The 213,288-nt window shown below is 37.0% G+C and overlaps 24 protein-coding genes and 1 pseudogene across 34 annotated transcripts; 22 read left to right on the top strand and 3 right to left on the bottom strand.

Annotated features, from left to right (window-relative positions):
- The first annotated feature begins 5,200 nt into the window (after positions 1-5,200).
- Positions 5,201-17,562, top strand: LOC135628750 (rab GTPase-activating protein 22-like). The gene is made up of 12 exons (XM_065135613.1): positions 5,201-5,730; positions 5,831-6,024; positions 8,477-8,572; positions 10,712-10,815; positions 10,993-11,216; positions 12,536-12,658; positions 12,764-12,852; positions 15,211-15,316; positions 16,465-16,562; positions 16,773-17,021; positions 17,116-17,199; positions 17,282-17,562. The coding sequence occupies exons 2-12, from the start codon at positions 5,914-5,916 to the stop codon at positions 17,294-17,296; spliced, it is 1,299 nt and encodes a 432-aa protein (XP_064991685.1). The 5' UTR covers positions 5,201-5,730; positions 5,831-5,913; the 3' UTR covers positions 17,297-17,562.
- A 3,021-nt stretch (positions 17,563-20,583) lies between these two features.
- Positions 20,584-23,627, top strand: LOC135628966 (H/ACA ribonucleoprotein complex subunit 3-like protein). Its single transcript, XM_065136012.1, has 4 exons — positions 20,584-20,656; positions 20,836-20,907; positions 21,078-21,120; positions 23,329-23,627. The coding sequence occupies exons 2-4, from the start codon at positions 20,854-20,856 to the stop codon at positions 23,424-23,426; spliced, it is 195 nt and encodes a 64-aa protein (XP_064992084.1). The 5' UTR covers positions 20,584-20,656; positions 20,836-20,853; the 3' UTR covers positions 23,427-23,627.
- Positions 23,628-24,852: 1,225 nt separating this feature from the next.
- LOC103989000 (NADH dehydrogenase [ubiquinone] 1 alpha subcomplex subunit 13-B) lies at positions 24,853-35,959 on the top strand. The gene is made up of 3 exons (XM_009407717.3): positions 24,853-25,231; positions 35,357-35,428; positions 35,512-35,959. Exons 1-3 carry the CDS (start codon positions 25,017-25,019, stop codon positions 35,654-35,656), a joined length of 432 nt encoding a protein of 143 aa, XP_009405992.1. The 5' UTR covers positions 24,853-25,016; the 3' UTR covers positions 35,657-35,959.
- A 2,115-nt stretch (positions 35,960-38,074) lies between these two features.
- LOC103989005 (uncharacterized) lies at positions 38,075-46,193 on the bottom strand. 7 transcript variants are annotated; one of them, XR_010492802.1, is made up of 9 exons: positions 45,813-46,193; positions 44,379-44,556; positions 43,219-43,316; positions 42,140-42,236; positions 41,950-42,035; positions 41,783-41,876; positions 39,457-39,588; positions 38,603-38,685; positions 38,075-38,387 (listed from the first exon to the last, which is right to left on the bottom strand). XR_010492802.1 is itself a non-coding variant. In XM_009407750.3 (7 exons), exons 1-6 carry the CDS (start codon positions 46,053-46,055, stop codon positions 41,823-41,825), a joined length of 756 nt encoding a protein of 251 aa, XP_009406025.2. In that variant the 5' UTR covers positions 46,056-46,193; the 3' UTR covers positions 38,392-38,685; positions 41,783-41,822. The 7 variants fall into 7 exon arrangements, 4 of the variants coding, with proteins under 4 accessions (XP_009406025.2, XP_009406005.2, XP_009406017.2 ...); XR_001977721.2 differs by lacking the exon at positions 39,457-39,588; XR_010492801.1 differs by lacking the exon at positions 38,075-38,387 and having other exon boundaries at positions 38,392-38,685.
- A 5,150-nt stretch (positions 46,194-51,343) lies between these two features.
- LOC135628722 (protein CUP-SHAPED COTYLEDON 3-like) lies at positions 51,344-52,746 on the top strand. Its single transcript, XM_065135577.1, has 3 exons — positions 51,344-51,588; positions 51,968-52,233; positions 52,306-52,746. Exons 1-3 carry the CDS (start codon positions 51,420-51,422, stop codon positions 52,744-52,746), a joined length of 876 nt encoding a protein of 291 aa, XP_064991649.1. The 5' UTR covers positions 51,344-51,419.
- An 8,188-nt stretch (positions 52,747-60,934) lies between these two features.
- LOC135628691 (mitochondrial ATP-independent inner membrane protease subunit 2-like) lies at positions 60,935-71,135 on the top strand. Its single transcript, XM_065135508.1, has 5 exons — positions 60,935-61,094; positions 65,887-66,059; positions 69,309-69,492; positions 70,569-70,675; positions 70,762-71,135. Exons 1-5 carry the CDS (start codon positions 61,023-61,025, stop codon positions 70,841-70,843), a joined length of 618 nt encoding a protein of 205 aa, XP_064991580.1. The 5' UTR covers positions 60,935-61,022; the 3' UTR covers positions 70,844-71,135.
- Positions 71,136-72,266: 1,131 nt separating this feature from the next.
- On the top strand, positions 72,267-73,894 carry LOC135628983 (protein LIGHT-DEPENDENT SHORT HYPOCOTYLS 4-like). Its single transcript, XM_065136035.1, has one exon. It carries the CDS (start codon positions 72,972-72,974, stop codon positions 73,572-73,574), a length of 603 nt encoding a protein of 200 aa, XP_064992107.1. The 5' UTR covers positions 72,267-72,971; the 3' UTR covers positions 73,575-73,894.
- Positions 73,895-79,948: 6,054 nt separating this feature from the next.
- On the bottom strand, positions 79,949-94,908 carry LOC135582632 (putative lysine-specific demethylase JMJ16). 5 transcript variants are annotated; one of them, XM_065137003.1, is made up of 13 exons: positions 94,712-94,908; positions 94,109-94,243; positions 91,248-91,744; positions 90,743-90,814; positions 90,570-90,647; positions 89,967-90,467; positions 89,377-89,604; positions 89,077-89,238; positions 88,521-88,889; positions 87,098-88,451; positions 86,811-86,914; positions 86,333-86,530; positions 79,949-80,425 (listed from the first exon to the last, which is right to left on the bottom strand). In XM_065137003.1, exons 3-13 carry the CDS (start codon positions 91,737-91,739, stop codon positions 80,099-80,101), a joined length of 3,885 nt encoding a protein of 1,294 aa, XP_064993075.1. In that variant the 5' UTR covers positions 91,740-91,744; positions 94,109-94,243; positions 94,712-94,908; the 3' UTR covers positions 79,949-80,098. The 5 variants fall into 5 exon arrangements, with proteins under 5 accessions (XP_064993075.1, XP_064993074.1, XP_064993077.1 ...); XM_065137002.1 differs by lacking the exon at positions 94,109-94,243; XM_065137005.1 differs by lacking the exon at positions 94,109-94,243 and having other exon boundaries at positions 80,349-80,486.
- Positions 94,909-96,596: 1,688 nt separating this feature from the next.
- On the top strand, positions 96,597-99,249 carry LOC103980515 (wall-associated receptor kinase 5-like; annotated as a pseudogene).
- Positions 99,250-100,962: 1,713 nt separating this feature from the next.
- On the top strand, positions 100,963-103,843 carry LOC135628405 (putative wall-associated receptor kinase-like 16). Its single transcript, XM_065135036.1, has 3 exons — positions 100,963-101,948; positions 102,039-102,206; positions 102,463-103,843. Exons 1-3 carry the CDS (start codon positions 101,042-101,044, stop codon positions 103,632-103,634), a joined length of 2,247 nt encoding a protein of 748 aa, XP_064991108.1. The 5' UTR covers positions 100,963-101,041; the 3' UTR covers positions 103,635-103,843.
- Positions 103,844-108,373: 4,530 nt separating this feature from the next.
- LOC135628566 (putative wall-associated receptor kinase-like 16) lies at positions 108,374-111,103 on the top strand. The gene is made up of 3 exons (XM_065135313.1): positions 108,374-109,303; positions 109,394-109,561; positions 109,798-111,103. Exons 1-3 carry the CDS (start codon positions 108,388-108,390, stop codon positions 110,964-110,966), a joined length of 2,253 nt encoding a protein of 750 aa, XP_064991385.1. The 5' UTR covers positions 108,374-108,387; the 3' UTR covers positions 110,967-111,103.
- Positions 111,104-113,974: 2,871 nt separating this feature from the next.
- LOC135628734 (putative wall-associated receptor kinase-like 16) lies at positions 113,975-116,915 on the top strand. Its single transcript, XM_065135587.1, has 3 exons — positions 113,975-115,191; positions 115,282-115,449; positions 115,710-116,915. Exons 1-3 carry the CDS (start codon positions 114,270-114,272, stop codon positions 116,876-116,878), a joined length of 2,259 nt encoding a protein of 752 aa, XP_064991659.1. The 5' UTR covers positions 113,975-114,269; the 3' UTR covers positions 116,879-116,915.
- A 5,313-nt stretch (positions 116,916-122,228) lies between these two features.
- Positions 122,229-124,177, top strand: LOC135628679 (wall-associated receptor kinase 3-like). Its single transcript, XM_065135491.1, has 3 exons — positions 122,229-122,354; positions 122,445-122,612; positions 122,869-124,177. Exon 3 carries the CDS (start codon positions 123,204-123,206, stop codon positions 124,035-124,037), a length of 834 nt encoding a protein of 277 aa, XP_064991563.1. The 5' UTR covers positions 122,229-122,354; positions 122,445-122,612; positions 122,869-123,203; the 3' UTR covers positions 124,038-124,177.
- A 4,798-nt stretch (positions 124,178-128,975) lies between these two features.
- LOC135628577 (putative wall-associated receptor kinase-like 16) lies at positions 128,976-131,743 on the top strand. Its single transcript, XM_065135323.1, has 3 exons — positions 128,976-129,906; positions 129,997-130,164; positions 130,366-131,743. The coding sequence occupies exons 1-3, from the start codon at positions 128,994-128,996 to the stop codon at positions 131,532-131,534; spliced, it is 2,250 nt and encodes a 749-aa protein (XP_064991395.1). The 5' UTR covers positions 128,976-128,993; the 3' UTR covers positions 131,535-131,743.
- A 4,009-nt stretch (positions 131,744-135,752) lies between these two features.
- On the top strand, positions 135,753-138,769 carry LOC135628595 (putative wall-associated receptor kinase-like 16). Its single transcript, XM_065135343.1, has 3 exons — positions 135,753-136,930; positions 137,021-137,188; positions 137,392-138,769. Exons 1-3 carry the CDS (start codon positions 136,012-136,014, stop codon positions 138,558-138,560), a joined length of 2,256 nt encoding a protein of 751 aa, XP_064991415.1. The 5' UTR covers positions 135,753-136,011; the 3' UTR covers positions 138,561-138,769.
- A 4,878-nt stretch (positions 138,770-143,647) lies between these two features.
- On the top strand, positions 143,648-146,342 carry LOC135628729 (putative wall-associated receptor kinase-like 16). Its single transcript, XM_065135583.1, has 3 exons — positions 143,648-144,618; positions 144,709-144,876; positions 145,137-146,342. Exons 1-3 carry the CDS (start codon positions 143,706-143,708, stop codon positions 146,303-146,305), a joined length of 2,250 nt encoding a protein of 749 aa, XP_064991655.1. The 5' UTR covers positions 143,648-143,705; the 3' UTR covers positions 146,306-146,342.
- A 6,582-nt stretch (positions 146,343-152,924) lies between these two features.
- On the top strand, positions 152,925-154,873 carry LOC135628682 (wall-associated receptor kinase 3-like). Its single transcript, XM_065135493.1, has 3 exons — positions 152,925-153,050; positions 153,141-153,308; positions 153,565-154,873. Exon 3 carries the CDS (start codon positions 153,900-153,902, stop codon positions 154,731-154,733), a length of 834 nt encoding a protein of 277 aa, XP_064991565.1. The 5' UTR covers positions 152,925-153,050; positions 153,141-153,308; positions 153,565-153,899; the 3' UTR covers positions 154,734-154,873.
- A 4,840-nt stretch (positions 154,874-159,713) lies between these two features.
- LOC135628579 (putative wall-associated receptor kinase-like 16) lies at positions 159,714-162,481 on the top strand. Its single transcript, XM_065135324.1, has 3 exons — positions 159,714-160,644; positions 160,735-160,902; positions 161,104-162,481. The coding sequence occupies exons 1-3, from the start codon at positions 159,732-159,734 to the stop codon at positions 162,270-162,272; spliced, it is 2,250 nt and encodes a 749-aa protein (XP_064991396.1). The 5' UTR covers positions 159,714-159,731; the 3' UTR covers positions 162,273-162,481.
- An 8,437-nt stretch (positions 162,482-170,918) lies between these two features.
- On the top strand, positions 170,919-172,867 carry LOC135628673 (wall-associated receptor kinase 3-like). Its single transcript, XM_065135485.1, has 3 exons — positions 170,919-171,044; positions 171,135-171,302; positions 171,559-172,867. Exon 3 carries the CDS (start codon positions 171,894-171,896, stop codon positions 172,725-172,727), a length of 834 nt encoding a protein of 277 aa, XP_064991557.1. The 5' UTR covers positions 170,919-171,044; positions 171,135-171,302; positions 171,559-171,893; the 3' UTR covers positions 172,728-172,867.
- A 4,866-nt stretch (positions 172,868-177,733) lies between these two features.
- LOC135628582 (putative wall-associated receptor kinase-like 16) lies at positions 177,734-180,501 on the top strand. Its single transcript, XM_065135327.1, has 3 exons — positions 177,734-178,664; positions 178,755-178,922; positions 179,124-180,501. Exons 1-3 carry the CDS (start codon positions 177,752-177,754, stop codon positions 180,290-180,292), a joined length of 2,250 nt encoding a protein of 749 aa, XP_064991399.1. The 5' UTR covers positions 177,734-177,751; the 3' UTR covers positions 180,293-180,501.
- Positions 180,502-185,475: 4,974 nt separating this feature from the next.
- On the top strand, positions 185,476-188,082 carry LOC135628739 (putative wall-associated receptor kinase-like 16). The gene is made up of 3 exons (XM_065135592.1): positions 185,476-186,397; positions 186,488-186,655; positions 186,914-188,082. The coding sequence occupies exons 1-3, from the start codon at positions 185,476-185,478 to the stop codon at positions 188,080-188,082; spliced, it is 2,259 nt and encodes a 752-aa protein (XP_064991664.1).
- Positions 188,083-192,379: 4,297 nt separating this feature from the next.
- Positions 192,380-195,064, top strand: LOC135628792 (putative wall-associated receptor kinase-like 16). Its single transcript, XM_065135700.1, has 3 exons — positions 192,380-193,289; positions 193,380-193,547; positions 193,809-195,064. The coding sequence occupies exons 1-3, from the start codon at positions 192,380-192,382 to the stop codon at positions 194,975-194,977; spliced, it is 2,247 nt and encodes a 748-aa protein (XP_064991772.1). The 3' UTR covers positions 194,978-195,064.
- Positions 195,065-199,668: 4,604 nt separating this feature from the next.
- Positions 199,669-202,456, top strand: LOC135628534 (wall-associated receptor kinase 1-like). Its single transcript, XM_065135257.1, has 3 exons — positions 199,669-200,645; positions 200,736-200,903; positions 201,155-202,456. Exons 1-2 carry the CDS (start codon positions 199,733-199,735, stop codon positions 200,744-200,746), a joined length of 924 nt encoding a protein of 307 aa, XP_064991329.1. The 5' UTR covers positions 199,669-199,732; the 3' UTR covers positions 200,747-200,903; positions 201,155-202,456.
- On the top strand, positions 201,490-202,323 carry LOC135628310 (wall-associated receptor kinase 3-like). The gene has a single exon (XM_065134917.1). It carries the CDS (start codon positions 201,490-201,492, stop codon positions 202,321-202,323), a length of 834 nt encoding a protein of 277 aa, XP_064990989.1.
- A 3,314-nt stretch (positions 202,457-205,770) lies between the features above and the next one.
- Positions 205,771-207,568, bottom strand: LOC103978116 (transcription factor MYB30). Its single transcript, XM_009393820.3, has 3 exons — positions 207,376-207,568; positions 207,111-207,240; positions 205,771-206,478 (listed from the first exon to the last, which is right to left on the bottom strand). Exons 1-3 carry the CDS (start codon positions 207,557-207,559, stop codon positions 205,986-205,988), a joined length of 807 nt encoding a protein of 268 aa, XP_009392095.2. The 5' UTR covers positions 207,560-207,568; the 3' UTR covers positions 205,771-205,985.
- Positions 207,569-213,288: the final 5,720 nt, after the last annotated feature.

Raw genomic sequence — 213,288 nt, 5'->3', positions numbered from 1 at the left:
GGATGAAGCCGTCGGCGCTGCCCTCATAGGAAAAGGCCATTGTCAATCTATGATACTCGTAGTTCTAATGAGAAGATTTTCGCATACCACTTGTTATATGTAATTCTAAAACTGAGTTTATTCTGATTGAGTGGTGAAAAAAATGATGTTGGAGGAAGAAGATATATGTTCATTCTTACATTCACAATGAACTCCTATCATATAAAACATTTAAGATATTCTTCAAATTCTTCCTAGATATATGATCATCTTTTGAGGTGTTACAACATTTTTCACAGGTATTTTGCTTCCTTACAAGAATTAATCTTCATCAATCCAAAAATATCCATGACCATCTATTACTAAATTAAGTCTATTTTCAACATCAAAATGATAGGACAACTAGATCCTCCAAATGGAGGGTGGATAGCCATTGGATAGGGCTCCTCCTCCTAGATTTAGCCAAATGCTGGAAGACATCATCAGTGAGAACATTTTTAAGTCTCAATCTCAATGATACACTATATTCATGTATTTCTCTCCCCCCTCCCTTTATTCTGCCTTTACTCTCTATCCTTTATTCTACTGCTATGAACTATTCATCTATGTTCTGGGTTCCAATCGGATACAGCTAAATTTTGATCTATATTTCCTTGATTGTTTATCATGATTGATGGTTTGATCTTGGTCAATGAAGCAAACAGTAGAAGACCAACTTACCAAGTTTATATCTTCAATAATACCACCTCTTTCAATGATATATTGGGATATGTGTACAAAAACAATTACCACAGCTACTGGTATTTGCAGACTGATGCTTCACAAGGAGTCTGTCATGAAGAAGAAAACACAAATGTGCAGGTCCATTAAAATTTACATAATGCTTTGTAGCTTAAGGCCGCAATAAGGCCGCAATAATTTACATATTAGTCAATTGAAATTTGATAACCATGCCACAGAAGAAGAGAGTGATGGCAAAGGAGGAACAGAACCAGTGTTGAACAGTGAGGAGAAACCTCGCTACCTGTTTGAGACTGGGTTGGGGCCGCTGGGGACCTCATGCTCGGTTTCTTGGAACTTGGAGGCGGTGGTCGAGGTGGAGTTCTTCGGGTGTAGCTTCATGGACTGAGATGTGGAAGGAAACAGAAGGCGCCGCGCAGAGGAGGAGACCACCGAAGCCTTCAAGCGGTCTGTTGCTTGAGTCAGTGGCAGGAGAAAGAGGCACAGGAGCAACCAATACAGCAGCACATGTGATCTACACATTCCTTGTTCTTTTGTCATGCAGGGATCAGTCGCAGCACCAGTAGCCCACGAGGAGACAGCATCCATGAACCACTTGAACCAGCAACGAGGGTGAGCTTTCAACTCGGTAGCAAAGAAGGTGCTGATGAGAAGCAAGGCCAAAGCTTTAGACATGAAGTAGGGAGGGAGGGAGGAAGTTACATGACTACCCCTTTCCGTCACCATTTGAATTGATTGGTTCTTGAAGACCCCATTAAGTGAGAACAGGTGCCTGCATGGATGTGTCAGCTAGACTTCTGTCAAAGGGGCAGCCACTCTGAGACCTGTCCTTACGAGGCCTCGAATGTTGAGATCATAATTACCTTCAACATAAATGATTGCACGCTTAAGCTGGATATGGGTGCTACCAAAAGATTTGTCTTGAGTGTTCTCTACTGTAGATCTTTTGATGACAGAGGATGAAATGATTCAACCCAAAAGAAGCCAACAGATGGTTCATGGTTGGAGGGTGTAAGGTTGCATAATATGGGGTAACTTTTTGGTGGTCAGTGATCAGTCTATTTCATCTTTACAGCATGACTGCCAAGAAGTCCATTGAAGTGCAGAACTGATGATAGAACCATCTGGATCTTGTTTGAAAGTGTCAGAGTGAGAGAGAGTCCAGCTAAGTTCAGGTATCAGCAGTTAAAGACCACTCTTAAACTCACTTAGCTCGTGAGATGACTCTGCAAATCTAAAGATCCATGCTAGCCATTTGGACATCAAGCTAGAAGAGCCAAAACAGAAACATCTGCTTGTGAAGCGACTTAGCTAATCTAGCATTCAATGCAGTACTCGGCTACTTTAGTGATAGGAAACTCAAAAGGAACAAGTGCTTTGGGAATTGAGAACAAAAAGCAAATGTGATGGCTTCTGTTGGTGGATGGTTTCCATAAGAGAACTGTTTGATACTGAAGAAAACCCCCAAGTGAGAAAAAGGATGATATGAGGGAAGGCTTGGCAAGCTTTTACAAAGAAACACAAAGTAAGGCATCCAATTTGAAGAATGGCTCTGCAAAGTAAGGCATCCAATTTTAAGCATTCACCTGCCTATATTCTGTGAAGAGAGGAGAAACTTTTGTTGGGTATGCAATCATTTAAACTTCTTTTCTACAGTAAAGAAAAGGAGAGCTTGATGACTTCCTCTTTCACAACTTGTATCTTTTGACTTCTTCTTGTGACCAAATCCTTTGTGATTATGTAGAGTCACTTTTGAATATTTATCTTCATCTCAAGACAATGTGGGTCATAAGCCATCTTTTTCTAGCTCAAGGAATAATTGATGTCTGATGTTTAATATGCTTGAGATGTGCCCCCACAGACACCTTTAGGATTTGGTGAATGAGAAAGTGAAATCTCACTTTTGTTTCTTTCATCTTCCACTCACAATGCTAACATCATAAGATGATTAGGAAGCTTGATCTGGTGTTGGATTTAGAGATTTGGCATCCTTATATCAAAATAGAAACAACAACAAAGCTCTATATATTACCCAGATGCATGCATTATGGAACTTTTAGCACCATGTCTTTGCAAAGTTCATAGCTTCTTGCCCTCCATTTTAAGACATACATGAAATATTAAGATTTCTTTGGCGATGGATAATAACTTGATAGCAAATTCAGGTGGAATAGTTGACTTCAATCCACAGGGATAAAGCTGCGAGAAAGCAGTAGTGATACGCCCACTGAGGCATAGCATCTGATACGCGAGCATTTGGATCAGAATGCTGGAAAATATCTGGGATTCTGTGAATCATATATAATGCTGGAAAAGACACATCAACTGCTGTTAGGAATCTTTCTTGAAAGAATGGCCTGAGAGCAGTTGGATGTATCAGACAGGTTTAAAATGTTAGAACTACTCATCATCATTGATAGAACAACAACTGATAAACCTAAAAGGTTAACATTTATATTGATAGAAGATAAGGTATTCTGAACTATACGAGGAAATCTCTTTATTCTGTCGAGAAAAATCTTTCGTTTTGAAAGAAATCCTTCCTCCTGTATAAATAGGAAAGAGACAGCTTAATGTATTTAAGCTAAAGCTATTTCAATAAAACTTCTTCAATAATTTTTTTTATCTTTAATAATTCTTTATTTTATCGAAAGAAAATTAGAATTTTAGCTCTCCATTTTTCACACTCGCACGGGAGATGGGAGAGATAATTTCTGTAATTATTATCTGAAGTAATATATCTTGGTAAATTTTTTTTCCTTTAAATATTTCCTGTCTCATCTGATAATTTTTTTTAATACCCTAAATATCTTTTGCTATCACCTAACAATCTCTCTCATCACCTTCATCTTGTCCTAAGATCTCGTTGTTTTCTTCCTTGTTGCTTTGATCCTATTGTTTTTATAGTACTATGTTTATCTCCTTCCTTTTTGCAAGGCTTTTCTATTTTGACACTATTAACTTCTGTTCAATCATGACTGTCTTCTTCTCTTTGTTTTGTCTGATTTCATATATATTAGAAAAAATATTATTTCTAGCAACACTGATAAGTTGAGTCTAAGTCCAACTACATCAAAGTTTTTAGAAAGATAGGATGTCGTAATTATTTTTATATTATAATATAGATATTTATGAATTTTATTAATAATAACATGCTTATATATTTGTGAATTTTGTTAATGACAGTGTGCTTATAATTATCTTATTTATTTTCTATGATAAATTTAGGAATATTTTAAGTTTAGTTTGATGAAAGTTAGAAATGCCGAACACAAATGAGAGATGATAGAGCATAATAACAAAGAGGAAGATAAAAAGAATGATTAATCATGAGGAGGACGTAAGTGAGATAGACAACAATAACGAAAGATGAGAGAAATAGTTCCGCCTAATGTAATTGAGATGATTCATGGAAGACAAACCAATTATGTTCCGATGGCTCTCGATCCACCAATTCAAAAATATTTGAAAAATTTACTGCTCCTAATTAATTTCTAAAAATTAGATAGCTCCACATAAAAATTCATAAAGTTAGCTTCTTTTTTTTCTAGATAAATTATTTTTAAAAATTTTAATTATAAAAAATATAGTAGTAGTAATAATAATAATAATAGACATTTTAGTACTAAGCTTATATCAAATGATAAAAATACCCCTATGTCTTCCACCGATCACCTTCTATCATCGTAACTATCATTGTTGCCCCTTGCTCGTATCATGAGCGTGTCATGCCTCTTTTCTTCCCCTCCCCTCTATATTCATTGAGGAGGCGACTAAGGGATGTTGGTGAGGGTACCGATGATTAAGATAGCGAAGAGGTGATCGTTTCCTTCTTGGCGAAACCTATTGCCTGCAAGTGGCACTGCATACATATAATAATAGAGGAGGAGAAGGGGAAAGGAAAAAAAAGTCGGGCGGTAAGTGCGAGTGATAAAAGTCATGGGTGGTGGCAATAGTGGTCACGAGCGATAACGACAGAGGCGATGATAAATTATGAAAGGTGATAAATATTTTTATCAAGTCAATGAAAAAAAATCTATTAGAAGGCATCATTTGATAAAAATCCAATAGCAAGAGTTTTTTAGGTAAAATATTAAATAATACAAATATTTAAAAAATTAGTTTTTGATTGAAATATATATATATATATATATATATATATATATATATATATATATATATATATATATATATATATATATATATATATATATATATATATATATAAGGAACGCAATCAAACATCCTCACCAATTGAGCTGGTCGGAGTAAGCCGTGTGAACAGCTAATCCTACACCATCCTTTATTTGCTTTTTTTTTTACGATAAAAAAAAACATAGGATTATTCCTGAAGAAAGCATATACTTTTCGAAATTTCCTATAGAGCCCCTCTACTTTGAAAATTTCCAAAGCAGCGCCTTTGTCGTGTGAAAAAACCATTTTACCCATTCTTTCGTCGAATCCATCGCCGCCTCCGTCATCGCGCGAGGGCTCGTCGTCGCCCGTAGCCCCCCTCCTCTGTAGCCCTCGCACCAGGGCTGGCCGCCCCCTCCACCGCGTGCGGGTCGCTCCCCCACCGGCTTCGGGCGAACACCATCGGCGCAGGCTACTGGGTTCTGACGAAGGCGACGACGTAGGCGGTGGTCGACAGGCTGGGCTGAGCGAAGGCGAGGCACAGGGGCGGCGGTGGAGGAGTAGAATAGTCATTTAACATAGAGCGTTTTTCGAAAATTTTCAAAATAAGGATGCTATGCGAAAAGTTTCGAAATATAAGACCTTTTTCTCCAAGAATTCGCACAGGTCGTTTCCTCGGCTGCCAATTTTAGCGATCATCAAAATTAGGTCTCCTTCCAAACCCCAATTAATCCCGCCTTTCCCCCCTCTATAATCGCATCTTATCGTCGATCCGGAAGCTATTGCCTATTTCTCGTGGTTTTTCTTTCTTTTTTTTTTCTCTTCTCCTAAGGCCATCCACGACGATCCAAGGTCAATCCTCCACCTCCCCCAAAGGTAGCATTTCGAAGGAAAAAGGCCAATTTAGTTATTGTTTCATGGATCGCGTAATGTTGTTGTTGTGTTGATTCTAAGATTTTCTTTTTTGTTCGGGAAGGGAGGAGATCGAGGTAATACCTGGATTTCGTCGTGGGGAAGGCAAATAGTTTTTTGATTTGGATTTGGATCTGGTTCTGATCAATGTTCAGCTGTTGCGTCTCCGTTCCTGAGGACTGGGGGGAACCTGATGCTTTCTATGCGATCAGGCCCGAATGCCGCGACGATGTTCCGGCCTCTCGTTTCAAGCCCACGGTATGCTACCTATGTTGTATATTGAATGGTTAACATAGAACGTAGAGAGCAGTTTCTTAAATTTTATTATACCATAGTCAGATTTAACGATCGAAGAGAGAAATAACCACCACCTTAATCCTAATAATTAAAATGCCCTCGGAAATTCTGCTGTAAAAGAATGTTCTTTGCCATTCATCTTGTTTGATCCACAGTCCCCAGAAAAATGCTGTGGGTGGATCTGAACAAAAGGAGGTGCCCCTAACAGTTTGCAGTGTGTGAAAGGGGAAGTCGTTCATTTTTGTTTCGTTCACGTTACTTCTCTGTTCCGTTGCAGGATTAGCATAAATCATTTATGCTCTCCATCTCCGAGTAGTTATTTTTTTGTTTCCTAGTTTATGTTTCTGCTCTAGGTATCTAAAAAGAATTGGTATGATTCCATGTGTCACTTTTATAAATTTGGTGTGCGTCTTACGTAAAATCTGAAACTTGATAGCAGCAAGTTTGAACATATACTTGCTTTAAACTTTGTACTAATGATTTATGTATTAACTGATGTTTGTTAAATATCAACTGAGGTTGAGTAACATGAGAAAAATTTGAGCACAGACAACTGACTATCAAGGTGAACATTACGTCGGATCTATTTCTACAATAGTCACATCTTATAACTAACTGCCCCTAACAGTTTGAGTTTTGCTGACGATTGTGCACATTTTTGTAGTTATTCCATTGTCTTACATGTCAACTCTAATGGTCATCTACTTTCCATGTTGGTCTAATATGGCACGACATCCTTAGATTGAAAACGTAGCCTCTAAATTGTGCTTTGCCAGTTTGAGGAGAAGTGAATTGAGTAACTATCATATCAAAAGTGGGTAATCCAAACATGGGAATTAATGGCTCACTTACATTTCTATTTATAGGGCGGCTAGCGCCCAGAACTCCTAATTTATAATGATTTTTAATTAGTATGGAATGATTATTTAAGGTACATGATAACATGCTGGAGTAATACTGAAATAGATGTAAGATTGTTAATTTATTGTAATTCTATTTGTTGCTTTATGGTGTTAGCATCCCTAAACTAACGAGCTAGGTCTAACTCCAGACCACCCATAGTCTAAGCTCAAGTAAAGATCAAGTTTGGGTTTGATTCGCTCCATAACATCTAAAAGAATATCCATTTGATAGTGTAAGCTATATTTATGTATATTTAGGTTAGCAATTTCAAAAGGTGCTCAGGCGCTCGCTTAGGTGCTCGAGTGAGGCGAGGCAAGACCCAAGCACCTCACAACACCTTGGGGCAAGGCATTTCAATGAAGTGCTACTCGAGTGAGCCCGAGAGCTGGGTGCCTCGGGCGTGCACCCGAGCCAAATCGGATCAACTTCAAGCCTGGGTTTGATTGGGCGAGTAAGTTGGTTCAATCGAACCAACTAATGTAGGCTGTACCGACACTTACCCTAACATTGACCCAACGAAAGAAACTAGAAGCAAAAACTTGCTACTCGTCTGTCGCCTTCGTATGTGTTGTCCGCCACTACAGCTTCGTCTGCTGCCTACGTATGCTTCATCCACTTCGTTTGCCGCCATCAACAACCTTGTTCGCTTCGTCTGCTATTGCAACTTCATCTGCTGCCCCCTCTAGCTTTGTCCGCCATAGTCGGCAACCTTGTCCACTTTATCCGTCGTTGTGGTTTCGTTCGTTTTCCGTTGCAGCTTTGTTTGCCACCTCTCCAGCTTCGTCTATCGCTGGTTTTCACTTTCCCCCACTTTCCTCCACAGATGCTTGTTACTTCTCCATCTTCTCATTTTATAGGTAATACTTTTGTGGAGTAACTTGCTGCACCATATTGAGGTGGTGCACTATTACTTTGTTAGGAGTTAAAGCTTAGAGTTCTAAGTTTATCACATTATGATCATATTTATCAATTGTAATATATATATATTTTAAATTTTAATATTTAGGAGCACCTCATTTCGCTTGGGCAGGCACTTAGCGCCTTGGGCGTTTTGGGACCTTGACACCTTTTGGCGCCTTGTGCTTTTAAAAACACTGATTCAAATTGGGGCTTCCGTGCCACATCTTTTATGATCCTCCAAATGTGACTGAACAAAGAAACAAATGTTCAACATAGTAATGATGTTCTGGATGATTCATATCTATTCCTTCAAAGAGAGTAACTTTATATAAGCTTCATGACCTTGTGTTGCATAGCCCATTTCAGTTGTATTGCTGCTACTTTGATTTACATTTGCTAAGCAAGTAGGACACTCAAATGATTAGTTTAAAGACCAACATTACACACTCATGTTATGTCACTAAATCTTTCATTAGGTAGATTATCTGGAAGTGTTGTAATATTCCTGATAATGACAATATAGTTATATACAACATATTTTATTGTATTTTTTTTCACAAATGCTTATGTTGCCTCATCAAACACATGACTTGTTCATCTGACAATGCAGCCTGGAAAAACTCTCAGTGCAAGACGGTGGCATTCTTCATTCTCTGAAGAGGGACATTTGGACATAGCAAGAGTGCTTAGACGAATTCAACGGGGGGTGAGTAATTTGTCATAAAATCTCTTAGAGACTTACCTGATTTCATCGGTTATTCAAGAGTGTTTCTAGTCACTCTTGATTAATGTTGATACTTGTTGCTGTATGGATACTTAACCTATTGGTTCTTACACAGTTACACTATAAAAGTCTTAAAGAGTAAGGAATTATATGATGGCAATGTTGACTAATTTTGTATATTGGCTTATAGCAATGTCATAGTGACGCGAATGATTGTTTCTCTGTGTTTTTGACATCATCCATTGCTGCATACTAGTATCATTCATACTACTGACTGTGTAGATGAACAATGTATATTACTCAACTATAAGACTTGCAATGTAAAATCCTTCTCAAGGAGAATTATTGTAAGCAAGCCTTCTTTTTCTTCATTTCAGCTCATGTTTGTCCAGATGGCTATCTTCGCCTCATTCCAATGATCATGACCATACATTTTAATACTTGATGAGCAATAGGGAAAAGAGCTAACACTAGAAGATTTGATCATCAAGCATGGATGAAAAGGTGGATGGTGGTACTGAAGTGATCACTGGTTAGAACATCTCAAATTAAGAAATTATAACTGGGAATATTGCTGCTAGAGAAAAAAATTAACTTAGATAATTTGTTTGTCCTTGAGTCATATGCAATCCTCTTAGGATATATATGTTTCCGGTCCAAGGGATATAATACTATGAGCTTTGTCATATTCTAGCTATCTCTGATTTTGCTTACTCATGTATTTTCATGATTCTAGTTCACTATCTTTCCTAAAGATGTTCATTGTTATCTTATATTTTTCCATGTTTTTTATGCTTCTACATTAGTTTTATCCAAGGTTCGTCGTACCACGATGTATCGCCCTCTATAGGCGGTACATACTAGTCTGATTAAGGACCAATATGGGTGGTACATATCGATCTATCGGTATACCCCACTGTATCATGTGTTGGTACGTCGATACGTACCGTACCAACATTCAGTTGGTACACCGGTACAGACGGGTAAGGCGAACCATTACTTCATCCTAGGTTCATCGTGCCACAGCGTATTGCTTGGTTCGAGCAGTATGTACCGATCTGGTAGGGGACATGTATGAGTGGTACATTGGTGTAACCATGTATCGTGTGTCGGTATAGCTCGGTACAGCTCGGTACGTACCATACCAACAGCTTGTTGGTACACCGGTATGAACCGGTAAGACGAATCATGGTTTTATCTATTGTCTCATCAATCCATTGTAATTGCCCATTATACATCCTCATACAGATCATTTTTGTTTATCCCATTCTATCCTTTAGTGGTGAAAAGATAGTGCTTCTAATTGCTACCTTCTTGTTCATACTTGCTTCAGGTTCTGAACATATATTGATGGTTTCATATGCTTCAGATTTATTTATTGTGTGGTATCCCATACTATATAGTCTACACAATCATGGACCTTGTTCTTTGACAATGTCTTGCTTTGAGTGTGAGTAGTGGGAAAAATTTATGCTTCATTCTAGCGTAAAAGGTGAGAGAATTTGAGGCTAGGAATCATAGTAGCAGCTTTAAGCCTACAAGAACTTTAAGCAAAGAATAAATGCCATCTCTACTGCACTATCATCTTGCTATTTGTTCCTTTTTGATGCTTTGTTGTATGTAGCACTCACATGGTATTTGGTAACTCACAGAGAAAATTCTCAGGTATTTACCTGTCTTTATATGTATGCAAATTTCAAATGCCTGTACAAAATTTTCTGTCTTTTTTTGACATTCTTTTTGCCATCATGCTGGCTTGCTAACAGAGTTGAAATTCATGATGGAATCGGATGTGATTATGTCTGTTGATGGATGTGTCCATAGCTTGCATTAATTTAAATTCAACCTCATGGATCACATATCCACAGAACACTTGTGTTATTTCTATTTTTCTTTGATGAAAATGTACATGAATCTGAGACAGTTCATGTGTTTTAACTTTTCTAAACAAGATTAGAGAAGCGTAACATCTTTGTTGACCTTGGCCAAACTCTAAAATATGTTCTTTTAACTTCCTGGCACTACATTGAAGTGCTGTCATTTGTACAAAAATAATCACTTAGATGTTGTTTCTTAAAATATCTGATTTTTTATGACCTAAATCTCATTTCATAATATCAGGGTGTTCATCCAACAATAAAGGGAGTAGTTTGGGAATTTTTGCTTGGGTGTTATGATCCTAAAAGTACCTTTGATGAGCGTACTCAATTAAGACAAAATCGGAGGTAATAGTTCTCTATCTTGTCAATTAGATATCCAATGACAAGTTGAAACATTATAAGATTATTATCTTCCTTTCCATCTTTTTTCCCATTCTATTAGTAATTAAAAATTTGTCTTGTTTCACCATATTTTTTTGTCCTCTTTGAAACAAAAGTAACAAATCAATGTGGCTTTGGCAGGTCTGAATATGAGAGATTAAAGTCACAATGCAAAGAGATGGAGAATACAGTTGGTAGTGGAAAAATGATTACAACACCTGTAATTTCAGAAGATGGTCAACCTATCGAGAATCCTTCAAGTAATGGTGCTAATTTGGGAGAGGAACAACTACCAGATAATAAAACAGATAATGTTACTCAGGACAAAGAAGTCATCCAATGGAAGCTTACCTTACATCAGATTGGTAAAATATCTATGAACATAATTATCTAGAATCCTTCTGAGACTTTTACCAATAAAAGTCTATTCCTTCTATTATGTAATATAATTTGACATGAATATCATGTGAATTTGCTGGAATGCTAATGACATTAAATGATAGCTTTATGCTGGAACAGGAAAAAAAATGTCTTGGTCTTGAAGAAAGTGGGTTAAGCCCATATTTTCAGGCTGCAAATTTCTACATTCATATGCCTTCATAACCTGTAGTTATGTCATAGTATTTCAAGAATTTATTGTTATATTTGCTTTAGAATTCCTTCTTTGTATATTCAGTAAGTTTCCTTGCTTGTTACAATGTCAGAGTACATGGTCATGGACTATAATAATTTAAATCTTTATGTTGGGTAACGTCGGAAAAGTGCTTTGATATCAGATGTGATGTAGGACAAGTTGCTTTATGTAGGATAATTGCATGGAGAGCAAAAAAAGATTTTTATTTTTTTAGCATTTGATAAGGGAAAGATAAAGTGAGGAAGTGGAATGCAACAATGGTGAAAGGTGATGATGAAAGATAAAAAAGAAAGAAAATATAATACCAGATTCCTTCAGTTTTTTAGAACCACATCTAAAGATAATGGCCTCACACCAGATGTGCCTCATGTACAGATGATGGTGTCAGCCTAATGGGGAGAGATGTCAAACTCACTGTGGCTCTAGGAATTATGAATTGGGTTCACAATTCATATATATTTTAGTAAATACAACTTAATTATTCCATCTCTAGGTCACAACCAATTTTCCCCTTTTGTGTCCACTAAGTTTAAGGAGAAAAAGAACACAATTATGAAAATTACATAATAATTTCTTCTTTCCTTGTACGAGGAAGATACACCTGTAGTTTTTTTTTTCACAAATAATATTCTTTAATATCTGATTAATAATTAAACAAGGCAACGAACAAACCAGACAATACCAAAAAAGATTGAGATATTGTCATTTCACCATATTATAATGTAGTAAGCAAAAGTATTGCTTCATCTAGAAATTCCAAATTCAGCTATTTGCTGGCTCTGTTGTCTTTGTTCTTTGTTTCCTCAAGTGTGGACTAATTTGTTCTGATCATAAGTTTAGATGGTACTTAATTTAATAATTTGTTATGGTAAGGGAAGTCTTAGCTTTCATGACTATTTGCTATCTAGGCTCCTTTATTTAGAAAAACTGCTTAACAATATTGTTACTGGAAACTACATAATTCCCTAGTCTCTTCATATTACTTGATTCCTATTGCTAAGAGCTAATGACTGTTATTTCTGTGTAAAAAAAAAAAATCCTTGAAATTAGGTTTGGATGTCGTTCGTACAGATCGGGCACTTCAATACTATGAAACCCCAGAAAATCAAGCAAGGCTATGGGATATTCTTGCGGTTTATTCATGGATAGACAAGGAAATTGGTTACTGCCAAGGTGAATACATTTCAATAGAACAAATCAGAAGAATTTGATGCTCCTTTGTTTAATCTTCTTTTATCCTTTTCACTTGCCTTCTTCTGATATCCAGTTTGTAAACAGGAATGAGTGATCTTTGTTCACCGATAATAATTGTCATTGAAAATGAGGCAGATGCTTTTTGGTGCTTTCAACATCTTATGCGTAGAGTGGTATGTAATTTTTTTAAATTTACTGGAGGTGCTTTTCCTTGGTAATTAAAGTTTATGTTGTCGGAATAATCGTTGTGTCTTTAAATGCAAATGTACTCCCATGTTTATGTCATACCTTATCTTGAAATAGTAATAGTGTTGAACTATGTAGCACTTGAAACTTGTACACTTATCTAATGCATAGACTGTTGATATTTTTTATTAAGTGAAGGTGCCCTTATTGTAATCAAAGTTGACTCTCGTGGAATGATCTGTGTCTTTATAGACACAGATTCCCATGGGCATGTCATCAAATATCTCGAAATGGTAACTGTGTTGTACTATGGTAAAAGTAATTTGAGGCATGAGAAACTTAATGTATACTATTAAGGATTAAAAGGCAGTTATCTGTTTGTGATAACTTGGTCATACATGAGATAAGAAAAGAATGTCCCAGTATACAATAGTTCCCTTTTGAGAAATAATCATGGAACAATCCCTTTCCTTGGATAAAGGCAAGGTGGTCAATGTGTCTATGTATAAATATATTTGTAAATTAGGAAGCATGTAGGATAGATAGAGGGTGAGAAATGATATAGGGATGTTACTGATGTGGGTGTTGGAGGAATCAAATTGAAGCTATGGGGATATAAGTTAGAGAAGAAGAGGAAAGACACGAGGCATTAAGCGAGTTTGAAGGGAAAAAGAAGTCCAAAGGCTAGAGTTGTTTGTTCAAAAGATCGAGAAAGAAAGTGAGTGAGCCTGAGTGAAAAGGTGGAGGGAGGGGATTAAAGCTCTAAATGAGGCCCAACGGTCAATTTAATCATTGGGGTCAAACTTGGCCCAATTTAGGTTGGTATCAGTCAAATCCTGATTGGTGCCAGCCTGTGTCGGTCGATGCAACTTGAGTTTGGCCGATACTTGATATATTTTGTTTGTCCATTTATGACTGCTGGCGGATCGGTATGTATCACCCATTTCATACCGTTTCAAGTGGTACTAAAAACAATGTCCCATCTTATCAGGTTTGATAATTCTGACCAAATGGGAGAAGGGATTGGATGATGGTGCCACAACTTCAAATCTAGGGTTGATGATGAGGGTCATTCTAGTAATAGAGGAGGTTGATGGAACTCTTATGTCTCACGTCCCATATGGATGGAAAGGTATTGCAAATGAGACAATGAGAAGGAGAGAGAGTGGGAGGGAGGGAAACACAAAAGTTGCATTGAGAAGAGAAGAGGGAGAGACTGAGAATGAAGAGGAGCAAGGAGCTAGTAAATTGAAGGAGGAGGAAAAATACAGACATAATAAAGAATTCAGAATGTGGAATCATAAGAGTTAAAGATTTAGATTAGGATTAGGTGATACTATATGAGAGACTCTATTTTAGTTTATTCGAAGAAAACCAGCACAAATTGGAGTAGATTTTGGTCAAGAATTCATAGGTTCACTAACTATTGTCCTACTTAATGGCCAAGGAGAGAAGAATCAGATCTTTATATAATGTACCTTCATATCCTAAAAGGAATAGAGTGATTTTGAACTAATTTCAAACTCTTTGAGAAAAAGAAAGAATGGCAGAAAGGAGAAAAAAGGAGAGAGAGAGAGGCTACAGTATGTAGTTACTGGGATAAGATATACTAAAACAACTTATTTTTCCTGCTCAATATTGGATTGATAGTGGATGTTTCATGTTGTTACTATCTCCAACTCAAATTCTTTACTAAGGAACGGTGGATTCTGAGACAAAGAAGAGTTATGTAACAATGAAATTCAAGCCAAAAGTAAATTACTTCAAGTACAAGGTGATGTGAGAATTATTAATAGTTGATCATGATTGTTAATTTAAACCAATTAGACGACATGGGCAATGCTGACTTGAGGTGTGGTTCTATGTTCTTAGGAGCCTTGTGATACCATTTCAACTTATAAACTTATATTCTTCGTAATGTAGTTCAAGTTCCATTGTATATTATGAGTGACCCCCCTTAGTCCCAAAAAAATATGTAGTGTGTGAATGACCAAGATGTTTTACCATTTTGATTGTTTGAAAAAACTAGCTTCTTTTGTGCAGTGCTACAAAAAAAATGCTGCACAAATTAGCAAAACCACACTGAGAGATATTCTCAAGTAAAAAAGGGAATTCTAGATACTTTGCTTATTCCATATTTCTTGTTTCTTCAATTATTTGCTAGCTCATGTTCTATACTACTTAGATTAAGATATTTTATTAAATTTCTATTTTGCTTCCCTCGTGTTTTTCTTTTCTTCATTAAAACTTGATGTGTTTCTGATACCCTATTTTTATGTCATAAAAAGTAGCTAGATGCTTTTGGATTGAAATGACTCGTATGGTTTGTTTTTGTCATTGTCAAGAGAGAGAATTTCAAATCCACATCTAGTACTATTGGAGTTCGGTCTCAACTGACTCTACTCTCATCTATATTGAAAACTATTGATCCAAAACTCCATGAACACATAGGTATGGCCTCTATCATTTCTGTGTGAGTATTTATGTCAATTGTTCATAATTTAATTTGCTTCACATTTTATCTTCTTATCTGATTTCCAATGCACTGAACATTCGCTGAAAGTTGTATCATCACCCGTTAAATTATCTGTATATGAAGTGTTGGGTACAGTCCTTGATTAACTTTATGAGTTCAGTCTCTGGACAAGTTAACATATGAACATGAAAATGTTGACATCTATGTTTTTTTTTTAAGTATTATTTGAGTATTAACATTGTGAATGCTCTACCCAACCTAAAATTGTTTGGAAAATGAACAGAGATCTTATTTTGGAGAAAAAAGATCTTCATAATCCTTAAGATAAACAATGCATTATAGTATCTTTTGTGAACTTCTGGTGAACGAACATTATATTCATCAAGTATCACTAAAATACTGGAGATTCCATCACTATAAGTAGATTTTTTTGCATATCATTTGCTTTTATCTAAAGAAAATGAGTAAACACAAAGCACAAAGTATGAAATGCTCTGAAAAATGTCATACTTAAATATAGAAGCCAGTGAATTACCTGATTATCTGGCAACAAATGGAACCAAAGAAGAGAAACTTTCCCTTGATGAGTCATAATGTTCAACCTGACCAGTGAATTACCTGACTAGCTTAACACTATTTTGGCCTTATGGTGTGTAAATATACGTCTAGAAGATGTTTATAGAAGGATTGTCATATTCGGAAAATATTAATTTTTTTCTTGATCCTTGTGGCTGATTCTTGGATTCTGTTAGGATGAGTTTCAATTAGCATCCTAAGCGTGATACATTATTACTTTCTTCAAGTTTTCTTGTTCTTTTCCCTTGATGTTTATTCATGGATGCTTAGTTTACTTTTTTTTCACCTTAAATTCCTTTTCCATCTGTAAGTTGAAAGAATATCAGTTGGTGTATTGTCTTGTTGTTGATACCTGTGTCCTAGTTGGTATTTCAGGCATATCAGCTTAATATGTGGCAGTCTGGTGACACTATATTATGTTTTTTTTAATTCCTAAAACAATGTTCGGCAGCACATTAAGAAAAAAAGGATATAATTTTCATGAATTTCTGAAAAAGATGTTTTAAATCAGTGCTATTTAATATTTCTGATGAAGAAAATATGACAGAGAATCTGGATGGAGGGGAGTTTTTGTTTGCCTTCCGTATGTTGATGGTCCTCTTCCGTAGAGAGTTCTCATTTGTTGATTCTTTGTACCTTTGGGAGGTAAACTTCTATTGGATTATTCCTGTAGTTGCTTTTTAATTTAAAATTTCATACTGCAAAACACCATTATGAACCTCAGTGATATTTAATAAGATTGAAAGTGCATTTGCTCCTCTCATCCTCCCACTACCAATTTCTGATTCATCACATGTACATATTGATGGGTGCTGATGGAAGACTATATGTAACTGTTTATTCTTATTCATTCAGCTGATCTGGTCTATGGAATACAATCCCCATCTCTTCTCCATCTATGAGTCAGATGATTCAGCTAAAAACAACCAAGATGGGCCAGGAAATGAAGATCTAATGCGGTTTGGAAAGTTTGAGAGGGAGAATGTCAAGTCTGGTCAGAAAAATCAAGAAGCCACTCTATCCATCTTTTTGGTTGCCAGTGTTCTCGAGTCCAAGAACAAGCGACTCCTGCAGGAAGCAAAGGGTTTAGATGATGTTGTGAAGGTTGGTCCATTTCCTCTCCTTTGCTATCTTCCTATCTTCTTCCCTCAACTCTTCCTTGCTTTTGGCCTCTCATACTGGTGGGCTCTCATGGCAGATATTGAATGATATTACTGGAAGTTTGAACGCAAAGAAAGCATGCGACGAGGCTTTGAAACTTCATATTAAGTATTTGAACATGGTATTTATCTCATTTAATTTTATTCTAACTCTTAGTTAGGAATGTTATTTCTCAAGTTTATTGACTAGGTATTCTCTTTTAGGCAAAGGCAGCTTAGTTGGGAAGCCAGAGATTGGGAGGACCATCTGCCGGGGAGTTATGCTGAACAGGAAGGCATCATACAGAGAATTCCATTTTATTTCACAAAGTTCTCTTGTTATTCATTAATTTCATTCATTCTTTCACACTGCAATATGATTTTCTTGCAAGCTCAAACGGAAGATGAAATCTGAGTCTACCTGTACCTAAAAAATATAATGTCTTGAAGTCTAATGAAACTTATTGCATCTGAGAAACTTATCCTAAATATGACTTTCTTTGCCATGTTCCCATTGCCATGTGTATTCTTCTGTTCTAAGTTGCTTAGTGCTTAGTGATAGAGTAATCAAGTGTAATGTAGCAATTGCCTCAATACATAAAAGAATCAAGATCAAATCAGGCGTTTCCAACTTCATCTTCAATTCCAAATCTATATATGTCTGTATGTGTGTTTCTATTAAATCTGTTGTGTTTTTCTGTTTTAAATATTGTAACCCAAATTGAATTTCTTATTATTAGATAATCTTTTGCTGAAATATTTATCAATATTGCACGATTTAACTATATAAGTACAAAAGCCAATGAAAGAAATTTGAACATTGGACAATATGTAAAACTTGCAAAGACAAAAAAAAAAAGCACTCCTTATTATAATCTCATTTGGTCATACCACAGAATATATATATATATATATATATATATATATATATATATATATATATATATATATATATATATATATATATCAGTTTCATCTCGTCCTCATCCCATTGTTTATGAGTTCTCCATATATTTATAATTAATTATTTAAAAAAACTATAAAGTTCCTCGTATATTTGTAATTAATTATTTAAAAAAAATACTATCAAACCTAATGTATAATACTAAAATTTACATATAACAAAAGATAAATATAGCTAAAAATAAATAGAATCAAAATTATCAAAACAGAGATAGAGGGAAGATAAAGAGATCGAGGAAAGGCACAGGGCTATGATGGTGGAAGAGGCAAGGCCACGAGGTGGGCGGGAATGATTGCAATGAGGAGATGAGGGTGCTTTGATGAAGGGGGAAGTCGAAAAGAGGAAGAAGGGAGAAGGGAGTGTGCAACGGGAAAAGGAGGAGAAAAAGAGAAGAATATTAATGAATCATCGTAATCGTTCACTATTTATTGTTTGCAGCCATTGATCGTAAAAGGAATTATGGTTTGTTGATGAAGGGAGGAGAAACGATGAAAACATAGTCAAATAGTCGAGGCCAGCGGTTAGGGATTGGGTGCGCACAATGCATGGGTTCACGAGAAGGAATTATTATTATTGAACGAGAAAATATTTTATTTAATTTAATTGAACCAAATGATTCTTAATTGAATCATAATCAATGCCACCCAGTTTAATTTAAATAACAAAAAATTGACACATCTAATGCATGAGCTTACATCTCAGCCCGTGTATTAATGGGTTGGGTATGGGGTGGAGAATACTCTTTCTTATCCTCGCCTCATATTTGTATAAGTAATATAAAATACTTCTATCCTCGCCCTATCCCTATTTATTTTCTCTATCTTTGTCGTATTAGGGATGGGTCCCCATGGGTATCCATACCTATTCCATGGTAAAGGTGGGATTCAAGCCTAGGATCTTATGATATACTATTAAATTTTTTTATTAGTTAAGCTAGTTGACACCCTCAAAATAAATTAAGAGATAAAAACCTCATCGAGCATAGGGCTAATTACATATTACCCCATGTGTACCTCTTTAGAATTCCGATCCCTAGATTTTAAAAGAAATTATATTGAAATTCTTATAGTTATGAAAGTGGAACATCTAATTCCATTTATCATAATATTATCGGTTTTACTAATGAAATCATGAAAATAATAAGTAAAAAGATAATTTCAACATCTTAATTATGTTTTTGGTGATGACACGATTGAGGGCTATGGGTAACTATTGTGGATGAGGAGGGAGAGCGACGAAGAAAGATGTGGCAAAGGGAGAGGAAAAAGAGGACGATGAAGATGCCGACGCTCTGCATTTTCGTCGGTATCGCTCGATAACTATATCAGTGCTGATGCAAATTCAAAGCGGCGAAAGGACTACTCGACATCTACATCGATGTTGATACAGATGCAAGTGACACTGCTATGCATCTACGTCGATGCCTATAATGATGTGGGGAAAGGTAATGCTATTTTGCATTTACATTGATGCTGATGCAAATGTCGAGCGACCTTTTTATTACTCTACATCTGTATTAACATCGATATAGATGCTAAGTAGTTCTTTCGTCACTCTATATCTACATCAGTGTCGACGCAGATCCAGAGCATCAATATCTGCGTTGTCATCTTCCTCTTCTCCCTTTACCTCGTCTTTTGTCATTGTTCTTCTCCTTATCCATAATAGCCACTCACGTTCCCTAGCGACATCATCGTTTGTCACCATCAAAACGTAACTAGGATATTGAAATTATCTTTTTGTCCATTGTTTTAGTGCATTCGTCGATAAAATCGATAACGTTAAAAAAAATAAAAATAGATATTTCACTTTTATAACTAAAATGATTTCAATATAATTTTTTAAATTTAAGAATTCAGATGTAAAAAATATAACTAGAAGAAGTAATACATAGCCCTCGATCATTCTTCATCAGATGCTATTTGTCCAATATGATGATTTGAACTTAGAAGAATATATTTCATCCAATTAATTATCAATACATTATTTTTAATGGTATTTGTTGGCGTGATATGCTTTGCTTCATTATAACTTATTTTAAAGTCACTATTTTATAATTTGATGAAATTTCTTTAGGCTTGTGAACAAAATTAAAATGAAACGGGTTTAAGTTCCTAACTACAATATTTTTTTTCCCAAGTATGTAATGCTTGTAATTATATTTGATTCTATTTGATATATTCTTATGTATAAGAAAAAAAAATGTAGTTATTAAGCTTGGAGCTCCCTCAAAGTAGAAAGTGTTATGTCATATAATTTACATTTACCTTTCTAATATTACTTTAAATTAAACATGAATAGATTAGAAAGTCACTTGAACTTGGACATTAAAATCTTCTAGGCATACTTACTAAAAATATTAATAGGTATATTTAATAAAATTGAAATTAAAAAACATAGTATTTGATTTATTTTTAATTATAGTTAATATTTGTCCATCTTAATTCATCCATAATATATTACACTATTTTCACAAATTTGAAGGGTAAATTTATAAAAGTTTTATCACGTGCATGACACGTGCTCGGATGCTCCATGTGAGTCGTCAAAACCCTCCGCGTCTTGTCCCCCTCCATATCACTAGAACGAAACCCAGAATACTGTCGGCGGAGCCTCGCGCGTCTCTCTGCTGCCCGGTGAGACTTCTTTGATGCTGCTGTTCACGATGGATCTAATTGCTTGCTTTAGTTTTCTGTTTCTCTCTTGTGTTCTTTAAGGGCTTGAACGAGTGATTTGCTTCGGTGATTTCGTTTTCTTTGAGATGGTCGGTCTATCGTACTTCATGCTTATGATTGTAAGGTGTTGCGATGGTTAGGGATTCCTGCCGACGAAGATGTATCTGCAGTTCTACATAAACGAGAATGGGGACAAGGTGTACACCACCAAGGTAGCTGCTTCACTTCAGATTTCTTTGATTGCAAACAATAATCTTGTGGCTGGATTTTGACAGAATTCCTGTTTTATCTTACTTCGGATTGTCCTATTTAAGGGCTTCAATTTGCGTTACGATGTGCAACTACATTAACTTTATGGTGTTCTATGGTTTTCTTTCTGCAGAAAGAGTCGCCGGTAGGGATGGCAACCCAATCCGCTCATCCAGGTGGCAATTTTTTTTTATATTTGCAGCATTCATGTTTTTCGTTTTTCTTTTTTTGCACACTATAAATTTGTTAATTAGTATATAGTTTTGAAGCTGACGGAAGATCAAGTTGAATATTTGGCAACAAGAGCTTGTGTTTGTTGTCAAATTTCTCAATTGAGGAATTCTATGCTACTAATTTTGAAATGCATGACTTACTTCCAATGCTTACTTTTGTATTTGTTAAAACTGGTTCAAACGAGCTGGGCAGAAACGAAAAAGCTGTTGTTTGTGTTTGGGCTAAACAAACAAATTGTTGCTTGTGATTGACTTGTGCTTGTGAAGGTTTTCATAATCTTGAACAGAATAAATCTGGGCTGAACATGAGTTTAAACTTGAGTTGTTTGTGAACTTAACTATCATTATGGCCCTACCTATAGGATAGGGAGGAACAAAGATAGGGTCTAAAGGGAGATGGCCAGAAAAAAATGGTGAAATGAAAAATGATTTGTGAAAATGGTAGATCAAGGATGAGGGTCTCTCAGAGAAAATAAAGAGAATATATCAGAACAAATGCAAGGTGATTAGGGTTAGTAATTGCTCTTTATACAACCTTTTAGTATAGAAAATCTGATTTTCATACATCAACATCTGTCAATCCAGGTGATGAAAAATATGTTTTACTAATTTTTTAATGTATTTTCTAAATTGAGCTTGTATCAAGCAAACAGCAATCTTACCATTGAGATCTTGTCTCATTAAGGAAATAATTATTGGGATCTTGTTTAAACTTGGTTGATTATAATTCCAAATGAACTGAACTTGAATCAAACACAATCTTGGATTTGGTATGCTTGCAAACAATGAGCTAATTTGATGGGCTTAGTTGGCACATTACATTAAATGTTTTAAGTACCAATGTTCTTTTGGACATTCGCCTCATAAAAAAAAGGTTCCCTTGTAGAAGATACTTTCTTAGGTGAAGTGGTATTTACTGAGAGGAACTGATCACTTACACTTCAAACTTAATGTCAACCCAGAGCTTTCCTCTTGGTCTTATGCTATTTGAATCTCAACTCTCTTTCTCTAGTCCATCTGCTCTAGGATATAATGGATCTTAATTTAAAAATGATCGCTTGGAGTGTGATTGCCACCAAAAATGATTATAGCTTCAATCTACAATAGGTTTGTCGATTATTATTGGGAAAAGATAATTTCTTTGGCAGTTGAAGCCAAAACTAAGTTTGAAGCTTGGAATCATCTTGGTTTCAGTTGGATTGGCCAAAACAAAACAAGTTATGTAACAGGAGACGGGAAGTGATTTCATTTGGATTGGACAGACATACTTCTTATTGTCTATTAAGTGCAATTTCCAAGATTTGAACTGCCAAATTTCCAATGTTTTTTTTGTCCAGCTGTCCACTAGAAACAAAACTTTAAATGATTTATTTCATGTACAACTTCTAGTTACTTTTTTTGTTGGTACTTAATGTGCAAGCTTGTACTACCTGTCAAGCACGTTCTTGATATTGATAAATTTTTTGTAGTTATTTCCTTTTCAAAATTTTTCATTATTTATGTTGAATAATTTGGGAACTTAGGCTCTACCTAACATGCGATTATCTTTTGCTAGAAACGTGTATGCATTTTTTTTATAACTGCTATCAAGTTATATGCTTTACATTTGTAGTTGGCTCAAGTTAGTTAAAAGGGTAAGTTATTCTTCATCTAAAGCTCATATCATGGCATTTATCACTTTGATAAGTATATTAGTCCACTTTTGATTGTAGGTCTGCTAGGAGTGCTTAGTTTCTGGTTGGTTATTCTTACACATTATTGATTAGCTAGATTAAAACTAAACAAAAGAAGTCAGCTAAAACTAAGGCATACTGAAGAAACTGCATACTGTTGAGTATATTGTCAAATTTGTAACTAATCTGAGCATCTAAATGCTATAATAAGTCATCATAAGTAATTTGTTATTTATGTATAAGAGGTTTCGGCAATATCATTTGAGATTTGCTACTTATGCCTGAATGGTTTCAGCAATAGCATCTGCTCATTGATTGACTTGTTTTACTGTTAGTCATAGGCGAACCTGATTTCATGCCGAATAAAGTAGAAAATATATAACAAACTGTTAGTCAAAGGAGAACCTGTTTTGCTTGGCATGTGAAAGATTCGTATTCCTTCACAAAGTGCACTAACATTTCTTTCTTTGTTATGTAGCTCGCTTCTCCCCAGATGACAAGTATTCCAGGCAACGGGTGCTTCTGAAGAAACGGTTTGGGTTGCTTCCAACCCAGATGCCATCCCCAAAATACTAGGTTCTTTGCCCCCCAGCTCTTAGCTGTTGACTGCAGCAGATATGATGAAGTTGATCTATTAACATTACGAAAATTCTAAGCTTTCTGTGTGACTAAGTTAACTATGGCCTGTCTTGTGCAACCATTACGCTCAAAACTTGCTGCAGACAGTTTGCAATGAGTTTAAATCAATTATGGTGATAACAAAAAGTATCTGATGCATATTGAGTAATGTACTTGTAGGGAATGTATTGACCACTTCTTTGTCAATTGTGCATCAGCTCTCTCTGTCTCTAATATGTAGGTGACCTCTTAAAACTCTCTACAGAAAATTCATGAGATTTTGTAGGTGCCTACAATTGCATACAGAAAAACATTTAGCTGACGGCTATTTATTTACTATGATATGAGGGTTTCAGAAACCAAAGGTGGAAATTAACAGTGTTTCTGAAAGCAAATCCTCATTTCTGATTCAAAATTGGCTGGTCCTATGGGTGTCACAAGAACAGTCCTAGGCATGAATTGAAGAAGCTTTGCTCCTGACTAGTTTAATACTGCAATGTAGTTCATATGCTAAGAGATGCTAATGTATTGGAGGCCCAAGAAAAGGCCCATCAGTTGATGGCACCTCTTGATATGGATATCTTGTAGTTGAACACAATACTCATGCCATAAAGAAGGTTTCATATATAACACAGATTTCTTGCAGTCATATTTAACTCAGAGTTCCAAAAATGTTTTAGATTTGGCACTAGAGTGTATGGAATTGTGTGATTTCAGATGTTGCCTGCCTGATATTGTGAACTACAGCATAATCCTACAAACCCATGGCAAGCTATCCATGTGGTTTTATGTGTTTGTTGCCTGCCTGCTATAGTGAACCACAAAACTCTGTCAATGCTTTTGAATTAGAATAGAAGCCCTATCAATTATGTGTGAATTCGAACATAAATCCTTTTAATTATGCAATAATGTGCTAACTTGCAGGATGTTCCAATGAGATCAATCTGATATGACTGGTTTTACTTATACTTGATATTAGCTATATTTCTGTGGATGATACCTATTTTATAGAAGATCATATAAACTATCCAAGTTGAAATTTGGTGGAGTCGGATCTGATTCTGATAAGCGTGCTATTAGTTTCGCACTGCGGTCTGCGGTTGTGTTTCGTTGCGTTGAAGGGTCCCAACTGCTTATTGTCGATGCTGACGTGTCATTCAGCCTTTTGCAATCCACAAGCCCATCGTGGGGCTCACCAGATGTAGGTGTGTCCCACTAAAGGATGCGTCGGAAGGATGCCACGACATCATCTATGAAACCTTCCAGATTCATATAGCAGCCGTTCATTGGTAGGAGCCCCACCTGCCAATTGTGGGCTCCGTCAACTCTGAACGGTCGGATCAACGTAGGATCCTTAAAACAACTGGAGAGGCTCGCAACCCATCGCAATAACAATAGAAGCCCTCCTCGTTCTCAACTCCGCCGCCTTCGCGGATCACTGCAACCGATCTGTTGGATCGATCGATCCATTCAATAGATCGAAGGAGAGGGACAGGGAGGTATCGGAGGTGATTCGCGATTGCTGTTGTCGTGATCGGGGAAGGGAGGATGACGGAGTCCGTGGTGCGGAAGAAGCCGGGAATGGCTAGCGTAAGGGAGATGCCCGTCCTCCAGGACGGGCCGCCGCCGGGCGGGTTTCTGCCCGTCAGGTACGCCCGCCGCATCCCTAGTAAAGGCCCCAGCGCCGTTGCTATCTTTCTCGCTGCTGTTGGTGCCTTCTCCTGGGGCATGTACCAAGTCGGCCAGGGCAACCGCGTCCGCCGGTCAGTTGATGGCTTGCTTCCTGATCCCCCCCAATTACCCTTCATAAATTAGAAATTTTCAATTTTTGTTCAAAAATCTAAATTTTCTGTTTGGACTATGATGAACTACTGGTTTCTTGATCTCGTTTTTTGTGTAAGCAGAATCATTAAAGCTAATTTGATGGATTTTTAATGTGTGCATGTAAGATATTTTTTCGATTGGAATTGACGGAGGAGATTTGAACTTTACACTCGAGATGTTTTATGCCAACGCGAGGAGGTATAATGTGAAAAATGCCAATTCGTGGATTGTTAATTAATTTCTACTAGTCGTCTATATGGATAATCTATTGTTTCGTAGAATAGAGTTGTCTGGAGGCCCTCTTCAGTGTTCTGCGAGAGAGCTTGCGGCGTTCTGCAACATGGCTTTAGGCTTTCGAAATATGCAAAGACCTAGGTTTAGCCTAAACGCTCTACTAATGAAAGATCAAAACAAGGATACACGTTGTACAACAGGCACCAACTTCTCTTGATATGTATGAGACAAACAAATTTGTACGTTCATATGGTTATAGGAAGAATGTTAGTGCTAATCACACTCTTCCCATAGGCTAAAATAGTTTGTGATTGGATTCCAATAGAAATTTTTTACCTTTTTTTTGTGGCTTGAGGGAGGATCTTCCACAATAAAACCATCATTCCTAAGGTCAGCATATCAAATCACATATGCATGTTTAAAAGTTAGTTCATTTGAGCCAAAGCACACTGTCTCCTGCCAATAGCACACTTTATCTCAGGCTTATTGCTGGAATCTAGAGATGCGTCCTTTGCTAATGAGTCACAGAAGTCATATCTTAAATGGCAGTCTATTCCCCTATTCCACTCTCAGAAAAACATCTTGCTATGTTGGCATCCAATGTCTCAAATCTGATTATGAGTGTCATCTCCTACCCAACCTCTAAGTAACTATGCTAACAATAATTGGAAAAAATAAGTTCAGCCAATAGATCCTGCTAATTCCTCGTTAGAGCTATTTCTTCTTTTATTTCAATATTCTAGAACATATTATTGTCTCATACATATATTAAGTTCTTGATTTTTTATACCATTAAGATCTTAAAATCAGTAAGGATCATCATGGTTAGGCAATTCCCCAGAGAAAGTTTCATATTCTGTCAGGTTCCATTTAGATTATATTGTGAACAAACTGAGGTCTTTGACTTCTTTAAGGGACCAAATGAAGGGAAATATAGTAAGCTCTACTCTTGTTATTTGTGTGATGTGTGTAAGCTAGCTTTATCCCAAAGGTTGATTCTTCATTAAAGTCATAGTGCTTTCAAAAGACTTTAGCTTTAACTGGGCCTACCATCAATTATGTTGGTACATAATGCATATAGTGGAGCAGTAATACTTCCAAAATTCTTGATGAAGTATTACTGTTTACTTTCTATTGTTACTGTTTACTTTCTTATGATCCTGTCTTATATGTTGGGAAAACAAGGACCAAGATTGATGCATGATGCTTGTGTGAAGAGCAGAATTGATGGATATAGTGGTTTGGAAGACCTCTATGATGACATGGTAGATGTTATGTTCCTCAAATGGTAGCCAATTGCTGGGTGGTTTGACTGGAGTTTCCCTTGACACATTCTTAATAAGCACACATATCCATGCTTCTTTATAATATCTTAATTTGCTTTCTTTTTATGGTTGGACAGTTTAGTTAGAATACCTTGGTGGTTATGCGCTATGATCTCTCTCTCTCTCTCTTTGTGGATGGGTTTTGATTAAGAAAAAACAGAGGAAATTTAGATGTTAGCATAGGAAGGAGGGGAAGATATTTCATAGCATCTTTGCTGTCAAAAGCAATGATGATGGTTGTAGTGGTTTGAAAGAAGCCTATGCTGGCAATGGAAACTTTAAGTTCATGATAGCCTACCTTTGGCCTATTCTGCCAAATGTTTACCTTGGCACAGTTTCTTTAAGTACTCTTGATGATGTGTGCTTTGACCTCCCTCCCTCTCTCTTTCTCATATGGCACGCAACTTTTGATAATAAATAAAAAATAGGGAAATAATAGTGTAAATATGAGAAATTAGATATTAGTAGACAGAAGAGGAGGAGATGTTTATTGCATATTAGTCACTTCAGAACAAACTTCTACAAGATGTTCATGCCTAATGTTTACTAATAATGCTTGAACCTGTTAAAGAATATGTTTAAAAGGATACCATCCCAAGTTTGCGTTAATATCGCTTGGAGTGATTCGAGGCTCATGATGCACAATGGTAAAATAGTCTCTTGAAGTGCATTTGTTAGCGTGAGGTGAATCAAGATCCAATTCATGTGAAAATGCATTACAGACAGTTGTAATTATAAAGCGAAAATCATGATGTATATTATAAGCTAGTTCATGAACAACAATTGGTGTTTTAAAGAAATATGAGGAGGTTAGACATTACAACTAGGAAATAGAAGACTAACCGAAAAAGGAGAAATATAGTTAATAAATAAATGATGGCAAGAGGAAGGTTAGCATCAACAGAGTAAAACAATAGCAAGAAGAAAAGAGAAAACTGAGAATATGAAGAGAAAGGACACTGAATGGCTGAACCTCATTTGCTATGAAAACCTACATATGCTTTCTATTGAATTTCTGTTCATTCTCCTTAGATGGTTTAATCTAAGAAACAAGAATAGGTATGTAACTAAACCATCAATTGTTAAAAAAAAAAGATATTGACAAATAAATAAAGATACACTTTCTTTAGTGTCTTATGCCTTTGGTTGCAACACGAGTTTTTGTTTATTAAGTCCTTGCACCTGAGAACATTGAATCCTTGTATTGCTTAAGCGCTCACCACAAACCTTGAGCAAAAGCAACAAACAATTCATTTTTTTTTTCGAAGCAACAATTCGCATAGTGGAAAGATAAGAATTAAGAAAAGAATACATCAATACAAAAGAAACATGGCATTTGATATGGTTAGAAAACATAGTATCTGGATCATCAAGTGAAAAATGCAAAGAAAAAAGTGGATAAGTTTGAATGAATAAAGTAGAAGTTGTAACCATTTGGTTTGTTGGACATGATTAGGAACTAGCAGAATTGGTAACAGTGACCACCTTTTCGGTACAATGATATGTGCCCCTGCTAGAACAATATGACCACGCACAGGTAATACTTCAAAACATTTGCATATCATTTCAAGCATGTGTCTAGAACATTATGCGATGAGAAACATTGGATTCAATTTGCTCTGTAACTAAAAACACATGATACAAGTATGCACCTGTAATGTTTCTCTTTTTGCATGATTCTTTATGCTTCTATTTTTTTGGTCTCATTTTGGTTCCTCAAATATGGCTAAAACCTATTATACACTTGTGGAGGCTGATAATGTGATAGTTGACATTGAGGGAGTTGGTGTGACGTCATTGAGTTTCAAGAGTCTAGCAAAATATGAGAAAGGGATCGGAAAGGGAGATACCACACAAAACCTAAACTCAAATCTCCTTAAGCTTTAGTGAGTTAAGTCAACTTGATCCTGATTGGTTCAGCTTGGACATATTAATGATCAGGCTATGGCCTAATAAATAAATTTCAAAAGGCCCATAACATGGAAAAATAAGAATGAATCTGTCACCATGAGGGACTTGATACAGTATGATGGAGACCAAATTAACTTATTTGTGTTTCTTAAGAACTTTGAAATTCAGACTTCTGCGACAAGTCAAGCACTCAAGGATTCAAATGAATAAAAAAACCTCAACTAGAGGCTTCTGAAGCACGTAAACTTGTAATAGTTTATTAGATGAATATTGATGTCTTCTTTTCTTGAATGCTGATGTTTTTCATTTAATTAAGATGGATATATACTGTTAGATGGATTGTTTGGTTGTTCATGCTAAGCATTAGATTATGATTATGAATCTGAAATGATGATTACTGTTTTGCTAAACATAGCTTCTTTTATGGTTAATAGGTTTGAGATTCTAGTTGGTTTCTAATTATATAGTGTGGTATGCAACTACATATTCCAACATTATGAAGAAATGTGAAGTTTTGTCATAGAAAATAGTTATATGTTTGAAATATTTTAAATATTATATTTGTGTTTTCATTTTTCTTGAGATAGAAATGTATTTGAATCATGCGATATCAATATACATCTCTAGTCATGCTACAGAACTAGTGACTTGTATACTCCATGATCTATGCTGACATGGAGCTTTAAAGCTTGGATTATGTTTACCTTGATATTGTATCAAATAATTAATGCCTTTAATCAGAAAAATTGCTTGTCAGTGGGACAACAAAAGATGTGATATTATTTTTCATTTTATAGTCTGCATTTAAGTAGAAAAAGACACGCATTGTTTTGTCTAGCATGAGGTGCTTACCACTCTGTCACGGACAAACTTTGAAACAGGATGTTTGATGTAATGCTTATATCTGTCCGTGTCTGTTGGCATGTTCATGCCTTGTACAGCGTGTAGAGGGGCAGCCGAAGGCTTATAAGTCCCATTTTAGTTGGGTTGATGGCCTCTTTGGGCTTGTAAATAAAGGTTGTGTCATGTGGACACGTGAGAGAGCTTTTCGGTCTGTAATGGACCATTTTACCCTTTGTTGTGCCACTGTTCAGAGCTTGTAAAGTCTGTTTGTAATTTGCATTGTCTATGAAGTGTTTTTCGGAGATGTTTGCTTGTGGATCCCGATTGAGGCATTCTCTCTTGCTCGTTCTCTCTTTTGTTGGTCCTAAGGGACAATGGGAGTCTTCGGGGAGGCTGACCTTTGCGGACGGACACGCAAGGGTGCCGCACGACTTAGGCAAAACCAGCTAAGTCCGTGTCATATGGTATCAGAGCGGGACAAGCACTCATAGAAACACTTGACATGCAAACGTGGGGAACCTAGCGGGGCTGCGTTGAGGGCAGTCAGCACACGCGCGACCGTTTGAGGGAAAACGGGCATGGAGATGTAGGGAAAAGAGTCGCTCAGAGGAGCGGGCATCTGAGATTGGCATTCAGAGGAATGGCCAACCCTTCGCGCAAGAGGCACCACGAGAACAGGCAAGCTTGGAAGAATTTGGAGCGCACAAAGGTTGGGATGGCTGAGTTTGAGCTACGGCTCAACGTTGACAACTATACTTGATGGTGCTCTAGGCAAGCGAGGCGCTTGGCAAGAATGAGACCATGCAAGGTGGAATGAGTTGCTCAACGACTAAAAGAGTTATGCAAAGCTCACAGAGGTGAGGGGAATTGCTAACTCGAAGAATTTGGTACTCATGCAGGGGCTTGTATGCGGACGATGGAATGTTCGTGGCCATCCCAAGGCGACCGAGACTCGGCGCCATGGAGCATTGAAACTTTCTCTTCGGCATGTGAAGGATACGTCCGTAGGAGGCTGAAGTGTGCAACGAGTTCAGCATGTTGCTAGTCCTTGAGGGGTGCAGCGGTGGCTGTATTGACGGGGAGTCGCAATCTAGCAAGTGCGTTTGCAGGAGGCAGAACAATGCACAGTTTGTTCAGCAGATCGGAGTAGTCCAAGGGGATGGTGGTCTCCGAAACGTAGAGAGATGTTGCTCAAATGGGACAGTTATCCAGGAGGGGTAAGTCCCGGCTCTCCAGAGGGAGAATCATGTGAGACGGACCTCACAAGTTGAGGAGGAGTACCTCAACAAACAACAACTCCACGAAGCTCGATGGACTGAGCAAGCGGCGAGGAGTCGTCGCATGATCTCGCTCGAGGGAATGCATTGGTGGATGCATTGCGAGATCAAGTGGGGGAGCGACCTGAAGCAATTTAAATGAAGGCACACTTGGAGTCGATGTGGAGATCGGACTCAAGGGAGGGCTGACCCGTGGAATGGTGGGAGCGAGGGCCACCATCGACTCAATGCGAAAACGAGGAGCGGAGCAACTTGGGTGTAACTTGGCGAAGTTCCCAAGCCGCATGAAGGGAGCCAGCAGAGAAGTTGGAACATGGAGCAGAGGCACAGTGCTTTCCTTAGACAGAGGTCAAGGACATGAACTCTTGCAGAGGCAAGAGTAGGATCATGTTGTTCCATGGGTCCTTCATTCTGACGGAGCGGACTCATCTTGCATGGTGCCAAAGAAGAAGGGAGCTTCGGGGCACATGCACCTTATCTCGGAGAAGCATTTGATAGAGGAACTAAGGCGACTCAATTTGCGGAGGTGAAGTTGGGTACAGAAGGCCTTAGCACGGGGCAAGAGGACGCAGAGGCGGGTACTCTTGAAGAATATGCCACAGTGTTGCCATTCGAGTTGCTATGAAGGAAGCGGTGCGCAACGGAGATTGTGCTGGTAGGGGCAGAGGCCCAGGATCCAGGCAATGGTGCACAAATTACAGTGAAGTCGGTGGACTTCGGGAGCTACTAGGCGATGGACTGTCCTAGAGCGGTGCTTCATCTAGGTGTGGCCCAAGAGTGGGTGGATGAAGGTCGATTGCCAAAGGAGCGAACAAAATCGAAGGTAGAGGAGACCCTGCGATGTATTAGCAGAGGCCACACATGGAGGGTTCACAATTCGAGTTTATTCCACAAGGATCAGAATGCAATGGAGATGTCACCAGGAGGCGACATGGTGCAGCGGATCGTAGTGGAACAGTTCGTGGCAATGCGATACACACAATCTGGTCCCGTGAGGGATCAGATCATATGGAGGTATGATCGGGAGCTACTGGGAGCTCCGCTTTGGTGAACAACACGACGGCAAGAAGGGCTATGGATTCAAGGAGTGAAGGCCATGGTACCGCAGAGGCGGGTCTTCCGGGCGTGCACCGAATTTTGCATCGGATGAAAACCTTGGTCATCAGCATATGAGGGCTGGGTTCCACCAAGGGAAAAGTTCGAATGCAAGTACCAGTGAGTTCCATGGGAGGGACTTGATCATGCAGAGGTATGATCGAAGCAGCTGGAGAGTTGGACTGCTCCAGAGCTCATATTCGCTTAAGGGAGCCCGACAAGTCAGAGGACAAGGTTGAGTAAGCGAACGTTGCTACCAAGGAAGCTAAGGAGAACAGAATTGGTGCAAACCCTACAACGCGATGGCAGAGGCCATGCATGGGAGTTGCAGTCTGTCTTTCCATCGACCAAACAGACTGCTTGGAGAACACAGAGGTGTTGAAGCAGGGGGTCGAAAGGGGCGAGAAAGCGACGATGAGTCCATAGGAACTTAGCTACCCAAAATCAAGCATCAGTTAGAATGGAGATGGACTCAGAGGAGTGCCACGGAGACATATCTACTGATCGTGAAGAAAAGGGATGCAGATGCGAGGCGACGGATAGTAGGGCCATGGGCATGGCAGCGCCATGGTACCGCAGAGGCGGGACTTCCGTCAAAGTCATTGATCCCTTGCTCTCACGGAGGGAGAGCGCTTGGTCGTGAAAGAGGCCGAGGAGGTGGAGCATGCAGAGGCAATCTCCAAGTACCGAGACAAGGCTGAAGGGCAGAGGCCAAGAAACTTCGTAAGACCGGTGTCAACAAGTTTCTCATCAAGATTGCTGTAAGTGAAGGACTTCGGGTCATGCAAGAGTGCACGACCAAGGAACGAAGCAGGCAGTACGTGGTGCTGTACCTTTGCTACTCAGTGGAGTAGGCGACAGGGTTGATGGAGAAGACGATACAATCCCAAAGGCGACCTCATCTATCAGAGAATTACTCCAAGTTGGGGTGAAAACTTCCTGCATTCCAGAAGTTCAATGGCATTGAGAAGGTGAATCACAGTAGCTAACTCAACGCAAGGAGTGCAAACACTTCAAGTGCTTCAGAAGTGTGAGCAAAGAGCAGGCGAAGGCCAGTAACCAGCTCGATGCATGAAGTACAACCTCGAGGAGGCGGGCGAAGTCAAGTAACCTTTGCCTTCTCAACTTTTAAGAGAATGGGCGAAACCGAGTACCCCAGTTCTTTTATCTATCCAGCAGAGGAGCTCTGCACAAGTTCAAAGACCCTTCGAAGATAATGGAAGACAATAGTTGTCAAATCCTCACCAACGGTGATCAGTGCTACTGAGAGTAGATTGTCCGCTTCATTTCCCAACGAAATGCCAATCGAAAGCGGAAGTGATGCGAACCTACTTGGATGTGACAACTAACTGAAAGAAGAGTCAATGAGCAGATTTTGTGGAGGAAGGACCCAAAACTTCAGAAGTTTACGAGGCGATGCTCGTTAAAGCTCCAACAAGCATCCACCCAGTTCAAGCAGCATGTGGAAATTTTGAGAAACTGGCGCAGTAAGAATGGTCTTTTCCTTCATTTGGTGGATCCGCAGGAATCAACGTGGATCAACACAGCTCAGCCAACCCCACACCAGAGTCAGAGTCATTGGCGAGTTGAAGCAGCATGGCGGATCAAATGTTCGACTACTCAAAAACAGCAGCAGAGAGCAGCTGGGAGCCAGGAGGCGCATTGCAGCTGGAGCGGAAGATTGAAGACTCAGCAAAGGCGAAGAGTTGCAGTGTTCACAAAGGCTTCGACGAGGACGTCGAAGGGATAAGTGGGGGAGAATGTCACGGACAAACTTTGAAACAGGATGCTTGATGTAATGCTTATATCTGTCCGTGTCTGTTGGCATGTTCATGCCTTGTACAGCGTGTAGAGGGGCAGCCGAAGGCTTATAAGTCCCATTTTAGTTGGGTTGATGGCCTCTTTGGGCTTGTAAATAAAGGTTGTGTCATGTGGACACGTGAGAGAGCTTTTCGGTCTGTAATGGACCATTTTACCCTTTGTTGTGCCATTGTTCAGAGCTTGTAAAGTCTGTTTGTAATTTGCATTGTCTATGAAGTGTTTTTCGGAGATGTTTGCTTGTGGATCCCGATTGAGGCGTTCTCTCTTGCCCGTTCTCTCTTTTGTTGGTCCTAAGGGACAATGAGAGTCTTCGGGGAGGCTGACCTTTGTGGACGGACACGCAAGGGTGCCGCACGACTTAGGCAAAACCAGCTAAGTCCGTGTCAACTCGGCACCTGAGGCCAACACATTTCACTCTCCTTTTGACTAACGAAGTTGAAATTCAGAACCTTATAGTTTGGACCTAAGAAATTTTATTTCAAATTGTAGCTACTCAGGATAATTTTTGTATTGAAGTTGTAATTTTAAGTATAGCTAGTGTGTCTTATAGGAGCTAATTAATGGGGCATCTTGCAACTATACTTTTCACATGCATCCGTTGCAATCTTTGTATTAGAATATTGTCGTCCAATCAAATAACCCTAACATTAAAATATTATATTTTTAGTTGAAACTGTACCTTTACATGCACTTGATATGGGGCTGAAGTGAAGCTGAGACCCATATCCTTTTTTTATACTTTAATACATCTCTAATATGTATATGATCCATAAACAAAACCATCTATCAAATAGTCCATTCCTTCTAACAAGAAAGAAGTCGCAAGGGGAATACATGTGGCTGGGATTTCTAGCTGTGGTTACAACAGAATATAACTGCTAAACTTGACTATCACTTATTTTAAAAGGATGACATTCCATTATTTCCATAAATAGTTGAATGAATTTTTTTTTTCTATTTGAAAGAACTGTTGGAGTGCATGTCTTGTTGATTGAGTACCTCGACTGCTTCCTGTTGTGTGAGATCTCAATATCTTTGCATATAGGCTTCAGGAGGACCTCATTCAATGAAAAGTAGTCTTCAATCATGTCTTCTAACCTTCACTCTCATTTTAGTGGAGACGGACTATGCAAGTCCATGTGACAAAAGCTTCTGAACTGTAGTGGTCACATCCTGGACATCCTCCTATATTCAACTCAAGTATTACTAACAGTTTAGTGTCTGGATTCTCACTTGTATTAGTCTGAATTTGTCTACTTCAGTTGGATTCATAGAGTGCTTTCCCTGAGTAAACCTCCACCCAGCATCAGCATCTAATGTGTTTTTCTAATCTTTCTGGTTTCCATCATCTAATGATGTGAACAGTAAAATACTGTTTTTTTTCATATTTAGGTAACCAGTCTTTCTCCTACTTATCACATTCTTTTATGAACCATGGAATTCTGTTTGTTTTCTGTTTATTTTATACAACTTTAATTTTTTTATGAGAAGTTCTTCCTGATTCAGTGCATTGAGACTCATATATTGTTTCTAAGTATGCTCCCATGATTTGAACTAGTGCGCTTAAGGAAGAGAAATATGCTGCCCGCAGAGCCATACTGCCAATGCTACAAGCTGAAGAAGATGAAAGGTAGATAAGCTTTTTAAGTTGCCTTATGCTAGTTTTTCTTTCCTATTGATGCTAAATTGGGAGTACACTATCCCTTATTGTAGGTTTGTCAAAGAATGGAATAAATATCTGGAAGAGGAGGCCAGGATCATGAAAGATGTTCCTGGATGGAAGGTAGGAGAGAGTGTGTACAACTCCGGAAAGTGGGTGCCTCCATCAACTGGTGAGCTGCGACCTGACGTCTGGTGATGGTTGATGTCTACCTGCCATAAATTTATCGAAGTTTGGGTGCTTATGAACACCTTAGAAACTTTGCTCTTCATCTGGCACTCAATCTTGTCTATTTCTTTTCTGTTCATCCGCGGAAGAATGACTGATACTACTTCCTAGCTTTCTTTCGAACTAGTGTCTTTGAGTTGACATCTTGGTATGTCAAACCAAATGAATAAGATGATGGGTCTTGAAAGCTATCGAAGCAACCTTTTTTCCTGTTTATTCTATTTGAATTGTGACATGATAATTCGAATATGGAATTGTTGGTTGTTGAAGCAATGCAGTATAGCAGTGTTCAATTTTGCAGCATGATCTATGGAAGTCTTTTTAGGTTTTTCTTTCCTTTACTTTTTGTTTAAGCAGGTAAATCTTCATTTGGATCATGACCAGAAAATTTAGTGCTTTCAGCTGAGACTGCCTGCCTTTGTTGTAGGTTTGGATCTCCTAGAGATAATAACAACCATGCAGGTTTACAAAGGAATCCAACAAGTAATTATTGTTAGGATTAATTATAAATTGTTTTTTGTAGTTAGATGTATATAGTATCTTGGTTCTTATACTTTAAATATTTATAATAAAATCTCTATGATTATGAAAGTAAAATAATAAATAAAAAAATTTAATCATTTTTGTTGGTGGTAGTAGATAGTGTCAGTAGTGGTAGATGGCGATGTTGTTGAGAGTGCGAATGATTGTCGTGGATGAGAAGAACGACAACGAGTGGTGAGGGTCACTCGGCATTGATGTAAATGCAGAGCAGTGTCGCTTGGCAATTACGTCAATGCCAACGCAATTGCTGAGTGACAAAAGGACCGTCGATGCAGATGTCGAGCGGCGTAGCTTGGCAACTACGTAGGTATCGATCTCCATCTGTGTTGATGTCAACGTAATGACAGTTGTCGAGTGACAATAGGGTTGCTCGACATTTGCATCGACGACCCTTTCACCACTTAATAAATACATCAATGTCGGCGTAGATGCTGAGCGACACCGCTCTACATTTGTAACGACGCCGATGTAAATGGTGAGCGATTTTTTCGTCACTTAACAACTGCATTGACGCTAACGTAATTGTAGAGCGATGAAAAGGTCGTTTAGCAATTGCTTCGATATCGACGCAAATGCAACTCACCCACAATAATCACTCGCGACCCCTAGTAGTACCATCGTCCACCACCACCACCAATTAGAATATTGAAATTATATTTTATCATATTATTTTCGTATTTTCGTCAATGAAACCGACGACATTAAGGTAAATTAACCTAAATGTTTCACTTTCATAACTATTGGGATTTCAATATAAATTTTTTAAGTCTAAGGATCATAATACTACAAAGGTCTAACTGATAATCTGTAATTAACCCTTATTATTGTATCTAGTTCCTGATTTGATCCAGAATAGATAGTATTTATTGTTCTGATGGATTTGAGCGATGATAAATGATATCATAACTAAATATACCATTAAGCATTACTAGAAACTCAACTAGAAAAAAATCTATTGAAGATAAAATTATAATAAATGATAAGAGAACCATTATAGATTAGATACCTTGTGCATCAACTCAAGAAAATAGTAAAACTAGATATTATTATTATTATTATTATTATTATTATTATTATTATTAGATCTCATATGTGGCTTAAGTTTAGGAATCGGCGATTTCGATTTCCCAAAATCAGGAATCAAAATCAAATCGACAAAGATCGATTTTAGAATCGAAATTGATGGTTCTGATTTTGATTCGAACTGTTAATTTTATTATTATTTTTTATTATAAATTTTAAATATAAAAAATATATAATTTTTTTAATAATAAAAATAATTTAAAATTATGAAACCATCGATTACGATTCTTGAAATGTAGGTTTCAGAATCGACGACTCTGATTTTTCAAACCTAAGAATCAAAATCAAATCATTCGAGGTCAGCTATGATTCGATTTGGAATCGATGAACCATCGAACCAATTTAATTTTGGTTCAAATCGAACCATAATCAGGTCTTCTACTGACATGCACCGTATAAGCAAATTACAATATCCTAATTTAATCTCACATCATTAAAAAAATAAGTAATGTTAGAAAAAAATATCGTTGACGTCCCAATTAATCCGATATGATTCAAACCCATGTTCACAAAATTGTTCAAGGTAAAAATGTCATACTCTCAAAATACCACCTGCATAAAGATCAAAGTTACGATAGGTTTTCCAACCTAGTCATTCCGATACTAATAACATGATATCCCCAAATATGAAATTAAGTAAAAAAAAAAGTGAGAGGGCCCGTACCTTGAACGATGGAAAGGAAAAAAAAATTATGATTAGATTGATGGTGAATAACATGGATCTTACGTAACAATCAATGTCGACTGAGAGTAGATTCACTATTAAATAAAATAATCAATTTATAAGGATATATTATTGTTGATTTAAAACTTTTATTTTATATTACGGTTCAGATTAAAAAAAATCAATTAAGTTAATCATCCGAACACACCCGATCGTGACAATTACTGAGTGGTGCGAGGGACAGCCATATTATAGTCCAAAAATCCTGATCGATTGATTTTATCATCTGCGATTCCGCGTGTCACCTTTCGATCAGTCAAAAACATTGACCAGCTACCACCGTACGTACCAGTCGATCCACACCGCAAATGGAAACGTAATTAACCGAACCGATATAATACCGACATCCACCTGGTTACCAAAAATGTAATAATAAGAATACCGACCAATATGATCCGAAACGGGTCAATACACAAACATGTAAACACCGATCGAGACGGGATATCCTGATGATGGATATAATTAGAACCTATTTAAGTTCTTCCAACTCTTTCACAGAGAAAACTAAGCTCTCAATGCAGAACAAGTAAAAGCTGTAGGAACAAAATGACGCTTCTTAAACTTACAAGCGCTTGTGGTAGCAGTCTAATTGATGCCCAGCTGCCATTGCATTCAACAACCATAAAGACCAACATCCCATCCACTCTTTCTGCATATACATGGAATGATTTGGATCAAACATTAAAACCACCCAAACATTTCGTACCTAAAGTAAGCAAAATCTAAGACTCTCATAATGTATGTATAGACTTCATCGACCGTTCTGCAGATACATGGATTGGATCAAACATTAAAACAACCCAAACATTTCATACCTGAAGTAAGAAAAGCATGATTAGACTTCTTCCATCCCAAGAGTGACCAGGGTATGAATTACAAACAAACTAATGAAAGCACCATGAAGTACAAACATAATTCAACAGTAATGTTTACGCTTAACAATGCATAAAGATACTCACCAAAGTATTCGCGCAACATATGCACTAATTACTGAGGCAAAGGATTTATGCACTAATTATATACCATTTAACCATGCATTATATGCACTATTGTGCCTGATTAATCTTATTTCTATGTGCCTGATTATATACTACTTATCCATAGGAGGAGTAAATTATATGCACAATGGATGCCGATATGTAACATGCCTCTTATTTCTCTGTCCCGCGTCCGTATCTATTGTGCCTGATTATATACCACTTATCCATAAAAGGAGTAAATTAAAAAAATAAAAATTATTATTAACATGAATATTTAGGGACCAGCATTTAGTTTTTGAACAACCAGCAAAAGTTCTAACAGGACGTAGAAATAAGAGTAACTAGATTGCATGCAATTATGAACTCTTTACAATACGGGACATCTTCAGAAGAATCATCTTTAGAATTCATGAACCTGAAAACACACCAACTTCTCTTACATCAAGAAGGTAAATAGTTGACGTTGCTTCTCGATGTTACAAAAGCACCCATAAATTTTGTAGCACGTCATTCACCACAAATTGCACTCTAGATGAGTTCAGTTGTATATTCTCTAGAATTAATTGCGAAAACTGTTCAAAGAACAAATAGATATCAATATTTTGCAACCATACTGGCTTGAAATGACTAAAATAAATACAGAAAGAAATATAATTGGTAAATACACATGGTTTCCATAGTCAACTCTTTTAAGTGCATAACATGCCAATGTGGTGTGCAATGCAACAGTTCTACAATCCAAAATTGAACACACTTGAAAAAGGTTGATTATGTCCCAACTGCACTCCCCATGTCCTGAATCATCAGTAATCAGTTACGCATTTAGGGGACTTCCTGGTCTCATGAACTAGTCGTGCATGATACAAAGAAATCAGTTTTAATGTATAATCAACCCATGACGAACAAGACAATGCTAATAAAAATAGAAGCTTCAGATATAAATTAATTGAAAGATCTAATATAGTATATATTTTTAAAATAAACAGCGACATAAGAAGCTAACTAGTTAACAAATTAATTTTTTCTACTACTTTGCCAAAACATGCCAGAAAAATGGATTCACCTTATCGCACTGTATTCATCTACTGTGTTTCTCATGATCATGCTAAGTTGATACCTCAGGTGCACATAATCTATAACAGTTCAACTGTCTTAACAGGACAGAGTTCTCACAATTTTCGAGAATGAGTGTCATGCCAGAAAAATAGCAGCATGGTAAATTGTTTATACTGAAGCACAATGTCTATGTACCAGTTAGCAATATGTGATAAATGCTTAGGCATGTGTCCAGGACAACATTTTGCTTTGCCCCACAGACTGCATGAACTTGGCATGCTGCTCAGCCATTTTTTGTTAACAAGAGAATGACGAACAAGATCACATTTGCATGCAACCAGTGAAGTCAACAGGCACTCGTGTAGAAGCCTAGGCAAGGCGAGGTGTGGCCCGATAGTTGGGCTAGGCGAGTACCTTCACTTGGGCGCACGCTTGAGCCTAGGCGCCAGGCAGCCCTAGCGCCCACCTGGTTCAAATCAGGCAAGATCAAGTTCACTGGATCTTGTTCGATCCAACCCTGCACCGTGCCCCCGCCCGACACACGCATGCAACGAGACAACTTGTGGAAACCTAATCAGCGAACATCAGCTCTTCCTCTGCTTTGGCAGCAGCATCTTCCTCTCTATTAGTGAACGACGACAACAGCATCTTCCTCTCCATCGGCGAACACCGACGACAACAACATCTTTCTCTCCAATGGCTAACGACAACAGCAATAGCATCTTCCTCTCCATTGGAGAATGACGACGGTAGCAGCGTCTTCCTCCAGCAAGCACATTGTCGGTATCCCTGTCTATCCTCCTCTTTTGACATAGCCGCCAACATCTTCCCCCCTTCTTCACAGCGCTCTTCCCCTACCCCCATCACGTCTCCACTCCCTGTTCCCCCCACCTTCGTCTTAGCCATCCTCCCCCCTCTCGCTATGCCCCTGTGGCTAACATCTTCCATTGTCTTCTTTCGTTCCCCCTGCTGCCAACGTCCCCTCTTCTTTGCCTTGTCATAGCCGTCTTCCCCCCTTACTGTGTCGACAGCCTCCTCCTCCCTACATTGGCATCTTCCCTTCTCCATATGCCAACGGCCTTCACTGTATCATCCTTTCACCCCTGCGACTAGTGTCTTCTCCCCCTTTGCTCCATTGGGGCCACCCGCCAGCTTCACTAACAACCTCCTCCTCTATCTTCCCTTCCCAACCCACAACCACCCAACTGACAGCAACCCAACCAACAACAATCAGATAGCCACCCCTCTCCCATACCTCCTCCTCCCTCTCCTCCTTAGACCCTTCATCCCTGCACACCTCCCAGTTCAGGGCAACCCCCTCTCCATCCTCCTCGTTCGTTAATTGTTTTATTAATATAACTTTGAACAATATAATTTGGTCATTCTGTGTTATTTTTTATTTTAGTGATTATATATATTAATCATGATATATATTTTTTAAAATTTTAATAATCGGTAGCTCCTCGCTTTGCTCGGGGAAGCGCCTCAGGTGTTTTGGCCCCTTGGCGCCTTTTAGCGCTTCTCGCCTTTGACTACATTGTATGGAACCATTCTAGTATAATCTGAAATGGTCTGCAATCACATGATTCATAAAACCAAAGGAACCAATGGCGCCATTGATGGCTTTCAAGAGTATATCAATGGTGCAAGCACAAAATGCATAGGGAGGCAACTTGCACAATGATAATAAATACCAGCAACATGACATACCAAGTTTTCATGCGTAAGTCAAGGTTGTGATCTTGAAGCTTCACTTGTGCAGAATACCTTTCTTTGGTAGTTTTGGTTTCTTCTGAATGTAATTCTAGAAGTAAAGATGATAAACTAGGTTTAGAAAAAAAAATCAGAGATTTAGCCAAAAGACAATTTATGTGTACCTTTTGCCTTTCCAAAGCTTCAACATCTGTTCTTTCCCTCCATGTGCTTTTACGCAACTTTATAGGACGATTTCCAACGTATTTTCCTGCAATATTTGTGTATGGAATGAAAAGAAAGCCACAAATTAACTAGACTTTATTTTGCACACAACAAACGTATGCCTCATGCATTATTAGAGGAAATACATGCCATTCATTTCTTTGACAGCTGCTGCAAGGTCTGATGGGTTTGAAAAGCTGACAAATCCATAACCTTTGGTTTTTCCAGTTCTCTTGTCTCTTATCACCTGGGAGAGAAGACTTCAAATCAACAAGTTATTATATCTACATATTGGATATCCAAATTAACATCATTAACCTAAAACAAACTAAAATGAGGGAATTGTCACAATTAGCCAGTGCAGCCTGGAGAATTGAATAAACTTAAGGTTAAAATTCAGGAATGTGTGAACTTGGTGACCAAGGTTCAAGTCACAGAATCAAATTCTCCTCCATAAACCAAATCATGCGCATGGGCTTGCCATTGAAGCTTGAATCAAGCTTTGTCCTACTGAATATAGGGCAAGACTAAGAGTTGCAGAATCTCTTAGTATTAGGTATAATTCAGATGTGATCATAATATAGTTGTATTTAATATCTTTGTGAATTATACAGAGAGATAAGTTTGTTTAGTTGTATCTAATATCAGTAGTTCAACTGCAGTTAGAGATGTGTATTGCTAATAATATAGCATTTCTGGTTGACCAAAAGTTTGTATATGGATCCTGTACAGTTCTAATCATCTCAAACTCCAGCAAACATTGGCAGAAGAATAAACAATAGGAAAGAGAAATGCTGCTGATTATATTTTCCTCATGTGTCAGTTTAAGGGTTTGGATTAGGAATTTACATCTGTAACAGATTCAACACATACGAATGACTTTCCCTTCCTTCTAAGCTTCTTATCCCGAACTCTGGTCCTGATATTTCCCATTTTATCCCCTTGCAACATGTCCTTCTTAACTATAGATTTTGGTGAACGATAGAATCTTGTGGCTTTCCCACAAATCTGAACCACGGAGCCCACAGGTGATATTGCTAACTTCACCTGTCAGCCCCAACATAATTCTTTTTTCTAGTTGAGTCCTGGTATTTTATCCAGACCCTAAATCAGAACATCTAGAGAATCAAAGTTCAACCAAAAAGAAAGAATGCATCATTGATACCAATCAACAAAGGAACAAGAGCATGAAAATAAATATTAAAGAGTATGACTGAACAAAAACCCACTCTTGCCATGTTGAAGGAGGGGAACCTTGAAAATGCTTTTGAGAGGACATCATCATTGACTTCGTTGCCTAGATCTCCACAAAATAATCGAAAATCATCTGCATATCAATAAGCACGAGAGTTGAGATATTCCACAATATTGATAAAAGTTACCACAAGAAACTTATTACATGGCAAGTGAATAAAAGCGTATAGTGGTGAAAGTGCTTGTAACAAGTGACAAAAAAGCATCATTTATTGCCCCTCAAATAACTGTTTTTCTAATGAAAAATCTGGTCAACCAGAAGTTCAATTTCCGAATTGCGTTATGAAATTTAAATCACTTCAACCCCATGTCTGAATTACTCTTCAACATTAGACCCACTCATGTCAACAGAGGGGTTCAAGGATTAATGTGTGCAGCTTTACACCTGCAAACAGAGAGATCGCTTTCATGAATCATGCTCCAGTTACGTAGGTCCTAAAAGGAGCAACCTTGTTATGTCACCAAGCTCCATAAAACTCAAAATGCCCCAAGTATATTCTTCGCTACAAACCATTATATCAGTACAGTGCATAAGGGATAGCTAACAAAGACAAGACTACATGGACATCAATGTAGTTGCCCAAAATTTTGTGTTTAACAATGTATAATTTTCAGCAAGTGAAAATTTTAATTGCTGAAAGATTGGTCAAGTTTTTCGTGTTAAAGTCAATTATCAGTTATTTTTTGTAGATATATATGGTCATATGCTGTTATATGGAACCAGAAAAATTGTGCATCATATACCAAAGTAGGCACAAATGGCTTGCCTCCATAGATGAAACCTTCACTTGAAGGCAGAAAGGATGTCTGACAGTCAATATCATATACCAATACACTTCTGTTAAACCAAACCTATCTCCTCTCTTCCCCACTATCCTATCGCTTACATTCTACCATTACATAAGCTAAGTTAAAAGATTGACTTACAGAATAATAATAATTTCATCATATAATGTAAGGAAGAACAAGAATAAATAGAGAAGCAGGTATGTTAAAAGCTAAATCAAGACTAAACCTTCCACTATATATGCACCGCTTCAACAATATTAGTCAAACATCAGATCGTTGCAAACTGAGAATACACATAAAGAAGAAAACGGTATTAGGACATTATGTATCTGATTAGTGATCATACTCTCTGGCCATTCTGCCAAAGTTGGATCCTCCCAACTCTGACCAGCTGCTTTACGTGGTATTGCTTTCTTTTTTGTGTCTGATTTATGGTCAACTTCACTATTTGCAAGTGCAGCTTTCACAACCTCTATAGCCTCTGGAGTGATGGTTTGTGCATCCCGTTGAAAAAGTTGTTGTGCCTGTTGTATTAGATAGAGTAATTACATTAAAAACCTTGAAAATTGGAAGAGAAAATCCATAAAGTGTGTATCACAATCTCCACAACTAACACACACAACAGAACTTTAAGGATCAAACATGGAGATACCCATTTACTAGCAACTAAAACTAGCATACCTTAACCCTTTTAATGCCTAGCAAACGTATGAGATAAAAACATCAATAACTTATCTGCTTATACATCTTCTCTAATACCATGAAGTTGTTCACCTCACCCGCTAGAAATTCAGAGAAATACACAAGAAATTACAGAAACAGAAAAACTCAACCAATCAAAACCCTTTAATTTCACTTGTGAATCCCATCACCAAGTAGGAACAGGCATGAATTTGAGATAGAAATCTCATCCCATGATCTTCAGAAAGAGGTTTTCATGTATGAAACAAAACAGAATACCATCCTACAAATGATAAAAAAATAAAAGATTTATTGTCTGGATGGAAAACTCAATTGAAACAAGAAGTTAATGGGCATCATGCTTAATGCTATATCTGCTCTGTCCTCCTGTTAACCTAGTGGTTGACAAATCTCTTCCTAGGTTCTTCTAGAAGAGGACCCACTTCGTCAGGTACTCAGGAAAGACGACTCAAAGCAGGTGAAGCCACCCCCTTCACCTCATAACAAACAACAAGTACAATGTGCAGGTAAAACAACAAGGACAACAAGGATGTTTATCGATAATTTCATCAAAATACAAAATCACATATATCAAGTCCTAATCAATTCACGTATAATTAGAAATCCACACTAATAAACACTTAAACCCTTCATGGGGAAAGTGCAATTTTCTCAATGACCATTATAATACCACCGTATATTTGTTGGTTAATATCACTTTTAATATCGATATCATAAGTGGACTAGGCTTTATATTATTATTAGTGAATTTAATCAAAACATAAAGGCAAAAGATTGTAGTAGAAAACATTTCAGGACTTACAGCTCCTATCTTTTCTTTTTTTGTGACGGAAAATCGGAATTAGATATAAACAGTACGTCCCTCCTGAACCCTACTATAAATTCCCGGAGATCTTGAACTTCACAACTCCCTCTTTGGCGTAATATCACGCAACGGTTTCACTACCATTACAGGGTATCAAGGAAACAAAAGACCAATCACCACCACGCCACAACAAAAAAAATCAAACTCCGCTAACAATTTCACAACAAATTTCAATTGCAAAAGCAGCAAAGATAAGCATAGGAAGAGCCGAACCTGCTGGAACTGCGGAAGCGAATACATCCCGGCGACGACGGGGGCCGGAACGGGGAACGTCTGCGCCATCGTGGGGATCTTAACGGGCGGTGGGATCTGGGACGGCGGGAGATACTGCTGCTGAGCCGCAGGGTCGGTGTTCTGGAGATGAAACGGGAGAGGGAAGTAGGTGGTGGCCGGGTAGGAGTACAGGGACGACGACGAGGGATTCGAGCTCGAAGCCGAAGCCGATTCCGTTGCCATAACAATCCCCTCAATGGATTGGAGAGAACGGCGAATTGGAGATCGACAGGCCCTTTTGCATAAAGCGTCGAAGGATTAGGGTTTCCCGATCGCGGCGGAAGACGTACTTTGATTCACTTGGTTCGGCCCTTTCCCGTATCATAAGTTCCTATGCGGCCACCTCGCGTATATATATAAATGTGTATATATATATATATATATGTGTATATGTATATATATGTATGTATGTATGTATATACATATATAATTCATTTGCTTCGCCTACCGGATTCGGTGGACCACTTGATCTACCTATGTGGGTATTGTGGGGGCCAGTGATTGTAGTGGGTAATTATAAATCACCCTTCCTCAAGCATTTCTTATGAAAATAATGATAAGACAAATGTTCAACTATTAAAATTATTTATTAAAAATTAAACTACATGTTGTTTTGATTTGAAATCCAAAAGCATTGCTTCAGTTACTCAAATAACATTCTTAAAGTTAGCAAAGGGAGGGTTAATTACATATTACCCGTATTTGGACCTTATAATATCATAGTCTTTGTACTTAAAAAAAATTAAAATTATGATCTCTATAGTTTTAAAAATAAAATAAATAAGTTCATTTATCATAACATTATCGGTTATATTGAAAAAAATATAACATATAGCACAATATATTAGATTGACGAGAAAATATTAGAAAAAAGATAATTTGAATGTCCTTTCATTTTTAGTGAGTTTATCGATAAAAATATAATTTTAACTTGGAAACGAAATAAATATTAAAATTATCTTTTTGTCCTTCGTTTTCACGTCGAACTAGTATATGATGTCACATGTTATATTTTCTATCGATGCAGCTAGATGTTATGACAAATATGATTATTTGTTTCACTTTAAAAACTATATGAATCTTAATATAAATTTTTTAAATATAAAAATTATGATATTAATAGGATCCAAATATAAAGTATTATATATAATTATCTCGGAAAGAGAGGAGATGAAAGAATATTAATGCTCTCCCTGTTAAAATGGATGCTTACATTTTGTTGAGCAATTAAATTGGCTGCAAACAAAATGTCTGAATTTGATATATATTTCGGAAACTACCATATAGATCTATCAAACATGTTCTAACCATAGACCTATTTCCAGACTTGCGAAGCAGCATTGGAAGTCGGAAACATCCTCTACCTAATATCATTCTGCTTGTTCTCGTAGATTCATCCCTGTCATTACAGTACTACTTGTCGTCCTTCTGCTGTTACTCATCTGAGCTCGAGCCTGGAAGAATATAGCCGCGAGATAGGAACAAGACTTGCTGTTTGCTATCATGGAAGCATGACGGCAACACACTAGCAGCTGTGTCTTATCTCAGCCATGGCCACTCTCCTTCTTGCATTATTTACCTCTTGCATCTCATGTGGGGTTGGGAGAGAGAGTTCTCGTGAAGCTGCCGCCTGCAACTTGAGAACATGACAACAAGGACGCTTGTCCTCGCTGTTCATTGCTGTTCTAGGTGTCATTGCAGGCTTATCCTCTACAACAAGTCTAAAGATTTGAATCTGCAGGCTTTGGCGCAACTTCTGAAGCATTAAATCCTCCGATTCCTTTCGTCTTAGCTTCGTTCTTCTGACTCACAGAACGAATAAAAGCTTTATGTAGGAAGGCCTCATTGTTCTAACTGGAAATTCACAGGGTTGGAGGACCGCTAATCCCAATAAAATAGTCTGCACTTAGTTTTCACGAGCTTAATAATGCCCATTTGCCATGCATGCTTCCCTTTCAAGAGTCTAGTCGCCATCGATCTGTCCTACATTTTTGCTTGTAGACAACCTCTTGCCCAACTTCTCAAGCCATAAAGACAGTCCCCAGCACCATTGCCAAGCGTAGCTTTAGGTTCGTAGCATTTAAATCTGTTCTCATATAGATCACTGTACGGAGAATGAGATGACGAAAGACGACAACATCAATTCCAAAGTGTAGAAATCAATCTACAAATAGCACCCAAATGGTTAACATGCCAAAACACTATTAGTAATGATCTAAATTAATATGATCACTCATTCTCCTGTAGAATTGGATCAATATAATTCTCCTGTAACTCCTCTACTGTTGGGAGGAGAAAAAGAATTCAAAATCAAAAGAATATACGAAGAAAATTATAAGATTTATGGATTATCTCCACTCATACCTTCAGGACCCAAAATATTACTTGCATTTCATTTTCCTCTATCAAAATCTAAATATATATGAGATAAAAACCAATTGCTAATTTTTAAGATTTTATTCTTTTATAATTATTATTTTTTAGGATACTGTCTAAAGAAAACCTAAAATATTTATCAATAAAAACATTAAAATTATCAAAATTATATATTGACAGAAGAAAGAAAAGAGATGATTGGAATCGATTGGCTCATTAGGATAAGTTAACAGATCAAATGCAGCTGAGGTATGGAGGATTTTTGTCTGTTCCTCCTTTGTCGCCATTAACGGTGGGATGTAACTCAAACAGAGGAACAAAGAAAATCTCAGAAAGGAACTGACATGACAATAGGTCGATCACCTAATAAATCATGGCGTCCAAAGGCATTGGAATCAATCAAAGTAGCATATTAAACATGAGCTACTTGGTGCTGATGGCGAACAAAGATAAGAGGAGGTTTTGTTCTTAAACGCAAGGCTTCCAACTCAGTTGGGCCATCCAAATAATGGCATTTATATTGGTAGGACAAGATCTTAATTTGAAACAAACAAATAGACATGCATATCTCTGGAAGCAACTTCACTATCCAATCAATGAGACTAATTGGAGCAAACACAAACACAAAATTAGATCTTGTCATAAGAAAGATAATGCTCAGAAGATCGACTTCAAGGCAGATGTTGGGGATACTGTGGTGCCTTTTTTTTTTTTTTTGATGAAATCAAAACAAACAAAAAAAAATATGGACTATCTTCAAGTTAGAATTTTTTTTTGTAAAAGATAAATGGAGAAGATGGAATTCAAGCTCAACAAATATTTATACATATCCAAATATGCTCCAAATTATTTTATTTTTCACCAAATATAATCTTTTAATATTCCAAAATCTCTTATCCAATAAATTTAACATTTAAGACGGTTTGATGATGATGTATCATGAGAGGATTATACATTCGGAAGATGTCTTATATATTTCTCATCGAGTTTCGTACTCTCAGATCAATCATCAAAGTATAACAAAACTCGATCGCCTCGAACACATGAATTAATACGCTTACAAAATGACATTTATATGTGCACTACATAATAGGGCCATAAGATAAGCTCATATATACACAGTATATACGTGTGAATTCGAATTCAAGAGACATACATATATATATATGTTCGGATGTCTCAATAGAGAGAGAGAGAGATACGTCTGTTCATCAACATCTGACACGATGGGGACCAAACGAGCAAGCGATTTGCTGTTTGATTTGCGTAGCATTTTTCATCTCACTGTCACACAGATGGATCCATCCGTCTTCGTTTTATCTTGTAGCAAAGGCTGCTTGCCCACCGTGGCTCCTCCATCACCGCTGTACGTACGACGACGGCGATGAAGCTGACGAGGGAGCAGGTGCGTCCCACTGACACATGCTAAAAATTCCATGGCTATATTATATCTTCTTATAATTGCAAGTGTTAATTCTTTTCGCAATGATCGAAACTGTTATCATGATGATGCATACGTAAATGACGAGGAGGCTGCCACGGTGGTGCCATTTGTCGCCTTCGCAAGTGGTAAGTCGTAGTAGGTCCTGAATCCAATTAGCAGGTGCCATCGATCGGAGCCTGATTAATTGCTGGGACAAAGGAAGAGTATCGAGCTCTCTTTCTGCTACGAACAAAACTGGGGTTCCAAATCATGGAGTTCAATTATTGCATGCGCTTCTTTCCGGCCTCTCAGGTGATGACCTTTGCGACGATGATGTGCTTCTTCTCTCTTAGTTGCACATCTCTCTCCTGATTGGGACCGACCACCGTCAAGATTGCTGCCAGGTTGGACGCATAGAGCAGTGGTGTTCAAATCTGTTCAATCGAATTAATTTTCGATTTAATTCAATTAAAATTATTATAAGTCAAACTAGTTTGTTCGTAATTTTCAGTAATTAAAAGAAATAAATAATTCAATTCAATTTGATCCGTCATTTATCAAATTTTAAGATATAATAAATTTGGTTGGATTGATATTTTTTGATTTAAATTAGTTTGATCTGATCTGAATTGATTAACGTAATCGAGGAAGAATACATCTGCTACGATTTGAATCCAATCAGTTTTGGACTAGTTTGTGATTTAGTATTAGAGTAGGTTGATTGATTGCCATTCGATTTCAACACCGCTAAAACATGCAGTGCAACTTTGTTGTTTACTCAGTACACTTGTCAGCCGCCTGCATTATTTGATGCATGATTTCTGTCTCCATCAACGCAATGTTCATTTATCGTCATCTGCATCTCTCTATGTTTTCGAGAGGGCACTCAATGCACACATGTTGACAACAGAACTGATGGACTCCGGTCTCTTCATAGATTCTCTCCTACCCTAAACTGGAAGAAAGCCTCGTTTTTAATCCTTTCTTTCACCACGGAGGGAAGCATAAATCCGTCACATTCATCTGGGAATATTTGTTCCACGGATTATAGTAATGGAGTTACTGAAGGTTCGTAGATTTCTTTGTCTATCCACAAGTGGCCTGGATGTCCCACCTTGCGCCGTCATCTTACTGAAGGTTCGCAGATTTCTGTCTATGCGCAGGTGGCCTGGATGTCCCACCTTGCGCCGTCATCTTACTGAAGTTTCGCAGAACCTTTTTCCTGGATGCAACAAGTCGTCATGGTCGTCTGAAATCTTACTGAAGTTTCGCAGATCCTTTTTCCTGGATGCAACAAGTCATGGTCGGCTGAATTCGCATATACCAACCTAAATATGTATTCATTTTTTCCTATTTTTAATACTGCACATCAAGTGGGCTTCTTTAACCTCTCAGAGGAGATTTCTTGTGGCCATGGACGTCTGCTAGCATCTTCCCGGAGATTACGACCCCTGTGCACGCCTCCTTTGCCGATATGACGGGGATTACGATACAATAGTACAGGCTGCTTTCATGACCTAAGCATCTCTCTCTCTCTCTCTCTCTCTCTCTCTCTCTCTCTATCTATCTATCTATCTATCTTTCTATCTATCTATCTATCTATCTCTATCTCTATCTATAAGTACCCGTAACTCCAGTGAAGGATTTAAGCTTTCCTTCGGTTTCCTTCCCCGGCCGGAAGACCTTTCCAGATCAGATCAACACCTTTCTCCTCATCCTTCTTCTGTTCGTACCTCTTCAGGGAAGATATGGGTCTAAGGGACATCGAGTCGACTCTCCCGCCAGGTTTTAGATTCCACCCAAGTGACCAGGAGCTGGTCTGCCACTATCTCCGAAAGAAGGTAGCCAATGAACGAGTCTCCGGAGACACCATGGTGGAGGTGGATTTGCACACTCGAGAGCCATGGGAGCTTCCAGGTGATTCACCTTCTAGATTTATAGGTTGCAAAGATGATTCTAGGATATATTCCACTGTTTGATACGGCCTGGTAGTCATCCATAGATTTGGATCCTTATCTACAAAGAATGTACACCTTATAAGCATGTATCATCATTTTCTCCACTTAGATGTTTCTTTCCTCTCTATATCATCAGCTCTTGCGAGAGAATACGTCAAGAGCAGTTTTTGTAACTATCGAGGAGAAGCTCCAGGATCTAGTTTGTCTTATCATCTTTAATTACAAGAGTCCAACCCGGTCTTACTCACTGGGTGTCACATGCATTGTTCCACTAGATTACGTACACTTTGTTGCATTCATGTAACATTATGTCTGCGTGCAACGTATGATGAAACCAGAGGTGGCAAAGCTCAGCGCCAACGAGTGGTACTTCTTCAGCTTTCGTGACCGCAAGTACACCACGGGCTCGCGCACAAACCGAGCAACGAAGTCGGGATACTGGAAAGCCACCGGTAAAGATCGCACAGTCTACGAGCCTACGACCCATGCAATGGTGGGGATGAGGAAGACACTGGTGTTCTACCGCGGAAGAGCTCCAAATGGGATAAAGACCGAGTGGGTCATGCATGAATTCAGATTAGAATCCCCTTGTACACCCCCAAAGGTACAGCTACTGCATGTCTTGATCGTAGAGAGCTTGATCTTTTGGTTGATAGGATTTGTTTTGCCGTGACAGGAAGACTGGGTGCTGTGTAGGGTCTTCCACAAGAAGAAGGGGGATACCATGAGGTGCAGCATGGAGAATGAGCAGGAGAACAACCACAACGTCGGTTGCTTCTCGTCATACATGGAGTCATCCCATCCTCAGAACGAGCAGCAGATGGAAGATGGATGCTATGAGCAGATAACCTCATCATTCGCCTTTGTCGACCCACAGCAAGATGGCAACAGCTTAGACACGCTCCTTAATTTGGCAGCATACCATTACAACTTGCTTGGTTTCCCTCAGGACATGTACAACACAAGAATTATAGAAGTGGGCTCCGGAGTTGGTGGGGATGACTATGGAATGGTAGTGGAAACAGGCTTGGAAGAACAGCGTATGCTGGGAGGAGGAATGGCAAACCTTGGAGAAGGTACGAGCTTCCAAGGTGGAAAGGATCAACTCTTCTTCTGATGTTCTATCATCACTTGATTCATTCATTTGGGTTCCAGGGAGTGATAAAAGATGGCCAATGTACATGATGTGGTGTTGTTGAATTATAAGCTTCATATATTATATGTATACAGAACATTTGACATTGTAAATTTGGAGATATGTTTCTTGATATAGTTTTTATAATATTAAGGCATGATTGAATTGAATTAACAGCAGAGAGGACTAGATAATCAATCTATGAGTATAACATGTGGTTTCAAGTAGCTTCAAAGTATCTTAATGTATTAGATTGTGGCATTAGTTTATTATCTCATCAAATAACTCAGAAAGATTTGAGGTCATTACAGTGTTAGGTTCTGCATATTACTTTGTATTATTATTATTATTATTATTATTATATATATATATATATATATTATAATAATAATAATAATAATAATAATAATAATAATAATAATAAAGGGATAAGGGTGAAGGCAAGTTTTGATCCAAACCTTATGATAATATAGCAAAGTCTTTATCAGCCAAATTAGTCAACACCTTTAAGAATATGTTAAATGAGGTCTTATGCTTTCAACCTTTGATAAGTGGGTCTAATATGTCATCATCAAACTAATATTTTATGTATAAGAATTTACTATGCCACCATCAAACTAATATTTTTGGTGTGAAATATATTAGATGAGATTTTGAATCCTCGACCTTTGATAAATAGATTTGATATAGTATTGTTTGATTAAACTTTTTTATGTATAAAATATAAATCTCATGCCTCAAAAATAAATTTTTGCATGATGATATATTTGTGGTAATATTTTTAACCAAAGAGGAGGATATGAATATGTTAAGGATTTAAAGATGGAAGAGAATAAAAGATACTGCAAATGGAAACCTAATTTTGGATTTCTCTTATAGATGTTAGAGTCTATAACATCTATAAGAGAAATCTATGGGGTTTGTAAAGGTCTTTCATTGTTCAGATTACTGGTGGATGATAATGAAGAAAAATATTCAGATTACAGCAAATTAGAGCATGGAGTGCCACAAATCTAAGTTTAATTCTTTTCTTTTTCCTGAGGTGGGTTTAAGCATATATCCTTGGAAAATAGCATATATGATCTTTCAAATTAAATAACATATATACGTATATATCTACCTTGAAACATCAAAAATCTTCACATATGTAGTTGAACAACCAATCCTAGATTAAGGATGGAGCATCTCCATTCTCAACCCGAATGGCGACGATAATATAATAGTGATTGCAATCTCAAGAAAGAGTTAAACAATCTATCACACTTCAAAATAATCTCAGTTTCTTGAGGGTCCTCCCGAGAGGAATAGGACCTCAGTACCTATCAAATATGATTGAAACATGAGATTTCTCATTGGTTAATGTGATAGTTTGACATAAAAAAAATGGATTGGAATGATGGTTACAGAAAAGATAATCATTGTGAGGCTTCCAAATCATCCAAGCAGAGTTTGCGATAAGATTTCTCTATATCATTGCTTCAATGGTACCTTAATATAAAAGAGAAGTTGTGAAGCATGTTTTTTATGAACAAATATATGACATACCACAACGTTTTAGGTTTTGAAGTAGGTTTGTGTTTGTATATAGCATTCTTAAGTGATTTTTCTTTATACTTGAATTATTGTGGTTTTTCTTGAAGCTTACCTTAAGGAGGACCACTTCTATTATGTCAAGGTATGTGCACCACTTTCTCTGCTCCTTCTGTCAAAAAAGATGTTTCCTTCCATTGTAATCTGAACACATGCAATAGAGTCGATTGGTGGAAATCTTGTCTCCTGATCCGAATTCCATCACAGTGGATGTTCTCCCAGTCTTCCCAACAAGTGTGCCCTTAATGCAAGCCTTGGTTGTCTTCTTGGATGAAATAGAGTTATTGCAGCAGCTCTTGTTTCCTCTTGTAGGACCACCCTCACTCAATTATATTGTTTGAATGGTCACTGTTGGTTCCTTGTAAGCCTACTTCTTTGAGGTCCATTCCTATTTCTTATGCTAGTTGTTAATCTTTACTTTTCTATCTAATAAAATCATATCTTAAGTCTATTAGCACTCTTAACCATTTAAACGTTGAAAATGATTTGTTCACTGAATGTGAGTTCTACAAGTCATAATGTTTCTTTGGAAGCTAGTAATTAAGACAATGGTGTAAAGGTTCTCTAAGGATTGTGTGTGTGTGGTATGTCCTTTGTCATATATAGTGTCCAAGTAATGTGACAATAATATAGATACATTCAGTGGTCTATTTATGCCTATACAAAGTTATTGGATTAAGCAACTACGAAAAATGGAAAACAAGTCAAGCTTTGTGCTATTATCCTTTCCCTATTCCTTACTTTCAGGTTTTCATTGGTGCAAGTGTTTTGATTTTAGCAAGAAGTTTGTAACAGATAGAGAAGGAGATAGTTAAGAACTTGTTGGTGAGGAGCTAAGATTGAGCAACAAGGATGAGGATGACATCCATAATAAACATCACAATGCAACGTCGATATCTTAGAAAAAACATGTATTTAGAGGATGGATGACCTCTTGTATAGAGACAATACCATATAAAACATAATGGGTGAGGAAAACATCAACAAGCTTGCAACCTCATTGATAGAGATCAAGCATATGATGTTGATTTAAGGGCTATGCTGAGACAAGACCAATCAAAAGGGGAAATTGACACTTATGATGTTTACTTCTGTAGACATTGGATGAGAAGATATGCCTATAATCTACAAGACATATTTGTGGATCACAATTAGTTATTCACTGATGTTGTGGATTATCTATGAAATAGTCACAAAATGAAAACAAAAGCATCTTATGAAAATGATGCTTGTGATATTAATCATGAATTGATTTTAAGAACAGTATTGGAGTTTGACATGTTTATGATCAGTCAATTTCTTTATTTGTGAAGAGATGTCTTTAGGCAGGTTTAATTTGTGTAATGGCCATTAGGATGTGGTTAAAAATGTGGCTTAAATGACTACACATGTTTTAGAAAGATGTGTAGCTCAAGGATGTCTATACAAGTAAATAAATAAAATACTAGATCAATGATTGCAATGCAAAATGCTTTAGTTAATTAGTAGCAAGAATTCAAATATTTTGAATAAGTTCTAAAGTTTATGTTCCAAAGCAAGCAAACTGAATTGCTGATGTTCTTTAAGGGGAAGCTTGATTGAACATTGCCTAATTCTCCCTTGTTGTACATGTTATCTTTGTGTTCTCATCTCTTCTACTAGTTCTTTGTCCATAACAATAAAGAGACATTTTAATACATTTCTCTCTATAAAGAAAAATATCTGCCTAGAAACTTATCATTAATCCAGAGATATTGTGAATTAATTAATATGATGAATGTTTTCTCAACACATTACCTCATTAGCAAAGCCATCTGTTTTATGAGGACCACATCCATTAGTTGTTTGGGTGGCAATATCCTCAGTATCTTGTGAGAACTATTGACATGTATACAAGTATGCTGAGACTATAGATTCCTTCCATAGTAGCTGTCATGCTAATGATGGGAGATCCCTTCATTTCACCATCTCTTGTTCTATTCATATCTTAGAAACCCTCAACACACAAAAGCTATCTAATCGTCCTCCTCAACTTCATACTTGCTTCATATATCCTCCCTCCTATTGATCTCTCGACAGTGATTTGTTTAACTCGACATCTACTGATGTTAGGTTGTGGCATTGGCATTTTGTGAGCTTGTGAAGTATATGACTTTCATGTGACATCATACTGATTGATTCTTGAGATATGATAAAGGACATAATCCCCCACAAAAGGATTTTGTTGGTGCAAATGCTTGGCACTACCTCAATGATCCGAATCAACAACCTGTTCAAGAAGATGAGAGAGAACCCCTGTCAAAGAAATAATCTTTCAATAGCACATGTTTCTGGTACTTCCTGTTATGTATTTCTTGCTGTTCTTATTGCTGTCTTCAAGAATAATATAGTAGAACATAGAGAATCATGTTGACCTACAGTTTCTTGATGTGACCATGGCCCACAGTGGCAATCACCCATGGCAGGTCACCTCCTCTGGTGGTCACTGGACAAGGATATCGAAGACTAACACTGCAGTGATTCTGAAGGGATGCCATGAGTGCAAAAAGACTGGGTTTCTGCGTTCAGGCTGCTGCATGGGGTGGTGGATGATGTTGTCACACAGAGAGAGAGAGAGAGAGAGAGATTGTGGCACCTGTGCTTACGCAGGTCGCAAAAAGTGGAGGAGAGTGATTCCCATGCATGCTTGCCACTTCTCTGAGCTTTTCCTTGCTTGCTTAGCTTCGTCTTCTCCAAAACCCTTTCTTCTCTTCTCAACCCTCGATCTTGTTCCATCCTGCACGACAACAAACCCAATTTGGATACTCCTCATCAACTGTTGACGTGACGTTGCTGCATGCATGTACACCAGCATTCATCTGGCGGACATTAATTTACCTTTTTGCGGACAGTATAAATCATGTTGATCATTCACATCCAATTCTGCATTGTGTTTGTCTTCACTCGCATCAAATTTGTCGGCATGAATGCTGTGTAGAAGGAATAAGTTAGGTCTAAAGGCTCCAAATGCGGTCGGCGCGCCTCTCATATGGCTGTACAATGTAGAATAACTTGTTGAAACAGTGAGAAGAAATAGTGGAATCCTATTCCTTGATGACTTACCTCATCTCATCTTCCTTCAAATAAGTCAATAGATGGTCAGATGATTAAATCAGTGACATAACCAAGTTAATAAACAAATAAATAGATGAATAAATAGGCATAATTTTATTTTTAAATGTTAAGGGATTTGATTCTTATGCATTACTATCAAATGAGAGTCTTAGACATCCTCTATAAATTTATGTGGAATGAGGTTACAATCCCTCAACTTCTAATAAATGAGTTTAATATATTACTCCAAACCATTATTTTATATTAAAAAATATTATAATTTTTTGACAAATAATTCTAATACATCAAACTATCAAACGAATATTGTAACACCCTAATTTAGTTACACATTGAGCTTAAGAAGTTAACTTGAGTCTAAGAAGTCCGAGCCAATGGTTTAGGTTCAATAAAGTTAATAAGCAAAGTCGATCTAAAGTAAAGTAGAGGACACACCATAGGGTAAAGCCATTGTAACATCCGATTTAATCCCATGTCGAACTTAAATTAGTTTATAAGGATCTGATAAAATATTTTATGTTATTTTTATAAAATGTATACAATTCCTAATGTATTTTTCATATTGTGTTTTCTTAATAGTTGTAAACATGGGCCTGTTCTTGTTTAGGTTGTTAGTTCATGAAACCCATTAATTAGGCTTAGAAGGTCCAAAAATTGGCAGGGAAGTCCATATTTTATTGTGCAGGTCACATAATTACTTGAACTTTTATTGCCCTGTAAACCTACACTCATCACCTGTAGCTGATTCTACAAATAGATAGTAGACATAGATCTGTTCATTCTAAATTATTATCATTTATCTGAATGCATTTATGCAAATAAAAACTAGAAAGGTAATGAAGGTTATGCCAGTCAATGATCAATCAATGTAAAATGAATTGAATGTAATCAGATGAAATTTCCAACAGTATCAAATGATTAGCCATAATTGGAGCATTTATCATGGATTAAACACAAACTTGATCAATTAGGCATATATCAATGCCATATGGCATAGGATTATGAGTTTTGCAAATCTTAATCTCGATAAGTCGCATCAAACCAGCTGTTTTGAATCACGAGAGATCCTTTTGGTGTTAGGTTTTCTTATAATATTTTTATAGGTTTTTTAAGTAGATATTAAAAACAAATTTCAATTTAAATTACCAAAAAAAATTATTTTGTAATAGGTTCCAATATTAGTTGGTATTGAGTAAAAGCCGTAATACTAATATACCTATCGGTATCAGTATAGAAAATGATTTTAATCATTTATAGCATGATAGTGAATCAATTCTTAGAAAACAATATAAATATGAAACTTTTTTTTTAACTATTGAGAGCTATATTAAAGAGTATATTTTTTTAACTACAAAAGATATATTTTTATTAAGCGTTTTTCCCTATATACCCCATTAATTTTAATTATATGAAAATCCATTAGTGCATGAGAATAGGTGCTATGGTGAAAAGATGTAGTTGTGATATTTGCGTATTAATATCATAACTCAATTGTAGTAATAAATATTTTTTTTTTGTAAAATGATAATCATAATAATAGTTTATATATCACTAATTTTTAGTGCTCTATTTGTAATCACCGATAATTTTCTCCCTTAACATAAATTAATTATTATAAATAATATATTTTTTTTATTTAAATTATTATTATTTTTTATTTGTGTAGTATCGTTAATGAAATGATTATTAACTCCCTTAATCTTGTGGATAAGTTAGAAATTTTATAATTAATTAATTAAATTTTTTCTAATGAGTGATGTAATTTTTAGGAAGTAAATAGTTTATATTTTATTTTTGTATATTAATCATAAGAAATAAATATTATGTGTGAAAATAAAATAAAATAAAATTAAAATTAAAATTAAATAATTACTTACCTTTTGGGGAGAACTTATCTTCTCCTGTGTAAAGGCCCCTCCTCCTTTATTATCACCAAGCCAAAGAGAATTGAGGAAAGGATTCTTCGAAAAGAGGATTCTTGATTCATGTTTTAAAATTTTTAATATTAGGATTGCTATAATTTTATGATACATAATAATATTTTAGTTTTAAAATTTTATTAATAATAAATAATAATAATTGACTTATGATATTAAAATGATTATTTGATTTATAATGGTCTCTTAAGCCTAAGTGAACTTCAAGATTGATTTAATTATTAAATTTTTTATTTTTAGATTAATATAATAATTTTTAATTTATTTAATTAGATATATTTGTGTTTCAAGAATTATATACGAATTTTTATGATTTAATTATTTTTAAATTTAATATCATGAATTGAAAATTTTTAATTCATGGATTTGAGTTATTATTTAATAATTTAAAATATTAAAATCTAATTTAATAAAATGTGATATGTTGCCCAATTGGATAAAAATACTATAAGTGGAGGGAAAGTCTCTTCGCTTTGCGTTCATTAAAGGGATTAGGGAATAAGTATTTTTGTGATATCATATCCTTCTTCTAGTACCAAAAATGTCACGGTAAGGTATCATTGGTGTCATAGTTAGTCCACTGTGATAAAAAATAGTATGCACAAGGTTGTTTAATGAGCTACCAAGATAAAAATACTAAGGTAGCACCTACACAAATATTGATGTCGAAAATATTTTTGAACTTCTTCACTTCAATGCTCAAGTTAATAATCCGAGGTATGTGAGTATGATTGCGAGTGATTAAAAAAGATGATCCCTCTTACCATATTAAAAGTTAGTTCTCATAGTAAAAAGATAAAATATTTAATCTTCTATCACAAGGGTAAGGACAACCTATGAATATTTGCTTTGGACTGATGTTCACAAGAGTAATTGAGGGATAGCTTTTATATTTTTTTTTGGGTCTAAATGTCATATGAATGATATATATTGAATGAATTTATACTGATGTAAAAATATGACCTACTTTTTAGCTATACTATTGGCTTGAAATTATTTCTTCCCAAATTATAGTGAAAAACTCCCTAATGAAATCGAAAGCAGCCTTTTCTCAATAGAGACCCATTCAAAATCAGACGTCTAGTTTTCTTTCATCCGACAAATATAGTTCCTTTATAACCAAATATAAATGAGAACAAGCATCACAAGAATTTAATAGTTAATGTAACTTAGGTCACTTGTCACACATTTCATAATAAAGATTTTGGAAATATAGGAAGAAGGGCAATATATATATATACATATGTATATATATATATATATACATATGTATATATATATATATATATATATGTGTATATATATATATATATGTATATATATATATATGTATATATATATGTGTGTATATATATATATATATATATATGTATATATATATATATATATATACATATATATATATATATACATATATATATACATATATATATGTATATATATATATATATATATATATGTATATATATATATATATATATATATATATATATATATGTATATATATATATATATATATATATATATATATATATATATATATAAAGCAAGGGCAAAAGCCAACGAGGGTTTTGACGATTTGGGGCAGAAGGGAAGCGGGTGTTATGAAGTGAATCGCTGGCTATAGTTCTCGATCGCAAAATGGTGTCTCTCTCTACGTGGTTCCGCTACGCCGCTACCAAGTTCGAGTACTCCCTAAGCCTCAGCTGGAAGGTCAGAATCCCTGATCTTAATCTTCTCATCAAACCCTCTCATTGGTCAGCGAAATTCTCAGGCTCGTAAATTTCAATATATTTTGATTAAATTTTCTCTTTTCGGGTTGTCGTCCTCTGCCTATCGTAAAAGTCCGATCTCGGTTTGCTTGGTGTTGAAGTTCGTTGTAATGGAAGTTTTTCTGACTGCTGCTGGATACATTTCTGCAGACACAGTGGCCTTTTCTTCATATCTTGATTATCTTCCGTTGATTTGATTGCTTCATGATGTTTGCTTGATTTTGATGTTCATCATTTTGTAACCGTGATTCGAGAGTTAACTGGATTTTATTGTAAGGTTTTGTTGTTTTGAGTGGAGAATTAGAATACGAAATTATTGGTTATTCAATTTTGGTTCAAATCCCACAGTAAGACCTAATAAATTACTTTTGCGTTAAGGATGATGGCCCTAATCGGGCCCTAATTGGTAGTTTTCTAATTCAAGGAAGATAAGTATAATTGAACTAATTAGAAAATTTTATTGCTGAAAAAATGGAAAATAGAAGAATCATTGACAATAAGAGTCGCATATAACCTATTTGTAACCTAGTGACAAACCAGTTCCTATTATGTTAGGGCTTTTATCAAATATTAATGGTCTTTCTAATTGCTCCTATGTTTAATATATTTTTATTTTTTTATTTTGGTTGCAGCTATTATGTTACCTGATGGTTACTGTTCATTTTTAGTTGGATTCAATCACTTGATCATCTGATTTTTCTTAGGTTGGCTAAATATAGGTTTGCTTAGCTATATTTTGGATTGGACCGGGACTCAAAAGCAAGTTTCGCCATACTGCAACATACTGCTTAGTATGGGTGATATATATTGGTCCGATAGGAGACCAGTATGGGTGGTACATACTGATCTGTCGGTATATCCCGTCATACCGTGTGCCGATACATTGGTACGAACCATATGAGTGGCTAGTTGGTACATTGGTACGGACCAGTAATGTGAATCATGCTCAAAAAGTCTATTTGTTTGTGATTTCTGCAGGTTAGTTTATTCAAATAGCATTGTAACAACTTCCCACCCTCACTCACCACCTTGTCCCTCAGATGATACTTTGGGAAATGATGTTACTTTTGCATTTCCTACATGACCATTTTCTAAGCCATCACTCCATCAAACAAATGTAGATAGATGTGGATTCAGTTGAGTCTGCACTGAATTGCCTAGATTTGTGCAAATATAGGTTAGAATCATGCATACCTAGCCCGGTTCTATGCAGCCCTCAATGGGATCCACATGGTTTCGACCTGATTCAAACAAATCTTGGCCGGATTTGTGTATCTTTGTCGGGTTCAAGCCAATCTGACTTTAAACAAAGTAGGTCTATGTTACACTTGCGTGGGTATGGCCCCGTTTCAACAAGAAATTAGGAGAAATGAATGCATAGATTTTAAACCAAAACTAAATCTAAGCATGAAATCATGATCTTGTAGTGAAAAAATGCAAGAACGAAGCTTTAATCAGCCAAAACTAAGAAAAATTTTGAACTTGGCTTTTGGATTTACTTGGTTCAGAGAAAAATGTAGATGCTTTTTTGTGTTTTGAATCTTTATTTACTAAGAATTGAAGTTAGATTGAAGGAAGATAGAGGCTTGAAAGTAAGATTTAGAGTGACCGAGTGAGTTTTGAGAGGATCGAGTGAAATAAAAAATGTAGGTTGGGTTAGTCATTGGGCAGTAGGCTTATTACGGTAATCGATTGACTGTAGAACCAGTAAATACCAGTTGTAATTATCATTTGGTTGTCAAACCAATAAATACCAATATGGACCAATTGGTATGGACGAAATCCCATTCCTTGATATTACATATTTTATATGCCAAATATAAATATTATATTGTTATGACACGTGTTATATAAAAGAAAAAGGTACCGGGGTACACGAGGCTTCCTGGACAGGAATGGATATCCTGGGTGGTCAATGTACACATTTTTAACAGTGGAGTGTTTTATATATAATAGTTTATTAAATATTAAATAGGAAAGTGTTTAAAGGTGGAATGGATATCCTGGATAGGAATTTTTAACGTGTCCATCCAAAACAATTCATCCCATTCCCTGCAGTCACATGAGGTTGACCATGTAGATGGTAGGAGGGAATGCAATTGCTAGTTACTTTTATTCCTTAAGCTGTTTATTTGACCAGATAAACAAGGAGCAAACTAAACCCTACGAATACCTCCATTAACAAGCAACAATTCTCGCCTCCAAATATCCCTTGGATACCGATAAGCTTAAAGAGAATCACGTACAAGAAAGTTGTAGATCCCATAGTTACATTTTCTCACAAACAACCACTTTCCCATCTTTGGTACCTCATTGGCCACTTAGATGTCAGACATTAATAAAGTTGAAAAAAAACCACAAGAACCACATCAAAACAAGGAGTTATTGATATCTGAGCTTAAAATTTGTACATCACTTGTTATGAACAAACAGGTTACTACATCAAAACGAGGAGTTCTTGATATCTGAGCTTAAAGTTTGTACATCACTTGTTATGAACAAACAGGTTGAGGGGAGCAGCCTCTTACCTATCTCTTTGCCTCTCTTCGAGAGTCCTCGAACTTTGCCTGAACAAACCTACTCTGTAGGCGATGTTGGAATGTTTTGCAGGCCACATCAGAATGACCAGTTATGCTTACACCAATAGCAAGGAGGCAAACTAACTTATAGCCCTAGTAGGACTTCTATGCACCTGGGAGAGGGCCTTCTGGTTGAGTTTGCCAACAATCAAAGCAAGAATGGTGAAAAATTAAAGCATAAAGACAACTGGCAGAGGGCGGCTCTTCCGTCTCCCCTCTTCTTCTATTAGGAAGCTTTGAGCTAGAATCAGCCAAAATGGGATGCTTGACCAATTTTTTTTAAAATTGATCTATGTAACCAATATTCTACTGATCTAGGCTGATTGATTGCAATCAATTTTCAGTTTTTCTTGGATGGATTTTCTAGATTCCCTTATAAGATGGGATTGCTTTCAGTGATCCAGGTCCAATTAGGCTGATTTGGTACTATTAGCGGAGGGATATCGGTAAAAGATCCATGTAGGCGACCTTAAACAGTTGGGAGTTACGGCTTTGTTGTTGTTGTTGTTGTAGTGGAGGGTTTCAAAAGGAAACAATGGATACGCCGTGATGGATGATATGAGCACAAACTGATCTTTTTGCCTCTTGGGCCTGATTGCTCCACCTTTTGCTCATTTGAGGAAACATGAAAGCACAAAATTATTATACATAACGTATAGTACTTGTCATCCAAATATTGTAACATCTTACCAGTGTATACAGAGAGAAGCAGTGCTAGGGGGAAATTTTCAAGTGGACAGCAACAAATAACAATGCCTTATCATCAATTCATCACCCTCTATGTTTCCTTAAAGATTGTTAAGGTAGGACTGATCCAAAGGTAGGGAATCAAGCTCAACTGTTATGGTCCATGCCACATGTAGTCTGAGTAATTTTTGTCTGTGCTGTGGGCAATAAGAAAGCAAAATCAGGTTGGAGGAGCTGTGGGAAGCTGACAGTAGTGCAAATGCAACCATATATCTCACCGTCCTTTTTTCTCTTTAAACTGCTATTCTTTTGTATTTCTGTCTTGTAATCTTTTCTTCTTTTATTGGTTATGGAAGAGCATTAAGTTGAGAAGACCCAACTTTTAATGCTCTTATGTGCCTTAAGCAACACAATAAGAGCTCAGTCAAAAGGATTCCAATGCTCAAAATAGGACAAAAACTAGATCACCAGTAAAATTGAGCTTTTCTATGACTTTTGTAGCACCTAGCATGACTGCTCTCGAAGCTTTATTACAGTATGGTTGCTGCCATGAGGTTAAATATCATTTTAATGTACTATATCTTTCCATAGTGGTGATTCTCACCATGACTTCTGTGAGAACATGTCTAAACTTTTTAGGAATCATATAGCTGATGCAGATAACAACTAGTGGGCTCAATCATCAGTTGGATTCCTTTGAAATAAAACTTAAATTTGACTTGGTATCCCTAAACCTTACCTGAACTACTGCTGATTCCTTCAATATCAGCAATTATTGGGATCCACTAAGATATTCACTTCAACATCTATCGTGTTTAGGAACGTTTCTTGTTCTTCTTCATTTTTGATATGGAAATGCAAATTCTGTTCCAATAACAAGAATTCCTAGATACTGAAGAGAAACACAATTTTTCAATATTTAAATAAGGATTCAGTCCTAGGATTCTTTAACTTAATCAGACAACATCTATCTAATTTTTTTCAGTTGGTCATATGCCAACTCAACAAAGTGATCAAAATATGTTATACGTGATTTTATGTAGAAGTGAAAAAAATAAATATAAAAATGGAAGTGCTTGAGTTTTTGGAAATCGAGACAGGTCCTAGATTTTAGTTTAAACATAATCTAGACAATCCTGGTATGGTACTGGGACCAATTGACGGCTGAATTGGTATGGTTCCAGTAGGGTCGAGCTGTCAATAATCTATATGGGTTGGTTCCACATGACCAAAGAGAAAGAGGGAGAGAGGGGCAGAGGAGTGACTGAATTGGTATGGTTCCAGTATTGTGCTTGTTTCTAGTATTATGCTTTGTAGATTCAAGGTTTAGTAAAAGGTTCTATGGGATTCTTTTTTCAGCACTTTGTTTTATGTTGACAATACTGATATTGCCTATCTCAGTGTGATTCTGTATCATGTAATGCTTACAAAGGTGGACCTCAATCTTTTTTGTTTGTTATGCTGCAGAGTTATAATGTAGGCCAAATTAATGCAAGAGAATTAAGTGATGCGGTATGGAAAAACTTTTTCCAAGGCAAGCTGACTTTTTCCCATTGGAATAAAGGAGAAGAAATGGCACCTACCTTAGTAGGAGATGGTGGAACTCTTCTTGTGAGAAAGTTGCCTTTTCCATCACCAACGTAATTCAATCTAATTCTCTTTTTTCATTCTTGTAACTTATATTGTGTATTCATTTTGATCATATTTGTGTCTGTCTGGTTACAGTTTGCTTCGTGTCAGTATATTTTACTCTGTATAAACTATTGGGAAAGCTTGGATTTGATTATCACAATATCCTGACCATATCGTACCAATACACTATTGACTTATCTGAGCTTTGAAAGATATGTAAAAGTTCTTTTCATATTTACCTTATGATCTCCTTATGCATATTGACATAATTAGGATGCCCAACACATCCATTTGGAGTGTATGGAGTTACAAGTCTTGGTCATTTGATGTCCAAAGAAGTCCTACTATTTACATAGTGATAGACAGCTTAGTAGTCAAACAAACTTTCATAGAATTTTTATCATTTAGAATAATAATTTTATTTTTGTGGTTGGTTCCACAAATGATCTGTTTTATGCGTTCTATACATCGTTTCATTTTTTTATATTTGTGGTTTTCTCTCTCCATTTATTAGACTCTCATCAACGTGATTGCATCGAGCTCTTTCTGAATTCATGTAATTTTTTAATATGTTTCAGCAAAGTTTGCAATACGGTTTGGTCTGGTATGGTATGGATGGTATTTACCAGTCCAATGAGTTACCAATACACGGACCCATGAATACTATGATGCTTGGTTCAAGGCTGGTACCACCCAGTACATGGTCCGTATAAGGTCTGAAGTCTGCACTACTGTGTACAGGATAGTATAGCTTTGTACTAGACAGTTTCTTTTCTTTCTGTTTTTGCATTCCCTTTTACACTTTTTCCGAAACTCGGTATGTAACGAGTGGTCTGACTGGTACTGTCCTGGTCCGAGCTCTAACTAGTACAGTACTGGTCAAGGTATGCAATACCGTACCATACTGGTATTTCGAGGTTGGCTCGGTACGGTATGGTATCATGTACCGCTCGGTACGGTATGGTACCATGTACCGCTCAATACACCAGGACGTACCGAGTGATTTTAAATATTTCTTCCTTTACTATAGTACTGTAGCAGTGTAGCACGTTCCGTCCGGTGGCGGACGGTCCGTGTACCGGTATGTACCGCCCGTACCAGATGGTACTATTCGAAATAGCATATCATGGTACTGGTACACAAAATTGTTGATCTTGAGTTTTAGTTACTGTCTTAGCTTGTCTTACATTATGAAATTTATAGTATTTGAGAATGTTACACAAGTTGATCTTTTACTATATTCTTCATTTTCTGCTTGTGTATCTTTTAATACTCTTCAATTATTTGAAAAATTATTCTTGTAGGTCATCTTATATTAAATTGCATCACTAGCAAATACAAATGTTATTTTCATCAATGATTCCTGTAACATCATGCATATCGCTAACTAGACTGGATAAAGAGGATTAGAAAATGTGTCAATGAATTTTATTGTCTTAGAGAAAGCCAATTATAAAATTCTTGGAAATTTAATATGTGAATTTTAAAAGGAAATAATTATCTATTATTTATATTAATGTAATAAAAGATACATATGATAGAGTAATTACTGGTGCTAGGAATACAAGGGGTATCTACAACAAGTTTCCTATAAATGTAGGATTCCACCCATGATCAAATTATGATCGTTATCTTCTGATAATAGTAATGCATGAACTCACTAGACATATGCAAGATAGACCTTCAAGGCATATATTATTTTGATGATAATATATTTTTTTGATGGGAATTTAATTAGGATTAATTCTTTTGAGTTATGGAAACAATTGTTAGAAACTTAAGATTTTAAGTTTTTTGTGAATGAATTTATGAGGTTTAAATTTAGTAATACTAGGAAAAAGAATGGGACAAGGAGGATTGCTTATTGTTATTTGATGAACATGTCAAAAAATGTACTTGTTTCATAGGGAACAAGCAGTGAGCTAATTGAAATTCAAATTACCTCGAGAGAAATAGATAATTTAGTGCATCATTAAGCATAATTGTTGACACAGTCAAGGTTCTATTTGAGTCCAAGAGAGATTTTAATGAGAAAAGAGGATAGATTAAAGGAGGAAGAAAAAAAAAGAGAAAAAGAGAAAAGGAAGAGACACAAAAGAACTATAGAGGGTGTTATTAACGACTTCAATCTTTTTATGCCTTGAAGTCTTACAAGATTTTTATTTGTAGACTCTCAACTCATATTTCTAAACAAAGTAGTTGAGGTATGAAAATTTAATCCTGCATCCTTTTAAGATCTGGATCCTACAACTCTCAGAATAAGGCGACTTGAAAAACAACTATCCTAACTCATGTTATACCCATATTGGGACTTAAGATACTAATTTTACTCTAAATAAAACTCTAGATGACTTCCAGGAGGTGAGAGGGCAAGCTAGGACTTTGTCAAGTTATGTTTTGAGTCTTGGCTCTAGTTATAATTTGAAGCTTTACTTGACAGTGGTGTTTTGTGGTGAGGAAGGAATCATTTGTTCACCCAAATCAAACATATAAATCAAGTCATTTCTGTGAATCCAGTTTTGATTAGATGGATGCTTTTGGATTTTCAAGATGGTCAGTTGAATAGGTGCAGGAGAACTCTGGATTGATCTGATTTGTGTAAGGCATGATTTGCATCATAAAACAGTGCATTCTTAAAAGGAGATTACAAAATGATATGCTGTTAGTCATAGTTTTTTTGTTTAATACGCTGTTAGTCATGGTATATAATTTTTGAGTTTCTAACTTGGCTCTATCTTGTAGTTTCTTACACATGGATTTTTCAGTTTTTGACTTTTCATGGTCTTTTGCTTTCAATCTACCTGTATGTTTGGATGTTTTGTTGAAGTGAGATATATCTGCTGGCATTTTTCAAGGGCCTGGTCCCAAGATTTGCTAGGAATTGATGACTATTTTATCCCTAAAATGGAAGAAATATGGAGACGTTTATTCACCGTGAATAAATTTCACCACCACTCAGTCCTAAAAGTTTATTCCGTTGACCATGTTATTGTCTTTTTACTGGCAGGCAACAACTCAACACCTGATCCATGATTAGTTAGATGTAAATTATATTGTAAAACATCATTTGTCCGCGTAGAGATGATATTGTAATTAAAGATTATTTCAACAAACGATGCTATGGAACTAGTATTTCTTTTGTTTTGGAATTAAGGTCCCATTGATCTTTATAGGGACTACAGCAACTTATTCTTCTTTTAATCTTTCTAGGATTCTTTTGAAAAAATTCATTTAGTTTGTTACTTTTGTTGCTGTAGGCAAGTTTTTGTCGGTGATGTTGTAATGTTGAAAGACCCTGAGAAAACCGCTGATTATGTTGTTAGAAGATTGGCTGCTACAGAAGGCTATGAATTGTGTTCAACTGACGACAAAGATGAACCATTTATTTTAGAGAAGGATCAATGTTGGGTGTTGGCTGACAACGAGTCTCTAAGGCCAAAGGTAAAATCATGGGGCAGTTTCATAGATGTTGTAATATAGCATAAATGGCTGCAGTAAATACTACATGCAAATTTGCTTGCAATTTTTTATCAGCCACTATGAGAATTATCGAACAGCCTTGTTTCATCCAATACAGATAGGATATGTATCTTGGTAGAGGTATATTTGTAAGGGTGATACTTATCTCTGATTATGTTCACATTTTCAAAGGCAAACATTGAGTTGTTATTACATTGACCATCGCCATCCCTGGACCCGCATTTACTGGAACCTCATGCACTGGTTTCCCTGTAATCTCACACTTAACCACAAATTCAGCCTATGATCAGTATTCTTTCTACCTCTTATTATTCTGATAAAAGATCTAGATCAAAATATGCCATCATAAGCTTGCAATTTTTCTGCATATGTAATTCTGAATGTAATTGTAGCATAGACCTCCTTTTTCTGAACTTCAAATATGCACAAACCTGACATATCCTATGCGTGGAGGAAGCTTGTCACTTTTTAGGAAGATCGATGTGTTAATCCTATCAAGCCAAAGTTAAATCTGCACTTTCGAACCACAAGATTGACTTAGTTAAAATAATCTATAGTGTCCAAAAGTTTAAATATCATTCGTTTTGTTGCTTGCTGACCTAGGAATAAATGCAATGTAAGCTGTTTTAACTGAAACATTGGCATCTTGATTCACTTAGCAAAAAGCATAATATATTATTGAATTTAATAAAAATATGTCCAATGCAATCATAATGAATTGGTTGGATCCTTAAAAAATTTGGCCTAGAAGATATTTTTTGTTCAAAAATGCTGCTTACATCATTCAATATTGATTTGCAAAAGTGCAGTAATGTGTCAATTGGTTCTTTATTCACTATATAAGTTGTGTATATGACTAGAGAATGTGAATAATCAATTTGGAGCACCTGTTTATTTTGACATCATTGAATTAAGGCCTTATTTGAGTAAATGTGTAATAGCTCAAGGCTTGTTCTCTCTTCAATGTATCAGTGAATTCTCTTAAAAGATAAGCTGCTAACTAACTTAATTTTCCTTCTTTTTCTTTTCCGTGTCAGGAAGCCAAAGATAGCCGTTTGTTTGGTCCTGTTCCTATGACTAATATTGTCGGTCGAGTGATATATGCTCTACGATCAGCTGTAGATCATGGTCCGGTACAGAACAGGTACATCTAGAGCCACCTGCTCTCGTTATAATTGAGTTCGAACTGTCTTATCTGATTCTGTATAATCCTATTCTGCATCATTCAAGTCACATGGCAATGAGGCAAGATTCATCAGTTTTGGCCGTTGAGCTGGACATCGAGGAGATGGTGAAGAAGATGAAATCATAGGTCATGCTTTAAAAGTGAATAAATTCCCAGTCTTCCAACTCTTTTATCATCATGCTGCTGCTTTTCCAGAACTATAACGAATGGCGGAACTTGAAGGGTGTTTTACCCATTTGACGATTACTCTGTGAGTCCTTTCTCATGACTGATGAATTGTGCTGGATGCTCAATACATGCGCTGAAATTAAGCACCTAGTAGCAAACTGCTGCAATTGTATTCTATTTGTTATGAACGAACAAACCCAGAATCGGAAGTCAAATGCTTTCATTTTAACGATTCCAAGAAATTTTCCTACCTTTGGTGTTTGTTTGTGTTACATATGTGGTTTAGCAGAATATCTTTTTGGTACATCTCAGTTGATCTTATACTTCGATCATGGAATGAATGCAATACTCTCCGTATCGCAATCATGTAGTTTGTCTTCATCTAACTAAAATTAAGAACTTACATGTTGTTTTCATCATTATTTATCGTCAAAGATGTGTTATTCTGCAATAGGAAGATTTTGAGGATAACTCATGTCTATCCAGAGAAAATATTCACCTGAATCTGGTTTGAGTTTGTATTTGGAAACCAAGGTAGCAATTTGACCTAGAAATGATTATGGATAGAGATTTTGTTTTTTGTGAATGTATATTTTTCTTTGATCTATTTAAATTGGGAGTGTGCCCAATAAATATCTCCTCAACTAATAAGAGTGATGTAGGATTCGAGTCCAGAGAGCTCTATGATCAAGTGAGGAGTTGATGTAAGGGAGTGATTTCGTGAGATTGTTGGAGTGTGATGTAAGGGAGTTATCTAAATCATTGAATATTAGGGTTGGTGCCTTTGTGCCGACTACGTGGGTCACACGTTATTCGTGTCGAACTAATAAGACACATGATTTATATGTATGTTGGGCTGATAAAATATCTGTAAATCTAGGAGTTCATAGTCAACACATTTGAGATCAGGGTCAAAATCTTGGATGGTCATCCCTGCTTGGATGATCACCATGTATGAACCCATCATGTCATGATCAATTATGCGTGGTGTTCCTAAGTTCACATGATGTGTACTCAATCGAAGAATGGCAATGCGTCGAGGCATTTTGGTCATTTTGACAAAAAAGTTACTGCACTGACTGCATCCCCGAACATGCCACTGACATCTTTCACCGTTTCCGGATCCTCTCCAACCGTTTCAGCTTCAAAATCTTCGCCAAGCCCTCGGATTCATGTAACGGACGGTCATGATCAAGGGTGGGAGTGGAGGGGATCCTGAACCCCCGTGAACAGGCCACCCACTTACTCGCGCAGTGATCGGGAAAAGGCGACACGGTCGACCGTGCGCGGGCCCACCGTGGGGCCCAGTCCTTCGACACAGAGTACGCGAGGGAGTTCACAACTTGTTGGCGTTTTCGCCCGTCACCGTCTATCTTTCATCTCGTTGTCTAGAGTAGCTTCCGCAGAGCGCTCTCTCTCTTCCCACTGTGAAAGATCATGCTAAAAATGGCACTGTTTAGGTCAGAGTTGGCCTCCTATAGGGAAGGGGCTGAGTGTCATCCCCAGGCATACCCATCCCGCACTCCGACTTGCAAGTACGAGCTCCGACGCCTGACCAACTCATGTTTTCTTGAAGAGAAAGGAAGAGTGAGATTCGAGATGCGACTCTCCCCCCACAGATCTCATCTCCCACATCGACGCCCTGATCTGTGACCTCTGATCACAAGCCATCCTCTGTCTCTCCTATCTAAGAATCTCTCTGGACTTGTTGGGCGATCGCACTGCCTTAGAGATTGCCACATCGCTACATATATGCCAAAAGGAGATCTAGCAGCTGCAGGCAGGACCACTTTAATGGAACTAGGAGTTCCCATGCCCACTCCCAGTCGTTGAATCATAGCTTCCTCACCTTCTCTCTCTCTCTCTCTCTCTCTCTCTCTCTCTCATGGACTAAAAAGGAAAGAAATCCATTAGCATCAAAACTCTCATGCATTAGATCAGTTGTGTAATCATCATCCCATCATCATTATCGGCAACTACGAGGTCAATTAGTATCAGCTTGAAGCAGTTTAAATTAAGAGTACCCTATATTGCTCCATCACATCCTGTTTGCAGGAAGAAGCAGAGAGGTGAAACTGTTGGCACCATGGCCATGGTACCCAAGCCGGGGAGCCCTCGCTCCGATGGCTTCCTCACCAGCCCCAGCTCATCACCCGCTGCCGCGGTCACCTCACCGGCGGCCTCAGCCGCCTCCCCGTCGCTGAGCCGATACGAGTCACAGAAGCGACGCGACTGGAACACCTTCGGGCAGTACTTGAAGAATCACAGGCCGCCGCTGTCACTGTCGCGGTGCAGCGGCGCGCATGTGCTGGAGTTCCTTCGGTACCTGGACCAGTTCGGTAAGACAAAGGTGCACACTCCCATGTGCCCCTTCTTTGGCCACCCCAACCCGCCCTCCCCATGCCCGTGCCCCCTCCGCCAAGCCTGGGGCTCCCTCGACGCTCTCATCGGCCGCCTCCGTGCTGCGTTCGAGGAGAACGGCGGCAAGCCTGAGGCCAACCCCTTCGGTGCACGAGCCGTCCGGCTATACCTCCGCGAGATCCGGGAGATGCAGTCCAAAGCCCGAGGCATCAGCTACGAGAAGAAGAAGCGCAAGAAGCAGCCACCGCCACCCCAACCACAGCCGCAGCCACAGCCACGTCCGCCCCACCCCCACAGTCCTTCGCCGGCCACTGGTGCAGCCACCTGATCCGTCGGTATCTCAACCATAATATATATCTCTCTTCCTTATTGTATCTACGACTGAGTCCTTAGGTCAGTCGGTCGTTCCTGTGAACCTTAGACTCGAAGTACTCTATATTCTATGCTTTGTGGCTTGCAGGGGTTAATTTATGTAGCTCATACTCTCACTAGATTAGCATAAGATGGAGGAGTACGAGGAGTAGGGTTAGCTCATCATATATGATATTAGCATTGGTACCTGAAGTCATGTTAATGCACTGTGCTTTGAACTGATGGTTCATCTGTACCGGAGATCTCAACCATGACAGGGTTTAGATTTGATCATCATCTCTTTCTATCTCTGTTTGTTTCTAATGTTGGATAGTGCATGAAATTGGCTCATTCACATTCAGATATTTGTTTCCATCTTATTTGTGTTCTTGAAACTAATTGAATTTGGAGTTGGCTTTTGATCTCTGCTGGATTTCTTGTGCTTCCTATAGAGAACAAAAGGTCTCACCTTTTAAAGTGGGTAAAGAAATATATGATTAGTGTATTCACTGGTTTCACTTTACAAGGAAGTAAGCAATGCATTGGGATTTCATGGGATTCTCTCCATGCTCTCACTTTTCTCTTAACATAGCTAGTGGATTTCCTTAGAACTTAGTGCATGCTGCTACCACATATTACAAGATGTTTTGTTCCTTTAGCCTAGAATAATATATATTGAATGTTGAGTAAAGTTGCATCCATTTCTTCGGTATTATGTGAAATCTGTGTAAAATATATTTATGCTATTTGAGGTGCTAATATTACAGTCAGATGATGATATCTCCTCAAACTTCATAGTTAATCAACACCATGTTAGCATGTCATAAGTTGAAGCTAAAGAACTACTTATGTGTGTTCTTTTCTACTCATATCACTTTCTAGGGCTCTGTGCATGTGAATCTCAGTGCATCTGCTTTCTTCCATATCCTAGAATCTGTGACCAATGTTTCCTTTATATCCAATTCTACATTAGAGAAGATGGTGTTCTAACCATTATGAAGTTTCTGATATGGCATCATTGATGAAAACTTGAACATGCATATCATTAGGAATCAATCACTTCATCACATTATTGCTTCCATTAATTAGATAGGTTATATGCAGCATTAATTATGCATGTTATGGTATAGATAAAGGTTCTATGGCAATGTTAAACAAGTTTAGTTTGAGTCATATTATCAGATGAATTTGGTTACCCTAAAGTGCAATATTTAGAAGTAGAATGATGATACTAAAATGTCCTGACTTCTCTTGATTACTACTATCTTCACTTGGTTACAAGCTCATAAATATCATTTCTCATGAAATTTACAGCAATCATTGATGAATGTCAAAAATGTTCTTATCCTTTTTCCCTTCCATTTGTTTTTAAGCTTAATATTCTGAGCAATCCCCACAAGATAATGTACATTTAATTTTGTTATTCATTATTACCAAGTTTCTCTCACATAACCCATTTAGATTATGCTTGTGTTGACCTTTTGACATCCATTTTTTTTGTTTGACCATCTTAGATTTGTTAAGTACATGTCCATACTTGGAAGATTATACTCCTAATTTAAAACAAGGCACTTATGTGACTTAATTTGTGACACATCCATGCTATATTATAAATGTGATATCACTTACAATTTGAGATACTGAGAAACTGAAGAACAAACCATGCTTAACATGTGAACAAATGTTCGGGCTCGGTAGATCGAAGTTTGATAAGTTTATTCATACGTAGATAAATGAATGGAGTCTTGAAGTAACAGATGTAAGGTGGCTTTTCTTAGAATAGGTTTCTCTTGTTGTTTTTGTATGCTAATTGTTAGTCGATATTCGCGGTAAATGTATATCGGTAATGTTATATCCCGGATTGCGAAAGAAACATGAAATTATTTGAGAGAGAAATAGAAAGAAAAAAAATTTAGGCAAAAACATGTCACCATTCATAAAGCATGGAGGCCAAAATTGTTCTGTTGCTCTTTTTTTGGCTCTCCCATGTAGACCATTATGTGTTCTTTGTATTCAAGATATGCTGACAGTTCTTATTCCTCTTGCTTAGTTACATGGAAAAATTTGTAGGAAATCATTTTCTTTTACAAACATGTTTACTGATGATTGTTTAAAGGGAAGTAATTTTACACATTGTTTTGATGTAGAAAATGTTTTTCAGATTGATCACAGAAAAAGAAAACTTCTTCTGATGGTATGTCTTATTTTGCATACTTTAGAGATGACTGACTGGGCACATAATCTTAGGTGACTCTATGTTTGTGTAAACAAAATAATACTTTGAATTTTCTTATGTGTTACTATTGGGATGTTTATGATATTTGATGGTCTTCATATGATTGCTTAGCACTGTCCAGGCTTTCATTCTTCCTGTCATTTCTTTCTCTACTAAATACCAAATTGAAATCAATAAATCATTCTGAATCTGTTATGCTAATGATCATCAGCAATGCTTTTCCTATCTTTTAAATGAAACTGATAAAAATATTTAGATAATAATTTCTTAATTTAAACAAGCCATGTTCTCTCCATGTCACAATCCCAGGGCAATAAATGCTGTCATTTTATCAAGGTTGGAGTACTACTAACCTTGTGACCAAACAGCTTAGTGCTCAAGTTCCCAGTTAGATTATTTTATATTGTTAGGACATTTAGTAGTAATCTTTACTCTGGAAATAAGCACAAGATTGGTGTGTTGTTTGCAGTGTTTCATGGTTCCATTTTCTGGCATGGCTTAGGGAACAAAAGAGTTTGGTTGGATATTGGGGTTTAATTTGTTTGTAATTTGTTGGCCTAAGGTTATGATTTGATTGATGTGTAATTGTCATGATATAATACCTCTATAAGATTGACATGGTTGAGGTGGAGCTTATATTATGCTCACTCTTGGAATTTATTTGGTTGTGTTTGATTACTCCCATTTGATTGTGACTCTTTGAGTTGTTCACCTAGAGAACAAGAAAAGAATACATCTCTATAATGAAAAGAAATGATGTATTCAATCACAACCAAATGCATTGTGATCCTTCTCTTTTATACCTGTGTGCTATCCAATTTACTTGCTCCAGAATCATATTCATAAATCATGAAAACATGAAAAGATTTTAAGAAATATTTCATTAAATATCATGGAAACTAATTAACATTTTATGCTTACATATGTGAGTGTGTGATGGTTAAAAATAAAACCTGGCGTATTCATCATCTGTGGAAGATTAGATACTGTTCTTGTTTCAGGGAGGAAGATACGCACAGACACTGAGAGAGAGAGAGAGAGAGAGAGAGAGAGAGAGAGAGAGTCCAGATGTACATTGAAGTCTTCCCTAAAACAAATGCTGCTGCTCTTCTTTTCAGGGAGCTGAGCTTTCATTTGAGAGCGCCAAAGCGGGCACTTGCAGCAGCAGCAGCATCAGCAGCTTCCTTCGAGGGAATGTACTGCTCACACTTCACGGTTGACGATATATCATACCAGCATCCTTTCCACACTGCCAACTCTCTCTCTCTCTCTCTCTCATCAAAGCGCTGCCACTGAAAATGGAAAGCATAAACTGTTCACTTCTTTTCTTTTTATATTATTATGTTAGAAATAAAATTAAAAAGTCAAAAAACAGTTTTTGTACTTTATTCTATCCTTTTACTTCATTCACTTTTACACCCCCTTCTAATTGTCCATAAAGCATATAACTCATGTTTTAATTACCTAAAATTCCTTTTATAATTAACTTTCATTCGATTCCTAATATTTAATTTCCCAATATTTATAAGGCACTATTAACGTCAATTTGAATTTTATTTTAATATGTTAACGATAGAGATTATCTATAATAATATTCTCTGAGTTTTTGATATTTGCTACTAAACTTAAATTTAGAGTGTTAATATAAAACTATTAACTCCGAAGCGATATATATGTATGTATGTATGTATTTTTGAAGAAGAGATTGAATTGAGTATTACTCAAAATTATTTATTTTTTCTAAGAAATTTTTATTATATTAAATGACATATAAAATATTTATTAGATGAAATCGTATAATCATTTTTTTTATTTTCTTAGATCGCGTAAATCAATAATTTATCAATATTTTTTATTTAATTATCTTTTTTTTCTTTTTGAGTGCTCTATGAAAATAAATCGATATTTTTTTTTCGTTATATATAAATTAAAAATATATTAATGAACTAAACCCAAAAGCAATTATTGCTGTCATGGTGGAAACATCCATCCATGGAGCCTTGATGAGCTCCGTGAAGTTGGATGGGGACGATGACGTCCGTCACCCTGTTGGCAGGAACACCATGACCGAATGAGCCACCCTATAAAGAGTAGGGTTCCGAAGAGGCTTCCTTCTCACGCAGGAAGACGATGGACGTGATGCCGCTAATCATGGCAAGAAAACAAACGAAAGGAGATCGAGTAGTCAAGTAAAACATCAGATTCGCTATGATCACCACTCCCACTGTCATCGGCTCGACCATACAACTCAGTCACCTCAAAGAATGACCATTGAGTCTTCGGATCTTGGTTTGGTAGGTGAGGTGATGTACTTCGTCGCTTATTATGCTTGCAACCTCGAGGGATGGATACTTTTGGTGGAATCATCCGACCATGACTTTAAACGATGACCTCCAAACATGGAAGATGATACGGTATACGTGGAAGCAAAGCAGAGAACGACAAGATGATGGAACATGACGCTTGTTCTGGAAGCAAGAGCTCACCTACTGTGTGCCTGATCCAAATTTGCTTCGCTGTCAAGCAGTCCTGCACAGGTTTTAGTTAGATGTATATGATGTGAAGACATCTTTCAAGTGGTAAGAAGAGAGAGAGAGAGAGAGAGAGAGAGAGAGAGAGAGATTATAGAAAATTTAGATGAGAGTTACAATACTCAATTTTGATGACTATATTCATACATTTTGTTCAAGTGTAATCTATGGAATGTACTGTTTAACTCTTTTCTTCTCATGACCCATGAAATTTCCATTGGTCTAACCAGTAACTCGAGATTTATTGGGATCAACACAGAACGATCAAATGGATTTGATCCCTTTGACATGCCTATCGCAGAGAAGATCAAGAACAAGAAGTCAAGGTCAAGAATTCTTGTTGAAGGAATCATTGACTACATGGCTGGCACAGGTGTTTTAGGTCAAGAATGTACAGGAAAAGCATGTCCATATGCTGCAGAAATGTGCCCTCGCAGTTTGAATCATCTCCAAACTCGTGAATCCCAACTCTCGCATTTAATTTGGTCGACAAGACCTTCTCTATCCTCACATAGCAAAACCCTCATTGATGTGAAATAACATCTGACATTGTGGATCTGCTGCTGGTCTTTTATTACACTCCAACAACATGTGAGGATAGGATGATCGAATGGACTTCGATCTTCTTTGCTTGCCTATATCTGCTCATCGTATATATCAATAGAAAGTAAGTGTATACAATTCTTCAAACGAGCTGAAAGACAAAGAAGGCTATCTTTGTGGCGTTCTTGACGGGTGACAAAACGGTGCTTGAGACGACATGGTGTGGTGTTGACAGGGGAAGGGGGGGGAAGGGCGGGGGAAGCAGGTAATGTGTAGTCCATCATTCTCCCTCCTCCTTTCTATTTATGTCCACAAGTTGGTCAATCTATCTTCTGCTTCACTACTATTTGGGCTACTATTCGATGATGAAGCTGATGCTGTAGTCTGCAGCACAAGTACACAGTCGCAGTTCGTGAATCAGAGTCATCTTTCTCTTCCTTTTTCTTTGATCGAGGAAGTGGTGCCTTTCTGATGTACCAGTAAAGTTGAAGTTGGAAGGACAGCAGCTAGTCTATGAGACTACACTTGTGTCAAGCTTCATGGCATCAGCTTTTGTTTAGGAGCCACACCATTTTTATCTCCATGGCTACGTCGTACAGAGGAGCAGTGGAGAGATGCATGCGTCCATGGCTTTGAGTTTGACCGAGTTGTACGTCCAGTTTGTGTCAAGCTCTGTCAGTCTCCCTCCTCCCTTTCTATCTATGTCCACAATATCATTCTTCCTCTCTCTCTCTCTCTTCTGATGCCGAGACTGAGACTGTACACGAAGTACAGAGCGAACTGTTGGTATCAGTAAAGTTGAAGTGCGAGATGGATTGGATAGCGCCGCTGGCAGCTACACTGTAGGTTGTAGGTTTGTACCCGTCTGCACACTCTCCTCACTCGTCAGAACACTTCCTACTGCTTAGCTTTCACCATCACGATATCATCATCTGCTGTGCAGGTTGGTGTGACTGCAGAGGCCTTTTCCTTTTGCTTGTTTTGGTTGTCAACTGGTACAAGAAAGTGGACAGGGAGAGCAGAAAGTTATGGACCTTCCGATCCTGTAAAGTATTTCTCACATTCCAATAGAAAGACAGCTAACAAAAATGTATTCGATGTAATATATATACAATAATCTTGGATTACCGAGACAGAAACACAAATGTGATTTGAGGTCGGGACAGACAGACGGCGAGAATTCAAACATGTTCAGTATTTTGGATGCTTCCGTCGGGAGAGACGACATGCAATTTCATCATTTATAAGTTGGACAAGTTCTTGAAGAGAGGCGTTTGCAAGATCATTATCTGGTAATAGACTTCGCAAAGCATGCAGCTCCTCCGGGTTGGCTTTCTTGAAGAGACACCTAACAGCCAATTTTGAGGCGGCAGGCTGCGGTGGAGTGTGTTGCTCGGTAGGACGAACACTAGGCCTGTGATCTGTTGCCATGATAGCTATATCAGATTGGTTCGATGCATTCGGCGTGGCCGTCCAGTACTCTGTGCAGACATGATTGCAATCAAGCTCCTCGATTGCCTGAGACGAATCAAGAGGCAGTTCTTCAGCTTGGCTCGAATGATCAGCGTGAGTGGAAGAACTTAAAAGAGATAATAGATAAGGTAGTGTTAAAAAGCTCAATGGATTAAAAGTAAAGAACGATGTCAAACAAATATATATACATATATTCTCAAATTCAACAAATATTTGAAAGGAAATGTTGACTAAGTTTGTTTAGTTCATACAAACACAATAATTATCAGCTCAATAAAGAGATTCAGGTCAAACAAACATAACTAGTTATTAACTCGATAAATAGTTTTCAAGTCAAACAAGTTGCACCCATCGGTGCACCTTGTTGTGATATGTGGAGCACCTATAATATTTTGAAGGTGGCAATCATCAGCTGGACCTACTAAGTCAAACTCGATCCAACCATTTAAGCTAAGATGACAAATCAAGACTGAACCATCATCCTTGTACTTGACCCACTTGAATGTCAAGTGAGGCCCAACTTGCCCGAACCAAGAATTTCTTGTAATGATAATATAGCATCAATAGAAAATATCAATTGCCAACCCATTCAGTAGATAATCCAACAAACCCATTTGTCATGTATCTCAATTCCAATTTGGGGACAGAATTTTCTCAGCTTAATTTGTATGCCTAACATAAATTGACCCATCTTCACTGCATGAGACAACTTGGCCCATCCTAATTGTCCAGCCACAATTTGACCAATATTCTATCAATTGAATATAATGTTAAACCAAATTCAAAATTTAAAATTAGCATTATATTCTATTAGCAACTTCTATCAAGGAGCAATTTTCAGTTTCCTATATACCATATAAAAATGAAACTCTCCTATATGTCCCAATAAACCTTGAAATCTTCCCTTCTGAAAACATAGCACTAAATGTAGTTAGATGCCATCAAGACATGTTTGCTTTCAGCTACCTCAAAAAGTGTGAAGAATCCAATGATAATTTCTAAAGGCAAGTCAAATGTTCTCCTTTCCATGTTGATATGTGCCAGAGGCCACATTTGATGAAACATAGGTCTGTAAAAGCTTTGGTTACGATACAGTCTAAGGTACAACATCAGTAGGATACAAAAGGCAGTTTAAGAGGGTTCGAATTATAAATCTACTTAGAAATAGATGCAAAGAGGTAATCATGCATATGTATGTTGCTATTTGTCAATTGCATCATAAAGCCAAGTAACCACTAGAATTGAGTTTGCTTTTCTGTAGACTGATAAAAGATACATTAAATGGTTTTAAAACTAGTTGATATGACACAGATAATTGTGCTCATGTCTTTTGGTTTTTCAATGTCTTCTGGTATGATAAGGACAAAAAGAATTTTGTGTTACAAATTCTGATGTAAACAAGTAAACATGCCAATACCTTCAACAATGACACTGGGGTTGGCACTATGGATTTACTTTGATAGGGAAGAACGAAAGTTCAAGGAAAAAAATAACATTATCAGAAGACGGAAGAAATTCAAGTATCCACCTCATGTGATATCCCAAAATCCTAAAATTACCTTTTTTTTTTTCCTCTGCAGCTTGATGGTTTCCTTTTTTGTTCATTGTTCTGTTCCAAAAGCCAATCTCGCCCCTAACAATACCTCCCTTTCTACCAGAAGTTGTTTCACCCACCATAGCATATAAATGCAGATGCTGACCCTCAGTCAGCAATCACTACTTGTCTGACTCCACATTAAGACCCTCAAAATTGTATGCCTTTGCCATGTCTTCAATTATTGCGATCACAACAATGAACGGGTGACCATCACCCCTAAACATTGACCTCAAGCCTGACATCAATCTTGTTAACCTCCAGCCGATTATAACCACCTAAATCCCCTCGGTTGTGCTAACCTTGCCTTTAACAACTTTGACAACATTGCACCTTGATGTGGTGAAACATCAAGCGACACTTGGCCAGCATGAGTTGTCAGAGTATAAATAGTTAACTGGATCTACCAGATAATCAGAATTGATATGACATGGAAGATAATTGAAAGATACTATTCAAATAGATTCATAAAAAAGAAAATTTCTTACCAACTACCAGTATTCAATTAAAATAACTTGTTTTTGGTTTGTCAGCATAATTACTTGTATGATGCTTCTCTTTGTATATTGGATGAAGTGTGGTCATAATCCTTTGGTCATACATTCTCCTTTGTGAGAAAAAGGGGCTTCAGTTTACTATTTTGTATGCAATGCCCTACTACCATAGTTGGAATTTTTCTTTGGTTAGTAACAATGATGATGCAGAGTTGTAATATAATTGTTCTCATGAATATGAATGAGATCCATGTCCATTTTCACAAGCATCCTTAGCTAGTTTAATATGTATATGAATGAGGTCCATGTCCATTTACATTAGAAAATTTTCAACATTGTATATTTGATTTCATACACCCTGATTTGTTTGTTTATGATTTAATATGCTCTAAGTATCACATAATCCTATTATTTTTATCTATAGATAAATGAATTTTAAACATATGACATAATCACTATTTGTATATGTCTGCATATCTAAATCTAGAATTTGTTTTGTATTTTACTTAATTCTCAAGGTTTTATATAATCTTAAAAGCCTTGTAATTTGTTTTCTACAGTCCTATGATATTAAAAAAATCAAAATTAGTAATTGGAAGTTTTATACTATCATGTCCTATATAGCTTCATAGGGCAACTAACTCTGTGTAAGATCATAAACAATTGGGTTAAGGTCCAATTTAGTCCATATGGTTTTAGTCATAGACTTCTTAAACCCTTATGGTTTACTTGTGTCTAAAATAACCCTTACATTTTAAAAAACGTAATATATAAGCCCCACCCGTCAAGTCTGAGTGAACAGATGTTAGAGTCTGCTTACGTGGTATGCTAACTTATAATAAATCATTAATATAATAACATATGTAATTTAAGGTTAAGATTCATTTTAGCTCCTACGGTTTTCGTCATAGACCTCTTAAACCTTTATGGTTTACTCATGTCTAAAATAACCCATATATTTTAAAAAACGTAGCATATAAGCTTATCTCGTCAAGTTTGAGTTAACAGGTGTTAGAGTCTACTTACATGTCATGTTGACTAACAATAAACCATTAATATAATAACACATATAATTTAAGTTAAAAAAATTGAGATCTCCATCAATGGCGACAGGAGACGTCATCATGGAAGCGACCACTAGAAGCAACACCGAGTCGTTGCTGCTTAATAGGGCATTTATATGCACGCAATCTCTCCCATGCTGACAACGAGCTCAGAAGCTTCCGGTCCTACCTCAAGTGGATGTGCGTCAACCAATCCGACACTAGTCACGCAGTGGTCTCTCGGTCCCTCTTCCTCCTCTTGAGCATCTTCATCCACACCGCCTCCCACTTCGTCCTCTCCTACACCCTCACCCGCCATGCCTACGACGTGATAGTCCAGCTCTCCCTTACCTCCACCTCTGACCTCTCCTACCTCTGTCGCTCTGCCTTCGTCCGTCACTTCCTCTTCCTCGACAAGATGGTCGGGGAGAGAGAGTGCGGGAGGGCTACATGGACCAGCTTAACCGTTCCTTCCGTATGCTCTCTGTCTTCGTGATGCCATGCTTCGCGGTGGAGGTGGCTTTAAGGTATCGTGGTAGTCGTCGGGATCGGAGTAGGTGTTGTTCGTGGTGGCGAGCACATCCACCTGAGGCAGGACCGGAAGCTTAGCTCATCGTCAGTGCAGGAGAGGCTGCGATCGTATGACGCCCTACTAGACAACAACGGCTTAGTGCTGCTACTGCTGGTCGCTTCCACAACAACGCTTCCTCCCGCCATTAATGGAGGTCTCAATTTTTTTTAACTTAAATTACACGTGTCATTATATTAATGGTATATTATGAGTTAGCATGTCATATAAACATATTCTAATGTCTGTTAACTCAAACTTGACGAGAGAGACTTATATGCTATATTTTTTAAAATATAGGAGTTATATTAGACACGAGTAAATCATAAGAGTTTAAGAGGTCCATGACCAAAATCATAGAGGCTAAATTGGACCTTAACCCTCAATTACACATGTCATTATATTAATAATTTATTGTGAGTCAACATGTCACGTAAGCAGACTCTAACATTTGTTAACTCAGACTTGACGGGAGGGAGATAAATGCTACATTTTTAAAAATGTACGAGTTATTTTAGACACGAATAAACTATAAGGACTTAAGAGGCCCATGACTAAAATCACAAGGGCTAAAATGAATCTTAACCCTAAACAATTTGTTCTGTAACAAATGGAAGATGACATTTATACTCAGATTTTCATCATAGGTGACATCATTGTTATATAAAAATGTAGTTTTCATGTTATAATGAAACACAAAGTATTATAAAAAACAAATGAAACACTACATCTATGAAATTATGCATTAGTATGCAGACCACACTGTACATATCCTATGTCATACCAATACAAGATTTAGTAATTGTATTGGTCAGTACCACATTTTTTTAGTGTCTCATGCATCCATATAAATATAAGGGTGACTTGTCCAGACTGCAAAGATCATGTGAACCATATACATTGCTGGGCGCTATTGCTCTCAAGCAATGATTTAAAAAGCGCTAGGCGCCAAAAGGCGCCAAGGTCCAAAAACGCCCGAGGCGCTAGGCGCTCGCCCAGGCGCTCGCCCGAGCGAAACGAGGCGCTAAAATATAAAAATATAATTAATATAATTAATATAATTATTTAACTAAAAAAAATATGCTATTAAATTAAGAAAATAGAATACAAAATCACAATGTCATATTAATAAAAAGTCTCAAAAATTAAAATAATAAAATTTTACATCAAATCTATTGAGTTGCTCTGTACACTTGCCATTTATTCTGAAACCTAACAATAATTTTAAATAAATAAAAATTAATAGTATTAAAATCAAAATAATATATTATTAATCTAATAAATAAAAAAACTATTATTAGTATACAGTTAACTGTTAATATACTGTTAACAGTATAGTGATAAGAGTGTGAGAAGACCGAGGCTGCTAAGGCAACGACAGCGGGAGCGGCGAGCGATAGCGTGAGCGGGAGCTACGAGCGGTAGCGGGTGTGGGAGTGGGAGCGGGAGCGGGAGCTGCGAGCGGCGACAACAACGATGAGCGACGATTGTGGCAGTGGCGAGTAGCGACAGTGGCAATGGCAGCAAAGAGCAACGACAACGGAGAAGAAATCTCGACGGCAAAATCGCGAGTTTTAGGGTTGGGGAAGTCGGGGAAATCGTGAGAGGGAGCCTATCAGTGATTTAGTTGGTTCGATTGAACCAACTAAAGCACCGGAGACCGAACCAGACGTAAAACACTGGTTCGGTCGCCTGGTTTAACCCGGGCGCTCGCCCGAAGCGCCTAGCGCCTAGGCTCGGGCGAGCGCCTAGGCGACGCCTCGTTGAAGCGAGGCGCTTGGACATGAAGCGAGGCGCTCGGGCCTCGCCTCGCCTCGCCCGAGCGCCTAGGAGAGCGCCCGAGCGCCTATTGAAATCATTGCTCTCAAGTAAACTTTAAAGTTTAAATCATGATCTGATAACAGTTTCAACTTTCAACTTTCAATAACATCAAACCATCATGGTACCAAGATACTGAGCCAAATGCTACCCTGTACCACCGCAAAATGCATACACAGTAGCTTAAAATGCCCACATAACATGGCTGCCTTTTTAAATACTAGAATAAAGCATACATGTAGACCAAGTTTTCTTCAATTCCAAGGGTTCAAAAACTGATAAATATGAAAAAATGTTTGTTAAAGATAATACAAATCTTCATTCACTAATCTAGTACATCGTTGAAAATGAAATAAAGAAAAAGAAATCATGACAAAAGCAGATAGGCATAGGAAACATTGTAACAGTAAGAGATAATATCAAAAAGAGACTAACCTGTATAACTGCTGGTGATAATAAACCAAACATTTCAAGACCATCAACTGATCCTGGAGGCTGCAAGGAAGGGAGATTAAGCGTTGCCATCTTTTGTTGCTTTTGAATTTCCTGGTTCACCCTCTCTCTCACCATATCCCAGCATTTGGTGGCAGAAACATGGAGAAACACTTCACTTGGACATTGCTCAACCACAACCTGATGTTGCAGGAATCTGTTAGAAAGCCCTGCAACTTTAAAATTTTCCTTGCTGGATTCACAAAATTACTATTTCAAATTAATAATAACATGTCAGAAAGATGAACAATTCAATTGTTGATGGAATATCTTTGGAGTTTGATTATACTGTGATAATGTGTCATGCTTATACTGTGATAATAACTTATAATGATGCTTCTTTATCTAACATCATGTACTATTTCTGGATGCATGATTGACATAAACAGTGAAATAGGTACAAAGAGACAAAATTACTCACCATAAATAGAGGCCCAAGTAATCCAGCATCCAAAATTTCAGATATATAGTAACACATCTGCGTTGGATCTAAAATGCTAATGTATTTAACTCGACTTCTATATCCTGCATAACGAGACAAATATCAGGAGAATGAAGAGACAAAAAGCAAAAGTACACAATAACAAGAAAAATTTTAGGTCCAGAGAAACTTTCAACTCCAGCAGAACCTTTGCTGAAATGCATCTAGCATTCTGTTCCCAACATCAACAACTTGCAGACACATAATAAAGTGACTTGCAAACAAACCTTTTGGGAATATGCGGTGGCACGTGGACCATAATTTTCCAGAAAGCACAATACCATACACCAAAACCTCAATATTGCAATTACTTATTTTCACCACCTTTTCCATTTGAGGGCCCATCTTCTCATAGTTACATATATCAAGATTTCTTTGTGTACAAGGTTGGATTTCAGTAGATGAATTGCTTCTATCAAGGTTAACCTCAGAGTTGAACTCAGATTGTACCTTCTTTCTTTTATCTTCTGGTTCTCCTCTTCCATAATTCTGGATAATTTGAAGATGAATAGGTTCAGTACCACAATCAGATGCTTCATTTTCAGGCAACATATCTGCACTTTGTTTTGCAACAGTTACTCTGGCAGAAGATCTCACGCATTCACTTTCCTTTCCAGGAAGGAATTCAAACAACTGTTGACCATGTAAATTGGAGAGAACCTCTCTGCAGTTTTCCTCTACCTGCTCATCATCATCAACCAGTATCACCTTTAACTTATTACGAGAAACTTCCGGGCCAGCCAACAGATCTTTTTCGTTTGCCAACAACACATTAGTCTGGGGCACTAAAAGAATTTTATCCTTGTGAGCATGGGAAGTTGTCTTATCATCACAATCTGTCTGCCTTGAAAACATGTCAGTGTTCTTTTCTGGGGACTCTGCAGTCATTTTATCCGATACCACTCCATTTGTACCTTTATGTTCATTACCATTTAATAAGATAGCAACCTTCTCAGCAGAAGATTCAATCAGTTCTATCCCAGATATCTTAGAAAGTGAGGAGCTGAATTTCTTTACCTCACCCATTGATTTAGAATTGTTTTGCAGCAAAGTGGTGTTCCGGGGACCTTCCGATAAAAGTTGCTGATCCAAAAAGGATGATGAGGTCATATTTGGATTTCCCAAATCAAATTTTTTGTCCATCCCAAGGCTAGGCTCCTTTGTAACAGGTTCAATATCCTTTTGCTCTCTTCCTTCTTTGTCAGTCATACCTATAAGATTTGGTTCATGTGTTTTCTCTCTTGAGATGTATGAACTCAAGCTTAGCCCAAGATCAAAACTGCCCCATCTATGAACTGCACTCGGCTTCCCTCCCAAAGCATCCAATAGGACATTCAATTCTCTGGTATCATAACGGAATAAAAATATCCGTGTGTTCCAAGCACACGAGCATAAATTTTTTGCATGAATCAGGCAAGCAAACCTATCTGGTGAACACAGACAACTAGCAGCAGAAAGATGCAAATCATAGTGGCACAGAACACATTCTCTTTCATTATTAGAATCAAAATCAGTATCCATTTTCTGTGACCGAGATGAGCAAAGGTATTTTCTTCTCATGCATTCCATCTCAATGCGTGCCTAATTAACAAAGAAATTAGTTGTGAGGACACTGAAGAACAGCATAATTATGTCAAGTATAAAGTTCACCTTAAGTGTCTTTGCAAGGATGCCATCTGATGAGCAAAACTTTTTCCATCTTGCATTAACTGAGGGGTTTTTCCTGAAGAACAGTAAATTCCAGTGGGCTCTAACAGCTTCCCTTGCAGCTCCTAGCAACAACTTGTCATGGGATATTGATATTTTTCGGCCCTGTTCACGATAAAGTTCCACAGCATTCTGCCCATGAGGTAACCAATCAAGAGGAGCCACATTTACAGCTTCTGCACAATTGAATCCACAATTAAAACCAGCGTGATAAGCCCGAGGGAAAGTGAGAACAAACTCTCCTGGCCTCTGAACACACCGGTAAACAGGTACACCTTCTAATCTTAACAGTGAGGGTGAAAATTGGGTTACCTAGAAAAGAGGATCAGACAGAAAGTAGTCATTTTAAAATGATATAAACTTGTAGTTAGCTATGAAGTATATACCAGACATGCTGAATATTTTCCAGTTGAATTTCTGACAGAAAAAAAGCTAGAAAACATCATCTTCCCAAGATAACATTCTTGCAGAGAGAAAACATAAGGCAAAAAGTTATTACAAGATTGTGAAGCAAGTCTGGTTGTTCTTCGAATTGGTCTGGTAGATGCTTTTTCATAGTATCTTCTAACTTTGACGCATATTTTCCTGGGACCCCATACCAAATTTTGGGAGAACCCCAGTGCAAGTAATTCAATGAGTATAAGTGGTGATCTTCAACATGCTGTAGGAAAAAAAAGGTAACAGTTATAACATAAACCAGAAAATTGTAACAAGGTCTAACCGTTCCTAGATAAGAAAAGATTCACCAGATGCAAAAGACATTACTTTTGTAATAATAACTGAAGATCAACAATCTTACCCAACAAAATGAGGAAAAACACATTCCTATATACAACCATGGCACTAGAACACCAGGAATCTCTCCACTTTCAAAACATAGCATAGAGCCTGGAAGCCGAGCTAGGTTGTTTAGGTTCCAACCAGAATTTATATGTTGATCATCAATTTCAGAATTTTGTAAAGAGAATGATGCTTTGGGAAAACCACTGCCAAAAACACCTGTGTCCAAATCAGCACCGTAGAGTACCTAAAAAAAGGAACTTTACCATAATAGATCAAGGCATATCTAGCAGATAAAATCAGTAGTTTTGATTAATGCAATATTCTTAAACTGTCAAAATAACAAAATCCAAAAGTCAAGAAATATATACAAGTTATTATTCCTTGAGCTAGCATGATAACAGCACTCTTGTCAATTAATATGTACTAATTTTCTATCAGTAAGAAACTTCATCTCATTGTAAAGAACACATGTATTGGAAGAAGAGACAAGTCCAAATATTTTTGCAATTTTATGCTAAGTATGAAATGCATCTCATAATACTATAATCAACAGAAACACTCATGCACAACAAGATCCGTTACGGTTTGTGAAACCTAGAATAGCACCTCAATCTCCTCAGTTGACTTCTCTACTATCCGCCAATATTCACCTTCAATATTCTCTACTGATGGTTCCTGTTGACCAGATATTACATCAAAGTCTGCATTTGTGTGAAAGTACTGCTCCTTGAAGTCATCTGCATATTTTTGAAATGTTTCCAGAGTGAAATCCGGACCAGTTTCAAATCCAAACCTCTCCGAACTGTTATGGTACCTTTGTCGATTAACTTTTGTAATATTCTCATCACTATTATCCCTCAATTCCTGATGTTTTTGTTTTTTTGTCCTCATAATGTTATGGTTTCCATTGATCTTCTTCAAAGAATCACGATTTTGAAGTTTGTCCACTGGCTGAACACGAGTTGTAAATTTTAAATTTTCCCACACATTCTTCTCTTTGAGAAGGCAATGTGGTCTCCAAGAAGAGGGTGGAACAATTCGACAAATTCCATACTTTTGGGCTCTTTGGCAAACACTTGAAATATATTCCAGGGTATCTCTAAATTCCTGTTCATAAAACCAAAATAAGCAGTCAACTAAAACAATGTATGCTCAAAGAACTAAATTATCAGCCTAGGCTTTAAAAATCTTTTAATAGACAACACGAACCTCTTCACTTGGATAGAATACAGGAGCTTCATCAAGGGTAGGCTTGCACGCATCTTGTGGATGCCATCTTGCTATGACCTGTTATGAGACTCATCATTCAACTTAGTAATAATTAACGAGTCCTCCCAGAGCAATAAGAAAGAGCAAGAAGAGACATGATGATGTTGAACTACCTTCTGACATGTTTTACATTCAGTACATCCTCGAATAACCCCTTTTGGTAGGCAAGGGGTTGAAGGAATATCCTACAAGGAGAAATAAATACTTATGCATTACAAGCAACCAATGTAAAGGTGTATATAAGTTTGTGACAACAATAAAAAGAATGAGAACTGGCATTGAACATGGTACCAACTACCAACTACCAAGTACAAATGAAATAACTAGCAATGCATCATGCATGGACATTGTTTACCCTTCCAAAAGGGTTCCTTTCACTAATAAGAGTTAATCCCCCACCTAAAGAACCAACTAGACCAAATCATTGGGCACCACCTGCACAAGAATTTGAACCCAGAATCTCCTCAACAGAAACAGGGGCCAACCACAAGGTTATGGTCCGATTTCTACCAAAAATTGCAATCAATTAGTTCTAATAATAAATGGTGAATTAGATTCATTGTTTCAGTCATCACCTAATTTATTGTCGATGAAACAACTTCTTAAATAACTACTTACCTGCTCAAAAGCCTCATAGTCACACTCTTTGCCTGAGCCATTATCAAATTCACTGTAGTTTACCCAGGGTCTGTATCGAAGATTCTTTCTAGATTTCTCATCTGATATCATGCAATGTACTCTGCAAGAAGCATTTGCAGAAGCCTTCACACCATCTTGCACCCTCTTTAAGGTAAATGATGTAAGAGATGAAAAACCAGGTGGAACTGGAGGTATTCCATCAATAGCTTTAGAAACATGCGCAGACGAAAAACCAGGTGGAACTGGAGGCATTCGATCAATAGCTTTAGAAACATGCACAGATGAAAAACCAGGTGGAACTGGAGGAATTCCTTCAATAGCTTTAGAAACACGTGCAGATGAAAAACCAGGTGGAACTGGAGGTATTCCATCAATAGCTTTAGAAACGCGAGCAGATGAAAAACCAGGTGGAACTGGAGGTATTCCATCAGTTGCACCACTAACATCTGTTGTTACATGTTCTGTTCCCATTGGTACTGAAATAAAAGACAAAGCAATAGTTGACCATTTTAAAATATGCCATAAATAATTTCAATTCATTGCAAATATACATGCAATGATGCAAATCAATTAATTCATGAAAAAATTTGAACCATGTATCAGAATCACAAAAAGATTGTGGTTGCAACCAGATAAGCAATGTAAGGAGGACAAATAATTATTTGCACCACATGTTCAAGTGGAAACCCCTAAATGTAAACATTTTAATGTACAATCAACAAAAATGATGTGCCCGTGCATGGTCTTTAATCATGATTTTCATTCTACAGAACAATTTTATTGCAGATATTCAACAGGAAAATAACAAACATCATGATTCTTATGACTTTTGCTTGAGGTAAGTGACATATCTAAGTAATCGTAACCTTTCAGCAATAACACTCAAGCTGCACTAAAAGTATGGAATCGTCTTTTAGACATAAACACAACTTATAACTTATACCTTGAAAACATAAAGAGAAAATAAGAAGTTGCCAAGATAAACATTCAGATATTAGAAAGAATATGATACAGATACTTCTTTTCACATCCAGATATATGAATTTTGGACTCATGTGACAAGCCAAGGACCTGAAAGAATCATTAAGGAAATACCGCATCTAGAGGCTTATTTACCCTGCAATTTAGACAGAAATGGAATTGTGGTACTGGGATCTTGGGTAAAAGCAGGTGATATTCTTAATAGGTATATTAATGTCTCAAACATCAAACAAATAATTGTATGCTCCAGAGGATACAAAATAACTTGTTTTAAGCCAAGGACCTGAAAGAATCACTGAGGAAATATTGCATCTAGAGGCTCACTTACTCTGCAATTTTGAAAAAAATGAATTGTGATGCTGAGATCTTGGGTAAAAACAGGTGATATTTTGAAAAAAATGAATTGTGATGCTGAGATCTTGGGTAAAAATAGGCGAATTAATACCTCAAACAGAAAACAAACGTTGTATTCTCCAGAGGATATGAAATAATTTGCTTTAACTTTCTTCAATAATTTGTTTCATGTTAAAATCTTTTGATCAAAAGACCAGATGGATAAAGGAAAATCTACTTCTTGCACCACTTACTTTTAAATAATGTGAGGTCCTTGTTTCTAGAACATACCACCAGGTACAGCACAAGAATTTGTTCCTATTCATGAAGTCAAAAAAGCTCCAGCTAGAACTATCTGTCAGCTTTGGTTACAAACAAAAGTAAATTACACAAAACGTTAATGTGTTCCCTCCTCCTAACTAGTCTTCTACTCTCCAAAGGAGAGAAGTGCTTCATAAACTACCATTAAAAGGGAGCTAAACTAAACTCCATTAATTTTACTTGCAACAAAAGAAGTAACAACCATATTCCCCAGGGGAAATGAAGAGATTGCTAGGGAACAACCTACCATCAAGTCTTCTCTTGATGATAATAGACCTTCCACTGAAGAAGAAGGCTTTTTATTTCAAAATGAGTATGTTCTCACATCAAGAAACTGCATATGCATAATATTTTTTCTTAAATTACTGCATAACACAGTTCTAGGCTGGACTTCCAATTTCTAGATACCACTATGTCTTCTAAGTTGTGAGGAAACTCAAAAGCTCTGGGCTGAACTGGATCAGACTTTCAAACCAAAGCTCAAGATAGTAATCATACAAAAAAATAGACCAGTCTTTAGCCAGTCCAGTGGATTACCAGTTAGGATTGGATCAGATAATTAAGACCTTGGACTGAGCCAACTCGATCCTGATTTGACCAGTCTGATAGATTTAAAAACCTTACAGCAGGTAGAAAAAGTTAAATACAGGTAGGATCTGTGTTTAGACACACATTTACATACCAATAGTGAAAAATTAGTGCAATGCATACATTGACTACTAACCCTTAGAATAATAAAAATAAATGAAATTTAATTGAATTCTATATTCAGAACAGACAAGTACATTTACAATATATATGAACAAATAAAACTAATTATAAAACTTCCTAAAATATTCATCACCTTAAGCATAAACTAGAGATGCTATGCTTTGAACATCCCAATTGAAAGTAAACCCTTATGAATATGAATCAAATAGTTGAACTTACATTTATTTTCCACTAGTTTCCAAAAATTTTAAAAATTGCAAAGGAATTAAAATCTCAAAGCAAAAGATTAATAAGAATAAAATTGTGGCCATGTATATACACACAGAGAGAAATGAATGGAATACCTGGAGATCCCCAAAGACAAACATGAACATGAATGATATATCACAATAGACACCAAAAAAATGGCAGGTAAAAAACATATATGTAGCAAGGACATGAGTTTTCAAGTTATAACAATTTCTCAAGCATTAACATAAGATCAAGGTACACACCTCAGTGTCACTTAAGGGCTCTTAACCACTCTTCCGTTATTCTGAACACACTCAAATAATCAACACAATTAAATGCCAAATAGTTCTCAAACAACAACTGTCATGGCGAAGATCATCCCCACCGAAAGGAAATACCTTTTCATGGCAAAGATTAACTAATTATCACGGAGATGCAATATCAAAAGACTTGCGTATAATTTCACAAACATATGAACACATCAGATATTCAAGTGTTGACCATCCAAAAGATGCAAAGAAGATTACAATAGACGAAATGCATCACACCTCTCAATACAGAAAGAAATTTCAGTTACAAATTTACGCAACAAGAAAACAATTGCCTATGATTTCACCAACATATGAACATATCAAATATTTAAGTGTTGACCATCCAAAAGATGCAAAGAATATGACAACATAAGAAATGCATCACGCCTCTCGATACAGAAGAACCTTCAATCACAAATTTACACAAAAAGAAAACAATTGATAAATTTAAACCCATCTGAACCTACCAAATGCGATGAATTACAAACAAATAAAATTAACGACGATCAATTCTCAGTGCACCACAGGATGCGGACTACATATATAAAACCCTACCTGCAAATATCGCCGATATCTAGTAGCGAAGACGGTATTCTATCAATGGCTTCTAATGCACATCCGATCACGAGACGCCCCTGCGAGAGGGGCCGCCCGTGGTGGTAACCCTGGCGTCGTTTAGGGTCTGATGGCGAGCGAGCGAGCGCCGTTCTCTGTAGTGTACGGAGACAAAAGGGCAAAGAGAGGATTAAAGATCGAAGGGATGAATACAAAAGAGGAGAGAGATATAAGTGAGACGGCGGTCGGCCGTTCACACTACTAAAACTCATGTTTTTATTTTCTTTTTCTTTTTATTATTATGTTTTTATTTTTGTTTTTTGTTTTTATCTTATAAAGTCCGTCTAATTGAATTTTCCGAAATATCCCTTGAAAAGCGTCTTCGTTATCTTAAACAGGTTCAAAAAATAAATATTTTCTTATAAATTAAAAAATATGTATGAAACTAAATATATGATAATTTAAATAATAAATTATGAAAAATAAAAGAAAAGTATATTTTTAGGATGAAAAGAACATAAAAGGTTTGGGATCAAATAATCAAGAGTAAATTCCTTAAGAGAAATACCTTATTTTCTTTTGAAAGTATTTGATTTTGCCAATAATAAGGTTTATTATTGGTATGTAATACGGTACTTATATATATATTTTTTAGATATTTGAGTTAATTAGTGTGATGTTATATAAGTAATAGGTCACAAGTTTGAGTATATATATTATTTGGTATAATATATTTTTTTAATTCATACACACACACACACACACACACACACACACACACACACACACACACACACACACACACACACACATATATATATATATATATTTTGGTGTAATATTTTTTTAATTAACACACATATGTGTAATATTTATATATAAACATGACTATTATGATCAATAATGCAAAACATCACAATCGATAAGTCTAGGTGTAGGGGTCATAGAAAACCTATTATATTCAATTTTCTTCAAATAAAAATTATTATAATAAATGAAGTTTAAGTTTTTTCTTTAAATAATTATCCTATTATATGGTATGAGAACAAAAAAAAAAGGTTTCTTTTTTTTATTTACTGATGCTAAAAAGATGTTTGAAAATTTGAGTTAGCAAGTGGATTTTTAGAGTTTTCACATATTATCTTGTAAAGGAATTTGATATATTTTATTAAGAACAATTATGTGATTGGAGTTATAAAATAATCTAAACATTCTTCAACTCCTAATTTAATCGATTTATTTGTTACAAGGTAAAATTAATTTCAAAGGCTACATATGTTTAAGTCATACCACAGCTTTTCTTTTCTGCTAATCATCATGCAAAATATTAAAGATATATATAAAAGTGGCATAAATATATAACACAGAAAATATTATGATAGATTATATGTTTAGAAATTATAAAGGTAAAAGAATTCAGATCGGAGTCTCCTAAATTATTTTATGAGATGGATTTAGTGACTTAGTTGACTTAGTTGACGCTAAGTCTAGAGAATCGAGGAGCACGTGCATCAATTAAATACTATTATTTATAAGAACAACAGTTTTTTTGTTCTTAGCAAGAACAACTAAAAACTATTATTTACGAAATCCTTTGACTGATGGTTGGCGTTTGAGATTATATTTCTATATCCATCATTGGTCTTCGCGTTTTAATTGTTCTAGTCTTCGCCTGGGGTGGATTCCAGGGTGCTTCTTTGATGAGGCCTCCTCTACCAATCACGGCAATAGCCTTCAGGCTTCGTAATTTGCACGCGTCAAGCTCTTCTCGCATTTGTCGCATCCTGGCTTCGTCTTCGCAAGCCGTCACTTGGGCTGCAGAACGAGTGTTTGATCGAAGAATTATTCCATGTCACTCGATTTCGGAAGGAATTAAGCTCGCTTCCCCATCTATGGGCTTATAAATCTGAAAGAAGCCTGAAGGGTACCATTAATTTCAAGCAAGCATAAGCGATGGGATCCACGCTGCCACTGTTCGCGTTTCAGCTGTTGTTGTTGATGCAGCTGCAAGCAACGACTGCAGCAGCATCGGCACCGCCGTCGCCGAACGTGTTGTCACCACTTTGCAATGAGACATGCGGCGATACTAGCATCCCGTACCCCTTCGGCATCGGCGATGGGTGTTTCAGGGAAGGCTTCGAGGTCACTTGCGAAGTCGTTAACGGCTCTGCGACTCCCAGAGCTTTCTTGGGCGGCCGCGAGAGGAACATTACAGTTCAGAACATATCCTTGCTCCAGGGCCAAGCACACATGCTGAATTACGTCGCCTGGGTTTGCTTCAACAGTACCGGCGACGTGGTGGATTTAAATGTATCTAATCTCGACCTCAGTGGCCTTCCGTTTAGGGTATCCAGCACGAGGAACAAGTTAACGACCATGGGCTGCAACGTCATTGGCATCCTCTTAGACGGGGACGACTATACATTCGGAACCGGCTGCGCCTCCTTCTGCTCCGAAGAGAAAAGCATCGAAAGCGGATCGTGCCGTGGCATCGGCTGCTGCGAGACAACCATCCCGAAGCAGCTGGACAATATCACGGTCGGGCTTGCCCATTTCGTCAATCTTTCTTCCTACAAGACCTACAGCCCCTGCGCCTATGCCTTCATTGCCGAGCAGGACTGGTTATCCTTCGACAAGTCCGACCTCGGCTTCCACACCTTCGGAGACAAGCACAATCAAGTCGTCCCACTCGTGCTGGACTGGGTAGCCGGCGACCAGACCTGCGAGGATGCTAAGAGAAACCTTTCTTCGTATGCATGCCGCAACAGTGACTGTATCGACTCCACCAGTCTACCTGGCTATATCTGCAATTGCTCCACAGGTTTCCAAGGCAATCCTTACCTCCGAGATGGATGCAAAGGTCGGCATGCATCTCTCCCCCAACTCTCCTGTTTTCGATTGTTGTATATGGTCTTACAATTTATCATTGTGATTCTTTGACAATCCTTAGATATCGACGAGTGCAGCTTACCAAATCAGTATCCATGTTATGGAAAGTGCAGCAACACATTAGGCAACTACAGCTGCTCATGCCCAAAAGGTCACAGCAGCAAGGACCCTAAATCGGAACCTTGTGTCCGAGATCAAGGAATTCCTGTCCCAGATCAAGGAATTCCTGTCCCAGCTCAAGGAATTCTGACATCAACGAAGATAGTTATAGGTGCAAGTTCTCATCCTTCCGTCCATATAAGTTTAAACCTTCTCTTAAAACTTCAATCAGAAGAAAAAAAAATCTATTCGGATTCGAGTTTTTATTTTGAATACGTTGTTCTACTTTACAAAAACTTGAAATTTCTTTATCATGTTAATTTTCATTAATAGGCCTCGTCGGTACCGATCTTTGATTTTGGAAACTTGTAATTCGGATCTCCGAAAGAGTTTCCAAAATAATTGACATAAAACTCATCCCTATGTGCAGGCAGTTGTGTTGGGCTTGTCTTGTTCATTACTTGTATCTTCTGCATAATATTTGCCTTTCAAAGAAGGAAGCTTCGCAGAGAAAAAGATAAATTCTTCCAACAAAATGGAGGCTTGATCTTATACGAAGAAATCAGATCAAAACAAATTGATACTGTCAAAATATTCACCAAAGAGGATCTAGAGAAGGCAACAAATAAATTCGATAAAAGTCGAGAACTTGGGCGAGGAGGCCACGGCACCGTTTATAAAGGAAACCTAGACGATGGCAGGGAAGTGGCCATCAAGAGATCTAAGGTAGTCACCGAGGACCAAAGTGAAGAATTCGTACGAGAGATGATTATTCTTTCTCAGATCAATCACAAGAACATTGTAAGGCTCTTGGGTTGTTGCTTGGAAGTAGAAATTCCCATGTTGGTTTATGAGTTCATCCCCAATGGAACTCTCTTCAACTTCATCCATGGCAACGACGGGAAACTAATTCCCTTGACTACTCGTCTACGAATAGCCAGAGAATCCGCAGAAGCACTCGCTTACTTGCATTCATCGGCATTCCCTCCGATCGTTCATGGAGATGTGAAGTTACTCAACATACTTTTAGATCATAACTACGTGCCAAAGATATCAGATTTCGGTGCATCGAGGATGCTGACCGTAGACAAAACCCAATTCATAACGATGATTCAAGGAACTCTTGGTTATTTGGACCCAGAGTACTTGCTAGTCCGTCAATTGACAACAAAGAGTGATGTCTATAGTTTTGGAGTAATTTTGGTAGAGCTCATCACAAGGAAAAAAGCAATTTATTATGATGGGAGTCGTCAAGGAAAAGGTCTTGCCTGGAGCTTCATTGAAGCAATGACAGATAGCCGACTTAAAGAGATATTGGATGATCAAATCATGGGGAGAGAAAACATGGATGTCATTCAAGAAATTGCCGAGCTTGCAAACAAATGTTTGAACATTAAGGGGGATGAAAGGCCTATAATGAGAGAAGTGGCTGAGAAACTGCACATCTCAACACACCATGCAGCCGAGGAATGTGAAGCATTGCTTGGTGAATCATCTATGACCTCTACCTTGATTCTGTCGGGTACCACAGTTCAGAGAACAAATTTTAATGTAAAAGCTAGAAGATGAAGAAGATAAAGAAACAAGGTTCTCTCTTTATCTTCAAATCGAACTAGCAGAACAGACTGTTCTTGATTACTTGTTTTGTAACTTATGTTACTTCTATTACAAACATGATAAATAAAAGTATAATAGATTGTAACTCTCAGTATTCTAATTTATATTTCTTTTTCAATGTAAAACTCCAGTTTGAAGGAAGTATTGGAATATTAACTTAAGCTTTATGATTAGATTAGACATTGATTTAAGAGTCCTACTTAAGGTAAGATTATTTGTGGTAGTTGAAATCAAAGTAGTGAAAATAGATGGTAACTAAATTCATAAGCTATCAAATATGTTGCTTAATCGATATCTTACCGCCATAATCCATAATGAATAATATTAGATACAATGTGTAAATCTCTTATATTTATTTTGCACTGTAGTAAGATAAGCTGCTGATAGAACCCTTGCAGATTCTAAGTTTGGAGTTGATCTCTTTAAGGGATTGACCTTCTTGAAACTCTATAGAGGTTTCTTCATCCAAATTGCTACTTAAAAAAGACTGCTAAAAAGATTTATATATTTTTTATTAAAAGATGATGATTACATGATTATTTATAGGGCTTATAAACCCCAACTCATAATAATACTCATACTTCTAATCAATTCATAATGCTTTTATAAGAATCAACTTCCAACTCATAATACTTAATCTCTTTATCTTTTTAATATGGGTTGATTAGGTAAATTTTATATAAATATTCTTTTCAATTAGGATTCTCCTAACTAGAGTCGTGACTACATAAAATACTGTGCATTAAGAGCTTGATTGATTTCAAAGGCTACATATGTTTAAGGCTTTTGTGTTAAATATATATATAAAAAGTGGCATAAATATATAATACATAAAATATTATGATAGATTGTAGGTTTAGAAATTATAAAGACAAAAGAATTCAGATGCGAGTCTCCTAAATTATTTTATGAGATGGCTTTCCTGGCCTTATGAAGTGTCTTTTTTGGGATAACTTTACAATTAACCTATCAAAATTGTGGATTGAAAGGCCACAAAAAATCTAAGTCTCATCTGCCAAATAAATGATTGTGACGCCACAGCATGCATGCGTAGAAAGAAAGGCGCACAAAAACCCAAACAGGCAGAAGGACTTTTGCAATGAAAGCTGGCAATTTTCTTACGTGCCCATGCAACGCCCGTCTTTGGCTTTGACTTAGTAGTTGAACAGTTGACGCCAAGTCAAGGGCCTCTTAGCAGGTCTTGGAGGATCGAGGAGCACTTGCACCAATTATACCTTCGTGTCTTCGCATTTCTATTTGTTCTTTTCAAGAACAACGAAATACTATTACGTACGAAATCCTTTGACTGATGGTTGGCGTTTGAGGAGCACACGCACCAATTATTCATCTCTGACTGATGGTTGTTGGCGTTTGAGATTGTATTTCTATATCCATCATTGCTCTTCGCGTTTTAATTGTTTGTATGCTGCAAGATAGTCTTCGCCTGAGGTGGACTCCAGAGTGAATCTTTGATGAGGCCTCCGGTACCAGTCACGGCGATAGCCTTCAGGCTTCGTAATTTGCACGCGTCAAGGTCTTCTCGCATTTGTCGCATCCTGGCTTCGCCTTCACAAGCCGTCACTTGGGCTGCAGAACGAGTGTTTGATCGAGGAATTATTCTATGCCACTCGATTTTGGAAGGAATTAAGCTCGCTTCCCCATCTGTGGGCTTATAAATCTGATGGAAGCCTGAAGGGTACCATTAATTTCAAGCAAGCATAAGCGATGGGATCCACGCTGCCACTGTTCGCGTTTCTGCTGTTGTTGTTGTTGACGCTGCTGCAAGCAACGACTTCAGCAGCATCGGCACCGCCGTCGCCGAAACGACAGTGCAAAGAGACATGCGGCGGTATTAGCATCCCGTACCCCTTCGGCATCGGCGGTGGGTGTTTCAGGGAAGGCTTCGAGGTCACTTGCGAAGTCGTTAACGGCTCTCCGACTCCCAGAGCTTTCTTGGGCGGCAGCGAGAGGAACATTACAGTTAAGAACATATCCTTGCTCCAGGGTCAAGCAAGCATGCTGAATGACATCGCCTGGGTTTGTTTCAACAGTACCGGCGGCGTGGTGGGTCATCATAGATCTTCATTCAACCTCAGTGGCCTTCCGTTTAGGGTATCCAACACGAGCAACAAGTTCACGACCTTGGGCTGCAACGTAGTTGGCATCCTCTTAGGCTTGAAAAACAATACATACGGAGCTGGGTGTGCCTCCTTGTGCTTCGACGAGGCAAACATCGAAAGCGGATCGTGCCATGGCACCGGCTGCTGCGAGACCACCATCCCGGAGGAGCTGGAGTATTTTACGATGAGGTTTGTCTATTTCGTCAATGTTTCTTCACACGTGAACGACAGCCGCTGCGCCTATGCCTTCATTGCCGGGCAGGACTGGTTATCCTTCAACAAGGCCGACCTCCGCAACCACAGATTTCGCGACAAGCACAAGGACGGCGCCCCACTCGTGCTGGACTGGGTAGCCGGCAACCAGACCTGCGAGGAAGCTAAGAGAAACCATTCTTCATATGCATGCCGCAGCACCAACAGTGAATGTTTCAACTCCACCAGTTTACCTGGCTATATCTGCAATTGCTCCACAGGTTTCCAAGGCAATCCTTACCTCCGAGATGGATGCAAAGGTCGGCATGCATCTCTCCCCCAACTCTCCTGTTTTCGATTGTTGTATATGGTCTTACAATTTATCCTTGTGATTCTTTGACAATCCTTAGATATCGACGAGTGCAGCTTACCAAATCAGTATCCATGTTATGGAAAGTGCAGCAACACATTAGGCAACTACAGCTGCAAATGCCCAAAAGGTCACAGCAGCAAGGACCCTAAATCGGAACCATGTGTCCCAGATCAACGAATTCCGACATCAACGAAGATTGTTATAGGTACAAGTTCTCATCCTTCGTTCCATACTAGCTTAAACCCTCTCTTAAAACTTCAATCAAAAGAAAAAATAACCTATTCGGATTCAAGTTTTTATTTCGAATGAGTCGTTCTACTTAAACAAAGCTTGAAATTTCTTTTTCCCGTTAATTTTCATTAATAGGCCTCGTCGGTAACAATCTTCTATTTTGGAAACTCGTAATTCAATCTCCGAAGAGTTTGCAAAATAATTGACATGAAACTCATCACTTTGTGCAGGCAATTGTGCTGGGCTTGTCTTGTTCATTACTTGTATCTTCTGCATAATCTTAGCATTTCAAAGAAAGAAGCTTCTCCGAGAAAAAGATAAATTCTTCCGGCAAAATGGAGGCTTGAGGTTATTCGAAGAAATCAGATCAAAGAAAATTGATACTGTCAAAATATACACCAAAGAGGATCTAGAGAAGGCAACAGATAATTTCGATAAAAGTCGAGAACTTGGGCGAGGAGGCCATGGCACCGTTTATAAAGGAAACATAGACAGTGATAAGGAAGTGGCCATCAAGAGGTCTAAGGTAATCACCGAAGACCAAAGTGAAGAATTCGTATGGGAGATGATTATTGTTTCTCAGATCAATCACAAGAATATTGTAAGGCTCTTGGGTTGTTGCTTGGAAGTCGAAATTCCCATGTTGGTTTATGAGTTCATACCCAATGGAACCCTCTTTGACTTCATCCATGGCAATGATGAGAAACTAATTCCCTTGACTACTCGTCTACGAATAGCCAGAGAATCTGCAGAAGCACTCGCTTACTTGCATTCATCAGCATCCCCTCCGATCGTTCATGGAGATGTGAAGTCGCTCAACATACTTCTAGATCATAATTACATGCCAAAAGTATCGGATTTTGGTGCATCGAGGATGATATCTATAGACGAAACCCAATTCATAACGATGGTCCAAGGAACTCTTGGTTATTTGGACCCAGAGTACTTGCTAGTCCGTCAACTGACAGCAAAGAGTGATGTCTATAGCTTTGGAGTAGTTTTGGTGGAGCTCGTCACAAGGAAAAAGGCAATTTATTATGATGGGAGCAATCAAGGAAAAGGTCTTGCCTCAAGCTTCATTGAAGCAATGAAAGATAGCCGACTTGAAGAGATATTGGATGATCAAATCATACAGGAAAAAGAAAACATGGACATCATCCAAGAAATTGCCGAGATTGCAAAGGAATGTTTGAACATCAAGGGGGATGAACGACCTACAATGAGAGAAGTGGCTGAGAAACTGCATATGTTAGGAGGGTTCCTACAGGTCTCTTCAACACACCATGCACCCGAGGAATGTGAAGCATTGCTTGGTGAATCATCTATGAGCTCTACCTTGGATTCTGTCGGGTACCACAGTTTAGAGAACAAATTGGGATTTGATGTAAAAGCTGGAAGATGAAGCAGATAAAGAAACTATGGTCTCTCTCTTTGTTCAAATCGAGCTAGCGGAACAGACTGTTCTTGGTTGCTTGTTTTGTAACTTATGTTACTTCTATTACAGTCATGATAAATAAATGTATAATGGATTGTAACTCTCAGTATTGTAATCTGTATTTCTTTTTCTATGTAAAACTCGAGTTTGAAGGAAGTATTGGAATGTTAACTTAAGCTTTATGATTAGATTAGATATTGATTTATGGGTCCTATTTAAGGTAAGATTATTTGTAGTAGTTGAAATCAAAGTAGTGAAAATAGATGGATCATGAAATACTAATTTAGAAATAACAAGAAGAAGAGAGGAGGAGATAAGGTAGAGGTAAAAGAAGCTAAGAGATTTAGGGTACGACAAATTATAAGATGTGATATTTAACAAAAATTAGATACAAGTCGACCTAAGTCTCTCTGCCAAATAATTTAAAGTCATGTGTATGCATCAAGACAAAAACAACAACAGGCTTACATACTTCCCATGCATATCCAAAATGATTCCCTTTTTTTTTTTGGCAAAATGAAAAAACACAAAATAAGCATAAAATATACTAAAGATTTGTTAAAACAATGTTATATGATGACTTATAAACCAATGAATACTCCATGTTAAATGATAGAGTTGAAAAAACAGATGAACAACAATATACAAGTTTAATTAGAGAGTTCATTTATCTTACACATTCAGATATTATGTTTGCATTTGGTTTGCTATATAGATTCATGCATGCATAGTCTTAGCAAGCATTACTTTGGAGCAACTAAAAAAGTTCTTAGATACATTAAGAGAGGTGGAGCATATTACAACTACAAGTACATGGAATAATTTGACTTGAAGAATTCTAATAGATCTCCAACAAAAATAAGATGGACTAACTAAAATCTACTACTATTGCAATGACGAAAAATCTTGTGTTTCATGGGCGCACCAAACACATCGAATAAATTCAATCGTGAACTAGTTGATAAGGAATAAATTCAAATGGACTACTAAGATCAACTTAATGATAAAATGTGTCATGCTTATACTGTGATAATAACTTACAATGATGCTTCTTAATCTAGCATCATATATAATGTCTGGATGCATGGTTGACATAAACAGTGAAATAGGTACAAAGAGACAAAATTACTCACTGTCAATAGAAGCCCAAGTAATCCAACATCCAAAATTTCAGATACATAGTAACACATCTGTGTTGGATCTAAAATGCTAATGTATTTAACTTGACTTCTATATCCTGCATAATGAGACAAATATCAGGTGAATGATGAGACAAAAAGCAAAAGTACACAATAACAAGAAAAAATTGATGTCCCGAGTAACTTTCAAATCCAGCAGAAACTTTGCTGAAATGAATCAAGAATCCTGTTCCCAACATCAACACAAACTTTCCAGAAAGCACAATACCATATGCCAAAACCTCAATATTGCAGTTACTTTTGCACCACCATTTCCAATCGAGGGCCCATCTGCTCATAGTTACATATATCAAGATTTCTTTGTGTACGAGGTTGGATTTCGGTAGATGAATTGCCTCTATCAATGTTAGCCTCAGAATTGAACTCAGCTTGTCCCTTCTGGCTTTTATCTTTTGGTTCTCCTCTTCCATAATTCTGGATAATTTGAGGATGAATAGGTTCAGTAACACAATCAGATGCTTCATATGCAGGCAAGATATCTGCACTTGGTTTTTGCAACAGTTACTACACTGGCAGCAGATCTCACACATTCACTTTTCTTTCCAGGAAGGAATTCAACCAACTGTTGATCACATAAATTGGAGAGAACCTCTCTGCAGTTTTCCTCTACCTGGTCATCATCATTAACCTATTACGAGAAACATGCAGGCCAGCCAACAGATCATTTTCGTTTGCCAACAACACATTAGTCTGGGGTACTAAAAGAATTTTATCCTTGTGAGCATGGGAAGTTGTCTTATCATCACAATCTGACTGACTTGAAAACAAGTCAGCTTCCCTTGCAGCTCCAGCTGAAAGGGATATTGATATTTTTCGTCCCTGTTCTCGATAAAGTTCCACAGCATTCTGCCCATGAGGTAACCAATCAAGAGGAGCCATATTTACAGCTTCTGCACGATTGAATCCACAATTAAAACCAGCGTGATAAGCTCGAGGGAAAGTGAGAACAAACTCTTCTGGGCCTCTGAACACACCAGTAAACATCAGACATGCTGAATACTTTCCAGTTGAATTTCTGAAAGAAAATAAGCTAGAAAACATCATCTTCACAAGATAACATTCATGCAGAGAGAAAAGATGAGGCAAAAAGCTATTACAAGATTGTGAAGCAAGTCTGGTTGTTCTTCGAATTGGAAGAAGAGACAAGTCCAGATATTTTTGCAATTTTATGCTAAGTACGAAATGCATCTAATAATACTATAATCAATCTCCTCGGTTGGCTTCTCTACTATCCGCCAATATTCACCATCAATATTCTCTACTGATGGTTCCTGTTGACCAGATATTACATCAAAGTCTGCATTTGTGTGAAGGTAGTACTGCTCCTTGAAGTCATCTGCATATTTTTGAAATGATTCCAGAGTCAAATCCGGACCAGTTTCGAATCCAGAAGTTCTATTCTTTTTGTCCTCATAATGTTATGGCTTCCATTGATCTTCTTGAAAGAATCACGATTTTGAAGCTTGTCGACTGGCTGAACACAAGTTGTGAATTTTAAAAGATAACAAGCTTGATGAGATGTTGGATGATCGAATCACAGGGGAGGAGAGCATGGATATCCTCCAAGTAATTGCCGAGCTTGCAAAGGAGTGTTGAATGTTGAGGGAGATAAAAAGGCCTCCAATGAGAGAATTGGCCGAGAAGCTCCATATACACTAAGAGGGCTCCAACAACGCTCTTCGATGCAACATGTTCCTGAAGAGTGCGAAAGATTGCTTGATGAATCATCAACGGTTTCCACCTTACACACTACAGGACACCATAGTTTAGAGAACAAAATAGGATTTGATATAGAAGCTGGAAGATGAAGAACTTCCAAGTAAAATGACATCACTTTCTCTGTTGAAAAGACTATATTAGCAGGATAAAAAAAAAAGTTTAATTTGGTGCTTCTCCTCTAACTTATTTATTCTCTGTTTGCTTCTGGATAATTAAGAATATTATGGATTCTAACAGTATGCTATGTAGCAGCTGAGAGCATTCGTAATAAATTCTAAAATAAAAAATTATTGATGTGAATAATGAGGACATGAATGGCTCCAATGGAGTAGTATGAAACATATTGCTATCGTCTCTAAAAATATCTGATTGGTTAACGTATTATTATATAATAATAAGTTTCAGGTTGAAGTGAACGCTCGATAAATGAATCTCGTATTCAAATTCACAATGTGAACATCCAATAATGAGTCTAAGATTCAAATTCACACGTGAAATATCATTTAATATAATAAAAATATATTTTATTTTTTAAAATTATGTTACCATCGTAATAATATTTCTTTCGCTTTTAAAAGTAGTTGGCTATGTGTTCAAATTCACATGTGAACTTCCAATAATGAGTCTAAGATTCAAATTCACATGTGAAATGTCATTTAATATAATGAAAATATTTTTTATTTTTAAAAACATATTATCGTCATAATAATATTTCTTTGGCTTTTAAAAATAGTTGGCTACACTCATACGCTATATTCTCATGAACTGTCATATCCAAAATAGGTCATCGTCATGACAAATTTGATGATTACTTCTCGTGATAATGAGATATACAAGAATTCCTTCAAATAACCCATTTATTTTTATATTTACTGGTTCCTTATTCAATAGAATAATCAAATTTGACCGGGTCAAATTCCTTACTTACTTCTAGCTCTCTTGTTTTTTCTCCAACAATAAATTTTGAGATGGTGGCTTGTTTGACTTTTGATAATTTCAAAAATGGCAATTAAGAAGGTAAGATGATGATGATGATAGGAACTACATAAATTCAATGTCTTTCTCTTTCTTCTTCTTTGTTTGTCTTTCGGAATAGTTTCCATTGGACGACTGAACCAAACTATAACCAAGAATGTGACTAACCACTAAATATAATATATTTGTCGAGACATTATAATGGTTACTGTATGGTTTCACAATTGATGGATCTCGATTCGAATTCATGTGAGCATCTTATACTCCGTTTAATGTAATAATGTTTTTAAACAAATTGATAATATAATACGTAGGATTTCACATAATTAATAATAATCATCAACTTTATTGGCCTTAATTATTAAAACACAGTACAAATAGCATGTCGCCATCTTTGAGTAGCTAAATATTCCACCTCTCGACCATGCCAATCAGCAAGCATTAAGCAGGGATAAAACTAGAGAGAGAGAGAGAGAGAGAGAGAGAGAGAGAGCAAGTCTACGTTTGGGTGTGGATTCCAGAGTCAAAACTGCGAGGAGGCCTCCTGTACCGATCACAGCTCCTACCTTCGGGACTCTTAAAGAAGACTTGGACGGGATCTGTACCAGTCACTGTCGAGTTTTCCAAGCGACAGGGTCTTCTTGTATTTGCCGTGTGATGGCTTCGCCTTGACAAGTCTTCACTTGGGCTGCAGAACGAGTATTCGATCAAGCAATTATTCTAAGCAACAACAGCTGAACGACGAATTATGCTCGCTTCGCTATCTGTGGGCTTATAAATCTGATGGAAGCCTGAAGGGTACCATTAATTTCAAGCAAGCATAAGCGATGGGATCCACGCTGCCACCGTTCGCGTTTAAGCTGTTGTTGTTGACGCTGCTCCAAGCAACAACGACTGCAGCAGCAGCATCGGCACCACCGTCGCCGAACGTGGTGTCACCAGGTTGCAATGATACATGCGGCGGTGTTAGCATCCCGTACCCCTTCGGCATCGGCGATGGGTGTTTCAGGGAAGGCTTCGAGGTCACTTGCGAAGTCGTTAACGGCTCTCCGACTCCCAGAGCTTTCTTGGGCGGCCGCGAGGGGAACATTACAGTTGAGGAGATATTCTTGCCCCAGGGCCAAGCACGCATCCTGAATTACATTAGCTGGGATTGTTTCAACAATACCGACGGCTGGGTGGACGGTCAAAGACCTTCTCTAGACCTTGGCGACAAACCATTTTGGGTATCCAGCACCGAGAACAGGTTCACGACCATGGGCTGCAACGTCGTTGGCATCCTCGAAGGCGGGGACAACTATACATTAGGAACCGGGTGCGCCTCCTTCTGCCTCGAAGGGGCAAGCATCGCAAGCGGATCGTGCTCTGGCACCGGCTGCTGCCAGACCACCATCCCGGAGAAGCTGGACAATTTCACGACCGGGTTGGCCTATTTCATCAATATTTCTTCCTACAAGGACTACAGCCCCTGCACCTATGCCTTCATTGCCGAGCAGGACTGGTTCTCGTTCAACAAGTCTGACCTCGGCAACCACACCTTTCGAGACAAGTACAAGGACGGCGTCCCACTCGTGATGGACTGGGTAGCCGGCAACCAGACCTGCGAGGAGGCCAAGAGAAACCCTTCATATGCATGCCGCAGCACCAACAGTGAATGTTTCAAGTCCCCAAGTTTACAAGGCTATATCTGCAATTGCTCCACAGGTTTCCAAGGCAATCCTTACCTCCAGGATGGCTGCAAAGGTCAGCATGCATCTCTCCCCCAACTCTCCTGTTTTCGATTGCTGTATACGGTCTTACAATTTTCCCTCGTGATTGTTTGACAATCCTTAGATATCGACGAGTGCAGCTTACCAACGCAGTATCCATGTCATGGAAAGTGCAGCAACACATTTGGCAACTACAGCTGCTTATGCCCAAAAGGTCGAAGCAGCAAGGACCCTAAATCGGAACCATGTGTCCGAGATCATGGAATTCCGACATCAACGAAGATTGTTATAGGTACAAGTTCTCTCATCCTTCCTTCCGTATTAGCTTTAAACCTTCTATTAAAACTTCAATCAGAAGAAAAAAATAATCTATTCGGATTCGAGTTTTTATTTCGATTAATGCATCCTACTTAAAAAAAGCTTGAAATTTCTTATCCTTTTAATCCTCATTAATTGACATGAAACTCGTAATTCGATCTCGGGAAGAGTTTGCAAAATAATTGACATGAAACTCATCCCTTTGTGCAGGCAGTTGTGTTGGGATTGTCTTCTTCATTACTTGTATCTTCTGCATAATCTTAGCGTTTCAAAGAAGGAAGCTTCTTAGAGAAAAAGATAAATTCTTCCATCAAAATGGAGGATTGAGATTATATGAAGAAATTAGATCAAAGGAAATTGATACTGTCAAAATATATACCAAAGAGGATATAGAGAAAGCAACAGTTAATTTCGATAAGAGTCGAGAACTTGGACGAGGAGGCCATGGCACCGTTTACAAAGGAAACCTAGACGATGGTAGGGAAGTGGCCATCAAGAGGTCTAAGGTAGTCACCGACGACCAAAGTGAAGAATTTGTACGGGAGATGATTATTCTTTCTCAGATCAATCACAAGAACATTGTAAGGCTCTTGGGTTGTTGCTTGGAAGTAGAAATTCCCATGTTGGTTTATGAGTTCATCCCCAATGGAACCCTCTTCGAGTTCATCCATGATATCGATGGGAAACTAATTCCCTTGACTATTCGTCTACGAATAGCCAGAGAATCTGCAGAAGCACTCGCTTACTTGCATTCATCGGCATCCCCACCGATCGTTCATGGAGATGTGAAGTCGCTCAACATACTTCTAGATCATAACTACATGCCAAAGGTATCAGATTTTGGTGCATCGAGGATGATGTCTATAGACGAAACCCAATTCATAACGATGGTCCAGGGAACTCTTGGTTATTTGGACCCAGAGTACTTGTTAGTTCGTCAACTAACAACAAAGAGTGATGTATATAGCTTTGGAGTAGTTTTGGTGGAGCTCATCACAAGGAAAAAAGCAATTTATTATGATGGGAGCAATCAAGGAAAAGGTCTTGCCTCAAGCTTCATTGAAGCAATGAAAGATAGCCGACTTGAAGAGATATTGGATGATCAAATCATGGGAAAAGAAAACATGAATGTCATCCAAGATATTGCCGAGCTTGCAAAGGAATGTTTGAACATGAATGGGGATGAAAGGCCTACGATGAGAGAAGTGGCTGAGAAACTGCATATGTTAGGAGGGTTCCTACAGGTCTCTTCAACACACCATGCAGCCGAGGAATGTGAAGCATTGCTTGGTGAATCATCTATGAGCTCTACCTTGGATTCTGTGGGGTACCATAGTTTAGAGAACAAATTGGGGTTTGATGTAAAAGCTGGAAGATGAAGCAGATAAAGAAACAAGGTTCTCTCTTTATGTTCAAATCGAACTAGCAGAACAGACTGTTCTTGTTTGCTTGTTTTGTAACTTATGTTACTTCTATTACAGGCATGATAAATAAATGTATAATGGATTGTAACTCTCAGTATTGTAATCTGTATTTCTTTTTCTATGTAAAACTCGAGTTTGAAGGAAGTATTGGAATGTTAACTTAAGCTTTATGATTCGATTAGATATTGATTTAAGGGTCCTATTTAAGGTAAGGCTATTTGTAGTAGTTGAAATCAAAGTAGTGAAAATAGATGGCTAATGAAATACTAATTTATAAATAACAAGAAGAAGGGAGGAGGAGATAAGTGGATGTAAAAGAGGCTAAGAGATTTAGTTTGAAGTGGCTATCCTTGTCGTTGACTATTCAACGGTTGATCCCAAGTTAACCTCACGTCCATTGGCATGCATAATTTGAAGACCTATTTATATGGGTGGCGATGGTTCCTCAAAAAACCATACATCACACTTCCGGTTTCAATCTCAATTGCCCATTTGATTTGATTGTATAAATTTTTTATTCTTTCTTTTTTATTTAAAAGAGGGTGATTGAGATTTTTTAAAAAAAAGAGAGAAGTGGGGTGACCAATTTTGTTTGAAAAAAAATAAAAAAATGTGACAATTATGAGTAAAATACAAGACTATGATCTATAATTTTTCCAAATGGCTTAAAAATCTCACATGTTATATAAGTAACATATTCTCTTAAATTATTTACATACTTATTAGAGTAAGTTATATAATTAATTCTTTTAATTTTTGTTGAGATATCGGAGTTGATTAGTGCATTATTGTATAAGTAATTGGTTTCAAACTTGAATCCATGAGCATTATATACATCATTTCATATTATAAATTTTGTTTTTAACTTTTATAAAAAAATTTCATATTATAACTTTTATCACCTACGTGTTGTTGAGTTATCGGCCAGGGCATTAATTCCATATTAGTACTTATATTTTTCATATAATAAAACTTTTAAAAAGTATGCATACGATTTATCAATAAAATAAAAGAATTGAAAATAAGAAAAAGTTTGTCATCTATGGTTTTAATAGAAAATTATAGTTAATTAATGAATTTAAAAACATATGTTAACATCAATAGGAACAATCTTTGGCAAGTTTTTTTTTTTTTTTATATATAGATTTGGCATCTCTTACTCCAAAATTCAATAGCATGGAAGTAAACCACATTTATACATACATGTTATCCAACATTTTGGTTCTAAGAAATGAGATCAGTGCACTACCTGTTGTTGTTGGAATAGAACAAATAGCACTACTTGATGTGGAACAAATAACAATCCCTGTTTGTTCGATTGTCAGCCTGTGGAAGTCAACCTTGTTTGCATTTGAGTCTATCATAAGTTTGGTATAAGAGAGCGTGAGGGTTCGGCAGGGATCATATACAAATGCATGGCGTGCATTTGCTTTAAGTTAGCAATGCTGGGGAAGAGTCATGATGTCTACATCAATCACAGCTTCAGCTTCCAACGAGTTATGTTGCCGGCTTGCTCATTAATGTGCTTATAAATCTAATAGAAGCCTGAACGAAAACGCCACAAGCAATGGTGTTCATGCTGCCAGTGCTCTCGTTTCAGCTGTTGTTGCTAATGCTGCTGCAAACAACAACTGCAGCAGCACCGGTACCACCGCCGCCGAACGTGTTGTTACCACATTGCAAAGAGACATGCGGCGGTATTAGCATCCCGTACCCCTTCGGCATCGGTGATGGGTGTTTCAGGGAAGGCTTCGAGGTCACTTGCGATGTGGTTATCGGCTCTGCGACTCCCAGAGATTTCTTGGGCGGCGGCAAGAGGAACATTACAGATAAGGACATATCCTGAATGACATCGCCTGTGATCATTTAAACAGTACCGACGAAGTGGTGGATCCTAATGCACCTCATCTCGACCTCAGTGGCCTTCCGTTTAGGGTATCCGGCACGAGGAACTTGTCCACAGCCTTGGGCTGCAACGTCCTTGGCTACCTCTTAGGCGGGGACAACAATACATTCGGAACCGGGTGCGTCTCCTTCCGCTCGGAAGAGGCAAGCATCGCAAGCGGATCGTGCCATGGCACCGGCGAAGCTGGACTATTTCGTCGATCTATCTTCCTACGAGGACTACAGCCCCCGCACCTATGACTTCATTGCCGACCAGGACGGGTTCTCCTTCGACAAGTCTGACCTCGTCTGTAAATGGAGGGCGTGCATATGCTTTAAGTTAATAATGCTGGGGAACAGTAGTTGTCAGAATGTGATGAATCGTCTGAACCATTGAACATTACTATCGTGTCATCATATAAGATATTGATTTAGGAGTCCCATCTAAGATAGGTTTTTTGTGGTAGTTGAAGTCAAAAGTAGTGGAAATAGATGGCTAATGTAATATTATACTCTACAAATAATAAGAAAAAGGAAGGGGAAATGAGGTAGAGCCAAAAAAATAAATAAGTAAAAGATAAATATTCAACGGTACGTTAAATTATAAGCAATGATGTTCAATAAAAGAATTTTAATTTGAAGTTTCTCTATTCTTCTCCTCGACAGGTCTTATCTATACGTTGTTGATGCTCTATCTTTCCGACAAATTTTGTAAGGGAGAGAAGCTTCGTTTTGGCTCATAGATATGTAAGATGAAGCTGACATCAAGACAAAAATAACAAGAAGCTTACGTCCCATGCATATCCAAACTGATTCCTTTCGGCATAAAGAAAGAACACAAATCCAAACCCGGAGAAAGACCGAGCCCTCCATAAGCTGCTAGATTTCGTTCCAAACACGCAGTCGCTGCTCTCCTTGTCCTTCACTATTCAACCGTTGATCCCAAGTCACGTTGCGAATCAGCGGCCAAATGACGCCGGAAGCGCGACCTGTACACAGAGAGAGAGAGAGAGAGAGAGAGAGAGAGAGAGAGATTAAGCAAGCAAGTCTTCGGTTGGGTGTGGATTCCAGTCAAAACTGCGAGGAAGCCTCCTGTACCGATCACATCTCCAACCTTCAGGAATCTTAAAGAAGACTTGGACGGGATCTGTACCAGTTACTATCCAGCTTTCCAAGCGACAGGGTCTTCTTGTATTTGCCGTGTGATGACTTCGCCTCGACAAGTCTTCACTTGGGCTGCAGAACGAGTATTGGATCAAGCAATTATTCTACGCTACTGGATTTTAGAAGGAATTAAGTACGCTTCGCCATCTGCTGGCTTATAAATCTGATGGAAACCTGAAGGGTACCATTAATTTCAAGCAAGCGGAAGCAATGGGATCCACGCTGCCACTGTTCGCATTTCAGCTGTTGTTGTTGTTGTTGACGCTGCTGCAAGCAGCAACGACTGCAGCAGAATCGGCACCACCGTCGCCGAACGTGGTGTCACCACATTGCAATGAGACATGCGGCGGTATTAGCATCCCGTACCCCTTCGGCATCGGCAATGGGTGTTTCAGGGAAGGCTTCGGGGTCACTTGCGAAGTCGTTAACGGCTCTGCGACTCCCAGAGCTTTCTTGGGCGGCAGGGAGAGGAACATTACAGTTCAGGACATATCCTTGCCCCAGGGCCAAGCAAGCATCCTGAATGCCATCGCCTGGGCATGTTTCAACAGTACCGGCGGCGTGGTGGATTTTAATACATCTCATCTCGACCTCAGTGGCCTTCCGTTTAGCGTATCCGGCACGAGGAACGAGTTAACGACCTTGGGCTGCAACATTGGTGGCATTCTCGTAGACGGGGACAACTATACATTGGGAGCCGGGTGCATCTCCGGCTGCTTCGAAGAGGCAAGCATCGCAAGCGGATCCTGCCATGGCGCCGGCTGCTGCGAGACCACCATCCCGGAGAAGCTGGACAATTTTACGGTCACATTTTCCAGATTCATCAATATTTCTTCCTACACGGACTACAGCCCCTGCTCCTATGCCTTCATTGCCGACAGGGACTGGTTCTACTTCAACAAGTCTGACCTTCGCAACCACACCTTTAGAGACAAGTACAAGGACGGCGTCCCACTCGTGCTGGACTGGGTTGCCGGCAACCAGACCTGCAAGGAAGCTAAGAGAAACCTTTCTTCATATGCTTGCCGCAGCATCAACAGTAAATGTTTCGACTCCACCAGTTTACACGGCTATATCTGCAATTGCTCCACAGGTTTCCAAGGCAATCCTTACCTCCAGGATGGCTGCAAAGGTCAGCATGCATCTCTCCCCCAACTCTCCTGTTTTCGATTGTTGTATGTGGTCTTAAAATTTTCCCTCGTGATTCTTTGACAATCCTTAGATATCGACGAGTGCAGCTTACCAACGCAGTATCCATGTAATGGAACGTGCAGCAACACAGCAGGCAACTACAGCTGCTCATGCCCAAAAGGTCAGAGCAGCAAGGACCCTAAATCGGAACCATGTGTCCGAGATCACGGAATTCCGACATCAACGAAGATTGTTATAGGTACAAGTTCTCTCATCCTTCCTTCCGTATTAGCTTTAAACCTTCTCTTAAAACTTCAATCAGAAGAAAAAAATAATCTATTCGGATTCGAGTTTTTATTTCGATTAAGTCATCCTACTTAAAAAAAGCTTGAAATTTCTTATCCTTTTAATCTTCATTAATAGGCCTCGTCGGTAACAATCTTCTATTTTGGAAACTCGTAATTTGATCTCCGAAAGAGTTTGCAAAATAATTGATATAAAACTCATCCCTTTGTGCAGGCAGTTGTGTTGGGGTTGTATCGTTCATTACTTGTATCTTCTGCATAATCTTAACGTTTCAAAGAAGGAAGCTCCTTAGAGAAAAAGATAAATTCTTCCATCAAAATGGAGGCTTGAGGTTATACGAAGAAATCAGATCAAAGCAAATCGATACTGTCAAAATATATACCAAAGAGGATATAGAGAAAGCAACAGATAATTTCGATAAGAGTCGAGAACTTGGACGAGGAGGCCATGGCACCGTTTACAAAGGAAACGTAGACGATGGCAGGGAAGTGGCCATCAAGAGGTCTAAGGTAGTCACCGAGGATCAAAGTGAAGAATTCGTACGGGAGATGATTATTCTTTCTCAGATCAATCACAAGAACATTGTAAGGCTCTTGGGTTGTTGCTTGGAAGTAGAAATTCCCATGTTGGTTTATGAGTTCATCCCCAATGGAACCCTCTTCGAGTTCATCCATGATAACGATGGGAAACTAATTCCCTTAACTATTCGTCTACGAATAGCCAGAGAATCTGCAGAAGCACTCGCTTACTTGCATTCATCGGCATCCCCACCGATCGTTCATGGAGATGTAAAGTCGCTCAACATACTTCTAGGTCATAACTATGTGCCAAAGGTATCGGATTTCGGTGCATCGAGGATGATGTCTATAGACGAAACCCAATTCATAACGATGGTCCAGGGAACTCTTGGTTATTTGGACCCGGAGTACTTGTTAGTTCGTCAACTAATAACAAAGAGTGATGTATATAGCTTTGGAGTAGTTTTGGTGGAGCTCATCACAAGGAAAAAAGCAATTTATTATGATGGGAGTAGTCAAGGAAAAGCTCTTGCCTTCAGCTTCGTTGAAGCAATGAAAGATAGCCGACTTGAAGAGATATTAGATGATCAAATCATGGGAAAAGAAAACATGAATGTCATCCAAGAAATTGCCGATCTTGCAAAGGAATGTTTGAATATGAAGGGGGATGAAAGGCCTACGATGAGAGAAGTGGCTGAGAAACTGCATATGTTAGGAGGGTTCCTACAGGTCTCTTCAACACACCATGCACCCGAGGAATGTGAAGCATTGCTTGGTGAATCATCTATGAGCTCTACCTTGGATTCTGTCGGGTACCACAGTTTAGAGAACAAAGTCGGATTTGATGTAAAAGCTGGAAGATGAAGAAGATAAAGAAAGTAGGTTCTCTCTCTATGCTCGAATCGAACTAGCAGAACAGACTGATATTGGTTGCTTGTTTTGTAACTTATGTTACTTCTATTACATACATGATAAATAATCTCGGTCATAAGTTACTCGAGAGGGATATCGAGATAACCAGATATACTGATATACTGTATACCCGTCCATATGATAGATTCAGTTGGTCTCATAGTTGCTCGTGTGGGGACACTAAGAATATAGTACAAGTGCTCATTGGAGAATGAGTTCACTGATTGATTCGCTTACAGAATACTAGATGGTTGATGATGCCTTATTGTTAGACAGCGATTCCGTAGTCTTAGTGGTGTATCTGGTCCTTAGATTTGAGACACCAAGGATGTCCTATATGAGTGCTCCACTCTTTGATACCAGATTTATAGGTTTGGATGTCCCAGATCTAGTACAACTGTTCATTGAGAATAACAATCGACTTTACAAAGGCTATTAAGTGTCGATAGAGGATCATCCACTCTCAGTGTCATGTGAGGAATATCTCATGTGTTCTTGCTCAGACAAATCCATAGCCAGGGTCATTCGAATTGAGAAAGAAAGAGTTCTCCGGGAGAATCCGATTAGAGCGAGACTCGAGAAAAAATCGTATGAGTTTGACAACACCATGCCCGATATACGGTCTCTAGGATATTAGATGGATGAGAGACTATAAGTACACGGTAATTGAGGACAGATAGGTCCAATGGATTGAATTCTCCTGTATCGTTTGGTGACTACGGCGTAGTGGCCTAGTACATCCATAGTCGATGAGTCGAGTGAATTATTATATAGATAATAATTCACTGAGTTAGAAAAAGTTCTGACCAAGTATAACTCACGGCTAGCTCAATATTGGGCCTAGAGGGTCACACACATATGGTAGGCATTGCGATGAGTAGAGGTTCAGATATGAGATATCCGTCGGAGCTCCTATTATATTGGATATCTAATAAGCTCATGAATGATTGGATCCCATGGACGAGATCCAATAAGAGCCCATGAGAGATTATTGGATAGAGATCCACTAATCTAAAAGGCTTGGGTAATTGGATGCAAATCCAATACCCACTATGGGAGGATCCATTAGGGTTTGATATGGGACCTCTATAAATAGGAGGGATTCAGTGGTTCATAGACTAGAGCTTTTGCTTGCCTCTCTTATTCTCCTCCCTTCTCCACCTCAAAGTAGGCCTGGAGTTGGACGCTTGACCTCTTTCACCCTCTCCTAGAGATCTCTCCTAAAGATCTGCAAGGAAACAGGGATATACAATCTCGCTATGATTAATATTTTGATGAGGAGCTTATTATAATACAAAAAAGAAAGAAAAAATATTTTACTATAATAAAATTTTCCAACATTTATATGGTGGTGAAAGTCCCTAAAAAAAACATACATCTCGCTTGTGCTTTCAATCTCAATTGCCCATTGGATTTGATTGATCAAATTTCTTATTCTTTCTTTTTATTTAAAAGAGGGATATCCAATTTCTTTCAGAAAAAAATTAAAAAATGTGATAAAATAAAATAAAAAAGTATGATCTATAGTTTTACCGAGTCCCTTAAAAATTTCACATGTTATATAAATAACATCTTCTTTTAAATTATTTACATACTTATGAGAGTAAACGATCTAATTAATTCTTTTAATCTTTATTGTGTTTTGCAAGTTTGTTTGTGCATTATTATACAAGTAATAGATTTTAAACATAAATCCATGTGGGTAATATTGGTTAGTGTATTGATAGGTTTCAGACTTAGATCCATGAGTGAATATTATATACATCATTTCATGTCATGAAATTTGCTTTCAATTTTTATAAAAAAATTAAGTATATATATATATAATGAATCAATATGTGCTGGAAAAGGGGGCATTGGCTTCCAAGCATTTCCAAAGTGTGAGGAGAGCCCAGCAACCCACAAAGGTTAGCATAACCATCAATTAAACAATTAGAGTTTATATCAAAATGACTGAATCTAATGATATACTCATTGGAATAAGTGATGATCTTATAAAATAGGGAAAGAGCAGTAGATCCAATATTTTAAATTTATAGAGATAATTACAATTATTGATTAATAAAAAAGTATATTTGTATAGATAAAATTTTAAAATCTTTAATCAAGATTTATAATCTTCGATCAATAATGAATTTAATTTCTTCCCCTTTTTTTTCTATATTCATTGCCTTGAATAAATGCTACCTCATGACAACTTATGTCATATGCAAATTATCCCTGAATTAATAAAAAAATTCAAATAATACATAAACTAAATTATTTCTACCTCATATATTTTGGATTTGCACCTTATTCTTTCAGCATGTGGATAGTATCAATATGGTAAGGCCTTTCCAAGGAAGGCATCACCCGTGTGGCGACGTGGATGCTCTTTTGGGCGGCCTTACCGACGTGGGAAGCACCGACGTGTGTGTATGATCGACGAGTTACACCTTCCCTCGTCAATTTCCATGCCAAAATCTAAGTGTGACAGAGCAACTCCAACATGAACTCTTCCAACAAATTTACTTACTTCATTCAACACTGATACAATATTCGAGATCATCGATGATGTATTACTATATGTATATATATTACCTCTACTATTTTGCTTGGGAAATTAAACAGAACACCAAAACATCAAATACAAGAAAACATAGGTTATAAGTGAGATGATCATTCTTTCTCATATCAATCGTAAGAACGTGGTAAGACTCTTGCTTTGCTTCTTGGAGATGAAAATTTTCATGTCAGTTAATGGGTTCATCCCCGATGAAACCCTTTTTAACTTTATCCATGCCGATCGTAGTAGACTAATTTCTTTGACTTCTCGTCTAAGGATAACTGAAGAATCTACGGAAGCACTTGCCTGCTTGTACTTATTGGCTTCCCCTCCCCCCATCCTTCAACATACTTCTGTATCACAATTACGTATCGATGGTGTTCGATTTCGGTGCATCGAGACTATTATCTACTGATGAAGCTCAGTTCATAATGATGCTTTAGGAAACTCTTGGTTACTTAGACCCCGAGTACTTGCTTGTTTGTCTATTAACAACAAAGAGTGATGTCTATAGTTTCAGAATAGTCAATAGTGCCGCTTATTACCAGGAAGAAGGTAATTTATTATGATCGAAGTAGTTAAAGAAAATGCCTTGCATCAAGCTTTGTTGAAGCAATGAAAGATAACAAACTCAAACGTGATTTTGGATGATTTAATCACAGGGGAGGAGAGTTTGGATATCCTCCAAGAAATTGTCGGGTTTGAAAAGAAGTGTTCGAGTGGTGGGGGAGATAAAGCCCACAATAAGAGAAGTGACTGAGAAGCTCCATGTACTAAGATGGCTCCGACGACGTTCTTCGATGCAACGTGTTCCTGAAGACTGTGAAAGATTGCTTGGTGAATCATCAACGGTTCCCACCTTATACACTACAGGATACCATAGTTTACAGAATAAAATAGGATTTGATATAGAAGTTGGAAGATGAAGAACTTTAGAGTAAAGACATATTAGCAGGATCAAATAAATGTTTAGGTTGGTGCTTCTCTTGAAACTTATTTATTCTCCGTTTACTTCTGGATAATTAAGAATATTATGGATTCTAACACTGTGCTATGTAGCAGCTGAGAATTCGTAATAAATTCCAAAAATAAAAATTATTGATGTGTCACGAAGCTAAATAATGAGGACATGGAGTGGAGTAGTGTAGTCTCTATTAAAATATCTGATTCGTTAACTTATTATTATACAATAATAAGTCTCAGATTTAACTAGCATCCTGTGCGTCATTTAATATAATATAAAATTTATTTTATTTTTATTTTTTAAAAAATATATTATCATCGTAATAATTTTTTTTTGCTTTGAAAAATAGTTAGCTATACTACTCGTACACTATATTCTCCTGAACTCTCACATTGAAAATATATCATTTTTTGTGTTCGACAAATTTGATTGTTACTTTTCACGGTAACAAGATATATAAGAGATCCTTTGATAGGTCATCATCGTCCCAACAAATTTGATAACTACTTCTCATGGTAACGAGATATATAAGAGATTCTTTGATAGGTCATCATCATGTCCCAGCAAATTTGATGACTACTTCTCGTGATAACGAGATATATAAGAGATCTTTTGATAGGTCATCATCAGTATTCCAACAAATTTGATGACTACTTTTCGTACTAATAAGATAATAAAAGATCTTTGGATAGGTCTCCAGATAACCCATTATCTTCTTCTACTATTGCATATAAATTCAATATCTTTCTCTTTAACCTTTCGAGGCCTATATTCACTTCCCTTTCTTCTTTTTTTGTTTATCTTTCGAACTAATTTTCATCGGACGATCGAATTTAAATATAAGGCATGTGACTAACAGCTTAATATAATATATCTATTGAGACATTTTAATGGTTATTGTACTGTTTCACAATTGATGGGTCTCGATTCGAATTCATGTGAGCATCCTATACACCATTTAATGTAATAATAAAAAAAAAAACTTATTAATATAATATATAAGATTTCGTATAATTAATAATCATCAAAAAACTTTACTGACCTTAATAATTAAAACACAGTACAAGTAACATGTCACCATCTTTGAGTAGCTAAATATTCCACCTCTCGTCCATATCAGTCAGTGAGCAGTAAGCAGGAAATGTCAGCAATCAATGTTGATGATGTGACTTTTCATGTAGAAAAGTCAGCAATCAATTTTAGGTTGACTCCCGTGAAAAAAAGATAGCAGGAAAGTACTGTTACAAAATGCTCAAAAACCATAATTTTATATTTCTTTGTATTTTTGCTAATAATAATAATACTGTGTATTAAGAGTTTAATTGGTTGAATTCAAAGACTAAATATGTTTTAGTAATACCGCAGCTTTTTCTTTTCTGTTAATCCTCATGCAAAATATTAAAGACATAAATATATAACGCATAAAATGTTATTACTGTACATTTCTAATAGATTATAGGTCTAGAAATTATAAAAGCAAAAGAATATTCAGATCCGAGTCTCCTAAATAGTTTTATGAGATGGCTTTCGAGTGTAGCTTTAGGAGGGAAACTTGGTTCACAGAAACATTATAATCAACCTATCACGCGTCACAAAAATCTTTGTCTCGACTGCCAAGCGATTCTTCTGACACACTGCGTTTTGCAATCGACGCTGGTAATTTTCTTCCATACCCATCCGGCTTCTATCCTTGTCGTTGACTTAATCAACCGTTGACGGACTCTCTTGGCAAGTCTTCGTTTTGTCTTTTGGCACCAATTAATTGGAGCTGACCTGCGAGGAAGCTAAGAGAAACCATTCTTCATATGCATGCCGCAGCACCAACAGTGAATGTTTCAACTCCACCAGTTTACCAGGCTATATCTGCAATTGCTCCACAGGTTTCCATGGCAATCCTTACCTCCACCATGGATGCAAAGGTCAGCATGCATCTGTCCCCCAACTCTCCTGTTTTCGATTGTTGTATATGGTCTTACACTTTTCCCCTGTGATTCTTTGACAATCCTTAGACATCGACGAGTGCAGCTCACCAAATCTGTATACATGTCATGGAACGTGCAGCAACACAGCAGGCAACTACAGCTGCTCATGCCGAAAAGGTCACAGCAGCAAGGACCCTAAATCGGAACCATGTGTCCGAGATCAAGGAATTCCAACATCAACGAAGATTGTTATAGGTACAAGTTCTCATCCTTCCTTCCATATTAGCTTAAACCTTCCATTAAGACTTCAATCAGAAGAAAAAAAAATCTATTCCTATTCGAGTTTTTATTTGAATAAGTCGTTCTACTTAAACAAAGCTTGAAATTTTTTTATCCTATTACTTTTCATTTATAGGCCTCGTCGGTAACAAATTTTAATTTTCGAAACTTGTAATTCGATCTATGGAAGAGTTTACAAAATAATTAACATGAAACTCATCCCTTTGTGCAGGTAGTTGTGTTGGGCTTGTCTCGTTCATTACTTGCATCTTCTGCATAATTTTAGCATTTCAAAGAAAGAAGCTTCTTAGAGAAAAAGATAAATTCTTTCAGCAAAATGGAGGCTTGAGGTTATACGAAGAAATCAGATCAAAGCAAATTGATACTGTCAAAATATACACCAAAGAGGATCTAGAGAAGGCAACAGATAATTTCGATAAGAGTCTAGAACTTGGGCGAGGAGGCCATGGCACCGTTTACAAAGGAAACCTAGATGATGGTAGGGAAGTGGCCATCAAGAGGTCTAAGGTGGTCACTGAGGACCAAAGTGAAGAATTCGTATGGGAGATGATTATTCTTTCTCAGATCAATCACAAAAACATTGTAAAGCTCTTGGGTTGTTGCTTGGAAGTGGAAATTCCCATGTTGGTTTATGAGTTCATCCCCAATGGAACTCTCTTCAACTTCGTCCATGGCAACGATGGGAAACTAATTCCCTTGACTACTCGTCTACGAATAGCTAGAGAATCTGCAGAAGCACTTGCTTACTTGCATTCATCGGCATCCCCTCCGATCATTCATGGAGATGTGAAGTCGCTCAACATACTTTTAGATCATAACTATGTGCCAAAGGTATCAGATTTCGGTGCATCGAGGATGATGTCTATTGACGAAACCCAATTCATAACGATGGTCCAAGGAACTCTTGGTTATTTGGACCCGGAATACTTTCTAGTTCGTCAACTAACAGCAAAGAGTGATGTATATAGCTTTGGAGTAATTTTGGTGGAGCTCATCACAAGGAAAAAGGCAATTTATTATGATGGGAGTAGTCAAGGAAAAGCTCTTGTCTTCAGCTTCGTTGAAGCAATGAAAGATAGTCGACTTGTAGAGATATTGGATGATCAAATCATGGGAAAAGAAAACATGGATGTCATTCAAGAAATTGCCGAACTTGCGAAGGAATGTTTGAACATGAACGGGGATGAACGACCTACAATGAGAGAAGTGGCTGAGAAACTGCATATGTTAGGAGGGTTCCTACAGGTCTCTTCAACACACCATGCACCCGAGGAATGTGAAGCATTGCTTGGTGAATCATCTATGAGCTCTACCTTGGATTCTGTCGGGTACCACAGTTTAGAGAACAAATTCGGATTTGATGTAAAAGCTGGAAGATGAAGAAGATAAAGAAAGTAGGTTCTCTCTCTATGCTCAAATCGAACTCGCAGAATAGACTGATATTGGTTGCTTGTTTTGTAACTTATTTTACTTCTATCACAGACATGATAAATAAAAGTATAATGGATTGTAACTCTCAATATTGTAATTTATATTTCTTTTTCTATGTAAAAATCGAGTTTGAAGGAAGTAATGGAATATTAACTTAAGCTTTCTGATTAGATTAGACATTGATTTAAGAGTCCTATTTAAGGCAAAATTATTTGTTGTAGTTGAAATCAAAGTAGTGAAAATAGATGGCTAATGAAATACTAATCTATAAGTAACAAGAAGAAGGGAGGAGGAGATTAGGCAGAGGTATAATAGGCTAAGAGATTTAGGTACGATAAATTACAAGTTGTGATATTTAACAAAAATTAGATACAAGTCAACCTAAGTCTCTGCCAAATAATTCAAAGGCATGTGTATGCATCAAGACGAAAAAACAACAAGAAGCTTCCATACATCCCATGCATATCCACGATGATTCCTTTTGGCAAAAAAGAAAGAACACAAATCCAAACCGGAAGAAAGACCAAGCCCTCCACGAGCTGCTATATTTCGTTCGTTCCAAATACACATTAATTGTGGTTGCTATCCTTGTCGTTCACTATTCAACAGTTGATCCCAAGTCAACGCCTCGTCCATTGTATGGATAATTTAAAGATCTATTTATTATTGGGTCCGGCCCATGGTTGGGCTTGGACCGATTGATTTGGGCATTGAGCCCAAATCTGACCAAACAAAAAAACGAAGCGGAGACAGAGAGGGGTGTGCGAATAAGTACGTGTGATGAACTGTAGCGGCACAGAAAAGAAAGAAAGAGAAGATTGAGAAAGAAAGAGTTTCGAAGCTTTTTGTTAGATTGAACGGCTAAATTTTATCGATTTTGACCTAAATTTTATGTGAATGATTTTTATAATAAATTTTATAATCTTAATGATATCAATATATAGTTTATTCTCTATACTTTTCTACTATACCCATTTTGAGAGATCTAAATTATTTTTTCATGAAATTCACCTATGGTGACGATGGCATGTTAATGTTGAACCGAGATATGTGTTCTTAATGTTATTATGATCCTCTGATTATTCTAAAAAATATTTATTATAAACCTATTATTATTATTATTGGTGATAGTGAAATTTTAAAGTGGATTATGGTCATATGATTTTTTTAATATTAGATTTTTTATGTAAAAATTTAGTGTCTCACTTTGTGATTGATTTATTATTCTACTATTTGATAGTCATAAGTGCTCAAGTCAATCAAGTGATGGCACGTGTGACTTGACACTAATTTTTTTTGCTTATTATATTATGATATTTATCACTTTATATTGACTATTGCATATATAAATAAATATATATATTATGATGTCATTGGATCTGTGTAATGGAAATCGGATCATAATGAGATCACGATAATGAGACCGATTCACCTTTAAACACAGATCATAAATAATCCCGGTCATAGGTTACTCGAGAGGGATATCGAGATAACCAGACAGACTAATATACTGTATACCCATCCATATGATGGATGCAGTTGATCTCATAGCTGCTCGTATGAGGACACTAGGAATACAGTACAAGTGCTCATTGGAGAATGAGTTCACTGATTGATCCACTTATAGAATACTGAATGGATGATGATGTCTTATTGTCAAACAGCGATTCCGTAGTCTTAGTGGTGTATCTGGTCCTTAAATTTGAGACACCAAGGATGTCCTATATGAGTGCTCCACTCTTTGATACCAGATTTATAGGTTTGGATGTCCCAGATCTAGTATAACTAGTCATTGGGAGTGACAATCGACCTTACAAAGGCTATTAAGTGTCGATAAAGGATCATCCACTCTCGGTGTCATGTGAGGAATATCCCATGTGTTCTTGCTTAGACAAATCCATAGCCAGCGTCATTCGAATTGAGAGAGAAAGAGTTCTCCGGGAGAATTCGATTAGAGAGAGACTCGAGAAGAAACCGTATTAGTCTGACAACACCATGCCCGATATACGGTCTCTGGGATATTAGATGGATGAGAGACTATAAGTACACGGTAATGGAGGACAGACAGGTCCAATGGATTGGATTCCCCTGTATCGTTTGGGGACTACGGCGTAGTGGCCTAGTACGTTCGTAGTCGATAAGTCGAGTGAATTATTATATAGATAATAATTCACTGAGTTAGAAGAAGTTCTGACAGGTATGACCCACGGCTAGCTCGATATTGGGCCTAAAAGGTCACACACATATGGGAGGCATTGCGATGAGTAGAGGTTCAGATATGAGATATCCGTCGGAACCCCTATTTTATTGGATATCTAATAAGCTCATGAATTATTGGATCCCATGGACGAGATCCAATAAGAGCCCATGAGAGATTATTGGATAGATATCCACTAATTTAAAAGGCTTAGGTAATTGGATGCAGATCCAATACCCACTATGGGAGGATCCATTAGGGTTTGACAGGGGACCTCTATAAATAGGAGGGATTCAGTGGTTCATAGGCTAGAGCTTGATCTCCTTCACCCTCTCCTAGAGATCTGCAAGGAAACAGGGATATACGATCTCTCTAGGTAACACAATCTATTCTATACGCAGTTTGTTTCGCGAATTTTTGAGCATCAATCTTCGCACGACAACGAACATCTTTTTAAAAAATTAAGGATTTTATTTTCTTGTTCTTCATGTTATGTCGTCCCCAAGATTTCCTAACACTATTTATACTACTATGGTTAATATTTTGATGAGAAGCTTATTTTAATACATAAAAAGAAAAAAAATATTTTACTATAATAAATTTTTCCAACATTTATATGGTGGTGAAGGTCCCTAAAAAAACCATACATCTCGCTTGTGCTTTTAATCTCAATTGCCCATTGGATTTGATTGGATCAAATATCTTATTCTTTGTTTTTATTTAAAAGAGGGATATCCAATTTCTTTCAGAAAAAAATTAAAAAATGTGATAGAATAAAATAAAAAAGTATGATCTATAGTTTTACCAGTCCCTTAAAAATTTCACATGTTATATAAATAACATCTTCTTTTAAATTAGAGTAAGCGATCTAATTAATTCTTTTAATCTTTATTGAGTTTTGCAAGTTTGTTTGTGCATTATTATACAAGTAATAGATTTTAAACTTAAATCCATGTGGGTAATATTGGTTAGTGTATTGATAGGTTTCAGACTTAGATCCATGAGTGAATATTATATACATCATTTTATGTCATTAAATTTGCTTTCAATTTTTATAAAAAATTTGAGTATATATATATATATATATATATAATGAATCAATATGTGCTGGAAAAGGGGGGCATTGGCTTCCAAGCATTTCCAAGTGTGAGGAGAGCCCACCAACCCACAACGGTTAGTATAATCATCAATTAAACAATTAGAGTTTATATCAAAATGACTGAATCTAATGATATACTCGTTGGAATAAGTGATGATCTTATAAAATAGGGAAAGAGCAGTAGATCAAAATTGCAGAAGTAATAATTATTATAGTTCAACAAAAAAAAAAAGAAGCTAACTTGTTATACCTGAAAAGAAAGTGTTTGAGGATGTCAATAAAAAGGTGACAAACTAGACGATTATGACAACGTTAAAAACTATATAAATTCAATGTCTTTCTCTTTAATCTTTCGATGTTTATATTCGCTTTCCTTTCTTCTTCTTTGTTTATCTTTCAGAGTAATTTTCATGGGACGATCGAATTTAAATACAACCAAGCATTTGACTAACTGCTTAATACAATATATCTATCGAGATCCATTTCACAATCGATGGATCTCGATTCGAATTCATGTGAGCATCTTATACACCATTTAATGTAATAAAAAATTCTTTAAAAACATTATTAATATAATATATAAGATTTCGTATAATTAATAATCATCAAAAACTTTATTGGCCTTAATAATTAAAACACAGTACAAGTAACATGTCACCATCTTTGAGGAGCTAAATATTCCATCTCTCGTCCATATCAATCAGTGAGCAGTATGCAGGGATAGAACTATCTTTCATGTCGACGATGTGACCTATGTAAACTATCTGTCATGTTGATGATGTGACTTTTCATGTAGAATAGTCACCAATCAATTTTAGGTTGACTCGTGAAAAATATGATAGCCGGAAAGTAATGTTACAAAAATGCTCCAAAACCATAATTTTATATTTCTTTGTCTTTTCGCTAATAATAATAATAATAATACTGTGTATTAAGAGTTTACTTGGTTGAATTCAACGACTAAATATGTTTTAGTAATATCGTAGCTTTTTCTTTTCTGTTAATCCTCATGCAAAATATTAAAGACATAAATAAATAGTGGCGTAAAATGTTATTAGTGTACATTTCTAAAAGATTATAGGTCTAGAAATTATAAAGGCAAAAAAATATTCAGATCCGAGTCTCCTAAATAGTTTTATGAGATGGCTTTCAAGTGTCGCTTTAGGAGGGAAACTTGGTTCACGGAAACATTATGATCAACCTATCACAAGTCACAAAAATCTTTGTCTCGTCTGCCAAGTGATTCTTCTGACACACTGCGTTTTGCAATCGACGCTGGTAATTTTCTTCCGTACCCATCCGGCTTCTATCCTTGTCGTTGACTTAATCAACCGTTGACGGACTCTCTTGGCAAGTCTTCGTTTTGTCTTTTGGCACCAATTAATTGGAGTTTCATGTCTTATCGAATTTACGTAAAAAGTTCTTGTATTTGCCGTGTGCTGGCTTCGCCTTGACGATTCTTCACTTGGGCTACAGAACGAGTATTCGATCAAGCGATTATTCTATGCCACTCGATTTTGGAAGGAATTAAGCTCGCTTCCCCCATCTGTTGGCTTATAAATCTGATGGAAGCCTGAAGGGTACCATTAATATCAAGCAAGCGTAAGCAATGGGATCCACGCAGCCACTGTTCGCGTTTCTGCTGTTGTTGTTGTTGTTGACGCTGCTGCAAGCAACGACTCCAGTAGCATCGGCACCACCGTCGCCGAACGTGTTGTTACCACGTTGCAAAGCGACATGCGGCGGTACTAGCATCCCGTACCCCTTCGGCATCGGCCATGGGTGTTTCAGGGACGGCTTCGAGGTCACTTGCGAAGTCGTTAACGCGATTCCCAGAGCTTTCTTGGGCGGCAGCGAGAGGAACATTACAGTTAATAACATATCCTTGCCCCAGGGCCAAGCAAGCATGCTGAATGACATCGCCTGGATTTGTTTCAACAGTACCGGCGGCGTGGTGGCTGATCAAATATCTTCATTCAACCTCAGTGGCCTTCCGTTTAGCGTATCCGGCACGAGGAACGAGTTAAGGACCATGGGCTGCAACGTCATTGGCATCCTCATAGGCGGGGACAACTATACATTGGGAGCCGGGTGCGTCTCCGGCTGCTACGAAGAGGCAAGCATCGCAAGCGGATCGTGCCATGGCGCCGGCTGCTGCGAGACCACCATCCCGGAGAAGCTGGACAATTTTACGGTCACGTTTGCCACTTTCGACAATATTTCTTCCTACACGGACTACAGCCCCTGCTCCTATGCCTTCATTGCCGACACGGACTGGTTCTACTTCAACAAGTCTGACCTTCGCAACCACACCTTTCGAGACAAGTACAAGGACGGCGTCCCACTCCTGCTGGACTGGGTAGCCGGCAACCAGACCTGCGAGGAGGCTAAGAGAAACCTTTCTTCATATGCATGCCGCAGCAGCAACAGTGAATGTTTCAACTCCAAAAGTTTACAAGGCTATATCTGCAATTGCTCCACAGGTTTCCAAGGCAATCCGTACCTCCAAGATGGATGCAAAGGTCAGCATGCATCTCTCCCCCAACTCTCCTGTTTTCGATTGTTGTATGTGGTCTTACAATTTTCCCTCGTGATTGTTTGACAATCCTTAGATATCGACGAGTGCAGCTTACCAACGCAGTATCCATGTCATGGAACGTGCAGCAACACAGCAGGCAACTACAGCTGCTCTTGCCCAAAAGGTCAGAGCAGCAAGGACCCTAAATCGGAACCATGTGTCCGAGATCAAGGAATTCCGACATCAACGAAGATTGTTATAGGTACAAGTTCTCATCCTTCCTTCCGTATTAGCTTTAAACCTTCTCTTAAAACTTCAATCAGAAGAAAAAAATAATCTGAGTTTTTATTTCGATGAAGTCATCCTTCTTAAAAAAAGCTTGAAATTTCTTAACCTTTTAATTTTCGTTAATAGGCCTCGTCGGTAACAATCTTCTATTTTGAAAACTCATCCCTTTGTGCAGGCAGTTGTGTTGGGATTGTCTTGTTCATTACTTGTATATTCTGCATAATCTTAGCGTTTCAAAGAAGGAAGCTTCTTAGAGAAAAAGATAAATTCTTCCATCAAAATGGAGGCTTGAGATTATATGAAGAAATTAGATCAAAGCAAATCGATACTGTCAAAATATATACCAAAGAGGATATAGAGAAAGCAACAGTTAATTTCGATAAGAGTCGAGAACTTGGGCGAGGAGGCCATGGCACCGTTTACAAAGGAAACCTAGACGATGGCAGGGAAGTGGCCATCAAGAGGTCTAAGGTAGTCACCGAGGACCAAAGTGAAGAATTCGTACGGGAGATGATTATTCTTTCTCAGATCAATCACAAGAACATTGTAAGGCTCTTGGGTTGTTGCTTGGAAGTAGAAATTCCCATGTTGGTTTATGAGTTCATCCCCAATGGAACCCTCTTCGAGTTCATCCATGACAACGACGGGAAACTAAGTCTCTTGACCACTCGTCTACGAATTGCCAGAGAATCTGCAGAAGCACTTGCTTACTTGCATTCATCGGCTTCCCCACCGATAGTTCATGGAGATGTAAAGTCGCTCAACATACTTCTAGATCATGACTACGTGCCAAAGGTATCAGATTTCGGTGCATCGAGAATGATGTCTATAGACGAAACCCAATTCATAACGATGGTCCAGGGAACTCTTGGTTATTTGGACCCAGAGTACTTGTTAGTTCGTCAACTAACAACAAAGAGTGATGTATATAGCTTTGGAGTAGTTTTGGTGGAGCTCATCACAAGGAAAAAAGCAATTTATTATGATGGGAGTAGTCAAGGAAAAGGTCTTGCCTCAAGCTTCATTGAAGCAATGAAAGATAGCCGACTTGAAGAGATATTAGATGATCAAATCATGGGAAAAGAAAACATGAATGTCATCCAAGAAATTGCCGAGCTTGCAAAGGAATGTTTGAACATGAATGGGGATGAAAGGCCAACGATGAGACAAGTGGCTGAAAAACTGCATATGTTAGGAGGGTTCCTACAGGTCTCTTCAACACACCATGCACCCGAGGAATGTGAAGCATTGCTTGGTGAATCATCCATGAGCTCTACCTTGGATTCTGTCGGGTACCATAGTTTAGAGAACAAATTGGGATTTGATGTAAAAGCTGGAAGATGAAGAAGATAAAGAAACAAGGTTCTCTCTCTATGTTCAAATCGAACTATCATAATAGACTGTTCTTGGTTACTTGTTTTGTAACTTATGTTACTTCTATTACAGGCATGATAAATAAATGTATAATGGATTGTAACTCTCAGTATTGTAATTTATATTTCTTTTTCTATGTAAAAATCGAGTTTGAAGGAAGTAATGGAATATTACCTTAAGCTTTCTGATTAGATTAGACATTGATTTAAGAATCCTATTTTAGATCAGATTATTTGTAGTAGTTGAAATCAAAGTAGTGAAAATAGATGGCTAATGAAATACTAATTTAGAAATAACAAGAAGAAGGGAGGAGGAGATTACGTAGAGGTCAAAAAGGGTAAGAGATTTAGGGTACGATAAATTACAAGTTGTGATATTTAACAAAAAAAATAGATACAAGTCAATCTAAGTCTCTCTGCCAAATAATTCAAAGGCATGTGTATGCATCAAGACGAAAAAACAACAAGAAGCTTCCATACATCCCATGCATATCCAAAATGATTCCTTTTGACAAAAAGAAAGAACACAAATCCAAACCGGAAGAAAGACCAAAGCCCTCCACGAGCTGCTATATTTCGTTCGTTCCAAATACACATTAATTGTGGTTGCTATCCTTGTCGTTCACTATTCAAGAGTTGATCCCAAGTCAACGCCTCGTCCATTGGTATGCATAATTTAAAGACCTATTTATATGGGCGGCGAAGGTCCCTCAACAAATCATACGTCTCGCTTCTGATTTCAATCTCAATTGCCCATTTGATTTCATTGTATCGAATTTTTATTCTTTCTTTTTATTTAAAAGAGAGATGATCAATTTCTTTCAAAAAAAATTTAAAAAAATGTGATATAAAGTTTTACCGAATGCAAGCGCAAAGCCATAGATTTCACATACCGTCTTCAACCCCAATCATCTTAGGGTGAGGGCAAAACCCTAGTAGGAGGCATCACAACAGTGCCCCAGGTTTTGACGAAATTCTTTAGGAATCATAGAAGAAGCTTTCATTCCTCAACGGTGGCAGGGTCTCTTAGATCCGGATCTCGCCCGACAATTAGGGTCCTGAATCGCTAGGAGGCTCAAATCTATTGTCGAAGACAGCATGGGAGGCAGGATCTCTTGTAATATTTGTTCTTTTTTCTTTAAGTTTATATAGTAATAGAAAATATTATGATAGTAATTCATACTACCGGTAGCTCAATTGTAGTAAATATATATTTTTTTTACTATGAAGGACTAAAAGGATGAGAAGGTTTTAACTAATGAAAAATACTATGAAGATGAAGATCCCATATTTTCATAAGTTTCTCACGTGACAGATGAAATCATTCCATAAGAAAAACAAATACGATTCCCACATTGACACATGCGAAGAACACAATTTATTGATCAATTTTTGGTTATCTATTATAATGTTCCAGACCTTTTTAAGGGCTCAGAATAAATAAATATATATATATAGAAATAAAAATAATTATAATTATATTAAATTAAATATATAATGATTTTCTTTTCTTTAAAAAATAATATTCTTGACCTTTTTTTTAGAAAAATCTTTCAATATTTTAAATTTATAGAGATAATTACAATTATTGATTAATAAAAAAATTATATTTGTATAGATAAAATTTTAAAATCTTTAATCAAGATTTATAATCTTCTATCAATAATGAATTTAATTTCTTCCCCTTTTTTTTCTATATTCATTGCCTTGAATAAATGCTACCTCATGACAACTTATGTCATATGCAAATTATCCCTAAATTAATAAAAAAAAATCAAATAATACATAAACTAAATTATTTCTACATCATATATTTTGGATTTACACCTTATTCTTTCAGCATGTGGATAGTATCAATATGGTAAAGCCTTTCCAAGGAAGGCATCACCCGTGTGGCGACGTGGATGCTCTTTTGGGCGGCCTTACCGGTGTGGGAAGCACCGACGTGCGTGTATGATCGACGAGTTACACCTTCCCTCGTCAATTTCCATGCCAAAATCTAAGTGTGACAAAGCAACTCCAACAATTACTCTCCAACAAATCTACTTACTATACAATATTCGAGGTGATGGTATTACTATATGTATATATTACCTCTACTATTTTGCTTGGGAAATTAAACTGAACACCAAAACGTCAAAGACAAGAAAACATAGGTTATAACTGAGATGATCATTCTTTGTCGGATCAATCATAAGAAGTTGATAAGACTTGAAGGTGAAGATTTCCATATTAAATTATGATTTTATCCCTTATAAAATATTCTTTTAACTTTATCCATGCGGATGACAGAAATTAATTTCTTTGGCTACTTGTCTAAGGATAGCTGAAGAATCTACAGAAGCACTTGCCTACTTGCACTCGGTGACTTCTCCTCCCATCCTTCAACGTAGATCATAATTTCTATTTTGGTGCATCGAGACTATTATCTATTGATGAAGCTCAGTTCATAATGATGATTAACAATAAAGTGTGATGTCTACCATTTCGAAATAGTCAGAAGATAATTTAATTTATTATGATCGAAGTAGTTAAAGAAAATGCCTTGTATCCAGCTTTATTGAAGCAATGAAAAATAACAAGCTCAAAAGAGATGTTGGATGATCAAATCACAGGGGAGGAGAGCTTGGATATCCTTCAAGAAATTGCCAAGCTTGCAAAGGAGTGTTTGAGTATTGAGGGAGAGAAAAGCCCACAATGAGAGAATTGGCCGAGAAGCTCCATATACACTAAGAGGGCTCCAACGACGATCTTCGACGCAACATATTCCTGAAGAGTGCCGAAGATTGCTTGGTGAATCATCAACGTTTCCCACCTTATACAGTACAGGTTACCATAGTTTACAGAATAAAATAGGATTTGATATAGAAGTCGGAAGACGATGAACTTTCAAGTAAAATGGCATCACTTCCTTTGTTGAAAAGACAATATTAGCAGAATCAAAAAAAATGTTTAAGTTGGTGCTTCTCCTGAAACTTATTTATTCTCTGTTTGCTTCTGGATAATTAAGAATATTATGGATTCTAACAGTATGCTATGTAGCAGCTGAGAGCATTCGTAATAAATTCCAAAATAAAAAATTATTGATGTGAATAACGAGGACATGAATAGCTCAAGTATGAAACATATTGCTATCGTCTCTAAAAATATCTGATTAGTTAACGTATTATTATATAATAATAAGTTTCAGGTTCAAGTGAACGATAAATGAATTTCATGTTCAAATTCACAATGTGAACATCCAATAATGAGTCTAAGATTCAAATTCACATGTGAAATGTCATTTAATATAATAAAAATATATTTTATTTTTAAAAATATATTATCATCGTAATAATATTTCTTTAGCATTTAAAAGTAGTTGGCTACACTCATACGCTATTATATATTCTCGTGAACTCTCATATCTAAAATAGGTCATCGTCGTGACAAATTTGACGACTACTTCTCGTGATAACGAGATATATAAGAATTCCTTCAAATAATACATTTACTTGTTCTACGCTCACATTTATTTCTTTTAGCTATCACTCAATTTTTTTGAATTCCTTATTCAACAAATTTGACCTCATCAAATTCATGGTTACTTCTCTCTCGCTTTTTCTCTGACTACAGATTTTGAGATGGAGACTTGTTTGAGTTTTGATCATTTCAAAATTGGCAACTAAGAAGGTAAGATGATGATGACCGGAACTATATAAATTCAACGTCTTTCTCTTGAATCATTTGAGGCATATGTTCACTTCGCATTCTTCTTCTTTGTTTGTCTTTCGGAGTAATTTCCATTGGACGACTGAACCAAACTATAAGCAGACATTCTAATGGTTACTGTATGGTTTCACAATTGATGGATCTCGATTCGAATTCATGTGAGCATCTTATACTCTGTTTAATGTAATAATGTTTTTAAACAAATTCATAATATAATACATAGGATTTCACATAATTAATAATACTCATCAACTTTATTGGCCTTAATTATTAAAACACAGTACAAATAGCATGTCGCCATCTTTGAGTAGCCAAATATTCCACCTCTCGACCATGCTAATCAGCGAGCATTAAGCAGGGATAAAACTATTGATAGAGAGAGAGAGAGAGAGAGAGAGAGAGAGCTAGTCTACGTTTGGGTGTGGATTCCAGAATCAAACTGCGAGGAGGACTTCCGTATCGATCACAGCTCCAACTTTCTGTAATCTTAAAGAAGACTTGGACGGGATCTGTACCAGTCACTGTCGAGTTTTCCAAGCGACAGGGTCTTCTTGTATTTGCCGTGTGATGGCTTCGCCTTGACAAGGCTTCACTTGGGCTGCAGAACGAGTATTCGATCAAGCAATTATTCTAAGCAACAACAGCTGAACGAGGAATTATGCTCGCTTCTCCATCTGTGGGCTTATAAATCTGATGGAAGCCTGAAGGGTACCATTAATTTCAAGCAAGCATAAGCGATGGGATCCACGCTGCCACCGTTCGCGTTTAAGCTGTTGTTGTTGACGCTGCTCCAAGCAACAACGACTGCAGCAGCAGCATCGGCACCACCGTCGCCGAACGTGGTGTCACCAGGTTGCAATGATACATGCGGCGGTGTTAGCATCCCGTACCCCTTCGGCATCGGCGATGGGTGTTTCAGGGAAGGCTTCGAGGTCACTTGCGAAGTCGTTAACGGCTCTCCGACTCCCAGAGCTTTCTTGGGCGGCCGCGAGGGGAACATTACAGTGGAGGAGATATTCTTGCCCCAGGGCCAAGCACGCATCCGGAATTACATTAGCTGGGATTGTTTCAACAATACCGACGGCTGGGTGGCTGGTCAAAGACCTTCTCTAGACCTTGGCGACAAACCATTTTGGGTATCCAGCAACAAGAACAGGTTCACGACCATGGGCTGCAACGTCGTTGGTCTCCTCGTAGGCGGGGACAACTATACATTAGGAACCGGGTGCGCCTCCTTCTGCCTCGAAGGGGCAAGCATCGCAAGCGGATCGTGCTCTGGCACCGGCTGCTGCCAGACCACCATCCCGGAGAAGCTGGACAATTTCACCACCGGGTTGGTCTATTTCGTCAATCTAACTACCTACGAGGAGTACAGCCCCTGCACCTATGCCTTCATTGCCGAGCAGGACTGGTTCTTCTTCGACGAGTCTGACCTCCGCAACCACACCTTTGAAGACAAGCACAAGGACGGCGTCCCACTCGTGCTGGACTGGGTAGCCGGCAAACAGACCTGCGAGGAGGCTAAGAGAAACCCTTCTTCATATGCATGCCGCAGCATCAACAGTGACTGTATCGACTCCACAAGTTTACAAGGCTATATCTGCAATTGCTCCACAGGTTTCCAAGGCAATCCTTACCTCCAGGATGGCTGCAAAGGTCAGCATGCATCTCTCCCCCAACTCTCCTGTTTTCGATTGCTGTATACGGTCTTACAATTTTCCCTCGGGATTGTTTGACAATCCTTAGATATCGACGAGTGCAGCTTACCAACGCAGTATCCATGTCATGGAAAGTGCAGCAACACACCAGGCAACTACAGCTGCTCATGCCCAAAAGGTCAAAGCAGCAAGGACCCTAAATCGGAACCATGTGTCCGAGATCACGGAATTCCGACATCAACGAAGATTGTTATAGGTACAAGTTCTCTCATCCTTCCTTCCGTATTAGCTTTAAACCTTCTCTTAAAACTTCAATCAGAAGAAAAAAATAATCTGAGTTTTTATTTCGATTAAGTCATCCTTCTTAAAAAAAGCTTGAAATTTCTGATCCTTTTAATTTTCGTTAATAGGCCTCGTCGGTAACAATCTTCTATTTTGAAAACTCATCCCTTTGTGCAGGCAGTTGTGTTGGGCTTGTCTTGTTCATTACTTGTATCTTCTGCATAATCTTAGCGTTTCAAAGAAGGAAGCTTCTTAGAGAAAAAGATAAATTCTTCCATCAAAATGGAGGCTTGAGATTATATGAAGAAATTAGATCAAAGCAAATCGATACTGTCAAAATATATACCAAAGAGGATATAGAGAAAGCAACAGTTAATTTCGATAAGAGTCGAGAACTTGGGCGAGGAGGCCATGGCACCGTTTACAAAGGAAACCTAGACGATGGCAGGGAAGTGGCCATCAAGAGGTCTAAGGTAGTCACCGAGGACCAAAGTGAAGAATTCGTACGGGAGATGATTATTCTTTCTCAGATCAATCACAAGAACATTGTAAGGCTCTTGGGTTGTTGCTTGGAAGTAGAAATTCCCATGTTGGTTTATGAGTTCATCCCCAATGGAACCCTCTTCGAGTTCATCCATGACAACGACGGGAAACTAAGTCTCTTGACCACTCGTCTACGAATTGCCAGAGAATCTGCAGAAGCACTTGCTTACTTGCATTCATCGGCTTCCCCACCGATAGTTCATGGAGATGTAAAGTCGCTCAACATACTTCTAGATCATGACTACGTGCCAAAGGTATCAGATTTCGGTGCATCGAGAATGATGTCTATAGACGAAACCCAATTCATAACGATGGTCCAGGGAACTCTTGGTTATTTGGACCCAGAGTACTTGTTAGTTCGTCAACTAACAACAAAGAGTGATGTATATAGCTTTGGAGTAGTTTTGGTGGAGCTCATCACAAGGAAAAAAGCAATTTATTATGATGGGAGTAGTCAAGGAAAAGGTCTTGCCTCAAGCTTCATTGAAGCAATGAAAGATAGCCGACTTGAAGAGATATTAGATGATCAAATCATGGGAAAAGAAAACATGAATGTCATCCAAGAAATTGCCGAGCTTGCAAAGGAATGTTTGAACATGAATGGGGATGAAAGGCCAACGATGAGACAAGTGGCTGAAAAACTGCATATGTTAGGAGGGTTCCTACAGGTCTCTTCAACACACCATGCACCCGAGGAATGTGAAGCATTGCTTGGTGAATCATCCATGAGCTCTACCTTGGATTCTGTCGGGTACCATAGTTTAGAGAACAAATTGGGATTTGATGTAAAAGCTGGAAGATGAAGAAGATAAAGAAACAAGGTTCTCTCTCTATGTTCAAATCGAACTATCATAATAGACTGTTCTTGGTTACTTGTTTTGTAACTTATGTTACTTCTATTACAGGCATGATAAATAAATGTATAATGGATTGTAACTCTCAGTATTGTAATTTATATTTCTTTTTCTATGTAAAAATCGAGTTTGAAGGAAGTAATGGAATATTACCTTAAGCTTTCTGATTAGATTAGACATTGATTTAAGAATCCTATTTTAGATCAGATTATTTGTAGTAGTTGAAATCAAAGTAGTGAAAATAGATGGCTAATGAAATACTAATTTAGAAATAACAAGAAGAAGGGAGGAGGAGATTACGTAGAGGTCAAAAAGGGTAAGAGATTTAGGGTACGATAAATTACAAGTTGTGATATTTAACAAAAAAAATAGATACAAGTCAATCTAAGTCTCTCTGCCAAATAATTCAAAGGCATGTGTATGCATCAAGACGAAAAAACAACAAGAAGCTTCCATACATCCCATGCATATCCAAAATGATTCCTTTTGACAAAAAGAAAGAACACAAATCCAAACCGGAAGAAAGACCAAAGCCCTCCACGAGCTGCTATATTTCGTTCGTTCCAAATACACATTAATTGTGGTTGCTATCCTTGTCGTTCACTATTCAAGAGTTGATCCCAAGTCAACGCCTCGTCCATTGGTATGCATAATTTAAAGACCTATTTATATGGGCGGCGAAGGTCCCTCAACAAATCATACGTCTCGCTTCTGATTTCAATCTCAATTGCCCATTTGATTTCATTGTATCGAATTTTTATTCTTTCTTTTTATTTAAAAGAGAGATGATCAATTTCTTTCAAAAAAAATTTAAAAAAATGTGATATAAAGTTTTACCGAATGCAAGCGCAAAGCCATAGATTTCACATACCGTCTTCAACCCCAATCATCTTAGGGTGAGGGCAAAACCCTAGTAGGAGGCATCACAACAGTGCCCCAGGTTTTGACGAAATTCTTTAGGAATCATAGAAGAAGCTTTCATTCCTCAACGGTGGCAGGGTCTCTTAGATCCGGATCTCGCCCGACAATTAGGGTCCTGAATCGCTAGGAGGCTCAAATCTATTGTCGAAGACAGCATGGGAGGCAGGATCTCTTGTAATATTTGTTCTTTTTTCTTTAAGTTTATATAGTAATAGAAAATATTATGATAGTAATTCATACTACCGGTAGCTCAATTGTAGTAAATATATATTTTTTTTACTATGAAGGACTAAAAGGATGAGAAGGTTTTAACTAATGAAAAATACTATGAAGATGAAGATCCCATATTTTCATAAGTTTCTCACGTGACAGATGAAATCATTCCATAAGAAAAACAAATACGATTCCCACATTGACACATGCGAAGAACACAATTTATTGATCAATTTTTGGTTATCTATTATAATGTTCCAGACCTTTTTAAGGGCTCAGAATAAATAAATATATATATATAGAAATAAAAATAATTATAATTATATTAAATTAAATATATAATGATTTTCTTTTCTTTAAAAAATAATATTCTTGACCTTTTTTTTAGAAAAATCTTTCAATATTTTAAATTTATAGAGATAATTACAATTATTGATTAATAAAAAAATTATATTTGTATAGATAAAATTTTAAAATCTTTAATCAAGATTTATAATCTTCTATCAATAATGAATTTAATTTCTTCCCCTTTTTTTTCTATATTCATTGCCTTGAATAAATGCTACCTCATGACAACTTATGTCATATGCAAATTATCCCTAAATTAATAAAAAAAAATCAAATAATACATAAACTAAATTATTTCTACATCATATATTTTGGATTTACACCTTATTCTTTCAGCATGTGGATAGTATCAATATGGTAAAGCCTTTCCAAGGAAGGCATCACCCGTGTGGCGACGTGGATGCTCTTTTGGGCGGCCTTACCGGTGTGGGAAGCACCGACGTGCGTGTATGATCGACGAGTTACACCTTCCCTCGTCAATTTCCATGCCAAAATCTAAGTGTGACAAAGCAACTCCAACAATTACTCTCCAACAAATCTACTTACTATACAATATTCGAGGTGATGGTATTACTATATGTATATATTACCTCTACTATTTTGCTTGGGAAATTAAACTGAACACCAAAACGTCAAAGACAAGTAAACATAGGTTATAACTGAGATGATCATTCTTTGTCGGATCAATCATAAGAAGTTGATAAGACTTGAAGGTGAAGATTTCCATATTAAATTATGATTTTATCCCTTATAAAATATTCTTTTAACTTTATCCATGCGGATGACAGAAATTAATTTCTTTGGCTACTTGTCTAAGGATAGCTGAAGAATCTACAGAAGCACTTGCCTACTTGCACTCGGTGACTTCTCCTCCCATCCTTCAATGTAGATCATAATTTCTATTTTGGTGCATCGAGACTATTATCTATTGATGAAGCTCAGTTCATAATGATGATTAACAATAAAGTGTGATGTCTACCATTTCGAAATAGTCAGAAGATAATTTAATTTATTATGATCGAAGTAGTTAAAGAAAATGCCTTGCATCAAGTTTTATTGAAGCAATGAAAGATAACAAGCTCAAAAGAGATGTTGGATGATCAAATCACAGGGAAGGAGAGCTTGGATATCCTTCAAGAAATTGCCAAGCTTGCAAAGGAGTGTTTGAGTGTTGAGGGAGAGAAAAGCCCACAATGAGAGAATTGGCCGAGAAGCTCCATATACACTAAGAGGGCTCCAACGACGATCTTCGACGCAACATATTCCTGAAGAGTGCCAAAGATTGCTTGGTGAATCATCAACGTTTCCCACCTTATATAGTACAGGTTACCATAGTTTACAGAATAAAATAGGATTTGATATAGAAGTCGGAAGACGATGAACTTTCAAGTAAAATGGCATCACTTCCTTTGTTGAAAAGACAATATTAGCAGAATCAAAAAAAATGTTTAAGTTGGTGCTTCTCCTGAAACTTATTTATTCTCTGTTTGCTTCTGGATAATTAAGAATATTATGGATTCTAACACTATGCTTTGTAGCAGCTGAGAATTCGTAATAAATTCCAAAAATAAAAAATTATTCATGTGTCACGAAGCTAAATAATGAGGACATGGATGGCTCCAATATAGAGTGGAGTAGTGTAGTCTCTATCAAAATATCTGATTCGTTAACTTATTATTGTACAATAATAAGTCTCAGTTTTAAGTAGCATCATGTGAGTCATTTAATATAATAAAATTTTATTTTATTTTTTAAAAATATATTATCATCATAATAATTTTTTTTTGCTTTGAAAAATAGTTAGCTACACTACTCATGCACTATATTCTTATGAACTCTCACATTGAAAGTATATCATTTTTTGTGTCTCAACAAATTTGATTGATATATAAGAGATCCTTCGATACATCATCATCAATGTTCCAATAAATTTGATGACTACTTCTCATGGTAACGAGACATATAGGAGATCTTTTGATAGGTCATCATCAATATTCCAACAAATTTGATGACTACTTTTCGTACTAATAAGATATATAAAAGATCTTTCGATAGGTCATCATCAATGTCTCATCAAATTTGATGATTACTTTTCATAATAATAAAGTATATAAAAGATCTCTAGATAACACATTAACTTCTTCTATTCTAGGATATACTTTTTTTTAGTTATCACTCAATATTTTATTTTTTATATTTATGGATTCCTTGTTCAATAGAATAATCAAATTTGACCTCATCAAATTCCTTGATTACTTCTAGCTCTTTTTTTTTTTTTATTATAAACTTTGAGAAGGTGACTTGCTTGACTTTTAATCATTTTAAAATTAACAATATAGAATGTAAGATGATGGTAATGATAATGATGATGATGATAAGAACTATATAAATTCAATATCTTTCTCTTTAATCTTTCGAGGCCTATATTCACTTCCTCTTCTTCTATTTTTATTTATCTTTTGAAGTAATTTTCATCGAATGATCGAATTTAAATATAACCAAGCATTTGACTAACTGCTTAATACAATATATCTATCGAGACATTTTAATGGTTATTGTACTGTTTCACAATCGATGGATCTCGATTCCAATTCATGTGAGCATCTTATACACCATTTAATGCAATAAAAATTTCTTTAAAAAATTATTAATATAATATATAAGATTTCGTATAATTAATAATCATCAAAAACTTTATTGGCCTTAATTATTAAAACACAGTGCAAGTAACATGTCGCCATCTTTGAGTAGCTAAATATTGGAACCTCTCGTCCATATCAGTCAGTGAGCAGTATGCAGGAAAAGTCAGCAATCAATTTTAGGTTGACTCGTGAAAAAAATGATAGCCGGAAAGTAATGTTACAAAAATGCTTCAAAACCATAATTTTATATTTCTTTGTCTTTTCGCTAATAATAATAATAATAATACTGTGTATTGAGAGTTTAATTGGTTGAATTCAAAGACTAAATATGTTTTAGTAATACCGCAGCTTTTTCTTTTCTGTTAATCCTCATTCAAAATATTAAAGACAAAAATATACAACGCATAAAATGTTATTACTGTACATTTCTAATAGATTATAGGTCTAGAAATTATAAAGGCAAAAGAATATTCAGATCCGAGTCTCCTAAATAGTTTTATGAGATGGCTTTCGAGTGTCGTTTTAGGAGGGAAACTTGGTTCACAGAAACATTATAATCAACCTATCACAAGTCACAAAAATCTTTGTCTCGTCTGCCAAGTGATTCTTCTGACACACTGCGTTTTGCAATCGACGCTGGTAATTTTCTTCCATACCCATCCGGCTTCTATCCTTGTCGTTGACTTAATCAACCGTTGACGGACTCTCTAGGCAAGTCTCCGTTTTGTCTTTTGGCACCAATTAATTGGAGCTTCATGTCTTGTCGAATTTATGTAAAAAGTTCTTGTATTTGCCGTGTGTTGGCTTCGCCTTGACGATTCTTCACTTGGGCTACAGAACGAGTATTCGATCAAGCGATTATTCTATGCCACTCGATTTTGGAAGGAATTAAGCTCGCTTCCCCCATCTGTTGGCTTATAAATCTGATGGAAGCCTGAAGGGTACCATTAATATCAAGCAAGCGTAAGCAATGGGATCCACGCAGCCACTGTTCGCGTTTCTGCTGTTGTTGTTGTTGTTGACGCTGCTGCAAGCAACGACTCCAGTAGCATCGGCACCACCGTCGCCGAACGTGTTGTTACCACGTTGCAAAGCGACATGCGGCGGTACTAGCATCCCGTACCCCTTCGGCATCGGCCATGGGTGTTTCAGGGACGGCTTCGAGGTCACTTGCGAAGTCGTTAACGCGATTCCCAGAGCTTTCTTGGGCGGCAGCGAGAGGAACATTACAGTTAATAACATATCCTTGCCCCAGGGCCAAGCAAGCATGCTGAATGACATCGCCTGGATTTGTTTCAACAGTACCGGCGGCGTGGTGGCTGATCAAATATCTTCATTCAACCTCAGTGGCCTTCCATTTAGGGTATCCAACACGAGCAACAAGTTCACGACCCTGGGCTGCAACGTCCTTGGCTACCTCTTAGGCGGGGACAACGATACATTAGGAACCGGGTGCGCCTCCTTCTGCTTCGGAGGGGCAAAAATCGCAAGCGGATCGTGCTCTGGCACCGGCTGCTGCGAGACCACCGTCCCGGAGAAGCTGGACTATTTTACGGCCGGGTTAACCTATTTCGACAATATTTCTTCCTACACGGACTACAGCCCCTGCTCCTATGCCTTCATTGCCGACAGGGACTGGTTCTACTTCAACAAGTCTGACCTTCGCAACCACACCTTTAGAGACAAGTACAAGGACGGCGTCCCACTCGTGCTGGACTGGGTTGCCGGCAACCAGACCTGCAAGGAAGCTAAGAGAAACCTTTCTTCATATGCTTGCCGCAGCATCAACAGTAAATGTTTCGACTCCACCAGTTTACACGGCTATATCTGCAATTGCTCCACAGGTTTCCAAGGCAATCCTTACCTCCAGGATGGCTGCAAAGGTCAGCATGCATCTCTCCCCCAACTCTCCTGTTTTCGATTGTTGTATGTGGTCTTAAAATTTTCCCTCGTGATTCTTTGACAATCCTTAGATATCGACGAGTGCAGCTTACCAACGCAGTATCCATGTAATGGAACGTGCAGCAACACAGCAGGCAACTACAGCTGCTCATGCCCAAAAGGTCAGAGCAGCAAGGACCCTAAATCGGAACCATGTGTCCGAGATCACGGAATTCCGACATCAACGAAGATTGTTATAGGTACAAGTTCTCTCATCCTTCCTTCCGTATTAGCTTTAAACCTTCTCTTAAAACTTCAATCAGAAGAAAAAAATAATCTATTCGGATTCGAGTTTTTATTTCGATTAAGTCATCCTACTTAAAAAAAGCTTGAAATTTCTTATCCTTTTAATCTTCATTAATAGGCCTCGTCGGTAACAATCTTCTATTTTGGAAACTCGTAATTTGATCTCCGAAAGAGTTTGCAAAATAATTGATATAAAACTCATCCCTTTGTGCAGGCAGTTGTGTTGGGGTTGTATCGTTCATTACTTGTATCTTCTGCATAATCTTAACGTTTCAAAGAAGGAAGCTCCTTAGAGAAAAAGATAAATTCTTCCATCAAAATGGAGGCTTGAGGTTATACGAAGAAATCAGATCAAAGCAAATCGATACTGTCAAAATATATACCAAAGAGGATATAGAGAAAGCAACAGTTAATTTCGATAAGAGTCGAGAACTTGGACGAGGAGGCCATGGCACCGTTTACAAAGGAAACCTAGACGATGGCAGGGAAGTGGCCATCAAGAGGTCTAAGGTAGTCACCGAGGATCAAAGTGAAGAATTCGTACGGGAGATGATTATTCTTTCTCAGATCAATCACAAGAACATTGTAAGGCTCTTGGGTTGTTGCTTGGAAGTAGAAATTCCCATGTTGGTTTATGAGTTCATCCCCAATGGAACCCTCTTCGAGTTCATCCATGATAACGATGGGAAACTAATTCCCTTAACTATTCGTCTACGAATAGCCAGAGAATCTGCAGAAGCACTCGCTTACTTGCATTCATCGGCATCCCCACCGATCGTTCATGGAGATGTAAAGTCGCTCAACATACTTCTAGGTCATAACTATGTGCCAAAGGTATCGGATTTCGGTGCATCGAGGATGATGTCTATAGACGAAACCCAATTCATAACGATGGTCCAGGGAACTCTTGGTTATTTGGACCCGGAGTACTTGTTAGTTCGTCAACTAATAACAAAGAGTGATGTATATAGCTTTGGAGTAGTTTTGGTGGAGCTCATCACAAGGAAAAAAGCAATTTATTATGATGGGAGTAGTCAAGGAAAAGCTCTTGCCTTCAGCTTCGTTGAAGCAATGAAAGATAGCCGACTTGAAGAGATATTAGATGATCAAATCATGGGAAAAGAAAACATGAATGTCATCCAAGAAATTGCCGATCTTGCAAAGGAATGTTTGAATATGAAGGGGGATGAAAGGCCTACGATGAGAGAAGTGGCTGACAAACTGCATATGTTAGGAGGGTTCCTACAGGTCTCTTCAACACACCATGCACCCGAGGAATGTGAAGCATTGCTTGGTGAATCATCTATGAGCTCTACCTTGGATTCTGTCGGGTACCACAGTTTAGAGAACAAAGTCGGATTTGATGTAAAAGCTGGAAGATGAAGAAGATAAAGAAAGTAGGTTCTCTCTCTATGCTCGAATCGAACTAGCAGAACAGACTGATATTGGTTGCTTGTTTTGTAACTTATGTTACTTCTATTACATACATGATAAATAAATGTATAATGGATTGTAACTCTCGGTATTGTAATCTGTATTGATTTAAGAATCCTACTCAAGGTCAGATTATTTGTGTTAGTTGAAATCAAAGTAGTGAAAATAGATGGCTAATGAAATACTAATTTAGAAATATAACAAGAAGAAGGGAGGAGGAGATTAGGTAGAGGTAAAAGAGGCTAAGAAATTTAGGTACGATAAATTACAAGTTGTGATATTTAACAAAAATTAGATACAAGTCAACCTAAGTCTCTGCCAAATAATTCAAAGGCATGTGTATGCATCAAGACGAAAAAACAACTAGCTTACAAACATCCCATGTATATCCACGATGATTCCTTTTGGCAAAAAAGAAAGAACACAAATCCAAACCGGAAGAAAGACCAAGCCCTCCACAAGCTGCTATATTTCGTTCCTAAAACACATTAATTGTAGTGGCTCTCCTTGTCGTTCACTATTCAACAGTTGATCCCAAGTCAACGCCTCGTCCATTGTATGGATAATTTAAAGACCTATTTATTATTGGGTCCGGCCCATGGTTGGGCTTGGACCCATTGATTTGGGCATTGAGCCTAAATCTGTCCAAACTGAAAAAAGAAGCGGAGACAAAGAGAGGGGTAGGGGTGTGCGAATAAGTGCGTGTGGTGAAACTGTGGCGGCACTGAAAAGAAAGAAAGAGAAGAGTGAGAAAAAAGAGTTTCTAAGCTTTTGCTAGATTGAACGGTTAAATTTTATCGATTTTGACCTAAAGGATTTTTATAATATTCTCTATACTTTCTTACTATATCCATTTTGGGAGATCTAAATTATTTTTTCATGAAATTCACCTATGGTGATAATAATATGTTAATGTTGAACCGAGATATCTGTTCTTATGTTATTATTATCCTCTAGTTATTCTAAAGAAGACTTATTATAAATCTATCATCATTATTAGTGATAGTGAAATTTTAAAGTGGATTACGGTCCTATAATTTTTTTAATATTAGATTTTTCACGTAAAAATTTGGTATCTCACTTTGTGATTGATTTATCATTCTACTATTTGCTAGTCATAGGTGCTCAAGTCAATCACATAAGTGATGGCACGTGTGACTTGACACCAAATTTTTTCCTTATTATATTTTGATATTTATAACTTTATATTGACTATTACATATATAAATGAATATATATATTGTGATGTTATTGGATCTGTGCAATGGAAATCAGATCGTGATGAGATCACGATAATGAGACCGATTCACCTTTAAACACAAATCATAAATAATCTCGGTCATAAGTTACTCGAGAGGGATATCGAGATAACCAGATATACTGATATACTGTATACCCGTCCATATGATAGATTCAGTTGGTCTCATAGTTGCTCGTGTGGGGACACTAAGAATATAGTACAAGTGCTCATTGGAGAATGAGTTCACTGATTGATTCACTTACAGAATACTAGATGGTTGATGATGCCTTATTGTTAGACAGCGATTCCGTAGTCTTAGTGGTGTATCTGGTCCTTAGATTTGAGACACCAAGGATGTCCTATATGAGTGCTCCACTCTTTGATACCAGATTTATAGGTTTGGATGTCCCAGATCTAGTACAACTGTTCATTGAGAATAACAATCGACTTTACAAAGGCTATTAAGTGTCGATAGAGGATCATCCACTCTCAGTGTCATGTGAGGAATATCTCATGTGTTCTTGCTCAGACAAATCCATAGCCAGGGTCATTCGAATTGAGAGAGAAAGAGTTCTCCGGGAGAATCCGATTAGAGCGAGACTCGAGAAAAAATCGTATGAGTTTGACAACACCATGCCCGATATACGGTCTCTAGGATATTAGATGGATGAGAGACTATAAGTACACGGTAATTGAGGACAGATAGGTCCAATGGATTGAATTCTCCTGTATCGTTTGGTGACTACGGCGTAGTGGCCTAGTACATCCATAGTCGATGAGTCGAGTGAATTATTATATAGATAATAATTCACTGAGTTAGAAAAAGTTCTGACCAAGTATAACTCACGGCTAGCTCAATATTGGGCCTAGAGGGTCACACACATATGGTAGGCATTGCGATGAGTAGAGGTTCAGATATGAGATATCCGTCGGAGCTCCTATTATATTGGATATCTAATAAGCTCATGAATGATTGGATCCCATGGACGAGATCCAATAAGAGCCCATGAGAGATTATTGGATAGAGATCCACTAATCTAAAAGGCTTGGGTAATTGGATGCAAATCCAATACCCACTATGGGAGGATCCATTAGGGTTTGATATGGGACCTCTATAAATAGGAGGGATTCAGTGGTTCATAGACTAGAGCTTTTGCTTGCCTCTCTTATTCTCCTCCCTTCTCCACCTCAAAGTAGGCCTGGAGTTGGACGCTTGACCTCTTTCACCCTCTCCTAGAGATCTCTCCTAAAGATCTGCAAGGAAACAGGGATATACAATCTCGCTATGATTAATATTTTGATGAGGAGCTTATTATAATACAAAAAAGAAAGAAAAAATATTTTACTATAATAAAATTTTCCAACATTTATATGGTGGTGAAAGTCCCTAAAAAAAACATACATCTCGCTTGTGCTTTCAATCTCAATTGCCCATTGGATTTGATTGATCAAATTTCTTATTCTTTCTTTTTATTTAAAAGAGGGATATCCAATTTCTTTCAGAAAAAAATTAAAAAATGTGATAAAATAAAATAAAAAAGTATGATCTATAGTTTTACCGAGTCCCTTAAAAATTTCACATGTTATATAAATAACATCTTCTTTTAAATTATTTACATACTTATGAGAGTAAACGATCTAATTAATTCTTTTAATCTTTATTGTGTTTTGCAAGTTTGTTTGTGCATTATTATACAAGTAATAGATTTTAAACATAAATCCATGTGGGTAATATTGGTTAGTGTATTGATAGGTTTCAGACTTAGATCCATGAGTGAATATTATATACATCATTTCATGTCATGAAATTTGCTTTCAATTTTTATAAAAAAATTAAGTATATATATATATAATGAATCAATATGTGCTGGAAAAGGGGGCATTGGCTTCCAAGCATTTCCAAAGTGTGAGGAGAGCCCAGCAACCCACAAAGGTTAGCATAACCATCAATTAAACAATTAGAGTTTATATCAAAATGACTGAATCTAATGATATACTCATTGGAATAAGTGATGATCTTATAAAATAGGGAAAGAGCAGTAGATCCAATATTTTAAATTTATAGAGATAATTACAATTATTGATTAATAAAAAAGTATATTTGTATAGATAAAATTTTAAAATCTTTAATCAAGATTTATAATCTTCGATCAATAATGAATTTAATTTCTTCCCCTTTTTTTTCTATATTCATTGCCTTGAATAAATGCTACCTCATGACAACTTATGTCATATGCAAATTATCCCTGAATTAATAAAAAAATTCAAATAATACATAAACTAAATTATTTCTACCTCATATATTTTGGATTTGCACCTTATTCTTTCAGCATGTGGATAGTATCAATATGGTAAGGCCTTTCCAAGGAAGGCATCACCCGTGTGGCGACGTGGATGCTCTTTTGGGCGGCCTTACCGACGTGGGAAGCACCGACGTGTGTGTATGATCGACGAGTTACACCTTCCCTCGTCAATTTCCATGCCAAAATCTAAGTGTGACAGAGCAACTCCAACATGAACTCTTCCAACAAATTTACTTACTTCATTCAACACTGATACAATATTCGAGATCATCGATGATGTATTACTATATGTATATATATTACCTCTACTATTTTGCTTGGGAAATTAAACAGAACACCAAAACATCAAATACAAGAAAACATAGGTTATAAGTGAGATGATCATTCTTTCTCATATCAATCGTAAGAACGTGGTAAGACTCTTGCTTTGCTTCTTGGAGATGAAAATTTTCATGTCAGTTAATGGGTTCATCCCCGATGAAACCCTTTTTAACTTTATCCATGCCGATCGTAGTAGACTAATTTCTTTGACTTCTCGTCTAAGGATAACTGAAGAATCTACGGAAGCACTTGCCTGCTTGTACTTATTGGCTTCCCCTCCCCCCATCCTTCAACATACTTCTGTATCACAATTACGTATCGATGGTGTTCGATTTCGGTGCATCGAGACTATTATCTACTGATGAAGCTCAGTTCATAATGATGCTTTAGGAAACTCTTGGTTACTTAGACCCCGAGTACTTGCTTGTTTGTCTATTAACAACAAAGAGTGATGTCTATAGTTTCAGAATAGTCAATAGTGCCGCTTATTACCAGGAAGAAGGTAATTTATTATGATCGAAGTAGTTAAAGAAAATGCCTTGCATCAAGCTTTGTTGAAGCAATGAAAGATAACAAACTCAAACGTGATTTTGGATGATTTAATCACAGGGGAGGAGAGTTTGGATATCCTCCAAGAAATTGTCGGGTTTGAAAAGAAGTGTTCGAGTGGTGGGGGAGATAAAGCCCACAATAAGAGAAGTGACTGAGAAGCTCCATGTACTAAGATGGCTCCGACGACGTTCTTCGATGCAACGTGTTCCTGAAGACTGTGAAAGATTGCTTGGTGAATCATCAACGGTTCCCACCTTATACACTACAGGATACCATAGTTTACAGAATAAAATAGGATTTGATATAGAAGTTGGAAGATGAAGAACTTTAGAGTAAAGACATATTAGCAGGATCAAATAAATGTTTAGGTTGGTGCTTCTCTTGAAACTTATTTATTCTCCGTTTACTTCTGGATAATTAAGAATATTATGGATTCTAACACTGTGCTATGTAGCAGCTGAGAATTCGTAATAAATTCCAAAAATAAAAATTATTGATGTGTCACGAAGCTAAATAATGAGGACATGGAGTGGAGTAGTGTAGTCTCTATTAAAATATCTGATTCGTTAACTTATTATTATACAATAATAAGTCTCAGATTTAACTAGCATCCTGTGCGTCATTTAATATAATATAAAATTTATTTTATTTTTATTTTTTAAAAAATATATTATCATCGTAATAATTTTTTTTTGCTTTGAAAAATAGTTAGCTATACTACTCGTACACTATATTCTCCTGAACTCTCACATTGAAAATATATCATTTTTTGTGTTCGACAAATTTGATTGTTACTTTTCACGGTAACAAGATATATAAGAGATCCTTTGATAGGTCATCATCGTCCCAACAAATTTGATAACTACTTCTCATGGTAACGAGATATATAAGAGATTCTTTGATAGGTCATCATCATGTCCCAGCAAATTTGATGACTACTTCTCGTGATAACGAGATATATAAGAGATCTTTTGATAGGTCATCATCAGTATTCCAACAAATTTGATGACTACTTTTCGTACTAATAAGATAATAAAAGATCTTTGGATAGGTCTCCAGATAACCCATTATCTTCTTCTACTATTGCATATAAATTCAATATCTTTCTCTTTAACCTTTCGAGGCCTATATTCACTTCCCTTTCTTCTTTTTTTGTTTATCTTTCGAACTAATTTTCATCGGACGATCGAATTTAAATATAAGGCATGTGACTAACAGCTTAATATAATATATCTATTGAGACATTTTAATGGTTATTGTACTGTTTCACAATTGATGGGTCTCGATTCGAATTCATGTGAGCATCCTATACACCATTTAATGTAATAATAAAAAAAAAAACTTATTAATATAATATATAAGATTTCGTATAATTAATAATCATCAAAAAACTTTACTGGCCTTAATAATTAAAACACAGTACAAGTAACATGTCACCATCTTTGAGTAGCTAAATATTCCACCTCTCGTCCATATCAGTCAGTGAGCAGTAAGCAGGAAATGTCAGCAATCAATGTTGATGATGTGACTTTTCATGTAGAAAAGTCAGCAATCAATTTTAGGTTGACTCCCGTGAAAAAAAGATAGCAGGAAAGTACTGTTACAAAATGCTCAAAAACCATAATTTTATATTTCTTTGTATTTTTGCTAATAATAATAATACTGTGTATTAAGAGTTTAATTGGTTGAATTCAAAGACTAAATATGTTTTAGTAATACCGCAGCTTTTTCTTTTCTGTTAATCCTCATGCAAAATATTAAAGACATAAATATATAACGCATAAAATGTTATTACTGTACATTTCTAATAGATTATAGGTCTAGAAATTATAAAAGCAAAAGAATATTCAGATCCGAGTCTCCTAAATAGTTTTATGAGATGGCTTTCGAGTGTAGCTTTAGGAGGGAAACTTGGTTCACAGAAACATTATAATCAACCTATCACGCGTCACAAAAATCTTTGTCTCGACTGCCAAGCGATTCTTCTGACACACTGCGTTTTGCAATCGACGCTGGTAATTTTCTTCCATACCCATCCGGCTTCTATCCTTGTCGTTGACTTAATCAACCGTTGACGGACTCTCTTGGCAAGTCTTCGTTTTGTCTTTTGGCACCAATTAATTGGAGCTGACCTGCGAGGAAGCTAAGAGAAACCATTCTTCATATGCATGCCGCAGCACCAACAGTGAATGTTTCAACTCCACCAGTTTACCAGGCTATATCTGCAATTGCTCCACAGGTTTCCATGGCAATCCTTACCTCCACCATGGATGCAAAGGTCAGCATGCATCTGTCCCCCAACTCTCCTGTTTTCGATTGTTGTATATGGTCTTACACTTTTCCCCTGTGATTCTTTGACAATCCTTAGACATCGACGAGTGCAGCTCACCAAATCTGTATACATGTCATGGAACGTGCAGCAACACAGCAGGCAACTACAGCTGCTCATGCCGAAAAGGTCACAGCAGCAAGGACCCTAAATCGGAACCATGTGTCCGAGATCAAGGAATTCCAACATCAACGAAGATTGTTATAGGTACAAGTTCTCATCCTTCCTTCCATATTAGCTTAAACCTTCCATTAAGACTTCAATCAGAAGAAAAAAAAATCTATTCCTATTCGAGTTTTTATTTGAATAAGTCGTTCTACTTAAACAAAGCTTGAAATTTTTTTATCCTATTACTTTTCATTTATAGGCCTCGTCGGTAACAAATTTTAATTTTCGAAACTTGTAATTCGATCTATGGAAGAGTTTACAAAATAATTAACATGAAACTCATCCCTTTGTGCAGGTAGTTGTGTTGGGCTTGTCTCGTTCATTACTTGCATCTTCTGCATAATTTTAGCATTTCAAAGAAAGAAGCTTCTTAGAGAAAAAGATAAATTCTTTCAGCAAAATGGAGGCTTGAGGTTATACGAAGAAATCAGATCAAAGCAAATTGATACTGTCAAAATATACACCAAAGAGGATCTAGAGAAGGCAACAGATAATTTCGATAAGAGTCTAGAACTTGGGCGAGGAGGCCATGGCACCGTTTACAAAGGAAACCTAGATGATGGTAGGGAAGTGGCCATCAAGAGGTCTAAGGTGGTCACTGAGGACCAAAGTGAAGAATTCGTATGGGAGATGATTATTCTTTCTCAGATCAATCACAAAAACATTGTAAAGCTCTTGGGTTGTTGCTTGGAAGTGGAAATTCCCATGTTGGTTTATGAGTTCATCCCCAATGGAACTCTCTTCAACTTCGTCCATGGCAACGATGGGAAACTAATTCCCTTGACTACTCGTCTACGAATAGCTAGAGAATCTGCAGAAGCACTTGCTTACTTGCATTCATCGGCATCCCCTCCGATCATTCATGGAGATGTGAAGTCGCTCAACATACTTTTAGATCATAACTATGTGCCAAAGGTATCAGATTTCGGTGCATCGAGGATGATGTCTATTGACGAAACCCAATTCATAACGATGGTCCAAGGAACTCTTGGTTATTTGGACCCGGAATACTTTCTAGTTCGTCAACTAACAGCAAAGAGTGATGTATATAGCTTTGGAGTAATTTTGGTGGAGCTCATCACAAGGAAAAAGGCAATTTATTATGATGGGAGTAGTCAAGGAAAAGCTCTTGTCTTCAGCTTCGTTGAAGCAATGAAAGATAGTCGACTTGTAGAGATATTGGATGATCAAATCATGGGAAAAGAAAACATGGATGTCATTCAAGAAATTGCCGAACTTGCGAAGGAATGTTTGAACATGAACGGGGATGAACGACCTACAATGAGAGAAGTGGCTGAGAAACTGCATATGTTAGGAGGGTTCCTACAGGTCTCTTCAACACACCATGCACCCGAGGAATGTGAAGCATTGCTTGGTGAATCATCTATGAGCTCTACCTTGGATTCTGTCGGGTACCACAGTTTAGAGAACAAATTCGGATTTGATGTAAAAGCTGGAAGATGAAGAAGATAAAGAAAGTAGGTTCTCTCTCTATGCTCAAATCGAACTCGCAGAATAGACTGATATTGGTTGCTTGTTTTGTAACTTATTTTACTTCTATCACAGACATGATAAATAAAAGTATAATGGATTGTAACTCTCAATATTGTAATTTATATTTCTTTTTCTATGTAAAAATCGAGTTTGAAGGAAGTAATGGAATATTAACTTAAGCTTTCTGATTAGATTAGACATTGATTTAAGAGTCCTATTTAAGGCAAAATTATTTGTTGTAGTTGAAATCAAAGTAGTGAAAATAGATGGCTAATGAAATACTAATCTATAAGTAACAAGAAGAAGGGAGGAGGAGATTAGGCAGAGGTATAATAGGCTAAGAGATTTAGGTACGATAAATTACAAGTTGTGATATTTAACAAAAATTAGATACAAGTCAACCTAAGTCTCTGCCAAATAATTCAAAGGCATGTGTATGCATCAAGACGAAAAAACAACAAGAAGCTTCCATACATCCCATGCATATCCACGATGATTCCTTTTGGCAAAAAAGAAAGAACACAAATCCAAACCGGAAGAAAGACCAAGCCCTCCACGAGCTGCTATATTTCGTTCGTTCCAAATACACATTAATTGTGGTTGCTATCCTTGTCGTTCACTATTCAACAGTTGATCCCAAGTCAACGCCTCGTCCATTGTATGGATAATTTAAAGATCTATTTATTATTGGGTCCGGCCCATGGTTGGGCTTGGACCGATTGATTTGGGCATTGAGCCCAAATCTGACCAAACAAAAAAACGAAGCGGAGACAGAGAGGGGTGTGCGAATAAGTACGTGTGATGAACTGTAGCGGCACAGAAAAGAAAGAAAGAGAAGATTGAGAAAGAAAGAGTTTCGAAGCTTTTTGTTAGATTGAACGGCTAAATTTTATCGATTTTGACCTAAATTTTATGTGAATGATTTTTATAATAAATTTTATAATCTTAATGGTATCAATATATAGTTTATTCTCTATACTTTTCTACTATACCCATTTTGAGAGATCTAAATTATTTTTTCATGAAATTCACCTATGGTGACGATGGCATGTTAATGTTGAACCGAGATATGTGTTCTTAATGTTATTATGATCCTCTGATTATTCTAAAAAATATTTATTATAAACCTATTATTATTATTATTGGTGATAGTGAAATTTTAAAGTGGATTATGGTCATATGATTTTTTTAATATTAGATTTTTTATGTAAAAATTTAGTGTCTCACTTTGTGATTGATTTATTATTCTACTATTTGATAGTCATAAGTGCTCAAGTCAATCAAGTGATGGCACGTGTGACTTGACACTAATTTTTTTTGCTTATTATATTATGATATTTATCACTTTATATTGACTATTGCATATATAAATAAATATATATATTATGATGTCATTGGATCTGTGTAATGGAAATCGGATCATAATGAGATCACGATAATGAGACCGATTCACCTTTAAACACAGATCATAAATAATCCCGGTCATAGGTTACTCGAGAGGGATATCGAGATAACCAGACAGACTAATATACTGTATACCCATCCATATGATGGATGCAGTTGATCTCATAGCTGCTCGTATGAGGACACTAGGAATACAGTACAAGTGCTCATTGGAGAATGAGTTCACTGATTGATCCACTTATAGAATACTGAATGGATGATGATGTCTTATTGTCAAACAGCGATTCCGTAGTCTTAGTGGTGTATCTGGTCCTTAAATTTGAGACACCAAGGATGTCCTATATGAGTGCTCCACTCTTTGATACCAGATTTATAGGTTTGGATGTCCCAGATCTAGTATAACTAGTCATTGGGAGTGACAATCGACCTTACAAAGGCTATTAAGTGTCGATAAAGGATCATCCACTCTCGGTGTCATGTGAGGAATATCCCATGTGTTCTTGCTTAGACAAATCCATAGCCAGCGTCATTCGAATTGAGAGAGAAAGAGTTCTCCGGGAGAATTCGATTAGAGCGAGACTCGAGAAGAAACCGTATTAGTCTGACAACACCATGCCCGATATACGGTCTCTGGGATATTAGATGGATGAGAGACTATAAGTACACGGTAATGGAGGACAGACAGGTCCAATGGATTGGATTCCCCTGTATCGTTTGGGGACTACGGCGTAGTGGCCTAGTACGTTCGTAGTCGATAAGTCGAGTGAATTATTATATAGATAATAATTCACTGAGTTAGAAGAAGTTCTGACAGGTATGACCCACGGCTAGCTCGATATTGGGCCTAAAAGGTCACACACATATGGGAGGCATTGCGATGAGTAGAGGTTCAGATATGAGATATCCGTCGGAACCCCTATTTTATTGGATATCTAATAAGCTCATGAATTATTGGATCCCATGGACGAGATCCAATAAGAGCCCATGAGAGATTATTGGATAGATATCCACTAATTTAAAAGGCTTAGGTAATTGGATGCAGATCCAATACCCACTATGGGAGGATCCATTAGGGTTTGACAGGGGACCTCTATAAATAGGAGGGATTCAGTGGTTCATAGGCTAGAGCTTGATCTCCTTCACCCTCTCCTAGAGATCTGCAAGGAAACAGGGATATACGATCTCTCTAGGTAACACAATCTATTCTATACGCAGTTTGTTTCGCGAATTTTTGAGCATCAATCTTCGCACGACAACGAACATCTTTTTAAAAAATTAAGGATTTTATTTTCTTGTTCTTCATGTTATGTCGTCCCCAAGATTTCCTAACACTATTTATACTACTATGATTAATATTTTGATGAGAAGCTTATTTTAATACATAAAAAGAAAAAAAATATTTTACTATAATAAATTTTTCCAACATTTATATGGTGGTGAAGGTCCCTAAAAAAACCATACATCTCGCTTGTGCTTTTAATCTCAATTGCCCATTGGATTTGATTGGATCAAATATCTTATTCTTTGTTTTTATTTAAAAGAGGGATATCCAATTTCTTTCAGAAAAAAATTAAAAAATGTGATAGAATAAAATAAAAAAGTATGATCTATAGTTTTACCAGTCCCTTAAAAATTTCACATGTTATATAAATAACATCTTCTTTTAAATTAGAGTAAGCGATCTAATTAATTCTTTTAATCTTTATTGAGTTTTGCAAGTTTGTTTGTGCATTATTATACAAGTAATAGATTTTAAACTTAAATCCATGTGGGTAATATTGGTTAGTGTATTGATAGGTTTCAGACTTAGATCCATGAGTGAATATTATATACATCATTTTATGTCATTAAATTTGCTTTCAATTTTTATAAAAAATTTGAGTATATATATATATATATATATATATATATATATATATATATATATATATATATATATATATATATATATATATAATGAATCAATATGTGCTGGAAAAGGGGGGCATTGGCTTCCAAGCATTTCCAAGTGTGAGGAGAGCCCACCAACCCACAACGGTTAGTATAATCATCAATTAAACAATTAGAGTTTATATCAAAATGACTGAATCTAATGATATACTCGTTGGAATAAGTGATGATCTTATAAAATAGCAGTAGATCAAAATTGCAGAAGTAATAATTATTATAGTTCAACAAAAAAAAAAAGAAGCTAACTTGTTATACCTGAAAAGAAAGTGTTTAAGGATGTCAATAAAAAGGTGACAAACTAGACGATTATGACAACGTTAAAAACTATATAAATTCAATGTCTTTCTCTTTAATCTTTCGATGTTTATATTCGCTTTCCTTTCTTCTTCTTTGTTTATCTTTCAGAGTAATTTTCATGGGACGATCGAATTTAAATACAACCAAGCATTTGACTAACTGCTTAATACAATATATCTATCGAGATCCATTTCACAATCGATGGATCTCGATTCGAATTCATGTGAGCATCTTATACACCATTTAATGTAATAAAAAATTCTTTAAAAACATTATTAATATAATATATAAGATTTCGTATAATTAATAATCATCAAAAACTTTATTGGCCTTAATAATTAAAACACAGTACAAGTAACATGTCACCATCTTTGAGGAGCTAAATATTCCATCTCTCGTCCATATCAATCAGTGAGCAGTATGCAGGGATAGAACTATCTTTCATGTCGACGATGTGACCTATGTAAACTATCTGTCATGTTGATGATGTGACTTTTCATGTAGAATAGTCACCAATCAATTTTAGGTTGACTCGTGAAAAATATGATAGCCGGAAAGTAATGTTACAAAAATGCTCCAAAACCATAATTTTATATTTCTTTGTCTTTTCGCTAATAATAATAATAATAATACTGTGTATTAAGAGTTTACTTGGTTGAATTCAACGACTAAATATGTTTTAGTAATATCGCAGCTTTTTCTTTTCTGTTAATCCTCATGCAAAATATTAAAGACATAAATAAATAGTGGCGTAAAATGTTATTAGTGTACATTTCTAAAAGATTATAGGTCTAGAAATTATAAAGGCAAAAAAATATTCAGATCCGAGTCTCCTAAATAGTTTTATGAGATGGCTTTCAAGTGTCGCTTTAGGAGGGAAACTTGGTTCACGGAAACATTATGATCAACCTATCACAAGTCACAAAAATCTTTGTCTCGTCTGCCAAGTGATTCTTCTGACACACTGCGTTTTGCAATCGACGCTGGTAATTTTCTTCCGTACCCATCCGGCTTCTATCCTTGTCGTTGACTTAATCAACCGTTGACGGACTCTCTTGGCAAGTCTTCGTTTTGTCTTTTGGCACCAATTAATTGGAGTTTCATGTCTTATCGAATTTACGTAAAAAGTTCTTGTATTTGCCGTGTGCTGGCTTCGCCTTGACGATTCTTCACTTGGGCTACAGAACGAGTATTCGATCAAGCGATTATTCTATGCCACTCGATTTTGGAAGGAATTAAGCTCGCTTCCCCCATCTGTTGGCTTATAAATCTGATGGAAGCCTGAAGGGTACCATTAATATCAAGCAAGCGTAAGCAATGGGATCCACGCAGCCACTGTTCGCGTTTCTGCTGTTGTTGTTGTTGTTGACGCTGCTGCAAGCAACGACTCCAGTAGCATCGGCACCACCGTCGCCGAACGTGTTGTTACCACGTTGCAAAGCGACATGCGGCGGTACTAGCATCCCGTACCCCTTCGGCATCGGCCATGGGTGTTTCAGGGACGGCTTCGAGGTCACTTGCGAAGTCGTTAACGCGATTCCCAGAGCTTTCTTGGGCGGCAGCGAGAGGAACATTACAGTTAATAACATATCCTTGCCCCAGGGCCAAGCAAGCATGCTGAATGACATCGCCTGGATTTGTTTCAACAGTACCGGCGGCGTGGTGGCTGATCAAATATCTTCATTCAACCTCAGTGGCCTTCCGTTTAGCGTATCCGGCACGAGGAACGAGTTAAGGACCATGGGCTGCAACGTCATTGGCATCCTCATAGGCGGGGACAACTATACATTGGGAGCCGGGTGCGTCTCCGGCTGCTACGAAGAGGCAAGCATCGCAAGCGGATCGTGCCATGGCGCCGGCTGCTGCGAGACCACCATCCCGGAGAAGCTGGACAATTTTACGGTCACGTTTGCCACTTTCGACAATATTTCTTCCTACACGGACTACAGCCCCTGCTCCTATGCCTTCATTGCCGACACGGACTGGTTCTACTTCAACAAGTCTGACCTTCGCAACCACACCTTTCGAGACAAGTACAAGGACGGCGTCCCACTCCTGCTGGACTGGGTAGCCGGCAACCAGACCTGCGAGGAGGCTAAGAGAAACCTTTCTTCATATGCATGCCGCAGCAGCAACAGTGAATGTTTCAACTCCAAAAGTTTACAAGGCTATATCTGCAATTGCTCCACAGGTTTCCAAGGCAATCCGTACCTCCAAGATGGATGCAAAGGTCAGCATGCATCTCTCCCCCAACTCTCCTGTTTTCGATTGTTGTATGTGGTCTTACAATTTTCCCTCGTGATTGTTTGACAATCCTTAGATATCGACGAGTGCAGCTTACCAACGCAGTATCCATGTCATGGAACGTGCAGCAACACAGCAGGCAACTACAGCTGCTCTTGCCCAAAAGGTCAGAGCAGCAAGGACCCTAAATCGGAACCATGTGTCCGAGATCAAGGAATTCCGACATCAACGAAGATTGTTATAGGTACAAGTTCTCATCCTTCCTTCCGTATTAGCTTTAAACCTTCTCTTAAAACTTCAATCAGAAGAAAAAAATAATCTGAGTTTTTATTTCGATGAAGTCATCCTTCTTAAAAAAAGCTTGAAATTTCTTAACCTTTTAATTTTCGTTAATAGGCCTCGTCGGTAACAATCTTCTATTTTGAAAACTCATCCCTTTGTGCAGGCAGTTGTGTTGGGATTGTCTTGTTCATTACTTGTATATTCTGCATAATCTTAGCGTTTCAAAGAAGGAAGCTTCTTAGAGAAAAAGATAAATTCTTCCATCAAAATGGAGGCTTGAGATTATATGAAGAAATTAGATCAAAGCAAATCGATACTGTCAAAATATATACCAAAGAGGATATAGAGAAAGCAACAGTTAATTTCGATAAGAGTCGAGAACTTGGGCGAGGAGGCCATGGCACCGTTTACAAAGGAAACCTAGACGATGGCAGGGAAGTGGCCATCAAGAGGTCTAAGGTAGTCACCGAGGACCAAAGTGAAGAATTCGTACGGGAGATGATTATTCTTTCTCAGATCAATCACAAGAACATTGTAAGGCTCTTGGGTTGTTGCTTGGAAGTAGAAATTCCCATGTTGGTTTATGAGTTCATCCCCAATGGAACCCTCTTCGAGTTCATCCATGACAACGACGGGAAACTAAGTCTCTTGACCACTCGTCTACGAATTGCCAGAGAATCTGCAGAAGCACTTGCTTACTTGCATTCATCGGCTTCCCCACCGATAGTTCATGGAGATGTAAAGTCGCTCAACATACTTCTAGATCATGACTACGTGCCAAAGGTATCAGATTTCGGTGCATCGAGAATGATGTCTATAGACGAAACCCAATTCATAACGATGGTCCAGGGAACTCTTGGTTATTTGGACCCAGAGTACTTGTTAGTTCGTCAACTAACAACAAAGAGTGATGTATATAGCTTTGGAGTAGTTTTGGTGGAGCTCATCACAAGGAAAAAAGCAATTTATTATGATGGGAGTAGTCAAGGAAAAGGTCTTGCCTCAAGCTTCATTGAAGCAATGAAAGATAGCCGACTTGAAGAGATATTAGATGATCAAATCATGGGAAAAGAAAACATGAATGTCATCCAAGAAATTGCCGAGCTTGCAAAGGAATGTTTGAACATGAATGGGGATGAAAGGCCAACGATGAGACAAGTGGCTGAAAAACTGCATATGTTAGGAGGGTTCCTACAGGTCTCTTCAACACACCATGCACCCGAGGAATGTGAAGCATTGCTTGGTGAATCATCCATGAGCTCTACCTTGGATTCTGTCGGGTACCATAGTTTAGAGAACAAATTGGGATTTGATGTAAAAGCTGGAAGATGAAGAAGATAAAGAAACAAGGTTCTCTCTCTATGTTCAAATCGAACTATCATAATAGACTGTTCTTGGTTACTTGTTTTGTAACTTATGTTACTTCTATTACAGGCATGATAAATAAATGTATAATGGATTGTAACTCTCAGTATTGTAATTTATATTTCTTTTTCTATGTAAAAATCGAGTTTGAAGGAAGTAATGGAATATTACCTTAAGCTTTCTGATTAGATTAGACATTGATTTAAGAATCCTATTTTAGATCAGATTATTTGTAGTAGTTGAAATCAAAGTAGTGAAAATAGATGGCTAATGAAATACTAATTTAGAAATAACAAGAAGAAGGGAGGAGGAGATAAGTGGATGTAAAAGAGGCTAAGAGATTTAGTTTGAAGTGGCTATCCTTGTCGTTGACTATTCAACGGTTGATCCCAAGTTAACCTCACGTCCATTGGTATGCATAATTTGAATACCTATTTATATGGGTGGCGAAGGTTCCTCAAAAAACCATACATCACACTTCCGCTTTCAATCTCAATTGCCCATTTGATTTGATTGTATCAATTTTTTATTCTCTCTTTCTTATTTAAAAGAGGGTGATCGAGTTTTTTTTTACAAAAAAAGAGAAGTGGGGTGACCAATTTCGTTTGAAAAAAATAAAAAAAATTGTTACAATACGAGTAAAATACAATAGTATGATCTATAATTTTTCCAAACCCCTTAAAAATCTCACATGTTATATAAATAACATATTCTCTTAAATTATTTACATACTTATTACAGTAAGCAATATAATTAATTCTTTTATTTTTTGTTGAAATATCTGAGTTGATTAGTACATTATTGTACATGTAATAGATTTCTAACTTGAATCCATGTGTGAGCAATATATACGTCATTTCATATAATAAATTTTGTTTTTAATTTTTATAAAAAAATTCAAGTTATATATATATATATATATATATTTATTTATTTATGGTTAATTACAATTTGAGTTGGTAGAGCTGGTTGTTTGGCGAGTGAGGGGTATGCTAGCCACCGAATCCTAAAACAATTGATGGAAGACAAATGGTTCAAGCATATGAAAGGCGGGTGCAATAGGTTTGATTATCGATCTTAGCTAGCTCGACCTTAGAAGTGCCAAAGTAGATAGGTTTGGAATGGGGGCATTTAACCCGATCAGTTCAGTCGGGTTTGGATCTTCAAGATTTAGTTGAGATGATGTAGCAAAATTTTTGGACTTAGATAGTTTTTAATTGTTTGATCTGAAATGGATTCAAAGCCAATCGATGCTCCTTCCCATGTTAGTCTCATCATAAATTCTAGTTCTTACTGACTCTATAGGTGCCAAAATTATAATATTACATTGAGGGTATCCTTGACCAACGTGTTGCTCTCAAGTTTAACTGAGGTTTTAGTGTCATGATGCACCAAATGCAGGACACACATTGATTATTCAAACTTAGTCAAAATATCGAGGTGTCAATCGTGTATTGTCTACATGGCCTCATGTTGTCAGCATGTCGACCACTTATCGTCAACATGGTGTTGTGCTATCAAATGTGCATCGTTGGAGTACTTGTTAGTTCGTCAACTAACAACAAAGAGTGATGTATATAGCTTTGGAGTAGTTTTGGTGGAGCTCATCACAAGGAAAAAAGCAATTTATTATGATGGGAGTAGTCAAGGAAAAGCTCTTGCCTTCAGCTTCGTTGAAGCAATGAAAGATAGCCGACTTGAAGAGATATTAGATGATCAAATCATGGGAAAAGAAAACATGAATGTCATCCAAGAAATTGCCGATCTTGCAAAGGAATGTTTGAATATGAAGGGGGATGAAAGGCCTACGATGAGAGAAGTGGCTGAGAAACTGCATATGTTAGGAGGGTTCCTACAGGTCTCTTCAACACACCATGCACCCGAGGAATGTGAAGCATTGCTTGGTGAATCATCTATGAGCTCTACCTTGGATTCTGTCGGGTACCACAGTTTAGAGAACAAAGTCGGATTTGATGTAAAAGCTGGAAGATGAAGAAGATAAAGAAAGTAGGTTCTCTCTCTATGCTCGAATCGAACTAGCAGAACAGACTGATATTGGTTGCTTGTTTTGTAACTTATGTTACTTCTATTACATACATGATAAATAAATGTATAATGGATTGTAACTCTCGGTATTGTAATCTGTATTGATTTAAGAATCCTACTCAAGGTCAGATTATTTGTGTTAGTTGAAATCAAAGTAGTGAAAATAGATGGCTAATGAAATACTAATTTAGAAATATAACAAGAAGAAGGGAGGAGGAGATTAGGTAGAGGTAAAAGAGGCTAAGAAATTTAGGTACGATAAATTACAAGTTGTGATATTTAACAAAAATTAGATACAAGTCAACCTAAGTCTCTGCCAAATAATTCAAAGGCATGTGTATGCATCAAGACGAAAAAACAACTAGCTTACAAACATCCCATGTATATCCACGATGATTCCTTTTGGCAAAAAAGAAAGAACACAAATCCAAACCGGAAGAAAGACCAAGCCCTCCACAAGCTGCTATATTTCGTTCCAAAAACACATTAATTGTAGTGGCTCTCCTTGTCGTTCACTATTCAACAGTTGATCCCAAGTCAACGCCTCGTCCATTGTATGGATAATTTAAAGACCTATTTATTATTGGGTCCGGCCCATGGTTGGGCTTGGACCCATTGATTTGGGCATTGAGCCCAAATCTGTCCAAACTGAAAAAAGAAGCGGAGACAAAGAGAGCGGTAAGGGTGTGCGAATAAGTGCGTGTGGTGAAACTGTGGCGGCACTGAAAAGAAAGAAAGAGAAGAGTGAGAAAGAAAGAGTTTCTAAGCTTTTGCTAGATTGAACGGTTAAATTTTATCGATTTTGACCTAAAGGATTTTTATAATATTCTCTATACTTTCTTACTATACCCATTTTGAGAGATCTAAATTATTTTTTCATGAAATTCACCTATGGTGATAATAATATGTTAATGTTGAACCGAGATATCTGTTCTTATGTTATTATTATCCTCTAGTTATTCTAAAGAAGACTTATTATAAATCTATCATCATTATTAGTGATAGTGAAATTTTAAAGTGAATTACGGTCCTATAATTTTTTTAATATTAGATTTTTCACGTAAAAATTTGGTATCTCACTTTGTGATTGATTTATCATTCTACTATTTGCTAGTCATAGGTGCTCAAGTCAATCACATAAGTGATGGCACGTGTGACTTGACACCAAATTTTTTCCTTATTATATTTTGATATTTATAACTTTATATTGACTATTACATATATAAATGAATATATATATTGTGATGTTATTAGATCTGTGCAATGGAAATCAGATCGTGATGAGATCACGATAATGAGACCGATTCACCTTTAAACACAAATCATAAATAATCTCGGTCATAAGTTACTCGAGAGGGATATCGAGATAACCAGATATACTGATATACTGTATACCCGTCCATATGATAGATTCAGTTGGTCTCATAGTTGCTCGTGTGGGGACACTAAGAATATAGTACAAGTGCTCATTGGAGAATGAGTTCACTGATTGATTCGCTTACAGAATACTAGATGGTTGATGATGCCTTATTGTTAGACAGCGATTCCGTAGTCTTAGTGGTGTATCTGGTCCTTAGATTTGAGACACCAAGGATGTCCTATATGAGTGCTCCACTCTTTGATACCAGATTTATAGGTTTGGATGTCCCAGATCTAGTACAACTGTTCATTGAGAATAACAATCGACTTTACAAAGGCTATTAAGTGTCGATAGAGGATCATCCACTCTCAGTGTCATGTGAGGAATATCTCATGTGTTCTTGCTCAGACAAATCCATAGCCAGGGTCATTCGAATTGAGAAAGAAAGAGTTCTCCGGGAGAATCCGATTAGAGCGAGACTCGAGAAAAAATCGTATGAGTTTGACAACACCATGCCCGATATACGGTCTCTAGGATATTAGATGGATGAGAGACTATAAGTACACGGTAATTGAGGACAGATAGGTCCAATGGATTGAATTCTCCTGTATCGTTTGGTGACTACGGCGTAGTGGCCTAGTACATCCATAGTCGATGAGTCGAGTGAATTATTATATAGATAATAATTCACTGAGTTAGAAAAAGTTCTGACCAAGTATAACTCACGGCTAGCTCAATATTGGGCCTAGAGGGTCACACACATATGGTAGGCATTGCGATGAGTAGAGGTTCAGATATGAGATATCCGTCGGAGCTCCTATTATATTGGATATCTAATAAGCTCATGAATGATTGGATCCCATGGACGAGATCCAATAAGAGCCCATGAGAGATTATTGGATAGAGATCCACTAATCTAAAAGGCTTGGGTAATTGGATGCAAATCCAATACCCACTATGGGAGGATCCATTAGGGTTTGATATGGGACCTCTATAAATAGGAGGGATTCAGTGGTTCATAGACTAGAGCTTTTGCTTGCCTCTCTTATTCTCCTCCCTTCTCCACCTCAAAGTAGGCCTGGAGTTGGACACTTGACCTCTTTCACCCTCTCCTAGAGATCTCTCCTAAAGATCTGCAAGGAAACAGGGATATACAATCTCGCTATGATTAATATTTTGATGAGGAGCTTATTATAATACAAAAAAGAATGAAAAAATATTTTACTATAATAAAATTTTCCAACATTTATATGGTGGTGAAAGTCCCTAAAAAAAACATACATCTCGCTTGTGCTTTCAATCTCAATTGCCCATTGGATTTGATTGATCAAATTTCTTATTCTTTCTTTTTATTTAAAAGAGGGATATCCAATTTCTTTCAGAAAAAAATTAAAAAATGTGATAAAATAAAATAAAAAAGTATGATCTATAGTTTTACCGAGTCCCTTAAAAATTTCACATGTTATATAAATAACATCTTCTTTTAAATTATTTACATACTTATGAGAGTAAACGATCTAATTAATTCTTTTAATCTTTATTGTGTTTTGCAAGTTTGTTTGTGCATTATTATACAAGTAATAGATTTTAAACATAAATCCATGTGGGTAATATTGGTTAGTGTATTGATAGGTTTCAGACTTAGATCCATGAGTGAATATTATATACATCATTTCATGTCATGAAATTTGCTTTCAATTTTTATAAAAAAATTAAGTATATATATATATAATGAATCAATATGTGCTGGAAAAGGGGGCATTGGCTTCCAAGCATTTCCAAAGTGTGAGGAGAGCCCAGCAACCCACAAAGGTTAGCATAACCATCAATTAAACAATTAGAGTTTATATCAAAATGACTGAATCTAATGATATACTCATTGGAATAAGTGATGATCTTATAAAATAGGGAAAGAGCAGTAGATCCAATATTTTAAATTTATAGAGATAATTACAATTATTGATTAATAAAAAAGTATATTTGTATAGATAAAATTTTAAAATCTTTAATCAAGATTTATAATCTTCGATCAATAATGAATTTAATTTCTTCCCCTTTTTTTTCTATATTCATTGCCTTGAATAAATGCTACCTCATGACAACTTATGTCATATGCAAATTATCCCTGAATTAATAAAAAAATTCAAATAATACATAAACTAAATTATTTCTACCTCATATATTTTGGATTTGCACCTTATTCTTTCAGCATGTGGATAGTATCAATATGGTAAGGCCTTTCCAAGGAAGGCATCACCCGTGTGGCGACGTGGATGCTCTTTTGGGCGGCCTTACCGACGTGGGAAGCACCGACGTGTGTGTATGATCGACGAGTTACACCTTCCCTCGTCAATTTCCATGCCAAAATCTAAGTGTGACAGAGCAACTCCAACATGAACTCTTCCAACAAATTTACTTACTTCATTCAACACTGATACAATATTCGAGATCATCGATGATGTATTACTATATGTATATATATTACCTCTACTATTTTGCTTGGGAAATTAAACAGAACACCAAAACATCAAATACAAGAAAACATAGGTTATAAGTGAGATGATCATTCTTTCTCATATCAATCGTAAGAACGTGGTAAGACTCTTGCTTTGCTTCTTGGAGATGAAAATTTTCATGTCAGTTAATGGGTTCATCCCCGATGAAACCCTTTTTAACTTTATCCATGCCGATCGTAGTAGACTAATTTCTTTGACTTCTCGTCTAAGGATAACTGAAGAATCTACGGAAGCACTTGCCTGCTTGTACTTATTGGCTTCCCCTCCCCCCATCCTTCAACATACTTCTGTATCACAATTACGTATCGATGGTGTTCGATTTCGGTGCATCGAGACTATTATCTACTGATGAAGCTCAGTTCATAATGATGCTTTAGGAAACTCTTGGTTACTTAGACCCCGAGTACTTGCTTGTTTGTCTATTAACAACAAAGAGTGATGTCTATAGTTTCAGAATAGTCAATAGTGCCGCTTATTACCAGGAAGAAGGTAATTTATTATGATCGAAGTAGTTAAAGAAAATGCCTTGCATCAAGCTTTGTTGAAGCAATGAAAGATAACAAACTCAAACGTGATTTTGGATGATTTAATCACAGGGGAGGAGAGTTTGGATATCCTCCAAGAAATTGTCGGGTTTGAAAAGAAGTGTTCGAGTGGTGGGGGAGATAAAGCCCACAATAAGAGAAGTGACTGAGAAGCTCCATGTACTAAGATGGCTCCGACGACGTTCTTCGATGCAACGTGTTCCTGAAGACTGTGAAAGATTGCTTGGTGAATCATCAACGGTTCCCACCTTATACACTACAGGATACCATAGTTTACAGAATAAAATAGGATTTGATATAGAAGTTGGAAGATGAAGAACTTTAGAGTAAAGACATATTAGCAGGATCAAATAAATGTTTAGGTTGGTGCTTCTCTTGAAACTTATTTATTCTCCGTTTACTTCTGGATAATTAAGAATATTATGGATTCTAACACTGTGCTATGTAGCAGCTGAGAATTCGTAATAAATTCCAAAAATAAAAATTATTGATGTGTCACGAAGCTAAATAATGAGGACATGGAGTGGAGTAGTGTAGTCTCTATTAAAATATCTGATTCGTTAACTTATTATTATACAATAATAAGTCTCAGATTTAACTAGCATCCTGTGCGTCATTTAATATAATATAAAATTTATTTTATTTTTATTTTTTAAAAAATATATTATCATCGTAATAATTTTTTTTTGCTTTGAAAAATAGTTAGCTATACTACTCGTACACTATATTCTCCTGAACTCTCACATTGAAAATATATCATTTTTTGTGTTCGACAAATTTGATTGTTACTTTTCACGGTAACAAGATATATAAGAGATCCTTTGATAGGTCATCATCGTCCCAACAAATTTGATAACTACTTCTCATGGTAACGAGATATATAAGAGATTCTTTGATAGGTCATCATCATGTCCCAGCAAATTTGATGACTACTTCTCGTGATAACGAGATATATAAGAGATCTTTTGATAGGTCATCATCAGTATTCCAACAAATTTGATGACTACTTTTCGTACTAATAAGATAATAAAAGATCTTTGGATAGGTCTCCAGATAACCCATTATCTTCTTCTACTATTGCATATAAATTCAATATCTTTCTCTTTAACCTTTCGAGGCCTATATTCACTTCCCTTTCTTCTTTTTTTGTTTATCTTTCGAACTAATTTTCATCGGACGATCGAATTTAAATATAAGGCATGTGACTAACAGCTTAATATAATATATCTATTGAGACATTTTAATGGTTATTGTACTGTTTCACAATTGATGGGTCTCGATTCGAATTCATGTGAGCATCCTATACACCATTTAATGTAATAATAAAAAAAAAAACTTATTAATATAATATATAAGATTTCGTATAATTAATAATCATCAAAAAATTTTACTGGCCTTAATAATTAAAACACAGTACAAGTAACATGTCACCATCTTTGAGTAGCTAAATATTCCACCTCTCGTCCATATCAGTCAGTGAGCAGTAAGCAGGAAATGTCAGCAATCAATGTTGATGATGTGACTTTTCATGTAGAAAGGTCAGCAATCAATTTTAGGTTGACTCCCGTGAAAAAAAGATAGCAGGAAAGTACTGTTACAAAATGCTCAAAAACCATAATTTTATATTTCTTTGTATTTTTGCTAATAATAATAATACTGTGTATTAAGAGTTTAATTGGTTGAATTCAAAGACTAAATATGTTTTAGTAATACCGCAGCTTTTTCTTTTCTGTTAATCCTCATGCAAAATATTAAAGACATAAATATATAACGCATAAAATGTTATTACTGTACATTTCTAATAGATTATAGGTCTAGAAATTATAAAAGCAAAAGAATATTCAGATCCGAGTCTCCTAAATAGTTTTATGAGATGGCTTTCGAGTGTAGCTTTAGGAGGGAAACTTGGTTCACAGAAACATTATAATCAACCTATCACGCGTCACAAAAATCTTTGTCTCGTCTGCCAAGCGATTCTTCTGACACACTGCGTTTTGCAATCGACGCTGGTAATTTTCTTCCATACCCATCCGGCTTCTATCCTTGTCGTTGACTTAATCAACCGTTGACGGACTCTCTTGGCAAGTCTTCGTTTTGTCTTTTGGCACCAATTAATTGGAGCTGACCTGCGAGGAAGCTAAGAGAAACCATTCTTCATATGCATGCCGCAGCACCAACAGTGAATGTTTCAACTCCACCAGTTTACCAGGCTATATCTGCAATTGCTCCACAGGTTTCCATGGCAATCCTTACCTCCACCATGGATGCAAAGGTCAGCATGCATCTGTCCCCCAACTCTCCTGTTTTCGATTGTTGTATATGGTCTTACACTTTTCCCCTGTGATTCTTTGACAATCCTTAGACATCGACGAGTGCAGCTCACCAAATCTGTATACATGTCATGGAACGTGCAGCAACACAGCAGGCAACTACAGCTGCTCATGCCGAAAAGGTCACAGCAGCAAGGACCCTAAATCGGAACCATGTGTCCGAGATCAAGGAATTCCAACATCAACGAAGATTGTTATAGGTACAAGTTCTCATCCTTCCTTCCATATTAGCTTAAACCTTCCATTAAGACTTCAATCAGAAGAAAAAAAAATCTATTCCTATTCGAGTTTTTATTTGAATAAGTCGTTCTACTTAAACAAAGCTTGAAATTTTTTTATCCTATTACTTTTCATTTATAGGCCTCGTCGGTAACAAATTTTAATTTTCGAAACTTGTAATTCGATCTATGGAAGAGTTTACAAAATAATTAACATGAAACTCATCCCTTTGTGCAGGTAGTTGTGTTGGGCTTGTCTCGTTCATTACTTGCATCTTCTGCATAATTTTAGCATTTCAAAGAAAGAAGCTTCTTAGAGAAAAAGATAAATTCTTTCAGCAAAATGGAGGCTTGAGGTTATACGAAGAAATCAGATCAAAGCAAATTGATACTGTCAAAATATACACCAAAGAGGATCTAGAGAAGGCAACAGATAATTTCGATAAGAGTCTAGAACTTGGGCGAGGAGGCCATGGCACCGTTTACAAAGGAAACCTAGATGATGGTAGGGAAGTGGCCATCAAGAGGTCTAAGGTGGTCACTGAGGACCAAAGTGAAGAATTCGTATGGGAGATGATTATTCTTTCTCAGATCAATCACAAAAACATTGTAAAGCTCTTGGGTTGTTGCTTGGAAGTGGAAATTCCCATGTTGGTTTATGAGTTCATCCCCAATGGAACTCTCTTCAACTTCGTCCATGGCAACGATGGGAAACTAATTCCCTTGACTACTCGTCTACGAATAGCTAGAGAATCTGCAGAAGCACTTGCTTACTTGCATTCATCGGCATCCCCTCCGATCATTCATGGAGATGTGAAGTCGCTCAACATACTTTTAGATCATAACTATGTGCCAAAGGTATCAGATTTCGGTGCATCGAGGATGATGTCTATTGACGAAACCCAATTCATAACGATGGTCCAAGGAACTCTTGGTTATTTGGACCCGGAATACTTTCTAGTTCGTCAACTAACAGCAAAGAGTGATGTATATAGCTTTGGAGTAATTTTGGTGGAGCTCATCACAAGGAAAAAGGCAATTTATTATGATGGGAGTAGTCAAGGAAAAGCTCTTGTCTTCAGCTTCGTTGAAGCAATGAAAGATAGTCGACTTGTAGAGATATTGGATGATCAAATCATGGGAAAAGAAAACATGGATGTCATTCAAGAAATTGCCGAACTTGCGAAGGAATGTTTGAACATGAACGGGGATGAACGACCTACAATGAGAGAAGTGGCTGAGAAACTGCATATGTTAGGAGGGTTCCTACAGGTCTCTTCAACACACCATGCACCCGAGGAATGTGAAGCATTGCTTGGTGAATCATCTATGAGCTCTACCTTGGATTCTGTCGGGTACCACAGTTTAGAGAACAAATTCGGATTTGATGTAAAAGCTGGAAGATGAAGAAGATAAAGAAAGTAGGTTCTCTCTCTATGCTCAAATCGAACTCGCAGAATAGACTGATATTGGTTGCTTGTTTTGTAACTTATTTTACTTCTATCACAGACATGATAAATAAAAGTATAATGGATTGTAACTCTCAATATTGTAATTTATATTTCTTTTTCTATGTAAAAATCGAGTTTGAAGGAAGTAATGGAATATTAACTTAAGCTTTCTGATTAGATTAGACATTGATTTAAGAGTCCTATTTAAGGCAAAATTATTTGTTGTAGTTGAAATCAAAGTAGTGGAAATAGATGGCTAATGAAATACTAATCTATAAGTAACAAGAAGAAGGGAGGAGGAGATTAGGCAGAGGTATAATAGGCTAAGAGATTTAGGTACGATAAATTACAAGTTGTGATATTTAACAAAAATTAGATACAAGTCAACCTAAGTCTCTGCCAAATAATTCAAAGGCATGTGTATGCATCAAGACGAAAAAACAACAAGAAGCTTCCATACATCCCATGCATATCCACGATGATTCCTTTTGGCAAAAAAGAAAGAACACAAATCCAAACCGGAAGAAAGACCAAGCCCTCCACGAGCTGCTATATTTCGTTCGTTCCAAATACACATTAATTGTGGTTGCTATCCTTGTCGTTCACTATTCAACAGTTGATCCCAAGTCAACGCCTCGTCCATTGTATGGATAATTTAAAGATCTATTTATTATTGGGTCCGGCCCATGGTTGGGCTTGGACCGATTGATTTGGGCATTGAGCCCAAATCTGACCAAACAAAAAAACGAAGCGGAGACAGAGAGGGGTGTGCGAATAAGTACGTGTGATGAACTGTAGCGGCACAGAAAAGAAAGAAAGAGAAGATTGAGAAAGAAAGAGTTTCGAAGCTTTTTGTTAGATTGAACGGCTAAATTTTATCGATTTTGACCTAAATTTTATGTGAATGATTTTTATAATAAATTTTATAATCTTAATGGTATCAATATATAGTTTATTCTCTATACTTTTCTACTATACCCATTTTGAGAGATCTAAATTATTTTTTCATGAAATTCACCTATGGTGACGATGGCATGTTAATGTTGAACCGAGATATGTGTTCTTAATGTTATTATGATCCTCTGATTATTCTAAAAAATATTTATTATAAACCTATTATTATTATTATTGGTGATAGTGAAATTTTAAAGTGGATTATGGTCATATGATTTTTTTAATATTAGATTTTTTATGTAAAAATTTAGTGTCTCACTTTGTGATTGATTTATTATTCTACTATTTGATAGTCATAAGTGCTCAAGTCAATCAAGTGATGGCACGTGTGACTTGACACTAATTTTTTTTGCTTATTATATTATGATATTTATCACTTTATATTGACTATTGCATATATAAATAAATATATATATTATGATGTCATTGGATCTGTGTAATGGAAATCGGATCATAATGAGATCACGATAATGAGACCGATTCACCTTTAAACACAGATCATAAATAATCCCGGTCATAGGTTACTCGAGAGGGATATCGAGATAACCAGACAGACTAATATACTGTATACCCATCCATATGATGGATGCAGTTGATCTCATAGCTGCTCGTATGAGGACACTAGGAATACAGTACAAGTGCTCATTGGAGAATGAGTTCACTGATTGATCCACTTATAGAATACTGAATGGATGATGATGTCTTATTGTCAAACAGCGATTCCGTAGTCTTAGTGGTGTATCTGGTCCTTAAATTTGAGACACCAAGGATGTCCTATATGAGTGCTCCACTCTTTGATACCAGATTTATAGGTTTGGATGTCCCAGATCTAGTATAACTAGTCATTGGGAGTGACAATCGACCTTACAAAGGCTATTAAGTGTCGATAAAGGATCATCCACTCTCGGTGTCATGTGAGGAATATCCCATGTGTTCTTGCTTAGACAAATCCATAGCCAGCGTCATTCGAATTGAGAGAGAAAGAGTTCTCCGGGAGAATTCGATTAGAGTGAGACTCGAGAAGAAACCGTATTAGTCTGACAACACCATGCCCGATATACGGTCTCTGGGATATTAGATGGATGAGAGACTATAAGTACACGGTAATGGAGGACAGACAGGTCCAATGGATTGGATTCCCCTGTATCGTTTGGGGACTACGGCGTAGTGGCCTAGTACGTTCGTAGTCGATAAGTCGAGTGAATTATTATATAGATAATAATTCACTGAGTTAGAAGAAGTTCTGACAGGTATGACCCACGGCTAGCTCGATATTGGGCCTAAAAGGTCACACACATATGGGAGGCATTGCGATGAGTAGAGGTTCAGATATGAGATATCCGTCGGAACCCCTATTTTATTGGATATCTAATAAGCTCATGAATTATTGGATCCCATGGACGAGATCCAATAAGAGCCCATGAGAGATTATTGGATAGATATCCACTAATTTAAAAGGCTTAGGTAATTGGATGCAGATCCAATACCCACTATGGGAGGATCCATTAGGGTTTGACAGGGGACCTCTATAAATAGGAGGGATTCAGTGGTTCATAGGCTAGAGCTTGATCTCCTTCACCCTCTCCTAGAGATCTGCAAGGAAACAGGGATATACGATCTCTCTAGGTAACACAATCTATTCTATACGCAGTTTGTTTCGCGAATTTTTGAGCATCAATCTTCGCACGACAACGAACATCTTTTTAAAAAATTAAGGATTTTATTTTCTTGTTCTTCATGTTATGTCGTCCCCAAGATTTCCTAACACTATTTATACTACTATGGTTAATATTTTGATGAGAAGCTTATTTTAATACATAAAAAGAAAAAAAATATTTTACTATAATAAATTTTTCCAACATTTATATGGTGGTGAAGGTCCCTAAAAAAACCATACATCTCGCTTGTGCTTTTAATCTCAATTGCCCATTGGATTTGATTGGATCAAATATCTTATTCTTTGTTTTTATTTAAAAGAGGGATATCCAATTTCTTTCAGAAAAAAATTAAAAAATGTGATAGAATAAAATAAAAAAGTATGATCTATAGTTTTACCAGTCCCTTAAAAATTTCACATGTTATATAAATAACATCTTCTTTTAAATTAGAGTAAGCGATCTAATTAATTCTTTTAATCTTTATTGAGTTTTGCAAGTTTGTTTGTGCATTATTATACAAGTAATAGATTTTAAACTTAAATCCATGTGGGTAATATTGGTTAGTGTATTGATAGGTTTCAGACTTAGATCCATGAGTGAATATTATATACATCATTTTATGTCATTAAATTTGCTTTCAATTTTTATAAAAAATTTGAGTATATATATATATATATATATATATATATATATATATATATATATATATATATATATATATATATATATATATATATATATATATATATATAATGAATCAATATGTGCTGGAAAAGGGGGGCATTGGCTTCCAAGCATTTCCAAGTGTGAGGAGAGCCCACCAACCCACAACGGTTAGTATAATCATCAATTAAACAATTAGAGTTTATATCAAAATGACTGAATCTAATGATATACTCGTTGGAATAAGTGATGATCTTATAAAATAGGGAAAGAGCAGTAGATCAAAATTGCAGAAGTAATAATTATTATAGTTCAACAAAAAAAAAAAGAAGCTAACTTGTTATACCCGAAAAGAAAGTGTTTGAGGATGTCAATAAAAAGGTGACAAACTAGACGATTATGACAACGTTAAAAACTATATAAATTCAATGTCTTTCTCTTTAATCTTTCGATGTTTATATTCGCTTTCCTTTCTTCTTCTTTGTTTATCTTTCAGAGTAATTTTCATGGGACGATCGAATTTAAATACAACCAAGCATTTGACTAACTGCTTAATACAATATATCTATCGAGATCCATTTCACAATCGATGGATCTCGATTCGAATTCATGTGAGCATCTTATACACCATTTAATGTAATAAAAAATTCTTTAAAAACATTATTAATATAATATATAAGATTTCGTATAATTAATAATCATCAAAAACTTTATTGGCCTTAATAATTAAAACACAGTACAAGTAACATGTCACCATCTTTGAGGAGCTAAATATTCCATCTCTCGTCCATATCAATCAGTGAGCAGTATGCAGGGATAGAACTATCTTTCATGTCGACGATGTGACCTATGTAAACTATCTGTCATGTTGATGATGTGACTTTTCATGTAGAATAGTCACCAATCAATTTTAGGTTGACTCGTGAAAAATATGATAGCCGGAAAGTAATGTTACAAAAATGCTCCAAAACCATAATTTTATATTTCTTTGTCTTTTCGCTAATAATAATAATAATAATACTGTGTATTAAGAGTTTACTTGGTTGAATTCAACGACTAAATATGTTTTAGTAATATCGCAGCTTTTTCTTTTCTGTTAATCCTCATGCAAAATATTAAAGACATAAATAAATAGTGGCGTAAAATGTTATTAGTGTACATTTCTAAAAGATTATAGGTCTAGAAATTATAAAGGCAAAAAAATATTCAGATCCGAGTCTCCTAAATAGTTTTATGAGATGGCTTTCAAGTGTCGCTTTAGGAGGGAAACTTGGTTCACGGAAACATTATGATCAACCTATCACAAGTCACAAAAATCTTTGTCTCGTCTGCCAAGTGATTCTTCTGACACACTGCGTTTTGCAATCGACGCTGGTAATTTTCTTCCGTACCCATCCGGCTTCTATCCTTGTCGTTGACTTAATCAACCGTTGACGGACTCTCTTGGCAAGTCTTCGTTTTGTCTTTTGGCACCAATTAATTGGAGTTTCATGTCTTATCGAATTTACGTAAAAAGTTCTTGTATTTGCCGTGTGCTGGCTTCGCCTTGACGATTCTTCACTTGGGCTACAGAACGAGTATTCGATCAAGCGATTATTCTATGCCACTCGATTTTGGAAGGAATTAAGCTCGCTTCCCCCATCTGTTGGCTTATAAATCTGATGGAAGCCTGAAGGGTACCATTAATATCAAGCAAGCGTAAGCAATGGGATCCACGCAGCCACTGTTCGCGTTTCTGCTGTTGTTGTTGTTGTTGACGCTGCTGCAAGCAACGACTCCAGTAGCATCGGCACCACCGTCGCCGAACGTGTTGTTACCACGTTGCAAAGCGACATGCGGCGGTACTAGCATCCCGTACCCCTTCGGCATCGGCCATGGGTGTTTCAGGGACGGCTTCGAGGTCACTTGCGAAGTCGTTAACGCGATTCCCAGAGCTTTCTTGGGCGGCAGCGAGAGGAACATTACAGTTAATAACATATCCTTGCCCCAGGGCCAAGCAAGCATGCTGAATGACATCGCCTGGATTTGTTTCAACAGTACCGGCGGCGTGGTGGCTGATCAAATATCTTCATTCAACCTCAGTGGCCTTCCGTTTAGCGTATCCGGCACGAGGAACGAGTTAAGGACCATGGGCTGCAACGTCATTGGCATCCTCATAGGCGGGGACAACTATACATTGGGAGCCGGGTGCGTCTCCGGCTGCTACGAAGAGGCAAGCATCGCAAGCGGATCGTGCCATGGCGCCGGCTGCTGCGAGACCACCATCCCGGAGAAGCTGGACAATTTTACGGTCACGTTTGCCACTTTCGACAATATTTCTTCCTACACGGACTACAGCCCCTGCTCCTATGCCTTCATTGCCGACACGGACTGGTTCTACTTCAACAAGTCTGACCTTCGCAACCACACCTTTCGAGACAAGTACAAGGACGGCGTCCCACTCCTGCTGGACTGGGTAGCCGGCAACCAGACCTGCGAGGAGGCTAAGAGAAACCTTTCTTCATATGCATGCCGCAGCAGCAACAGTGAATGTTTCAACTCCAAAAGTTTACAAGGCTATATCTGCAATTGCTCCACAGGTTTCCAAGGCAATCCGTACCTCCAAGATGGATGCAAAGGTCAGCATGCATCTCTCCCCCAACTCTCCTGTTTTCGATTGTTGTATGTGGTCTTACAATTTTCCCTCGTGATTGTTTGACAATCCTTAGATATCGACGAGTGCAGCTTACCAACGCAGTATCCATGTCATGGAACGTGCAGCAACACAGCAGGCAACTACAGCTGCTCTTGCCCAAAAGGTCAGAGCAGCAAGGACCCTAAATCGGAACCATGTGTCCGAGATCAAGGAATTCCGACATCAACGAAGATTGTTATAGGTACAAGTTCTCATCCTTCCTTCCGTATTAGCTTTAAACCTTCTCTTAAAACTTCAATCAGAAGAAAAAAATAATCTGAGTTTTTATTTCGATGAAGTCATCCTTCTTAAAAAAAGCTTGAAATTTCTTAACCTTTTAATTTTCGTTAATAGGCCTCGTCGGTAACAATCTTCTATTTTGAAAACTCATCCCTTTGTGCAGGCAGTTGTGTTGGGATTGTCTTGTTCATTACTTGTATATTCTGCATAATCTTAGCGTTTCAAAGAAGGAAGCTTCTTAGAGAAAAAGATAAATTCTTCCATCAAAATGGAGGCTTGAGATTATATGAAGAAATTAGATCAAAGCAAATCGATACTGTCAAAATATATACCAAAGAGGATATAGAGAAAGCAACAGTTAATTTCGATAAGAGTCGAGAACTTGGGCGAGGAGGCCATGGCACCGTTTACAAAGGAAACCTAGACGATGGCAGGGAAGTGGCCATCAAGAGGTCTAAGGTAGTCACCGAGGACCAAAGTGAAGAATTCGTACGGGAGATGATTATTCTTTCTCAGATCAATCACAAGAACATTGTAAGGCTCTTGGGTTGTTGCTTGGAAGTAGAAATTCCCATGTTGGTTTATGAGTTCATCCCCAATGGAACCCTCTTCGAGTTCATCCATGACAACGACGGGAAACTAAGTCTCTTGACCACTCGTCTACGAATTGCCAGAGAATCTGCAGAAGCACTTGCTTACTTGCATTCATCGGCTTCCCCACCGATAGTTCATGGAGATGTAAAGTCGCTCAACATACTTCTAGATCATGACTACGTGCCAAAGGTATCAGATTTCGGTGCATCGAGAATGATGTCTATAGACGAAACCCAATTCATAACGATGGTCCAGGGAACTCTTGGTTATTTGGACCCAGAGTACTTGTTAGTTCGTCAACTAACAACAAAGAGTGATGTATATAGCTTTGGAGTAGTTTTGGTGGAGCTCATCACAAGGAAAAAAGCAATTTATTATGATGGGAGTAGTCAAGGAAAAGGTCTTGCCTCAAGCTTCATTGAAGCAATGAAAGATAGCCGACTTGAAGAGATATTAGATGATCAAATCATGGGAAAAGAAAACATGAATGTCATCCAAGAAATTGCCGAGCTTGCAAAGGAATGTTTGAACATGAATGGGGATGAAAGGCCAACGATGAGACAAGTGGCTGAAAAACTGCATATGTTAGGAGGGTTCCTACAGGTCTCTTCAACACACCATGCACCCGAGGAATGTGAAGCATTGCTTGGTGAATCATCCATGAGCTCTACCTTGGATTCTGTCGGGTACCATAGTTTAGAGAACAAATTGGGATTTGATGTAAAAGCTGGAAGATGAAGAAGATAAAGAAACAAGGTTCTCTCTCTATGTTCAAATCGAACTATCATAATAGACTGTTCTTGGTTACTTGTTTTGTAACTTATGTTACTTCTATTACAGGCATGATAAATAAATGTATAATGGATTGTAACTCTCAGTATTGTAATTTATATTTCTTTTTCTATGTAAAAATCGAGTTTGAAGGAAGTAATGGAATATTACCTTAAGCTTTCTGATTAGATTAGACATTGATTTAAGAATCCTATTTTAGATCAGATTATTTGTAGTAGTTGAAATCAAAGTAGTGAAAATAGATGGCTAATGAAATACTAATTTAGAAATAACAAGAAGAAGGGAGGAGGAGATTACGTAGAGGTCAAAAAGGGTAAGAGATTTAGGGTACGATAAATTACAAGTTGTGATATTTAACAAAAAAAATAGATACAAGTCAATCTAAGTCTCTCTGCCAAATAATTCAAAGGCATGTGTATGCATCAAGACGAAAAAACAACAAGAAGCTTCCATACATCCCATGCATATCCAAAATGATTCCTTTTGACAAAAAGAAAGAACACAAATCCAAACCGGAAGAAAGACCAAAGCCCTCCACGAGCTGCTATATTTCGTTCGTTCCAAATACACATTAATTGTGGTTGCTATCCTTGTCGTTCACTATTCAAGAGTTGATCCCAAGTCAACGCCTCGTCCATTGGTATGCATAATTTAAAGACCTATTTATATGGGCGGCGAAGGTCCCTCAACAAATCATACGTCTCGCTTCTGATTTCAATCTCAATTGCCCATTTGATTTCATTGTATCGAATTTTTATTCTTTCTTTTTATTTAAAAGAGAGATGATCAATTTCTTTCAAAAAAAATTTAAAAAAATGTGATATAAAGTTTTACCGAATGCAAGCGCAAAGCCATAGATTTCACATACCGTCTTCAACCCCAATCATCTTAGGGTGAGGGCAAAACCCTAGTAGGAGGCATCACAACAGTGCCCCAGGTTTTGACGAAATTCTTTAGGAATCATAGAAGAAGCTTTCATTCCTCAACGGTGGCAGGGTCTCTTAGATCCGGATCTCGCCCGACAATTAGGGTCCTGAATCGCTAGGAGGCTCAAATCTATTGTCGAAGACAGCATGGGAGGCAGGATCTCTTGTAATATTTGTTCTTTTTTCTTTAAGTTTATATAGTAATAGAAAATATTATGATAGTAATTCATACTACCGGTAGCTCAATTGTAGTAAATATATATTTTTTTTACTATGAAGGACTAAAAGGATGAGAAGGTTTTAACTAATGAAAAATACTATGAAGATGAAGATCCCATATTTTCATAAGTTTCTCACGTGACAGATGAAATCATTCCATAAGAAAAACAAATACGATTCCCACATTGACACATGCGAAGAACACAATTTATTGATCAATTTTTGGTTATCTATTATAATGTTCCAGACCTTTTTAAGGGCTCAGAATAAATAAATATATATATATAGAAATAAAAATAATTATAATTATATTAAATTAAATATATAATGATTTTCTTTTCTTTAAAAAATAATATTCTTGACCTTTTTTTTAGAAAAATCTTTCAATATTTTAAATTTATAGAGATAATTACAATTATTGATTAATAAAAAAATTATATTTGTATAGATAAAATTTTAAAATCTTTAATCAAGATTTATAATCTTCTATCAATAATGAATTTAATTTCTTCCCCTTTTTTTTCTATATTCATTGCCTTGAATAAATGCTACCTCATGACAACTTATGTCATATGCAAATTATCCCTAAATTAATAAAAAAAAATCAAATAATACATAAACTAAATTATTTCTACATCATATATTTTGGATTTACACCTTATTCTTTCAGCATGTGGATAGTATCAATATGGTAAAGCCTTTCCAAGGAAGGCATCACCCGTGTGGCGACGTGGATGCTCTTTTGGGCGGCCTTACCGGTGTGGGAAGCACCGACGTGCGTGTATGATCGACGAGTTACACCTTCCCTCGTCAATTTCCATGCCAAAATCTAAGTGTGACAAAGCAACTCCAACAATTACTCTCCAACAAATCTACTTACTATACAATATTCGAGGTGATGGTATTACTATATGTATATATTACCTCTACTATTTTGCTTGGGAAATTAAACTGAACACCAAAACGTCAAAGACAAGAAAACATAGGTTATAACTGAGATGATCATTCTTTGTCGGATCAATCATAAGAAGTTGATAAGACTTGAAGGTGAAGATTTCCATATTAAATTATGATTTTATCCCTTATAAAATATTCTTTTAACTTTATCCATGCGGATGACAGAAATTAATTTCTTTGGCTACTTGTCTAAGGATAGCTGAAGAATCTACAGAAGCACTTGCCTACTTGCACTCGGTGACTTCTCCTCCCATCCTTCAACGTAGATCATAATTTCTATTTTGGTGCATCGAGACTATTATCTATTGATGAAGCTCAGTTCATAATGATGATTAACAATAAAGTGTGATGTCTACCATTTCGAAATAGTCAGAAGATAATTTAATTTATTATGATCGAAGTAGTTAAAGAAAATGCCTTGTATCCAGCTTTATTGAAGCAATGAAAAATAACAAGCTCAAAAGAGATGTTGGATGATCAAATCACAGGGGAGGAGAGCTTGGATATCCTTCAAGAAATTGCCAAGCTTGCAAAGGAGTGTTTGAGTATTGAGGGAGAGAAAAGCCCACAATGAGAGAATTGGCCGAGAAGCTCCATATACACTAAGAGGGCTCCAACGACGATCTTCGACGCAACATATTCCTGAAGAGTGCCGAAGATTGCTTGGTGAATCATCAACGTTTCCCACCTTATACAGTACAGGTTACCATAGTTTACAGAATAAAATAGGATTTGATATAGAAGTCGGAAGACGATGAACTTTCAAGTAAAATGGCATCACTTCCTTTGTTGAAAAGACAATATTAGCAGAATCAAAAAAAATGTTTAAGTTGGTGCTTCTCCTGAAACTTATTTATTCTCTGTTTGCTTCTGGATAATTAAGAATATTATGGATTCTAACACTATGCTTTGTAGCAGCTGAGAATTCGTAATAAATTCCAAAAATAAAAAATTATTCATGTGTCACGAAGCTAAATAATGAGGACATGGATGGCTCCAATATAGAGTGGAGTAGTGTAGTCTCTATCAAAATATCTTATTATTGTACAATAATAAGTCTCAGTTTTAAGTAGCATCATGTGAGTCATTTAATATAATAAAATTTTATTTTATTTTTTAAAAATATATTATCATCGTAATAATTTTTTTTTGCTTTGAAAAATAGTTAGCTACACTACTCATACACTATATTCTTATGAACTCTCACATTGAAAATATATCATTTTTTGTGTCTCAACAAATTTGATTGATATACAAGAGATCCTTCGATACATCATCATCAATGTTCCAATAAATTTGATGACTACTTCTCATAATAACGAGACATATAGGAGATCTTTTGATAGGTCATCATCAGTATTCCAACAAATTTGATGACTACTTTTCGTACTAATAAGATATATAAAAGATCTTTCGATAGGTCATCATCAATGTCTCATCAAATTTGATGATTACTTTTCATTATAATAAAGTATATAAAAGATCTCTAGATAACACATTAACTTCTTCTATTCTAGGATATACTTTTTTTTTAGTTATCACTCAATATTTTATTTTTTATATTTATGGATTCCTTGTTCAATAGAATAATCAAATTTGACCTCATCAAATTCCTTGATTACTTCTAGCTCTCTTTTTTTTTTTCCCCGATTATAAACTTTGAGATGGTGACTGGCTTGACTTTTGATCATTTTAAAATTGACAATATAGAATATAAGATGATGATGACAACGATAAAAACTATATAAATACAATGTCTTTCTCTTTAATCTTTGGAGGTTTATATTCGCTTTCCTTTCTTCTTCTTTGTTTATCTTTCAGAGTAATTTTCATGGGACGATCGAATTTAAATACAACCAAGCATTTGACTAACTGCTTAATACAATATATCTATCGAGATCCATTTCACAATCGATGAATCTCGATTCGAATTCATGTGAGCATCTTATACACCATTTAATGTAATAAAAAATTCTTTAAAAACATTATTAATATAATATATAAGATTTCGTATAATTAATAATCATCAAAAACTTTACTGGCCTTAATAATTAAAACACAGTCCAAGTAACATGTCACCATCTTTGAGGAGCTAAATATTCCATCTCTCGTCCATATCAATCAGTGAGCAGTATGCAGGGATAGAACTATCTTTCATGTCGACGATGTGACCTATGTGAACTATCTGTCATGTTGATGATGTGACTTTTCATGTAGAAAAGTCACCAATCAATTTTAGGTTGACTTGTGAAAAAAATGATAGCCGGAAAGTAATGTTACAAAAATGCTTCAAAACCATAATTTTATATTTCTTTTTCTTTTCGCTAATAATAATAATAATAATAATACTGTGTATTGAGAGTTTAATTGGTTGAATTCAAAGACTAAATATGTTTTAGTAATACCGCAGCTTTTTCTTTTCTGTTAATCCTCATGCAAAATATTAAAGACATAAATACATAACGCATAAAATGTTATTACTGTGCATTTCTAATCGATTATAGGTCTAGAAATTATAAAAGCAAAAGAATTCAGATCCGAGTCTCCTAAATTGTTTTATGAGATGGCTTTCGAGCGTCGCTTTAGGAGGGAAACTTGGTTCACAGAAACATTATAATCAACCTATCACAAGTCACAAAAATCTTTGTCTCGTCTGCCAAATGATTCTGACACACCGAGTTTTGCAATCGACGCTGGTAATTTTCTTCCGTACCCATCCGGCTTCTATCCTTGTCGTTGACTTAATCAACCGTCGACGGACTCTCTTGGCAAGTCTTCGTTTTGCCTTTTGGCACCAATTAATTGGAGCTTCATTTCTTATCGAATTTATGTAAAAGGATCTTTGTATTTGCCGTGTTCTGGTTTCGCCTTGACGAGTCTTCGCTTGGGCTGCAGAACGAGTATTCGATCAAGCAATTATTCTATGCCACTCGATTTTGGAAGGAATTAAGCTCGCTTCCCCATCAGTGGGCTTATAAATCTGATGGAAGTCTGAAGGGTACCATTAATTTCAAGCAAGCATAAGCGATGGGATCCACGCTGCCACTGTTCGCGTTTCTGCTGTCGTTGTTGTTGTTGACGCTGCTGCAAGCAACGACTGCAGCAGCAGCATCGGCACCGCCGTCGCCGAACGTGTTGTCACCAAGTTGCAATGAGTCATGCGGCGGTATTAGCATCCCGTACCCCTTCGGCATCGGCGATGGGTGTTTCAGGGAAGGCTTCGAGGTCACTTGCGAAGTCGGTAACGGCTCTGCGACTCCCAGAGCTTTCTTGGGCGGCAGGGAGAGGAACATTACAGTTAATAGCATATCCTTGCTCCAGGGCCAAGCAAGCATGCCGAATGACATCGCCTGGATTTGTTTCAACAGTACCGGCGGCGTGGTGGATGATCAAAGTTATTCATTCAACCTCAGTGGCCTTCCGTTTAAGGTATCCAACACGAGCAACAAGTTCACGACCTTGGGCTGCAACGTCGTTGGCATCCTCTTAGGCTTGAGAGACAGTACATACGGAACCGGGTGTGCCTCCTTGTGCTTCGAAGAGGCAAACATAGAAAGCGGATCGTGCCATGGCACCGGCTGCTGCGAGACCACCATCCCGGAGGAGCTGGACTATTTTACGACGGACTTTGTCTATTTCGTCAATGTTTCTTCCCACGTGAACGACAGCCGCTGCGCCTATGCCTTCATTGCCGAGCAGGACTGGTTATCCTTCAACAAGTCTGACCTCGACAACGACAACTTTCGCGACAAGCACAAGGACGGCGTCCCACTCGTGCTGGACTGGGTAGCCGGCAACCAGACCTGCGAGGAGGCTAAGAGAAACACTTCTTCATATGCATGCCGCAGCACCAACAGTGAATGTTTCAACTCCACCAGTTTACCTGGCTATATCTGCAATTGCTCCACAGGTTTCCAAGGCAATCCTTACCTCCAAGATGGATGCCAAGGTCAGCATGCATCTCTCCCCCAACTCTCCTGTTTTCGATTGGTGTATATGGTCTTACAATTTTCCCTTGTGATTCTTTGACAATCCTTAGATATCGACGAGTGCAGCTTACCAACGCAGTATCCATGTCATGGAAAGTGCAGCAACACATTTGGCAACTACAGCTGCTCATGCGCAAAAGGTCGAAGCAGCAAGGACCCTAAATCGGAAACATGTGTCCCAGATCACGGAATTCCGACATCAACGAAGATCGTTATAGGTACAAGTTCTCATCCTTCCTTCCGTATTAGCTTAAACCTTCTCTTAAAACTTCAATCAGAAAGAAAAAAATAATCTATTCGGATTCGAGTTTTTATTTCGAATAAGTCATCCTAGTTAAAAAAAGCTTGAAATTTCTTATCCTTTTAATCTTCATTAATAGGCCTCGTCGGTAACAATCTTCTATTTTGGAAACTCGTAATTTGATCTCCGGAAGAGTTTGCAAAATAATTGACATGAAACTCATCCCTTTGTGCAGGCAGTTGTGTTGGATTTGTCTCGTTCATTACTTGTATCTTCTGCATAATCTTAACGTTTCAAAGAAGGAAGCTTCTTAGAGAAAAAGATAAATTCTTCCAGCAAAATGGAGGCTTGAGGTTATACGAAGAAATTAGATCAAAGCAAATCGATACTGTCAAAATATATACCAAAGAGGATATAGAGAAAGCAACAGTTAATTTCGATAAGAGTCGAGAACTTGGACGAGGAGGCCATGGCACCGTTTACAAAGGAAACCTAGACGATGGCAGGGAAGTGGCCATCAAGAGGTCTAAGGTAGTCACCGAGGACCAAAGTGAAGAATTCGTACGGGAGATGATTATTCTTTCTCAGATCAATCACAAGAACATTGTAAGGCTCTTGGGTTGTTGCTTGGAAGTAGAAATTCCCATGTTGGTTTATGAGTTCATCCCCAATGGAACCCTCTTCGAGTTCATCCATGATAATGATGGGAAACTAATTCCGTTGACTATTCGTCTACGAATAGCTAGAGAATCTGCAGAAGCACTCGCTTACTTGCATTCGTCGGCATCCCCACCGATCGTTCATGGAGATGTGAAGTCGCTCAACATACTTCTAGGTCATAACTATGTGCCAAAGGTATCGGATTTTGGTGCATCGAGGATGATGTCTATAGACGAAACCCAATTCATAACGATGGTCCAGGGAACTCTTGGTTATTTAGACCCAGAGTACTTGCTAGTCCGTCAACTGACGGCAAAGAGTGATGTCTATAGCTTTGGGATAGTTTTGGTCGAGCTCATCACAAGGAAAAAGGCAATTTATTATGATGGGAGTAGTCAAGGAAAAGCTCTTGCCTCAAGCTTCATTGAAGCAATGAAAGATAGCCGACTTGAAGAGATATTGGATGATCAAATCATGGGAAAAGAAAACATGGATGTCATCCACGAAATTGCCGAGCTTGCAAAGGAATGTTTGAACATGAATGGGGATGAAAGGCCTACGATGAGAGAAGTGGCTGAGAAACTGCATATGTTAGGAGGGTTCCTACAGGTCTCTTCAGCACACCATGCACCAGAGGAATGTGAAGCATTGCTTGGTGAATCATCTATGAGCTCGACCTTGGATTCTGTGGGGTACCACAGTTTAGAGAACAAATTGGGATTTGATATAAAAGCTGGAAGATGAAGCAGATAAAGAAACTATGTTCTCTCTCTATGTTAAAATCGAACTAGCAGAACAGACTGTTCTTGGTTACTTGTTTTGTAACTTTTGTTACTTCTATTACAAACATGATAAATAAAAGTGCAATGGATTGTAACTCTCAGTATTGTAATTTGTATTTCTTTTTCTACGTAAAACTCGAGTTTGAAGGAAGTATTGGAATATTAACTTAAGCTTTATGATTAGATTAGACATTGATTTAAGGGTCCTATTTAAGGTAAGATTATTTGTAGTAGTTGAAATCAAAGTAGTGAAAATAGATGGCTAATGAAATACTAATTTAGAAATAACAAGAAGAAGGGAGGAGGAGATAAGTGGATGTAAAAGAGGCTAAGAGATTTAGTTTGAAGTGGCTATCCTTGTCGTTGACTATTCAACGGTTGATCCCAAGTTAACCTCACGTCCATTGGTATGCATAATTTGAATACCTATTTATATGGGTGGCGAAGGTTCCTCAAAAAACCATACATCACACTTCCGCTTTCAATCTCAATTGCCCATTTGATTTGATTGTATCAATTTTTTATTCTCTCTTTCTTATTTAAAAGAGGGTGATCGAGTTTTTTTTTACAAAAAAAGAGAAGTGGGGTGACCAATTTCGTTTGAAAAAAATAAAAAAAATTGTTACAATACGAGTAAAATACAATAGTATGATCTATAATTTTTCCAAACCCCTTAAAAATCTCACATGTTATATAAATAACATATTCTCTTAAATTATTTACATACTTATTACAGTAAGCAATATAATTAATTCTTTTATTTTTTGTTGAAATATCTGAGTTGATTAGTACATTATTGTACATGTAATAGATTTCTAACTTGAATCCATGTGTGAGCAATATATACGTCATTTCATATAATAAATTTTGTTTTTAATTTTTATAAAAAAATTCAAGTTATATATATATATATATATTTATTTATTTATGGTTAATTACAATTTGAGTTGGTAGAGCTGGTTGTTTGGCGAGTGAGGGGTATGCTAGCCACCGAATCCTAAAACAATTGATGGAAGACAAATGGTTCAAGCATATGAAAGGCGGGTGCAATAGGTTTGATTATCGATCTTAGCTAGCTCGACCTTAGAAGTGCCAAAGTAGATAGGTTTGGAATGGGGGCATTTAACCCGATCAGTTCAGTCGGGTTTGGATCTTCAAGATTTAGTTGAGATGATGTAGCAAAATTTTTGGACTTAGATAGTTTTTAATTGTTTGATCTGAAATGGATTCAAAGCCAATCGATGCTCCTTCCCATGTTAGTCTCATCATAAATTCTAGTTCTTACTGACTCTATAGGTGCCAAAATTATAATATTACATTGAGGGTATCCTTGACCAACGTGTTGCTCTCAAGTTTAACTGAGGTTTTAGTGTCATGATGCACCAAATGCAGGACACACATTGATTATTCAAACTTAGTCAAAATATCGAGGTGTCAATCGTGTATTGTCTACATGGCCTCATGTTGTCAGCATGTCGACCACTTATCGTCAACATGGTGTTGTGCTATCAAATGTGCATCGAACGCTCTTGCCACCTTTGTGGTGTCAAGGTGTCGACCACACATTATATATATAGTCTCGGACTATCGATGGGTCTATCATTTATCACCTACGTGTTGTTGAGTTATCGGCCAAGACATTAATTCCATATTAGTAGTTATATTTTTCATATAATAAAACTTTTAAAAAGTATGCATAGGATTTATCAATAAAATAAAATATTTGAAATTAAGAAAAAGTTTGTCATCTATGGTTTTAATAGAAAATTATAGTTAATTAATGAATTTAAAAACATATGTTAACATCAATAGATTTGGCATCTCTTACTCCAAAATTCAATAGCATGGAAGTAAACCACATTTATACATACATGTTATCCAACATTTTGGTTCTAATAAATGAGATCAATGCACTACCTGTTGTTGTTGGAATAGAACAAATAGCACTACTTGATGTGGAACAAATAACAATCCCTGTTTGTTCGATTGTCAGCCTGTGGAAGTCAACCTTGTTTGCATTTGAGTCTATCATAAGTTTGGTATAAGAGAGCGTGAGGGTTCAGCAGGGATCATATATAAATGCAGGGCGTGCATATGCTTTAAGTTAGTAATGCTGGGGAAGACTCATGATGTAGACTTCATAGGGTCTTCGGAAAGGTCTACACCAATCACAGCTTCAGCTTCCAACGAGTTATGTTGCCGGCTTGCTCATTAATGTGCTTATAAATCTAATGGACGCCTGAACGAAAACGCCACAAGCAATGGTGTTCATGCTGCCAGTGCTCTCGTTTCAGCTGTTGTTGCTAATGCTGCTGCAAACAACAACTGCAGCAGCACCGGTACCACCGCCGCCGAACGTGTTGTTACCACATTGCAAAGAGACATGCGGCGGTATTAGCATCCCGTACCCCTCCGGCATCGGCGATGGGTGTTTCAGGGAAGGCTTCGAGGTCACTTGCGAGGGAGCTTTCTTGGGCGGCAGCAAGAGGAACATTACAGATAAGGACATATCCTGAATGACATCGCCTGTGATCATTGAAACAGTACCGACGAAGCGGTGGATCCTAATGCATCTCATCTCGACCAGTGGCCTTCCGTTTAGGGTATCCGGTGATAGAAGATAAGAAGATAGGTTAATGTATTGAAGCATTTTTCATTTCTTCAATAAATATTTTTCACTTCTTCAATAATTATTTTTATCTTCTATTATTTTCTTCATAGTATAAGAACAGTGAGAAAAATGAAGCTTCGCTCTTGTTGAAGCAAGCATCGCAAGCGGATCGTGTCATGGCACCGGCTGCTAAAAGACAACCATCCCGGCGAAGCCGGACTATTATTTGACGACCTGGTCGGCCTATTTCGCCGATCTATCTTCCTACGAGGACTACAGCCCCCGCACCTATGACTTCATTGCCGACCAGGACGGGTTCTCCTTCGACAAGTCTGACCTCGTCTTGCAAATGGAGGGCGTGCATATGCTTTAAGTTAGTAATGCTGGGGAACAGTAATGTAGAATTCATAGGGTTTCAAGAGCTTTTTTATATATGATTCTATAGTGTCTGTCCATCATAAATAAGCCGGAGTTTATTTATAGAATAATTAAGGTTGTCTATGAGTGTGATGAATCGTCTGAACCAATGAACATTACTATCGTGACATCATACCGATCATGTGGCCCACTCTATTGATGTTTTAGGTTGCCATAATTAAAACAAAATCTAAGGGCATTTAAAGTACCTTCTTCTTATCATTGACTATTTGTATGATGGATTGTAATTTATATTTCTTTTTCTATGTAAAACTCTAGTTTGAAAGGAGTATTGGAATATTTACTTAAACTTTATGAGTAGATAAGATATCGATTTAAGAGTCCCATCTAAGATAGGTTTTTTTGTGGTAGTTGAAGTCAAAAGTAGTGGAAATAGATTGCTAATGTAATATTATACTCTACAAATAATAAGAAAAAGGAAGGGGAAATGAGGTAGAGCCAAATAAAATAAATAAGTAAAAGCTAAATATTCAACGGTACGTTAAATTATAAGCAATGATGTTCAATAAAAAAAAATTAATTTGAAGTTTCTCTATTCTTCTCCTCTACAGGCCTTATCTTGAAGCTGACATCAAGACAAAAATAACAAGAAGCTTACATCCCATGCATATCCAATCTGATTCCTTTCGGCATAAAGAAAGAACACAAATCCAAACCCGGAGAAAGACCGAGCCCTCCATAAGCTGCTAGATTTCGTTCCAAACACGCAGTCGCTGCTCTCCTTGTACTTCACTATTCAACCGTTGATCCCAAGTCACGTTGGGAATCAGCGGTCAAATGACGCCGGAAGCGCCACCTGTACAGAGAGAGAGAGAGAGAGAGAGAGAGAGAGAGAGAGAGAGAGAGAGAGAGGCTTTTACTGAAAATTTGGCGTTAATTATTTGTCGTTGGGTGTTGATTCCAGAGTCAAAACTGCGAGGAAGCCTCCTGTACCGATCACAGCTCCAACCTTCAGGAATCTTAAAGAAGACTTGGACGGGGATCTGTACCAGTCACTGTCCAGCTTTCCAAGCGACTGGATCTTCTTGTATTTGCCGAATGATGGCTTCGCCTTGACAAGTCTTCACTTGGGCTGCAGAACGAGTATTGAATCAAGCAATTATTCTATGCCACTCGATTTTAGAAGGAATTAAGCTCGCTTCGCCATCTGTTGGCTTATAAATCTGATGGAAGCCCGAAGGGTACCATTAATTTCAAGCAAGCATAAGCAATGGGATCCACGCTGCCACTGTTCGCGTTTCAGCTGTTGTCGTTGATGCTGCTGCAAGCAACAACGACTGCAGCAGCATCGGCACCACCGTCGCCGAACGTGTTGTTACCACGTTGCAATGCGACATGCAGCGGTATTAGCATCCCGTACCCCTTCGGCATCGGCCAAGGTTGTTTCAGGGAAGGCTTCGAGGTCACTTGCGAAGTCGTTAACGGCTCTGCGACTCCCACAGCTTTCTTGCGCAGCAGCGAGAGGAACATTACGGTTGAGGAGATATCCTTGCTCGAGGGCCAATTACGCATCCTGAATTACATCAGCTGGGATTGTTTCAACAGTACCGGCAACTTAGTGGCTGGCCAAACACATTCTCTAGACCTTGGCGACAAACCATTTTGGGTATCCAGCACCAAGAACAGGTTCACGACCATGGGCTGCAACGTCGTTGGTATCCTCTTAGGCGGGGACAACTATACATTCGGAACCGGGTGCGCCTCCTTCTGCTTCCAAGGGGCAAGCATCGCAAGCGGATCGTGCTCTGGCACCGGCTGCTGCCAGACCACCATCCCGGAGAAGCTGGATAATTTTACGACCGGGTTGGCCTATTTCGCCAATCTTTCTTCCTACGTCGACGACAGCCCTTGCACCTATGCCTTCATTGCCGACCAGGACGGGTTCTCCTTCGACGAGTCTGACCTCGGCAACCATACCTTTCGAGACAAGTACAAGGACGGCGTCCCACTCGTGCTGGACTGGGTAGCCGGCAACCAGACCTGCGAGGAGGCTAAGAGAAACCTTTCTTCATATGCATGCGGCAACAGTGACTGTATCGACTCCACCAGTCCACCTGGCTATGTCTGCAAATGCGCCACAGGTTTCCAAGGCAATCCTTACCTCCCAGATGGATGCAAAGGTCAGCATGCATCTCTCCCCCAACTCTCCTGTTTTCGATTGTTGTATATGGTCTTACAATTTATCCTTGTGATTCTTTGACAATCCTTAGATATCGACGAGTGCAGCTCGCCAAATCTGTATACATGTCATGGAACGTGCAGCAACACATTAGGCAACTACAGCTGCTCATGCCCAAAAGGTCGAAGCAGCAAGGACCCTAAATCGGAACCATGTGTCCGAGATCACGGAATTCCGACATCAACGAAGATTGTTATAGGTACAAGTTCTCATCCTTCCTTCCGTATTAGCTTTTAAACCTTCTCTTAAAACTTCAATCAGAAGAAAAAAATAATCTATTCGGATTCGAGTTTTTATTTCGAATAAGTCATCCTAGTTAAAAAAAAAGCTTGAAATTTCTTGTCCTTTTAATCTTCATTAATAGGCCTCGTCGGTAACAATCTTCTATTTTGGAAACTCGTAATTTGATGTCCGAAAGAGTTAGCAAAATAATTGACATGAAACTCATCCCTTTGTGCAGGCAGTTGTGTTGGGCTTGTCTTGTTCATTACTTGTATCTTCTGCATAATCTTAGCGTTTCAAAGAAGGAAGCTTCTTAGAGAAAAAGATAAATTCTTTCAGCAAAATGGAGGCTTGAGATTATATGAAGAAATCAGATCAAAGCAAATTGATACTGTCAAAATATACACCAAAGAAGATATAGAGAAAGCAACAGATAATTTCGATAAGAGTCGAGAACTTGGGCGAGGAGGCCATGGCACCGTTTACAAAGGAAACCTAGACGATGGCAGGGAAGTGGCTATCAAGAGGTCTAAGGTAGTCACCGAGGACCAAAGTGAAGAATTCGTACGGGAGATGATTATTCTTTCTCAGATCAATCACAAGAATATTGTAAGGCTCTTGGGTTGTTGCTTGGAAGTAGAAATTCCCATGTTGGTTTATGAGTTCATCCCCAATGGAACCCTCTTCGAGTTCATCCATGATGACAACGGGAAACTAATTCCCTTGACTATTCGTCTACTAATAGCTAGAGAATCTGCAGAAGCACTCGCCTACTTGCATTCATCGGCATCCCCACCGATTGTTCATGGAGATGTGAAGTCGCTCAACATACTTCTCGGTCATAACTACGTGCCAAAGGTATCAGATTTCGGTGCATCGAGGATGATGTCTATAGACGAAACCCAATTCATAACGATGGTCCAAGGAACTCTTGGTTATTTGGACCCAGAGTACTTGTTAGTTCGTCAACTAACAGCAAAGAGTGATGTATATAGCTTTGGAGTGGTTTTGATGGAGCTCATCACAAGGAAAAAGGCAATTTATTATGATGGGAGTAGTCAAGGAAAATGTCTTGCCTCAAGCTTCATCGAAGCAATGAAAGATAGCCGACTTGAAGAGATATTCGATGATCAAATCTTGGGAAAAGAAAACATGAATGTCATCCAAGAAATTGCCGAGCTTGCAAAGGAATGTTTGAACATGAAGGGGGATGAAAGGCCTACGATGAGAGAAGTGGCTGAGAAACTGCATATGTTAGGAGGGTTCCTACAGGTCTCTTCAACGCACCATGCAGCCGAGGAGTGCGAAACATTGCTTGGTGAATCAACTATGAGCTCTACCTTGGATTCTGTCGGGTACCACAGTTTAGAGAACAAATTGGGATTTGATGTAAAAGCTGGAAGATGAAGAAGATAAAGAAAATAGGTTCTCTCTCTATGCTCAAATCGAACTAGCATAACAGACTGTTCTTGGTTGCTTGTTTTGTAACTTATGTTACTTCTATTACAGACATGATAAATAAATGTATAATGGATTGTAACTCTCAGTATTGTAATTTATATTTCGTTTTATATGTAAAACTCGAGTTTAAAGGAAGTATTGGAATATTAACTTAAGCTTTATGATTAGATTAGAAATTGATTTAAGAGTCCTATTCAAGGTAAGATTATTTGTGGTAGCTGAAATCAAAGTAGTGAAAATAGATGGCTAATGAAATACTAATCTAGAGATAACGAGAATAAGGGAGGAGGAGATTAGTTAGAGGTAAAAGAGGCTTAGAGATTTAGGGTACGATAAATTACAAGTTGTGATATTTAACAAAAATTAGATATAAGTCAATCTAAAGTCTCTCTGCCAAATAATTTAAAGTCATGTGTATGCATCATGACAAAAACAACAAGAAGCTTATATACTTCCCATGCATATCCAAAATGATTCCCCTTTTTTTTTTGGCAAAAAGAAAAAACACAAACCCAAACAGCAAGAAAGACGAAGCCCTCCACAAGCTTATTTCGTTCCGAAAACACTTTAGTTGTATTGGCTCTCCTTGTCGTTGATTATTCAACGGTTGATGGCAAGTCAACGTCTTGTCCATTGGTATGCATAACTATATTGGTGTCGAAGGCCCCTAAAAAAAACCATACATCTCGCTTCCGCTTTCAATCTCAATTGGCCATTTGATTTGATTACATCAATTTTTTATTCTTTATTTTTATTTAAAAGAGGGTGATTGAGATTTTTTTCAAAAAAGAGATCAGTGGGATGACCAATTTCGTTTGGAAAAAAATTAAAAAAAAATAAAGCAGTATGATCTATAAATTGACTGACTCTCTTAATAATCTCGCATGTTATATAAATGATATTTTTTCTTAACTAATTGACATACTGATTAGTGTAAGTAGTAGTATTATTATTTTTTAATATTTGTTGAGACATCTGAGTTGATTAATAGATTATTGTACGAGTGATAGATTTCAAATTTGAATCCATACGTGAGCATTATTGGTTAGTGTATTATTGTACGAGTGATAGGTTTAAGACTCGCATATGTGAGCATTGCATATGTCATTTCATGTAATAATTTTTTTAAATTTTTATAAAAAATCTTTTTTAATTAAAAAAATATTATGAATCAATCTATGCCAAATAAAAGGGACGTTAGCTTCCAAGCATGTCCAATTGTGAAAGAGCCCAACGATCTACAAAGGTTAGCATAACGATTAGAGTTTCTATCTACTGATATACAACAATAGGAAAGCTAATGTCCCCTCAGACCTTCTCTACTGAATAAAGTTATTGGAATAAGTGATGATCTTACGGAATAGGAAAAGAGGAGTAGATCTGTAGTTGCTGAAGTAACAACTATTACGGTTCAAGTCTGGATCTCTCGTAACATTTGTTCCTTTTTTTTCTTCCAAGTTTATATAGTAATAAGAAAGAATATACTAGTAATTCATACCGTCGGTAGTTCTATTGTAGTAAATATATATTTTTTTTTTATGATATGATGAGAAGAATGAGAATAATAATAATAAAAAAAATAAATAGTTCTGGTTCGGATCAATACGATATTAAGAGAGAGGGGGAGGTGAATTAGTGCAACGATAAAAATGATAGTTGTGATTTGAAATCCTTTTGAGTTGATAAAAATGTAACAAAAAAAATCGTATCAATAAGATATCGACTTGAAGTAAATGTAAACTGTACAGTGCAACTAAGTAACGAAAGTAAGTAGTAAAGAAAGAACATATCAGATTTATAGTGGTTTGGTCGTTGTGACCTACGTCTACTTCCGATTCCTTCTCTATCGATGTCACTGACTTCCACTATTGATCTTCCTTCAATGGGCGAAGATCAATCATCTCTTTTACATATCTCTTCTCCTTTTAATAGGTTTAGGAGACAATTTTTACACCCTCACTCATTCCTCTCTTAAACAAAAATCAACACTTAGATTAGAGGGAAAGAATTTTCACAAGATTACAATAGAGTTTTTTTTTTTTTTTTTTGTTCTCAATTGATGTGTAATCTAAGCAGGGATGATAAGGGTATTTATAGGCCCCAAATAGATTAAAATTTGGAACCAAAATTAGTCTCATCCTTGGTTTTCGGGGTACTAGCAATACCATCGCATAATACTCTGATAGTACCACCGTCCAATATGGCAGTACTACCGCCTGACAGAATCTCGGAGACTGGGCTTTAGCGATATCACCACTTGACAGGGTGGTACCATCGCTTGACACCATTAACTATTGGCGGTACCATCACCCAGACCTCTTGGGAGGCTGATCCTCTAGCGATTCCACTGCTTGGCATGGCTCCAAGTGGTCAAGTGGGTCATCCATCCAGCCCAACTCAGCCCTGTCTTAGGCCCAATAGCCTCCTAATTGAGTTGACCTAATTTCAACCCAATTACAACCTAAAACTACTTCGATCTAGATAATTATTACAAAATATTAATCACATATTTTCTGGCATGTCATTGGTTCATTGACGCTTCGTCCAATCCTTCGGCGCATCGTCCTTATTTGTGGCCTTTTTCCTAATCGACATATTGACCTCCACAACTCAGATCTCCTTGGCGCAATGTTCGCTTTTCTAGGCCTAATGCCCAAACTCATGGCACGAAGCCTTCTGTTGATACGTCGATTGATCCTCCGACTCGACGTCCAATCTTCAGATATGTTTCACTCCGGCCCAACATTGATTCTTCCTGCTTTAATTATCTCTTCATGATCGAAGCTAGTCCCGTGTCACTCAAAACGTAGATTAGATCATTAACTTTACCAATTGGTTTCATTATCAAAATTCGAGATTCAATGATTTTATCTCATGAAAAATATTCTTAAGATAAAGATTTAGTAACTTCGTAAGTTTCTCACGTACATAATATAATTATTCAATATTTTCTTTTGAATACGATCTCACATTACTGGCACTCCAGAAGAACACAATTTATTGATTAATTTATGGTTACCTATTATAATTATAATATCTTAGTCCTTTTTAAAGGTTTAAGTACGAGAATAAAGAGAAAAATATAGAAATAAAAATAATTACAATTATATCAAATTAAATATATATAATATTTTCTTTTCTTTAAAAAATATAATATTCTTAACTAAATTTAAAAAAATCTTTCAATATTTTGTATTTGTAGAGATAATTACAATTATTGATTAGTAAAAAAATTTATATTTGTAGAGATAAAATTTTAAAATCTTTAATCAAGATTTATAATCTTAAATCAATAATGAATTTAATTTCTTCCATTTTTTTTCTATATTTATTGCCTTGAATAGATGTTACCTCATTACAACTTATGTGATATGTTAAATATCTATAAATTAATAACAAAAAGTTATTCAAATAATACAAAAACTAAATTATTTCTACATCATATGTTTGGATTGATTAGCACTTTATTCTTTCATCATGTGGATAGTATCAATATGGTTGGGCGGCCTTATTCGAATCGAATTAGAAGCATATTGATTCAAAATTGAAATAGAATCTGATGAATAGTTGGATGATTCCGAATCAAATCATAACTAAGGTAATACAATTTGAGTGTGGTTCTTGAAAATTGGAATCGACCTAAAAAAACAAAAATATCAAAACACAAATAGATTCCATAGTGCAGTGATTAGCATTTCAAAATTCAAATTTAATGACTCGGGTTTAAATCTTACTAGAATAATTTTCTTTTATCAATCGAAATTGGTGATTTGAATCGAAACTTACGGGTTATCGGGTTCAAACCAAAATCGATGGCTTCGTAATTGAAACCGTCTATAATCGATCAAATTTAGATGTCGAATTTGGTAGAATCACTATATATGTTACCTCTACTATTTTGCTTGGGAAATTAAATACAACACCAAAACATCAAATACAACAAAACAATAGGTTGGTTCAATTATTCTAATCTAATTAAAATTAAATCGATTCGACGGTTCCAAATCAAATTGGAATCGACCAAAATAATAATAATCAAAACACAAATAGGTTTAAGTGGTTAGCATTTTAAATTTTAAATTTAATAACGGGTTTAAATCTTGTTACAATAATTTTTTTTATTTTTGTATCAATCGGAATAAGTGATTTGAATTGACATCGATTGTTATGGGATTTGAAAACCAGAATCAATGGTTTCGTAATCGAAATTGTCTATAGAATCGATCTAATTCTGATATCAAATTTGGTAGAATCAGAGCCGAGATAAGGTTAATTGTTTTCACGAGATCAATGGAATCGGTTGTAGGACGGAGACGTCAGTCTTAGGATTGTGTGATTGGAGTCCTGAGAAGAAAAATGAGAATTAGTGCTCCCACTTTACATGGTGGAGCGGAGACAGTGACGTGCATGAAATGGAAGGCGAGCTGTGCTCGTCTTTAACCTCCTGCCTGCTTTTAGATGATGGACATAAACTTTTGGCTTGCCTTTTATTCCTGAATCAAGATTTATTCCAACTCCCATAATTGAATACAATATAGGGGTTTATCATGATGCGTGATGACTTGTTCCCAAGTCGTCATTATGGGTCTTCGGTAAGGTCTACACCAATCACAGCTTCAGCTTCCAACGAGTTTTGATGCTGTCTTGCCCATTAATGTGCTTATAAATCTAATGGAAGCCTGAACGAAAACGCCACGAGCAATGGTGTTCATGCTGCCAGTGCTCTCGTTTCAGCTGTCGTTGCTGATGCTGCTGCTAACAACAACCGCAGCAGCATCGGCACCACCGTCGCCGAACGTGTTGTCACCAGGTTGCAATGATACATGCGGCGGTGTTAGCATCCCGTACCCCTTCGGCATCGGTGATGGGTGTTTCAGGGAAGGCTTCGAGGTCACTTGCGAAGTCGGTAACGGCTCTGCGACTCCCAGAGCTTTCTTGGGCGGCCGCGAGGGAAACATTACAGTTGAGGAGATATTCTTGCCCCAGGGCCAAGCAAGCATCCTAAATGGCATCGCCTGGGATTGTTTCAACAGTACCGGCGACCGGGTGGTTCGTCATAGACCTTCTCTAGACCTTGGCGACAAACCATTTTGGGCATCCAGCACCAAGAACAGGTTCACAACCGTGGGCTGCAACGTCGTTGGTTACCTCTTAGGCGGGGACAACACTACATACGGAACTGGGTGCGCCTCCTTCTGCTTCGAAGGGGCAAACATCACAAGCGGATCGTGCTCTGGCACCGGCTGCTGCCAGACCACCATCTCGGACAAGCTGGACAATTTTACGACCAGGTTGGCCTATTTCGTCAATGTTTCTTCCTACAAGGACTACAGCCCCTGCACCTATGCCTTCATTGCCGACAAGGACTGGTTCTACTTCCACAAGTCTGACCTCCGCAACCACAACTTCGGAGCCAAGTATAAGGACGGCGTCCCACTCGTGCTGGACTGGGTAGCCGGCAACCAGACCTGCGAGGAGGCCAAGAGAAACCCTTCTTCATATGCATGCCGCAGCACCAACAGTGAATGTTTCAAGTCCCCAAGTTTACAAGGATACATCTGCAATTGCTCCACAGGTTTCCAAGGCAATCCTTACCTCCAGGATGGCTGCAAAGGTCAGCATGCATCTCTCCCCCAACTCTCCTGTTTTCGATTGTTGTATGTGGTCTTACAATTTTCCCTTGTGATTGTTTGACAATCCTTAGATATCGACTAGTGCAGCTCGCCAAATGTGTATACATGTCATGGAACGTGCAGCAACACAGCAGGCAACTACAGCTGCTCATGCCCAAAAGGTTACAGCAGCAAGGACCCTAAATCCGAACCATGCGTTCGAGATCAAGGAATTCAAACATCAACGAAGATTGTTATAGGTACAAGTCCTCATCCTTCCATATTACCTTAAACTTCTATTAAAACTTCAATCAGAAGAAAAAATAATATATTCGGATTCGAGTATTTATTTCTAATAAGTCGTTCTCCTTAAATAAAGCTTGAAATTTCTTTATCCTGTTAATTTTCATTTATAGCCCTTGTGGTAACAATATTCTATTTTGGGAACTTGTAATTCTATCTCAGGAAGAGTTTGCAAGATAATTGACATGAAACTCATGCCATTGTGCAGGCAGTTGTGTTGGGTTTGTCTCGTTCATTACTTGTATCTTCTACGTAATCTTAGTGTTTCAAAGAAGGAAGCTTCTCAGAGAAAAAGATAAATTCTTCCAACAAAATGGAGGTTTGAGGTTATACGAAGAAATCAGATCAAAGCAAATTGATACCATCAAAATATACACCAAAGAGGATCTAAAGAAGGCAACAGATAATTTCGATAAAAGTCGAGAACTTGGGCGAGGAGGCCATGGCACCGTTTACAAAGGAAACCTAGACGATGGTAGGGTAGTGGCCATCAAGAGGTCTAAGGTAGTCACCGAGGACCAAAGTGAAGAATTCATACGGGAGATGATTATTCTTTCTCAAATCAATCACAAGAATATTGTAAAGCTCTTGGGTTGTTGCTTGGAAGTGGAAATTCCCATGTTGGTTTATGAGTTCATCCCCAATGGAACCCTCTTTGAGTTCATCCATAGCAACGAGGGGAAACTAATTCCCTTGACTACTCGTTTACGAATAGCTACAGAATCTGCAGAAGCTCTCGCTTACTTGCATTCATCGGCATCCCCTCCGATCCTTCATGGAGACGTGAAGTCACTCAACATACTTCTAGATCATAATTACGTGTCAAAGGTATCGGATTTCGGTGCGTCGAGGATGATGTCTTTGGATGAAACCCAATTCATAACGATGGTTCAGGGAACTCTTGGTTATTTGGACCCAGAGTTCTTGCTAGTCCGTCAACTGACGGCAAAGAGTGATGTCTACAGCTTTGGGGTAGTTTTGGTGGAGCTCATCACAAGGAAAAAGGCAATTTATTATGATGGGAGCAGTCAAGGAAAAGCTCTTGCCTCAAGCTTCATTGAATCAATGAAAGATAGTCGACTTGAAGAGATATTGGATGATCAAATCGTGGGAAAAGAAAACATGGATGTCATCCAAGAAATTGCCGAGCTTGCAAAGGAATGTTTGAACATCAAGGGGGATGAAAGGCCTCCGATGAGAGAAGTGGCTGAGAAACTGTATATGTTAGGAGGGTTCCTACAGGTCTCTTCAACACACCATGCACCCAAGGAATGCGAAACATTGCTTGTTGAATCATCTATGAGCTCTACCTTGGATTCTGTGGGGTACCACAGTTTAGAGAACAAATTGGGATTTGATGTAAAAGCTGGAAGATGAAGCAGATAAAGAAACTATGTTCTCTCTCTACGTTAAAATCGAACTAGCAGAACAGACTGTTCTTGATTGCTTGTTTTGTAACTTATGTTACTTCTATTACAGACATGATAAATAAAAGTATAATGGATTGTAACTCTCAGTATTGTAATCTGTATTTCTTTTTCTATGTAAATAAAACTCGAGTTTGAAGGAAGTATTGGAATATTAACTTAAGCTTTATGATTAGATTAGATATTGATTTAAGAGTCCTATTTAAGGTTAGATTATTTGTAGTAGTTGAAATCAAAGTAGTGAAAATAGATGGCTAATGAAATACTAATTTATAAATAACAAGAAGAATGGAGGAGGAGATAAGTGGATGTAATAGAGACTAAGAGATTTAGTTTGAAGTGGCTATCCTTGTCGTTGACTATTCAACGGTTGATCCCAAGTCAACGTCTCGTCCATTGGCATGCATAATTTAAAGACCTGGGTGGCGAAGGTCCCTCAAAAAACCATACATCACACTTCCGTTTTCAATCTTAATTGCCCATTTGATTTGATTATATCAATTTTTTATTCTTTATTTTTATCTAAAAGAGGGTGATTGAGATTTTTTATTAAAAAAAGTGAAAAATGGGATGACGAATTTCATTTCGAAAAAAATTAAAAAAAGTGACAATACCAGTAAAATATAAGAGTATGATCTATAATTTTACTAACTCCCTTAAAAATCTCACACGTTATATAAATATTATTTTCTCTTAAATTATTTGCATAGTAATCAATATAAGTGATATTATTATTATTTTTTAATCTTTATTGAGACATCTGAGTTGGTTAGTACATTATTATACAAGTGATATGTTTCAAACTCGGATCTGAGCATTATTGGTTAGTACATTATTACATAGGTTTCAAACTCGAACCTATGTCTAGGTATTATATACATCATTTCATCTAATAATTTTTTTATTTTTATAAATTTATTTTAAGTAAAAAAAATTATATATTATGAATCCATCTATGCTAAAAAAAGATATTTGCTTCCAACAGTGTTCTAGTGTGAGGAGAGCCCAGCAACCTATAAAGGTTAGCATATCTAAACAAATAGAGTTTCTATCAAAATGACTGAATCTAACTATATACAATATGAGGAAAGCTAATGCTCCCTCGATCTTTTGTACCCAATAAAGTGATTGAAATAAGCGATGATCTTAATAGGGAAAGAGGAGTAGATATGAGGATCTACTCCTCAAATATGTAAGTGATGGAATAAGTTATGATTGCGTTGAAAAATAATATTATCGTTTTAGACTTTAATAGGGAATAAGTTATGATACATACATAAATATATATATATATATATATATATATATATATATATATTATGGACTAGAAAGATGAGAATAATAATAATCAAAAGATAAATTGTTATAACTCATAGAGAGTACTCTCAAGATGAAGGTCTCATACCTTCATAAGTTTCTCAAGTTGACGATGAAATCATTTCGTTTTATTTGGTCTCGTACCACTAACACATGCGAACAACATAATTTATTGATCAATTTTTAGTTATCCATTGTAATGTTTTAGTCCTTTTTATAGGCTAAGTATCAAAATAAAAAAATAAAAATAATTACAATCATATCAAATTAAATATTTAATATTCTCTTTCCTTTAAAAAATATAATATTCTTGACTTAATTTTAAAAATGATTTAAAAAAAATATTATTGATTAATAAAAAATTATATTTGTAGAGATAAAATTTTTAAATCTTAAATCAATAACAAATTTAATTTCTTCTTTTTTCTATATTTATTTATTTACTGACTTGAATAGGCATGACAACTTATATCATATGTAAAATATCTCTAAATTAATAAAAAAAATTCAAATAATATATAAATTAAATTATTTCTACATCATGTGTTTTGGATTTGCACCTTATTCTTTCTGCATGTGGATAGCATCAATATGGGAAGGCCTTTCCAAGGAAGGCATCACCCGTGTGGCGGCGTGGATGCTCTTTCGGGCGGCCTTACCGGTGTGGGAAGCACCGACGTGTGTGTATGATCGACGAGTTACACTTTCCCTCGTCAATTTCCATGCCAAAGTCTAAGTGTGACATAGCAACTCCACCAAAACATCAAATACAAGAAAACATAGGTTGATTCGATTATTTGAATCGAATTAGAATTAAATCGATTTGGAATCGGAATAGAATCTGATCAATAGTTTGATGGTTCCGAATCTAATTGGAACCGAGACCACGCACTTTGATTGTGGTTCTTGGAAGTTGGAATCGACTAAGAACAAATGATCAAAACACAAATACGTTCCATGGTGTAATGATTAGCATTTCAAATCTAAAATCGTAATCGAAACTGTCTATATAATCGATCTAATTCCGATGTCAAATTCGGTAGAATTGTTTTCACGAGATCAATGGAAAGGGCAGATTGTTTTCAGGAGATCAATGGTTGTAGGCCGGAGAAGTCAGTCTTGGAATTCTGTGATTGGAGTCCTGAGAAGAAAAATGGGAATCAGTGCTCCCACTTTTCATGGTGGAGCGGAGACAGTGACGTGCTTGAAATGGAAGGCGAGCTGTGCTCGTCTTTAACCTCGTGCCTGCTTTTAGATGATGGACGTAATATACAATCCAGAGATTATGATGGAAGAGAGACTCTGATGCACTCACTTCCTAAAACTACAATATCTTTAGATCCTCTAAATCTTTTGCTTTTCGCAGAGGCACACTCAAAGCTGAACTTTGCATTTAGCTAAAAGAAAAGCTGCAACTTTGAATTGGTGATAAAGGCTTAGATGTTCTTTTGGTTGGATTAGGTTAGTCACAAGGAAGGAAAAGAGGTTCCAAAAGAGGGTGCGACGGCTAAACAAGCCGTGAAAACAGATGATGTTTGAAATGATCATCTTTGAGGACTTGCGAAAGCAGTATGATATATTTTATTGTGTGTTCATTAAAGTTTTGACAGAACATATTAGTTTAACATCAGGAAGATTGGTGGGGATGATAGAGTTGATGTCTTTTTGCTCATGTCCTTTCCAATCCATGGAACATATGTTTCACCAATTTATACAAGTTGAGGATAATGCTAAGTTGAATACATTTAAGAACAAACACATTTCTCTAATGAGTCTCCACATTTACCAAGATAACTCATAGACATCCTTAAATGACATCATAATTGCCAAGATAATTACTTGGAATCAAACTTTGTTTTGATTAGAGGTTGAAGGATAATATTCTAAGATATTAACAAGCTGAAATTATATTTACATTTACCATAACTACTGGGGATGGTAGCTCAATAAATTTTCTGCTAATATAATCTTTATACAAACATTAAATTTTATGGTTTCAGTAAAACACAAATGAGCAATCATTTCCACAATTTATTTACACTGGCAATATCACAGGCACACCACAGGCAGAATTGTTAGATGGCAAAAGCAATGACCTCTGGATTAAATTGCACTTGTTCAAAGATCCCTTAAAAATGTTGATCTCTTTCATCTGCAGTCTGTCATGATTATACTATCTTGAGTCTCTCCCTGTGGTAAATGACAAAAGAAATTATCTACAAAATATCTCTGTTTTCAGGTCCTAACCTTACATCAGTAGAAAATGTAAATGAAAAGTATGAGATTCCTGTGATTTCAGATCTCAGGCAATTCCTCGAGGTGTCCAGCTTCCATGAACACCTGCAACCAAAAGTCTATTCCATCATCATCTTTGTTACTGGATGAGCAGAATGACGCGAAGGAATCGTCCAACCAGAAGTTCTGATCGATGTCTGAGAATTGATGAGCTGAAGAAACCACAACTTCTTCCTTAATCCCTGCACTGTTAGTTTCTCCCCTCTTATTATTAGACGAAATGGTGACAGAGGATGAGATCTCGCTGTAGGACTGTTCTAGGGACACAGGAAGAGGAGTCGGGCTCTCTAATTTTGGTCGCGTTGCAGCTTGTAATGCTTGAAAGTCGATGGCTTTAGCACCTGACCGTGTTGCTACTACATCACTTCGGCTCCTTCGCTTGGATTCTTGGACTGTCTGATTCGGTTTAACTCGTTTCTTCAGGTGGGTGTGCCATACATTCTTGATCTCATTGTCTGTTCTTCCAGGCAGCCTCGCTGCGATTGCTGACCATCTGCAGACAAAACAACAACAATCTTGTAAATGGTGATCGATGGATGCTATAGATGTCATCACACATGTAATCTCTTAAACTTTTGTAGAAGCTGACAAACTCCAAGTGAATAAAAATGATTCATGTGGCATCGGACATTGTGCCGAATAGGTTTCATCAACCTGGAAGACTACAATAGCTGTTGATAAAGACTAAGAATCTTTTGGATGCTTTCACTGCTTTTATTTGCCCAATTTACGTTGCAAACCAAACTTGACAAGAACAAAGGTAGAATTTTTATATGGGCCGACAAACTCCAAGATGAAGAAAATGATTTTTGTGATATCGAAAGATGTGTCGAACAAATTTCATCAACTTGGAAGACCACAATAGTCGGCAAAAGGCTAAACAAAATGGAATCTTTTGGAATTGGACGCTTTTACTGTTTTATTGCCCATCTAATGTTGCAGACCAAACCTGACAAGCACAGCTCTTCTTCTGCTTCTTGCTTGCTTGATCCATTTTTATGGTAGCTTAATTTCTTTCAAGTAAAATCTAAGACTGGTAAACACAAAACGCTGAACAATAAATCCTTCTCTTTTCTATGTTTCTTCACTGAATCAAACCCGGTGCACAAAATTACTGAAGCTTACCTATTGCCAAGCATTTCATGCAATTTGATGATGGCCTCCTCTTCTTCCTTGGTAAAGTTCCCTCTCTTGATATCAGGACGGAGATAGTTCGTCCACCGAAGCCTGCAACTCTTCCCACACCTCAGCAGCCCTGAAGTTCAAAGGAGTCCGACCATGTTACGGGACTCGAGCAGTATCAGCTCTATATTTCTTTGACGGAAAACATCGAACAATAAGACTGCTTCCCTCAGGTGAAGAACACACAAAGTGAAGTAGATAGGATTACCTGCTCGTTTGGGGAGAGCGCGCCAGTTCTCATGACCATGCTGCTGTATGTAGGCAACCAGAACCTGGTCTTCTTCTGCTGTCCATGGCCCCTTCTTCAGACCCATCTTCTCACAGCAAGGAGCTCTCACCATCTCGGAGAAGTTACCACTCTTGCCTCTCTTCTCCTCTCTCTTGCTTTCCATCACAACCAATGGATAGAGAGTGGTATTTATACCCTCCAACCCAACGTGCCATGGTGCCAAGTTATTATTTAAGGTCGACAGCAACAACTCCAGAGAAGACTCAAATGGCATTATGAGCTGTCTTTTTATTTCTTTTTTTCTTCTTTTCTTTTGAGGTAGAAATTTCTCTGTCTTTGCTTTGGCATTCTAAGTAGGTTTCTTGGAGTCTTTAGATTCTGTTCTTCATCAAAGACTAGAGTTTAGTCCTGTTTTGAGTAATGATGGTATATGCTACTACAGTAGCTTTTTTTTTCTCAAATTTTTTTAGACGTAAAATTTGTATTCTTCGAAAGTGTATCAAATACATTATCATCGAGCTAATGTTTTCGGTGTAAAAATAATTGAACGAGGTCTTCCGACCGGTATAAGTGATTGTATTATAATAAGTAAAGAATATTCGTCTCAACTAAGTATCGTAAGTAAATTAATCATGATGTTTTAATGATTTAATAACAATAGTTAATTGTCGATAAATATTTACTATGAATCGGAATTAATACAATTTGATCAATAACTAAATCAAGAATTTTTTTTTCTTCATCATAAATCATATATATATATATATATAATATCAATATCGTTTGAATGAATTCTCGATCATCTAAAAGAGATTCCTATTGTTCCAAACGAGTCAAAACAGTGTCCGGATGTGGGAACATGAATGACTTGGTTTGGGTTCCCATAACAAAGAGACAAAATGGAGCTAAGGATAGACATCGAGGTCAACAATGGTTGTTCACATTCACTCGTTTGTGAAGCTTAGTGAGTCAAAGAAATGGAGCTGACACGGCGCCATGTTTGCCACAGGCGGGGCTTTAATTCACCGGCCGAAGTCTCCAATGGGAGGAAGAGGAGACAAGAAGGACCGGTCAACCTTCGAGTCTCACAATGGATGACTTCGTTTCGATGGAATGCGGCGTTCACAAATGTTGACTTCGTGGACTCATTTAAAGCGTTTTTTTTATTGATTTCTAAGAGCAATTTGTTTGTCTTTTTTAAGCAAAAAGAGTTTAATTCTGATTTCCATCCCAAATTGATACGATATTTCTTTTTCTTATTAGTTCATTATAAGATATACTAAAATTAATTTTTTTTTTTTTATATAATATAAAAGATAAATGACATAGATAAAATTCGAGCTAAGGATCGTATAATAAACTATGAAAATATTACTAACCAAATTAGCTAATATCTCTCATCTATTAATGACGAAAAATCCAACTAATGAATTTATCATATCAATGACATGAAAATAAAAAATATTTTTTGAACCAAAATATTTTTATTACAAAGATCATTTTATAATCGTAAATATTTAGAGGAAGATCGATTATAAAAGATAAGCATGAGTATGATTAACGAGATTAGATATTTTCTTTTTAGCTTTTAAACTCATAGCATATTTAATTTAAATATCAAAAAGACTACTTGAGAACTCATATTGATCTTTATGCAAAGAAAATATCTATGGCTCGAAAATGATCCACTCACATCGGATTATAACTTTATCAATATTTTCATCTATAATAATAATAATAATAATATGTAATATTTCAAATGTTTTGAGGTATATATAATACAAGACCTCTATGTAATATAATATCTCTATTTAAATAAAAAATATTCATCTTTTTAGTTTGGTAGATCTTCTTATACCCTTTTCTTACATCACACTTTCCATTCACAACATCTATCTGCAAACATATTCATATTATAGTATATGATCATTTTTTCTCTTTTTATCTTTTATCAAAATTATATCTAATGATTCATAAATAAAAATATCGATATATATATATAGTTTATTATTAATGATTACACAGTCTATGCTCCTCCCATCAATAATATATCTTATCCTTCAATCCTAAATGAACCTTCGACTGTTCTTTCTGGTATTACTAAATTGAGATATTTAGCTTCTAAATTTTATATTTCTAAATAAAATTTAAATTTTATTTGAACTCTTATGAATAGTAACATTATTCTGGTCATAAGATCAACGACTCGCCTTCATCTCTTTCCCTTTATAAAAAAAAATATATATATTACTAATAAATAACACACAATATAAGATTTATTATGTTTAACTCAACAGTTCATCTTTAATATAGTCTTAAAATTCATTAGTCACACTTCCATATTTTTTCTTAATCGATCAAATTAAGTTTAAATCTTTCTTCATCTAATGCGTTCATAAACAAAAACAAAAGGCATATTTGAGATATCTATATTACCCAAGTGATAATTGGATAATTGTCATACAACCTCTAATTAATGAATATCTATTCACAAGCCACTTATTTCCACCACTACTACATGCGTTTGCCTTTTGATCAGCTCAAACTATTGGACTAATCAAACTCCTTTTCTTCCTTCCTTCCATCTTCTAAATATAAAACCTATTGCCTTTGAAACATAGACTCCCGATTTCGAAGGCTATCCTCCCACCATTGTATTAAATGCAAATAAATGAGATTGTCCGACTACCACCTGCCTCTCTCTTTACGGTGGTACAAAGACAAAGGAGTGACGTTGGAGTGATGAAGGTGATGCATTTGTGGGTTTAAATTTAGTAGTATGTGGTAAAACTTGGAGGGCTATCACTTTAACTTGAGACCAAAGTAGTAGACAAACAAAACAGCACACCAAAGTAAAGGTTAACTTTGGATGATCAATATTATGATATGACGAGTTGCTAGTCTTACTTGCATAACACATGCATAGAATTCCTCGATCAAAAGTTCGCCGTCTCTCCTCCACTATTGCTTTTCATATGGAGGAGTAGGAGTGGATTGGTAAACTTTGTATTCATTTAGGTAACTAGCTTGGTTGCTGAATATTTTAAATTTAATTGTTAAATATGTTCATTGTTGATCTCGTGTCAAATCTTTCATCACTTTTAAATTATTTATTATTAAATAAGTTTTTGATTGTCTGAATTGAAAGTGAATTATGAGCCAATCATATCTTTTTATCGTGTCTGTCTTAGTCATATCTTAATATGTGATTATAAAATTATATCGGAGACATTTTTGACTTATATTCTATGATAATTAAATTTAGTTTAAATGATTCAAATTTTTTTGTCATATTAAAGTGTACGGGGATTGCACATGGAATTATAGTAGACTCTTATGATTATTATTATCGTGATTGATGAGAGTAGTTATATATTTCTCTCAAGCATGATCATAATTCTACCATGCTTAATCCGAGATACGATAACAGTTCCACCGATCCAACCATATGATGTCGAAAAATTATCTACATGAAACTGAGTTTTTTGAAAGGTGTCAGGTAGGTGTTATTGAGGTGTCATCCATACGATGCTAAAGTGTCGATATTATTTTTTTAATATTTTCTTAAACGACTCGGATAACTTGATTTATAAAGATTTTGACTCTTAACCGTAAGATTCTATATTCACAATCAACTCATATATTTTAATATCATAATATTTTAAAAAATACTATTGTAAAAAATAGAATGGAGGAAAATTTGAAAAAATAAAAAGTATAAGCTTGAGTTTTTTCCCATAAATATATCCTCGTTTGCGAAAGATGATGAGTATGGTCCGATCGCACTTGACGTAGAATAATATTTAGCATTTAAAAGTAGCACCCCCTAATAGTTCCAAGTTAGGAATCCTAACTACAAGTCCACTAAAAGTCACTAAGCTAAGCTAAGATAATTAAGATCTTAAAGCGATCAAACCACAAGCATATGCATAGTTTTGTATCTTTCTTTTCAATCATAAGATAAGACGTGATTTTAGTTAGGTTAGAAGCTAATCCAAATCAAATATTAAGACTAAACCTTTTTGCCTCTCATGCAACCTTGGATCAATACCTCTTATGGTCAAAGTCTTCGAATAGACTTTGTGCAAGTCATTGCTAATTGTTGGCCTCGTGTGAAGTGCTCGGACTCAACATGCATGACTCGAATGGATGATAAAGAAACGAGGGAATGAGACATGCATATGCGATGAAAGATTTGGTTGACGTAAAGAGTCATCGGATCATGGTGACATAGGTCGTAAGACTCGAGTCTAGTTGGATAATGACTCGTACATAAATTAGATATTTGGTCTCCATACCCAACTAATTAGATCGAATTGAGATGTAGTGTAAGCTAATAATGCAACAATACATCCTTTGAGCTTCGTCTTTTCAATCACTTAAAAATGTTTCTTCTTCGATCCAAACTTCATATACTTCTTGAAACTCTAAAATCTAACCTAATAACGCAATAATACATTCTTCGAGCTTCATTATTTGATTCACTTAAAAATATTTCTTTTTCGAAACTAATATCGAGAGAACCTTCCTATCCGATTTAGATTTTATATACTCCAAAGACCATTTATTTAATAGAGTCCTTCAATACTTAACATACATCTTTAAATATCTAAGATAAGAAAAAGAAGCAAAAAGAAATAGATAGCTCGAATTCTAGATGATTGGATGAATATTTTATGTCACAATCCATAGTAACATGACAAGATTTTTTGTTCTTAGCCTATTGACTACCATGTCGAACAAGAAAGCTGATGATCGGTAAACAAAGAAAAGGAACAAATCAAAAGAATGTGAAATCATAAAGAAATCATCCTTCATTTTCGTCGCCATCTTCATGGAAAACTATGCATCGACTTTTGGGAAAGAAAAGATTGGAACTTTGTGATGTTAGATAGAAAGCCACAGTGAGGACTTTGAAGACCAATTTGGCACCACAAGCTATTGGTCATTATCTATATTCATGCAAGGAGTATGAGGAGGAACATCTAGAATAGGAAGTTGGACCACTGACCAGCTTTCTATCCTGTGGTTTCCATGGATTCCTTTACCTATGATTAATAATTCACATTTCCTAAAGTTAGATGCCTCTTTCATTGTTTTCAATTAATGGTAGCTGCTTTTTGACTTGCTCATTTTTGCAAGTCATGGGACCTATGTCATATGGTGTACTCATCCACTAAAGCTTTGTTCTAAAGGAAGGAGAGCTATACATGTTCTTAAGATAAAAGGCTAAACAAAGAAATCTTGCATTCTTCATTCATTGTTTGTTTGTTTCTTTGTTTTTTATGATCATACAAACAATAAAGTCCTAAAGTCTTTGGAAAATAAAATTGTCAAGTCTTAATATTCATGTTCATTCGATATATTATAGTTTTACGTTTAGCTATCCTAACATAATCATATATCTTTTTCATCTAGAATTGGGATTAACATTAGCGATATATTTTTTTTTCTAATCATAAGTACTGAAATATTAAATTATAATTTATGGGATATATGTGCTAAACTTAATTTAGAGTACTTAAGACAAAAATCCAATTATAATCTCGACAATCCCTATCACGAGGCCAAGAACAATTATGGGCTTTCCCATCACAGGCTTCGACCCATGAAAACCGAGCCAAAGCTTTGTCTACGTGATCTTTAGCCGCTTCAACATTTGTAAGCAATTATTCTTTTTTTTTGTTGCTTTCGCATAAAGACATAAATCTTAAATATTCTTATGAATATATATATATATATATATATATATATATTAAAAATATAATTTTAATATCTCTTCCATTTCTAATGATTTTATCAGTAAAAAATAATTTAAATATTTCACGTGTTGAAAATAAAATGGATATTAAAATTATCTTCTTGTTCATCACATTCGTATTGATTTGATAC

This window comes from Musa acuminata, chromosome BXJ3-1 (genome assembly GCF_036884655.1).
Source record: "Musa acuminata AAA Group cultivar baxijiao chromosome BXJ3-1, Cavendish_Baxijiao_AAA, whole genome shotgun sequence".
Classification (NCBI taxonomy): Eukaryota; Viridiplantae; Streptophyta; class Magnoliopsida; order Zingiberales; family Musaceae; genus Musa; species Musa acuminata.
Note: the sequence above shows the minus strand (reverse complement) of the source record. Positions and strands in the feature narration are given on the sequence as shown.

Coding starts and splice junctions, on each gene's coding strand:
- LOC135628750 (XM_065135613.1), top strand. CDS start 5,914: ATGTTCAGCTGTTGCGTCTCCGTTCCTGAGGACTGGGGGGAACCTGAT. Junction 8,573..10,711: donor TTAGACGAATTCAACGGGGG/GTGAGTAATTTG, acceptor TCATAATATCAG/GGTGTTCATCCAACAATAAA. Junction 15,317..16,464: donor AAAACTCCATGAACACATAG/GTATGGCCTCTA, acceptor AAAATATGACAG/AGAATCTGGATGGAGGGGAG.
- LOC135628966 (XM_065136012.1), top strand. CDS start 20,854: ATGTATCTGCAGTTCTACATAAACGAGAATGGGGACAAGGTGTACACC. Junction 20,908..21,077: donor ACAAGGTGTACACCACCAAG/GTAGCTGCTTCA, acceptor TTCTTTCTGCAG/AAAGAGTCGCCGGTAGGGAT. Junction 21,121..23,328: donor AACCCAATCCGCTCATCCAG/GTGGCAATTTTT, acceptor TTTGTTATGTAG/CTCGCTTCTCCCCAGATGAC.
- LOC103989000 (XM_009407717.3), top strand. CDS start 25,017: ATGACGGAGTCCGTGGTGCGGAAGAAGCCGGGAATGGCTAGCGTAAGG. Junction 25,232..35,356: donor CAGGGCAACCGCGTCCGCCG/GTCAGTTGATGG, acceptor GATTTGAACTAG/TGCGCTTAAGGAAGAGAAAT. Junction 35,429..35,511: donor CAAGCTGAAGAAGATGAAAG/GTAGATAAGCTT, acceptor CCCTTATTGTAG/GTTTGTCAAAGAATGGAATA.
- LOC103989005 (XM_009407750.3), bottom strand. CDS start 46,055: ATGGCAACGGAATCGGCTTCGGCTTCGAGCTCGAATCCCTCGTCGTCG. Junction 44,557..45,812: donor CGCTTCCGCAGTTCCAGCAG/GTTCGGCTCTTC, acceptor CTAATACAACAG/GCACAACAACTTTTTCAACG. Junction 42,237..43,218: donor CCTCCTTCAACATGGCAAGA/GTGGGTTTTTGT, acceptor CTTCTCTCCCAG/GTGATAAGAGACAAGAGAAC.
- LOC135628722 (XM_065135577.1), top strand. CDS start 51,420: ATGGGTCTAAGGGACATCGAGTCGACTCTCCCGCCAGGTTTTAGATTC. Junction 51,589..51,967: donor AGAGCCATGGGAGCTTCCAG/GTGATTCACCTT, acceptor TGATGAAACCAG/AGGTGGCAAAGCTCAGCGCC. Junction 52,234..52,305: donor CCCCTTGTACACCCCCAAAG/GTACAGCTACTG, acceptor TTGCCGTGACAG/GAAGACTGGGTGCTGTGTAG.
- LOC135628691 (XM_065135508.1), top strand. CDS start 61,023: ATGGTGTCTCTCTCTACGTGGTTCCGCTACGCCGCTACCAAGTTCGAG. Junction 66,060..69,308: donor TTGCCTTTTCCATCACCAAC/GTAATTCAATCT, acceptor TTGTTGCTGTAG/GCAAGTTTTTGTCGGTGATG. Junction 70,676..70,761: donor CATGGTCCGGTACAGAACAG/GTACATCTAGAG, acceptor GCATCATTCAAG/TCACATGGCAATGAGGCAAG.
- LOC135628983 (XM_065136035.1), top strand. CDS start 72,972: ATGGCCATGGTACCCAAGCCGGGGAGCCCTCGCTCCGATGGCTTCCTC.
- LOC135582632 (XM_065137003.1), bottom strand. CDS start 91,739: ATGGGAACAGAACATGTAACAACAGATGTTAGTGGTGCAACTGATGGA. Junction 90,468..90,569: donor TATTCTATCCAAGTGAAGAG/GTTCGTGTTGTC, acceptor TTTTATGAACAG/GAATTTAGAGATACCCTGGA. Junction 86,915..87,097: donor CCACCGCATATTCCCAAAAG/GTTTGTTTGCAA, acceptor CTCGTTATGCAG/GATATAGAAGTCGAGTTAAA.
- LOC135628405 (XM_065135036.1), top strand. CDS start 101,042: ATGGGATCCACGCTGCCACTGTTCGCGTTTCTGCTGTTGTTGTTGTTG. Junction 101,949..102,038: donor CCTCCGAGATGGATGCAAAG/GTCGGCATGCAT, acceptor GACAATCCTTAG/ATATCGACGAGTGCAGCTTA. Junction 102,207..102,462: donor ATCAACGAAGATTGTTATAG/GTACAAGTTCTC, acceptor CACTTTGTGCAG/GCAATTGTGCTGGGCTTGTC.
- LOC135628566 (XM_065135313.1), top strand. CDS start 108,388: ATGGGATCCACGCTGCCACCGTTCGCGTTTAAGCTGTTGTTGTTGACG. Junction 109,304..109,393: donor CCTCCAGGATGGCTGCAAAG/GTCAGCATGCAT, acceptor GACAATCCTTAG/ATATCGACGAGTGCAGCTTA. Junction 109,562..109,797: donor ATCAACGAAGATTGTTATAG/GTACAAGTTCTC, acceptor CCCTTTGTGCAG/GCAGTTGTGTTGGGATTGTC.
- LOC135628734 (XM_065135587.1), top strand. CDS start 114,270: ATGGGATCCACGCTGCCACTGTTCGCATTTCAGCTGTTGTTGTTGTTG. Junction 115,192..115,281: donor CCTCCAGGATGGCTGCAAAG/GTCAGCATGCAT, acceptor GACAATCCTTAG/ATATCGACGAGTGCAGCTTA. Junction 115,450..115,709: donor ATCAACGAAGATTGTTATAG/GTACAAGTTCTC, acceptor CCCTTTGTGCAG/GCAGTTGTGTTGGGGTTGTA.
- LOC135628679 (XM_065135491.1), top strand. CDS start 123,204: ATGATTATTCTTTCTCAGATCAATCACAAAAACATTGTAAAGCTCTTG.
- LOC135628577 (XM_065135323.1), top strand. CDS start 128,994: ATGGGATCCACGCAGCCACTGTTCGCGTTTCTGCTGTTGTTGTTGTTG. Junction 129,907..129,996: donor CCTCCAAGATGGATGCAAAG/GTCAGCATGCAT, acceptor GACAATCCTTAG/ATATCGACGAGTGCAGCTTA. Junction 130,165..130,365: donor ATCAACGAAGATTGTTATAG/GTACAAGTTCTC, acceptor CCCTTTGTGCAG/GCAGTTGTGTTGGGATTGTC.
- LOC135628595 (XM_065135343.1), top strand. CDS start 136,012: ATGGGATCCACGCTGCCACCGTTCGCGTTTAAGCTGTTGTTGTTGACG. Junction 136,931..137,020: donor CCTCCAGGATGGCTGCAAAG/GTCAGCATGCAT, acceptor GACAATCCTTAG/ATATCGACGAGTGCAGCTTA. Junction 137,189..137,391: donor ATCAACGAAGATTGTTATAG/GTACAAGTTCTC, acceptor CCCTTTGTGCAG/GCAGTTGTGTTGGGCTTGTC.
- LOC135628729 (XM_065135583.1), top strand. CDS start 143,706: ATGGGATCCACGCAGCCACTGTTCGCGTTTCTGCTGTTGTTGTTGTTG. Junction 144,619..144,708: donor CCTCCAGGATGGCTGCAAAG/GTCAGCATGCAT, acceptor GACAATCCTTAG/ATATCGACGAGTGCAGCTTA. Junction 144,877..145,136: donor ATCAACGAAGATTGTTATAG/GTACAAGTTCTC, acceptor CCCTTTGTGCAG/GCAGTTGTGTTGGGGTTGTA.
- LOC135628682 (XM_065135493.1), top strand. CDS start 153,900: ATGATTATTCTTTCTCAGATCAATCACAAAAACATTGTAAAGCTCTTG.
- LOC135628579 (XM_065135324.1), top strand. CDS start 159,732: ATGGGATCCACGCAGCCACTGTTCGCGTTTCTGCTGTTGTTGTTGTTG. Junction 160,645..160,734: donor CCTCCAAGATGGATGCAAAG/GTCAGCATGCAT, acceptor GACAATCCTTAG/ATATCGACGAGTGCAGCTTA. Junction 160,903..161,103: donor ATCAACGAAGATTGTTATAG/GTACAAGTTCTC, acceptor CCCTTTGTGCAG/GCAGTTGTGTTGGGATTGTC.
- LOC135628673 (XM_065135485.1), top strand. CDS start 171,894: ATGATTATTCTTTCTCAGATCAATCACAAAAACATTGTAAAGCTCTTG.
- LOC135628582 (XM_065135327.1), top strand. CDS start 177,752: ATGGGATCCACGCAGCCACTGTTCGCGTTTCTGCTGTTGTTGTTGTTG. Junction 178,665..178,754: donor CCTCCAAGATGGATGCAAAG/GTCAGCATGCAT, acceptor GACAATCCTTAG/ATATCGACGAGTGCAGCTTA. Junction 178,923..179,123: donor ATCAACGAAGATTGTTATAG/GTACAAGTTCTC, acceptor CCCTTTGTGCAG/GCAGTTGTGTTGGGATTGTC.
- LOC135628739 (XM_065135592.1), top strand. CDS start 185,476: ATGGGATCCACGCTGCCACTGTTCGCGTTTCTGCTGTCGTTGTTGTTG. Junction 186,398..186,487: donor CCTCCAAGATGGATGCCAAG/GTCAGCATGCAT, acceptor GACAATCCTTAG/ATATCGACGAGTGCAGCTTA. Junction 186,656..186,913: donor ATCAACGAAGATCGTTATAG/GTACAAGTTCTC, acceptor CCCTTTGTGCAG/GCAGTTGTGTTGGATTTGTC.
- LOC135628792 (XM_065135700.1), top strand. CDS start 192,380: ATGGGATCCACGCTGCCACTGTTCGCGTTTCAGCTGTTGTCGTTGATG. Junction 193,290..193,379: donor CCTCCCAGATGGATGCAAAG/GTCAGCATGCAT, acceptor GACAATCCTTAG/ATATCGACGAGTGCAGCTCG. Junction 193,548..193,808: donor ATCAACGAAGATTGTTATAG/GTACAAGTTCTC, acceptor CCCTTTGTGCAG/GCAGTTGTGTTGGGCTTGTC.
- LOC135628534 (XM_065135257.1), top strand. CDS start 199,733: ATGGTGTTCATGCTGCCAGTGCTCTCGTTTCAGCTGTCGTTGCTGATG.
- LOC135628310 (XM_065134917.1), top strand. CDS start 201,490: ATGATTATTCTTTCTCAAATCAATCACAAGAATATTGTAAAGCTCTTG.
- LOC103978116 (XM_009393820.3), bottom strand. CDS start 207,559: ATGGAAAGCAAGAGAGAGGAGAAGAGAGGCAAGAGTGGTAACTTCTCC. Junction 207,241..207,375: donor CGCTCTCCCCAAACGAGCAG/GTAATCCTATCT, acceptor TTTGAACTTCAG/GGCTGCTGAGGTGTGGGAAG. Junction 206,479..207,110: donor CATGAAATGCTTGGCAATAG/GTAAGCTTCAGT, acceptor TTTTGTCTGCAG/ATGGTCAGCAATCGCAGCGA.